Here is a 288,358-nt window from a genome sequence, read left to right on the forward strand (position 1 = left end):
TGTTTGTTTTCTTGTTACTGTCAATAATTAGTGAGACTTCTTTTAAGCTACATTCAACCTTGCTTATAAAACTGCTATATTAGTGATGACAGAGCTTTAATGGAAGTCGTGTTCTGGTTGTAAATTAGAATGCAATGTGCCAACAAAAAGCCCCTTAAGTGTATGTCTCATTACTTCTTGTTCTTTTTTTTTCCTCTCTTTTTTCTTCTTGTTCTTTTTTAATTTTTATTTTTTATCAGAGCAAATTTGATTAAAATGTTTTGTTTGTTCTAGGTGTGTAAGACGTAGTTCTTTTACACATATACATGTATCTATACTTCTTCAGATCGTTTTCTCATGTAGGTTATGACACAATGTTGAGTAGTCTTCTCTTGGTATTCCATAGGTCTTTGGTGATTATAGATTTCACACGTGTTTCTATATCTATGTTAACCCCAATATCCGAATGTATCCAGTCCTCACACCTTTCCATTTGGTGAACCATAACTTTGTTGAATGAATCTGTGATTGCCTTTCTCTGTGGAAATATCTTCATTGGTATCAATTTTTAGCTAACACCTATGAGTGATATTATAGGATATGTGTCTTTTGCTGTCTGCATTAGTACAATTTGCCTGATTACCTCTAGGATCATCTACGGTGCTGCAAATGGCATTGTTTCATTTTTTTCCCTAGCTAATCTTCCATCTGTACATGTACCAGTTCTTTTTTGTCCATTCACCTCTTGATGGACTTTTTGGTTGCCTCCATGTCTTGGCTATTGTAATACTGCTGCACTGCACATTTGCCTGCCTGTGTCTTTCCAATTCTGTCTTCTTATGTTATAGGCCCAGGAGTGGGCCTCCTGTATCATATGGTATCTCAGGGTTTATCATTTAAACGCACCACGATTCTGTGCTCATTAGTGGCTCTTTCCAGGTTACATCCCACTTAAAGTTGAGGGTATGCATTTCTCCACAACACCTTCAGCATTTATTTATTTATTTTTAACATCTTTATTGGAGTATGATTGCTTTACAATGGTGTGCTAGCTTGTGCTTTACAACAAAAGGAATCAATTACACATATACATATGTTCCCATATCACTTCCCTCTTGCGTCTCCCTCCCTCCCACCCTCCCTATCCCACCCCTCCAGGCGGTCACAAAGCACTGAGCTGATCTGCCCGTGCTATGCTGCTGCTTCCCAATAGCTATCTACCTTACGTTTGGTAGTGTATATATGTCCATGCCTCTCTCTCCCTTTGTCACAGCTTACCCTTCCCCCTCCCCATATCCTCAAGTCCATTCTCTAGTAGGTCTGTGTCTTTATTCCTGTTTTACCCCTAGGTTCTTCATGACATTTTCTTTTTCTTAAATTCCATGTATATGTGTTAGCATACGGTATTTGTCTCTCTCTTTCTGACTTACTTCTCTCTGTATGACAGACTCTAGGTCTATCCACCACATTACAAACAGCTCAATTTCGTTCTTTTTTATGGCTTCAGCATTTCTTGTTTGTAGTTTTCTTGCTGATGGATATTCTGACTGGTGTGAGCTGATACCTCTTTGTGGTTGAAATTTCATATGACTCATAATCCTTTGAAATTGAGCTTTAAGGCATGTCCTTTTTATTTTTCACACTGTGATTACAGCTTAGCTCTTCAAAGTGTTTTCTTAAAGTATGTGTTACATTTTGAAATTCATTGGCCATTACGTCCCTCAAAACATTTTGAGGGCAGGTTTCATTTACAGCCCTGCAGTACTTGTTCACATGAAGTGACCATTAGCACAGGCTTTAAAGCTGCTTTTGCAGGTAACGGCCAGATTGCGGCAGCCTTTCTTTGTTCCCCATGCTGGTACTAGGGAAACAGACCTTCCGGCCAGTGGTCTTCCTCGGTTGTAAATTAGAGTGGAATGTGCCCGGATAAACCCCCAAAAGCTGATGTCTCCTTACTTTTGTTTGTTTTTTTTAATTTAATTTATGTTTGTATTGGAGTAATATTCCATTGTGTATATGGACCACTTCTTGGTGCATTCCTCTGTTGATGGACATTTTCGTTGCTTCCAAGTGTTGGCTATATTAAATATTGCTGGAGTACAAGATTGCCAGCCTGTGACATTTTGATTCTCATTTTCTCAGTTGATAGGCCCAGCAGTGGGTGTGACTGATTGACTAGTAGCTCAATGTTTACCTTTTCAAAGCACCTCCATTGTGTTTTCATTAGTGGCTCTTACCGTGTCTCCCTTAGAACCGAGGGTACGAACTTCTCCACAATCCTTTCAGCATTTATAGTTTGCAGCATTTTTGCTAATGGCCATTCAGACTGCTGTGACCTGATAGGTTTTTGGAATTTGGGTTTGCATGCCTTTACAAATTCCTAAAATTCATCATTTTCCATGCCTTTTTCCTTTCTGTTAAAAATAAAGTGTGAGTACAATATATCTCTTGAAGCTGTCTTCTTGGAAGGTTGCCCTCTTTTGAATTTTTGGTCGATATTCAATCCCAGGATTTTTTTGGAGGGCAGATGTCATTACAGAACTGCAAGTTCGGTGAATATTTAGTGACCATTAGCACTGGGTTTAAAGCTGCTGTTGTGGGAAACGGCCACAAGGAGGCAGCATTTGTCCTTTCCCAAATCTGGCTACTAGGGCAGCAGAGCCTTTCTGGAAGTCGTGGTCCTCTGTTGTAAGTTAGAATGGAATGTGCCAGGAGGAATGCCCATAAGTTTATGTCTCATTACTTCTTCTTGGTTTTTAAAATTTATTTAATCGGGGTAATGATTAGATGTTGTTTGTCCAGATGTACACAATCTAGTTCAATATATGTGTCTATTCATGTTCAGATCCTCTTCCCATGTAAAATGTTACAGAGTGTTCCGTAGATCTCCCTTGCTATATGGTCCGTCTTTTTGATATATGTTTATAATATGTATTTGTATACGTATGGTAGCGCTAATCTTAATTTCTCCATTCTGCCCACCTTTCCTTTTAGATAAGCATACTTAATTTCTAAGTCTGTGAGTGTCTTTCTCTGTGAAAATATGTTCATTTGTGTTAGTTATTAGATAACGCCTAGAAGTGATATCATAGGATATAGGTCTTTTGCTTTCTGACTTACCTCATATTCTGTGATTATCTCCAAGCTCATCTATGGCGCCTCAGATAGCAGTGTTTCATTGTTTTCCATGGCTAATATTCTATTGTGAACGTGGACCACTTCTTCTTCATCCATACATCTGTTGATGGACATTTTGGTTGCTTCACTGTCTTGGCTATTGTGAATAAGGCTCCAGTGCAGCTTTTGCAGCCCAGGTCTTCTCGACTCTGGTCTTCTCAGGTGAGAGGCCCAGTGGTGTGACTGCTGGATTGAATGGTACCTCAATGTTTACTTTTAATCGTAGCTCCTTTCTGTTCTCATTATTGGCTGTTAACACTTTACATCTCACCAGCAGCTAGAGGGTACACAGTTCTCTAAAATCCCTTCAGAATTTATTCTTTGTAGACCTTTTCCTGATGGTCAGTTGACTGGTGTGAGTTGAAACCTTTTTGTAGGTTACATTTGCATGAGTCTAATAATTCCTGAGGTTGAGCTTTCACCCATTTTCCTTTTTTTAAAAAAGAGAGTGAGTCAAACTTACCGCTTCATACTATCTTCTTGAAAATTTTGCTTTTTTGAATTTTTTTGGCCATCCCTCACTTCAGTACATTTTTTGAGGGCAGGTGTCCTTTACAGCCCTGAGTCCTTGTGAATGTTAAGCAGCCATTAGCTGTGGGTTTAAAGCCGCTCTTGCGGGAGACGGCCACAAGGCGGCAGCATTTCTACATTTCCAAATCTGTTTACTAGGGCGGCACAGCCTTTCTGGAAGTCCTGTTGCTAGGCTGTAAATTAGAATGGAATGTGCCAGGAAAAAGCCCCTGAAGTTTATGTCTCATTACTTCTTGTTCGTTGTTTTAATCGGGGTAATGATTAGAATACAGTTTGTCCTAGGTGTACACAATCTGGTTCATTCGTACATCATGTATATCTATTCATGTACAGATCCTTTTCCCATGTAAAGGATTACAGAGTGTTCTGTACACCTCCCTTGCTATGTGCTCGGGCTTTTTGATATATGTACTTAATCTGTATTTGTATAGGTATGGTAAACCTAATCTTAATTTATCCATTGCCACCACCTTTGCCTTTAGATAAGCATAGTTTGTTTGTGCTAAGTCTGTGTGTGTGTTTCTCTGTGGAAATATGTCCATTTTTGTCAGTTGTTAGGTAACACCTATAAGTGATATCATAGGATATATGTCTTTTGCTTTCCAACATACCTCATGTTCTGGGATTATCTCTAGGCTCATCGATAGTACCTCAAAGAGCAGTGTTTCATTGTTTTCCATGGCTAATATTCCATTGTGTACATGGACCACTTCCTCTTTGTGCATTTTTCTGTTCGTGGACATTTTGGTTTCTTCCAGGTCTTGGCTATGTTAAATGTTCCTGTAGTGCAGTTTTGACAGCCTGTGTCTTTTACATTCGGGTCTGCTCAGGTGATAGGCGCATCAAAGGACCTACCAGATCACATGGTAGCTTAATTTTTACCTTTAAACGTACCTCCATTATTTTCTCAGTACTGACTGTTACCAGTTTACATCCCCCCAGCAGCTAGAGGGTACACAGTTCTCTCAAACCACATCAGCATTTATTCTTTGTAGACTTTTTGCTGATGGTCAGTCAACTGGTGTGAGTTGAAACCTTTTTGTAGGTTACATTTGCATGAGTCTAGTAATTCCTGAGGTTGAGCTTCTATCCATTTTCCTTTTTTTAACAAGAGAGTAAGTCAAACTTACCGCTTCATACTACCTTCTTGAAAATTTTGCCTTTTTTGAATTTTTTTGGCCATCCCTCACTTCAGTACATTTTTTGAGGGCAGGTGTCCTTTACAGCCCTGAGTCCTTGTGAATGTTAAGTGGCCATTAGCTGTGGGTTTAAAGCCGCTCTTGCAGGAAATGGCCACAAGGCGGCAGCATTTCTACATTTCCAACTCTGGGTTTTTGGGCAACAGAGCCTTCCTGGAAATCGTGTTAATAGGCTGCAAATTAGAGTGGAGTGTGCCTGGGCACACCCCCAAGAGCTTATATCTCCTTACCTCTTGTTTGTTTTTTAAATTTAATTTTTATTTATTATCAGAGCAAATTTGATAAAAATGTTGTGTTTGTTCTAGGTGTACAGAATCTGGTTCATTATATCTATGTATCTATCTATTCATCTTTGGTTGCTTTCCCGTGTAAGTTATTACAGAGTGATGAGCTCAATTTTTAACTTTAAATGCACTGCCATTCTGTTCTCACTACTGGCTGTTACCAGTTTACATCCCAGCAGCAGCTAGAGGGTACAGAGTTCTCTAAAACCCTTTCAACATTCATGTTTTGTAGACTATTTTGCTGACTATCATTCCGACGGTGGTAAGGTGAACGTTTTTGTAGATTGCATTTGCATGGCTTTATTAGTTCCTGATATTGAGCATTATTCCATGCATTTTTTTAAACAAAAAGAAAAAGAAAAGGGAAAATGTGTGCAAAATATGCCTCTTGACATTGTCTTTTTGAAATGTTGACGTCTTTTGAATTTTCTGGTCGATTTACGACCCCAGGAATTTTTTGAGGCCCGGTGTCCTTTACAGTGCTGCACATACTTTGAATATTAAGTGACCATTACCTCTTGGTTTAAAGCTGCTGTTGTGTGAAACAGCCACAAGGCGGCAGCATTTCTCCTTTACCAAATCTGGTTAGCAGGGCAACAGAGCCTTAATGGAAGTCCTGTTCTAGGTTGAAAGTTAGAATGGAATGTGCCAGGAAAAATTCCTTTAAGTTTATGTCTCATTATTTCTTGTTCATATTTTTAATTTAATTTTTATTTTTTATTGCAGCAAATTTGATTACAATGTTTTTTTTGTTCTAGGTGTGCAAGATGTGGTTCTTTCACACATATACATATATCTATTCTTCTTTGGAACCTTTTCCCAGGTAGGTTATGACACAATGTTGAGTAGTCTTCTCTTGGTATTCCGTAGGTCTTTGGTGATTATATATTTCACATGTGTTTGTGTATCTCTGTTAACCCCAATATCGTAATGTATCCAATCCTCACACCTTTCGATTTGGGGAACCATAAGTTTGTTCAATGAATCTGTGATTGCCTTTCTCTCTGGAAATATCTTCATTGGTATCAATTTTTAGGTAACACCTATAGGTGATATACGTTAGGTGTCTTTCACTTTCTCACTTACTACAAGTTGCATGATTATCTCTAGACTCATCTATGGTGCTGCAGATGGCATTGTTTCATTTTTTTTCCCGAGCTAATATTCCATCTCTACATGTACCAGTTCTTCTTTGTCCACCCATCTGTTGATGGACTTTCGGTTGCTTCCATGTCTTGGCTATTGTAATACTGCTGCAGTACAGATTTGCCTGCCTGTGCCTTTCCAATTATGTCTTCTTATGTTATAGGCCCAGGAGTGAGCCTGCTGGATCATATAGTAGCTCAATGTTTACCTTTTAAAGGTCCCTCCACTCTGTTCCCATTAGTGGCTCTTACCAGGTTACATCCCACTTCAAATTAAGGGTATGCACTTCTCCACAACCTCTTCAGCATTGATCGTTTGTAGTTTCTTTCCTGATGGTTATTCTGAATGGTGTGAGCTGATACCTCTGTGTGGTTGGATTTGCATGTGTCTCATAATCCTTTGAAATTGAGCTTTCAGGCATGTCCTTTTATTTTTCAAACGGTTATTACAGCTTAGTTCTTCAAATGGTTCTCTTGAAATATGTGCCACATTTTGAAATACTTTGGCCTTTACCTCCCTCAAGACATGATGAGGGCAGGTTTCCTTTACAGCCCTACAGGACTTGTTCATATGAAGTGACAATTAGCATAGGTTTTAAAGCTGCTTTTGCAGGTAATGGCCAGAGGGTGGAGCATTTCATAATTCTATGAAATGTAACTGAACACACAATATATACTTTTTCTTTTAAATTTCCATTGTTACTTTTTTAAATTACAATTATAATTGAAGTTCTTTGTAACAAGTGAAATTTAAAAATTTAAAGGAAAAGCTAATATTTTACCACTTGCCATCCTTTCCCATTTACTGAAACGACCAGCATAATGTGTAGATTTCTCATTTTATCCAGGTGTTCTATACATCTGGAACATCATGCTTCTCACTGTAGAAAAACAGATTTAGCTCTCACACTTTTTATAGGCTACATAACAGTCCATAGAACAAAAGTACCAACTATTTCAGACTTAGCTTTTCGAGGGACACTCAGGTTACTTTCTGTTTTATTTTGTTTTTCTTTTTTTTGGGGGGGGTAGGAGTTTATTATTTATTTATTTATTTTTGTTGTGTTGGGTCTGAGTTTTCATGTGAGGGCTTTCTCTAGTTGTGGCGAGTGGGGGGCCACTCTTCATCTCGGTGCGTGGGCCTCTCACTATTGTGGCCTCTCTTCTTGCGGAGCACAGGCTCCAGATGCGAGGGCTCACTGGTTGTGGCTTATGGGTCTAGTTGCTCCACAGCATGTGGGATCCTCCCAGACCAGGGCTCGAACCTGTGTCCCCTGCATTAGCAGGCAGATTCTCGACCACTGCACCACCAGGGAAGCCCCCTATTTTGTTGTTCTGCTAGTTTGTTTTAACTCAAGAAAATATTTGTTAAATACAGAAAAACAAAATTAATCTAGGGGTAAGGATTAGGGTTTAGGGTAAGGTTTAGGGTTAGGATACGTGTTAGGATTATTGTACGGCTTAGAGTATGGTTTAGGGTTAGGGTTATGGTATGGGTTAGTGTTAAGGTACAGTTTAGGGTATGGCTATGGTTTAGTGTTAGGGTACGGGTTAGGGTATGGGTTAGTTTTAGGGTACGGGTTAGGATTAGGGTACGGTTTACGTTCAGGGTTATGGTTAGGTTTAGTGTATGGGTTAGTGTTAGGTACGGGTTAGGGTATGGGTTAGGGTTAGGTTTAGTGTTATGGAATGGGTACAGTTTAGGGTAGAGGATAGGGAACAACAAAGGGTTAGTGTTAGGGTACGTGTTAGGGTAAAGTTTAGTGTTAGTGTACGGGTTATGATTAAGGTATGGTTTAGGGTAAGGTTTAGGGTTAGGGTTAGGGAATGGGTATGGTTTGGGGTACAGTTTAGGGTATGACCACGGGTTAGGAGTAGGGTAAGTGTTAGGGTATGGTTTAGTGTTAGTGTACAGGTTAGGATTATGGTACGGGATAGTGTAAGGGTTAGGGTTAGGGTTAGGGAATGGGTATGGATTAGGATACAGGTTAGGATATGACAACGGCTTAGGGTTAGGGTACGTGTTAGTGTATGGGTTAGGATTAGGGTATGGGTTAGGTTATGGGTTAGTGTTAGGGGATGGGTTAGGATTAGGGTATGTGTTATGGTACAGTTTCGGGAAAGGGTTAAGATATGGGGTAGGGTTAGGGTAAAGTTTAGTGTATGGCTATGTGTCACTGTTAGGGTACATGTTAGCGTATGGGTTAGTGTTCATGTACAGCTTAGGGTAAGGGTTAGGTTTAGGGTTAGGGAACGGGTACGGTCACAGGTACAGGTTAGGGTATGGTAGCGGGATAGGGTTAGGGTATGTGTTAGGATGAGACTTCTTTGTAGTGCAGATTTGAATTTCCCGCTTGCCTCGTTGGCCAAAAAGTGCGTATGCGTTTTCTCCTGAATATATTCAGGAGAAAACGCATACGCACTTTTTGGCCAACTGCATCATTGTTGAAGTTCTGCTGCTTTTCATGTGATTTAAAGGTGACTCCAATAGACCTCTCGAAATCAGTTTCCTGCAGTTCTGCCTTGCTTTCGAATCCTCTTTGCCTTAACTCAATATATTCTTAACTGATAGTTGTCGTTTATGACTCTGCAGGTTTGTGAACTGCAGTGCCCCCGAGCTCCATCTTTCAACTCCCTTTTCTGTGAGCTGGCCACAAAACTGCAGAATTGCTTCAGGCCCTATTCTAGTTCTGGGGTGGCAGGCTAAGCCTTTGGTTAATTCTTCTTCCTGATGGGAAATTAGAGTGAAATATGCCCGACCAAACACTTACACTGAATCTCTCATTTGCTCCCCCTGTTTTCTTTCATCCTCTGCACAACTTGCACACTGTGAGAAATAGAAGGTTAAAGGCGCTGACTCTCCAAGTGGCGAGGTTGTTAGTAAAGAGGTTGGAATGGTGAACACGAGCACCAGGAAAGGAAAAATGACGTGCGTTTTAGAAACCATTCCCGATCACACAGTGGACCATCCTCTGGCTTTCCCATGTATGTTTTAGCTGTAGGAAGATTCCCTTAAACCTGGAGAGTTGAGACCCATGGAATGGGTAGCACGCAGTATTACTTTAAAGGGTCTGCATTCGCTCACCCAGCCGCACCAGTCCTCCCAGTCCCAAGTGTCCAGCCTTATGTCTCACCTGGCAGTGGGTGTAGATGTGGTCAATCCAGGTTGCATCACAACCCCTGAACGAATTTTGTAAGAATTTCTCTGTCTTTTGCAGTCCTGGTGTTTTGTCTTTTTTTTTTTTTTTTTTGTGGTACGCAGGCCTCTCACTGTTGCAGCCTCTCCCGTTGCGGGGCGCAGGCTCCGGACACGCAGGCCCAGCGGCCATGGCTCACGGGCCCAGCCGTTCCACGGCATGTGGGATCATCCCGGACTGGGGCACGAACGCGGGTCCCCCCCATTGGCAGGCGGACTCTCAACCACTGTGCCACCAGGGAAGTCCCTGTGTTTTGTTTTTGAAATTTATTTTTGTAATGGGGTTTAGCGGATTTTCACTGCTGTGTTTATGCCGTTCTACACACCCTTGATTCCCTTACGAAGACATATGAATACATAGGTTTTAAGATTCTTACTAGTCAGATATATTCTTCTGTGGTGAATAGGGGGTGTTGAATCCAGTTCGTTGAGCAAGGAGTAGGTCTTGTCTATTACATATTTGGTTTAAGGAACCGTATCTGAGCTAATTTCAAACTCTGGTTTTATGCATCACCCCAACTCACCTGTCCCCTTAAGCAGGCATAAGTTGTTTTCTCAATGTGAGACTCTGTTCTGTCTTGTAATTCAGATCATGTGTAGCCACGTTTACATTCCCTCTATAAGTGATATGTTAAAACAAGTTCCTTTTTCTGTGGGACTTCTTTCACTTAGAATCATCGTATGAAAATCCAGTGATTATGCTGCTATGGACATGATGACATTGATTTCATGGCTGAGTTATATTTCATTGTACGTAAGTACCGCAATTTCTTTATCCATTTTTCTCTTTCAGGGATATTAAAGTTGTACAGTAGTCGAGGTTTTTCTAAACACACCAGCCCTAAACTTTGGGCTGGCTGTGTCTTCTTGATTTTTAGTTTTCCCAAGCTATAGGGCCATGAGAGGAAGTGCCCTAGGCTCTGTAGCTTTGTTTCTTAGATGTTTCAGGAAACACCATACACTTCTCCAGAGTGGCTGTTGGCAATTTACATCCCGCCCATCAGCATGACATGGCTCCCTGTTCTCCATGGCCTGTCCTGCCTTTCTGGTTTTTACACTTTTTTCGGATGGCCCTTTTGACCGATGGGAAGTGAGACTTCATTGTAGTGCAGATTTCCATTGCACGCTTGCTTGGTTGGCCAAAAAGGGCGTATGCGTTTTTTCCTGAATATATTCAGGAAAAAACGCATACGCCCTTTTTGGCCAAGTGCATCATTGCCGAAGATCAGCCGCTTTTCATATGCTTTAAATGCAATTCCAGTCTACCTCTTGAAATCTGTTTCCTGCAATTGTGCCTTGCTTTCAAGTCCTCTTCGCAGCCTAACCTCAATATATTTTTGGACGATAGTTGTCCTTTATAACTCTGCAGGTTTTATGAATTGCAGTGCCCCTGAGCTCCTTTTTTCAGCTCGCTTTTTGTGAGCTGGCCACAAATCAAAAGGATTGCTTCAGGCCCTATTCTGGTTCCGGCGCGGCATGCTGAGTCTTTGGTTAATTCTACATCCTGGTGGGAAATTAGAGTGAAATGTCCCCTTCCAAACACCTACAGCAAGTCTCTCATTGGTTCTCCCTATTGCCGTTCATCCTCTGCAGAAATTGCAGAGTGTGCCAAACAGGAGGTTAAAGGCACTGACTCTCCAAGTGGGGAGATTGTTAGTAAAGTGTCTGGAATGGCGAACCCGAGTACCAGAGGACGAATAATGAGATGCGTTTTAGAAACCTTGCCCGATCACACTGTGGACCATCCTCTGGGTTTCCCATGCATGTTTTAGCTGTAGGAAGAATCCCTTCAACCTGGAGAGTTGGGATCCATGGAATGGGTAACACACAGTACTACTTAAAACGGCCTGCATTTGCTCACCGAACCTCACCAATCCTCTCAGCCCCAAGTGTCCAGCCTTATGTCTCACCCAGCTGTGGTTGTAGATGTGGTAAATCCAGGTTTCATCACAAGCCCTGAAAGAATTATTTAAGAATTTCTCTCTCTTTCACTGTCTTTGTGTTTTGTTTTTGAAATTCATTTCTATAATGGGGTTTAGCTGATTTTCACTGCTGTGTTTATGTCGCTCTATGCACACTTGATCCTCTCACGGAGACCTACAAATACATACGTTTTAAGATTCTTACTAGTCAGACATGTTCCTCTGTGTTGAATATGGTGTGTTGAGTCCACTTCGTTGAGCAAGGAGTATATCTTGTCTATTACTGGCTTATGGAATGGTATCTGTTCCATAATTTCAATCTCTGGTTTTATGCAGCACCCCAACTCACCTTTCTCCTTAAGCAAGCAAAAGTTTGTTTTCTAAATGTGAGACTGTTCTGTTTTGTAATTTAGTTCATGTGTAGCCAAGTTTACATTCCCTCTATAAGTGATATCTTATGACTAGTTTCTTTTTCTGTGTGACATATTTCACTCAGAATCATCATACCTGAATCCACTCATTATGCTGCTATGGGCCTGATGACATTGATTTCATTGCTGAGTGACATTCTATTGTACGTAAGTACCACAACATCTTTATCCATTTTTCTCTTTCTGGGATATTTAAGTTGTACCGTTGTCGAGGTTCTTGTAAACACAGCAGCCCTAAACTTTGGGGTGGCTGTGTCTTGTTGATTTTAATTTTCCTAAGGTATAGGGCCAGAGGTGGAAGTGCCCGAGTCTCTGTAGCTTTGTTTTTTAGATGTTTCAGGAAACACCATACACTTCTCCACAGTGGCTGCTGGCAATTTACATCCCCCCCATCAGCATAACAAGGCTCCCAGTACTCCATGGCCAGTCCTGCCTTTCTGGATTTTACACTTTTTTCAGATGGCCCATTTTACCGGTGGGAAGTGAGACTTCAGTGTAGTGCGGATCTCTGTTGCCCGCTTGCTTGGTTGAAGAAAAAGCACGTATGCGTTTTTTCCTGAATGTATTCAGGAAAAAAATCATACGCCCTTTTTGGCCAAGTGCATCATTGTCAAAGTTCTGCCACTTTTCATATGCTTTAAAGGCAACTCCAATCTACCTCTTGAAATCAGTTTCCTGCAATTCTTCCTTGCTTTCAAGTCCTCTTCGTAGCCTTACCTCAATATAGTTTTGGACGATAGCTGTCATTTATAACTGTGCAGGTTTGTGAATTACAGTGCCCCTGAGCTCCTTTTTTAAACTCACTTTCTTGTGAGCTGGCCGCAAACCTGCAGGATTGCTTCAGGCCCTATTCTGGTTCCAGCACGGCATGCTGAGCCTTTGGTTCATTCTTCTTCCTGATGGGAAATTAAAGTGATATGTGCTCGTCCAGACACCTACAGCTAGTCTCTCATTGGTTCTCCCTATTCGTGTTCATCCTCCACAGAAATTGCAAACTGTGCCAAACAGGAGGTTAAAGGCACTGACGCACCAAGTGGGGAGATTGTTAGTAAAACATCTGGAATGGCAAACCCGAGTACAAGGTGACGAAAAATGGGATGCGTTTTAGAACCGTTTCCCGATCACATGGTGTACCATTCTCTGGGTTTCCCATACATGTTTTAGCTTTAGGAAGAATCCCTTCAACCTGGAGAGTTGGGACCCATGGAATGGGTACCATGCAATATGACTTCAAAGGGTCTGCATTTGCTCACCGAACCTCACCAATCCTATCACCCCAAGTGTCCGGCCTTATGTGTCACCCAGCTCTGGGTGTAGATGTGGTAAATCGAGGTTGCATCACAAGCCCTGAATGAATTATTTAAGAATTGCTCTCTATTTCACTGTCATTGTGTTTTGTTTTTGAAATTTATTTTTATAATGGGGTTTAGCTGATTTTCACTGCTGTGTTTATGCTTCTCTACACACACTTGATTCTCTTATGGAGACACATAGATACATAGGTTTTAAGATTCTTACTAGTCAGATATATTCCTCTGTGGTGAATAGGGGGTGTTGAGTCCACTTCATTGAGCAAGCAGTAGGTCTTTTCTATTACATATTTGGTTTATGGAACGGTGTCTGTGCTAATTTCAATCTCTGGATTTATGCAGCATCCCAACTCACCTTTCCCTTAAGCAAGCATAAGTTTGTTTTCTAAATGTGAGACTCTGTTCTGTTTTGTAATTCTGTTCATGTGTAGCCAAGTTTCCATTCCCTCTATAAGTGATATCTTATCATAAGTTTCTTTTTCTGTGTGACTTATTTCCTTAGAATCATCGTACCTGAATCCACTTATTATGCTGCTACAGGCCTGATGACATAGATTTCATTGCTGAGTGATATTGCATTGTACGTAAGTACCACAACTTCTTTATCCATTTTTTGCTTTCTGGGATATTTAAGTTGTACCATAGTCAATGTTCTTGTAAACACAGCAGCCCTAAACTTTGGGGTGGCTGTGTCTTGTTGATTTTAAATTTCCTAAGCTATAGGGCCATAAGTGGAAGCACCCTAGGCTCTGTAGCTTTGTTTTTAAGATGTTTCAGGAAACACCATACACTTCTCCAGAGTGGCTGTTGGCAATTTACATCCCGCCCATCAGCATAACAAGGCCCCCTGTTCTCCATGGCCTGTCCTGCCTTTCTTGTTTTTACACTTTTTTTAGATGGCCCTTTTGACCGATGGGAAGTGAGACTTCATCGTAGTGCAGATCTCCATTGCAGGCTTGCTTATGTCGACAAAAAGTGTGTATGCTTTTTTTCCTGCATGTATTCAGCAAAAAAAGCATACGTACTTTTTGGCCAAGTGCAGCATTGTCGAAGTTCTGCCGCTTTTCATATACTTTAAATGGTGTTTCAATCTACCTCCTGAAATCTATTTCCTGCAATTTTGCCATGATTTCAAGTCCTCTTCATAGCCTTACCTCAATATATTTTTGGACGATAGCTGTCCTGTATAACTCTGCAGGTTTGTGAATTGCAGTGACCCGGAGCTCCTTTTTTCAACTTGCTGTTTTGTTAGATGGGTGCAAAACCGCAGGATTGCGTCAGGCCCTCTTCTCATTTTGTCACGACATGCTGAGCCTTTTGTTAATTCTTCTTCCTGGTGGGAAATTAGAGTAAAATGTGACCATCCAAACACCTACAGCTAGTCTCTCATTGGTTCTCCCTATTCCCTTTCATCCTCCGCAGAAATTGCAAACTGTGCCAAACAGGAGTTTAAAGGCAGTGACTCTCCACGTGGGGAGATTTTTAGTAAAGCGTCTGGAATGGCGAATCCGTGCACCAAGGTACAAAGAATGAGATGCGTTTTAGAAACGTTGCCCGATCACACGGTGGAGCATCCTCTGGGTTTCCCATGCATGTTTTAGCTGTAGGAAGAATCCCTTCAACCTGGAGAGTTGGGACCCATGGAATGGGTAACACACAGTACTACTTAAAACGGCCTGCATTTGCTCACCGAACCTCACCAATCCTCTCAGCCCCAAGTGTCCAGCCTTATGTCTCACCCAGCTGTGGTTGTAGATGTGGTAAATCCAGGTTTCATCACAAGCCCTGAAAGAATTATTTAAGAATTTCTCTCTCTTTCACTGTCTTTGTGTTTTGTTTTTGAAATTCATTTCTATAATGGGGTTTAGCTGATTTTCACTGCTGTGTTTATGTCGCTCTATGCACACTTGATCCTCTCACGGAGACCTACAAATACATACGTTTTAAGATTCTTACTAGTCAGACATGTTCCTCTGTGTTGAATATGGTGTGTTGAGTCCACTTCGTTGAGCAAGGAGTATATCTTGTCTATTACTGGCTTATGGAATGGTATCTGTTCCATAATTTCAATCTCTGGTTTTATGCAGCACCCCAACTCACCTTTCTCCTTAAGCAAGCAAAAGTTTGTTTTCTAAATGTGAGACTGTTCTGTTTTGTAATTTAGTTCATGTGTAGCCAAGTTTACATTCCCTCTATAAGTGATATCTTATGACTAGTTTCTTTTTCTGTGTGACATATTTCACTCAGAATCATCATACCTGAATCCACTCATTATGCTGCTATGGGCCTGATGACATTGATTTCATTGCTGAGTGACATTCTATTGTACGTAAGTACCACAACATCTTTATCCATTTTTCTCTTTCTGGGATATTTAAGTTGTACCGTTGTCGAGGTTCTTGTAAACACAGCAGCCCTAAACTTTGGGGTGGCTGTGTCTTGTTGATTTTAATTTTCCTAAGGTATAGGGCCAGAGGTGGAAGTGCCCGAGTCTCTGTAGCTTTGTTTTTTAGATGTTTCAGGAAACACCATACACTTCTCCACAGTGGCTGCTGGCAATTTACATCCCCCCCATCAGCATAACAAGGCTCCCAGTACTCCATGGCCAGTCCTGCCTTTCTGGATTTTACACTTTTTTCAGATGGCCCATTTTACCGGTGGGAAGTGAGACTTCAGTGTAGTGCGGATCTCTGTTGCCCGCTTGCTTGGTTGAAGAAAAAGCACGTATGCGTTTTTTCCTGAATGTATTCAGGAAAAAAATCATACGCCCTTTTTGGCCAAGTGCATCATTGTCAAAGTTCTGCCACTTTTCATATGCTTTAAAGGCAACTCCAATCTACCTCTTGAAATCAGTTTCCTGCAATTCTTCCTTGCTTTCAAGTCCTCTTCGTAGCCTTACCTCAATATAGTTTTGGACGATAGCTGTCATTTATAACTGTGCAGGTTTGTGAATTACAGTGCCCCTGAGCTCCTTTTTTAAACTCACTTTCTTGTGAGCTGGCCGCAAACCTGCAGGATTGCTTCAGGCCCTATTCTGGTTCCAGCACGGCATGCTGAGCCTTTGGTTCATTCTTCTTCCTGATGGGAAATTAAAGTGATATGTGCTCGTCCAGACACCTACAGCTAGTCTCTCATTGGTTCTCCCTATTCGTGTTCATCCTCCACAGAAATTGCAAACTGTGCCAAACAGGAGGTTAAAGGCACTGACGCACCAAGTGGGGAGATTGTTAGTAAAACATCTGGAATGGCAAACCCGAGTACAAGGTGACGAAAAATGGGATGCGTTTTAGAACCGTTTCCCGATCACATGGTGTACCATTCTCTGGGTTTCCCATACATGTTTTAGCTTTAGGAAGAATCCCTTCAACCTGGAGAGTTGGGACCCATGGAATGGGTACCATGCAATATGACTTCAAAGGGTCTGCATTTGCTCACCGAACCTCACCAATCCTATCACCCCAAGTGTCCGGCCTTATGTGTCACCCAGCTCTGGGTGTAGATGTGGTAAATCGAGGTTGCATCACAAGCCCTGAATGAATTATTTAAGAATTGCTCTCTATTTCACTGTCATTGTGTTTTGTTTTTGAAATTTATTTTTATAATGGGGTTTAGCTGATTTTCACTGCTGTGTTTATGCTTCTCTACACACACTTGATTCTCTTATGGAGACACATAGATACATAGGTTTTAAGATTCTTACTAGTCAGATATATTCCTCTGTGGTGAATAGGGGGTGTTGAGTCCACTTCATTGAGCAAGCAGTAGGTCTTTTCTATTACATATTTGGTTTATGGAACGGTGTCTGTGCTAATTTCAATCTCTGGATTTATGCAGCATCCCAACTCACCTTTCCCTTAAGCAAGCATAAGTTTGTTTTCTAAATGTGAGACTCTGTTCTGTTTTGTAATTCTGTTCATGTGTAGCCAAGTTTCCATTCCCTCTATAAGTGATATCTTATCATAAGTTTCTTTTTCTGTGTGACTTATTTCCTTAGAATCATCGTACCTGAATCCACTCATTATGCTGCTACAGGCCTGATGACATAGATTTCATTGCTGAGTGATATTGCATTGTACGTAAGTACCACAACTTCTTTATCCATTTTTTGCTTTCTGGGATATTTAAGTTGTACCGTAGTCAATGTTCTTGTAAACACAGCAGCCCTAAACTTTGGGGTGGCTGTGTCTTGTTGATTTTAAATTTCCTAAGCTATAGGGCCATAAGTGGAAGCACCCTAGGCTCTGTAGCTTTGTTTTTAAGATGTTTCAGGAAACACCATACACTTCTCCAGAGTGGCTGTTGGCAATTTACATCCCGCCCATCAGCATAACAAGGCCCCCTGTTCTCCATGGCCTGTCCTGCCTTTCTTGTTTTTACACTTTTTTTAGATGGCCCTTTTGACCGATGGGAAGTGAGACTTCATCGTAGTGCAGATCTCCATTGCAGGCTTGCTTATGTCGACAAAAAGTGTGTATGCTTTTTTTCCTGCATGTATTCAGCAAAAAAAGCATACGTACTTTTTGGCCAAGTGCAGCATTGTCGAAGTTCTGCCGCTTTTCATATACTTTAAATGGTGTTTCAATCTACCTCCTGAAATCTATTTCCTGCAATTTTGCCATGATTTCAAGTCCTCTTCATAGCCTTACCTCAATATATTTTTGGACGATAGCTGTCCTGTATAACTCTGCAGGTTTGTGAATTGCAGTGACCCGGAGCTCCTTTTTTCAACTTGCTGTTTTGTTAGATGGGTGCAAAACCACAGGATTGCGTCAGGCCCTCTTCTCATTTTGTCACGACATGCTGAGCCTTTTGTTAATTCTTCTTCCTGGTGGGAAATTAGAGTAAAATGTGACCATCCAAACACCTACAGCTAGTCTCTCATTGGTTCTCCCTATTCCCTTTCATCCTCCGCAGAAATTGCAAACTGTGCCAAACAGGAGTTTAAAGGCAGTGACTCTCCACGTGGGGAGATTTTTAGTAAAGCGTCTGGAATGGCGAATCCGTGCACCAAGGTACAAAGAATGAGATGCGTTTTAGAAACGTTGCCCGATCACACGGTGGAGCATCCTCTGGGTTTCCCATGCATGTTTTAGCTGTAGGAAGAATCCCTTCAACCTGGAGAGTTGGGACCCATGGAATGGGTAACACACAGTACTACTTAAAACGGCCTGCATTTGCTCACCGAACCTCACCAATCCTCTCAGCCCCAAGTGTCCAGCCTTATGTCTCACCCAGCTGTGGTTGTAGATGTGGTAAATCCAGGTTTCATCACAAGCCCTGAAAGAATTATTTAAGAATTTCTCTCTCTTTCACTGTCTTTGTGTTTTGTTTTTGAAATTCATTTCTATAATGGGATTTAGCTGATTTTCACTGCTGTGTTTATGTCGCTCTATGCACACTTGATCCTCTTACGGAGACCTACAAATACATACGTTTTAAGATTCTTACTAGTCAGACATGTTCCTCTGTGTTGAATATGGTGTGTTGAGTCCACTTCGTTGAGCAAGGAGTATATCTTGTCTATTACTGGCTTATGGAATGGTATCTGTTCCATAATTTCAATCTCTGGTTTTATGCAGCACCCCAACTCACCTTTCTCCTTAAGCAAGCAAAAGTTTGTTTTCTAAATGTGAGACTGTTCTGTTTTGTAATTTAGTTCATGTGTAGCCAAGTTTACATTCCCTCTATAAGTGATATCTTATGACTAGTTTCTTTTTCTGTGTGACATATTTCACTCAGAATCATCATACCTGAATCCACTCATTATGCTGCTACGGGCCTGATGACATTGATTTCATTGCTGAGTGACATTCTATTGTACGTAAGTATCACAACATCTTTATCCATTTTTCTCTTTCTGGGATATTTAAGTTGTACCGTTGTCGAGGTTCTTGTAAACACAGCAGCCCTAAACTTTGGGGTGGCTGTGTCTTGTTGATTTTAATTTTCCTAAGGTATAGGGCCAGAGGTGGAAGTGCCCGAGTCTCTGTAGCTTTGTTTTTTAGATGTTTCAGGAAACACCATACACTTCTCCACAGTGGCTGCTGGCAATTTACATCCCCCCCATCAGCATAACAAGGCTCCCAGTACTCCATGGCCAGTCCTGCCTTTCTGGATTTTACACTTTTTTCAGATGGCCCATTTTACCAGTGGGAAGTGAGACTTCAGTGTAGTGCGGATCTCTGTTGCCCGCTTGCTTGGTTGAAGAAAAAGCACGTATGCGTTTTTTCCTGAATGTATTCAGGAAAAAAATCATACGCCCTTTTTGGCCAAGTGCATCATTGTCAAAGTTCTGCCACTTTTCATATGCTTTAAAGGCAACTCCAATCTACCTCTTGAAATCAGTTTCCTGCAATTCTTCCTTGCTTTCAAGTCCTCTTCGTAGCCTTACCTCAATATAGTTTTGGACGATAGCTGTCATTTATAACTGTGCAGGTTTGTGAATTACAGTGCCCCTGAGCTCCTTTTTTAAACTCACTTTCTTGTGAGCTGGCCGCAAACCTGCAGGATTGCTTCAGGCCCTATTCTGGTTCCAGCACGGCATGCTGAGCCTTTGGTTCATTCTTCTTCCTGATGGGAAATTAAAGTGATATGTGCTCGTCCAGACACCTACAGCTAGTCTCTCATTGGTTCTCCCTATTCGTGTTCATCCTCCACAGAAATTGCAAACTGTGCCAAACAGGAGGTTAAAGGCACTGACGCACCAAGTGGGGAGATTGTTAGTAAAACATCTGGAATGGCAAACCCGAGTACAAGGTGACGAAAAATGGGATGCGTTTTAGAACCGTTTCCCGATCACATGGTGTACCATTCTCTGGGTTTCCCATACATGTTTTAGCTTTAGGAAGAATCCCTTCAACCTGGAGAGTTGGGACCCATGGAATGGGTACCATGCAATATGACTTCAAAGGGTCTGCATTTGCTCACCGAACCTCACCAATCCTATCACCCCAAGTGTCCGGCCTTATGTGTCACCCAGCTCTGGGTGTAGATGTGGTAAATCGAGGTTGCATCACAAGCCCTGAATGAATTATTTAAGAATTGCTCTCTATTTCACTGTCATTGTGTTTTGTTTTTGAAATTTATTTTTATAATGGGGTTTAGCTGATTTTCACTGCTGTGTTTATGCTTCTCTACACACACTTGATTCTCTTATGGAGACACATAGATACATAGGTTTTAAGATTCTTACTAGTCAGATATATTCCTCTGTGGTGAATAGGGGGTGTTGAGTCCACTTCATTGAGCAAGCAGTAGGTCTTTTCTATTACATATTTGGTTTATGGAACGGTGTCTGTGCTAATTTCAATCTCTGGATTTATGCAGCATCCCAACTCACCTTTCCCTTAAGCAAGCATAAGTTTGTTTTCTAAATGTGAGACTCTGTTCTGTTTTGTAATTCTGTTCATGTGTAGCCAAGTTTCCATTCCCTCTATAAGTGATATCTTATCATAAGTTTCTTTTTCTGTGTGACTTATTTCCTTAGAATCATCGTACCTGAATCCACTCATTATGCTGCTACAGGCCTGATGACATAGATTTCATTGCTGAGTGATATTGCATTGTACGTAAGTACCACAACTTCTTTATCCATTTTTTGCTTTCTGGGATATTTAAGTTGTACCGTAGTCAATGTTCTTGTAAACACAGCAGCCCTAAACTTTGGGGTGGCTGTGTCTTGTTGATTTTAAATTTCCTAAGCTATAGGGCCATAAGTGGAAGCACCCTAGGCTCTGTAGCTTTGTTTTTAAGATGTTTCAGGAAACACCATACACTTCTCCAGAGTGGCTGTTGGCAATTCACATCCCGCCCATCAGCATAACAAGGCCCCCTGTTCTCCATGGCCTGTCCTGCCTTTCTTGTTTTTACACTTTTTTTAGATGGCCCTTTTGACCGATGGGAAGTGAGACTTCATCGTAGTGCAGATCTCCATTGCAGGCTTGCTTATGTCGACAAAAAGTGTGTATGCTTTTTTCCCTGCATGTATTCAGCAAAAAAAGCATACGTACTTTTTGGCCAAGTGCAGCATTGTCGAAGTTCTGCCACTTTTCATATACTTTAAATGGTGTTTCAATCTACCTCCTGAAATCTATTTCCTGCAATTTTGCCGTGGTTTCAAGTCCTCTTCATAGCCTTACCTCAATATATTTTTGGATGATAGCTGTCCTGTATAACTCTGCAGGTTTGTGAATTGCAGTGATCCGGAGCTCCTTTCTTCAACTTGCTGTTTTGTTAGATGGGTGCAAAACCGCAGGATTGCGTCAGGCCCTCTTCTCATTTTGTCACGACATGCTGAGCCTTTTGTTAATTCTTCTTCCTGGTGGGAAATTAGAGTAAAATGTGACCATCCAAACACCTACAGCTAGTCTCTCATTGGTTCTCCCTATTCCCTTTCATCCTCCGCAGAAATTGCAAACTGTGCCAAACAGGAGTTTAAAGGCAGTGACTCTCCACGTGGGGAGATTTTTAGTAAAGCGTCTGGAATGGCGAATCCGTGCACCAAGGTACAAAGAATGAGATGCGTTTTAGAAACGTTGCCCGATCACACGGTGGAGCATCCTCTGGGTTTCCCATGCATGTTTTAGATGTAGGAAGAATCCCTTCAACCTGGAGAGTTGGGACCCATGAAATGGGTAGCATGCAGTATTACTTCAAAGGGGCTGCATTTGCTCACCGAACCTCACCAATCCTCTCAGCCCCAAATGTCCTGCCTTATGTCTCACCCAGCTGTGGGTGTAGAAGTGGTAAATCCAAGTTTCATCACAAGCCCTGAACGATTATTTAAGAGTTTTCTCTCCTTCACTGGCTTTGTGTTTTGGTTTTGAAATTTATTTTTATAATGGGGTTTAGCTGATTTTATCAGCTGTGTATGCTGCTCTACACACACTACATTCTCTTACAGAGACATATAAATACATACGTTTTAATATTCTTATTGTCTGATATATTTCTCTGCGGTGAATGGGCCGTTTTGAATCTAATTCGTTGAGCAAGGTGTAGGTCTTGTCTGTTACATATTTGGCTTATGGAATGGTATCTGTGCTAATTTCAATCTCTGGTTTTACACAGCACCCCAACTCACCTTTCCCCTTAAGCAAGTATAAGTTGGTTTTCTAAATGTGAGACTCTGTTCTGTTTTGTAATTCTGTTCATGTGTATCCAAGTTTCCATTCCCTCTATAAGTGATATCTTATCATAAGTTTCTTTTTCTGTGTGACTTATTTCCTTAGAATCATCGTACCTAAATCCATTCATTATGCTTCTACGGGCCTGATGACATTGACTTCATTGCTGAGTGATATTCCATTGTATGTAAGTACGAAAATTTCTTTATCCATTTTTTCTCTTTCTAGGATATTTAAGTCGTACCGTAGTCGAGGCCCTTGTAAACAGAGCAGCCCTAAACTTTGGGGTGGTTGTGTCTTGTTATAGTAATTTTCCTGAGCTATAGGCCTATAAGTGGGTTTAGTTTTAGGGTTAGGGTTAGGGTTAGGGGACGGGGACGGTTTAAGGTACAGGTTAGGGTACGACAACGTTTTAGGGTGAGCGTACGTTTTAGGGTACCGGTTAGTTTAGTGTATGGGTTAGATTTAGGGGATGGGGACAGTTTAGGGTACAGTTGGGGTACGACAATGGTTTAGGGTGAGCGTACGTTTTAGGGTACCAGTTAGTGTTAGAGTACGGTTAGATTTAGGGGACAGGGATGGTTTAGGGTACAGGTTAGGGTTCGACAACGGTTTCGGGTGAGCGTAGGTGTTAGGGTATGTGTTAGTGTTAGCATACGAGGTAGGATTAGGGGACGGGTTAGGGTAAGGGTTAGGTTTAGGGTTAGGGAACAGTAACTGTTTAGGGTACTGTTTAGGGTATGACATCAGTGTAGGGTTAGCACACGTGTTACTGTACGAGTTAGTGTTAGTGTAAGTGTTACGATTAGGGGATGGGTTAGGGTAAGGCTTCGGGTAAGGGTTAGGTTTAGGGAACTGGGACGGTTTAAGGTACAGGTTAGGGTACGACAATGGTTTAGGGTTAGGGTATGGGATAGTGTTAGTGTATGGGTTAGGATTAGGGGACGGGTTAGTGTAAGGCTTCGGGTACGGGTTAGTGTTAGGCTTAGGGTTAGGGTTACGGTTAGGGAACTGGGACGGTTTAGGGTACAGGTTAGGGTACCACAATGTTTTAGGGTTAGGGAACGTGAATGGTTTAAGGTACATGTTAGGGTATGATAACAGTTTAGGATTAGCGTACGTGTTAGGGTATGGATTAGTGTTAGCGTACGGGTTAGGAATAGGGAACGGGTTAGTGTAAGGCTTCCGGTAAGTGTTAGGGTTAGGTTAGAGATAGAGTTAGGGAATGGGGATGGTTTAGGGATAGCGTACGTGTTAAGGTACAGGTTAGTGTTAGTGTACGGGTTAGGATTAGGGAATGGTTTAGTGTAAGGCTTCGGGTAAGTGTTAGGTTTAGGGTTAGGGAACGGGGACGGTTTACCGTACAGTTTAGAGTATGACAACTGTTTAGCGTTAGCGTACGTGTTAGGGTATGGGCTAGTAGTAGTTTATGGGTTAGGATTAGGGGACAGCTTAGGGTATGGCTTAGGGTAAGGATTAGGGGACAGCTTAGGGTATGGCTTAGGGTAAGGGTTAGGGTTAGGTTTAGGGAACTGGGACAGTTTAGGGTACAGGTTAGTGTATGACAACACTTTATGGTTAGTGTAAGTGTTAGGATACGGAATAGTGTTAGTGTACAGTTTAGGATTAGGGGATGGGTTAGGGTAAGGCTTCGGGTAAGGGTTAGGTTTAGGGTTAGGGTTAGGGTTAGGGGACGGGGACGGTTTAGGGTAAAGGTTAGGGTATGACAACGTTTTTCTTTTAACGTACGTGTTAGTGTATGAGTTCGTGGTAGGGTTCGGGTTAGGATTATTGCACGGGTTAGGGTAAGGCTTCGGGTAAGGGTTAGGGTTAGGGGATGGGGACGGTTTAGGGTACAGGTTAGGGTACGACAATGGTTTAGGGTTAGCATACGTGTTAGGGTAGGTGTTAGTGTTAGTGTATGGGTTAGGATTAGGGGATGGCTTAGGGTAAGGCTTCGGGTAAGGGTTAGGGAACGGACATGGTTTAGGGTACAGATTAGGTTATGACAACGGTTTAGGGTTAGTGTACTTGTTAGGGTACAGTTTAGTGTTAGTGTATGGGTTAGGATTAGAGGATGGCTTAGGGTAAGGCTTCGGGTTAGGGATAGTGTTAGGGTTAGGCTTAGGGAATGGGGAGGGTTTAGGGTAAAGGTTAGGGTACGACAACGATTTAGGGGAACGTACGTGTTAGGGTACGGGTTAGTGTTAGCGTACGGGTTACGATTAGGGGATGGGTTAGTGTAAGGCTTCGGGTAAGGGTTAGGGTTAGGCTTAGGGTTAGGGGATGGGGACAGGGACGGTTTAGGGTACAGGTTAGGGTACGACAACGGTTTAGGGTGAGCGTACGTGTTAGGGTACATGTTGGGATTTTGGTATGGGTTAGGGTAAGGCTTCAGGTAAGGGTTAGGTTTAGAGTTAGGGTTAGGGAATGGGGAGAGTTAGGGTTAGTGTGAGGGCTAGGGTTAGGTTTAGGATTAGGGATTGGTTTAGGGTTAGGTAATGGGGACAGTGTAGGGTACAAGATAGTGTATGACAACACTTTAGGGATAGCGTATGTGTTAGGGTATGGGTTAGTGTTAGTGTACGTGTTAGGGTTAGAGGACGGGGACGGTTTAGGGTACAGGTTAGGGTACGACAACGGATTAGGGTGAGCGTACGTGTTAGGGCACGTGTTAGCGTAAGGGTTAGGGTTAGGGAACGTGTATGGTTTAGATCACAGTTTAGAGTACAACAACATGTTAGGGTATGTATCAGGGTACAGGTTAGTGTTAGTGTACGGGTTAGGATTAGGGAACTGGTTAGGGTAAGGGTTCGGGTAAGGGTTAGTGTTAGGGTTAGGGTTAGGAAATGGGGATGGTTAAGGGTACATGTTAGGGTACGCAACGGTGTAGGGTTAGCGTAGGTGTTAGGGTATGGGTTAGTGTTAGTGTATGGGTTAGGATTAGGGGACAGTTTAGGGTAAGGCTTCCTGTAAGGTTTCGGTCTAGGGCCAGGGTTTGTGTTAGGGAATGGGAACGGGAACGGTTTAGGTTACAGGTTAGTGTACGACAACGGTTTTGATTTAGCGTACGTGTTATGGTATGGTTTACTGTTAGTGTATGGGTTAAGATTAGGGGTCGGGATAGGGTAAGGCTTTGGGTAAGGGTTAGTGTTAGGGTTAGGTTTAGGGTACAGGGACAGTTTAGGGTACAGGTTAGGGTATGACAACGGTTTAGGGTGAGAGTACGTGTTAGGGTACGGGTTAGTGTTAGCGTAGGAGTTAGGATTAGGGGACAGGTTAGGGTAAGAATTCGGGTAAGGGTTAGGTTTATGGTTAGGGTTAGGGAACGGGGACGGTTTAGTGTACAGTTTAGAGTATGACAACAGTTTAGTGTTAGCGTACGTGTTAGGGTATGGTTTAGTGGTAGTTTATGGGTTAGGATTAGGGGACAGCTTAGGGTAAGGCTTAGGGTAAGAGTTAGGGTTAGGGAATGGGGACAGTTTAGGTTAGGGTACAGGTTAGTTTACGACAACACTTTATGGTTAGCGTACGTGTTCGGGTATGGGTTAGTGTTAGTGTACGGTTTAGGATTAGGGGACGTGTTAGGGTAAGGCTTCGTGTAAGGATTAGGGCTAGCGTTAGGGTTAGGGTTAGTGAACGGGGCCGGTTTAGGGTACAGGTTAGGGTACGACAACTCTTTAGTTTTAGCGTATGTGTTAGGGTATGGGTTAGTGTTAGTGCACAGTTTAGGATTACGGGATGGCTTAGGGTAAGGCTTCGGGTTAGGGATAGTGTTAGGGTTAGGCTTAGGGATAGGGAACAGGGACGGTTTAGGGTACCCGTTCGGGTACGACAAAGGTTTAGGGTTAGTGTACGTGTTAGGTTACGTGTTAGTGTTAGTGTATGGGTTAGGTTTAGGGAATGGTTTAGGGTAAGGCATCAGATGAGGGTTAGTGTTAGGGTTAGGGAATGGGGATGGTTTAGAGTACAGGTTAGTTTATGGCATTGGTTTAGGTTTCGCATATGTGTTAGGGTATGGGTTAGTGTTAGTGTATGGATTAGTATTAGGGGACAGGTTAGGGTAAGGCTTCGGGTAAGGGTTAGAGTTATGGTACGGGGACGGTTTAGGGTAAAGGTTAGGGTACGACAAGAGTTTAGCTTTAGCATAGGTGCTATGGTATGGGTGAATGTTAGTGTACGCGTTAGGATTAGGGGACATCGTAGGGTAAGGCTTCGGGTTAGGGTTACGGAATGGGGGTGGTTTAGGGTATATATTAGGGTATGACAATGGTTTAGGGTTAGTGTACTTGTTAGGGTACAGGTTAGTGTTAGTGTATGGCTTAGGATTAGGGGATGGCTTAGGGTAAGGCTTCAGGTTACGGATAGTGTTAGGGTTAGGCTTAAGGAACGGGGAGGGTTTAGGGTACAGGTTAGGGTACGACAACGGTTTAGAGTGAACGTGCGTGTTAGGGTATGCGTTAGTGTTAGAGTACGCTTTAGTGTTATTGGTACGCGTTAGTGTTAGTGTACGGGTTAGGATTAGGTTTAGGGTTAGGGGTAGGTTTAAGGTCAGGGTTAGGGTTAGCGTTAGGGATCGGGTACATTTCAGGGTTAGGGTAGGGTACGTGTTAGGTTATGCGTTATTGTTAGTGTACGGATTAGGATTAGGGTACCGTGTAGTGTAAGGGTTAGGTAAAGAGTTCAGTTTAGGATTAGGGTTAGAGTTAGGGTTAGGGTTATGGAACAGGTGAATTGCAGTGCCCCTGTGCTCCATATAAAGTGATGGAAATATTCAATGGAAGTGTTAGAAACATCCTATTTTACCCAAAACTTATACACTGCTATATGTTAATTACAGTTTTGCTCACACATCTGTTCATTGATGTTACAATGTTGTCAATTTCTGTGACTGATCCACCAGAGTGGGCCCCAACAAGGTTCCCCTTGCCCAGTGTCATTGGAGCCAACAGATCAAGACTGAGTTTGGTTCAGAAGCAAGGGAAATTTTATATTTTCTTCAGAGAACGGAGAGATGAGAGCGTGCACTACCCCGCGGGCTGTGGGCTTACCTGCTGTGTAGGAATCCCAGCAGCATCAGTGGGAGGGAGGGGCGGAGCTCTCGAGGGGCGGGTTGGCTGCAGCTCAGGCTCTATGTCGTGGAGTCTGCATGGGGCCCCGGGAGCTGAAATGTCAACCCAGCCATTCTGCATTAGGAAATCGGGTCTGAAGTGCCGGGTGTGGGACCTCTGCATGCGGAACCCTAGGAGCACGTGAAATTAGACAAAGCACAGAGGAAAAAAAGGTTAGACTTTATTTTATTGCCCAGATTCTATTTTTATCACCCAGGAAGTTTTCATGGGCTTTGCCGGTGACAAACCACTCCTCTGCCTTTTGTCCTATTCCTCATTCTTGGGGCGCTGTGGGTGCAGACCCCTCTTCTTTAACTGCTTTGTGCTGAGTTGGGAGTCCTCGCACTTGTGGGGAGGGGCAGAACTTCTCCCCAGCAGCCTCCAGGTGAGGTTGATTGTCCCCAGGTCTCCTGCCTCACTGCTCGTCCACCTGAGCGCCAGCATTGGAAGTGTTATAGATTCCAATGACCTTTAAGGGTCCAGGAAAGAGATGCGCAGAGAGGCTGGGGGGGCTGGTTTTACCCCTCCCCACATTTGTTCGGCCACCTTAGGCTGACGGTTTCTGCCGGCCTAGATGTTCTGACCAGTAGTCTGCGCTTTCTTCAATTAGGCCCCCGAGTTAACGTACAAACAGCACCAAGTGTCAGAGCCCTGCCCGCTCAACTCCCAGACAGTCCAGGGTCGGTGGTGATCCAGGACCATGACGACCACTGAGTCAACGGCCTTTTGAAGTAGCTAGGAGGCCAGCTGGTCTTATTGGCTGCCGTCACCGCGGTGTCTGTAGGTTTTTCTATGGTGACAGCATGATATACGGTTCCCCCGCCAAGCTTATTAGCTCCCCTCTGGGTGCAGTAAGTCCTGCAAGCAGTAGTCTGCTCTTTTGGAGCACACTCTTGTTTTCTGAGAGAAACTCCAGGTCAAGTGATGGTCACACGAGTCGTCATGGGGACCCGTTGCCCCCGGTTGTCTGTCTGGAGGTTGGAGTTGGAGGGCCTCCTCACTCGAGGTCAGTGTGCCCACGGAGCGACCCCTGCAACTGCAGGGCATGGTGGGTGGTTAGGATCACCACGTGGGGTCCTTTTCCCTTAGGAGGGAGCTGGCCTTGCGGGTTGCTGATTTCCATGTTCTTACATACCCCCAGTACCCTGGCCGGATGGGGCGGTGGGCCAAGCCATTGGTGACCATAGTTTATCCTACCTGGAGGGCATTCTTGCGTTGTTCCATTTCAAGTGGTCCCAGTTTTTGCACTAATACTCCAAGGGCGATTCCCATTCTATGGGGATGTAAAGTTCAAAGGGTTTAGCTAAATTAGGGAGTTTCAGGGCAAGGGTCTGAATTGACTGCTCTTTGCATTCTTGAAAGGCCGCTTCTGGATTCTATTCGAAAGGATCATCATCTTTTCCTTTCGGTGTTTCATATAGAGGCCCAGCTATTAGACTGTAGTTAGGGATCCAGATGCAGCAATCCCCGGCCTCCCCAGGAAACCCTAAGCTGTCTTCTAGTTTTAGAAGGGGGTAAGGCTGCAAATGGCTTCTTCCCTTTCCTGGGATGGGCTTCTCTGACCTTCTGTGAGAATGGAGCCCAGGCAGGCCACCTTAGTCTGTGATATTTGGGCCTTTTCCTTGGACACCTTCAATCCTTTATTGGCTAGGTAGTTCAGAGGCCTCCTTAGTAGGGCTGGCGATCAGAATGTCATCTGCATATTGAAGGAGGGTTCCCTTTTCCAGAGGTAGAACTTTTAGGTGTTTAGCTAACGTTTCCCCAAAGATGGTGTGGGAATTTTTGAACCCTTGGGGCAGGACGGCCCAGCAGTATTGTTTTTGTTGTATGTTGAGTCCTGCCACTCAGAAGTCAAAATTTCTTGTGACTCTGGGACTAATGGAATACAGAATGAGGCATAATTGAAGTCTAATACAGAATACCATGTCCTGGTGGATGATAGAATGACCAGCAGGGTGTAGGGATTAGGAACTACTGGATGTATATCCTCAGTGGCTTCACTGACTGTCCTGACATCCTTTCCCAGGTCCCCAGCAGCCCACGGGGCTCTCGTGGTCGGGCCCCTCCGAGGATATGGAGCTCACCTGTGCAGCTACCCAGCAGCCCATGGGACTCTCGTGGTCAGACCCCTCCCAAGATACAGAGCTCCCCTGGGCAGGTACCCTGGCAGGGCTGGGCACACAGGAACTGTGCACATAGCCCTCAGTGCAGAGCACCCCCAGCTCACCTGTCACTCAGAGCTGACACAGAGCACCGAAGAACAGGACCTGAGCTAACAAACAGCAGCTCCGACAGGTCTGTGACACTGGGCGTCACTCTGTGGGGCTTCCCTCCTCCTGGTCTTCCAGAGACTTCCACTGCGGCTGGGGCACCAGGCCTCTGTCTCCACCCACCACCCCTCCTCTCCCTGCCTCCTGGGTTCCTCTCATTAGGAGAGGGTTTTCTTGAAGTTGTCTCCCACTCATGGGCCAGATAAAATGATTAGAAAACAAGCCAGAGCTGCAGCCCCTTGTCTATCCTGACTCTCAAGAGCCCACACCTGTTCCTTGGACCTGGCCGGTTCAGCAAGTTCCATTTTCTGCAACTGTGAGCCCCTGAGGGGTGATGATTGGTTGACCTGGGCAGCCTGACCGTGCGGGCCAGCCCTCCCCAGGTGTGCCTGGGTTGAGGTCAATATAACACCACTCCAGGCAGCAAGAGCCCCTGCAGCTCTTCCTGACGCCATATTCTCTGCCCCGTCAGCAGTCTCGGGGCTGGGCTGGTGGGTGGGAGTGAGGGGCCACGGCTTTGTGGGTGGCCCGGTGTGAGTGGGCTCTGCTGGACTTTCTGCAGGAGTTGCTGTGCTGCCACCTGCTAAAGAAGAGGATGTGTCACCCATACCTTACGCTGGAATTTCTCCCTGGGAAGAGGTGAGGAAGGAAAAAAGCAGTGGGGGCCTGGACAGGATGGGTATCTCAGGCAGGGAAATGGAAAGCTTCCAGAAGAGCGCCCGGGACCAGGACAATCCTGGCTAGCCTGCAGGCACCAAGTCGGATGGTGTGCTGTCGCTGGTGTGGCTCCACGGCCCTTCCTCTAGGTTTTCAAGTCCTTGTACATATTCAGGTGTTTTACCTGAGAAGGGTGGGAACAGTTTAGCAGTAGCTGGCCTGGGGCTCAGCTCGCGTTTACTCACAGACGCCTCGGCACGGTCCCCCAGCTTTGCAATGAGGTTGCTCCTTGTGGGGTGGGGGGCTGCTGGCTGCATGCGAGACGATTCCCCACCTCTGACCAACTTCAGAATTGTTTACCAGTGGAGCAAGTGCCCTGATAGGGATTTCCTGTGTATAACTGGTGGGTTCTGTGTTTTTGTTCTTTTTTGGTTCAAGGTAGATTTTATTCCTCTTTTGTACTTATAGATATAAGCATGGAAATAATTCATTCATATAAATACATGTATGTGAAGGGAATAACTTTTTTCCGTTTTTTAAAAAATCTTATTTATTTTTTAATTTTTTAACTTAATTTTATTTATTTTCTATACAGCAGGTTCTTACTGGTTATCTATTTTATACATATAAATGTATACATGTCAATCCCAATCTCCCAACTCCTCCCACCGCCACGCCCCCCACGGCTTTTCCCTCTTGGTGTCCAAACATTTGTTCTCTACATCTGTGTCTCTATTTCTGCCCTGCAAACCGGTTCATCTGTACCATTTTTCTAGGTTCCACATATATGCATTAATATACAATATTTGTTTTTCTCTTTCTGACTTACTTCACTCTGTATGCCAGTCTCTAGATCCATCGACGTCTCTACAAATGACCCAATTTCATTCCTTTTTATGGTTGAGTAATATTCCATTTTATATATGTACCACATCTTTATCCATTTGTCTGTCTGTGGGCATTTAGGTTGCTTCCATGACCTGGCTATTGTAAATAGTGCTGCAATGAACATTGTGGTGAATGTGTCTTTTGAATTTATGGTTTCTCTGGGTATATGCCCAGTAGTGGGATTGCTGGATCATATGGTAATTCTATTTTTAGTTTTTTAAGGAACCTCCATACTGTTCTCCATAGTGACTGTATCAATTTACATTCCCACCAATAGTGGAAGAGGGTTCCTTTTCTCCACACCCTCTCCAGCATTTGTTGTTTGTAGATTTTCTGATGATGCCCATTCTAACAGGTGTGAGGTGATACCTCATTGTAGTTTTGATTTGCATTTCTCTAATAATTAATGATGTTGAGCAGCTTTTCTTGTGCGTCTTGGCCATCTCTATATCTTCTTGGAAGAAATGTCTATTTAGATCTTCTGCCCATTTTTGTATTGGGTTGTTTGTTTTTTTTAATATTGAGCTGCATGAGCTGTTTATATATATTGGAGATTAATCCTTTGTCCATTGATTCGTTTGCAAATATTTTCTCCCATTCTGAGGGTTGTCTTTTCGTCTTGTTTGTAGTTTCCATTGCTTTGCAAAAGCTTTTACGTTTCATTAGGTCCCATTTGTTTAGTTTTCTTTTTTATGGCATTACTCTAGGAGGTGGATCAAAAAAGATCTTGCTGTGATTTATGTTAGAGTATTCTTCCTATGTTTTCCTCTAAGAGTTTTATACTGTCTGGTCTTACATTAAGGTCTCTAATCCATTTTGAATTTATTTTTCTGTATGGTGTTAGGGGGTGTTCTAATTTCATTCTTTTACATGTAGCTGTCCATTTTCCCCAGCACCACTGATTTGAAGACACTGTATTTTCTCCATTGTATAGTCTTGCCTACTCTGTCATAGATTAGTTGACCATAGGTGTGTAGGTTTATCTCTGGGCTTTCTTGTTTTTTTTTCCTTTTACACCTTTATTGGAGTATAATTGCTTTACAATGGAGTGTTAGTTTCTGCTGTATAACAAAGTGAATCAATTATACATATACATATATCACCGTATCCCCTCCCTCTTGCATCTCCCTCCCACCCTCCATATCCCACCCCTTTAGGTGGTCACAAAGCACCGAGCTGATCTCCCTGTGCTATGTGGCTGCTTCCCAGTAGCTATCGATGTTACATTTGGTAATGTATATATGTCCATGGCACTCTCTCACTTCGTCCCAGCTTACCCTTCCCCCTCCCCGTGTCCTCAAGTCCTTTCTCTACGTCTGTGTCCTTAATCCTGTCCTGCCCCTAGCTTCTTCTTAAACTTTGTTTTCTTTAGATTCCATATATCTCTGTTAGCATACGGTATTTATTTTTCTCTTTCTGACTTACTTCACTGTGGAGGACAGACTCTAAGTCTATCCACCTCACTACAAATAACTCAGTTTTGTTTCTTTTTATGGCTGAGTAATATTCCATTGTATATATGTGCCAGATCTTCTTTATCCATTCATCTGTCGATGGACACTTAGGTTGCTTCCATGTCCTGGCTATTGTAAGTAGAGCTGCAATGAACATTGTTGTATATAACTCTTTTTGAATTATGGTTTTCTCAGGGCAAATGCCTAGTAGTTGGATTGCTGGGTCGTATGGTACTTCTATTTTTAGTTTTTTAAGGAACCTCTATACTGTTTTCCCTAGTGGCTATACCAAGCAACAGTGCAAGAGCATTCCCTTTTCTCCAGTAAATGCCTCTCCAGCATTTATTGTTTGTAGATTTTTTGATGATTGCCATTCTGACTGCTGGGAGGTGATACCTCAATGTAGTTTTGATTTGCATTTCTCTAATGATTAGTGATGTTCAGCATCCTTTCATGTGTTTGTTGGCAATCTGTATATCTTCTTTGGAGAAATGTCTATTTAGGTCTTCTGCCCATTTTTGGATTGGGTTGTTTGTGTTTGTGATATTGAGCTACACGAGCTTCTTGTAAATTTTGGAGATTAATCCTTTGTCATTTGCTTCATTTGAAAACAGTTTCTCCCATTCTGAGGGTTGTCTTTTCGTCTTGTTTATGTTTTCCTCTGCTGTGCAAAAGCTTTGAAGTTTCATTAGGTCCCATTTGTTTACTTTTGTTTTTATTTCCACTTCTCTAGGAGGTGGGTCAAAAAGGATCTTGCTGTGATTTATGTCATAGAGTGTTCTGCCTATGTTTTCCTCTAAGAGTTTTATAGTGTCTGGTCTAACATTTAGATCTCTAATCCATTTTGAGTTTATTTTTGTGTATGGTGTTATGGAGTGTTCTAATTTCATTCTTTTACGTGTAGTTGTCCAGTTTTCCCAGCACCACTTACTGAAGAGGCTGTCTTTTCTCCATTGTATATCTTCGCCTCCTTTGTCATAGATGAGTTAGCCATAGGTACGTAGGTTTATCTCTGGGCTTTCTATCTTGTTCAATTGATCTATATTTCTGTTTTTGTGCCAGTACCATATAGTCTTGATTACTGTAGCTTTGTAGTATAGTCTGAAGTCAGGAAGTCTGATTCCTCCAGCTCTTTTAATTTCCCTCAAGACTGCTTTGGCTATTCGGGGTCTTTTGTGTCTCCAAACAAATTTTAAGATTTTTTTGTTCTAGTTCTGTAGAAAAAGCCACTGGTAATTTGATAGGGATTGCATTGAATCTCTAGCTTGCTTTGGGTAGTATAGTCATTTTCACAATATTGATTCTTCTAATCCAAGGACATGGTTTATCCCTCCCTCTGTTTATATCATCTTTGATTTCTTTCAGCAGTGTCTTATAGTTTTCTGAGTACAGGTCTTTTACCTCCTTAGGTAGGTTCATTCCTACGTATTTTATTCTTTTTGTTGCAATGGCGAATGGGATTGTTTCCTTAATTTCTCTTTCTGATCTTTCATTGTTAGTGTAGAGGAATGCAAGAGATTTCTGTGCATTAATTTTGTATCCTGCAACTTTACCAGATTCATTGATTAGCTCTAGTAGTTTTCTGGTGCCATCTTTAGGATTCACTATGTGTAGTATCGTGTCATTTGCAAACAGTGACAACTTTACTTCTTCTTTTCCAATTTGTATTCCTTTTACTTCTTTTTCTTCTCTGATTGCTGTGTCTAGGACTTCCAAAACTATGTTGAGTAATAGTGGTGAGAGTGGACATCCTTGTCTTGTTCCTGATCTTAGAGGAAATGCTTTTAGTTTTTCACTATTGAGACTGACGTTTGCTGTGGGTTTGTCATATACTGCCTTTATTACGTTGAGGTAGATTCCCTCTATGCCCACTTTTTGGAGACTTTTAATCATAAATGGGTGTTGAATTTTGTCGACAAAACGGGGACAGTTTAGGGTACAAGATAGTGTACGACAACACTTTAGGGATAGCGTATGTGTTAGGGTATGGGTTAGTGTTAGTGTACGTGTTAGGGTTAGAGGATGGGGACGGTTTAGGGTACAGGTTAGGGTATGACAACGGATTAGGGTGAGCGTACGTGTTAGGGCACGTGTTAGCGTAAGGGTTAGGGTTAGGGAACGTGTATGGTTTAGATCACAGTTTAGAGTACAACAACATGTTAGGGTATGTATCAGGGTACAGGTTAGTGTTAGTGTACGGGTTAGGATTAGGGAACTGGTTAGGGTAAGGTTTCGGGTAAGGGTTAGTGTTAGGGTTAGGGTTAGGAAATGGGGATGGTTAAGGGTACATGTTAGGGTACGCAACGGTGTAGGGTTAGCGTAGGTGTTAGGGTATGGGTTAGTGTTAGTGTATGGGTTAGGATTAGGGGACGGTTTAGGGTAAGGCTTCCTGTAAGGTTTCGGTCTAGGGCCAGGGTTTGTGTTAGGGAATGGGAATGGGAACGGTTTAGGTTACAGGTTAGTGTACGACAACGGTTTTGGTGTAGCGTACGTGTTATGGTATGGTTTACTGTTAGTGTATGGGTTAAGATTAGGGGTCGGGATAGGGTAAGGCTTTGGGTAAGGGTTAGTGTTAGGGTTAGGTTTAGGGGACAGGGACGGTTTAGGGTACAGGTTAGGGTACGACAACTGTTTAGGGTGAGAGTACGTGTTAGGGTACGGGTTAGTGTTAGCGTAGGAGTTAGGATTAGGGGACAGGTTAGGGTAAGACTTCGGGTAAGGGTTAGGTTTATGGTTAGGGTTAGGGAACGGGGATGGTTTAGTGTACAGTTTAGAGTATGACAACAGTTTAGTGTTAGCGTATGTGTTAGGGTACGGTTTAGTGGTAGTTTATGGGTTAGGATTAGGGGACAGCTTAGGGTAAGGCTTAGGGTAAGAGTTAGGGTTAGGGAACGGGGACAGTTTAGGTTAGGGTACAGGTTAGTTTACGACAACACTTTATGGTTAGCGTACGTGTTCGGGTATGGGTTAGTGTTAGTGTACGGTTTAGGATTAAGGGACGTGTTAGGGTAAGGCTTCGTGTAAGGATTAGGGCTAGCGTTAGGGTTAGGGTTAGTGAACAGGGCCGGTTTAGGGTACAGGTTAGGGTACGACAACTCTTTAGTTTTAGCGTATGTGTTAGGGTATGGGTTAGTGTTAGTGCACAGTTTAGGATTACGGGACGGCTTAGGGTAAGTCTTCGGGTTAGGGATAGTGTTAGGGTTAGGCTTAGGGATAGGGAACAGGGACGGTTTAGGGTACCCGTTCGGGTACGACAAAGGTTTAGGGTTAGTGTACGTGTTAGGTTACGTGTTAGTGTTAGTGTATGGGTTAGGTTTAGGGAATGGTTTAGGGTAAGGCATCAGATGAGGGTTAGTGTTAGGGTTAGGGAATGGGGATGGTTTAGAGTACAGGTTAGTTTATGGCAATGGTTTAGGTTTCGCGTATGTGTTAGGGTATGGGTTAGTGTTAGTGTATGGATTAGTATTAGGGGACAGGTTAGGGTAAGGCTTCGGGTAAGGGTTAGAGTTATGGTACGGGGACGGTTTAGGGTAAAGGTTAGGGTACGACAAGAGTTTAGCTTTAGCATAGGTGCTATGGTATGGGTGAATGTTAGTGTACGCGTTAGGATTAGGGGACATCGTAGGGTAAGGCTTCGGGTTAGGGTTACGGAATGGGGGTTGTTTAGGGTACATGTTAGGGTACGACAACGGTTTAGGGTTAGTGTACTTGTTAGGGTACAGGTTAGTGTTAGTGTATGGCTTAGGATTAGGGGATGGCTTAGGGTAAGGCTTCAGGTTACGGATAGTGTTAGGGTTAGGCTTAGGGAACGGGGAGGGTTTAGGGTACAGGTTAGGGTACGACAACGGTTTAGGGTGAGCGTGCGTGTTAGGGTATGCGTTAGTGTTAGGGTATGCATTAGTGTTATTGGTACGCGTTAGTGTTAGTGTACGGGTTAGGATTAGGTTTAGGGTTAGGGGTAGGTTTAAGGTCAGGGTTAGGGTTAGCGTTAGGGATCGGGTACATTTCAGGGTTAGGGTAGGGTACGTGTTAGGTTATGCATTATTGTTAGTGTACGGATTAGGATTAGGGTACCGTGTAGTGTAAGGGTTAGGTAAAGAGTTCAGTTTAGGATTAGGGTTAGAGTTAGGGTTAGGGTTATGGAACGGGTGAATTGCAGTGCCCCTGTGCTCCATATAAAGTGATGGAAATATCCAATGGAAGTGTTAGAAACATCCTATTTTACCCAAAACTTATACACTGCTATACGTTAATTACAGTTTTGCTCACACATCTGTTCATTGATGTTACAATGTTGTCAATTTCTGTGACTGATCCACCAGAGTGGACCCCAACAAGGCTCCCCTTGCCCAGTGTCATTGGAGCCAACAGATCAAGACTGAGTTTGGTTCAGAAGCAAGGGAAATTTTATATTTTCTTCAGAGAACGGAGAGATGAGAGCGTGCACTACCCCGCGGGCTGTGGGCTTACCTGCTGTGTAGGAATCCCAGCAGCATCAGTGGGAGGGAGGGGCGGAGCTCTCGAGGGGCGGGTTGGCTGCAGCTCAGGCTCTATGTCGTGGAGTCTGCATGGGGCCCCGGGAGCTGAAATGTCAACCCAGCCATTCTGCATTAGGAAATCGGGTCTGAGGTGCCGGGTGTGGGACCTCTGCATGCGGAACCCTAGGAGCACGTGAAATTAGACAAAGCACAGAGGAAAAAAAGGTTAGACTTTATTTTATTGCCCAGATTCTATTTTTATCACCCAGGAAGTTTTCATGGGCTTTGCCGGTGACAAACCACTCCTCTGCCTTTTGTCCTATTCCTCATTCTTGGGGCGCTGTGGGTGCAGACCCCTCTTCTTTAACTGCTTTGTACTGAGTTGGGAGTCCTCGCACTTGTGGGGAGGGGCAGAACTTCTCCCCAGCAGCCTCCAGGTGAGGTTGATTGTCCCCAGGTCTCCTGCCTCACTGCTCGTCCACCTGAGCGCCAGCATTGGAAGTGTTATAGATTCCAATGACCTTTAAGGGTCCAGGAAAGAGATGCGCAGAGAGGCTGGGGGGGCTGGTTTTACCCCGCCCCACATTTGTTCGGCCACCTTAGGCTGACGGTTTCTGCCGGCCTAGATGCTCTGACCAGTAGTCTGCGCTTTCTTCAATTAGGCCCCCGAGTTAACGTACAAACAGCACCAAGTGTCAGAGCCCTGCCCGCTCAACTCCCAGACAGTCCAGGGTCGGTGGTGATCCAGGACCATGACGGCCACTGAGTCAACAGCCTTTTGAAGTAGCTAGGAGGCCAGCTGGTCTTATTGGCTGCCGTCACCGCGGTGTCTGTAGGTTTTTCTATGGTGACAGCATGATATACGGTTCCCCCGCCAAGCTTATTAGCTCCCCTCTGGGTGCAGTAAGTCCTGCAAGCAGTAGTCTGCTCTTTTGGAGCACACTCTTGTTTTCTGAGAGAAACTCCAGGTCAAGTGATGGTCACACGAGTCGTCATGGGGACCCGTTGCCCCCGGTTGTCTGTCTGGAGGTTGGAGTTGGAGGGCCTCCTCACTCGAGGTCAGTGTGCCCACGAAGCGACCCCTGCAACTGCAGGGCATGGTGGGTGGTTAGGATCACCACGTGGGGTCCTTTTCCCTTAGGAGGGAGCTGGCCTTGCGGGTTGCTGATTTCCATGTTCTTACATACCCCCAGTACCCTGGCCGGATGGGGCGGTGGGCCAAGCCATTGGTGACCATAGTTTATCCTACCTGGAGGGCATTCTTGCGTTGTTCCATTTCAAGTGGTCCCAGTTTTTGCACTAATACTCCAAGGGCGATTCCCATTCTATGGGGATGTAAAGTTCAAAGGGTTTAGCTAAATTAGGGAGTTTCAGGGCAAGGGTCTGAATTGACTGCTCTTTGCATTCTTGAAAGGCCGCTTCTGGATTCTATTCGAAAGGATCATCATCTTTTCCTTTCGGTGTTTCATATAGAGGCCCAGCTATTAGACTGTAGTTAGGGATCCAGATGCAGCAATCCCCGGCCTCCCCAGGAAACCCTAAGCTGTCTTCTAGTTTTAGAAGGGGGTAAGGCTGCAAATGGCTTCTTCCCTTTCCTGGGATGGGCTTCTCCGACCTTCTGTGAGAATGGAGCCCAGGCAGGCCACCTTAGTCTGTGATATTTGGGCCTTTTCCTTGGACACCTTCAAACCTTTATTGGCTAGGTAGTTCAGAGGCCTCCTTAGTAGGGCTGGTGATCAGAATGTCATCTTCATATTGAAGGAGGGTTCCCTTTTCCAGAGGTAGAACTTTTAGGTGTTTAGCTAACGTTTCCCCAAAGATGGTGTGGGAATTTTTGAACCCTTGGGGCAGGACGGCCCAGCAGTATTGTTTTTGTTGTATGTTGAGTCCTGCCACTCAGAAGTCAAAATTTCTTGTGACTCTGGGACTAATGGAATACAGAATGAGGCATAATTGAAGTCTAATACAGAATACCATGTCCTGGTGGATGATAGAATGACCAGCAGGGTGTAGGGATTAGGAACTACTGGATGTATATCCTCAGTGGCTTCATTGACTGTCCTGACATCCTTTCCCAGGTCCCCAGCAGCCCACGGGGCTCTCGTGGTCAGGCCCCTCCCAGGATATGGAGCTAATCTGGGCAGGTCCCCAGCAGCCCACGGGGCTCTCGTGGTCGGGCCCCTCCGAGGATATGGAGCTCACCTGTGCAGCTACCCAGCAGCCCATGGGACTCTCGTGGTCAGACCCCTCCCAGGATACAGAGCTCCCCTGGGCAGGTACCCTGGCAGGGCTGGGCACACAGGAACTGTGCACATAGCCCTCAGTGCAGAGCACCCCCAGCTCACCTGTCACTCAGAGCTGACACAGAGCACCTAAGAACAGGACCTGAGCTAACAAACAGCAGCTCCGACAGGTCTGTGACACTGGGCGTCACTCTGTGGGGCTTCCCTCCACCTGGTCTTCCAGAGACTTCCACTGCGGCTGGGGCACCAGGCCTCTGTCTCCACCCACCACCCCTCCTCTCCCTGCCTCCTGGGTTCCTCTCATTAGGAGAGGGTTTTCTTGAAGTTGTCTCCCACTCATGGGCCAGATAAAATGATTAGAAAACAAGCCAGAGCTGCAGCCCCTTGTCTATCCTGACTCTCAAGAGCCCACACCTGTTCCTTGGACCTGGCCGGTTCAGCAAGTTCCATTTTCTGCAACTGTGAGCCCCTGAGGGGTGATGATTGGTTGACCTGGGCAGCCTGACCGTGCGGGCCAGCCCTCCCCAGGTGTGCCTGGGTTGAGGTCAATATAACACCACTCCAGGCAGCAAGAGCCCCTGCAGCTCTTCCTGACGCCATATTCTCTGCCCCGTCAGCAGTCTCGGGGCTGGGCTGGTGGGTGGGAGTGAGGGGCCACGGCTTTGTGGGTGGCCCGGTGTGAGTGGGCTCTGCTGGACTTTCTGCAGGAGTTGCTGTGCTGCCACCTGCTAAAGAAGAGGATGTGTCACCCATACCTTACGCTGGAATTTCTCCCTGGGAAGAGGTGAGGAAGGAAAAAAGCAGTGGGGGCCTGGACAGGAGGGGTATCTCAGGCAGGGAAATGGAAAGCTTCCAGAAGAGCGCTCGGGGCCAGGACAATCCTGGCTAGCCTGCAGGCACCAAGTCGGATGATGTGCTGTCGCTGGTGTGGCTCCACGGCCCTTCCTCTAGGCTTTCAAGTCCTTGTACATATTCAGGTGTTTTACCTGAGAAGGGTGGGAACAGTTTAGCAGTAGCTGGCCTGGGGCTCAGCTCGCGTTTACTCACAGATGCCTCGGCACGGTCCCCCAGCTTTGCAACGAGGATGCTCCTTGTGGGGTGGGGGGCTGCTGGCTGCATGCGAGACGATTCCCCACCTCTGACCAACTTCAGAATTGTTTACCAGTGGAGCAAGTGCCCTGATAGGGTTTTCCTCTGTATAACTGGTGGGTTCTGTGTTTTTGTTCTTTTTTGGTTCAAGGTAGATTTTATTCCTCTTTTGTACTTATAGATATAAGCATGGAAATAATTCATTCATATAAATACATGTATGTGAAGGGAACAACTTTTTTCCGTTTTTTAAAAAATCTTATTTATTTTTTAATTTTTTAACTTAATTTTATTTATTTTCTATACAGCAGGTTCTTACTGGTTATCTATTTTATACATATAAATGTATACATGTCAATCCCAATCTCCCAACTCCTCCCACCACCACGCCCCCCACGGCTTTTCCCTCTTGGTGTCCAAACATTTGTTCTCTACATCTGTGTCTCTATTTCTGCCCTGCAAACCGGTTCATCTGTACCATTTTTCTAGGTTCCACATATATGCATTAATATACAATATTTGTTTTTCTCTTTCTGACTTACTTCACTCTGTATGCCAGTCTCTAGATCCATCGACGTCTCTACAAATGACCCAATTTCATTCCTTTTTATGGCTGAGTAATATTCCATTTTATATATGTACCACATCTTTATCCATTCGTCTGTCTGTGGGCATTTAGGTTGCTTCCATGACCTGGCTATTGTAAATAGTGCTGCAATGAACATTGTGGTGAATGTGTCTTTTGAATTTATGGTTTTCTCTGGGTATATGCCCAGTAGTGGGATTGCTGGATCATATGGTAATTCTATTTTTAGTTTTTTAAGGAACCTCCATACTGTTCTCCATAGTGACTGTATCAATTTACATTCCCACCAATAGTGGAAGAGAGTTCCTTTTCTCCACACCCTCTCCAGCATTTGTTGTTTGTAGATTTTCTGATGATGCCCATTCTAACAGGTGTGAGATGGTACCTCATTGTAGTTTTGATTTGCATTTCTCTAATAATTAATGATGTTGAGCAGCTTGTCTTGTGCGTCTTGGCCATCTCTATATCTTCTTGGAAGAAATGTCTATTTAGATCTTCTGCCCATTTTTGTATTGGGTTGTTTGTTTTTTTTAATATTGAGCTGCATGAGCTGTTTATATATATTGGAGATTAATCCTTTGTCCATTGATTCGTTTGCAAATATTTTCTCCCATTCTGAGGGTTGTCTTTTCGTCTTGTTTGTAGTTTCCATTGCTTTGCAAAAGCTTTTACGTTTCATTAGGTCCCATTTGTTTAGTTTTCTTTTTTATGGCATTACTCTAGGAGGTGGATCAAAAAAGATCTTGCTGTGATTTATGTTAGAGTATTCTTCCTATGTTTTCCTCTAAGAGTTTTATACTGTCTGGTCTTACATTAAGGTCTCTAATCCATTTTGAATTTATTTTTCTGTATGGTGTTAGGGGGTGTTCTAATTTCATTCTTTTACATGTAGCTGTCCATTTTCCCCAGCACCACTGATTTGAAGACACTGTATTTTCTCCATTGTATAGTCTTGCCTACTCTGTCATAGATTAGTTGACCATAGGTGTGTAGGTTTATCTCTGGGCTTTCTTTTTTTTTTTTCCTTTTACACCTTTATTGGAGTATAATTGCTTTACAATGGAGTGTTAGTTTCTGCTGTATAACAGAGTGAATCAATTATACATATACATATATCACCGTATCCCCTCCCTCTTGCATCTCCCTCCCACCCTCCATATCCCACCCCTTTAGGTGGTCACAAAGCACCGAGCTGATCTCCCTGTGCTATGTGGCTGCTTCCCAGTAGCTATCGATGTTACATTTGGTAATGTATATATGTCCATGGCACTCTCTCACTTCGTCCCAGCTTACCCTTCCCCCTCCCCGTGTCCTCAAGTCCTTTCTCTACGTCTGTGTCCTTAATCCTGTCCTGCCCCTAGCTTCTTCTTAAACTTTGTTTTCTTTAGATTCCATATATCTCTGTTAGCATACGGTATTTATTTTTCTCTTTCTGACTTACTTCACTGTGGAGGACAGACTCTAAGTCTATCCACCTCACTACAAATAACTCAGTTTTGTTTCTTTTTATGGCTGAGTAATATTCCATTGTATATATGTGCCAGATCTTCTTTATCCATTCATCTGTCGATGGACACTTAGGTTGCTTCCATGTCCTGGCTATTGTAAGTAGAGCTGCAATGAACATTGTTGTATATAACTCTTTTTGAATTATGGTTTTCTCAGGGCAAATGCCTAGTAGTTGGATTGCTGGGTCGTATGGTACTTCTATTTTTAGTTTTTTAAGGAACCTCTATACTGTTTTCCCTAGTGGCTATACCAAGCAACAGTGCAAGAGCATTCCCTTTTCTCCAGTAAATGCCTCTCCAGCATTTATTGTTTGTAGATTTTTTGATGATTGCCATTCTGACTGCTGGGAGGTGATACCTCAATGTAGTTTTGATTTGCATTTCTCTAATGATTAGTGACGTTCAGCATCCTTTCATGTGTTTGTTGGCAATCTGTATATCTTCTTTGGAGAAATGTCTATTTAGGTCTTCTGCCCATTTTTGGATTGGGTTGTTTGTGTTTGTGATATTGAGCTACACGAGCTTCTTGTAAATTTTGGAGATTAATCCTTTGTCATTTGCTTCATTTGAAAACAGTTTCTCCCATTCTGAGGGTTGTCTTTTCGTCTTGTTTATGTTTTCCTCTGCTGTGCAAAAGCTTTGAAGTTTCATTAGGTCCCATTTGTTTACTTTTGTTTTTATTTCCACTTCTCTAGGAGGTGGGTCAAAAAGGATCTTGCTGTGATTTATGTCATAGAGTGTTCTGCCTATGTTTTCCTCTAAGAGTTTTATAGTGTCTGGTCTAACATTTAGATCTCTAATCCATTTTGAGTTTATTTTTGTGTATGGTGTTATGGAGTGTTCTAATTTCATTCTTTTACGTGTAGTTGTCCAGTTTTCCCAGCACCACTTACTGAAGAGGCTGTCTTTTCTCCATTGTATATCTTCGCCTCCTTTGTCATAGATGAGTTAGCCATAGGTACGTAGGTTTATCTCTGGGCTTTCTATCTTGTTCAATTGATCTATATTTCTGTTTTTGTGCCAGTACCATATAGTCTTGATTACTGTAGCTTTGTAGTATAGTCTGAAGTCAGGAAGTCTGATTCCTCCAGCTCTTTTAATTTCCCTCAAGACTGCTTTGGCTATTCGGGGTCTTTTGTGTCTCCAAACAAATTTTAAGATTTTTTTGTTCTAGTTCTGTAGAAAAAGCCACTGGTAATTTGATAGGGATTGCATTGAATCTCTAGCTTGCTTTGGGTAGTATAGTCATTTTCACAATATTGATTCTTCTAATCCAAGGACATGGTTTATCCCTCCCTCTGTTTATATCATCTTTGATTTCTTTCAGCAGTGTCTTATAGTTTTCTGAGTACAGGTCTTTTACCTCCTTAGGTAGGTTCATTCCTACGTATTTTATTCTTTTTGTTGCAATGGCGAATGGGATTGTTTCCTTAATTTCTCTTTCTGATCTTTCATTGTTAGTGTAGAGGAATGCAAGAGATTTCTGTGCATTAATTTTGTATCCTGCAACTTTACCAGATTCATTGATTAGCTCTAGTAGTTTTCTGGTGCCATCTTTAGGATTCACTATGTGTAGTATCGTGTCATTTGCAAACAGTGACAACTTTACTTCTTCTTTTCCAATTTGTATTCCTTTTACTTCTTTTTCTTCTCTGATTGCTGTGTCTAGGACTTCCAAAACTATGTTGAGTAATAGTGGTGAGAGTGGACATCCTTGTCTTGTTCCTGATCTTAGAGGAAATGCTTTTAGTTTTTCACTATTGAGACTGACGTTTGCTGTGGGTTTGTCATATACTGCCTTTATTACGTTGAGGTAGATTCCCTCTATGCCCACTTTTTGGAGACTTTTAATCATAAATGGGTGTTGAATTTTGTCGACAAAACGGGGACAGTTTAGGGTACAAGATAGTGTACGACAACACTTTAGGGATAGCGTATGTGTTAGGGTATGGGTTAGTGTTAGTGTACGTGTTAGGGTTAGAGGATGGGGACGGTTTAGGGTACAGGTTAGGGTATGACAACGGATTAGGGTGAGCGTACGTGTTAGGGCACGTGTTAGCGTAAGGGTTAGGGTTAGGGAACGTGTATGGTTTAGATCACAGTTTAGAGTACAACAACATGTTAGGGTATGTATCAGGGTACAGGTTAGTGTTAGTGTACGGGTTAGGATTAGGGAACTGGTTAGGGTAAGGTTTCGGGTAAGGGTTAGTGTTAGGGTTAGGGTTAGGAAATGGGGATGGTTAAGGGTACATGTTAGGGTACGCAACGGTGTAGGGTTAGCGTAGGTGTTAGGGTATGGGTTAGTGTTAGTGTATGGGTTAGGATTAGGGGACGGTTTAGGGTAAGGCTTCCTGTAAGGTTTCGGTCTAAGGCCAGGGTTTGTGTTAGGGAATGGGAATGGGAACGGTTTAGGTTACAGGTTAGTGTACGACAACGGTTTTGGTGTAGCGTACGTGTTATGGTATGGTTTACTGTTAGTGTATGGGTTAAGATTAGGGGTCGGGATAGGGTAAGGCTTTGGGTAAGAGTTAGTGTTAGGGTTAGGTTTAGGGGACAGGGACGGTTTAGGGTACAGGTTAGGGTACGACAACTGTTTAGGGTGAGAGTACGTGTTAGGGTACGGGTTAGTGTTAGCGTAGGAGTTAGGATTAGGGGACAGGTTAGGGTAAGACTTCGGGTAAGGGTTAGGTTTATGGTTAGGGTTAGGGAACGGGGACGGTTTAGTGTACAGTTTAGAGTATGACAACAGTTTAGTGTTAGTGTATGTGTTAGGGTACGGTTTAGTGGTAGTTTATGGGTTAGGATTAGGGGACAGCTTAGGGTAAGGCTTAGGGTAAGAGTTAGGGTTAGGGAACGGGGACAGTTTAGGTTAGGGTACAGGTTAGTTTACGACAACACTTTATGGTTAGCGTACGTGTTCGGGTATGGGTTAGTGTTAGTGTACGGTTTAGGATTAAGGGACGTGTTAGGGTAAGGCTTCGTGTAAGGATTAGGGCTAGCGTTAGGGTTAGGGTTAGTGAACAGGGCCGGTTTAGGGTACAGGTTAGGGTACGACAACTCTTTAGTTTTAGCGTATGTGTTAGGGTATGGGTTAGTGTTAGTGCACAGTTTAGGATTACGGGACGGCTTAGGGTAAGGCTTCGGGTTAGGGATAGTGTTAGGGTTAGGCTTAGGGATAGGGAACAGGGACGGTTTAGGGTACCCGTTCGGGTACGACAAAGGTTTAGGGTTAGTGTACGTGTTAGGTTACGTGTTAGTGTTAGTGTATGGGTTAGGTTTAGGGAATGGTTTAGGGTAAGGCATCAGATGAGGGTTAGTGTTAGGGTTAGGGAATGGGGATGGTTTAGAGTACAGGTTAGTTTATGGCAATGGTTTAGGTTTCGCGTATGTGTTAGGGTATGGGTTAGTGTTAGTGTATGGATTAGTATTAGGGGACAGGTTAGGGTAAGGCTTCGGGTAAGGGTTAGAGTTATGGTACGGGGACGGTTTAGGGTAAAGGTTAGGGTACGACAAGAGTTTAGCTTTAGCATAGGTGCTATGGTATGGGTGAATGTTAGTGTACGCGTTAGGATTAGGGGACATCGTAGGGTAAGGCTTCGGGTTAGGGTTACGGAATGGGGGTTGTTTAGGGTACATGTTAGGGTACGACAACGGTTTAGGGTTAGTGTACTTGTTAGGGTACAGGTTAGTGTTAGTGTATGGCTTAGGATTAGGGGATGGCTTAGGGTAAGGCTTCAGGTTACGGATAGTGTTAGGGTTAGGCTTAGGGAACGGGGAGGGTTTAGGGTACAGGTTAGGGTACGACAACGGTTTAGGGTGAGCGTGCGTGTTAGGGTATGCGTTAGTGTTAGGGTATGCATTAGTGTTATTGGTACGCGTTAGTGTTAGTGTACGGGTTAGGATTAGGTTTAGGGTTAGGGGTAGGTTTAAGGTCAGGGTTAGGGTTAGCGTTAGGGATCGGGTACATTTCAGGGTTAGGGTAGGGTACGTGTTAGGTTATGCATTATTGTTAGTGTACGGATTAGGATTAGGGTACCGTGTAGTGTAAGGGTTAGGTAAAGAGTTCAGTTTAGGATTAGGGTTAGAGTTAGGGTTAGGGTTATGGAACGGGTGAATTGCAGTGCCCCTGTGCTCCATATAAAGTGATGGAAATATCCAATGGAAGTGTTAGAAACATCCTATTTTACCCAAAACTTATACACTGCTATACGTTAATTACAGTTTTGTTCACACATCTGTTCATTGATGTTACAATGTTGTCAATTTCTGTGACTGATCCACCAGAGTGGACCCCAACAAGGCTCCCCTTGCCCAGTGTCATTGGAGCCAACAGATCAAGACTGAGTTTGGTTCAGAAGCAAGGGAAATTTTATATTTTCTTCAGAGAACGGAGAGATGAGAGCGTGCACTACCCCGCGGGCTGTGGGCTTACCTGCTGTGTAGGAACCAGCAGGTTCCTACAGCATCCTACAGGTTTACCAGCAGCATCAGTGGGAGGGAGGGGCGGAGCTCTCGAGGGGCGGGTTGGCTGCAGCTCAGGCTCTATGTCGTGGAGTCTGCATGGGGCCCCGGGAGCTGAAATGTCAACCCAGCCATTCTGCATTAGGAAATCGGGTCTGAAGTGCCGGGTGTGGGACCTCTGCATGCGGAACCCTAGGAGCACGTGAAATTAGACAAAGCACAGAGGAAAAAAAGGTTAGACTTTATTTTATTGCCCAGATTCTATTTTTATCACCCAGGAAGTTTTCATGGGCTTTGCCGGTGACAAACCACTCCTCTGCCTTTTGTCCTATTCCTCATTCTTGGGGCGCTGTGGGTGCAGACCCCTCTTCTTTAACTGCTTTGTGCTGAGTTGGGAGTCCTCGCACTTGTGGGGAGGGGCAGAACTTCTCCCCAGCAGCCTCCAGGTGAGGTTGATTGTCCCCAGGTCTCCTGCCTCACTGCTCGTCCACCTGAGCGCCAGCATTGGAAGTGTTATAGATTCCAATGACCTTTAAGGGTCCAGGAAAGAGATGCGCAGAGAGGCTGGGGGGGCTGGTTTTACCCCGCCCCACATTTGTTCGGCCACCTTAGGCTGACGGTTTCTGCCGGCCTAGATGCTCTGACCAGTAGTCTGCGCTTTCTTCAATTAGGCCCCCGAGTTAACGTACAAACAGCACCAAGTGTCAGAGCCCTGCCCGCTCAACTCCCAGACAGTCCAGGGTCGGTGGTGATCCAGGACCATGACGGCCACTGAGTCAACAGCCTTTTGAAGTAGCTAGGAGGCCAGCTGGTCTTATTGGCTGCCGTCACCGCGGTGTCTGTAGGTTTTTCTATGGTGACAGCATGATATACGGTTCCCCCGCCAAGCTTATTAGCTCCCCTCTGGGTGCAGTAAGTCCTGCAAGCAGTAGTCTGCTCTTTTGGAGCACACTCTTGTTTTCTGAGAGAAACTCCAGGTCAAGTGATGGTCACACGAGTCGTCATGGGGACCCGTTGCCCCCGGTTGTCTGTCTGGAGGTTGGAGTTGGAGGGCCTCCTCACTCGAGGTCAGTGTGCCCACGAAGCGACCCCTGCAACTGCAGGGCATGGTGGGTGGTTAGGATCACCACGTGGGGTCCTTTTCCCTTAGGAGGGAGCTGGCCTTGCGGGTTGCTGATTTCCATGTTCTTACATACCCCCAGTACCCTGGCCGGATGGGGCGGTGGGCCAAGCCATTGGTGACCATAGTTTATCCTACCTGGAGGGCATTCTTGCGTTGTTCCATTTCAAGTGGTCCCAGTTTTTGCACTAATACTCCAAGGGCGATTCCCATTCTATGGGGATGTAAAGTTCAAAGGGTTTAGCTAAATTAGGGAGTTTCAGGGCAAGGGTCTGAATTGACTGCTCTTTGCATTCTTGAAAGGCCGCTTCTGGATTCTATTCGAAAGGATCATCATCTTTTCCTTTCGGTGTTTCATATAGAGGCCCAGCTATTAGACTGTAGTTAGGGATCCAGATGCAGCAATCCCCGGCCTCCCCAGGAAACCCTAAGCTGTCTTCTAGTTTTAGAAGGGAGTAAGGCTGCAAATGGCTTCTTCCCTTTCCTGGGATGGGCTTCTCCGACCTTCTGTGAGAATGGAGCCCAGGCAGGCCACCTTAGTCTGTGATATTTGGGCCTTTTCCTTGGACACCTTCAAACCTTTATTGGCTAGGTAGTTCAGAGGCCTCCTTAGTAGGGCTGGTGATCAGAATGTCATCTGCATATTGAAGGAGGGTTCCCTTTTCCAGAGGTAGAACTTTTAGGTGTTTAGCTAACGTTTCCCCAAAGATGGTGTGGGAATTTTTGAACCCTTGGGGCAGGACGGCCCAGCAGTATTGTTTTTGTTGTATGTTGAGTCCTGCCACTCAGAAGTCAAAATTTCTTGTGACTCTGGGACTAATGGAATACAGAATGAGGCATAATTGAAGTCTAATACAGAATACCATGTCCTGGTGGATGATAGAATGACCAGCAGGGTGTAGGGATTAGGAACTACTGGATGTATATCCTCAGTGGCTTCATTGACTGTCCTGACATCCTTTCCCAGGTCCCCAGCAGCCCACGGGGCTCTCGTGGTCAGGCCCCTCCCAGGATATGGAGCTAATCTGGGCAGGTCCCCAGCAGCCCACGGGGCTCTCGTGGTCGGGCCCCTCCGAGGATATGGAGCTCACCTGTGCAGCTACCCAGCAGCCCATGGGACTCTCGTGGTCAGACCCCTCCCAGGATACAGAGCTCCCCTGGGCAGGTACCCTGGCAGGGCTGGGCACACAGGAACTGTGCACATAGCCCTCAGTGCAGAGCACCCCCAGCTCACCTGTCACTCAGAGCTGACACAGAGCACCTAAGAACAGGACCTGAGCTAACAAACAGCAGCTCCGACAGGTCTGTGACACTGGGCGTCACTCTGTGGGGCTTCCCTCCACCTGGTCTTCCAGAGACTTCCACTGCGGCTGGGGCACCAGGCCTCTGTCTCCACCCACCACCCCTCCTCTCCCTGCCTCCTGGGTTCCTCTCATTAGGAGAGGGTTTTCTTGAAGTTGTCTCCCACTCATGGGCCAGATAAAATGATTAGAAAACAAGCCAGAGCTGCAGCCCCTTGTCTATCCTGACTCTCAAGAGCCCACACCTGTTCCTTGGACCTGGCCGGTTCAGCAAGTTCCATTTTCTGCAACTGTGAGCCCCTGAGGGGTGATGATTGGTTGACCTGGGCAGCCTGACCGTGCGGGCCAGCCCTCCCCAGGTGTGCCTGGGTTGAGGTCAATATAACACCACTCCAGGCAGCAAGAGCCCCTGCAGCTCTTCCTGACGCCATATTCTCTGCCCCGTCAGCAGTCTCGGGGCTGGGCTGGTGGGTGGGAGTGAGGGGCCACGGCTTTGTGGGTGGCCCGGTGTGAGTGGGCTCTGCTGGACTTTCTGCAGGAGTTGCTGTGCTGCCACCTGCTAAAGAAGAGGATGTGTCACCCATACCTTACGCTGGAATTTCTCCCTGGGAAGAGGTGAGGAAGGAAAAAAGCAGTGGGGGCCTGGACAGGAGGGGTATCTCAGGCAGGGAAATGGAAAGCTTCCAGAAGAGCGCTCGGGGCCAGGACAATCCTGGCTAGCCTGCAGGCACCAAGTCGGATGATGTGCTGTCGCTGGTGTGGCTCCACGGCCCTTCCTCTAGGCTTTCAAGTCCTTGTACATATTCAGGTGTTTTACCTGAGAAGGGTGGGAACAGTTTAGCAGTAGCTGGCCTGGGGCTCAGCTCGCGTTTACTCACAGACGCCTCGGCACGGTCCCCCAGCTTTGCAACGAGGATGCTCCTTGTGGGGTGGGGGGCTGCTGGCTGCATGCGAGACGATTCCCCACCTCTGACCAACTTCAGAATTGTTTACCAGTGGAGCAAGTGCCCTGATAGGGTTTTCCTCTGTATAACTGGTGGGTTCTGTGTTTTTGTTCTTTTTTGGTTCAAGGTAGATTTTATTCCTCTTTTGTACTTATAGATATAAGCATGGAAATAATTCATTCATATAAATACATGTATGTGAAGGGAACAACTTTTTTCCGTTTTTTAAAAAATCTTATTTATTTTTTAATTTTTTAACTTAATTTTATTTATTTTCTATACAGCAGGTTCTTACTGGTTATCTATTTTATACATATAAATGTATACATGTCAATCCCAATCTCCCAACTCCTCCCACCACCACGCCCCCCACGGCTTTTCCCTCTTGGTGTCCAAACATTTGTTCTCTACATCTGTGTCTCTATTTCTGCCCTGCAAACCGGTTCATCTGTACCATTTTTCTAGGTTCCACATATATGCATTAATATACAATATTTGTTTTTCTCTTTCTGACTTACTTCACTCTGTATGCCAGTCTCTAGATCCATCGACGTCTCTACAAATGACCCAATTTCATTCCTTTTTATGGCTGAGTAATATTCCATTTTATATATGTACCACATCTTTATCCATTCGTCTGTCTGTGGGCATTTAGGTTGCTTCCATGACCTGGCTATTGTAAATAGTGCTGCAATGAACATTGTGGTGAATGTGTCTTTTGAATTTATGGTTTTCTCTGGGTATATGCCCAGTAGTGGGATTGCTGGATCATATGGTAATTCTATTTTTAGTTTTTTAAGGAACCTCCATACTGTTCTCCATAGTGACTGTATCAATTTACATTCCCACCAATAGTGGAAGAGAGTTCCTTTTCTCCACACCCTCTCCAGCATTTGTTGTTTGTAGATTTTCTGATGATGCCCATTCTAACAGGTGTGAGATGGTACCTCATTGTAGTTTTGATTTGCATTTCTCTAATAATTAATGATGTTGAGCAGCTTGTCTTGTGCGTCTTGGCCATCTCTATATCTTCTTGGAAGAAATGTCTATTTAGATCTTCTGCCCATTTTTGTATTGGGTTGTTTGTTTTTTTTAATATTGAGCTGCATGAGCTGTTTATATATATTGGAGATTAATCCTTTGTCCATTGATTCGTTTGCAAATATTTTCTCCCATTCTGAGGGTTGTCTTTTCGTCTTGTTTGTAGTTTCCATTGCTTTGCAAAAGCTTTTACGTTTCATTAGGTCCCATTTGTTTAGTTTTCTTTTTTATGGCATTACTCTAGGAGGTGGATCAAAAAAGATCTTGCTGTGATTTATGTTAGAGTATTCTTCCTATGTTTTCCTCTAAGAGTTTTATACTGTCTGGTCTTACATTAAGGTCTCTAATCCATTTTGAATTTATTTTTCTGTATGGTGTTAGGGGGTGTTCTAATTTCATTCTTTTACATGTAGCTGTCCATTTTCCCCAGCACCACTGATTTGAAGACACTGTATTTTCTCCATTGTATAGTCTTGCCTACTCTGTCATAGATTAGTTGACCATAGGTGTGTAGGTTTATCTCTGGGCTTTCTTTTTTTTTTTTCCTTTTACACCTTTATTGGAGTATAATTGCTTTACAATGGAGTGTTAGTTTCTGCTGTATAACAGAGTGAATCAATTATACATATACATATATCACCGTATCCCCTCCCTCTTGCATCTCCCTCCCACCCTCCATATCCCACCCCTTTAGGTGGTCACAAAGCACCGAGCTGATCTCCCTGTGCTATGTGGCTGCTTCCCAGTAGCTATCGATGTTACATTTGGTAATGTATATATGTCCATGGCACTCTCTCACTTCGTCCCAGCTTACCCTTCCCCCTCCCCGTGTCCTCAAGTCCTTTCTCTACGTCTGTGTCCTTAATCCTGTCCTGCCCCTAGCTTCTTCTTAAACTTTGTTTTCTTTAGATTCCATATATCTCTGTTAGCATACGGTATTTATTTTTCTCTTTCTGACTTACTTCACTGTGGAGGACAGACTCTAAGTCTATCCACCTCACTACAAATAACTCAGTTTTGTTTCTTTTTATGGCTGAGTAATATTCCATTGTATATATGTGCCAGATCTTCTTTATCCATTCATCTGTCGATGGACACTTAGGTTGCTTCCATGTCCTGGCTATTGTAAGTAGAGCTGCAATGAACATTGTTGTATATAACTCTTTTTGAATTATGGTTTTCTCAGGGCAAATGCCTAGTAGTTGGATTGCTGGGTCGTATGGTACTTCTATTTTTAGTTTTTTAAGGAACCTCTATACTGTTTTCCCTAGTGGCTATACCAAGCAACAGTGCAAGAGCATTCCCTTTTCTCCAGTAAATGCCTCTCCAGCATTTATTGTTTGTAGATTTTTTGATGATTGCCATTCTGACTGCTGGGAGGTGATACCTCAATGTAGTTTTGATTTGCATTTCTCTAATGATTAGTGACGTTCAGCATCCTTTCATGTGTTTGTTGGCAATCTGTATATCTTCTTTGGAGAAATGTCTATTTAGGTCTTCTGCCCATTTTTGGATTGGGTTGTTTGTGTTTGTGATATTGAGCTACACGAGCTTCTTGTAAATTTTGGAGATTAATCCTTTGTCATTTGCTTCATTTGAAAACAGTTTCTCCCATTCTGAGGGTTGTCTTTTCGTCTTGTTTATGTTTTCCTCTGCTGTGCAAAAGCTTTGAAGTTTCATTAGGTCCCATTTGTTTACTTTTGTTTTTATTTCCACTTCTCTAGGAGGTGGGTCAAAAAGGATCTTGCTGTGATTTATGTCATAGAGTGTTCTGCCTATGTTTTCCTCTAAGAGTTTTATAGTGTCTGGTCTAACATTTAGATCTCTAATCCATTTTGAGTTTATTTTTGTGTATGGTGTTATGGAGTGTTCTAATTTCATTCTTTTACGTGTAGTTGTCCAGTTTTCCCAGCACCACTTACTGAAGAGGCTGTCTTTTCTCCATTGTATATCTTCGCCTCCTTTGTCATAGATGAGTTAGCCATAGGTACGTAGGTTTATCTCTGGGCTTTCTATCTTGTTCAATTGATCTATATTTCTGTTTTTGTGCCAGTACCATATAGTCTTGATTACTGTAGCTTTGTAGTATAGTCTGAAGTCAGGAAGTCTGATTCCTCCAGCTCTTTTAATTTCCTTCAAGACTGCTTTGGCTATTCGGGGTCTTTTGTGTCTCCAAACAAATTTTAAGATTTTTTTGTTCTAGTTCTGTAGAAAAAGCCACTGGTAATTTGATAGGGATTGCATTGAATCTCTAGCTTGCTTTGGGTAGTATAGTCATTTTCACAATATTGATTCTTCTAATCCAAGGACATGGTTTATCCCTCCCTCTGTTTATATCATCTTTGATTTCTTTCAGCAGTGTCTTATAGTTTTCTGAGTACAGGTCTTTTACCTCCTTAGGTAGGTTCATTCCTACGTATTTTATTCTTTTTGTTGCAATGGCGAATGGGATTGTTTCCTTAATTTCTCTTTCTGATCTTTCATTGTTAGTGTAGAGGAATGCAAGAGATTTCTGTGCATTAATTTTGTATCCTGCAACTTTACCAGATTCATTGATTAGCTCTAGTAGTTTTCTGGTGCCATCTTTAGGATTCACTATGTGTAGTATCGTGTCATTTGCAAACAGTGACAACTTTACTTCTTCTTTTCCAATTTGTATTCCTTTTACTTCTTTTTCTTCTCTGATTGCTGTGTCTAGGACTTCCAAAACTATGTTGAGTAATAGTGGTGAGAGTGGACATCCTTGTCTTGTTCCTGATCTTAGAGGAAATGCTTTTAGTTTTTCACTATTGAGACTGACGTTTGCTGTGGGTTTGTCATATACTGCCTTTATTACGTTGAGGTAGATTCCCTCTATGCCCACTTTTTGGAGACTTTTAATCATAAATGGGTGTTGAATTTTGTCGACAAAACGGGGACAGTTTAGGGTACAAGATAGTGTACGACAACACTTTAGGGATAGCGTATGTGTTAGGGTATGGGTTAGTGTTAGTGTACGTGTTAGGGTTAGAGGATGGGGACGGTTTAGGGTACAGGTTAGGGTATGACAACGGATTAGGGTGAGCGTACGTGTTAGGGCACGTGTTAGCGTAAGGGTTAGGGTTAGGGAACGTGTATGGTTTAGATCACAGTTTAGAGTACAACAACATGTTAGGGTATGTATCAGGGTACAGGTTAGTGTTAGTGTACGGGTTAGGATTAGGGAACTGGTTAGGGTAAGGTTTCGGGTAAGGGTTAGTGTTAGGGTTAGGGTTAGGAAATGGGGATGGTTAAGGGTACATGTTAGGGTACGCAACGGTGTAGGGTTAGCGTAGGTGTTAGGGTATGGGTTAGTGTTAGTGTATGGGTTAGGATTAGGGGACGGTTTAGGGTAAGGCTTCCTGTAAGGTTTCGGTCTAAGGCCAGGGTTTGTGTTAGGGAATGGGAATGGGAACGGTTTAGGTTACAGGTTAGTGTACGACAACGGTTTTGGTGTAGCGTACGTGTTATGGTATGGTTTACTGTTAGTGTATGGGTTAAGATTAGGGGTCGGGATAGGGTAAGGCTTTGGGTAAGAGTTAGTGTTAGGGTTAGGTTTAGGGGACAGGGACGGTTTAGGGTACAGGTTAGGGTACGACAACTGTTTAGGGTGAGAGTACGTGTTAGGGTACGGGTTAGTGTTAGCGTAGGAGTTAGGATTAGGGGACAGGTTAGGGTAAGACTTCGGGTAAGGGTTAGGTTTATGGTTAGGGTTAGGGAACGGGGACGGTTTAGTGTACAGTTTAGAGTATGACAACAGTTTAGTGTTAGTGTATGTGTTAGGGTACGGTTTAGTGGTAGTTTATGGGTTAGGATTAGGGGACAGCTTAGGGTAAGGCTTAGGGTAAGAGTTAGGGTTAGGGAACGGGGACAGTTTAGGTTAGGGTACAGGTTAGTTTACGACAACACTTTATGGTTAGCGTACGTGTTCGGGTATGGGTTAGTGTTAGTGTACGGTTTAGGATTAAGGGACGTGTTAGGGTAAGGCTTCGTGTAAGGATTAGGGCTAGCGTTAGGGTTAGGGTTAGTGAACGGGGCCGGTTTAGGGTACAGGTTAGGGTACGACAACTCTTTAGTTTTAGCGTATGTGTTAGGGTATGGGTTAGTGTTAGTGCACAGTTTAGGATTACGGGACGGCTTAGGGTAAGGCTTCGGGTTAGGGATAGTGTTAGGGTTAGGCTTAGGGATAGGGAACAGGGACGGTTTAGGGTACCCGTTCGGGTACGACAAAGGTTTAGGGTTAGTGTACGTGTTAGGTTACGTGTTAGTGTTAGTGTATGGGTTAGGTTTAGGGAATGGTTTAGGGTAAGGCATCAGATGAGGGTTAGTGTTAGGGTTAGGGAATGGGGATGGTTTAGAGTACAGGTTAGTTTATGGCAATGGTTTAGGTTTCGCGTATGTGTTAGGGTATGGGTTAGTGTTAGTGTATGGATTAGTATTAGGGGACAGGTTAGGGTAAGGCTTCGGGTAAGGGTTAGAGTTATGGTACGGGGACGGTTTAGGGTAAAGGTTAGGGTACGACAAGAGTTTAGCTTTAGCATAGGTGCTATGGTATGGGTGAATGTTAGTGTACGCGTTAGGATTAGGGGACATCGTAGGGTAAGGCTTCGGGTTAGGGTTACGGAATGGGGGTTGTTTAGGGTACATGTTAGGGTACGACAACGGTTTAGGGTTAGTGTACTTGTTAGGGTACAGGTTAGTGTTAGTGTATGGCTTAGGATTAGGGGATGGCTTAGGGTAAGGCTTCAGGTTACGGATAGTGTTAGGGTTAGGCTTAGGGAACGGGGAGGGTTTAGGGTACAGGTTAGGGTACGACAACGGTTTAGGGTGAGCGTGCGTGTTAGGGTATGCGTTAGTGTTAGGGTATGCATTAGTGTTATTGGTACGCGTTAGTGTTAGTGTACGGGTTAGGATTAGGTTTAGGGTTAGGGGTAGGTTTAAGGTCAGGGTTAGGGTTAGCGTTAGGGATCGGGTACATTTCAGGGTTAGGGTAGGGTACGTGTTAGGTTATGCATTATTGTTAGTGTACGGATTAGGATTAGGGTACCGTGTAGTGTAAGGGTTAGGTAAAGAGTTCAGTTTAGGATTAGGGTTAGAGTTAGGGTTAGGGTTATGGAACGGGTGAATTGCAGTGCCCCTGTGCTCCATATAAAGTGATGGAAATATCCAATGGAAGTGTTAGAAACATCCTATTTTACCCAAAACTTATACACTGCTATACGTTAATTACAGTTTTGTTCACACATCTGTTCATTGATGTTACAATGTTGTCAATTTCTGTGACTGATCCACCAGAGTGGACCCCAACAAGGCTCCCCTTGCCCAGTGTCATTGGAGCCAACAGATCAAGACTGAGTTTGGTTCAGAAGCAAGGGAAATTTTATATTTTCTTCAGAGAACGGAGAGATGAGAGCGTGCACTACCCCGCGGGCTGTGGGCTTACCTGCTGTGTAGGAACCAGCAGGTTCCTACAGCATCCTACAGGTTTACCAGCAGCATCAGTGGGAGGGAGGGGCGGAGCTCTCGAGGGGCGGGTTGGCTGCAGCTCAGGCTCTATGTCGTGGAGTCTGCATGGGGCCCCGGGAGCTGAAATGTCAACCCAGCCATTCTGCATTAGGAAATCGGGTCTGAAGTGCCGGGTGTGGGACCTCTGCATGCGGAACCCTAGGAGCACGTGAAATTAGACAAAGCACAGAGGAAAAAAAGGTTAGACTTTATTTTATTGCCCAGATTCTATTTTTATCACCCAGGAAGTTTTCATGGGCTTTGCCGGTGACAAACCACTCCTCTGCCTTTTGTCCTATTCCTCATTCTTGGGGCGCTGTGGGTGCAGACCCCTCTTCTTTAACTGCTTTGTGCTGAGTTGGGAGTCCTCGCACTTGTGGGGAGGGGCAGAACTTCTCCCCAGCAGCCTCCAGGTGAGGTTGATTGTCCCCAGGTCTCCTGCCTCACTGCTCGTCCACCTGAGCGCCAGCATTGGAAGTGTTATAGATTCCAATGACCTTTAAGGGTCCAGGAAAGAGATGCGCAGAGAGGCTGGGGGGGCTGGTTTTACCCCGCCCCACATTTGTTCGGCCACCTTAGGCTGACGGTTTCTGCCGGCCTAGATGCTCTGACCAGTAGTCTGCGCTTTCTTCAATTAGGCCCCCGAGTTAACGTACAAACAGCACCAAGTGTCAGAGCCCTGCCCGCTCAACTCCCAGACAGTCCAGGGTCGGTGGTGATCCAGGACCATGACGGCCACTGAGTCAACAGCCTTTTGAAGTAGCTAGGAGGCCAGCTGGTCTTATTGGCTGCCGTCACCGCGGTGTCTGTAGGTTTTTCTATGGTGACAGCATGATATACGGTTCCCCCGCCAAGCTTATTAGCTCCCCTCTGGGTGCAGTAAGTCCTGCAAGCAGTAGTCTGCTCTTTTGGAGCACACTCTTGTTTTCTGAGAGAAACTCCAGGTCAAGTGATGGTCACACGAGTCGTCATGGGGACCCGTTGCCCCCGGTTGTCTGTCTGGAGGTTGGAGTTGGAGGGCCTCCTCACTCGAGGTCAGTGTGCCCACGAAGCGACCCCTGCAACTGCAGGGCATGGTGGGTGGTTAGGATCACCACGTGGGGTCCTTTTCCCTTAGGAGGGAGCTGGCCTTGCGGGTTGCTGATTTCCATGTTCTTACATACCCCCAGTACCCTGGCCGGATGGGGCGGTGGGCCAAGCCATTGGTGACCATAGTTTATCCTACCTGGAGGGCATTCTTGCGTTGTTCCATTTCAAGTGGTCCCAGTTTTTGCACTAATACTCCAAGGGCGATTCCCATTCTATGGGGATGTAAAGTTCAAAGGGTTTAGCTAAATTAGGGAGTTTCAGGGCAAGGGTCTGAATTGACTGCTCTTTGCATTCTTGAAAGGCCGCTTCTGGATTCTATTCGAAAGGATCATCATCTTTTCCTTTCGGTGTTTCATATAGAGGCCCAGCTATTAGACTGTAGTTAGGGATCCAGATGCAGCAATCCCCGGCCTCCCCAGGAAACCCTAAGCTGTCTTCTAGTTTTAGAAGGGAGTAAGGCTGCAAATGGCTTCTTCCCTTTCCTGGGATGGGCTTCTCCGACCTTCTGTGAGAATGGAGCCCAGGCAGGCCACCTTAGTCTGTGATATTTGGGCCTTTTCCTTGGACACCTTCAAACCTTTATTGGCTAGGTAGTTCAGAGGCCTCCTTAGTAGGGCTGGTGATCAGAATGTCATCTGCATATTGAAGGAGGGTTCCCTTTTCCAGAGGTAGAACTTTTAGGTGTTTAGCTAACGTTTCCCCAAAGATGGTGTGGGAATTTTTGAACCCTTGGGGCAGGACGGCCCAGCAGTATTGTTTTTGTTGTATGTTGAGTCCTGCCACTCAGAAGTCAAAATTTCTTGTGACTCTGGGACTAATGGAATACAGAATGAGGCATAATTGAAGTCTAATACAGAATACCATGTCCTGGTGGATGATAGAATGACCAGCAGGGTGTAGGGATTAGGAACTACTGGATGTATATCCTCAGTGGCTTCATTGACTGTCCTGACATCCTTTCCCAGGTCCCCAGCAGCCCACGGGGCTCTCGTGGTCAGGCCCCTCCCAGGATATGGAGCTAATCTGGGCAGGTCCCCAGCAGCCCACGGGGCTCTCGTGGTCGGGCCCCTCCGAGGATATGGAGCTCACCTGTGCAGCTACCCAGCAGCCCATGGGACTCTCGTGGTCAGACCCCTCCCAGGATACAGAGCTCCCCTGGGCAGGTACCCTGGCAGGGCTGGGCACACAGGAACTGTGCACATAGCCCTCAGTGCAGAGCACCCCCAGCTCACCTGTCACTCAGAGCTGACACAGAGCACCTAAGAACAGGACCTGAGCTAACAAACAGCAGCTCCGACAGGTCTGTGACACTGGGCGTCACTCTGTGGGGCTTCCCTCCACCTGGTCTTCCAGAGACTTCCACTGCGGCTGGGGCACCAGGCCTCTGTCTCCACCCACCACCCCTCCTCTCCCTGCCTCCTGGGTTCCTCTCATTAGGAGAGGGTTTTCTTGAAGTTGTCTCCCACTCATGGGCCAGATAAAATGATTAGAAAACAAGCCAGAGCTGCAGCCCCTTGTCTATCCTGACTCTCAAGAGCCCACACCTGTTCCTTGGACCTGGCCGGTTCAGCAAGTTCCATTTTCTGCAACTGTGAGCCCCTGAGGGGTGATGATTGGTTGACCTGGGCAGCCTGACCGTGCGGGCCAGCCCTCCCCAGGTGTGCCTGGGTTGAGGTCAATATAACACCACTCCAGGCAGCAAGAGCCCCTGCAGCTCTTCCTGACGCCATATTCTCTGCCCCGTCAGCAGTCTCGGGGCTGGGCTGGTGGGTGGGAGTGAGGGGCCACGGCTTTGTGGGTGGCCCGGTGTGAGTGGGCTCTGCTGGACTTTCTGCAGGAGTTGCTGTGCTGCCACCTGCTAAAGAAGAGGATGTGTCACCCATACCTTACGCTGGAATTTCTCCCTGGGAAGAGGTGAGGAAGGAAAAAAGCAGTGGGGGCCTGGACAGGAGGGGTATCTCAGGCAGGGAAATGGAAAGCTTCCAGAAGAGCGCTCGGGGCCAGGACAATCCTGGCTAGCCTGCAGGCACCAAGTCGGATGATGTGCTGTCGCTGGTGTGGCTCCACGGCCCTTCCTCTAGGCTTTCAAGTCCTTGTACATATTCAGGTGTTTTACCTGAGAAGGGTGGGAACAGTTTAGCAGTAGCTGGCCTGGGGCTCAGCTCGCGTTTACTCACAGACGCCTCGGCACGGTCCCCCAGCTTTGCAACGAGGATGCTCCTTGTGGGGTGGGGGGCTGCTGGCTGCATGCGAGACGATTCCCCACCTCTGACCAACTTCAGAATTGTTTACCAGTGGAGCAAGTGCCCTGATAGGGTTTTCCTCTGTATAACTGGTGGGTTCTGTGTTTTTGTTCTTTTTTGGTTCAAGGTAGATTTTATTCCTCTTTTGTACTTATAGATATAAGCATGGAAATAATTCATTCATATAAATACATGTATGTGAAGGGAACAACTTTTTTCCGTTTTTTAAAAAATCTTATTTATTTTTTAATTTTTTAACTTAATTTTATTTATTTTCTATACAGCAGGTTCTTACTGGTTATCTATTTTATACATATAAATGTATACATGTCAATCCCAATCTCCCAACTCCTCCCACCACCACGCCCCCCACGGCTTTTCCCTCTTGGTGTCCAAACATTTGTTCTCTACATCTGTGTCTCTATTTCTGCCCTGCAAACCGGTTCATCTGTACCATTTTTCTAGGTTCCACATATATGCATTAATATACAATATTTGTTTTTCTCTTTCTGACTTACTTCACTCTGTATGCCAGTCTCTAGATCCATCGACGTCTCTACAAATGACCCAATTTCATTCCTTTTTATGGCTGAGTAATATTCCATTTTATATATGTACCACATCTTTATCCATTCGTCTGTCTGTGGGCATTTAGGTTGCTTCCATGACCTGGCTATTGTAAATAGTGCTGCAATGAACATTGTGGTGAATGTGTCTTTTGAATTTATGGTTTTCTCTGGGTATATGCCCAGTAGTGGGATTGCTGGATCATATGGTAATTCTATTTTTAGTTTTTTAAGGAACCTCCATACTGTTCTCCATAGTGACTGTATCAATTTACATTCCCACCAATAGTGGAAGAGAGTTCCTTTTCTCCACACCCTCTCCAGCATTTGTTGTTTGTAGATTTTCTGATGATGCCCATTCTAACAGGTGTGAGATGGTACCTCATTGTAGTTTTGATTTGCATTTCTCTAATAATTAATGATGTTGAGCAGCTTGTCTTGTGCGTCTTGGCCATCTCTATATCTTCTTGGAAGAAATGTCTATTTAGATCTTCTGCCCATTTTTGTATTGGGTTGTTTGTTTTTTTTAATATTGAGCTGCATGAGCTGTTTATATATATTGGAGATTAATCCTTTGTCCATTGATTCGTTTGCAAATATTTTCTCCCATTCTGAGGGTTGTCTTTTCGTCTTGTTTGTAGTTTCCATTGCTTTGCAAAAGCTTTTACGTTTCATTAGGTCCCATTTGTTTAGTTTTCTTTTTTATGGCATTACTCTAGGAGGTGGATCAAAAAAGATCTTGCTGTGATTTATGTTAGAGTATTCTTCCTATGTTTTCCTCTAAGAGTTTTATACTGTCTGGTCTTACATTAAGGTCTCTAATCCATTTTGAATTTATTTTTCTGTATGGTGTTAGGGGGTGTTCTAATTTCATTCTTTTACATGTAGCTGTCCATTTTCCCCAGCACCACTGATTTGAAGACACTGTATTTTCTCCATTGTATAGTCTTGCCTACTCTGTCATAGATTAGTTGACCATAGGTGTGTAGGTTTATCTCTGGGCTTTCTTTTTTTTTTTTCCTTTTACACCTTTATTGGAGTATAATTGCTTTACAATGGAGTGTTAGTTTCTGCTGTATAACAGAGTGAATCAATTATACATATACATATATCACCGTATCCCCTCCCTCTTGCATCTCCCTCCCACCCTCCATATCCCACCCCTTTAGGTGGTCACAAAGCACCGAGCTGATCTCCCTGTGCTATGTGGCTGCTTCCCAGTAGCTATCGATGTTACATTTGGTAATGTATATATGTCCATGGCACTCTCTCACTTCGTCCCAGCTTACCCTTCCCCCTCCCCGTGTCCTCAAGTCCTTTCTCTACGTCTGTGTCCTTAATCCTGTCCTGCCCCTAGCTTCTTCTTAAACTTTGTTTTCTTTAGATTCCATATATCTCTGTTAGCATACGGTATTTATTTTTCTCTTTCTGACTTACTTCACTGTGGAGGACAGACTCTAAGTCTATCCACCTCACTACAAATAACTCAGTTTTGTTTCTTTTTATGGCTGAGTAATATTCCATTGTATATATGTGCCAGATCTTCTTTATCCATTCATCTGTCGATGGACACTTAGGTTGCTTCCATGTCCTGGCTATTGTAAGTAGAGCTGCAATGAACATTGTTGTATATAACTCTTTTTGAATTATGGTTTTCTCAGGGCAAATGCCTAGTAGTTGGATTGCTGGGTCGTATGGTACTTCTATTTTTAGTTTTTTAAGGAACCTCTATACTGTTTTCCCTAGTGGCTATACCAAGCAACAGTGCAAGAGCATTCCCTTTTCTCCAGTAAATGCCTCTCCAGCATTTATTGTTTGTAGATTTTTTGATGATTGCCATTCTGACTGCTGGGAGGTGATACCTCAATGTAGTTTTGATTTGCATTTCTCTAATGATTAGTGACGTTCAGCATCCTTTCATGTGTTTGTTGGCAATCTGTATATCTTCTTTGGAGAAATGTCTATTTAGGTCTTCTGCCCATTTTTGGATTGGGTTGTTTGTGTTTGTGATATTGAGCTACACGAGCTTCTTGTAAATTTTGGAGATTAATCCTTTGTCATTTGCTTCATTTGAAAACAGTTTCTCCCATTCTGAGGGTTGTCTTTTCGTCTTGTTTATGTTTTCCTCTGCTGTGCAAAAGCTTTGAAGTTTCATTAGGTCCCATTTGTTTACTTTTGTTTTTATTTCCACTTCTCTAGGAGGTGGGTCAAAAAGGATCTTGCTGTGATTTATGTCATAGAGTGTTCTGCCTATGTTTTCCTCTAAGAGTTTTATAGTGTCTGGTCTAACATTTAGATCTCTAATCCATTTTGAGTTTATTTTTGTGTATGGTGTTATGGAGTGTTCTAATTTCATTCTTTTACGTGTAGTTGTCCAGTTTTCCCAGCACCACTTACTGAAGAGGCTGTCTTTTCTCCATTGTATATCTTCGCCTCCTTTGTCATAGATGAGTTAGCCATAGGTACGTAGGTTTATCTCTGGGCTTTCTATCTTGTTCAATTGATCTATATTTCTGTTTTTGTGCCAGTACCATATAGTCTTGATTACTGTAGCTTTGTAGTATAGTCTGAAGTCAGGAAGTCTGATTCCTCCAGCTCTTTTAATTTCCTTCAAGACTGCTTTGGCTATTCGGGGTCTTTTGTGTCTCCAAACAAATTTTAAGATTTTTTTGTTCTAGTTCTGTAGAAAAAGCCACTGGTAATTTGATAGGGATTGCATTGAATCTCTAGCTTGCTTTGGGTAGTATAGTCATTTTCACAATATTGATTCTTCTAATCCAAGGACATGGTTTATCCCTCCCTCTGTTTATATCATCTTTGATTTCTTTCAGCAGTGTCTTATAGTTTTCTGAGTACAGGTCTTTTACCTCCTTAGGTAGGTTCATTCCTACGTATTTTATTCTTTTTGTTGCAATGGCGAATGGGATTGTTTCCTTAATTTCTCTTTCTGATCTTTCATTGTTAGTGTAGAGGAATGCAAGAGATTTCTGTGCATTAATTTTGTATCCTGCAACTTTACCAGATTCATTGATTAGCTCTAGTAGTTTTCTGGTGCCATCTTTAGGATTCACTATGTGTAGTATCGTGTCATTTGCAAACAGTGACAACTTTACTTCTTCTTTTCCAATTTGTATTCCTTTTACTTCTTTTTCTTCTCTGATTGCTGTGTCTAGGACTTCCAAAACTATGTTGAGTAATAGTGGTGAGAGTGGACATCCTTGTCTTGTTCCTGATCTTAGAGGAAATGCTTTTAGTTTTTCACTATTGAGACTGACGTTTGCTGTGGGTTTGTCATATACTGCCTTTATTACGTTGAGGTAGATTCCCTCTATGCCCACTGTTTGGGGACTTTTAATCATAAATGGGTGTTGAATTTTGTCGAAAGCTCCTCCTGCATCTATTGGGATGATCATATTTTTATTCTACAACCTGTTAATATGGTGTATCACATTGATTGATTTGTGTATATTGAAGGATTCTTGCATCCCTGGGATAAACCTCACCTGATCATGGTGCATGATCCTTTTAATGTGTTGTTCAATTCTGTTTCCTAGTATTTTGTTGAGGATTTTTACATCTATACTAATCAGTGATATTCGTCTCTAATTTCCTTTTTCTGTAGTATCTTTGTCTGGTTTTGGTATCAGGGTGATGTTGGCCTCATATAATGAGTTTGGGAGTGTTCCTGCCCCTGAAAATTTCTGAAGAGTTTGAGAAGGTTGGGTGTTAGCTCTTGTCTAAATGTTTGATAGAATTCACGTCTGATGCCATCTGGTTCTGGACTTTTGTTTGTTGGAAGATTTTTAATCACAGTTTCAATTTCGTTACTTGTGATTGGTCTGTTCATATTTTCTATTTCTTCCTGGTTCAGTCTTGGAAGGTTTTACCTTTCTAAGAATTTGTCCATTTCTTCCACGTTGTCCATTTTATTGGCATGGAATTGCTTGTAGAGGTCTCTTAGGATGCTTTGTATTTCTGTGGTGTCTGTTACAACTTCTCCTTTTTCATTTCTAATTTTATTGATTTGAGTCCTCTCCCTCTTTTACTTGAGTCGGGCTAAAGTTTTATCATTTTTGTTTATCTTCTCAAAGAACCAGCTTTTAGTTTTATTGATCTTTGCTATTGTTTTTATTTCATTTATTTCTGCTCTGATCTTTATGATTTCTTTCCTTCTATTAACTTTGGGTTTTATTCTTCTTTCTCTAGTTCCTTTAGGTGTAAGGTTAGATTGTTTATTTGAGATTTTTCTGGTTTCTTGAGGTAGGCTTTTATTGCTATAAACTTCCCTCTTAGAACTGTTTTTGCTGCATCCCATAGGTTTTGGATCATCGTGGTCTTGTTGTCATTTGTCTCTAGGTAGTTTTTGATTTCCTCTTTTATTTCTTCAGTGATCTCTTGGTTATTTAGCAACGTATTGTTTAGCCTCTATGTGTTTGTGTTTTTTACGTTATTTTCCCTGTAATTGATTTCTAATCTCATAGCATTGTGGTCGGAACAGCTGCTTGATATGATTTCATTTTTCTTATATTTACTGAGGCTTTATTTGTGACCCAAGATGTGATCTATCCCAGAGAATATTCCATGTGCCATTGAGAAGAATGTGTAATCTGCTGTTTTTGGATGGAATGTCCTATAAATATCCATTAAATCTATCTGGTCTATTGTGTCATTTAAAGCTTGTGTTTCCTTATTAATTTTCTGTCTGGATGATCTCCATTGGTGTAAGTGAGGTGTTAATGTCCCCTGCTATTATTGTGTTACTGTTGATTTCCTCTTTTATCGCTGTTAGCAGTTGCCTTATATATTGAGGTGTTCCTATGTTGGGTACATATATATTTATAATTGTTCTATCTTCTTGGATTGATCCCTTGATCATTAGGTAGTGTCCTTCCTTGTCTCTTGTAACATTCTTTATTTTAAAATCTATTTTATCTGATATGAGCATTGCTACTCCAGCTTTCTTTTGATTTTCATTTGCATGGAATATCTTTTTCCATCCCCTCACTTTCAGTCTGTATGTGTCCCTAGGTCTGAAATGGGTCTCTTGTAGACAGCATATATATGGGTCTTGTTTTTGTATCCATTCAGTGAGCCTGTGTCATTTGGTTGGAGCATTTAATCCATTCATGTTTAAGGTAATTATCGATATGTATGTTCCTATTATTATTTTCTTAATTGTTATGGGTTTGTCTTGGTGGGTCCTTTTCTTCTCTTGTGTTTCCCACTTAGAGAAGTTCCTTTAGCATTTGTTGTAGAGCTGGTTTCGTGGTGCTGAATTCTCTTAGGTTTTGCTTGTCTGTAAAGCTTTTGATTTCTCCATCAAATCTGAATGAGATATTTGCTGGGTGGAGTACTCTTGGTGGTAGGTTCTTCCCTTTCATCACTTTAAATTTATCATGCCACTGCCTTCTGGCTTGTAGATTTTCTGCTGAGAAATCAGCTGTTAACCTTATGGGAGTTCCGTTGTATGTTATTTGTCACTTTTCCCTTGTTGCTTTCAATAATTTTTCTTTGTCTTTAATTTTTTCAATTTCATTACTGTGTGTCTCGGCATTTTTCTCCTTTGGTTTATCCTGCCTGGGACTCTCTGCGCTTCGTGGACTTCGGTGGCTATTTCTTTTCCCATGCTAGGGAAGTTTTCAACTATAATCTCTTCAAATATTTTCTCAAGTCCTTTCTCTCTCTGTTCTCCATCTGGGACCCCTATAATGCGAATGTTCTTGCGTTTAATGTTGTCCCAGAAGTCTCTTAGAGTGTCTTCATTTATTTTCATTCCTTTTCTTTATTCTGTTCCACGGCAGTGATTTCCACCTTTCTGTCTTCCAGGTCACTTGTCCGTTCTTCTGCCCCATTTATTCTGCTACTGACTCCTTCTAGTGTATTTTTCATTTTCAGTTATTGTATTGTTCATCTCTGTTTGTTTGTTCTTTAGTTCTTCTAGGTGTTTGTTCCTTAATTCTTCTAGGTCTTTGTTAAGCATTTCTTGCATCTTCTCGATCTTTGCCTCCATTCTTTTTCTAAGGTCTTGGATCATCTTCACTATCATTATTCTGAATTCTTTTACTGGAAGGTTGCCTATCCCCACCTCATTTCGTTGTTTTTCTGAGGATTTATCTTGTTCCTTGATCTGGTATAAAATCCTCTGCCTTTTCATTTTCTCTATCTTTCTGTGAATGTGGTTTTCCTTCCACAGGCTGCAGAATTGTAGTTCTTCTTGCTTCTGCTGTCTGCTCTCCAGTGATTGAGTCTATCTTAGAGGCTTGTGCAAGCTTCCTTATGGGAGGGACTGGTGGTGGGTAGAGCTGGGTGTTGCTCTGGTGGGCAGAGCTTTAATCTGCTTGTCTGTGGATTAAATAAAAGTTTAATAAAAAGTTTAATCCACTTGTCTGCTGATGCATGGGGCTGGGTTCCCTCCCTGTTGGTTGTTTGGCCTGAGGCGACCCAGCACTGGAGTCTACCTTGCTCTTGGTGGGGCTAATGGTGGACTCTGGGAGAGTTCACACCAATGAGTATTTCCCAGAACTTCTGCTGCCAGTGTCGTTGTCCCCATGGTGAGCCGCCGCCACACCCCGCTTCTGCAGGAGACCCTCTAAAACTAGCAGCTAAGTATGATCATTCACCTATGGGGTGACTGCTCCTTCCCCTGGGTCCTGATGTGCCCACTACTTTGTGTGTGTCCTCCAAGAGTGGAGTCTCTGTTGAGACTCTGAGACTCGGATTGGAGTCGCACAGACTCTGGGTCCTGTGAAGCTTCGATGCTTTGTGGTTCTAGAAATCCTATAGGAGACGGTCCACAGCAGGTGAAGCTAATGCTGTCATAGAGGTGGTGAAGCCAAAGATCTGCAGTTCCGACTAGAGGTGCTGATGTACATACAGGACAAAATCATCTCGTGTGACTGTAGTTCAGACACGTTTAAGATGAATGCAGTCATGTTAATGCCTAGCATCTTCTATCTTGTGCCTCTCCTCAGGGACCCCCTCCTCAGTTCCTGAGGCTCCTGTAAGTCATGTACAGGGGAATGGAGAGTGGGCTCTGTCCAGTCTGAGCCCTGAGTTACGCTGTGTGTATCTTAGGATACTTTGTATTTCTGTGGTGGCTCTTGTAACATCATCTCTTTCATTTCTGATTTATTTGGGCCCTCTCTTTTTTTGAAAAAAAATACTACTGTTGTCTTTCATTCTTTACAGAAGTTTAATAAGTGTTTGATCTACTACCCTTACTCTATGTATAGTTTTTGCCGTGAGATTTTTAGTTTTGTTTGTTTTCTTGTTACTGTCAATAATTAGTGAGACTTCTTTTAAGCTACATTCAACCTTGCTTATAAAACTGCTATATTAGTGATGACAGAGCTTTAATGGAAGTCGTGTTCTGGTTGTAAATTAGAATGCAATGTGCCAACAAAAAGCCCCTTAAGTGTATGTCTCATTACTTCTTGTTCTTTTTTTTTCCTCTCTTTTTTCTTCTTGTTCTTTTTTAATTTTTATTTTTTATCAGAGCAAATTTGATTAAAATGTTTTGTTTGTTCTAGGTGTGTAAGACGTAGTTCTTTTACACATATACATGTATCTATACTTCTTCAGATCGTTTTCTCATGTAGGTTATGACACAATGTTGAGTAGTCTTCTCTTGGTATTCCATAGGTCTTTGGTGATTATATATTTCACACGTGTTTCTATATCTATGTTAACCCCAATATCCGAATGTATCCAGTCCTCACACCTTTCCATTTGGTGAACCATAACTTTGTTGAATGAATCTGTGATTGCCTTTCTCTGTGGAAATATCTTCATTGGTATCAATTTTTAGCTAACACCTATGAGTGATATTATAGGATATGTGTCTTTTGCTGTCTGCATTAGTACAATTTGCCTGATTACCTCTAGGATCATCTACGGTGCTGCAAATGGCATTGTTTCATTTTTTTCCCTAGCTAATCTTCCATCTGTACATGTACCAGTTCTTTTTTGTCCATTCACCTCTTGATGGACTTTTTGGTTGCCTCCATGTCTTGGCTATTGTAATACTGCTGCACTGCACATTTGCCTGCCTGTGTCTTTCCAATTCTGTCTTCTTATGTTATAGGCCCAGGAGTGGGCCTCCTGTATCATATGGTATCTCAGGGTTTATCGTTTAAACGCACCACGATTCTGTGCTCATTAGTGGCTCTTTCCAGGTTACATCCCACTTAAAGTTGAGGGTATGCATTTCTCCACAACACCTTCAGCATTTATTTATTTATTTTTAACATCTTTATTGGAGTATGATTGCTTTACAATGGTGTGCTAGCTTGTGCTTTACAACAAAAGGAATCAATTACACATATACATATGTTCCCATATCACTTCCCTCTTGCGTCTCCCTCCCTCCCACCCTCCCTATCCCACCCCTCCAGGCGGTCACAAAGCACTGAGCTGATCTGCCCGTGCTATGCTGCTGCTTCCCAATAGCTATCTACCTTACGTTTGGTAGTGTATATATGTCCATGCCTCTCTCTCCCTTTGTCACAGCTTACCCTTCCCCCTCCCCATATCCTCAAGTCCATTCTCTAGTAGGTCTGTGTCTTTATTCCTGTTTTACCCCTAGGTTCTTCATGACATTTTCTTTTTCTTAAATTCCATGTATATGTGTTGGCATACGGTATTTGTCTCTCTCTTTCTGACTTACTTCTCTCTGTATGACAGACTCTAGGTCTATCCACCACATTACAAACAGCTCAATTTCGTTCTTTTTTATGGCTTCAGCATTTCTTGTTTGTAGTTTTCTTGCTGATGGATATTCTGACTGGTGTGAGCTGATACCTCTTTGTGGTTGAAATTGCATATGACTCATAATCCTTTGAAATTGAGCTTTAAGGCATGTCCTTTTTATTTTTCACACTGTGATTACAGCTTAGCTCTTCAAAGTGTTTTCTTAAAGTATGTGTTACATTTTGAAATTCATTGGCCATTACGTCCCTCAAAACATTTTGAGGGCAGGTTTCATTTACAGCCCTGCAGTACTTGTTCACATGAAGTGACCATTAGCACAGGCTTTAAAGCTGCTTTTGCAGGTAACGGCCAGATTGCGGCAGCCTTTCTTTGTTCCCCATGCTGGTACTAGGGAAACAGACCTTCCGGCCAGTGGTCTTCCTCGGTTGTAAATTAGAGTGGAATGTGCCCGGATAAACCCCCAAAAGCTGATGTCTCCTTACTTTTGTTTGTTTTTTTTAATTTAATTTATGTTTGTATTGGAGTAATATTCCATTGTGTATATGGACCACTTCTTGGTGCATTCCTCTGTTGATGGACATTTTCGTTGCTTCCAAGTGTTGGCTATATTAAATATTGCTGGAGTACAAGATTGCCAGCCTGTGACATTTTGATTCTCATTTTCTCAGTTGATAGGCCCAGCAGTGGGTGTGACTGATTGACTAGTAGCTCAATGTTTACCTTTTCAAAGCACCTCCATTGTGTTTTCATTAGTGGCTCTTACCGTGTCTCCCTTAGAACCGAGGGTACGAACTTCTCCACAATCCTTTCAGCATTTATAGTTTGCAGCATTTTTGCTAATGGCCATTCAGACTGCTGTGACCTGATAGGTTTTTGGAATTTGGGTTTGCATGCCTTTACAAATTCCTAAAATTCATCATTTTCCATGCCTTTTTCCTTTCTGTTAAAAATAAAGTGTGAGTACAATATATCTCTTGAAGCTGTCTTCTTGGAAGGTTGCCCTCTTTTGAATTTTTGGTCGATATTCAATCCCAGGATTTTTTTGGAGGGCAGATGTCATTACAGAACTGCAAGTTCGGTGAATATTTAGTGACCATTAGCACTGGGTTTAAAGCTGCTGTTGTGGGAAACGGCCACAAGGAGGCAGCATTTGTCCTTTCCCAAATCTGGCTACTAGGGCAGCAGAGCCTTTCTGGAAGTCGTGGTCCTCTGTTGTAAGTTAGAATGGAATGTGCCAGGAGGAATGCCCATAAGTTTATGTCTCATTACTTCTTCTTGGTTTTTAAAATTTATTTAATCGGGGTAATGATTAGATGTTGTTTGTCCAGATGTACACAATCTAGTTCAATATATGTGTCTATTCATGTTCAGATCCTCTTCCCATGTAAAATGTTACAGAGTGTTCCGTAGATCTCCCTTGCTATATGGTCCGTCTTTTTGATATATGTTTATAATATGTATTTGTATACGTATGGTAGCGCTAATCTTAATTTCTCCATTCTGCCCACCTTTCCTTTTAGATAAGCATACTTAATTTCTAAGTCTGTGAGTGTCTTTCTCTGTGAAAATATGTTCATTTGTGTTAGTTATTAGATAACGCCTAGAAGTGATATCATAGGATATAGGTCTTTTGCTTTCTGACTTACCTCATATTCTGTGATTATCTCCAAGCTCATCTATGGCGCCTCAGATAGCAGTGTTTCATTGTTTTCCATGGCTAATATTCTATTGTGAACGTGGACCACTTCTTCTTCATCCATACATCTGTTGATGGACATTTTGGTTGCTTCACTGTCTTGGCTATTGTGAATAAGGCTCCAGTGCAGCTTTTGCAGCCCAGGTCTTCTCGACTCTGGTCTTCTCAGGTGAGAGGCCCAGTGGTGTGACTGCTGGATTGAATGGTACCTCAATGTTTACTTTTAATCGTAGCTCCTTTCTGTTCTCATTATTGGCTGTTAACACTTTACATCTCACCAGCAGCTAGAGGGTACACAGTTCTCTAAAATCCCTTCAGAATTTATTCTTTGTAGACCTTTTCCTGATGGTCAGTTGACTGGTGTGAGTTGAAACCTTTTTGTAGGTTACATTTGCATGAGTCTAATAATTCCTGAGGTTGAGCTTTCACCCATTTTCCTTTTTTTAAAAAAGAGAGTGAGTCAAACTTACCGCTTCATACTATCTTCTTGAAAATTTTGCTTTTTTGAATTTTTTTGGCCATCCCTCACTTCAGTACATTTTTTGAGGGCAGGTGTCCTTTACAGCCCTGAGTCCTTGTGAATGTTAAGCAGCCATTAGCTGTGGGTTTAAAGCCGCTCTTGCGGGAGACGGCCACAAGGCGGCAGCATTTCTACATTTCCAAATCTGTTTACTAGGGCGGCACAGCCTTTCTGGAAGTCCTGTTGCTAGGCTGTAAATTAGAATGGAATGTGCCAGGAAAAAGCCCCTGAAGTTTATGTCTCATTACTTCTTGTTCGTTGTTTTAATCGGGGTAATGATTAGAATACAGTTTGTCCTAGGTGTACACAATCTGGTTCATTCGTACATCATGTATATCTATTCATGTACAGATCCTTTTCCCATGTAAAGGATTACAGAGTGTTCTGTACACCTCCCTTGCTATGTGCTCGGGCTTTTTGATATATGTACTTAATCTGTATTTGTATAGGTATGGTAAACCTAATCTTAATTTATCCATTGCCACCACCTTTGCCTTTAGATAAGCATAGTTTGTTTGTGCTAAGTCTGTGTGTGTGTTTCTCTGTGGAAATATGTCCATTTTTGTCAGTTGTTAGGTAACACCTATAAGTGATATCATAGGATATATGTCTTTTGCTTTCCAACATACCTCATGTTCTGGGATTATCTCTAGGCTCATCGATAGTACCTCAAAGAGCAGTGTTTCATTGTTTTCCATGGCTAATATTCCATTGTGTACATGGACCACTTCCTCTTTGTGCATTTTTCTGTTCGTGGACATTTTGGTTTCTTCCAGGTCTTGGCTATGTTAAATGTTCCTGTAGTGCAGTTTTGACAGCCTGTGTCTTTTACATTCGGGTCTGCTCAGGTGATAGGTGCATCAAAGGACCTACCAGATCACATGGTAGCTTAATTTTTACCTTTAAACGTACCTCCATTATTTTCTCAGTACTGACTGTTACCAGTTTACATCCCCCCAGCAGCTAGAGGGTACACAGTTCTCTCAAACCACATCAGCATTTATTCTTTGTAGACTTTTTGCTGATGGTCAGTCAACTGGTGTGAGTTGAAACCTTTTTGTAGGTTACATTTGCATGAGTCTAGTAATTCCTGAGGTTGAGCTTCTATCCATTTTCCTTTTTTTAACAAGAGAGTAAGTCAAACTTACCGCTTCATACTACCTTCTTGAAAATTTTGCCTTTTTTGAATTTTTTTGGCCATCCCTCACTTCAGTACATTTTTTGAGGGCAGGTGTCCTTTACAGCCCTGAGTCCTTGTGAATGTTAAGTGGCCATTAGCTGTGGGTTTAAAGCTGCTCTTGCAGGAAATGGCCACAAGGCGGCAGCATTTCTACATTTCCAACTCTGGGTTTTTGGGCAACAGAGCCTTCCTGGAAATCGTGTTAATAGGCTGCAAATTAGAGTGGAGTGTGCCTGGGCACACCCCCAAGAGCTTATATCTCCTTACCTCTTGTTTGTTTTTTAAATTTAATTTTTATTTATTATCAGAGCAAATTTGATAAAAATGTTGTGTTTGTTCTAGGTGTACAGAATCTGGTTCATTATATCTATGTATCTATCTATTCATCTTTGGTTGCTTTCCCGTGTAAGTTATTACAGAGTGATGAGCTCAATTTTTAACTTTAAATGCACTGCCATTCTGTTCTCACTACTGGCTGTTACCAGTTTACATCCCAGCAGCAGCTAGAGGGTACAGAGTTCTCTAAAACCCTTTCAACATTCATGTTTTGTAGACTATTTTGCTGACTATCATTCCGACGGTGGTAAGGTGAACGTTTTTGTAGATTGCATTTGCATGGCTTTATTAGTTCCTGATATTGAGCATTATTCCATGCATTTTTTTAAACAAAAAGAAAAAGAAAAGGGAAAATGTGTGCAAAATATGCCTCTTGACATTGTCTTTTTGAAATGTTGACGTCTTTTGAATTTTCTGGTCGATTTACGACCCCAGGAATTTTTTGAGGCCCGGTGTCCTTTACAGTGCTGCACATACTTTGAATATTAAGTGACCATTACCTCTTGGTTTAAAGCTGCTGTTGTGTGAAACAGCCACAAGGCGGCAGCATTTCTCCTTTACCAAATCTGGTTAGCAGGGCAACAGAGCCTTAATGGAAGTCCTGTTCTAGGTTGAAAGTTAGAATGGAATGTGCCAGGAAAAATTCCTTTAAGTTTATGTCTCATTATTTCTTGTTCATATTTTTAATTTAATTTTTATTTTTTATTGCAGCAAATTTGATTACAATGTTTTTTTTGTTCTAGGTGTGCAAGATGTGGTTCTTTCACACATATACATATATCTATTCTTCTTTGGAACCTTTTCCCAGGTAGGTTATGACACAATGTTGAGTAGTCTTCTCTTGGTATTCCGTAGGTCTTTGGTGATTATATATTTCACATGTGTTTGTGTATCTCTGTTAACCCCAATATCGTAATGTATCCAATCCTCACACCTTTCGATTTGGGGAACCATAAGTTTGTTCAATGAATCTGTGATTGCCTTTCTCTCTGGAAATATCTTCATTGGTATCAATTTTTAGGTAACACCTATAGGTGATATACGTTAGGTGTCTTTCACTTTCTCACTTACTACAAGTTGCATGATTATCTCTAGACTCATCTATGGTGCTGCAGATGGCATTGTTTCATTTTTTTTCCCGAGCTAATATTCCATCTCTACATGTACCAGTTCTTCTTTGTCCACCCATCTGTTGATGGACTTTCGGTTGCTTCCATGTCTTGGCTATTGTAATACTGCTGCAGTACAGATTTGCCTGCCTGTGCCTTTCCAATTATGTCTTCTTATGTTATAGGCCCAGGAGTGAGCCTGCTGGATCATATAGTAGCTCAATGTTTACCTTTTAAAGGTCCCTCCACTCTGTTCCCATTAGTGGCTCTTACCAGGTTACATCCCACTTCAAATTAAGGGTATGCACTTCTCCACAACCTCTTCAGCATTGATCGTTTGTAGTTTCTTTCCTGATGGTTATTCTGAATGGTGTGAGCTGATACCTCTGTGTGGTTGGATTTGCATGTGTCTCATAATCCTTTGAAATTGAGCTTTCAGGCATGTCCTTTTATTTTTCAAACGGTTATTACAGCTTAGTTCTTCAAATGGTTCTCTTGAAATATGTGCCACATTTTGAAATACTTTGGCCTTTACCTCCCTCAAGACATGATGAGGGCAGGTTTCCTTTACAGCCCTACAGGACTTGTTCATATGAAGTGACAATTAGCATAGGTTTTAAAGCTGCTTTTGCAGGTAATGGCCAGAGGGTGGAGCATTTCATAATTCTATGAAATGTAACTGAACACACAATATATACTTTTTCTTTTAAATTTCCATTGTTACTTTTTTAAATTACAATTATAATTGAAGTTCTTTGTAACAAGTGAAATTTAAAAATTTAAAGGAAAAGCTAATATTTTACCACTTGCCATCCTTTCCCATTTACTGAAACGACCAGCATAATGTGTAGATTTCTCATTTTATCCAGGTGTTCTATACATCTGGAACATCATGCTTCTCACTGTAGAAAAACAGATTTAGCTCTCACACTTTTTATAGGCTACATAACAGTCCATAGAACAAAAGTACCAACTATTTCAGACTTAGCTTTTTGAGGGACACTCAGGTTACTTTCTGTTTTATTTTGTTTTTCTTTTTTTTGGGGGGGATAGGAGTTTATTATTTATTTATTTATTTTTGTTGTGTTGGGTCTGAGTTTCCATGTGAGGGCTTTCTCTAGTTGTGGCGAGTGGGGGGCCACTCTTCATCTCGGTGCGTGGGCCTCTCACTATTTTGGCCTCACTTCTTGCGGAGCACAGGCTCCAGATGCGAGGGCTCACTGGTTGTGGCTTATGGGTCTAGTTGCTCCACAGCATGTGGGATCCTCCCAGACCAGGGCTCGAACCTGTGTCCCCTGCATTAGCAGGCAGATTCTCGACCACTGCACCACCAGGGAAGCCCCCTATTTTGTTGTTCTGCTAGTTTGTTTTAACTCAAGAAAATATTTGTTAAATACAGAAAAACAAAATTAATCTAGGGGTAAGGATTAGGGTTTAGGGTAAGGTTTAGGGTTAGGATACGTGTTAGGATTATTGTACGGCTTAGAGTATGGTTTAGGGTTAGGGTTATGGTATGGGTTAGTGTTAGGGTACAGTTTAGGGTATGGCTATGGTTTAGTGTTAGGGTACGGGTTAGGGTATGGGTTAGTTTTAGGGTACGGGTTAGGATTAGGGTACGGTTTACGTTCAGGGTTATGGTTAGGTTTAGTGTATGGGTTAGTGTTAGGTACGGGTTAGGGTATGGGTTAGGGTTAGGTTTAGTGTTATGGAATGGGTACAGTTTAGGGTAGAGGATAGGGAACAACAAAGGGTTAGTGTTAGGGTACGTGTTAGGGTAAAGTTTAGTGTTAGTGTACGGGTTATGATTAAGGTATGGTTTAGGGTAAGGTTTAGGGTTAGGGTTAGGGAATGGGTATGGTTTGGGGTACAGTTTAGGGTATGACCACGGGTTAGGAGTAGGGTAAGTGTTAGGGTATGGTTTAGTGTTAGTGTACAGGTTAGGATTATGGTACGGGATAGTGTAAGGGTTAGGGTTAGGGTTAGGGAATGGGTATGGATTAGGATACAGGTTAGGATATGACAACGGCTTAGGGTTAGGGTATGTGTTAGTGTATGGGTTAGGATTAGGGTATGGGTTAGGTTATGGGTTAGTGTTAGGGGATGGGTTAGGATTAGGGTATGTGTTATGGTACAGTTTCGGGAAAGGGTTAAGATATGGGGTAGGGTTAGGGTAAAGTTTAGTGTATGGCTATGTGTCACTGTTAGGGTACATGTTAGCGTATGGGTTAGTGTTCATGTACAGCTTAGGGTAAGGGTTAGGTTTAGGGTTAGGGAACGGGTACGGTCACAGGTACAGGTTAGGGTATGGTAGCGGGATAGGGTTAGGGTATGTGTTAGGATGAGACTTCTTTGTAGTGCAGATTTGAATTTCCCACTTGCCTCGTTGGCCAAAAAGTGCGTATGCGTTTTCTCCTGAATATATTCAGGAGAAAACGCATACGCACTTTTTGGCCAACTGCATCATTGTTGAAGTTCTGCTGCTTTTCATGTGATTTAAAGGTGACTCCAATAGACCTCTCGAAATCAGTTTCCTGCAGTTCTGCCTTGCTTTCGAATCCTCTTTGCCTTAACTCAATATATTCTTAACTGATAGTTGTCGTTTATGACTCTGCAGGTTTGTGAACTGCAGTACCCCCGAGCTCCATCTTTCAACTCCCTTTTCTGTGAGCTGGCCACAAAACTGCAGAATTGCTTCAGGCCCTATTCTAGTTCTGGGGTGGCAGGCTAAGCCTTTGGTTAATTCTTCTTCCTGATGGGAAATTAGAGTGAAATATGCCCGACCAAACACTTACACTGAATCTCTCATTTGCTCACCCTGTTTTCTTTCATCCTCTGCACAACTTGCACACTGTGAGAAATAGAAGGTTAAAGGCGCTGACTCTCCAAGTGGCGAGGTTGTTAGTAAAGAGGTTGGAATGGTGAACACGAGCACCAGGAAAGGAAAAATGACGTGCGTTTTAGAAACCATTCCCGATCACACAGTGGACCATCCTCTGGCTTTCCCATGTATGTTTTAGCTGTAGGAAGATTCCCTTAAACCTGGAGAGTTGAGACCCATGGAATGGGTAGCACGCAGTATTACTTTAAAGGGTCTGCATTCGCTCACCCAGCCGCACCAGTCCTCCCAGTCCCAAGTGTCCAGCCTTATGTCTCACCTGGCAGTGGGTGTAGATGTGGTCAATCCAGGTTGCATCACAACCCCTGAACGAATTTTGTAAGAATTTCTCTGTCTTTTGCAGTCCTGGTGTTTTGTCTTTTTTTTTTTTTTTTTGTGGTACGCAGGCCTCTCACTGTTGCAGCCTCTCCCGTTGCGGGGCGCAGGCTCCGGACACGCAGGCCCAGCGGCCATGGCTCACGGGCCCAGCCGTTCCACGGCATGTGGGATCATCCCGGACTGGGGCACGAACGCGGGTCCCCCCCATTGGCAGGCGGACTCTCAACCACTGTGCCACCAGGGAAGTCCCTGTGTTTTGTTTTTGAAATTTATTTTTGTAATGGGGTTTAGCGGATTTTCACTGCTGTGTTTATGCCGTTCTACACACCCTTGATTCCCTTACGAAGACATATGAATACATAGGTTTTAAGATTCTTACTAGTCAGATATATTCTTCTGTGGTGAATAGGGGGTGTTGAATCCAGTTCGTTGAGCAAGGAGTAGGTCTTGTCTATTACATATTTGGTTTAAGGAACCGTATCCGAGCTAATTTCAAACTCTGGTTTTATGCATCACCCCAACTCACCTGTCCCCTTAAGCAGGCATAAGTTGTTTTCTCAATGTGAGACTCTGTTCTGTCTTGTAATTCAGATCATGTGTAGCCACGTTTACATTCCCTCTATAAGTGATATGTTAAAACAAGTTCCTTTTTCTGTGGGACTTCTTTCACTTAGAATCATCGTATGAAAATCCAGTGATTATGCTGCTATGGACATGATGACATTGATTTCATGGCTGAGTTATATTTCATTGTACGTAAGTACCGCAATTTCTTTATCCATTTTTCTCTTTCAGGGATATTAAAGTTGTACAGTAGTCGAGGTTTTTCTAAACACACCAGCCCTAAACTTTGGGCTGGCTGTGTCTTCTTGATTTTTAGTTTTCCCAAGCTATAGGGCCATGAGAGGAAGTGCCCTAGGCTCTGTAGCTTTGTTTCTTAGATGTTTCAGGAAACACCATACACTTCTCCAGAGTGGCTGTTGGCAATTTACATCCCGCCCATCAGCATGACATGGCTCCCTGTTCTCCATGGCCTGTCCTGCCTTTCTGGTTTTTACACTTTTTTCGGATGGCCCTTTTGACCGATGGGAAGTGAGACTTCATTGTAGTGCAGATTTCCATTGCACGCTTGCTTGGTTGGCCAAAAAGGGCGTATGCGTTTTTTCCTGAATATATTCAGGAAAAAACGCATACGCCCTTTTTGGCCAAGTGCATCATTGCCGAAGATCAGCCGCTTTTCATATGCTTTAAATGCAATTCCAGTCTACCTCTTGAAATCTGTTTCCTGCAATTGTGCCTTGCTTTCAAGTCCTCTTCGCAGCCTAACCTCAATATATTTTTGGACGATAGTTGTCCTTTATAACTCTGCAGGTTTTATGAATTGCAGTGCCCCTGAGCTCCTTTTTTCAGCTCGCTTTTTGTGAGCTGGCCGCAAATCAAAAGGATTGCTTCAGGCCCTATTCTGGTTCCGGCGCGGCATGCTGAGTCTTTGGTTAATTCTACATCCTGGTGGGAAATTAGAGTGAAATGTCCCCTTCCAAACACCTACAGCAAGTCTCTCATTGGTTCTCCCTATTGCCGTTCATCCTCTGCAGAAATTGCAGAGTGTGCCAAACAGGAGGTTAAAGGCACTGACTCTCCAAGTGGGGAGATTGTTAGTAAAGTGTCTGGAATGGCGAACCCGAGTACCAGAGGACGAATAATGAGATGCGTTTTAGAAACCTTGCCCGATCACACTGTGGACCATCCTCTGGGTTTCCCATGCATGTTTTAGCTGTAGGAAGAATCCCTTCAACCTGGAGAGTTGGGACCCATGGAATGGGTAACACACAGTACTACTTAAAACGGCCTGCATTTGCTCACCGAACCTCACCAATCCTCTCAGCCCCAAGTGTCCAGCCTTATGTCTCACCCAGCTGTGGTTGTAGATGTGGTAAATCCAGGTTTCATCACAAGCCCTGAAAGAATTATTTAAGAATTTCTCTCTCTTTCACTGTCTTTGTGTTTTGTTTTTGAAATTCATTTCTATAATGGGGTTTAGCTGATTTTCACTGCTGTGTTTATGTCGCTCTATGCACACTTGATCCTCTCACGGAGACCTACAAATACATACGTTTTAAGATTCTTACTAGTCAGACATGTTCCTCTGTGTTGAATATGGTGTGTTGAGTCCACTTCGTTGAGCAAGGAGTATATCTTGTCTATTACTGGCTTATGGAATGGTATCTGTTCCATAATTTCAATCTCTGGTTTTATGCAGCACCCCAACTCACCTTTCTCCTTAAGCAAGCAAAAGTTTGTTTTCTAAATGTGAGACTGTTCTGTTTTGTAATTTAGTTCATGTGTAGCCAAGTTTACATTCCCTCTATAAGTGATATCTTATGACTAGTTTCTTTTTCTGTGTGACATATTTCACTCAGAATCATCATACCTGAATCCACTCATTATGCTGCTATGGGCCTGATGACATTGATTTCATTGCTGAGTGACATTCTATTGTACGTAAGTATCACAACATCTTTATCCATTTTTCTCTTTCTGGGATATTTAAGTTGTACCGTTGTCGAGGTTCTTGTAAACACAGCAGCCCTAAACTTTGGGGTGGCTGTGTCTTGTTGATTTTAATTTTCCTAAGGTATAGGGCCAGAGGTGGAAGTGCCCGAGTCTCTGTAGCTTTGTTTTTTAGATGTTTCAGGAAACACCATACACTTCTCCACAGTGGCTGCTGGCAATTTACATCCCCCCCATCAGCATAACAAGGCTCCCAGTACTCCATGGCCAGTCCTGCCTTTCTGGATTTTACACTTTTTTCAGATGGCCCATTTTACCGGTGGGAAGTGAGACTTCAGTGTAGTGCGGATCTCTGTTGCCCGCTTGCTTGGTTGAAGAAAAAGCACGTATGCGTTTTTTCCTGAATGTATTCAGGAAAAAAATCATACGCCCTTTTTGGCCAAGTGCATCATTGTCAAAGTTCTGCCACTTTTCATATGCTTTAAAGGCAACTCCAATCTACCTCTTGAAATCAGTTTCCTGCAATTCTTCCTTGCTTTCAAGTCCTCTTCGTAGCCTTACCTCAATATAGTTTTGGACGATAGCTGTCATTTATAACTGTGCAGGTTTGTGAATTACAGTGCCCCTGAGCTCCTTTTTTAAACTCACTTTCTTGTGAGCTGGCCGCAAACCTGCAGGATTGCTTCAGGCCCTATTCTGGTTCCAGCACGGCATGCTGAGCCTTTGGTTCATTCTTCTTCCTGATGGGAAATTAAAGTGATATGTGCTCGTCCAGACACCTACAGCTAGTCTCTCATTGGTTCTCCCTATTCGTGTTCATCCTCCACAGAAATTGCAAACTGTGCCAAACAGGAGGTTAAAGGCACTGACGCACCAAGTGGGGAGATTGTTAGTAAAACATCTGGAATGGCAAACCCGAGTACAAGGTGACGAAAAATGGGATGCGTTTTAGAACCGTTTCCCGATCACATGGTGTACCATTCTCTGGGTTTCCCATACATGTTTTAGCTTTAGGAAGAATCCCTTCAACCTGGAGAGTTGGGACCCATGGAATGGGTACCATGCAATATGACTTCAAAGGGTCTGCATTTGCTCACCGAACCTCACCAATCCTATCACCCCAAGTGTCCGGCCTTATGTGTCACCCAGCTCTGGGTGTAGATGTGGTAAATCGAGGTTGCATCACAAGCCCTGAATGAATTATTTAAGAATTGCTCTCTATTTCACTGTCATTGTGTTTTGTTTTTGAAATTTATTTTTATAATGGGGTTTAGCTGATTTTCACTGCTGTGTTTATGCTTCTCTACACACACTTGATTCTCTTATGGAGACACATAGATACATAGGTTTTAAGATTCTTACTAGTCAGATATATTCCTCTGTGGTGAATAGGGGGTGTTGAGTCCACTTCATTGAGCAAGCAGTAGGTCTTTTCTATTACATATTTGGTTTATGGAACGGTGTCTGTGCTAATTTCAATCTCTGGATTTATGCAGCATCCCAACTCACCTTTCCCTTAAGCAAGCATAAGTTTGTTTTCTAAATGTGAGACTCTGTTCTGTTTTGTAATTCTGTTCATGTGTAGCCAAGTTTCCATTCCCTCTATAAGTGATATCTTATCATAAGTTTCTTTTTCTGTGTGACTTATTTCCTTAGAATCATCGTACCTGAATCCACTCATTATGCTGCTACAGGCCTGATGACATAGATTTCATTGCTGAGTGATATTGCATTGTACGTAAGTACCACAACTTCTTTATCCATTTTTTGCTTTCTGGGATATTTAAGTTGTACCATAGTCAATGTTCTTGTAAACACAGCAGCCCTAAACTTTGGGGTGGCTGTGTCTTGTTGATTTTAAATTTCCTAAGCTATAGGGCCATAAGTGGAAGCACCCTAGGCTCTGTAGCTTTGTTTTTAAGATGTTTCAGGAAACACCATACACTTCTCCAGAGTGGCTGTTGGCAATTTACATCCCGCCCATCAGCATAACAAGGCCCCCTGTTCTCCATGGCCTGTCCTGCCTTTCTTGTTTTTACACTTTTTTTAGATGGCCCTTTTGACCGATGGGAAGTGAGACTTCATCGTAGTGCAGATCTCCATTGCAGGCTTGCTTATGTCGACAAAAAGTGTGTATGCTTTTTTTCCTGCATGTATTCAGCAAAAAAAGCATACGTACTTTTTGGCCAAGTGCAGCATTGTCGAAGTTCTGCCGCTTTTCATATACTTTAAATGGTGTTTCAATCTACCTCCTGAAATCTATTTCCTGCAATTTTGCCATGATTTCAAGTCCTCTTCATAGCCTTACCTCAATATATTTTTGGACGATAGCTGTCCTGTATAACTCTGCAGGTTTGTGAATTGCAGTGACCCGGAGCTCCTTTTTTCAACTTGCTGTTTTGTTAGATGGGTGCAAAACCGCAGGATTGCGTCAGGCCCTCTTCTCATTTTGTCACGACATGCTGAGCCTTTTGTTAATTCTTCTTCCTGGTGGGAAATTAGAGTAAAATGTGACCATCCAAACACCTACAGCTAGTCTCTCATTGGTTCTCCCTATTCCCTTTCATCCTCCGCAGAAATTGCAAACTGTGCCAAACAGGAGTTTAAAGGCAGTGACTCTCCACGTGGGGAGATTTTTAGTAAAGCGTCTGGAATGGCGAATCCGTGCACCAAGGTACAAAGAATGAGATGCGTTTTAGAAACGTTGCCCGATCACACGGTGGAGCATCCTCTGGGTTTCCCATGCATGTTTTAGATGTAGGAAGAATCCCTTCAACCTGGAGAGTTGGGACCCATGGAATGGGTAGCATGCAGTATTACTTCAAAGGGGCTGCATTTGCTCACCGAACCTCACCAATCCTCTCAGCCCCAAATGTCCTGCCTTATGTCTCACCCAGCTGTGGGTGTAGAAGTGGTAAATCCAAGTTTCATCACAAGCCCTGAACGATTATTTAAGAGTTTTCTCTCCTTCACTGGCTTTGTGTTTTGGTTTTGAAATTTATTTTTATAATGGGGTTTAGCTGATTTTATCGGCTGTGTATGCTACTCTACACACACTACATTCTCTTACAGGACATATAAATACATACGTTTTAATATTCTTATTGTCTGATATATTTCTCTGTGGTGAATGGGCCGTTTTGAATCTAATTCGTTGAGCAAGGTGTAGGTCTTGTCTGTTACATATTTGGCTTATGGAATGGTATCTGTGCTAATTTCAATCTCTGGTTTTACACAGCACCCCAACTCACCTTTCCCCTTAAGCAAGTATAAGTTGGTTTTCTAAATGTGAGACTCTGTTCTGTTTTGTAATTCTGTTCATGTGTATCCAAGTTTCCATTCCCTCTATAAGTGATATCTTATCATAAGTTTCTTTTTCTGTGTGACTTATTTCCTTAGAATCATCGTACCTAAATCCATTCATTATGCTTCTACGGGCCTGATGACATTGACTTCATTGCTGAGTGATATTCCATTGTATGTAAGTACGAAAATTTCTTTATCCATTTTTTCTCTTTCTAGGATATTTAAGTCGTACCGTAGTCGAGGCCCTTGTAAACAGAGCAGCCCTAAACTTTGGGGTGGTTGTGTCTTGTTATAGTAATTTTCCTGAGCTATAGGCCTATAAGTGGGTTTAGTTTTAGGGTTAGGGTTAGGGGACGGGGACGGTTTAAGGTACAGGTTAGGGTACGACAACGTTTTAGGGTGAGCGTACGTTTTAGGGTACCGGTTAGTTTAGTGTATGGGTTAGATTTAGGGGATGGGGACAGTTTAGGGTACAGTTGGGGTACGACAATGGTTTAGGGTGAGCGTACGTTTTAGGGTACCAGTTAGTGTTAGAGTACGGTTAGATTTAGGGGACAGGGATGGTTTAGGGTACAGGTTAGGGTTCGACAACGGTTTCGGGTGAGCGTAGGTGTTAGGGTATGTGTTAGTGTTAGCATACGAGGTAGGATTAGGGGACGGGTTAGGGTAAGGGTTAGGTTTAGGGTTAGGGAACAGTAACTGTTTAGGGTACTGTTTAGGGTATGACATCAGTGTAGGGTTAGCACACGTGTTACTGTACGAGTTAGTGTTAGTGTAAGTGTTACGATTAGGGGATGGGTTAGGGTAAGGCTTCGGGTAAGGGTTAGGTTTAGGGAACTGGGACGGTTTAAGGTACAGGTTAGGGTACGACAATGGTTTAGGGTTAGGGTATGGGATAGTGTTAGTGTATGGGTTAGGATTAGGGGACGGGTTAGTGTAAGGCTTCGGGTACGGGTTAGTGTTAGGCTTAGGGTTAGGGTTACGGTTAGGGAACTGGGACGGTTTAGGGTACAGGTTAGGGTACCACAATGTTTTAGGGTTAGGGAACGTGAATGGTTTAAGGTACATGTTAGGGTATGATAACAGTTTAGGATTAGTGTACGTGTTAGGGTATGGATTAGTGTTAGCGTACGGGTTAGGAATAGGGAACGGGTTAGTGTAAGGCTTCCGGTAAGTGTTAGAGTTAGGTTAGAGATAGAGTTAGGGAATGGGGATGGTTTAGGGATAGCGTACGTGTTAAGGTACAGGTTAGTGTTAGTGTACGGGTTAGGATTAGGGAACGGTTTAGTGTAAGGCTTCGGGTAAGTGTTAGGTTTAGGGTTAGGGAACGGGGACGGTTTAGTGTACAGTTTAGAGTATGACAACTGTTTAGCGTTAGCGTACGTGTTAGGGTATGGGCTAGTAGTAGTTTACGGGTTAGGATTAGGGGACAGCTTAGGGTATGGCTTAGGGTAAGGGTTAGGGTTAGGTTTAGGGAACTGGGACAGTTTAGGGTACAGGTTAGTGTATGACAACACTTTATGGTTAGTGTAAGTGTTAGGATACGGAATAGTGTTAGTGTACGGTTTAGGATTAGGGGATGGGTTAGGGTAAGGCTTCGGGTAAGGGTTAGGTTTAGGGTTAGGGTTAGGGGACGGGGACGGTTTAGGGTAAAGGTTAGGGTATGACAACGTTTTTCTTTTAACGTACGTGTTAGTGTATGAGTTCGTGGTAGGGTTCGGGTTAGGATTATTGCACGGGTTAGGGTAAGGCTTCGGGTAAGGGTTAGGGTTAGGGGATGGGGACGGTTTAGGGTACAGGTTAGGGTACGACAATGGTTTAGGGTTAGCATACGTGTTAGGGTAGGTGTTAGTGTTAGTGTATGGGTTAGGATTAGGGGATGGCTTAGGGTAAGGCTTCGGGTAAGGGTTAGGGAATGGACATGGTTTAGGGTACAGATTAGGTTATGACAACGGTTTAGGGTTAGTGTACTTGTTAGGGTACAGTTTAGTGTTAGTGTATGGGTTAGGATTAGAGGATGGCTTAGGGTAAGGCTTCGGGTTAGGGATAGTGTTAGGGTTAGGCTTAGGGAATGGGGAGGGTTTAGGGTAAAGGTTAGGGTACGACAACGATTTAGGGGAACGTACTGTTAGGGTACGGGTTAGTGTTAGCGTACGGGTTACGATTAGGGGACGGGTTAGTGTAAGGCTTCGGGTAAGGGTTAGGGTTAGGCTTAGGGTTAGGGGATGGGGACAGGGACGGTTTAGGGTACAGGTTAGGGTACGACAACGGTTTAGGGTGAGCGTACGTGTTAGGGTACATGTTGGGATTATGGTATGGGTTAGGGTAAGGCTTCAGGTAAGGGTTAGGTTTAGAGTTAGGGTTAGGGAATGGGGAGAGTTAGGGTTAGTGTGAGGGCTAGGGTTAGGTTTAGGATTAGGGTTTGGTTTAGGGTTAGGTAATGGGGACAGTGTAGGGTACAAGATAGTGTACGACAACACTTTAGGGATAGCGTATGTGTTAGCGTATGGGTTAGGAATAGGGAACTGGTTAGGGTAAGGCTTCAGGTAAGGATTAGTGTTAGGGTTAGGGTTAGGAAATGGGGATGGTTTAGGGTTAGTGTACGTGTTAGGGTATGGGCTAGTGTTAGCGTACGGGTTAGGATTAGGGGACGGGTTAGGGTAAGGCTTTGGGTAAGGGTTAGGGGACGGGGATGGGGACGGTTTAGGGTACAGGTTAGTGTACGAAAATGGTTTAGGGTGAGCGTACGTGTTAGGGTATGGGTTAGTGTAAGCGTACGGGTCAGGATTAGGGGACTGGTTAGGGTAAGGCTTCGATTAAGGGTTAGGGTTAGGGGACAGAGACGGTTTAGGGTACAGGTTAGGGTATGACAAGAGGTTAGGGTGAGCATACGTTTTAGGGTACTGGTTAGAGTTATCGTACAGGTTAGTATTAGGGGACGGGTTAGGGTACAGTTTAGGGTACGACAGTGGTTTAGGGTGAGCGTACGTGTTAGTGTACGGGTCAGTGTTAGCGTAAGGGTTAGGGTTAGGGGACGGTTTAGGGTACAGGTTAGGGTACGACAACGGTTTAGGGTGAGCGTACGTGTTCGGGTACGGGTTAGTGTTAGCTTACGGGTTAGGATTAGGGGACGGGTTAGCGTAAGGCTTCGGGTAAGGGTTAGGGAACGGGGAGAGTTAGGGTTAGTGTGAGGGCTAGGGTTAGGTTTAGGATTAGGGTTTGGTTTAGGGTTAGGTAACGGGGACAGTTTAGGGTACAAGATAGTGTATGACAACACTTTAGGGATAGCGTATGTGTTAGGGTATGGGTTAGTGTTAGTGTACGTGTTAGGGTTAGAGGACGGGGACGGTTTAGGGTACAGGTTAGGGTACGACAACGGATTAGGGTGAGCGTACGTGTTAGGGCACGTGTTAGCATAAGGGTTAGGGTTAGGGAACATGTATGGTTTAGATCACAGTTTAGAGTACAACAACATGTTAGGGTATGTATCAGGGTACAGGTTAGTGTTAGTGTACGGGTTAGGATTAGGGAACTGGTTAGGGTAAGGGTTCGGGTAAGGGTTAGTGTTAGGGTTAGGGTTAGGAAATGGGGATGGTTAAGGGTACATGTTAGGGTACGCAACGGTGTATGGTTAGCGTAGGTGTTAGGGTATGGGTTAGTGTTAGTGTATGGGTTAGGATTAGGGGACGGTTTAGGGTAAGGCTTCCTGTAAGGTTTCGGTCTAGGGCCAGGGTTTGTGTTAGGGAATGGGAACGGGAATGGTTTAGGTTACAGGTTAGTGTACGACAACGGTTTTGATTTAGCGTACGTGTTATGGTATGGTTTACTGTTAGTGTATGGGTTAAGATTAGGGGTCGGGATAGGGTAAGGCTTTGGGTAAGGGTTAGTGTTAGGGTTAGGTTTAGGGTACAGGGACAGTTTAGGGTACAGGTTAGGGTATGACAACGGTTTAGGGTGAGAGTACGTGTTAGGGTACGGGTTAGTGTTAGCATAGGAGTTAGGATTAGGGGACAGGTTAGGGTAAGAATTCGGGTAAGGGTTAGGTTTATGGTTAGGGTTAGGGAACGGGGACGGTTTAGTGTACAGTTTACAGTATGACAACAGTTTAGTGTTAGCGTACGTGTTAGGGTACGGTTTAGTGGTAGTTTATGGGTTAGGATTAGGGGACAGCTTAGGGTAAGGCTTAGGGTAAGAGTTAGGGTTAGGGAACGGGGACAGTTTAGGTTAGGGTACAGGTTAGTTTACGACAACACTTTATGGTTAGCGTACGTGTTCGGGTATGGGTTAGTGTTAGTGTACGGTTTAGGATTAGGGGACGTGTTAGGGTAAGGCTTCGTGTAAGGATTAGGGTTAGCATTAGGGTTAGGGTTAGTGAACGGGGCCAGTTTAGGGTACAGGTTAGGGTACGACAACTCTTTAGTTTTAGCGTATGTGTTAGGGTATGGGTTAGTGTTAGTGCACAGTTTAGGATTACGGGATGGCTTAGGGTAAGGCTTCGGGTTAGAGATAGTGTTAGGGTTAGGCTTAGGGATAGGGAACAGGGACGGTTTAGGGTACCCGTTCGGGTACGACAAAGGTTTAGGGTTAGTGTACGTGTTAGGTTACGTGTTAGTGTTAGTGTATGGGTTAGGTTTAGGGAATGGTTTAGGGTAAGGCATCAGATGAGGGTTAGTGTTAGGGTTAGGGAATGGGGATGGTTTAGGGTACAGGTTAGTTTATGGCAATGGTTTAGGTTTCGCGTATGTGTTAGGGTATGGGTTAGTGTTAGTGTATGGATTAGTATTAGGGGACAGGTTAGGGTAAGGCTTCAGGTAAGGGTTAGAGTTATGGTACAGGGACGGTTTAGGGTAAAGGTTAGGGTACGACAAGAGTTTAGCTTTAGCATAGGTGCTATGGTATGGGTGAATGTTAGTGTACGCGTTAGGATTAGGGGACATCGTAGGGTAAGGCTTCGGGTTAGGGTTACGGAATGGGGGTGGTTTAGGGTATACGTTAGGGTACGACAACGGTTTAGGGTTAGTGTACTTGTTAGGGTACAGGTTAGTGTTAGTGTATGGCTTAGGATTAGGGGATGGCTTAGGGTAAGGCTTCAGGTTACGGATAGTGTTAGGGTTAGGCTTAGGGAACGGGGAGGGTTTAGGGTACAGGTTAGGGTACGACAACGGTTTAGGGTGAGCGTGCGTGTTAGGGTATGCGTTAGTGTTAGAGTACGCATTAGTGTTATTCGTACGCATTAGTGTTAGTGTACGGGTTAGGATTAGGTTTAGGGTTAGGGGTAAGTTTAAGGTCAGGGTTAGGGTTAGCGTTAGGGATCGGGTACATTTCAGGGTTAGGGTAGGGTACGTGTTAGGTTATGCGTTATTGTTAGTGTACGGATTAGGATTAGGGTACCGTGTAGTGTAAGGGTTAGGTAAAGAGTTCAGTTTAGGATTAGGGTTAGATTTAGGGTTAGGGTTATGGAACAGGTGAATTGCAGTGCCCCTGTGCTCCATATAAAGTGATGGAAATATCCAATGGAAGTGTTAGAAACATCCTATTTTACCCAAAACTTATACACTGCTATACGTTAATTACAGTTTTGCTCACACATCTGTTCATTGATGTTACAATGTTGTCAATTTCTGTGACTGATCCACCAGAGTGGGCCCCAACAAGGTTCCCCTTGCCCAGTGTCATTGGAGCCAACAGATCGAGACTGAGTTTGGTTCAGAAGCAAGGGAAATTTTATATTTTCTTCAGAGAACGGAGAGATGAGAGCGTGCACTACCCCGCGGGCTGTGGGCTTACCTGCTGTGTAGGAATCCCAGCAGCATCAGTGGGAGGGAGGGGCGGAGCTCTCGAGGGGCGGGTTGGCTGCAGCTCAGGCTCTATGTCGTGGAGTCTGCATGGGGCCCCGGGAGCTGAAATGTCAACCCAGCCATTCTGCATTAGGAAATCGGGTCTGAAGTGCCGGGTGTGGGACCTCTGCATGCGGAACCCTAGGAGCACGTGAAATTAGACAAAGCACAGAGGAAAAAAAGGTTAGACTTTATTTTATTGCCCAGATTCTATTTTTATCTCCCAGGAAGTTTTCATGGGCTTTGCCGGTGACAAACCACTCCTCTGCCTTTTGTCCTATTCCTCATTCTTGGGGCGCTGTGGGTGCAGACCCCTCTTCTTTAACTGCTTTGTGCTGAGTTGGGAGTCCTCGCACTTGTGGGGAGGGGCAGAACTTCTCCCCAGCAGCCTCCAGGTGAGGTTGATTGTCCCCAGGTCTCCTGCCTCACTGCTCGTCCACCTGAGCGCCAGCATTGGAAGTGTTATAGATTCCAATGACCTTTAAGGGTCCAGGAAAGAGATGCGCAGAGAGGCTGGGGGGGCTGGTTTTACCCCGCCCCACATTTGTTCGGCCACCTTAGGCTGACGGTTTCTGCCGGCCTAGATGCTCTGACCAGTAGTCTGCGCTTTCTTCAATTAGGCCCCCGAGTTAACGTACAAACAGCACCAAGTGTCAGAGCCCTGCCCGCTCAACTCCCAGACAGTCCAGGGTCGGTGGTGATCCAGGACCATGACGGCCACTGAGTCAACAGCCTTTTGAAGTAGCTAGGAGGCCAGCTGGTCTTATTGGCTGCCGTCACCGCGGTGTCTGTAGGTTTTTCTATGGTGACAGCATGATATACGGTTCCCCCGCCAAGCTTATTAGCTCCCCTCTGGGTGCAGTAAGTCCTGCAAGCAGTAGTCTGCTCTTTTGGAGCACACTCTTGTTTTCTGAGAGAAACTCCAGGTCAAGTGATGGTCACACGAGTCGTCATGGGGACCCGTTGCCTCTGGTTGTCTGTCTGGAGGTTGGAGTTGGAGGGCCTCCTCACTCGAGGTCAGTGTGCCCACGGAGCGACCCCTGCAACTGCAGGGCATGGTGGGTGGTTAGGATCACCACGTGGGGTCCTTTTCCCTTAGGAGGGAGCTGGCCTTGCGGGTTGCTGATTTCCATGTTCTTACATACCCCCAGTACCCTGGCCGGATGGGGCGGTGGGCCAAGCCATTGGTGACCATAGTTTATCCTACCTGGAGGGCATTCTTGCGTTGTTCCATTTCAAGTGGTCCCAGTTTTTGCACTAATACTCCAAGGGCGATTCCCATTCTATGGGGATGTAAAGTTCAAAGGGTTTAGCTAAATTAGGGAGTTTCAGGGCAAGGGTCTGAATTGACTGCTCTTTGCATTCTTGAAAGGCCGCTTCTGGATTCTATTCGAAAGGATCATCATCTTTTCCTTTCGGTGTTTCATATAGAGGCCCAGCTATTAGACTGTAGTTAGGGATCCAGATGCAGCAATCCCCGGCCTCCCCAGGAAACCCTAAGCTGTCTTCTAGTTTTAGAAGGGGGTAAGGCTGCAAATGGCTTCTTCCCTTTCCTGGGATGGGCTTCTCCGACCTTCTGTGAGAATGGAGCCCAGGCAGGCCACCTTAGTCTGTGATATTTGGGCCTTTTCCTTGGACACCTTCAAACCTTTATTGGCTAGGTAGTTCAGAGGCCTCCTTAGTAGGGCTGGTGATCAGAATGTCATCTGCATATTGAAGGAGGGTTCCCTTTTCCAGAGGTAGAACTTTTAGGTGTTTAGCTAACGTTTCCCCAAAGATGGTGTGGGAATTTTTGAACCCTTGGGGCAGGACGGCCCAGCAGTATTGTTTTTGTTGTATGTTGAGTCCTGCCACTCAGAAGTCAAAATTTCTTGTGACTCTGGGACTAATGGAATACAGAATGAGGCATAATTGAAGTCTAATACAGAATACCATGTCCTGGTGGATGATAGAATGACCAGCAGGGTGTAGGGATTAGGAACTACTGGATGTATATCCTCAGTGGCTTCATTGACTGTCCTGACATCCTTTCCCAGGTCCCCAGCAGCCCACGGGGCTCTCGTGGTCAGGCCCCTCCCAGGATATGGAGCTAATCTGGGCAGGTCCCCAGCAGCCCACGGGGCTCTCGTGGTCGGGCCCCTCCGAGGATATGGAGCTCACCTGTGCAGCTACCCAGCAGCCCATGGGACTCTCGTGGTCAGACCCCTCCCAGGATACAGAGCTCCCCTGGGCAGGTACCCTGGCAGGGCTGGGCACACAGGAACTGTGCACATAGCCCTCAGTGCAGAGCACCCCCAGCTCACCTGTCACTCAGAGCTGACACAGAGCACCTAAGAACAGGACCTGAGCTAACAAACAGCAGCTCCGACAGGTCTGTGACACTGGGCGTCACTCTGTGGGGCTTCCCTCCACCTGGTCTTCCAGAGACTTCCACTGCGGCTGGGGCACCAGGCCTCTGTCTCCACCCACCACCCCTCCTCTCCCTGCCTCCTGGGTTCCTCTCATTAGGAGAGGGTTTTCTTGAAGTTGTCTCCCACTCATGGGCCAGATAAAATGATTAGAAAACAAGCCAGAGCTGCAGCCCCTTGTCTATCCTGACTCTCAAGAGCCCACACCTGTTCCTTGGACCTGGCCGGTTCAGCAAGTTCCATTTTCTGCAACTGTGAGCCCCTGAGGGGTGATGATTGGTTGACCTGGGCAGCCTGACCGTGCGGGCCAGCCCTCCCCAGGTGTGCCTGGGTTGAGGTCAATATAACACCACTCCAGGCAGCAAGAGCCCCTGCAGCTCTTCCTGACGCCATATTCTCTGCCCCGTCAGCAGTCTCGGGGCTGGGCTGGTGGGTGGGAGTGAGGGGCCACGGCTTTGTGGGTGGCCCGGTGTGAGTGGGCTCTGCTGGACTTTCTGCAGGAGTTGCTGTGCTGCCACCTGCTAAAGAAGAGGATGTGTCACCCATACCTTACGCTGGAATTTCTCCCTGGGAAGAGGTGAGGAAGGAAAAAAGCAGTGGGGGCCTGGACAGGAGGGGTATCTCAGGCAGGGAAATGGAAAGCTTCCAGAAGAGCGCTCGGGGCCAGGACAATCCTGGCTAGCCTGCAGGCACCAAGTCGGATGATGTGCTGTCGCTGGTGTGGCTCCACGGCCCTTCCTCTAGGCTTTCAAGTCCTTGTACATATTCAGGTGTTTTACCTGAGAAGGGTGGGAACAGTTTAGCAGTAGCTGGCCTGGGGCTCAGCTCGCGTTTACTCACAGACGCCTCGGCACGGTCCCCCAGCTTTGCAACGAGGATGCTCCTTGTGGGGTGGGGGGCTGCTGGCTGCATGCGAGACGATTCCCCACCTCTGACCAACTTCAGAATTGTTTACCAGTGGAGCAAGTGCCCTGATAGGGTTTTCCTCTGTATAACTGGTGGGTTCTGTGTTTTTGTTCTTTTTTGGTTCAAGGTAGATTTTATTCCTCTTTTGTACTTATAGATATAAGCATGGAAATAATTCATTCATATAAATACATGTATGTGAAGGGAACAACTTTTTTCCGTTTTTTAAAAAATCTTATTTATTTTTTAATTTTTTAACTTAATTTTATTTATTTTCTATACAGCAGGTTCTTACTGGTTATCTATTTTATACATATAAATGTATACATGTCAATCCCAATCTCCCAACTCCTCCCACCACCACGCCCCCCACGGCTTTTCCCTCTTGGTGTCCAAACATTTGTTCTCTACATCTGTGTCTCTATTTCTGCCCTGCAAACCAGTTCATCTGTACCATTTTTCTAGGTTCCACATATATGCATTAATATACAATATTTGTTTTTCTCTTTCTGACTTACTTCGCTCTGTATGCCAGTCTCTAGATCCATCGACGTCTCTACAAATGACCCAATTTCATTCCTTTTTATGGCTGAGTAATATTCCATTTTATATATGTACCACATCTTTATCCATTCGTCTGTCTGTGGGCATTTAGGTTGCTTCCATGACCTGGCTATTGTAAATAGTGCTGCAATGAACATTGTGGTGAATGTGTCTTTTGAATTTATGGTTTTCTCTGGGTATATGCCCAGTAGTGGGATTGCTGGATCATATGGTAATTCTATTTTTAGTTTTTTAAGGAACCTCCATACTGTTCTCCATAGTGACTGTATCAATTTACATTCCCACCAATAGTGGAAGAGAGTTCCTTTTCTCCACACCCTCTCCAGCATTTGTTGTTTGTAGATTTTCTGATGATGCCCATTCTAACAGGTGTGAGATGGTACCTCATTGTAGTTTTGATTTGCATTTCTCTAATAATTAATGATGTTGAGCAGCTTGTCTTGTGCGTCTTGGCCATCTCTATATCTTCTTGGAAGAAATGTCTATTTAGATCTTCTGCCCATTTTTGTATTGGGTTGTTTGTTTTTTTTAATATTGAGCTGCATGAGCTGTTTATATATATTGGAGATTAATCCTTTGTCCATTGATTCGTTTGCAAATATTTTCTCCCATTCTGAGGGTTGTCTTTTCGTCTTGTTTGTAGTTTCCATTGCTTTGCAAAAGCTTTTACGTTTCATTAGGTCCCATTTGTTTAGTTTTCTTTTTTATGGCATTACTCTAGGAGGTGGATCAAAAAAGATCTTGCTGTGATTTATGTTAGAGTATTCTTCCTATGTTTTCCTCTAAGAGTTTTATACTGTCTGGTCTTACATTAAGGTCTCTAATCCATTTTGAATTTATTTTTCTGTATGGTGTTAGGGGGTGTTCTAATTTCATTCTTTTACATGTAGCTGTCCATTTTCCCCAGCACCACTGATTTGAAGACACTGTATTTTCTCCATTGTATAGTCTTGCCTACTCTGTCATAGATTAGTTGACCATAGGTGTGTAGGTTTATCTCTGGGCTTTCTTTTTTTTTTTTCCTTTTACACCTTTATTGGAGTATAATTGCTTTACAATGGAGTGTTAGTTTCTGCTGTATAACAGAGTGAATCAATTATACATATACATATATCACCGTATCCCCTCCCTCTTGCATCTCCCTCCCACCCTCCATATCCCACCCCTTTAGGTGGTCACAAAGCACCGAGCTGATCTCCCTGTGCTATGTGGCTGCTTCCCAGTAGCTATCGATGTTACATTTGGTAATGTATATATGTCCATGGCACTCTCTCACTTCGTCCCAGCTTACCCTTCCCCCTCCCCGTGTCCTCAAGTCCTTTCTCTACGTCTGTGTCCTTAATCCTGTCCTGCCCCTAGCTTCTTCTTAAACTTTGTTTTCTTTAGATTCCATATATCTCTGTTAGCATACGGTATTTATTTTTCTCTTTCTGACTTACTTCACTGTGGAGGACAGACTCTAAGTCTATCCACCTCACTACAAATAACTCAGTTTTGTTTCTTTTTATGGCTGAGTAATATTCCATTGTATATATGTGCCAGATCTTCTTTATCCATTCATCTGTCGATGGACACTTAGGTTGCTTCCATGTCCTGGCTATTGTAAGTAGAGCTGCAATGAACATTGTTGTATATAACTCTTTTTGAATTATGGTTTTCTCAGGGCAAATGCCTAGTAGTTGGATTGCTGGGTCGTATGGTACTTCTATTTTTAGTTTTTTAAGGAACCTCTATACTGTTTTCCCTAGTGGCTATACCAAGCAACAGTGCAAGAGCATTCCCTTTTCTCCAGTAAATGCCTCTCCAGCATTTATTGTTTGTAGATTTTTTGATGATTGCCATTCTGACTGCTGGGAGGTGATACCTCAATGTAGTTTTGATTTGCATTTCTCTAATGATTAGTGACGTTCAGCATCCTTTCATGTGTTTGTTGGCAATCTGTATATCTTCTTTGGAGAAATGTCTATTTAGGTCTTCTGCCCATTTTTGGATTGGGTTGTTTGTGTTTGTGATATTGAGCTACACGAGCTTCTTGTAAATTTTGGAGATTAATCCTTTGTCATTTGCTTCATTTGAAAACAGTTTCTCCCATTCTGAGGGTTGTCTTTTCGTCTTGTTTATGTTTTCCTCTGCTGTGCAAAAGCTTTGAAGTTTCATTAGGTCCCATTTGTTTACTTTTGTTTTTATTTCCACTTCTCTAGGAGGTGGGTCAAAAAGGATCTTGCTGTGATTTATGTCATAGAGTGTTCTGCCTATGTTTTCCTCTAAGAGTTTTATAGTGTCTGGTCTAACATTTAGATCTCTAATCCATTTTGAGTTTATTTTTGTGTATGGTGTTATGGAGTGTTCTAATTTCATTCTTTTACGTGTAGTTGTCCAGTTTTCCCAGCACCACTTACTGAAGAGGCTGTCTTTTCTCCATTGTATATCTTCGCCTCCTTTGTCATAGATGAGTTAGCCATAGGTACGTAGGTTTATCTCTGGGCTTTCTATCTTGTTCAATTGATCTATATTTCTGTTTTTGTGCCAGTACCATATAGTCTTGATTACTGTAGCTTTGTAGTATAGTCTGAAGTCAGGAAGTCTGATTCCTCCAGCTCTTTTAATTTCCCTCAAGACTGCTTTGGCTATTCGGGGTCTTTTGTGTCTCCAAACAAATTTTAAGATTTTTTTGTTCTAGTTCTGTAGAAAAAGCCACTGGTAATTTGATAGGGATTGCATTGAATCTCTAGCTTGCTTTGGGTAGTATAGTCATTTTCACAATATTGATTCTTCTAATCCAAGGACATGGTTTATCCCTCCCTCTGTTTATATCATCTTTGATTTCTTTCAGCAGTGTCTTATAGTTTTCTGAGTACAGGTCTTTTACCTCCTTAGGTAGGTTCATTCCTACGTATTTTATTCTTTTTGTTGCAATGGCGAATGGGATTGTTTCCTTAATTTCTCTTTCTGATCTTTCATTGTTAGTGTAGAGGAATGCAAGAGATTTCTGTGCATTAATTTTGTATCCTGCAACTTTACCAGATTCATTGATTAGCTCTAGTAGTTTTCTGGTGCCATCTTTAGGATTCACTATGTGTAGTATCGTGTCATTTGCAAACAGTGACAACTTTACTTCTTCTTTTCCAATTTGTATTCCTTTTACTTCTTTTTCTTCTCTGATTGCTGTGTCTAGGACTTCCAAAACTATGTTGAGTAATAGTGGTGAGAGTGGACATCCTTGTCTTGTTCCTGATCTTAGAGGAAATGCTTTTAGTTTTTCACTATTGAGAATGACGTTTGCTGTGGGTTTGTCATATACTGCCTTTATTACGTTGAGGTAGATTCCCTCTATGCCCACTGTTTGGGGACTTTTAATCATAAATGGGTGTTGAATTTTGTCGAAAGCTCCTCCTGCATCTATTGGGATGATCATATTTTTATTCTACAACCTGTTAATATGGTGTATCACATTGATTGATTTGTGTATATTGAAGGATTCTTGCATCCCTGGGATAAACCTCACCTGATCATGGTGCATGATCCTTTTAATGTGTTGTTCAATTCTGTTTCCTAGTATTTTGTTGAGGATTTTTACATCTATACTAATCAGTGATATTCGTCTCTAATTTCCTTTTTCTGTAGTATCTTTGTCTGGTTTTGGTATCAGGGTGATGTTGGCCTCATATAATGAGTTTGGGAGTGTTCCTGCCCCTGAAAATTTCTGAAGAGTTTGAGAAGGTTGGGTGTTAGCTCTTGTCTAAATGTTTGATAGAATTCACGTCTGATGCCATCTGGTTCTGGACTTTTGTTTGTTGGAAGATTTTTAATCACAGTTTCAATTTCGTTACTTGTGATTGGTCTGTTCATATTTTCTATTTCTTCCTGGTTCAGTCTTGGAAGGTTTTACCTTTCTAAGAATTTGTCCATTTCTTCCACGTTGTCCATTTTATTGGCATGGAATTGCTTGTAGAGGTCTCTTAGGATGCTTTGTATTTCTGTGGTGTCTGTTACAACTTCTCCTTTTTCATTTCTAATTTTATTGATTTGAGTCCTCTCCCTCTTTTACTTGAGTCGGGCTAAAGTTTTATCATTTTTGTTTATCTTCTCAAAGAACCAGCTTTTAGTTTTATTGATCTTTGCTATTGTTTTTATTTCATTTATTTCTGCTCTGATCTTTATGATTTCTTTCCTTCTATTAACTTTGGGTTTTATTCTTCTTTCTCTAGTTCCTTTAGGTGTAAGGTTAGATTGTTTATTTGAGATTTTTCTGGTTTCTTGAGGTAGGCTTTTATTGCTATAAACTTCCCTCTTAGAACTGTTTTTGCTGCATCCCATAGGTTTTGGATCATCGTGGTCTTGTTGTCATTTGTCTCTAGGTAGTTTTTGATTTCCTCTTTTATTTCTTCAGTGATCTCTTGGTTATTTAGCAACGTATTGTTTAGCCTCTATGTGTTTGTGTTTTTTACGTTATTTTCCCTGTAATTGATTTCTAATCTCATAGCATTGTGGTCGGAACAGCTGCTTGATATGATTTCATTTTTCTTATATTTACTGAGGCTTTATTTGTGACCCAAGATGTGATCTATCCCAGAGAATATTCCATGTGCCATTGAGAAGAATGTGTAATCTGCTGTTTTTGGATGGAATGTCCTATAAATATCCATTAAATCTATCTGGTCTATTGTGTCATTTAAAGCTTGTGTTTCCTTATTAATTTTCTGTCTGGATGATCTCCATTGGTGTAAGTGAGGTGTTAATGTCCCCTGCTATTATTGTGTTACTGTTGATTTCCTCTTTTATCGCTGTTAGCAGTTGCCTTATATATTGAGGTGTTCCTATGTTGGGTACATATATATTTATAATTGTTCTATCTTCTTGGATTGATCCCTTGATCATTAGGTAGTGTCCTTCCTTGTCTCTTGTAACATTCTTTATTTTAAAATCTATTTTATCTGATATGAGCATTGCTACTCCAGCTTTCTTTTGATTTTCATTTGCATGGAATATCTTTTTCCATCCCCTCACTTTCAGTCTGTATGTGTCCCTAGGTCTGAAATGGGTCTCTTGTAGACAGCATATATATGGGTCTTGTTTTTGTATCCATTCAGTGAGCCTGTGTCATTTGGTTGGAGCATTTAATCCATTCATGTTTAAGGTAATTATCGATATGTATGTTCCTATTATTATTTTCTTAATTGTTATGGGTTTGTCTTGGTGGGTCCTTTTCTTCTCTTGTGTTTCCCACTTAGAGAAGTTCCTTTAGCATTTGTTGTAGAGCTGGTTTCGTGGTGCTGAATTCTCTTAGGTTTTGCTTGTCTGTAAAGCTTTTGATTTCTCCATCAAATCTGAATGAGATATTTGCTGGGTGGAGTACTCTTGGTGGTAGGTTCTTCCCTTTCATCACTTTAAATTTATCATGCCACTGCCTTCTGGCTTGTAGATTTTCTGCTGAGAAATCAGCTGTTAACCTTATGGGAGTTCCGTTGTATGTTATTTGTCACTTTTCCCTTGTTGCTTTCAATAATTTTTCTTTGTCTTTAATTTTTTCAATTTCATTACTGTGTGTCTCGGCATTTTTCTCCTTTGGTTTATCCTGCCTGGGACTCTCTGCGCTTCGTGGACTTCGGTGGCTATTTCTTTTCCCATGCTAGGGAAGTTTTCAACTATAATCTCTTCAAATATTTTCTCAAGTCCTTTCTCTCTCTGTTCTCCATCTGGGACCCCTATAATGCGAATGTTCTTGCGTTTAATGTTGTCCCAGAAGTCTCTTAGAGTGTCTTCATTTATTTTCATTCCTTTTCTTTATTCTGTTCCACGGCAGTGATTTCCACCTTTCTGTCTTCCAGGTCACTTGTCCGTTCTTCTGCCCCATTTATTCTGCTACTGACTCCTTCTAGTGTATTTTTCATTTTCAGTTATTGTATTGTTCATCTCTGTTTGTTTGTTCTTTAGTTCTTCTAGGTGTTTGTTCCTTAATTCTTCTAGGTCTTTGTTAAGCATTTCTTGCATCTTCTCGATCTTTGCCTCCATTCTTTTTCTAAGGTCTTGGATCATCTTCACTATCATTATTCTGAATTCTTTTACTGGAAGGTTGCCTATCCCCACCTCATTTCGTTGTTTTTCTGAGGATTTATCTTGTTCCTTGATCTGGTATAAAATCCTCTGCCTTTTCATTTTCTCTATCTTTCTGTGAATGTGGTTTTCCTTCCACAGGCTGCAGAATTGTAGTTCTTCTTGCTTCTGCTGTCTGCTCTCCAGTGATTGAGTCTATCTTAGAGGCTTGTGCAAGCTTCCTTATGGGAGGGACTGGTGGTGGGTAGAGCTGGGTGTTGCTCTGGTGGGCAGAGCTTTAATCTGCTTGTCTGTGGATTAAATAAAAGTTTAATAAAAAGTTTAATCCACTTGTCTGCTGATGCATGGGGCTGGGTTCCCTCCCTGTTGGTTGTTTGGCCTGAGGCGACCCAGCACTGGAGTCTACCTTGCTCTTGGTGGGGCTAATGGTGGACTCTGGGAGAGTTCACACCAATGAGTATTTCCCAGAACTTCTGCTGCCAGTGTCGTTGTCCCCATGGTGAGCCGCCGCCACACCCCGCTTCTGCAGGAGACCCTCTAAAACTAGCAGCTAAGTATGATCATTCACCTATGGGGTGACTGCTCCTTCCCCTGGGTCCTGATGTGCCCACTACTTTGTGTGTGTCCTCCAAGAGTGGAGTCTCTGTTGAGACTCTGAGACTCGGATTGGAGTCGCACAGACTCTGGGTCCTGTGAAGCTTCGATGCTTTGTGGTTCTAGAAATCCTATAGGAGACGGTCCACAGCAGGTGAAGCTAATGCTGTCATAGAGGTGGTGAAGCCAAAGATCTGCAGTTCCGACTAGAGGTGCTGATGTACATACAGGACAAAATCATCTCGTGTGACTGTAGTTCAGACACGTTTAAGATGAATGCAGTCATGTTAATGCCTAGCATCTTCTATCTTGTGCCTCTCCTCAGGGACCCCCTCCTCAGTTCCTGAGGCTCCTGTAAGTCATGTACAGGGGAATGGAGAGTGGGCTCTGTCCAGTCTGAGCCCTGAGTTACGCTGTGTGTATCTTAGGATACTTTGTATTTCTGTGGTGGCTCTTGTAACATCATCTCTTTCATTTCTGATTTATTTGGGCCCTCTCTTTTTTTGAAAAAAAATACTACTGTTGTCTTTCATTCTTTACAGAAGTTTAATAAGTGTTTGATCTACTACCCTTACTCTATGTATAGTTTTTGCCGTGAGATTTTTAGTTTTGTTTGTTTTCTTGTTACTGTCAATAATTAGTGAGACTTCTTTTAAGCTACATTCAACCTTGCTTATAAAACTGCTATATTAGTGATGACAGAGCTTTAATGGAAGTCGTGTTCTGGTTGTAAATTAGAATGCAATGTGCCAACAAAAAGCCCCTTAAGTGTATGTCTCATTACTTCTTGTTCTTTTTTTTTCCTCTCTTTTTTCTTCTTGTTCTTTTTTAATTTTTATTTTTTATCAGAGCAAATTTGATTAAAATGTTTTGTTTGTTCTAGGTGTGTAAGACGTAGTTCTTTTACACATATACATGTATCTATACTTCTTCAGATCGTTTTCTCATGTAGGTTATGACACAATGTTGAGTAGTCTTCTCTTGGTATTCCATAGGTCTTTGGTGATTATAGATTTCACACGTGTTTCTATATCTATGTTAACCCCAATATCCTAATGTATCCAGTCCTCACACCTTTCCATTTGGTGAACCATAACTTTGTTGAATGAATCTGTGATTGCCTTTCTCTGTGGAAATATCTTCATTGGTATCAATTTTTAGCTAACACCTATGAGTGATATTATAGGATATGTGTCTTTTGCTGTCTGCATTAGTACAATTTGCCTGATTACCTCTAGGATCATCTACGGTGCTGCAAATGGCATTGTTTCATTTTTTTCCCTAGCTAATCTTCCATCTGTACGTGTACCAGTTCTTTTTTGTCCATTCACCTCTTGATGGACTTTTTGGTTGCCTCCATGTCTTGGCTATTGTAATACTGCTGCACTGCACATTTGCCTGCCTGTGTCTTTCCAATTCTGTCTTCTTATGTTATAGGCCCAGGAGTGGGCCTCCTGTATCATATGGTATCTCAGGGTTTATCGTTTAAATGCACCACGATTCTGTGCTCATTAGTGGCTCTTTCCAGGTTACATCCCACTTAAAGTTGAGGGTATGCATTTCTCCACAACACCTTCAGCATTTATTTATTTATTTTTAACATCTTTATTGGAGTATGATTGCTTTACAATGGTGTGCTAGCTTGTGCTTTACAACAAAAGGAATCAATTACACATATACATATGTTCCCATATCACTTCCCTCTTGCGTCTCCCTCCCTCCCACCCTCCCTATCCCACCCCTCCAGGCGGTCACAAAGCACTGAGCTGATCTGCCCGTGCTATGCTGCTGCTTCCCAATAGCTATCTACCTTACGTTTGGTAGTGTATATATGTCCATGCCTCTCTCTCCCTTTGTCACAGCTTACCCTTCCCCCTCCCCATATCCTCAAGTCCATTCTCTAGTAGGTCTGTGTCTTTATTCCTGTTTTACCCCTAGGTTCTTCATGACATTTTCTTTTTCTTAAATTCCATGTATATGTGTTAGCATACGGTATTTGTCTCTCTCTTTCTGACTTACTTCTCTCTGTATGACAGACTCTAGGTCTATCCACCACATTACAAACAGCTCAATTTCGTTCTTTTTTATGGCTTCAGCATTTCTTGTTTGTAGTTTTCTTGCTGATGGATATTCTGACTGGTGTGAGCTGATACCTCTTTGTGGTTGAAATTGCATATGACTCATAATCCTTTGAAATTGAGCTTTAAGGCATGTCCTTTTTATTTTTCACACTGTGATTACAGCTTAGCTCTTCAAAGTGTTTTCTTAAAGTATGTGTTACATTTTGAAATTCATTGGCCATTACGTCCCTCAAAACATTTTGAGGGCAGGTTTCATTTACAGCCCTGCAGTACTTGTTCACATGAAGTGACCATTAGCACAGGCTTTAAAGCTGCTTTTGCAGGTAACGGCCAGATTGCGGCAGCCTTTCTTTGTTCCCCATGCTGGTACTAGGGAAACAGACCTTCCGGCCAGTGGTCTTCCTCGGTTGTAAATTAGAGTGGAATGTGCCCGGATAAACCCCCAAAAGCTGATGTCTCCTTACTTTTGTTTGTTTTTTTTAATTTAATTTATGTTTGTATTGGAGTAATATTCCATTGTGTATATGGACCACTTCTTGGTGCATTCCTCTGTTGATGGACATTTTCGTTGCTTCCAAGTGTTGGCTATATTAAATATTGCTGGAGTACAAGATTGCCAGCCTGTGACATTTTGATTCTCATTTTCTCAGTTGATAGGCCCAGCAGTGGGTGTGACTGATTGACTAGTAGCTCAATGTTTACCTTTTCAAAGCACCTCCATTGTGTTTTCATTAGTGGCTCTTACCGTGTCTCCCTTAGAACCGAGGGTACGAACTTCTCCACAATCCTTTCAGCATTTATAGTTTGCAGCATTTTTGCTAATGGCCATTCAGACTGCTGTGACCTGATAGGTTTTTGGAATTTGGGTTTGCATGCCTTTACAAATTCCTAAAATTCATCATTTTCCATGCCTTTTTCCTTTCTGTTAAAAATAAAGTGTGAGTACAATATATCTCTTGAAGCTGTCTTCTTGGAAGGTTGCCCTCTTTTGAATTTTTGGTCGATATTCAATCCCAGGATTTTTTTGGAGGGCAGATGTCATTACAGAACTGCAAGTTCGGTGAATATTTAGTGACCATTAGCACTGGGTTTAAAGCTGCTGTTGTGGGAAACGGCCACAAGGAGGCAGCATTTGTCCTTTCCCAAATCTGGCTACTAGGGCAGCAGAGCCTTTCTGGAAGTCGTGGTCCTCTGTTGTAAGTTAGAATGGAATGTGCCAGGAGGAATGCCCATAAGTTTATGTCTCATTACTTCTTCTTGGTTTTTAAAATTTATTTAATCGGGGTAATGATTAGATGTTGTTTGTCCAGATGTACACAATCTAGTTCAATATATGTGTCTATTCATGTTCAGATCCTCTTCCCATGTAAAATGTTACAGAGTGTTCCGTAGATCTCCCTTGCTATATGGTCCGTCTTTTTGATATATGTTTATAATATGTATTTGTATACGTATGGTAGCGCTAATCTTAATTTCTCCATTCTGCCCACCTTTCCTTTTAGATAAGCATACTTAATTTCTAAGTCTGTGAGTGTCTTTCTCTGTGAAAATATGTTCATTTGTGTTAGTTATTAGATAACGCCTAGAAGTGATATCATAGGATATAGGTCTTTTGCTTTCTGACTTACCTCATATTCTGTGATTATCTCCAAGCTCATCTATGGCGCCTCAGATAGCAGTGTTTCATTGTTTTCCATGGCTAATATTCTATTGTGAACGTGGACCACTTCTTCTTCATCCATACATCTGTTGATGGACATTTTGGTTGCTTCACTGTCTTGGCTATTGTGAATAAGGCTCCAGTGCAGCTTTTGCAGCCCAGGTCTTCTCGACTCTGGTCTTCTCAGGTGAGAGGCCCAGTGGTGTGACTGCTGGATTGAATGGTACCTCAATGTTTACTTTTAATCGTAGCTCCTTTCTGTTCTCATTATTGGCTGTTAACACTTTACATCTCACCAGCAGCTAGAGGGTACACAGTTCTCTAAAATCCCTTCAGAATTTATTCTTTGTAGACCTTTTCCTGATGGTCAGTTGACTGGTGTGAGTTGAAACCTTTTTGTAGGTTACATTTGCATGAGTCTAATAATTCCTGAGGTTGAGCTTTCACCCATTTTCCTTTTTTTAAAAAAGAGAGTGAGTCAAACTTACCGCTTCATACTATCTTCTTGAAAATTTTGCTTTTTTGAATTTTTTTGGCCATCCCTCACTTCAGTACATTTTTTGAGGGCAGGTGTCCTTTACAGCCCTGAGTCCTTGTGAATGTTAAGCAGCCATTAGCTGTGGGTTTAAAGCCGCTCTTGCGGGAGACGGCCACAAGGCGGCAGCATTTCTACATTTCCAAATCTGTTTACTAGGGCGGCACAGCCTTTCTGGAAGTCCTGTTGCTAGGCTGTAAATTAGAATGGAATGTGCCAGGAAAAAGCCCCTGAAGTTTATGTCTCATTACTTCTTGTTCGTTGTTTTAATCGGGGTAATGATTAGAATACAGTTTGTCCTAGGTGTACACAATCTGGTTCATTCGTACATCATGTATATCTATTCATGTACAGATCCTTTTCCCATGTAAAGGATTACAGAGTGTTCTGTACACCTCCCTTGCTATGTGCTCGGGCTTTTTGATATATGTACTTAATCTGTATTTGTATAGGTATGGTAAACCTAATCTTAATTTATCCATTGCCACCACCTTTGCCTTTAGATAAGCATAGTTTGTTTGTGCTAAGTCTGTGTGTGTGTTTCTCTGTGGAAATATGTCCATTTTTGTCAGTTGTTAGGTAACACCTATAAGTGATATCATAGGATATATGTCTTTTGCTTTCCAACATACCTCATGTTCTGGGATTATCTCTAGGCTCATCGATAGTACCTCAAAGAGCAGTGTTTCATTGTTTTCCATGGCTAATATTCCATTGTGTACATGGACCACTTCCTCTTTGTGCATTTTTCTGTTCGTGGACATTTTGGTTTCTTCCAGGTCTTGGCTATGTTAAATGTTCCTGTAGTGCAGTTTTGACAGCCTGTGTCTTTTACATTCGGGTCTGCTCAGGTGATAGGCGCATCAAAGGACCTACCAGATCACATGGTAGCTTAATTTTTACCTTTAAACGTACCTCCATTATTTTCTCAGTACTGACTGTTACCAGTTTACATCCCCCCAGCAGCTAGAGGGTACACAGTTCTCTCAAACCACATCAGCATTTATTCTTTGTAGACTTTTTGCTGATGGTCAGTCAACTGGTGTGAGTTGAAACCTTTTTGTAGGTTACATTTGCATGAGTCTAGTAATTCCTGAGGTTGAGCTTCTATCCATTTTCCTTTTTTTAACAAGAGAGTAAGTCAAACTTACCGCTTCATACTACCTTCTTGAAAATTTTGCCTTTTTTGAATTTTTTTGGCCATCCCTCACTTCAGTACATTTTTTGAGGGCAGGTGTCCTTTACAGCCCTGAGTCCTTGTGAATGTTAAGTGGCCATTAGCTGTGGGTTTAAAGCCGCTCTTGCAGGAAATGGCCACAAGGCGGCAGCATTTCTACATTTCCAACTCTGGGTTTTTGGGCAACAGAGCCTTCCTGGAAATCGTGTTAATAGGCTGCAAATTAGAGTGGAGTGTGCCTGGGCACACCCCCAAGAGCTTATATCTCCTTACCTCTTGTTTGTTTTTTAAATTTAATTTTTATTTATTATCAGAGCAAATTTGATAAAAATGTTGTGTTTGTTCTAGGTGTACAGAATCTGGTTCATTATATCTATGTATCTATCTATTCATCTTTGGTTGCTTTCCCGTGTAAGTTATTACAGAGTGATGAGCTCAATTTTTAACTTTAAATGCACTGCCATTCTGTTCTCACTACTGGCTGTTACCAGTTTACATCCCAGCAGCAGCTAGAGGGTACAGAGTTCTCTAAAACCCTTTCAACATTCATGTTTTGTAGACTATTTTGCTGACTATCATTCCGACGGTGGTAAGGTGAACGTTTTTGTAGATTGCATTTGCATGGCTTTATTAGTTCCTGATATTGAGCATTATTCCATGCATTTTTTTAAACAAAAAGAAAAAGAAAAGGGAAAATGTGTGCAAAATATGCCTCTTGACATTGTCTTTTTGAAATGTTGACGTCTTTTGAATTTTCTGGTCGATTTACGACCCCAGGAATTTTTTGAGGCCCGGTGTCCTTTACAGTGCTGCACATACTTTGAATATTAAGTGACCATTACCTCTTGGTTTAAAGCTGCTGTTGTGTGAAACAGCCACAAGGCGGCAGCATTTCTCCTTTACCAAATCTGGTTAGCAGGGCAACAGAGCCTTAATGGAAGTCCTGTTCTAGGTTGAAAGTTAGAATGGAATGTGCCAGGAAAAATTCCTTTAAGTTTATGTCTCATTATTTCTTGTTCATATTTTTAATTTAATTTTTATTTTTTATTGCAGCAAATTTGATTACAATGTTTTTTTTGTTCTAGGTGTGCAAGATGTGGTTCTTTCACACATATACATATATCTATTCTTCTTTGGAACCTTTTCCCAGGTAGGTTATGACACAATGTTGAGTAGTCTTCTCTTGGTATTCCGTAGGTCTTTGGTGATTATATATTTCACATGTGTTTGTGTATCTCTGTTAACCCCAATATCATAATGTATCCAATCCTCACACCTTTCGATTTGGGGAACCATAAGTTTGTTCAATGAATCTGTGATTGCCTTTCTCTCTGGAAATATCTTCATTGGTATCAATTTTTAGGTAACACCTATAGGTGATATACGTTAGGTGTCTTTCACTTTCTCACTTACTACAAGTTGCATGATTATCTCTAGACTCATCTATGGTGCTGCAGATGGCATTGTTTCATTTTTTTTCCCGAGCTAATATTCCATCTCTACATGTACCAGTTCTTCTTTGTCCACCCATCTGTTGATGGACTTTCGGTTGCTTCCATGTCTTGGCTATTGTAATACTGCTGCAGTACAGATTTGCCTGCCTGTGCCTTTCCAATTATGTCTTCTTATGTTATAGGCCCAGGAGTGAGCCTGCTGGATCATATAGTAGCTCAATGTTTACCTTTTAAAGGTCCCTCCACTCTGTTCCCATTAGTGGCTCTTACCAGGTTACATCCCACTTCAAATTAAGGGTATGCACTTCTCCACAACCTCTTCAGCATTGATCGTTTGTAGTTTCTTTCCTGATGGTTATTCTGAATGGTGTGAGCTGATACCTCTGTGTGGTTGGATTTGCATGTGTCTCATAATCCTTTGAAATTGAGCTTTCAGGCATGTCCTTTTATTTTTCAAACGGTTATTACAGCTTAGTTCTTCAAATGGTTCTCTTGAAATATGTGCCACATTTTGAAATACTTTGGCCTTTACCTCCCTCAAGACATGATGAGGGCAGGTTTCCTTTACAGCCCTACAGGACTTGTTCATATGAAGTGACAATTAGCATAGGTTTTAAAGCTGCTTTTGCAGGTAATGGCCAGAGGGTGGAGCATTTCATAATTCTATGAAATGTAACTGAACACACAATATATACTTTTTCTTTTAAATTTCCATTGTTACTTTTTTAAATTACAATTATAATTGAAGTTCTTTGTAACAAGTGAAATTTAAAAATTTAAAGGAAAAGCTAATATTTTACCACTTGCCATCCTTTCCCATTTACTGAAACGACCAGCATAATGTGTAGATTTCTCATTTTATCCAGGTGTTCTATACATCTGGAACATCATGCTTCTCACTGTAGAAAAACAGATTTAGCTCTCACACTTTTTATAGGCTACATAACAGTCCATAGAACAAAAGTACCAACTATTTCAGACTTAGCTTTTCGAGGGACACTCAGGTTACTTTCTGTTTTATTTTGTTTTTCTTTTTTTGGGGGGGGGTAGGAGTTTATTATTTATTTATTTATTTTTGTTGTGTTGGGTCTGAGTTTCCATGTGAGGGCTTTCTCTAGTTGTGGCGAGTGGGGGGCCACTCTTCATCTCGGTGCGTGGGCCTCTCACTATTGTGGCCTCTCTTCTTGCGGAGCACAGGCTCCAGATGCGAGGGCTCACTGGTTGTGGCTTATGGGTCTAGTTGCTCCACAGCATGTGGGATCCTCCCAGACCAGGGCTCGAACCTGTGTCCCCTGCATTAGCAGGCAGATTCTCGACCACTGCACCACCAGGGAAGCCCCCTATTTTGTTGTTCTGCTAGTTTGTTTTAACTCAAGAAAATATTTGTTAAATACAGAAAAACAAAATTAATCTAGGGGTAAGGATTAGGGTTTAGGGTAAGGTTTAGGGTTAGGATACGTGTTAGGATTATTGTACGGCTTAGAGTATGGTTTAGGGTTAGGGTTATGGTATGGGTTAGTGTTAGGGTACAGTTTAGGGTATGGCTATGGTTTAGTGTTAGGGTACGGGTTAGGGTATGGGTTAGTTTTAGGGTACGGGTTAGGATTAGGGTACGGTTTACGTTCAGGGTTATGGTTAGGTTTAGTGTATGGGTTAGTGTTAGGTACGGGTTAGGGTATGGGTTAGGGTTAGGTTTAGTGTTATGGAATGGGTACAGTTTAGGGTAGAGGATAGGGAACAACAAAGGGTTAGTGTTAGGGTACGTGTTAGGGTAAAGTTTAGTGTTAGTGTACGGGTTAGGATTAAGGTATGGTTTAGGGTAAGGTTTAGGGTTAGGGTTAGGGAATGGGTATGGTTTGGGGTACAGTTTAAGGTATGACCACGGGTTAGGAGTAGGGTAAGTGTTAGGGTATGGTTTAGTGTTAGTGTACAGGTTAGGATTATGGTACGGGATAGTGTAAGGGTTAGGGTTAGGGTTAGGGAATGGGTATGGATTAGGATACAGGTTAGGATATGACAACGGCTTAAGGTTAGGGTATGTGTTAGTGTATGGGTTAGGATTAGGGTATGGGTTAGGTTATGGGTTAGTGTTAGGGGATGGGTTAGGATTAGGGTATGGGTTATGGTACAGTTTCGGGAAAGGGTTAAGATATGGGGTAGGGTTAGGGTAAAGTTTAGTGTATGGCTATGTGTCACTGTTAGGGTACATGTTAGCGTATGGGTTAGTGTTCATGTACAGCTTAGGGTAAGGGTTAGGTTTAGGGTTAGGGAACGGGTACGGTCACAGGTACAGGTTAGGGTATGGTAGCGGGATAGGGTTAGGGTATGTGTTAGGATGAGACTTCTTTGTAGTGCAGATTTGAATTTCCCGCTTGCCTCGTTGGCCAAAAAGTGCGTATGCGTTTTCTCCTGAATATATTCAGGAGAAAACGCATACGCACTTTTTGGCCAACTGCATCATTGTTGAAGTTCTGCTGCTTTTCATGTGATTTAAAGGTGACTCCAATAGACCTCTCGAAATCAGTTTCCTGCAGTTCTGCCTTGCTTTCGAATCCTCTTTGCCTTAACTCAATATATTCTTAACTGATAGTTGTCGTTTATGACTCTGCAGGTTTGTGAACTGCAGTGCCCCCGAGCTCCATCTTTCAACTCCCTGTTCTGTGAGCTGGCCACAAAACTGCAGAATTGCTTCAGGCCCTATTCTAGTTCTGGGGTGGCAGGCTAAGCCTTTGGTTAATTCTTCTTCCTGATGGGAAATTAGAGTGAAATATGCCCGACCAAACACTTACACTGAATCTCTCATTTGCTCACCCTGTTTTCTTTCATCCTCTGCACAACTTGCACACTGTGAGAAATAGAAGGTTAAAGGCGCTGACTCTCCAAGTGGCGAGGTTGTTAGTAAAGAGGTTGGAATGGTGAACACGAGCACCAGGAAAGGAAAAATGACGTGCGTTTTAGAAACCATTCCCGATCACACAGTGGACCATCCTCTGGCTTTCCCATGTATGTTTTAGCTGTAGGAAGATTCCCTTAAACCTGGAGAGTTGAGACCCATGGAATGGGTAGCACGCAGTATTACTTTAAAGGGTCTGCATTCGCTCACCCAGCCGCACCAGTCCTCCCAGTCCCAAGTGTCCAGCCTTATGTCTCACCTGGCAGTGGGTGTAGATGTGGTCAATCCAGGTTGCATCACAACCCCTGAACGAATTTTGTAAGAATTTCTCTGTCTTTTGCAGTCCTGGTGTTTTGTCTTTTTTTTTTTTTTTTTTGTGGTACGCAGGCCTCTCACTGTTGCAGCCTCTCCCGTTGCGGTGCGCAGGCTCCGGACACGCAGGCCCAGCGGCCATGGCTCACGGGCCCAGCCGTTCCATGGCATGTGGGATCATCCCGGACTGGGGCACGAACGCGGGTCCCCCCCATTGGCAGGCGGACTCTCAACCACTGTGCCACCAGGGAAGTCCCTGTGTTTTGTTTTTGAAATTTATTTTTGTAATGGGGTTTAGCGGATTTTCACTGCTGTGTTTATGCTGTTCTACACACCCTTGATTCCCTTACGAAGACATATGAATACATAGGTTTTAAGATTCTTACCAGTCAGATATATTCTTCTGTGGTGAATAGGGGGTGTTGAATCCAGTTCGTTGAGCAAGGAGTAGGTCTTGTCTATTACATATTTGGTTTAAGGAACCGTATCTGAGCTAATTTCAAACTCTGGTTTTATGCATCACCCCAACTCACCTGTCCCCTTAAGCAGGCATAAGTTGTTTTCTCAATGTGAGACTCTGTTCTGTCTTGTAATTCAGATCATGTGTAGCCACGTTTACATTCCCTCTATAAGTGATATGTTAAAACAAGTTCCTTTTTCTGTGGGACTTCTTTCACTTAGAATCATCGTATGAAAATCCAGTGATTATGCTGCTATGGACATGATGACATTGATTTCATGGCTGAGTTATATTTCATTGTACGTAAGTACCGCAATTTCTTTATCCATTTTTCTCTTTCAGGGATATTAAAGTTGTACAGTAGTCGAGGTTTTTCTAAACACACCAGCCCTAAACTTTGGGCTGGCTGTGTCTTCTTGATTTTTAGTTTTCCCAAGCTATAGGGCCATGAGAGGAAGTGCCCTAGGCTCTGTAGCTTTGTTTCTTAGATGTTTCAGGAAACACCATACACTTCTCCAGAGTGGCTGTTGGCAATTTACATCCCGCCCATCAGCATGACATGGCTCCCTGTTCTCCATGGCCTGTCCTGCCTTTCTGGTTTTTACACTTTTTTCGGATGGCCCTTTTGACCGATGGGAAGTGAGACTTCATTGTAGTGCAGATTTCCATTGCACGCTTGCTTGGTTGGCCAAAAAGGGCGTATGCGTATTTTCCTGAATATATTCAGGAAAAAACGCATACGCCCTTTTTGGCCAAGTGCATCATTGCCGAAGATCAGCCGCTTTTCATATGCTTTAAATGCAATTCCAGTCTACCTCTTGAAATCTGTTTCCTGCAATTGTGCCTTGCTTTCAAGTCCTCTTCACAGCCTAACCTCAATATATTTTTGGACGATAGTTGTCCTTTATAACTCTGCAGGTTTTATGAATTGCAGTGCCCCTGAGCTCCTTTTTTCAGCTCGCTTTTTGTGAGCTGGCCGCAAATCAAAAGGATTGCTTCAGGCCCTATTCTGGTTCTGGCGCGGCATGCTGAGTCTTTGGTTAATTCTACATCCTGGTGGGAAATTAGAGTGAAATGTCCCCTTCCAAACACCTACAGCAAGTCTCTCATTGGTTCTCCCTATTGCCGTTCATCCTCTGCAGAAATTGCAGAGTGTGCCAAACAGGAGGTTAAAGGCACTGACTCTCCAAGTGGGGAGATTGTTAGTAAAGCGTCTGGAATGGCGAACCCGAGTACCAGAGGACGAATAATGAGATGCGTTTTAGAAACCTTGCCCGATCACACTGTTGACCATCCTCTGGGTTTCCCATGCATGTTTTAGCTGTAGGAAGAATCCCTTCAACCTGGAGAGTTGGGACCCATGGAATGGGTAACACACAGTACTACTTAAAACGGCCTGCATTTGCTCACCGAACCTCACCAATCCTCTCAGCCCCAAGTGTCCAGCCTTATGTCTCACCCAGCTGTGGTTGTAGATGTGGTAAATCCAGGTTTCATCACAAGCCCTGAAAGAATTATTTAAGAATTTCTCTCTCTTTCACTGTCTTTGTGTTTTGTTTTTGAAATTCATTTCTATAATGGGGTTTAGCTGATTTTCACTGCTGTGTTTATGTCGCTCTATGCACACTTGATCCTCTTACGGAGACCTACAAATACATACGTTTTAAGATTCTTACTAGTCAGACATGTTCCTCTGTGTTGAATATGGTGTGTTGAGTCCACTTCGTTGAGCAAGGAGTATATCTTGTCTATTACTGGCTTATGGAATGGTATCTGTTCCATAATTTCAATCTCTGGTTTTATGCAGCACCCCAACTCACCTTTCTCCTTAAGCAAGCAAAAGTTTGTTTTCTAAATGTGAGACTGTTCTGTTTTGTAATTTAGTTCATGTGTAGCCAAGTTTACATTCCCTCTATAAGTGATATCTTATGACTAGTTTCTTTTTCTGTGTGACATATTTCACTCAGAATCATCATACCTGAATCCACTCATTATGCTGCTATGGGCCTGATGACATTGATTTCATTGCTGAGTGACATTCTATTGTACGTAAGTACCACAACATCTTTATCCATTTTTCTCTTTCTGGGATATTTAAGTTGTACCGTTGTCGAGGTTCTTGTAAACACAGCAGCCCTAAACTTTGGGGTGGCTGTGTCTTGTTGATTTTAATTTTCCTAAGGTATAGGGCCAGAGGTGGAAGTGCCCGAGTCTCTGTAGCTTTGTTTTTTAGATGTTTCAGGAAACACCATACACTTCTCCACAGTGGCTGCTGGCAATTTACATCCCCCCCATCAGCATAACAAGGCTCCCAGTACTCCATGGCCAGTCCTGCCTTTCTGGATTTTACACTTTTTTCAGATGGCCCATTTTACCGGTGGGAAGTGAGACTTCAGTGTAGTGCGGATCTCTGTTGCCCGCTTGCTTGGTTGAAGAAAAAGCACGTATGCGTTTTTTCCTGAATGTATTCAGGAAAAAAATCATATGCCCTTTTTGGCCAAGTGCATCATTGTCAAAGTTCTGCCACTTTTCATATGCTTTAAAGGCAACTCCAATCTACCTCTTGAAATCAGTTTCCTGCAATTCTTCCTTGCTTTCAAGTCCTCTTCGTAGCCTTACCTCAATATAGTTTTGGACGATAGCTGTCATTTATAACTGTGCAGGTTTGTGAATTACAGTGCCCCTGAGCTCCTTTTTTAAACTCACTTTCTTGTGAGCTGGCCGCAAACCTGCAGGATTGCTTCAGGCCCTATTCTGGTTCCAGCACGGCATGCTGAGCCTTTGGTTCATTCTTCTTCCTGATGGGAAATTAAAGTGATATGTGCTCGTCCAGACACCTACAGCTAGTCTCTCATTGGTTCTCCCTATTCGTGTTCATCCTCCACAGAAATTGCAAACTGTGCCAAACAGGAGGTTAAAGGCACTGACGCACCAAGTGGGGAGATTGTTAGTAAAACATCTGGAATGGCAAACCCGAGTACAAGGTGACGAAAAATGGGATGCGTTTTAGAACCGTTTCCCGATCACATGGTGTACCATTCTCTGGGTTTCCCATACATGTTTTAGCTTTAGGAAGAATCCCTTCAACCTGGAGAGTTGGGACCCATGGAATGGGTACCATGCAATATGACTTCAAAGGGTCTGCATTTGCTCACCGAACCTCACCAATCCTATCACCCCAAGTGTCCGGCCTTATGTGTCACCCAGCTCTGGGTGTAGATGTGGTAAATCGAGGTTGCATCACAAGCCCTGAATGAATTATTTAAGAATTGCTCTCTATTTCACTGTCATTGTGTTTTGTTTTTGAAATTTATTTTTATAATGGGGTTTAGCTGATTTTCACTGCTGTGTTTATGCTTCTCTACACACACTTGATTCTCTTATGGAGACACATAGATACATAGGTTTTAAGATTCTTACTAGTCAGATATATTCCTCTGTGGTGAATAGGGGGTGTTGAGTCCACTTCATTGAGCAAGCAGTAGGTCTTTTCTATTACATATTTGGTTTATGGAACGGTGTCTGTGCTAATTTCAATCTCTGGATTTATGCAGCATCCCAACTCACCTTTCCCTTAAGCAAGCATAAGTTTGTTTTCTAAATGTGAGACTCTGTTCTGTTTTGTAATTCTGTTCATGTGTAGCCAAGTTTCCATTCCCTCTATAAGTGATATCTTATCATAAGTTTCTTTTTCTGTGTGACTTATTTCCTTAGAATCATCGTACCTGAATCCACTCATTATGCTGCTACAGGCCTGATGACATAGATTTCATTGCTGAGTGATATTGCATTGTACGTAAGTACCACAACTTCTTTATCCATTTTTTGCTTTCTGGGATATTTAAGTTGTACCATAGTCAATGTTCTTGTAAACACAGCAGCCCTAAACTTTGGGGTGGCTGTGTCTTGTTGATTTTAAATTTCCTAAGCTATAGGGCCATAAGTGGAAGCACCCTAGGCTCTGTAGCTTTGTTTTTAAGATGTTTCAGGAAACACCATACACTTCTCCAGAGTGGCTGTTGGCAATTTACATCCCGCCCATCAGCATAACAAGGCCCCCTGTTCTCCATGGCCTGTCCTGCCTTTCTTGTTTTTACACTTTTTTTAGATGGCCCTTTTGACCGATGGGAAGTGAGACTTCATCGTAGTGCAGATCTCCATTGCAGGCTTGCTTATGTCGACAAAAAGTGTGTATGCTTTTTTTCCTGCATGTATTCAGCAAAAAAAGCATACGTACTTTTTGGCCAAGTGCAGCATTGTCGAAGTTCTGCCGCTTTTCATATACTTTAAATGGTGTTTCAATCTACCTCCTGAAATCTATTTCCTGCAATTTTGCCGTGATTTCAAGTCCTCTTCATAGCCTTATCTCAATATATTTTTGGACGATAGCTGTCCTGTATAACTCTGCAGGTTTGTGAATTGCAGTGACCCGGAGCTCCTTTTTTCAACTTGCTGTTTTGTTAGATGGGTGCAAAACCGCAGGATTGCGTCAGGCCCTCTTCTCATTTTGTCACGACATGCTGAGCCTTTTGTTAATTCTTCTTCCTGGTGGGAAATTAGAGTAAAATGTGACCATCCAAACACCTACAGCTAGTCTCTCATTGGTTCTCCCTATTCCCTTTCATCCTCCGCAGAAATTGCAAACTGTGCCAAACAGGAGTTTAAAGGCAGTGACTCTCCACGTGGGGAGATTTTTAGTAAAGTGTCTGGAATGGCGAATCCGTGCACCAAGGTACAAAGAATGAGATGCGTTTTAGAAACGTTGCCCGATCACACGGTGGAGCATCCTCTGGGTTTCCCATGCATGTTTTAGATGTAGGAAGAATCCCTTCAACCTGGAGAGTTGGGACCCATGGAATGGGTAGCATGCAGTATTACTTCAAAGGGGCTGCATTTGCTCACCGAACCTCACCAATCCTCTCAGCCCCAAATGTCCTGCCTTATGTCTCACCCAGCTGTGGGTGTAGAAGTGGTAAATCCAAGTTTCATCACAAGCCCTGAACGATTATTTAAGAGTTTTCTCTCCTTCACTGGCTTTGTGTTTTGGTTTTGAAATTTATTTTTATAATGGGGTTTAGCTGATTTTATCGGCTGTGTATGCTACTCTACACACACTACATTCTCTTACAGGACATATAAATACATACGTTTTAATATTCTTATTGTCTGATATATTTCTCTGTGGTGAATGGGCCGTTTTGAATCTAATTCGTTGAGCAAGGTGTCGGTCTTGTCTGTTACATATTTGGCTTATGGAATGGTATCTGTGCTAATTTCAATCTCTGGTTTTACACAGCACCCCAACTCACCTTTCCCCTTAAGCAAGTATAAGTTGGTTTTCTAAATGTGAGACTCTGTTCTGTTTTGTAATTCTGTTCATGTGTATCCAAGTTTCCATTCCCTCTATAAGTGATATCTTATCATAAGTTTCTTTTTCTGTGTGACTTATTTCCTTAGAATCATCGTACCTAAATCCATTCATTATGCTTCTACGGGCCTGATGACATTGACTTCATTGCTGAGTGATATTCCATTGTATGTAAGTACGAAAATTTCTTTATCCATTTTTTCTCTTTCTAGGATATTTAAGTCGTACCGTAGTCGAGGCCCTTGTAAACAGAGCAGCCCTAAACTTTGGGGTGGTTGTGTCTTGTTATAGTAATTTTCCTGAGCTATAGGCCTATAAGTGGGTTTAGTTTTAGGGTTAGGGTTAGGGTTAGGGGACGGGGACGGTTTAAGGTACAGGTTAGGGTACGACAACGTTTTAGGGTGAGCGTACGTTTTAGGGTACCGGTTAGTTTAGTGTATGGGTTAGATTTAGGGGATGGGGACAGTTTAGGGTACAGTTGGGGTACGACAATGGTTTAGGGTGAGCGTACGTTTTAGGGTACCAGTTAGTGTTAGAGTACAGTTAGATTTAGGGGACAGGGATGGTTTAGGGTACAGGTTAGGGTTCGACAACGGTTTCGGGTGAGCGTAGGTGTTAGGGTATGTGTTAGTGTTAGCATACGAGGTAGGATTAGGGGACGGGTTAGGGTAAGGGTTAGGTTTAGGGTTAGGGAACAGTAACTGTTTAGGGTACTGTTTAGGGTATGACATCAGTGTAGGGTTAGCACACGTGTTACTGTACGAGTTAGTGTTAGTGTAAGTGTTACGATTAGGGGATGGGTTAGGGTAAGGCTTCGGGTAAGGGTTAGGTTTAGGGAACTGGGACGGTTTAAGGTACAGGTTAGGGTACGACAATGGTTTAGGGTTAGGGTATGGGATAGTGTTAGTGTATGGGTTAGGATTAGGGGACGGGTTAGTGTAAGGCTTCGGGTACGGGTTAGTGTTAGGCTTAGGGTTAGGGTTACGGTTAGGGAACTGGGACGGTTTAGGATACAGGTTAGGGTACCACAATGTTTTAGGGTTAGGGAACGTGAATGGTTTAAGGTACATGTTAGGGTATGATAACAGTTTAGGATTAGTGTACGTGTTAGGGTATGGATTAGTGTTAGCGTACGGGTTAGGAATAGGGAACGGGTTAGTGTAAGGCTTCCGGTAAGTGTTAGAGTTAGGTTAGAGATAGAGTTAGGGAATGGGGATGGTTTAGGGATAGCGTACGTGTTAAGGTACAGGTTAGTGTTAGTGTACGGGTTAGGATTAGGGAACGGTTTAGTGTAAGGCTTCGGGTAAGTGTTAGGTTTAGGGTTAGGGAACGGGGACGGTTTAGTGTACAGTTTAGAGTATGACAACTGTTTAGCGTTAGCGTACGTGTTAGGGTATGGGCTAGTAGTAGTTTACGGGTTAGGATTAGGGGACAGCTTAGGGTATGGCTTAGGGTAAGGGTTAGGGTTAGGTTTAGGGAACTGGGACAGTTTAGGGTACAGGTTAGTGTATGACAACACTTTATGGTTAGTGTAAGTGTTAGGATACGGAATAGTGTTAGTGTACGGTTTAGGATTAGGGGATGGGTTAGGGTAAGGCTTCGGGTAAGGGTTAGGTTTAGGGTTAGGGTTAGGGGACGGGGACGGTTTAGGGTAAAGGTTAGGGTATGACAACGTTTTTCTTTTAACGTACGTGTTAGTGTATGAGTTCGTGGTAGGGTTCGGGTTAGGATTATTGCACGGGTTAGGGTAAGGCTTCGGGTAAGGGTTAGGGTTAGGGGATGGGGACGGTTTAGGGTACAGGTTAGGGTACGACAATGGTTTAGGGTTAGCATACGTGTTAGGGTAGGTGTTAGTGTTAGTGTATGGGTTAGGATTAGGGGATGGCTTAGGGTAAGGCTTCGGGTAAGGGTTAGGGAATGGACATGGTTTAGGGTACAGATTAGGTTATGACAACGGTTTAGGGTTAGTGTACTTGTTAGGGTACAGTTTAGTGTTAGTGTATGGGTTAGGATTAGAGGATGGCTTAGGGTAAGGCTTCGGGTTAGGGATAGTGTTAGGGTTAGGCTTAGGGAATGGGGAGGGTTTAGGGTAAAGGTTAGGGTACGACAACGATTTAGGGGAACGTACTGTTAGGGTACGGGTTAGTGTTAGCGTACGGGTTACGATTAGGGGACGGGTTAGTGTAAGGCTTCGGGTAAGGGTTAGGGTTAGGCTTAGGGTTAGGTGATGGGGACAGGGACGGTTTAGGGTACAGGTTAGGGTACGACAACGGTTTAGGGTGAGCGTACGTGTTAGGGTACATGTTGGGATTATGGTATGGGTTAGGGTAAGGCTTCAGGTAAGGGTTAGGTTTAGAGTTAGGGTTAGGGAATGGGGAGAGTTAGGGTTAGTGTGAGGGCTAGGGTTAGGTTTAGGATTAGGGTTTGGTTTAGGGTTAGGTAATGGGGACAGTGTAGGGTACAAGATAGTGTACGACAACACTTTAGGGATAGCGTATGTGTTAGCGTATGGGTTAGGAATAGGGAACTGGTTAGGGTAAGGCTTCAGGTAAGGATTAGTGTTAGGGTTAGGGTTAGGAAATGGGGATGGTTTAGGGTTAGTGTACGTGTTAGGGTATGGGCTAGTGTTAGCGTACGGGTTAGGATTAGGGGACGGGTTAGGGTAAGGCTTTGGGTAAGGGTTAGGGGACGGGGATGGGGACGGTTTAGGGTACAGGTTAGTGTACGAAAATGGTTTAGGGTGAGCGTACGTGTTAGGGTATGGGTTAGTGTAAGCGTACGGGTCAGGATTAGGGGACTGGTTAGGGTAAGGCTTCGATTAAGGGTTAGGGTTAGGGGACAGAGACGGTTTAGGGTACAGGTTAGGGTACGACAAGAGGTTAGGGTGAGCATACGTTTTAGGGTACTGGTTAGAGTTATCGTACAGGTTAGTATTAGGGGACGGGTTAGGGTACAGTTTAGGGTACGACAGTGGTTTAGGGTGAGCGTACGTGTTAGTGTACGGGTCAGTGTTAGCGTAAGGGTTAGGGTTAGGGGACGGTTTAGGGTACAGGTTAGGGTACGACAACGGTTTAGGGTGAGCGTACGTGTTCGGGTACGGGTTAGTGTTAGCTTACGGGTTAGGATTAGGGGACGGGTTAGCGTAAGGCTTCGGGTAAGGGTTAGGGAACGGGGAGAGTTAGGGTTAGTGTGAGGGCTAGGGTTAGGTTTAGGATTAGGGTTTGGTTTAGGGTTAGGTAACGGGGACAGTTTAGGGTACAAGATAGTGTATGACAACACTTTAGGGATAGCGTATGTGTTAGGGTATGGGTTAGTGTTAGTGTACGTGTTAGGGTTAGAGGACGGGGACGGTTTAGGGTACAGGTTAGGGTACGACAACGGATTAGGGTGAGCGTACGTGTTAGGGCACGTGTTAGCATAAGGGTTAGGGTTAGGGAACATGTATGGTTTAGATCACAGTTTAGAGTACAACAACATGTTAGGGTATGTATCAGGGTACAGGTTAGTGTTAGTGTACGGGTTAGGATTAGGGAACTGGTTAGGGTAAGGGTTCGGGTAAGGGTTAGTGTTAGGGTTAGGGTTAGGAAATGGGGATGGTTAAGGGTACATGTTAGGGTACGCAACGGTGTATGGTTAGCGTAGGTGTTAGGGTATGGGTTAGTGTTAGTGTATGGGTTAGGATTAGGGGACGGTTTAGGGTAAGGCTTCCTGTAAGGTTTCGGTCTAAGGCCAGGGTTTGTGTTAGGGAATGGGAATGGGAATGGTTTAGGTTACAGGTTAGTGTACGACAACGGTTTTGATTTAGCGTACGTGTTATGGTATGGTTTACTGTTAGTGTATGGGTTAAGATTAGGGGTCGAGATAGGGTAAGGCTTTGGGTAAGGGTTAGTGTTAGGGTTAGGTTTAGGGGACAGGGATGGTTTAGGGTACAGGTTAGGGTATGACAACGGTTTAGGGTGAGAGTACGTGTTAGGGTACGGGTTAGTGTTAGCATAGGAGTTAGGATTAGGGGACAGGTTAGGGTAAGAATTCGGGTAAGGGTTAGGTTTATGGTTAGGGTTAGGGAACGGGGACGGTTTAGTGTACAGTTTAGAGTATGACAACAGTTTAGTGTTAGCGTACGTGTTAGGGTACGGTTTAGTGGTAGTTTATGGGTTAGGATTAGGGGACAGCTTAGGGTAAGGCTTAGGGTAAGAGTTAGGGTTAGGGAACGGGGACAGTTTAGGTTAGGGTACAGGTTAGTTTACGACAACACTTTATGGTTAGCGTACGTGTTCGGGTATGGGTTAGTGTTAGTGTACGGTTTAGGATTAGGGGACGTGTTAGGGTAAGGCTTCGTGTAAGGATTAGGGTTAACATTAGGGTTAGGGTTAGTGAACGGGGCCAGTTTAGGGTACAGGTTAGGGTACGACAACTCTTTAGTTTTAGCGTATGTGTTAGGGTATGGGTTAGTGTTAGTGCACAGTTTAGGATTACGGGATGGCTTAGGGTAAGGCTTCGGGTTAGAGATAGTGTTAGGGTTAGGCTTAGGGATAGGGAACAGGGACGGTTTAGGGTACCCGTTCGGGTACGACAAAGGTTTAGGGTTAGTGTACGTGTTAGGTTACGTGTTAGTGTTAGTGTATGGGTTAGGTTTAGGGAATGGTTTAGGGTAAGGCATCAGATGAGGGTTAGTGTTAGGGTTAGGGAATGGGGATGGTTTAGGGTACAGGTTAGTTTATGGCAATGGTTTAGGTTTCACGTATGTGTTAGGGTATGGGTTAGTGTTAGTGTATGGATTAGTATTAGGGGACAGGTTAGGGTAAGGCTTCGGGTAAGGGTTAGAGTTATGGTACGGGGACGGTTTAGGGTAAAGGTTAGGGTACGACAAGAGTTTAGCTTTAGCATAGGTGCTATGGTATGGGTGAATGTTAGTGTACGCGTTAGGATTAGGGGACATCGTAGGGTAAGGCTTCGGTTTAGGGTTACGGAATGGGGGTGGTTTAGGGTATACGTTAGGGTACGACAACGGTTTAGGGTTAGTGTACTTGTTAGGGTACAGGTTAGTGTTAGTGTATGGCTTAGGATTAGGGGATGGCTTAGGGTAAGGCTTCAGGTTACGGATAGTGTTAGGGTTAGGCTTAGGGAACGGGGAGGGTTTAGGGTACAGGTTAGGGTACGACAACGGTTTAGGGTGAGCGTGCGTGTTAGGGTATGCGTTAGTGTTAGAGTACACATTAGTGTTATTCGTACGCATTAGTGTTAGTGTACGGGTTAGGATTAGGTTTAGGGTTAGGGGTAAGTTTAAGGTCAGGGTTAGGGTTAGCGTTAGGGATCGGGTACATTTCAGGGTTAGGGTAGGGTACGTGTTAGGTTATGCGTTATTGTTAGTGTACGGATTAGGATTAGGGTACCGTGTAGTGTAAGGGTTAGGTAAAGAGTTCAGTTTAGGATTAGGGTTAGAGTTAGGGTTAGGGTTATGGAACAGGTGAATTGCAGTGCCCCTGTGCTCCATATAAAGTGATGGAAATATCCAATGGAAGTGTTAGAAACATCCTATTTTACCCAAAACTTATACACTGCTATACGTTAATTACAGTTTTGCTCACACATCTGTTCATTGATGTTACAATGTTGTCAATTTCTGTGACTGATCCACCAGAGTGGGCCCCAACAAGGTTCCCCTTGCCCAGTGTCATTGGAGCCAACAGATCAAGACTGAGTTTGGTTCAGAAGCAAGGGAAATTTTATATTTTCTTCAGAGAACGGAGAGATGAGAGCGTGCACTACCCCGCGGGCTGTGGGCTTACCTGCTGTGTAGGAATCCCAGCAGCATCAGTGGGAGGGAGGGGCGGAGCTCTCGAGGGGCGGGTTGGCTGCAGCTCAGGCTCTATGTCGTGGAGTCTGCATGGGGCCCCGGGAGCTGAAATGTCAACCCAGCCATTCTGCATTAGGAAATCGGGTCTGAAGTGCCGGGTGTGGGACCTCTGCATGCGGAACCCTAGGAGCACGTGAAATTAGACAAAGCACAGAGGAAAAAAAAGTTAGACTTTATTTTATTGCCCAGATTCTATTTTTATCTCCCAGGAAGTTTTCATGGGCTTTGCCGGTGACAAACCACTCCTCTGCCTTTTGTCCTATTCCTCATTCTTGGGGCGCTGTGGGTGCAGACCCCTCTTCTTTAACTGCTTTGTGCTGAGTTGGGAGTCCTCGCACTTGTGGGGAGGGGCAGAACTTCTCCCCAGCAGCCTCCAGGTGAGGTTGATTGTCCCCAGGTCTCCTGCCTCACTGCTCGTCCACCTGAGTGCCAGCATTGGAAGTGTTATAGATTCCAATGACCTTTAAGGGTCCAGGAAAGAGATGCGCAGAGAGGCTGGGGGGGCTGGTTTTACCCCGCCCCACATTTGTTCGGCCACCTTAGGCTGACGGTTTCTGCCGGCCTAGATGCTCTGACCAGTAGTCTGCGCTTTCTTCAATTAGGCCCCCGAGTTAACGTACAAACAGCACCAAGTGTCAGAGCCCTGCCCGCTCAACTCCCAGACAGTCCAGGGTCGGTGGTGATCCAGGACCATGACGGCCACTGAGTCAACAGCCTTTTGAAGTAGCTAGGAGGCCAGCTGGTCTTATTGGCTGCCGTCACCGCGGTGTCTGTAGGTTTTTCTATGGTGACAGCATGATATACGGTTCCCCCGCCAAGCTTATTAGCTCCCCTCTGGGTGCAGTAAGTCCTGCAAGCAGTAGTCTGCTCTTTTGGAGCACACTCTTGTTTTCTGAGAGAAACTCCAGGTCAAGTGATGGTCACACGAGTCGTCATGGGGACCCGTTGCCCCCGGTTGTCTGTCTGGAGGTTGGAGTTGGAGGGCCTCCTCACTCGAGGTCAGTGTGCCCACGAAGCGACCCCTGCAACTGCAGGGCATGGTGGGTGGTTAGGATCACCACGTGGGGTCCTTTTCCCTTAGGAGGGAGCTGGCCTTGCGGGTTGCTGATTTCCATGTTCTTACATACCCCCAGTACCCTGGCCGGATGGGGCGGTGGGCCAAGCCATTGGTGACCATAGTTTATCCTACCTGGAGGGCATTCTTGCGTTGTTCCATTTCAAGTGGTCCCAGTTTTTGCACTAATACTCCAAGGGCGATTCCCATTCTATGGGGATGTAAAGTTCAAAGGGTTTAGCTAAATTAGGGAGTTTCAGGGCAAGGGTCTGAATTGACTGCTCTTTGCATTCTTGAAAGGCCGCTTCTGGATTCTATTCGAAAGGATCATCATCTTTTCCTTTCGGTGTTTCATATAGAGGCCCAGCTATTAGACTGTAGTTAGGGATCCAGATGCAGCAATCCCCGGCCTCCCCAGGAAACCCTAAGCTGTCTTCTAGTTTTAGAAGGGGGTAAGGCTGCAAATGGCTTCTTCCCTTTCCTGGGATGGGCTTCTCCGACCTTCTGTGAGAATGGAGCCCAGGCAGGCCACCTTAGTCTGTGATATTTGGGCCTTTTCCTTGGACACCTTCAAACCTTTATTGGCTAGGTAGTTCAGAGGCCTCCTTAGTAGGGCTGGTGATCAGAATGTCATCTGCATATTGAAGGAGGGTTCCCTTTTCCAGAGGTAGAACTTTTAGGTGTTTAGCTAACGTTTCCCCAAAGATGGTGTGGGAATTTTTGAACCCTTGGGGCAGGACGGCCCAGCAGTATTGTTTTTGTTGTATGTTGAGTCCTGCCACTCAGAAGTCAAAATTTCTTGTGACTCTGGGACTAATGGAATACAGAATGAGGCATAATTGAAGTCTAATACAGAATACCATGTCCTGGTGGATGATAGAATGACCAGCAGGGTGTAGGGATTAGGAACTACTGGATGTATATCCTCAGTGGCTTCATTGACTGTCCTGACATCCTTTCCCAGGTCCCCAGCAGCCCACGGGGCTCTCGTGGTCAGGCCCCTCCCAGGATATGGAGCTAATCTGGGCAGGTCCCCAGCAGCCCACGGGGCTCTCGTGGTCGGGCCCCTCCGAGGATATGGAGCTCACCTGTGCAGCTACCCAGCAGCCCATGGGACTCTCGTGGTCAGACCCCTCCCAGGATACAGAGCTCCCCTGGGCAGGTACCCTGGCAGGGCTGGGCACACAGGAACTGTGCACATAGCCCTCAGTGCAGAGCACCCCCAGCTCACCTGTCACTCAGAGCTGACACAGAGCACCTAAGAACAGGACCTGAGCTAACAAACAGCAGCTCCGACAGGTCTGTGACACTGGGCGTCACTCTGTGGGGCTTCCCTCCACCTGGTCTTCCAGAGACTTCCACTGCGGCTGGGGCACCAGGCCTCTGTCTCCACCCACCACCCCTCCTCTCCCTGCCTCCTGGGTTCCTCTCATTAGGAGAGGGTTTTCTTGAAGTTGTCTCCCACTCATGGGCCAGATAAAATGATTAGAAAACAAGCCAGAGCTGCAGCCCCTTGTCTATCCTGACTCTCAAGAGCCCACACCTGTTCCTTGGACCTGGCCGGTTCAGCAAGTTCCATTTTCTGCAACTGTGAGCCCCTGAGGGGTGATGATTGGTTGACCTGGGCAGCCTGACCGTGCGGGCCAGCCCTCCCCAGGTGTGCCTGGGTTGAGGTCAATATAACACCACTCCAGGCAGCAAGAGCCCCTGCAGCTCTTCCTGACGCCATATTCTCTGCCCCGTCAGCAGTCTCGGGGCTGGGCTGGTGGGTGGGAGTGAGGGGCCACGGCTTTGTGGGTGGCCCGGTGTGAGTGGGCTCTGCTGGACTTTCTGCAGGAGTTGCTGTGCTGCCACCTGCTAAAGAAGAGGATGTGTCACCCATACCTTACGCTGGAATTTCTCCCTGGGAAGAGGTGAGGAAGGAAAAAAGCAGTGGGGACCTGGACAGGAGGGGTATCTCAGGCAGGGAAATGGAAAGCTTCCAGAAGAGCGCTCGGGGCCAGGACAATCCTGGCTAGCCTGCAGGCACCAAGTCGGATGATGTGCTGTCGCTGGTGTGGCTCCACGGCCCTTCCTCTAGGCTTTCAAGTCCTTGTACATATTCAGGTGTTTTACCTGAGAAGGGTGGGAACAGTTTAGCAGTAGCTGGCCTGGGGCTCAGCTCGCGTTTACTCACAGACGCCTCGGCACGGTCCCCCAGCTTTGCAACGAGGATGCTCCTTGTGGGGTGGGGGGCTGCTGGCTGCATGCGAGACGATTCCCCACCTCTGACCAACTTCAGAATTGTTTACCAGTGGAGCAAGTGCCCTGATAGGGTTTTCCTCTGTATAACTGGTGGGTTCTGTGTTTTTGTTCTTTTTTGGTTCAAGGTAGATTTTATTCCTCTTTTGTACTTATAGATATAAGCATGGAAATAATTCATTCATATAAATACATGTATGTGAAGGGAACAACTTTTTTCCGTTTTTTAAAAAATCTTATTTATTTTTTAATTTTTTAACTTAATTTTATTTATTTTCTATACAGCAGGTTCTTACTGGTTATCTATTTTATACATATAAATGTATACATGTCAATCCCAATCTCCCAACTCCTCCCACCACCACGCCCCCCACGGCTTTTCCCTCTTGGTGTCCAAACATTTGTTCTCTACATCTGTGTCTCTATTTCTGCTCTGCAAACCGGTTCATCTGTACCATTTTTCTAGGTTCCACATATATGCATTAATATACAATATTTGTTTTTCTCTTTCTGACTTACTTCACTCTGTATGCCAGTCTCTAGATCCATCGACGTCTCTACAAATGACCCAATTTCATTCCTTTTTATGGCTGAGTAATATTCCATTTTATATATGTACCACATCTTTATCCATTCGTCTGTCTGTGGGCATTTAGGTTGCTTCCATGACCTGGCTATTGTAAATAGTGCTGCAATGAACATTGTGGTGAATGTGTCTTTTGAATTTATGGTTTTCTCTGGGTATATGCCCAGTAGTGGGATTGCTGGATCATATGGTAATTCTATTTTTAGTTTTTTAAGGAACCTCCATACTGTTCTCCATAGTGACTGTATCAATTTACATTCCCACCAATAGTGGAAGAGAGTTCCTTTTCTCCACACCCTCTCCAGCATTTGTTGTTTGTAGATTTTCTGATGATGCCCATTCTAACAGGTGTGAGATGATACCTCATTGTAGTTTTGATTTGCATTTCTCTAATAATTAATGATGTTGAGCAGCTTGTCTTGTGCGTCTTGGCCATCTCTATATCTTCTTGGAAGAAATGTCTATTTAGATCTTCTGCCCATTTTTGTATTGGGTTGTTTGTTTTTTTTAATATTGAGCTGCATGAGCTGTTTATATATATTGGAGATTAATCCTTTGTCCATTGATTCGTTTGCAAATATTTTCTCCCATTCTGAGGGTTGTCTTTTCGTCTTGTTTGTAGTTTCCATTGCTTTGCAAAAGCTTTTACGTTTCATTAGGTCCCATTTGTTTAGTTTTCTTTTTTATGGCATTACTCTAGGAGGTGGATCAAAAAAGATCTTGTTGTGATTTATGTTAGAGTATTCTTCCTATGTTTTCCTCTAAGAGTTTTATACTGTCTGGTCTTACATTAAGGTCTCTAATCCATTTTGAATTTATTTTTCTGTATGGTGTTAGGGGGTGTTCTAATTTCATTCTTTTACATGTAGCTGTCCATTTTCCCCAGCACCACTGATTTGAAGACACTGTATTTTCTCCATTGTATGGTCTTGCCTACTCTGTCATAGATTAGTTGACCATAGGTGTGTAGGTTTATCTCTGGGCTTTCTTTTTTTTTTTCCTTTTACACCTTTATTGGAGTATAATTGCTTTACAATGGAGTGTTAGTTTCTGCTGTATAACAAAGTGAATCAATTATACATATACATATATCACCGTATCCCCTCCCTCTTGCATCTCCCTCCCACCCTCCATATCCCACCCCTTTAGGTGGTCACAAAGCACCGAGCTGATCTCCCTGTGCTATGTGGCTGCTTCCCAGTAGCTATCGATGTTACATTTGGTAATGTATATATGTCCATGGCACTCTCTCACTTCGTCCCAGCTTACCCTTCCCCCTCCCCGTGTCCTCAAGTCCTTTCTCTACGTCTGTGTCCTTAATCCTGTCCTGCCCCTAGCTTCTTCTTAAACTTTGTTTTCTTTAGATTCCATATATCTCTGTTAGCATACGGTATTTATTTTTCTCTTTCTGACTTACTTCACTGTGGAGGACAGACTCTAAGTCTATCCACCTCACTACAAATAACTCAGTTTTGTTTCTTTTTATGGCTGAGTAATATTCCATTGTATATATGTGCCAGATCTTCTTTATCCATTCATCTGTCGATGGACACTTAGGTTGCTTCCATGTCCTGGCTATTGTAAGTAGAGCTGCAATGAACATTGTTGTATATAACTCTTTTTGAATTATGGTTTTCTCAGGGCAAATGCCTAGTAGTTGGATTGCTGGGTCGTATGGTACTTCTATTTTTAGTTTTTTAAGGAACCTCTATACTGTTTTCCCTAGTGGCTATACCAAGCAACAGTGCAAGAGCATTCCCTTTTCTCCAGTAAATGCCTCTCCAGCATTTATTGTTTGTAGATTTTTTGATGATTGCCATTCTGACTGCTGGGAGGTGATACCTCAATGTAGTTTTGATTTGCATTTCTCTAATGATTAGTGACGTTCAGCATCCTTTCATGTGTTTGTTGGCAATCTGTATATCTTCTTTGGAGAAATGTCTATTTAGGTCTTCTGCCCATTTTTGGATTGGGTTGTTTGTGTTTGTGATATTGAGCTACACGAGCTTCTTGTAAATTTTGGAGATTAATCCTTTGTCATTTGCTTCATTTGAAAACAGTTTCTCCCATTCTGAGGGTTGTCTTTTCGTCTTGTTTATGTTTTCCTCTGCTGTGCAAAAGCTTTGAAGTTTCATTAGGTCCCATTTGTTTACTTTTGTTTTTATTTCCACTTCTCTAGGAGGTGGGTCAAAAAGGATCTTGCTGTGATTTATGTCATAGAGTGTTCTGCCTATGTTTTCCTCTAAGAGTTTTATAGTGTCTGGTCTAACATTTAGATCTCTAATCCATTTTGAGTTTATTTTTGTGTATGGTGTTATGGAGTGTTCTAATTTCATTCTTTTACGTGTAGTTGTCCAGTTTTCCCAGCACCACTTACTGAAGAGGCTGTCTTTTCTCCATTGTATATCTTCGCCTCCTTTGTCATAGATGAGTTAGCCATAGGTACGTAGGTTTATCTCTGGGCTTTCTATCTTGTTCAATTGATCTATATTTCTGTTTTTGTGCCAGTACCATATAGTCTTGATTACTGTAGCTTTGTAGTATAGTCTGAAGTCAGGAAGTCTGATTCCTCCAGCTCTTTTAATTTCCTTCAAGACTGCTTTGGCTATTCGGGGTCTTTTGTGTCTCCAAATAAATTTTAAGATTTTTTTGTTCTAGTTCTGTAGAAAAAGCCACTGGTAATTTGATAGGGATTGCATTGAATCTCTAGCTTGCTTTGGGTAGTATAGTCATTTTCACAATATTGATTCTTCTAATCCAAGGACATGGTTTATCCCTCCCTCTGTTTATATCATCTTTGATTTCTTTCAGCAGTGTCTTATAGTTTTCTGAGTACAGGTCTTTTACCTCCTTAGGTAGGTTCATTCCTACGTATTTTATTCTTTTTGTTGCAATGGCGAATGGGATTGTTTCCTTAATTTCTCTTTCTGATCTTTCATTGTTAGTGTAGAGGAATGCAAGAGATTTCTGTGCATTAATTTTGTATCCTGCAACTTTACCAGATTCATTGATTAGCTCTAGTAGTTTTCTGGTGCCATCTTTAGGATTCACTATGTGTAGTATCGTGTCATTTGCAAACAGTGACAACTTTACTTCTTCTTTTCCAATTTGTATTCCTTTTACTTCTTTTTCTTCTCTGATTGCTGTGTCTAGGACTTCCAAAACTATGTTGAGTAATAGTGGTGAGAGTGGACATCCTTGTCTTGTTCCTGATCTTAGAGGAAATGCTTTTAGTTTTTCACTATTGAGAATGACGTTTGCTGTGGGTTTGTCATATACTGCCTTTATTACGTTGAGGTAGATTCCCTCTATGCCCACTGTTTGGGGACTTTTAATCATAAATGGGTGTTGAATTTTGTCGAAAGCTCCTCCTGCATCTATTGGGATGATCATATTTTTATTCTACAACCTGTTAATATGGTGTATCACATTGATTGATTTGTGTATATTGAAGGATTCTTGCATCCCTGGGATAAACCTCACCTGATCATGGTGCATGATCCTTTTAATGTGTTGTTCAATTCTGTTTCCTAGTATTTTGTTGAGGATTTTTACATCTATACTAATCAGTGATATTCGTCTCTAATTTCCTTTTTCTGTAGTATCTTTGTCTGGTTTTGGTATCAGGGTGATGTTGGCCTCATATAATGAGTTTGGGAGTGTTCCTGCCCCTGAAAATTTCTGAAGAGTTTGAGAAGGTTGGGTGTTAGCTCTTGTCTAAATGTTTGATGGAATTCACGTCTGATGCCATCTGGTTCTGGACTTTTGTTTGTTGGAAGATTTTTAATCACAGTTTCAATTTCGTTACTTGTGATTGGTCTGTTCATATTTTCTATTTCTTCCTGGTTCAGTCTTGGAAGGTTTTACCTTTCTAAGAATTTGTCCATTTCTTCCACGTTGTCCATTTTATTGGCATGGAATTGCTTGTAGAGGTCTCTTAGGATGCTTTGTATTTCTGTGGTGTCTGTTACAACTTCTCCTTTTTCATTTCTAATTTTATTGATTTGAGTCCTCTCCCTCTTTTACTTGAGTCGGGCTAAAGTTTTATCATTTTTGTTTATCTTCTCAAAGAACCAGCTTTTAGTTTTATTGATCTTTGCTATTGTTTTTATTTCATTTATTTCTGCTCTGATCTTTATGATTTCTTTCCTTCTATTAACTTTGGGTTTTATTCTTCTTTCTCTAGTTCCTTTAGGTGTAAGGTTAGATTGTTTATTTGAGATTTTTCTGGTTTCTTGAGGTAGGCTTTTATTGCTATAAACTTCCCTCTTAGAACTGTTTTTGCTGCATCCCATAGGTTTTGGATCATCGTGGTCTTGTTGTCATTTGTCTCTAGGTAGTTTTTGATTTCCTCTTTTATTTCTTCAGTGATCTCTTGGTTATTTAGCAACGTATTGTTTAGCCTCTATGTGTTTGTGTTTTTTACGTTATTTTCCCTGTAATTGATTTCTAATCTCATAGCATTGTGGTCGGAACAGCTGCTTGATATGATTTCATTTTTCTTATATTTACTGAGGCTTTATTTGTGACCCAAGATGTGATCTATCCCAGAGAATATTCCATGTGCCATTGAGAAGAATGTGTAATCTGCTGTTTTTGGATGGAATGTCCTATAAATATCCATTAAATCTATCTGGTCTATTGTGTCATTTAAAGCTTGTGTTTCCTTATTAATTTTCTGTCTGGATGATCTCCATTGGTGTAAGTGAGGTGTTAATGTCCCCTGCTATTATTGTGTTACTGTTGATTTCCTCTTTTATCGCTGTTAGCAGTTGCCTTATATATTGAGGTGTTCCTATGTTGGGTACATATATATTTATAATTGTTCTATCTTCTTGGATTGATCCCTTGATCATTAGGTAGTGTCCTTCCTTGTCTCTTGTAACATTCTTTATTTTAAAATCTATTTTATCTGATATGAGCATTGCTACTCCAGCTTTCTTTTGATTTTCATTTGCATGGAATATCTTTTTCCATCCCCTCACTTTCAGTCTGTATGTGTCCCTAGGTCTGAAATGGGTCTCTTGTAGACAGCATATATATGGGTCTTGTTTTTGTATCCATTCAGTGAGCCTGTGTCATTTGGTTGGAGCATTTAATCCATTCATGTTTAAGGTAATTATCGATATGTATGTTCCTATTATTATTTTCTTAATTGTTATGGGTTTGTCTTGGTGGGTCCTTTTCTTCTCTTGTGTTTCCCACTTAGAGAAGTTCCTTTAGCATTTGTTGTAGAGCTGGTTTCGTGGTGCTGAATTCTCTTAGGTTTTGCTTGTCTGTAAAGCTTTTGATTTCTCCATCAAATCTGAATGAGATATTTGCTGGGTGGAGTACTCTTGGTGGTAGGTTCTTCCCTTTCATCACTTTAAATTTATCATGCCACTGCCTTCTGGCTTGTAGATTTTCTGCTGAGAAATCAGCTGTTAACCTTATGGGAGTTCCGTTGTATGTTATTTGTCACTTTTCCCTTGTTGCTTTCAATAATTTTTCTTTGTCTTTAATTTTTTCAATTTCATTACTGTGTGTCTCGGCATTTTTCTCCTTTGGTTTATCCTGCCTGGGACTCTCTGCGCTTCGTGGACTTCGGTGGCTATTTCTTTTCCCATGCTAGGGAAGTTTTCAACTATAATCTCTTCAAATATTTTCTCAAGTCCTTTCTCTCTCTGTTCTCCATCTGGGACCCCTATAATGCGAATGTTCTTGCGTTTAATGTTGTCCCAGAAGTCTCTTAGAGTGTCTTCATTTATTTTCATTCCTTTTCTTTATTCTGTTCCACGGCAGTGATTTCCACCTTTCTGTCTTCCAGGTCACTTGTCCGTTCTTCTGCCCCATTTATTCTGCTACTGACTCCTTCTAGTGTATTTTTCATTTTCAGTTATTGTATTGTTCATCTCTGTTTGTTTGTTCTTTAGTTCTTCTAGGTGTTTGTTCCTTAATTCTTCTAGGTCTTTGTTAAGCATTTCTTGCATCTTCTCGATCTTTGCCTCCATTCTTTTTCTAAGGTCTTGGATCATCTTCACTATCATTATTCTGAATTCTTTTACTGGAAGGTTGCCTATCCCCACCTCATTTCGTTGTTTTTCTGAGGATTTATCTTGTTCCTTGATCTGGTATAAAATCCTCTGCCTTTTCATTTTCTCTATCTTTCTGTGAATGTGGTTTTCCTTCCACAGGCTGCAGAATTGTAGTTCTTCTTGCTTCTGCTGTCTGCTCTCCAGTGATTGAGTCTATCTTAGAGGCTTGTGCAAGCTTCCTTATGGGAGGGACTGGTGGTGGGTAGAGCTGGGTGTTGCTCTGGTGGGCAGAGCTTTAATCTGCTTGTCTGTGGATTAAATAAAAGTTTAATAAAAAGTTTAATCCACTTGTCTGCTGATGCATGGGGCTGGGTTCCCTCCCTGTTGGTTGTTTGGCCTGAGGCGACCCAGCACTGGAGTCTACCTTGCTCTTGGTGGGGCTAATGGTGGACTCTGGGAGAGTTCACACCAATGAGTATTTCCCAGAACTTCTGCTGCCAGTGTCGTTGTCCCCATGGTGAGCCGCCGCCACACCCCGCTTCTGCAGGAGACCCTCTAAAACTAGCAGCTAAGTATGATCATTCACCTATGGGGTGACTGCTCCTTCCCCTGGGTCCTGATGTGCCCACTACTTTGTGTGTGTCCTCCAAGAGTGGAGTCTCTGTTGAGACTCTGAGACTCGGATTGGAGTCGCACAGACTCTGGGTCCTGTGAAGCTTCGATGCTTTGTGGTTCTAGAAATCCTATAGGAGACGGTCCACAGCAGGTGAAGCTAATGCTGTCATAGAGGTGGTGAAGCCAAAGATCTGCAGTTCCGACTAGAGGTGCTGATGTACATACAGGACAAAATCATCTCGTGTGACTGTAGTTCAGACACGTTTAAGATGAATGCAGTCATGTTAATGCCTAGCATCTTCTATCTTGTGCCTCTCCTCAGGGACCCCCTCCTCAGTTCCTGAGGCTCCTGTAAGTCATGTACAGGGGAATGGAGAGTGGGCTCTGTCCAGTCTGAGCCCTGAGTTACGCTGTGTGTATCTTAGGATACTTTGTATTTCTGTGGTGGCTCTTGTAACATCATCTCTTTCATTTCTGATTTATTTGGGCCCTCTCTTTTTTTGAAAAAAAATACTACTGTTGTCTTTCATTCTTTACAGAAGTTTAATAAGTGTTTGATCTACTACCCTTACTCTATGTATAGTTTTTGCCGTGAGATTTTTAGTTTTGTTTGTTTTCTTGTTACTGTCAATAATTAGTGAGACTTCTTTTAAGCTACATTCAACCTTGCTTATAAAACTGCTATATTAGTGATGACAGAGCTTTAATGGAAGTCGTGTTCTGGTTGTAAATTAGAATGCAATGTGCCAACAAAAAGCCCCTTAAGTGTATGTCTCATTACTTCTTGTTCTTTTTTTTTCCTCTCTTTTTTCTTCTTGTTCTTTTTTAATTTTTATTTTTTATCAGAGCAAATTTGATTAAAATGTTTTGTTTGTTCTAGGTGTGTAAGACGTAGTTCTTTTACACATATACATGTATCTATACTTCTTCAGATCGTTTTCTCATGTAGGTTATGACACAATGTTGAGTAGTCTTCTCTTGGTATTCCATAGGTCTTTGGTGATTATAGATTTCACACGTGTTTCTATATCTATGTTAACCCCAATATCCGAATGTATCCAGTCCTCACACCTTTCCATTTGGTGAACCATAACTTTGTTGAATGAATCTGTGATTGCCTTTCTCTGTGGAAATATCTTCATTGGTATCAATTTTTAGCTAACACCTATGAGTGATATTATAGGATATGTGTCTTTTGCTGTCTGCATTAGTACAATTTGCCTGATTACCTCTAGGATCATCTACGGTGCTGCAAATGGCATTGTTTCATTTTTTTCCCTAGCTAATCTTCCATCTGTACATGTACCAGTTCTTTTTTGTCCATTCACCTCTTGATGGACTTTTTGGTTGCCTCCATGTCTTGGCTATTGTAATACTGCTGCACTGCACATTTGCCTGCCTGTGTCTTTCCAATTCTGTCTTCTTATGTTATAGGCCCAGGAGTGGGCCTCCTGTATCATATGGTATCTCAGGGTTTATCGTTTAAACGCACCACGATTCTGTGCTCATTAGTGGCTCTTTCCAGGTTACATCCCACTTAAAGTTGAGGGTATGCATTTCTCCACAACACCTTCAGCATTTATTTATTTATTTTTAACATCTTTATTGGAGTATGATTGCTTTACAATGGTGTGCTAGCTTGTGCTTTACAACAAAAGGAATCAATTACACATATACATATGTTCCCATATCACTTCCCTCTTGCGTCTCCCTCCCTCCCACCCTCCCTATCCCACCCCTCCAGGCGGTCACAAAGCACTGAGCTGATCTGCCCGTGCTATGCTGCTGCTTCCCAATAGCTATCTACCTTACGTTTGGTAGTGTATATATGTCCATGCCTCTCTCTCCCTTTGTCACAGCTTACCCTTCCCCCTCCCCATATCCTCAAGTCCATTCTCTAGTAGGTCTGTGTCTTTATTCCTGTTTTACCCCTAGGTTCTTCATGACATTTTCTTTTTCTTAAATTCCATGTATATGTGTTGGCATACGGTATTTGTCTCTCTCTTTCTGACTTACTTCTCTCTGTATGACAGACTCTAGGTCTATCCACCACATTACAAACAGCTCAATTTCGTTCTTTTTTATGGCTTCAGCATTTCTTGTTTGTAGTTTTCTTGCTGATGGATATTCTGACTGGTGTGAGCTGATACCTCTTTGTGGTTGAAATTTCATATGACTCATAATCCTTTGAAATTGAGCTTTAAGGCATGTCCTTTTTATTTTTCACACTGTGATTACAGCTTAGCTCTTCAAAGTGTTTTCTTAAAGTATGTGTTACATTTTGAAATTCATTGGCCATTACGTCCCTCAAAACATTTTGAGGGCAGGTTTCATTTACAGCCCTGCAGTACTTGTTCACATGAAGTGACCATTAGCACAGGCTTTAAAGCTGCTTTTGCAGGTAACGGCCAGATTGCGGCAGCCTTTCTTTGTTCCCCATGCTGGTACTAGGGAAACAGACCTTCCGGCCAGTGGTCTTCCTCGGTTGTAAATTAGAGTGGAATGTGCCCGGATAAACCCCCAAAAGCTGATGTCTCCTTACTTTTGTTTGTTTTTTTTAATTTAATTTATGTTTGTATTGGAGTAATATTCCATTGTGTATATGGACCACTTCTTGGTGCATTCCTCTGTTGATGGACATTTTCGTTGCTTCCAAGTGTTGGCTATATTAAATATTGCTGGAGTACAAGATTGCCAGCCTGTGACATTTTGATTCTCATTTTCTCAGTTGATAGGCCCAGCAGTGGGTGTGACTGATTGACTAGTAGCTCAATGTTTACCTTTTCAAAGCACCTCCATTGTGTTTTCATTAGTGGCTCTTACCGTGTCTCCCTTAGAACCGAGGGTACGAACTTCTCCACAATCCTTTCAGCATTTATAGTTTGCAGCATTTTTGCTAATGGCCATTCAGACTGCTGTGACCTGATAGGTTTTTGGAATTTGGGTTTGCATGCCTTTACAAATTCCTAAAATTCATCATTTTCCATGCCTTTTTCCTTTCTGTTAAAAATAAAGTGTGAGTACAATATTATCTCTTGAAGCTGTCTTCTTGGAAGGTTGCCCTCTTTTGAATTTTTGGTCGATATTCAATCCCAGGATTTTTTTGGAGGGCAGATGTCATTACAGAACTGCAAGTTCGGTGAATATTTAGTGACCATTAGCACTGGGTTTAAAGCTGCTGTTGTGGGAAACGGCCACAAGGAGGCAGCATTTGTCCTTTCCCAAATCTGGCTACTAGGGCAGCAGAGCCTTTCTGGAAGTCGTGGTCCTCTGTTGTAAGTTAGAATGGAATGTGCCAGGAGGAATGCCCATAAGTTTATGTCTCATTACTTCTTCTTGGTTTTTAAAATTTATTTAATCGGGGTAATGATTAGATGTTGTTTGTCCAGATGTACACAATCTAGTTCAATATATGTGTCTATTCATGTTCAGATCCTCTTCCCATGTAAAATGTTACAGAGTGTTCCGTAGATCTCCCTTGCTATATGGTCCGTCTTTTTGATATATGTTTATAATATGTATTTGTATACGTATGGTAGCGCTAATCTTAATTTCTCCATTCTGCCCACCTTTCCTTTTAGATAAGCATACTTAATTTCTAAGTCTGTGAGTGTCTTTCTCTGTGAAAATATGTTCACTTGTGTTAGTTATTAGATAACGCCTATAAGTGATATCATAGGATATAGGTCTTTTGCTTTCTGACTTACCTCATATTCTGTGATTATCTCCAAGCTCATCTATGGCGCCTCAGATAGCAGTGTTTCATTGTTTTCCATGGCTAATATTCTATTGTGAACGTGGACCACTTCTTCTTCATCCATACATCTGTTGATGGACATTTTGGTTGCTTCACTGTCTTGGCTATTGTGAATAAGGCTCCAGTGCAGCTTTTGCAGCCCAGGTCTTCTCGACTCTGGTCTTCTCAGGTGAGAGGCCCAGTGGTGTGACTGCTGGATTGAATGGTACCTCAATGTTTACTTTTAATCGTAGCTCCTTTCTGTTCTCATTATTGGCTGTTAACACTTTACATCTCACCAGCAGCTAGAGGGTACACAGTTCTCTAAAATCCCTTCAGAATTTATTCTTTGTAGACCTTTTCCTGATGGTCAGTTGACTGGTGTGAGTTGAAACCTTTTTGTAGGTTACATTTGCATGAGTCTAATAATTCCTGAGGTTGAGCTTTCACCCATTTTCCTTTTTTTAAAAAAGAGAGTGAGTCAAACTTACCGCTTCATACTATCTTCTTGAAAATTTTGCTTTTTTGAATTTTTTTGGCCATCCCTCACTTCAGTACATTTTTTGAGGGCAGGTGTCCTTTACAGCCCTGAGTCCTTGTGAATGTTAAGCAGCCATTAGCTGTGGGTTTAAAGCCGCTCTTGCGGGAGACGGCCACAAGGCGGCAGCATTTCTACATTTCCAAATCTGTTTACTAGGGCGGCACAGCCTTTCTGGAAGTCCTGTTGCTAGGCTGTAAATTAGAATGGAATGTGCCAGGAAAAAGCCCCTGAAGTTTATGTCTCATTACTTCTTGTTCGTTGTTTTAATCGGGGTAATGATTAGAATACAGTTTGTCCTAGGTGTACACAATCTGGTTCATTCGTACATCATGTATATCTATTCATGTACAGATCCTTTTCCCATGTAAAGGATTACAGAGTGTTCTGTACACCTCCCTTGCTATGTGCTCGGGCTTTTTGATATATGTACTTAATCTGTATTTGTATAGGTATGGTAAACCTAATCTTAATTTATCCATTGCCACCACCTTTGCCTTTAGATAAGCATAGTTTGTTTGTGCTAAGTCTGTGTGTGTGTTTCTCTGTGGAAATATGTCCATTTTTGTCAGTTGTTAGGTAACACCTATAAGTGATATCATAGGATATATGTCTTTTGCTTTCCAACATACCTCATGTTCTGGGATTATCTCTAGGCTCATCGATAGTACCTCAAAGAGCAGTGTTTCATTGTTTTCCATGGCTAATATTCCATTGTGTACATGGACCACTTCCTCTTTGTGCATTTTTCTGTTCGTGGACATTTTGGTTTCTTCCAGGTCTTGGCTATGTTAAATGTTCCTGTAGTGCAGTTTTGACAGCCTGTGTCTTTTACATTCGGGTCTGCTCAGGTGATAGGCGCATCAAAGGACCTACCAGATCACATGGTAGCTTAATTTTTACCTTTAAACGTACCTCCATTATTTTCTCAGTACTGACTGTTACCAGTTTACATCCCCCCAGCAGCTAGAGGGTACACAGTTCTCTCAAACCACATCAGCATTTATTCTTTGTAGACTTTTTGCTGATGGTCAGTCAACTGGTGTGAGTTGAAACCTTTTTGTAGGTTACATTTGCATGAGTCTAGTAATTCCTGAGGTTGAGCTTCTATCCATTTTCCTTTTTTTAACAAGAGAGTAAGTCAAACTTACCGCTTCATACTACCTTCTTGAAAATTTTGCCTTTTTTGAATTTTTTTGGCCATCCCTCACTTCAGTACATTTTTTGAGGGCAGGTGTCCTTTACAGCCCTGAGTCCTTGTGAATGTTAAGTGGCCATTAGCTGTGGGTTTAAAGCCGCTCTTGCAGGAAATGGCCACAAGGCGGCAGCATTTCTACATTTCCAACTCTGGGTTTTTGGGCAACAGAGCCTTCCTGGAAATCGTGTTAATAGGCTGCAAATTAGAGTGGAGTGTGCCTGGGCACACCCCCAAGAGCTTATATCTCCTTACCTCTTGTTTGTTTTTTAAATTTAATTTTTATTTATTATCAGAGCAAATTTGATAAAAATGTTGTGTTTGTTCTAGGTGTACAGAATCTGGTTCATTATATCTATGTATCTATCTATTCATCTTTGGTTGCTTTCCCGTGTAAGTTATTACAGAGTGATGAGCTCAATTTTTAACTTTAAATGCACTGCCATTCTGTTCTCACTACTGGCTGTTACCAGTTTACATCCCAGCAGCAGCTAGAGGGTACAGAGTTCTCTAAAACCCTTTCAACATTCATGTTTTGTAGACTATTTTGCTGACTATCATTCCGACGGTGGTAAGGTGAACGTTTTTGTAGATTGCATTTGCATGGCTTTATTAGTTCCTGATATTGAGCATTATTCCATGCATTTTTTTAAACAAAAAGAAAAAGAAAAGGGAAAATGTGTGCAAAATATGCCTCTTGACATTGTCTTTTTGAAATGTTGACGTCTTTTGAATTTTCTGGTCGATTTACGACCCCAGGAATTTTTTGAGGCCCGGTGTCCTTTACAGTGCTGCACATACTTTGAATATTAAGTGACCATTACGTCTTGGTTTAAAGCTGCTGTTGTGTGAAACAGCCACAAGGCGGCAGCATTTCTCCTTTACCAAATCTGGTTAGCAGGGCAACAGAGCCTTAATGGAAGTCCTGTTCTAGGTTGAAAGTTAGAATGGAATGTGCCAGGAAAAATTCCTTTAAGTTTATGTCTCATTATTTCTTGTTCATATTTTTAATTTAATTTTTATTTTTTATTGCAGCAAATTTGATTACAATGTTTTTTTTGTTCTAGGTGTGCAAGATGTGGTTCTTTCACACATATACATATATCTATTCTTCTTTGGAACCTTTTCCCAGGTAGGTTATGACACAATGTTGAGTAGTCTTCTCTTGGTATTCCGTAGGTCTTTGGTGATTATATATTTCACATGTGTTTGTGTATCTCTGTTAACCCCAATATCGTAATGTATCCAATCCTCACACCTTTCGATTTGGGGAACCATAAGTTTGTTCAATGAATCTGTGATTGCCTTTCTCTCTGGAAATATCTTCATTGGTATCAATTTTTAGGTAACACCTATAGGTGATATACGTTAGGTGTCTTTCACTTTCTCACTTACTACAAGTTGCATGATTATCTCTAGACTCATCTATGGTGCTGCAGATGGCATTGTTTCATTTTTTTTCCCGAGCTAATATTCCATCTCTACATGTACCAGTTCTTCTTTGTCCACCCATCTGTTGATGGACTTTCGGTTGCTTCCATGTCTTGGCTATTGTAATACTGCTGCAGTACAGATTTGCCTGCCTGTGCCTTTCCAATTATGTCTTCTTATGTTATAGGCCCAGGAGTGAGCCTGCTGGATCATATAGTAGCTCAATGTTTACCTTTTAAAGGTCCCTCCACTCTGTTCCCATTAGTGGCTCTTACCAGGTTACATCCCACTTCAAATTAAGGGTATGCACTTCTCCACAACCTCTTCAGCATTGATCGTTTGTAGTTTCTTTCCTGATGGTTATTCTGAATGGTGTGAGCTGATACCTCTGTGTGGTTGGATTTGCATGTGTCTCATAATCCTTTGAAATTGAGCTTTCAGGCATGTCCTTTTATTTTTCAAACGGTTATTACAGCTTAGTTCTTCAAATGGTTCTCTTGAAATATGTGCCACATTTTGAAATACTTTGGCCTTTACCTCCCTCAAGACATGATGAGGGCAGGTTTCCTTTACAGCCCTACAGGACTTGTTCATATGAAGTGACAATTAGCATAGGTTTTAAAGCTGCTTTTGCAGGTAATGGCCAGAGGGTGGAGCATTTCATAATTCTATGAAATGTAACTGAACACACAATATATACTTTTTCTTTTAAATTTCCATTGTTACTTTTTTAAATTACAATTATAATTGAAGTTCTTTGTAACAAGTGAAATTTAAAAATTTAAAGGAAAAGCTAATATTTTACCACTTGCCATCCTTTCCCATTTACTGAAACGACCAGCATAATGTGTAGATTTCTCATTTTATCCAGGTGTTCTATACATCTGGAACATCATGCTTCTCACTGTAGAAAAACAGATTTAGCTCTCACACTTTTTATAGGCTACATAACAGTCCATAGAACAAAAGTACCAACTATTTCAGACTTAGCTTTTTGAGGGACACTCAGGTTACTTTCTGTTTTATTTTGTTTTTCTTTTTTTTGGGGGGGGTAGGAGTTTATTATTTATTTATTTATTTTTGTTGTGTTGGGTCTGAGTTTCCATGTGAGGGCTTTCTCTAGTTGTGGCGAGTGGGGGGCCACTCTTCATCTCGGTGCGTGGGCCTCTCACTATTGTGGCCTCTCTTCTTGCGGAGCACAGGCTCCAGATGCGAGGGCTCACTGGTTGTGGCTTATGGGTCTAGTTGCTCCACAGCATGTGGGATCCTCCCAGACCAGGGCTCGAACCTGTGTCCCCTGCATTAGCAGGCAGATTCTCGACCACTGCACCACCAGGGAAGCCCCCTATTTTGTTGTTCTGCTAGTTTGTTTTAACTCAAGAAAATATTTGTTAAATACAGAAAAACAAAATTAATCTAGGGGTAAGGATTAGGGTTTAGGGTAAGGTTTAGGGTTAGGATACGTGTTAGGATTATTGTACGGCTTAGAGTATGGTTTAGGGTTAGGGTTATGGTATGGGTTAGTGTTAGGGTACAGTTTAGGGTATGGCTATGGTTTAGTGTTAGGGTACGGGTTAGGGTATGGGTTAGTTTTAGGGTACGGGTTAGGATTAGGGTACGGTTTACGTTCAGGGTTATGGTTAGGTTTAGTGTATGGGTTAGTGTTAGGTACGGGTTAGGGTATGGGTTAGGGTTAGGTTTAGTGTTATGGAATGGGTACAGTTTAGGGTAGAGGATAGGGAACAACAAAGGGTTAGTGTTAGGGTACGTGTTAGGGTAAAGTTTAGTGTTAGTGTACGGGTTAGGATTAAGGTATGGTTTAGGGTAAGGTTTAGGGTTAGGGTTAGGGAATGGGTATGGTTTGGGGTACAGTTTAAGGTATGACCACGGGTTAGGAGTAGGGTAAGTGTTAGGGTATGGTTTAGTGTTAGTGTACAGGTTAGGATTATGGTACGGGATAGTGTAAGGGTTAGGGTTAGGGTTAGGGAATGGGTATGGATTAGGATACAGGTTAGGATATGACAACGGCTTAGGGTTAGGGTATGTGTTAGTGTATGGGTTAGGATTAGGGTATGGGTTAGGTTATGGGTTAGTGTTAGGGGATGGGTTAGGATTAGGGTATGGGTTATGGTACAGTTTCGGGAAAGGGTTAAGATATGGGGTAGGGTTAGGGTAAAGTTTAGTGTATGGCTATGTGTCACTGTTAGGGTACATGTTAGCGTATGGGTTAGTGTTCATGTACAGCTTAGGGTAAGGGTTAGGTTTAGGGTTAGGGAACGGGTACGGTCACAGGTACAGGTTAGGGTATGGTAGCGGGATAGGGTTAGGGTATGTGTTAGGATGAGACTTCTTTGTAGTGCAGATTTGAATTTCCCGCTTGCCTCGTTGGCCAAAAAGTGCGTATGCGTTTTCTCCTGAATATATTCAGGAGAAAACGCATACGCACTTTTTGGCCAACTGCATCATTGTTGAAGTTCTGCTGCTTTTCATGTGATTTAAAGGTGACTCCAATAGACCTCTCGAAATCAGTTTCCTGCAGTTCTGCCTTGCTTTCGAATCCTCTTTGCCTTAACTCAATATATTCTTAACTGATAGTTGTCGTTTATGACTCTGCAGGTTTGTGAACTGCAGTGCCCCCGAGCTCCATCTTTCAACTCCCTGTTCTGTGAGCTGGCCACAAAACTGCAGAATTGCTTCAGGCCCTATTCTAGTTCTGGGGTGGCAGGCTAAGCCTTTGGTTAATTCTTCTTCCTGATGGGAAATTAGAGTGAAATATGCCCGACCAAACACTTACACTGAATCTCTCATTTGCTCACCCTGTTTTCTTTCATCCTCTGCACAACTTGCACACTGTGAGAAATAGAAGGTTAAAGGCGCTGACTCTCCAAGTGGCGAGGTTGTTAGTAAAGAGGTTGGAATGGTGAACACGAGCACCAGGAAAGGAAAAATGACGTGCGTTTTAGAAACCATTCCCGATCACACAGTGGACCATCCTCTGGCTTTCCCATGTATGTTTTAGCTGTAGGAAGATTCCCTTAAACATGGAGAGTTGAGACCCATGGAATGGGTAGCACGCAGTATTACTTTAAAGGGTCTGCATTCGCTCACCCAGCCGCACCAGTCCTCCCAGTCCCAAGTGTCCAGCCTTATGTCTCACCTGGCAGTGGGTGTAGATGTGGTCAATCCAGGTTGCATCACAACCCCTGAACGAATTTTGTAAGAATTTCTCTGTCTTTTGCAGTCCTGGTGTTTTGTCTTTTTTTTTTTTTTTTTTTGTGGTACGCAGGCCTCTCACTGTTGCAGCCTCTCCCGTTGCGGTGCGCAGGCTCCGGACACGCAGGCCCAGCGGCCATGGCTCACGGGCCCAGCCGTTCCATGGCATGTGGGATCATCCCGGACTGGGGCACGAACGCGGGTCCCCCCCATTGGCAGGCGGACTCTCAACCACTGTGCCACCAGGGAAGTCCCTGTGTTTTGTTTTTGAAATTTATTTTTGTAATGGGGTTTAGCGGATTTTCACTGCTGTGTTTATGCTGTTCTACACACCCTTGATTCCCTTACGAAGACATATGAATACATAGGTTTTAAGATTCTTACCAGTCAGATATATTCTTCTGTGGTGAATAGGGGGTGTTGAATCCAGTTCGTTGAGCAAGGAGTAGGTCTTGTCTATTACATATTTGGTTTAAGGAACCGTATCTGAGCTAATTTCAAACTCTGGTTTTATGCATCACCCCAACTCACCTGTCCCCTTAAGCAGGCATAAGTTGTTTTCTCAATGTGAGACTCTGTTCTGTCTTGTAATTCAGATCATGTGTAGCCACGTTTACATTCCCTCTATAAGTGATATGTTAAAACAAGTTCCTTTTTCTGTGGGACTTCTTTCACTTAGAATCATCGTATGAAAATCCAGTGATTATGCTGCTATGGACATGATGACATTGATTTCATGGCTGAGTTATATTTCATTGTACGTAAGTACCGCAATTTCTTTATCCATTTTTCTCTTTCAGGGATATTAAAGTTGTACAGTAGTCGAGGTTTTTCTAAACACACCAGCCCTAAACTTTGGGCTGGCTGTGTCTTCTTGATTTTTAGTTTTCCCAAGCTATAGGACCATGAGAGGAAGTGCCCTAGGCTCTGTAGCTTTGTTTCTTAGATGTTTCAGGAAACACCATACACTTCTCCAGAGTGGCTGTTGGCAATTTACATCCCGCCCATCAGCATGACATGGCTCCCTGTTCTCCATGGCCTGTCCTGCCTTTCTGGTTTTTACACTTTTTTCGGATGGCCCTTTTGACCGATGGGAAGTGAGACTTCATTGTAGTGCAGATTTCCATTGCACGCTTGCTTGGTTGGCCAAAAAGGGCGTATGCGTTTTTTCCTGAATATATTCAGGAAAAAACGCATACGCCCTTTTTGGCCAAGTGCATCATTGCCGAAGATCAGCCGCTTTTCATATGCTTTAAATGCAATTCCAGTCTACCTCTTGAAATCTGTTTCCTGCAATTGTGCCTTGCTTTCAAGTCCTCTTCGCAGCCTAACCTCAATATATTTTTGGACGATAGTTGTCCTTTATAACTCTGCAGGTTTTATGAATTGCAGTGCCCCTGAGCTCCTTTTTTCAGCTCGCTTTTTGTGAGCTGGCCGCAAATCAAAAGGATTGCTTCAGGCCCTATTCTGGTTCCGGCGCGGCATGCTGAGTCTTTGGTTAATTCTACATCCTGGTGGGAAATTAGAGTGAAATGTCCCCTTCCAAACACCTACAGCAAGTCTCTCATTGGTTCTCCCTATTGCCGTTCATCCTCTGCAGAAATTGCAGAGTGTGCCAAACAGGAGGTTAAAGGCACTGACTCTCCAAGTGGGGAGATTGTTAGTAAAGTGTCTGGAATGGCGAACCCGAGTACCAGAGGACGAATAATGAGATGCGTTTTAGAAACCTTGCCCGATCACACTGTGGACCATCCTCTGGGTTTCCCATGCATGTTTTAGCTGTAGGAAGAATCCCTTCAACCTGGAGAGTTGGGACCCATGGAATGGGTAACACACAGTACTACTTAAAACGGCCTGCATTTGCTCACCGAACCTCACCAATCCTCTCAGCCCCAAGTGTCCAGCCTTATGTCTCACCCAGCTGTGGTTGTAGATGTGGTAAATCCAGGTTTCATCACAAGCCCTGAAAGAATTATTTAAGAATTTCTCTCTCTTTCACTGTCTTTGTGTTTTGTTTTTGAAATTCATTTCTATAATGGGGTTTAGCTGATTTTCACTGCTGTGTTTATGTCGCTCTATGCACACTTGATCCTCTTACGGAGACCTACAAATACATACGTTTTAAGATTCTTACTAGTCAGACATGTTCCTCTGTGTTGAATATGGTGTGTTGAGTCCACTTCGTTGAGCAAGGAGTATATCTTGTCTATTACTGGCTTATGGAATGGTATCTGTTCCATAATTTCAATCTCTGGTTTTATGCAGCACCCCAACTCACCTTTCTCCTTAAGCAAGCAAAAGTTTGTTTTCTAAATGTGAGACTGTTCTGTTTTGTAATTTAGTTCATGTGTAGCCAAGTTTACATTCCCTCTATAAGTGATATCTTATGACTAGTTTCTTTTTCTGTGTGACATATTTCACTCAGAATCATCATACCTGAATCCACTCATTATGCTGCTATGGGCCTGATGACATTGATTTCATTGCTGAGTGACATTCTATTGTACGTAAGTACCACAACATCTTTATCCATTTTTCTCTTTCTGGGATATTTAAGTTGTACCGTTGTCGAGGTTCTTGTAAACACAGCAGCCCTAAACTTTGGGGTGGCTGTGTCTTGTTGATTTTAATTTTCCTAAGGTATAGGGCCAGAGGTGGAAGTGCCCGAGTCTCTGTAGCTTTGTTTTTTAGATGTTTCAGGAAACACCATACACTTCTCCACAGTGGCTGCTGGCAATTTACATCCCCCCCATCAGCATAACAAGGCTCCCAGTACTCCATGGCCAGTCCTGCCTTTCTGGATTTTACACTTTTTTCAGATGGCCCATTTTACCGGTGGGAAGTGAGACTTCAGTGTAGTGCGGATCTCTGTTGCCCGCTTGCTTGGTTGAAGAAAAAGCACGTATGCGTTTTTTCCTGAATGTATTCAGGAAAAAAATCATACGCCCTTTTTGGCCAAGTGCATCATTGTCAAAGTTCTGCCACTTTTCATATGCTTTAAAGGCAACTCCAATCTACCTCTTGAAATCAGTTTCCTGCAATTCTTCCTTGCTTTCAAGTCCTCTTCGTAGCCTTACCTCAATATAGTTTTGGACGATAGCTGTCATTTATAACTGTGCAGGTTTGTGAATTACAGTGCCCCTGAGCTCCTTTTTTAAACTCACTTTCTTGTGAGCTGGCCGCAAACCTGCAGGATTGCTTCAGGCCCTATTCTGGTTCCAGCACGGCATGCTGAGCCTTTGGTTCATTCTTCTTCCTGATGGGAAATTAAAGTGATATGTGCTCGTCCAGACACCTACAGCTAGTCTCTCATTGGTTCTCCCTATTCGTGTTCATCCTCCACAGAAATTGCAAACTGTGCCAAACAGGAGGTTAAAGGCACTGACGCACCAAGTGGGGAGATTGTTAGTAAAACATCTGGAATGGCAAACCCGAGTACAAGGTGACGAAAAATGGGATGCGTTTTAGAACCGTTTCCCGATCACATGGTGTACCATTCTCTGGGTTTCCCATACATGTTTTAGCTTTAGGAAGAATCCCTTCAACCTGGAGAGTTGGGACCCATGGAATGGGTACCATGCAATATGACTTCAAAGGGTCTGCATTTGCTCACCGAACCTCACCAATCCTATCACCCCAAGTGTCCGGCCTTATGTGTCACCCAGCTCTGGGTGTAGATGTGGTAAATCGAGGTTGCATCACAAGCCCTGAATGAATTATTTAAGAATTGCTCTCTATTTCACTGTCATTGTGTTTTGTTTTTGAAATTTATTTTTATAATGGGGTTTAGCTGATTTTCACTGCTGTGTTTATGCTTCTCTACACACACTTGATTCTCTTATGGAGACACATAGATACATAGGTTTTAAGATTCTTACTAGTCAGATATATTCCTCTGTGGTGAATAGGGGGTGTTGAGTCCACTTCATTGAGCAAGCAGTAGGTCTTTTCTATTACATATTTGGTTTATGGAACGGTGTCTGTGCTAATTTCAATCTCTGGATTTATGCAGCATCCCAACTCACCTTTCCCTTAAGCAAGCATAAGTTTGTTTTCTAAATGTGAGACTCTGTTCTGTTTTGTAATTCTGTTCATGTGTAGCCAAGTTTCCATTCCCTCTATAAGTGATATCTTATCATAAGTTTCTTTTTCTGTGTGACTTATTTCCTTAGAATCATCGTACCTGAATCCACTCATTATGCTGCTACAGGCCTGATGACATAGATTTCATTGCTGAGTGATATTGCATTGTACGTAAGTACCACAACTTCTTTATCCATTTTTTGCTTTCTGGGATATTTAAGTTGTACCATAGTCAATGTTCTTGTAAACACAGCAGCCCTAAACTTTGGGGTGGCTGTGTCTTGTTGATTTTAAATTTCCTAAGCTATAGGGCCATAAGTGGAAGCACCCTAGGCTCTGTAGCTTTGTTTTTAAGATGTTTCAGGAAACACCATACACTTCTCCAGAGTGGCTGTTGGCAATTTACATCCCGCCCATCAGCATAACAAGGCCCCCTGTTCTCCATGGCCTGTCCTGCCTTTCTTGTTTTTACACTTTTTTTAGATGGCCCTTTTGACCGATGGGAAGTGAGACTTCATCGTAGTGCAGATCTCCATTGCAGGCTTGCTTATGTCGACAAAAAGTGTGTATGCTTTTTTTCCTGCATGTATTCAGCAAAAAAAGCATACGTACTTTTTGGCCAAGTGCAGCATTGTCGAAGTTCTGCCGCTTTTCATATACTTTAAATGGTGTTTCAATCTACCTCCTGAAATCTATTTCCTGCAATTTTGCCGTGATTTCAAGTCCTCTTCATAGCCTTACCTCAATATATTTTTGGACGATAGCTGTCCTGTATAACTCTGCAGGTTTGTGAATTGCAGTGACCCGGAGCTCCTTTTTTCAACTTGCTGTTTTGTTAGATGGGTGCAAAACCGCAGGATTGCGTCAGGCCCTCTTCTCATTTTGTCACGACATGCTGAGCCTTTTGTTAATTCTTCTTCCTGGTGGGAAATTAGAGTAAAATGTGACCATCCAAACACCTACAGCTAGTCTCTCATTGGTTCTCCCTATTCCCTTTCATCCTCCGCAGAAATTGCAAACTGTGCCAAACAGGAGTTTAAAGGCAGTGACTCTCCACGTGGGGAGATTTTTAGTAAAGCGTCTGGAATGGCGAATCCGTGCACCAAGGTACAAAGAATGAGATGCGTTTTAGAAACGTTGCCCGATCACACGGTGGAGCATCCTCTGGGTTTCCCATGCATGTTTTAGATGTAGGAAGAATCCCTTCAACCTGGAGAGTTGGGACCCATGGAATGGGTAGCATGCAGTATTACTTCAAAGGGGCTGCATTTGCTCACCGAACCTCACCAATCCTCTCAGCCCCAAATGTCCTGCCTTATGTCTCACCCAGCTGTGGGTGTAGAAGTGGTAAATCCAAGTTTCATCACAAGCCCTGAACGATTATTTAAGAGTTTTCTCTCCTTCACTGGCTTTGTGTTTTGGTTTTGAAATTTATTTTTATAATGGGGTTTAGCTGATTTTATCGGCTGTGTATGCTACTCTACACACACTACATTCTCTTACAGGACATATAAATACATACGTTTTAATATTCTTATTGTCTGATATATTTCTCTGTGGTGAATGGGCCGTTTTGAATCTAATTCGTTGAGCAAGGTGTAGGTCTTGTCTGTTACATATTTGGCTTATGGAATGGTATCTGTGCTAATTTCAATCTCTGGTTTTACACAGCACCCCAACTCACCTTTCCCCTTAAGCAAGTATAAGTTGGTTTTCTAAATGTGAGACTCTGTTCTGTTTTGTAATTCTGTTCATGTGTATCCAAGTTTCCATTCCCTCTATAAGTGATATCTTATCATAAGTTTCTTTTTCTGTGTGACTTATTTCCTTAGAATCATCGTACCTAAATCCATTCATTATGCTTCTACGGGCCTGATGACATTGACTTCATTGCTGAGTGATATTCCATTGTATGTAAGTACGAAAATTTCTTTATCCATTTTTTCTCTTTCTAGGATATTTAAGTCGTACCGTAGTCGAGGCCCTTGTAAACAGAGCAGCCCTAAACTTTGGGGTGGTTGTGTCTTGTTATAGTAATTTTCCTGAGCTATAGGCCTATAAGTGGGTTTAGTTTTAGGGTTAGGGTTAGGGGACGGGGACGGTTTAAGGTACAGGTTAGGGTACGACAACGTTTTAGGGTGAGCGTACGTTTTAGGGTACCGGTTAGTTTAGTGTATGGGTTAGATTTAGGGGATGGGGACAGTTTAGGGTACAGTTGGGGTACGACAATGGTTTAGGGTGAGCGTACGTTTTAGGGTACCAGTTAGTGTTAGAGTACGGTTAGATTTAGGGGACAGGGATGGTTTAGGGTACAGGTTAGGGTTCGACAACGGTTTCGGGTGAGCGTAGGTGTTAGGGTATGTGTTAGTGTTAGCATACGAGGTAGGATTAGGGGACGGGTTAGGGTAAGGGTTAGGTTTAGGGTTAGGGAACAGTAACTGTTTAGGGTACTGTTTAGGGTATGACATCAGTGTAGGGTTAGCACACGTGTTACTGTACGAGTTAGTGTTAGTGTAAGTGTTACGATTAGGGGATGGGTTAGGGTAAGGCTTCGGGTAAGGGTTAGGTTTAGGGAACTGGGACGGTTTAAGGTACAGGTTAGGGTACGACAATGGTTTAGGGTTAGGGTATGGGATAGTGTTAGTGTATGGGTTAGGATTAGGGGACGGGTTAGTGTAAGGCTTCGGGTAAGGGTTAGTGTTAGGCTTAGGGTTAGGGGATGGGGACAGGGACGGTTTAGGGTACAGGTTAGGGTACGACAACGGTTTAGGGTGAGCGTACGTGTTAGGGTACATGTTGGCATTATGGTATGGGTTAGGGTAAGGCTTCAGGTAAGGGTTACGTTTAGAGTTAGGGTTAGGGAATGGGGAGAGTTAGGGTTAGTGTGAGGGCTAGGGTTAGGTTTAGGATTAGGGTTTGGTTTAGGGTTAGGTAATGGGGACAGTGTAGGGTACAAGATAGTGTACGACAACACTTTAGGGATAGCGTATGTGTTAGCGTATGGGTTAGGAATAGGGAACTGGTTAGGGTAAGGCTTCAGGTAAGGATTAGTGTTAGGGTTAGGGTTAGGAAATGGGGATGGTTTAGGGTTAGTGTACGTGTTAGGGTATGGGCTAGTGTTAGCGTACGGGTTAGGATTAGGGGATGGGTTAGGGTAAGGCTTTGGGTAAGGGTTAGGGGACGGGGATGGGGACGGTTTAGGGTACAGGTTAGGGTACGAAAATGGTTTAGGGTGAGCGTACGTGTTAGGGTATGGGTTAGTGTAAGCGTACGGGTCAGGATTAGGGGACTGGTTAGGGTAAGGCTTCGATTAAGGGTTAGGGTTAGGGGACAGAGACGGTTTAGGGTACAGGTTAGGGTACGACAAGAGGTTAGGTTGAGCATACGTTTTAGGGTACTGGTTAGAGTTATCGTACAGGTTAGTATTAGGGGACGGGTTAGGGTACAGTTTAGGGTACGACAGTGGTTTAGGGTGAGCGTACGTGTTAGTGTACGGGTCAGTGTTAGCGTAAGGGTTAGGGTTAGGGGACGGTTTAGGGTACAGGTTAGGGTACGACAATGGATTAGGGTGAGCGTACGTGTTAGGGCACGTGTTAGCATAAGGGTTAGGGTTAGGGAACATGTATGGTTTAGATCACAGTTTAGAGTACAACAACATGTTAGGGTATGTATCAGGGTACAGGTTAGTGTTAGTGTACGGGTTAGGATTAGGGAACTGGTTAGGGTAAGGGTTCGGGTAAGGGTTAGTGTTAGGGTTAGGGTTAGGAAATGGGGATGGTTAAGGGTACATGTTAGGGTACGCAACGGTGTATGGTTAGCGTAGGTGTTAGGGTATGGGTTAGTGTTAGTGTATGGGTTAGGATTAGGGGACGGTTTAGGGTAAGGCTTCCTGTAAGGTTTCGGTCTAGGGCCAGGGTTTGTGTTAGGGAATGGGAACGGGAATGGTTTAGGTTACAGGTTAGTGTACGACAACGGTTTTGATTTAGCGTACGTGTTATGGTATGGTTTACTGTTAGTGTATGGGTTAAGATTAGGGGTCGAGATAGGGTAAGGCTTTGGGTAAGGGTTAGTGTTAGGGTTAGGTTTAGGGGACAGGGACGGTTTAGGGTACAGGTTAGGGTATGACAACGGTTTAGGGTGAGAGTACGTGTTAGGGTACGGGTTAGTGTTAGCATAGGAGTTAGGATTAGGGGACAGGTTAGGGTAAGACTTCGGGTAAGGGTTAGGTTTATGGTTAGGGTTAGGGAACGGGGACGGTTTAGTGTACAGTTTAGAGTATGACAACAGTTTAGTGTTAGCGTACGTGTTAGGGTACGGTTTAGTGGTAGTTTATGGGTTAGGATTAGGGGACAGCTTAGGGTAAGGCTTAGGGTAAGAGTTAGGGTTAGGGAACGGGGACAGTTTAGGTTAGGGTACAGGTTAGTTTACGACAACACTTTATGGTTAGCGTACGTGTTCGGGTATGGGTTAGTGTTAGTGTACGGTTTAGGATTAGGGGACGTGTTAGGGTAAGGCTTCGTGTAAGGATTAGGGTTAGCATTAGGGTTAGGGTTAGTGAACGGGGCCGGTTTAGGGTACAGGTTAGGGTACGACAACTCTTTAGTTTTAGCGTATGTGTTAGGGTATGGGTTAGTGTTAGTGCACAGTTTAGGATTACGGGATGGCTTAGGGTAAGGCTTCGGGTTAGAGATAGTGTTAGGGTTAGGCTTAGGGATAGGGAACAGGGACGGTTTAGGGTACCCGTTCGGGTACGACAAAGGTTTAGGGTTAGTGTACGTGTTAGGTTACGTGTTAGTGTTAGTGTATGGGTTAGGTTTAGGGAATGGTTTAGGGTAAGGCATCAGATGAGGGTTAGTGTTAGGGTTAGGGAATGGGGATGGTTTAGGGTACAGGTTAGTTTATGGCAATGGTTTAGGTTTCGCGTATGTGTTAGGGTATGGGTTAGTGTTAGTGTATGGATTAGTATTAGGGGACAGGTTAGGGTAAGGCTTCGGGTAAGGGTTAGAGTTATGGTACGGGGACGGTTTAGGGTAAAGTTTAGGGTACGACAAGAGTTTAGCTTTAGCATAGGTGCTATGGTATGGGTGAATGTTAGTGTACGCGTTAGGATTAGGGGACATCGTAGGGTAAGGCTTCGGGTTAGGGTTACGGAATGGGGGTGGTTTAGGGTATACGTTAGGGTACGACAACGGTTTAGGGTTAGTGTACTTGTTAGGGTACAGGTTAGTGTTAGTGTATGGCTTAGGATTAGGGGATGGCTTAGGGTAAGGCTTCAGGTTACGGATAGTGTTAGCGTTAGGCTTAGGGAACGGGGAGGGTTTAGGGTACAGGTTAGGGTACGACAACGGTTTAGGGTGAGCGTGCGTGTTAGGGTATGCGTTAGTGTTAGAGTACGCATTAGTGTTATTCGTACGCGTTAGTGTTAGTGTACGGGTTAGGATTAGGTTTAGGGTTAGGGGTAAGTTTAAGGTCAGGGTTAGGGTTAGCGTTAGGGATCGGGTACATTTCAGGGTTAGGGTAGGGTACGTGTTAGGTTATGCGTTATTGTTAGTGTACGGATTAGGATTAGGGTACCGTGTAGTGTAAGGGTTAGGTAAAGAGTTCAGTTTAGGATTAGGGTTAGATTTAGGGTTAGGGTTATGGAACAGGTGAATTGCAGTGCCCCTGTGCTCCATATAAAGTGATGGAAATATCCAATGGAAGTGTTAGAAACATCCTATTTTACCCAAAACTTATACACTGCTATACGTTAATTACAGTTTTGCTCACACATCTGTTCATTGATGTTACAATGTTGTCAATTTCTGTGACTGATCCACCAGAGTGGGCCCCAACAAGGTTCCCCTTGCCCAGTGTCATTGGAGCCAACAGATCAAGACTGAGTTTGGTTCAGAAGCAAGGGAAATTTTATATTTTCTTCAGAGAACGGAGAGATGAGAGCGTGCACTACCCCGCGGGCTGTGGGCTTACTTGCTGTGTAGGAATCCCAGCAGCATCAGTGGGAGGGAGGGGCGGAGCTCTCGAGGGGCGGGTTGGCTGCAGCTCAGGCTCTATGTCGTGGAGTCTGCATGGGGCCCCGGGAGCTGAAATGTCAACCCAGCCATTCTGCATTAGGAAATCGGGTCTGAAGTGCCGGGTGTGGGACCTCTGCATGCGGAACCCTAGGAGCACGTGAAATTAGACAAAGCACAGAGGAAAAAAAGGTTAGACTTTATTTTATTGCCCAGATTCTATTTTTATCTCCCAGGAAGTTTTCATGGGCTTTGCCGGTGACAAACCACTCCTCTGCCTTTTGTCCTATTCCTCATTCTTGGGGCGCTGTGGGTGCAGACCCCTCTTCTTTAACTGCTTTGTGCTGAGTTGGGAGTCCTCGCACTTGTGGGGAGGGGCAGAACTTCTCCCCAGCAGCCTCCAGGTGAGGTTGATTGTCCCCAGGTCTCCTGCCTCACTGCTCGTCCACCTGAGCGCCAGCATTGGAAGTGTTATAGATTCCAATGACCTTTAAGGGTCCAGGAAAGAGATGCGCAGAGAGGCTGGGGGGGCTGGTTTTACCCCTCCCCACATTTGTTCGGCCACCTTAGGCTGACGGTTTCTGCCGGCCTAGATGCTCTGACCAGTAGTCTGCGCTTTCTTCAATTAGGCCCCCGAGTTAACGTACAAACAGCACCAAGTGTCAGAGCCCTGCCCGCTCAACTCCCAGACAGTCCAGGGTCGGTGGTGATCCAGGACCATGACGGCCACTGAGTCAACAGCCTTTTGAAGTAGCTAGGAGGCCAGCTGGTCTTATTGGCTGCCGTCACCGCGGTGTCTGTAGGTTTTTCTATGGTGACAGCATGATATACGGTTCCCCCGCCAAGCTTATTAGCTCCCCTCTGGGTGCAGTAAGTCCTGCAAGCAGTAGTCTGCTCTTTTGGAGCACACTCTTGTTTTCTGAGAGAAACTCCAGGTCAAGTGATGGTCACACGAGTCGTCATGGGGACCCGTTGCCCCCGGTTGTCTGTCTGGAGGTTGGAGTTGGAGGGCCTCCTCACTCGAGGTCAGTGTGCCCACGGAGCGACCCCTGCAACTGCAGGGCATGGTGGGTGGTTAGGATCACCACGTGGGGTCCTTTTCCCTTAGGAGGGAGCTGGCCTTGCGGGTTGCTGATTTCCATGTTCTTACATACCCCCGGTACCCTGGCCGGATGGGGCGGTGGGCCAAGCCATTGGTGACCATAGTTTATCCTACCTGGAGGGCATTCTTGCGTTGTTCCATTTCAAGTGGTCCCAGTTTTTGCACTAATACTCCAAGGGCGATTCCCATTCTATGGGGATGTAAAGTTCAAAGGGTTTAGCTAAATTAGGGAGTTTCAGGGCAAGGGTCTGAATTGACTGCTCTTTGCATTCTTGAAAGGCCGCTTCTGGATTCTATTCGAAAGGATCATCATCTTTTCCTTTCGGTGTTTCATATAGAGGCCCAGCTATTAGACTGTAGTTAGGGATCCAGATGCAGCAATCCCCGGCCTCCCCAGGAAACCCTAAGCTGTCTTCTAGTTTTAGAAGGGGGTAAGGCTGCAAATGGCTTCTTCCCTTTCCTGGGATGGGCTTCTCCGACCTTCTGTGAGAATGGAGCCCAGGCAGGCCACCTTAGTCTGTGATATTTGGGCCTTTTCCTTGGACACCTTCAAACCTTTATTGGCTAGGTAGTTCAGAGGCCTCCTTAGTAGGGCTGGTGATCAGAATGTCATCTGCTTATTGAAGGAGGGTTCCCTTTTCCAGAGGTAGAACTTTTAGGTGTTTAGCTAACGTTTCCCCAAAGATGGTGTGGGAATTTTTGAACCCTTGGGGCAGGACGGCCCAGCAGTATTGTTTTTGTTGTATGTTGAGTCCTGCCACTCAGAAGTCAAAATTTGTTGTGACTCTGGGACTAATGGAATACAGAATGAGGCATAATTGAAGTCTAATACAGAATACCATGTCCTGGTGGATGATAGAATGACCAGCAGGGTGTAGGGATTAGGAACTACTGGATGTATATCCTCAGTGGCTTCATTGACTGTCCTGACATCCTTTCCCAGGTCCCCAGCAGCCCACGGGGCTCTCGTGGTCAGGCCCCTCCCAGGATATGGAGCTAATCTGGGCAGGTCCCCAGCAGCCCACGGGGCTCTCGTGGTCGGGCCCCTCCGAGGATATGGAGCTCACCTGTGCAGCTACCCAGCAGCCCATGGGACTCTCGTGGTCAGACCCCTCCCAGGATACAGAGCTCCCCTGGGCAGGTACCCTGGCAGGGCTGGGCACACAGGAACTGTGCACATAGCCCTCAGTGCAGAGCACCCCCAGCTCACCTGTCACTCAGAGCTGACACAGAGCACCTAAGAACAGGACCTGAGCTAACAAACAGCAGCTCCGACAGGTCTGTGACACTGGGCGTCACTCTGTGGGGCTTCCCTCCACCTGGTCTTCCAGAGACTTCCACTGCGGCTGGGGCACCAGGCCTCTGTCTCCACCCACCACCCCTCCTCTCCCTGCCTCCTGGGTTCCTCTCATTAGGAGAGGGTTTTCTTGAAGTTGTCTCCCACTCATGGGCCAGATAAAATGATTAGAAAACAAGCCAGAGCTGCAGCCCCTTGTCTATCCTGACTCTCAAGAGCCCACACCTGTTCCTTGGACCTGGCCGGTTCAGCAAGTTCCATTTTCTGCAACTGTGAGCCCCTGAGGGGTGATGATTGGTTGACCTGGGCAGCCTGACCGTGCGGGCCAGCCCTCCCCAGGTGTGCCTGGGTTGAGGTCAATATAACACCACTCCAGGCAGCAAGAGCCCCTGCAGCTCTTCCTGACGCCATATTCTCTGCCCCGTCAGCAGTCTCGGGGCTGGGCTGGTGGGTGGGAGTGAGGGGCCACGGCTTTGTGGGTGGCCCGGTGTGAGTGGGCTCTGCTGGACTTTCTGCAGGAGTTGCTGTGCTGCCACCTGCTAAAGAAGAGGATGTGTCACCCATACCTTACGCTGGAATTTCTCCCTGGGAAGAGGTGAGGAAGGAAAAAAGCAGTGGGGGCCTGGACAGGAGGGGTATCTCAGGCAGGGAAATGGAAAGCTTCCAGAAGAGCGCTCGGGGCCAGGACAATCCTGGCTAGCCTGCAGGCACCAAGTCGGATGATGTGCTGTCGCTGGTGTGGCTCCACGGCCCTTCCTCTAGGCTTTCAAGTCCTTGTACATATTCAGGTGTTTTACCTGAGAAGGGTGGGAACAGTTTAGCAGTAGCTGGCCTGGGGCTCAGCTCGCGTTTACTCACAGACGCCTCGGCACGGTCCCCCAGCTTTGCAACGAGGATGCTCCTTGTGGGGTGGGGGGCTGCTGGCTGCATGCGAGACGATTCCCCACCTCTGACCAACTTCAGAATTGTTTACCAGTGGAGCAAGTGCCCTGATAGGGTTTTCCTCTGTATAACTGGTGGGTTCTGTGTTTTTGTTCTTTTTTGGTTCAAGGTAGATTTTATTCCTCTTTTGTACTTATAGATATAAGCATGGAAATAATTCATTCATATAAATACATGTATGTGAAGGGAACAACTTTTTTCCGTTTTTTAAAAAATCTTATTTATTTTTTAATTTTTTAACTTAATTTTATTTATTTTCTATACAGCAGGTTCTTACTGGTTATCTATTTTATACATATAAATGTATACATGTCAATCCCAATCTCCCAACTCCTCCCACCACCACGCCCCCCACGGCTTTTCCCTCTTGGTGTCCAAACATTTGTTCTCTACATCTGTGTCTCTATTTCTGCTCTGCAAACCGGTTCATCTGTACCATTTTTCTAGGTTCCACATATATGCATTAATATACAATATTTGTTTTTCTCTTTCTGACTTACTTCACTCTGTATGCCAGTCCCTAGATCCATCGACGTCTCTACAAATGACCCAATTTCATTCCTTTTTATGGCTGAGTAATATTCCATTTTATATATGTACCACATCTTTATCCATTCGTCTGTCTGTGGGCATTTAGGTTGCTTCCATGACCTGGCTATTGTAAATAGTGCTGCAATGAACATTGTGGTGAATGTGTCTTTTGAATTTATGGTTTTCTCTGGGTATATGCCCAGTAGTGGGATTGCTGGATCATATGGTAATTCTATTTTTAGTTTTTTAAGGAACCTCCATACTGTTCTCCATAGTGACTGTATCAATTTACATTCCCACCAATAGTGGAAGAGAGTTCCTTTTCTCCACACCCTCTCCAGCATTTGTTGTTTGTAGATTTTCTGATGATGCCCATTCTAACAGGTGTGAGATGATACCTCATTGTAGTTTTGATTTGCATTTCTCTAATAATTAATGATGTTGAGCAGCTTGTCTTGTGCGTCTTGGCCATCTCTATATCTTCTTGGAAGAAATGTCTATTTAGATCTTCTGCCCATTTTTGTATTGGGTTGTTTGTTTTTTTTAATATTGAGCTGCATGAGCTGTTTATATATATTGGAGATTAATCCTTTGTCCATTGATTCGTTTGCAAATATTTTCTCCCATTCTGAGGGTTGTCTTTTCGTCTTGTTTGTAGTTTCCATTGCTTTGCAAAAGCTTTTACGTTTCATTAGGTCCCATTTGTTTAGTTTTCTTTTTTATGGCATTACTCTAGGAGGTGGATCAAAAAAGATCTTGCTGTGATTTATGTTAGAGTATTCTTCCTATGTTTTCCTCTAAGAGTTTTATACTGTCTGGTCTTACATTAAGGTCTCTAATCCATTTTGAATTTATTTTTCTGTATGGTGTTAGGGGGTGTTCTAATTTCATTCTTTTACATGTAGCTGTCCATTTTCCCCAGCACCACTGATTTGAAGACACTGTATTTTCTCCATTGTATAGTCTTGCCTACTCTGTCATAGATTAGTTGACCATAGGTGTGTAGGTTTATCTCTGGGCTTTCTTTTTTTTTTTTCCTTTTACACCTTTATTGGAGTATAATTGCTTTACAATGGAGTGTTAGTTTCTGCTGTATAACAAAGTGAATCAATTATACATATACATATATCACCGTATCCCCTCCCTCTTGCATCTCCCTCCCACCCTCCATATCCCACCCCTTTAGGTGGTCACAAAGCACTGAGCTGATCTCCCTGTGCTATGCGGCTGCTTCCCAGTAGCTATCGATGTTACATTTGGTAATGTATATATGTCCATGGCACTCTCTCACTTCGTCCCAGCTTACCCTTCCCCCTCCCCGTGTCCTCAAGTCCTTTCTCTACGTCTGTGTCCTTAATCCTGTCCTGCCCCTAGCTTCTTCTTAAACTTTGTTTTCTTTAGATTCCATATATCTCTGTTAGCATACGGTATTTATTTTTCTCTTTCTGACTTACTTCACTGTGGAGGACAGACTCTAAGTCTATCCACCTCACTACAAATAACTCAGTTTTGTTTCTTTTTATGGCTGAGTAATATTCCATTGTATATATGTGCCAGATCTTCTTTATCCATTCATCTGTCGATGGACACTTAGGTTGCTTCCATGTCCTGGCTATTGTAAGTAGAGCTGCAATGAACATTGTTGTATATAACTCTTTTTGAATTATGGTTTTCTCAGGGCAAATGCCTAGTAGTTGGATTGCTGGGTCGTATGGTACTTCTATTTTTAGTTTTTTAAGGAACCTCTATACTGTTTTCCCTAGTGGCTATACCAAGCAACAGTGCAAGAGCATTCCCTTTTCTCCAGTAAATGCCTCTCCAGCATTTATTGTTTGTAGATTTTTTGATGATTGCCATTCTGACTGCTGGGAGGTGATACCTCAATGTAGTTTTGATTTGCATTTCTCTAATGATTAGTGACGTTCAGCATCCTTTCATGTGTTTGTTGGCAATCTGTATATCTTCTTTGGAGAAATGTCTATTTAGGTCTTCTGCCCATTTTTGGATTGGGTTGTTTGTGTTTGTGATATTGAGCTACACGAGCTTCTTGTAAATTTTGGAGATTAATCCTTTGTCATTTGCTTCATTTGAAAACAGTTTCTCCCATTCTGAGGGTTGTCTTTTCGTCTTGTTTATGTTTTCCTCTGCTGTGCAAAAGCTTTGAAGTTTCATTAGGTCCCATTTGTTTACTTTTGTTTTTATTTCCACTTCTCTAGGAGGTGGGTCAAAAAGGATCTTGCTGTGATTTATGTCATAGAGTGTTCTGCCTATGTTTTCCTCTAAGAGTTTTATAGTGTCTGGTCTAACATTTAGATCTCTAATCCATTTTGAGTTTATTTTTGTGTATGGTGTTATGGAGTGTTCTAATTTCATTCTTTTACGTGTAGTTGTCCAGTTTTCCCAGCACCACTTACTGAAGAGGCTGTCTTTTCTCCATTGTATATCTTCGCCTCCTTTGTCATAGATGAGTTAGCCATAGGTACGTAGGTTTATCTCTGGGCTTTCTATCTTGTTCAATTGATCTATATTTCTGTTTTTGTGCCAGTACCATATAGTCTTGATTACTGTAGCTTTGTAGTATAGTCTGAAGTCAGGAAGTCTGATTCCTCCAGCTCTTTTAATTTCCCTCAAGACTGCTTTGGCTATTCGGGGTCTTTTGTGTCTCCAAACAAATTTTAAGATTTTTTTGTTCTAGTTCTGTAGAAAAAGCCACTGGTAATTTGATAGGGATTGCATTGAATCTCTAGCTTGCTTTGGGTAGTATAGTCATTTTCACAATATTGATTCTTCTAATCCAAGGACATGGTTTATCCCTCCCTCTGTTTATATCATCTTTGATTTCTTTCAGCAGTGTCTTATAGTTTTCTGAGTACAGGTCTTTTACCTCCTTAGGTAGGTTCATTCCTACGTATTTTATTCTTTTTGTTGCAATGGCGAATGGGATTGTTTCCTTAATTTCTCTTTCTGATCTTTCATTGTTAGTGTAGAGGAATGCAAGAGATTTCTGTGCATTAATTTTGTATCCTGCAACTTTACCAGATTCATTGATTAGCTCTAGTAGTTTTCTGGTGCCATCTTTAGGATTCACTATGTGTAGTATCGTGTCATTTGCAAACAGTGACAACTTTACTTCTTCTTTTCCAATTTGTATTCCTTTTACTTCTTTTTCTTCTCTGATTGCTGTGTCTAGGACTTCCAAAACTATGTTGAGTAATAGTGGTGAGAGTGGACATCCTTGTCTTTTTCCTGATCTTAGAGGAAATGCTTTTAGTTTTTCACTATTGAGAATGACGTTTGCTGTGGGTTTGTCATATACTGCCTTTATTACGTTGAGGTAGATTCCCTCTATGCCCACTGTTTGGGGACTTTTAATCATAAATGGGTGTTGAATTTTGTCGAAAGCTCCTCCTGCATCTATTGGGATGATCATATTTTTATTCTACAACCTGTTAATATGGTGTATCACATTGATTGATTTGTGTATATTGAAGGATTCTTGCATCCCTGGGATAAACCTCACCTGATCATGGTGCATGATCCTTTTAATGTGTTGTTCAATTCTGTTTCCTAGTATTTTGTTGAGGATTTTTACATCTATACTAATCAGTGATATTCGTCTCTAATTTCCTTTTTCTGTAGTATCTTTGTCTGGTTTTGGTATCAGGGTGATGTTGGCCTCATATAATGAGTTTGGGAGTGTTCCTGCCCCTGAAAATTTCTGAAGAGTTTGAGAAGGTTGGGTGTTAGCTCTTGTCTAAATGTTTGATAGAATTCACGTCTGATGCCATCTGGTTCTGGACTTTTGTTTGTTGGAAGATTTTTAATCACAGTTTCAATTTCGTTACTTGTGATTGGTCTGTTCATATTTTCTATTTCTTCCTGGTTCAGTCTTGGAAGGTTTTACCTTTCTAAGAATTTGTCCATTTCTTCCACGTTGTCCATTTTATTGGCATGGAATTGCTTGTAGAGGTCTCTTAGGATGCTTTGTATTTCTGTGGTGTCTGTTACAACTTCTCCTTTTTCATTTCTAATTTTATTGATTTGAGTCCTCTCCCTCTTTTACTTGAGTCTGGCTAAAGTTTTATCATTTTTGTTTATCTTCTCAAAGAACCAGCTTTTAGTTTTATTGATCTTTGCTATTGTTTTTATTTCATTTATTTCTGCTCTGATCTTTATGATTTCTTTCCTTCTATTAACTTTGGGTTTTATTCTTCTTTCTCTAGTTCCTTTAGGTGTAAGGTTAGATTGTTTATTTGAGATTTTTCTGGTTTCTTGAGGTAGGCTTTTATTGCTATAAACTTCCCTCTTAGAACTGTTTTTGCTGCATCCCATAGGTTTTGGATCATCGTGGTCTTGTTGTCATTTGTCTCTAGGTAGTTTTTGATTTCCTCTTTTATTTCTTCAGTGATCTCTTGGTTATTTAGCAACGTATTGTTTAGCCTCTATGTGTTTGTGTTTTTTACGTTATTTTCCCTGTAATTGATTTCTAATCTCATAGCATTGTGGTCGGAACAGCTGCTTGATATGATTTCATTTTTCTTATATTTACTGAGGCTTTATTTGTGACCCAAGATGTGATCTATCCCAGAGAATATTCCATGTGCCATTGAGAAGAATGTGTAATCTGCTGTTTTTGGATGGAATGTCCTATAAATATCCATTAAATCTATCTGGTCTATTGTGTCATTTAAAGCTTGTGTTTCCTTATTAATTTTCTGTCTGGATGATCTCCATTGGTGTAAGTGAGGTGTTAATGTCCCCTGCTATTATTGTGTTACTGTTGATTTCCTCTTTTATCGCTGTTAGCAGTTGCCTTATATATTGAGGTGTTCCTATGTTGGGTACATATATATTTATAATTGTTCTATCTTCTTGGATTGATCCCTTGATCATTAGGTAGTGTCCTTCCTTGTCTCTTGTAACATTCTTTATTTTAAAATCTATTTTATCTGATATGAGCATTGCTACTCCAGCTTTCTTTTGATTTTCATTTGCATGGAATATCTTTTTCCATCCCCTCACTTTCAGTCTGTATGTGTCCCTAGGTCTGAAATGGGTCTCTTGTAGACAGCATATATATGGGTCTTGTTTTTGTATCCATTCAGTGAGCCTGTGTCATTTGGTTGGAGCATTTAATCCATTCATGTTTAAGGTAATTATCGATATGTATGTTCCTATTATTATTTTCTTAATTGTTATGGGTTTGTCTTGGTGGGTCCTTTTCTTCTCTTGTGTTTCCCACTTAGAGAAGTTCCTTTAGCATTTGTTGTAGAGCTGGTTTCGTGGTGCTGAATTCTCTTAGGTTTTGCTTGTCTGTAAAGCTTTTGATTTCTCCATCAAATCTGAATGAGATATTTGCTGGGTGGAGTACTCTTGGTGGTAGGTTCTTCCCTTTCATCACTTTAAATTTATCATGCCACTGCCTTCTGGCTTGTAGATTTTCTGCTGAGAAATCAGCTGTTAACCTTATGGGAGTTCCGTTGTATGTTATTTGTCACTTTTCCCTTGTTGCTTTCAATAATTTTTCTTTGTCTTTAATTTTTTCAATTTCATTACTGTGTGTCTCGGCATTTTTCTCCTTTGGTTTATCCTGCCTGGGACTCTCTGCGCTTCGTGGACTTCGGTGGCTATTTCTTTTCCCATGCTAGGGAAGTTTTCAACTATAATCTCTTCAAATATTTTCTCAAGTCCTTTCTCTCTCTGTTCTCCATCTGGGACCCCTATAATGCGAATGTTCTTGCGTTTAATGTTGTCCCAGAAGTCTCTTAGAGTGTCTTCATTTATTTTCATTCCTTTTCTTTATTCTGTTCCACGGCAGTGATTTCCACCTTTCTGTCTTCCAGGTCACTTGTCCGTTCTTCTGCCCCATTTATTCTGCTACTGACTCCTTCTAGTGTATTTTTCATTTTCAGTTATTGTATTGTTCATCTCTGTTTGTTTGTTCTTTAGTTCTTCTAGGTGTTTGTTCCTTAATTCTTCTAGGTCTTTGTTAAGCATTTCTTGCATCTTCTCGATCTTTGCCTCCATTCTTTTTCTAAGGTCTTGGATCATCTTCACTATCATTATTCTGAATTCTTTTACTGGAAGGTTGCCTATCCCCACCTCATTTCGTTGTTTTTCTGAGGATTTATCTTGTTCCTTGATCTGGTATAAAATCCTCTGCCTTTTCATTTTCTCTATCTTTCTGTGAATGTGGTTTTCCTTCCACAGGCTGCAGAATTGTAGTTCTTCTTGCTTCTGCTGTCTGCTCTCCAGTGATTGAGTCTATCTTAGAGGCTTGTGCAAGCTTCCTTATGGGAGGGACTGGTGGTGGGTAGAGCTGGGTGTTGCTCTGGTGAGCAGAGCTTTAATCTGCTTGTCTGTGGATTAAATAAAAGTTTAATAAAAAGTTTAATCCACTTGTCTGCTGATGCATGGGGCTGGGTTCCCTCCCTGTTGGTTGTTTGGCCTGAGGCGACCCAGCACTGGAGTCTACCTTGCTCTTGGTGGGGCTAATGGTGGACTCTGGGAGAGTTCACACCAATGAGTATTTCCCAGAACTTCTGCTGCCAGTGTCGTTGTCCCCATGGTGAGCCGCCGCCACACCCCGCTTCTGCAGGAGACCCTCTAAAACTAGCAGCTAAGTATGATCATTCACCTATGGGGTGACTGCTCCTTCCCCTGGGTCCTGATGTGCCCACTACTTTGTGTGTGTCCTCCAAGAGTGGAGTCTCTGTTGAGACTCTGAGACTCGGATTGGAGTCGCACAGACTCTGGGTCCTGTGAAGCTTCGATGCTTTGTGGTTCTAGAAATCCTATAGGAGACGGTCCACAGCAGGTGAAGCTAATGCTGTCATAGAGGTGGTGAAGCCAAAGATCTGCAGTTCCGACTAGAGGTGCTGATGTACATACAGGACAAAATCATCTCGTGTGACTGTAGTTCAGACACGTTTAAGATGAATGCAGTCATGTTAATGCCTAGCATCTTCTATCTTGTGCCTCTCCTCAGGGACCCCCTCCTCAGTTCCTGAGGCTCCTGTAAGTCATGTACAGGGGAATGGAGAGTGGGCTCTGTCCAGTCTGAGCCCTGAGTTACGCTGTGTGTATCTTAGGATACTTTGTATTTCTGTGGTGGCTCTTGTAACATCATCTCTTTCATTTCTGATTTATTTGGGCCCTCTCTTTTTTTGAAAAAAAATACTACTGTTGTCTTTCATTCTTTACAGAAGTTTAATAAGTGTTTGATCTACTACCCTTACTCTATGTATAGTTTTTGCCGTGAGATTTTTAGTTTTGTTTGTTTTCTTGTTACTGTCAATAATTAGTGAGACTTCTTTTAAGCTACATTCAACCTTGCTTATAAAACTGCTATATTAGTGATGACAGAGCTTTAATGGAAGTCGTGTTCTGGTTGTAAATTAGAATGCAATGTGCCAACAAAAAGCCCCTTAAGTGTATGTCTCATTACTTCTTGTTCTTTTTTTTTCCTCTCTTTTTTCTTCTTGTTCTTTTTTAATTTTTATTTTTTATCAGAGCAAATTTGATTAAAATGTTTTGTTTGTTCTAGGTGTGTAAGACGTAGTTCTTTTACACATATACATGTATCTATACTTCTTCAGATCGTTTTCTCATGTAGGTTATGACACAATGTTGAGTAGTCTTCTCTTGGTATTCCATAGGTCTTTGGTGATTATAGATTTCACACGTGTTTCTATATCTATGTTAACCCCAATATCCGAATGTATCCAGTCCTCACACCTTTCCATTTGGTGAACCATAACTTTGTTGAATGAATCTGTGATTGCCTTTCTCTGTGGAAATATCTTCATTGGTATCAATTTTTAGCTAACACCTATGAGTGATATTATAGGATATGTGTCTTTTGCTGTCTGCATTAGTACAATTTGCCTGATTACCTCTAGGATCATCTACGGTGCTGCAAATGGCATTGTTTCATTTTTTTCCCTAGCTAATCTTCCATCTGTACATGTACCAGTTCTTTTTTGTCCATTCACCTCTTGATGGACTTTTTGGTTGCCTCCATGTCTTGGCTATTGTAATACTGCTGCACTGCACATTTGCCTGCCTGTGTCTTTCCAATTCTGTCTTCTTATGTTATAGGCCCAGGAGTGGGCCTCCTGTATCATATGGTATCTCAGGGTTTATCGTTTAAACGCACCACGATTCTGTGCTCATTAGTGGCTCTTTCCAGGTTACATCCCACTTAAAGTTGAGGGTATGCATTTCTCCACAACACCTTCAGCATTTATTTATTTATTTTTAACATCTTTATTGGAGTATGATTGCTTTACAATGGTGTGCTAGCTTGTGCTTTACAACAAAAGGAATCAATTACACATATACATATGTTCCCATATCACTTCCCTCTTGCGTCTCCCTCCCTCCCACCCTCCCTATCCCACCCCTCCAGGCGGTCACAAAGCACTGAGCTGATCTGCCCGTGCTATGCTGCTGCTTCCCAATAGCTATCTACCTTACGTTTGGTAGTGTATATATGTCCATGCCTCTCTCTCCCTTTGTCACAGCTTACCCTTCCCCCTCCCCATATCCTCAAGTCCATTCTCTAGTAGGTCTGTGTCTTTATTCCTGTTTTACCCCTAGGTTCTTCATGACATTTTCTTTTTCTTAAATTCCATGTATATGTGTTGGCATACGGTATTTGTCTCTCTCTTTCTGACTTACTTCTCTCTGTATGACAGACTCTAGGTCTATCCACCACATTACAAACAGCTCAATTTCGTTCTTTTTTATGGCTTCAGCATTTCTTGTTTGTAGTTTTCTTGCTGATGGATATTCTGACTGGTGTGAGCTGATACCTCTTTGTGGTTGAAATTGCATATGACTCATAATCCTTTGAAATTGAGCTTTAAGGCATGTCCTTTTTATTTTTCACACTGTGATTACAGCTTAGCTCTTCAAAGTGTTTTCTTAAAGTATGTGTTACATTTTGAAATTCATTGGCCATTACGTCCCTCAAAACATTTTGAGGGCAGGTTTCATTTACAGCCCTGCAGTACTTGTTCACATGAAGTGACCATTAGCACAGGCTTTAAAGCTGCTTTTGCAGGTAACGGCCAGATTGCGGCAGCCTTTCTTTGTTCCCCATGCTGGTACTAGGGAAACAGACCTTCCGGCCAGTGGTCTTCCTCGGTTGTAAATTAGAGTGGAATGTGCCCGGATAAACCCCCAAAAGCTGATGTCTCCTTACTTTTGTTTGTTTTTTTTAATTTAATTTATGTTTGTATTGGAGTAATATTCCATTGTGTATATGGACCACTTCTTGGTGCATTCCTCTGTTGATGGACATTTTCGTTGCTTCCAAGTGTTGGCTATATTAAATATTGCTGGAGTACAAGATTGCCAGCCTGTGACATTTTGATTCTCATTTTCTCAGTTGATAGGCCCAGCAGTGGGTGTGACTGATTGACTAGTAGCTCAATGTTTACCTTTTCAAAGCACCTCCATTGTGCTTTCATTAGTGGCTCTTACCGTGTCTCCCTTAGAACCGAGGGTACGAACTTCTCCACAATCCTTTCAGCATTTATAGTTTGCAGCATTTTTGCTAATGGCCATTCAGACTGCTGTGACCTGATAGGTTTTTGGAATTTGGGTTTGCATGCCTTTACAAATTCCTAAAATTCATCATTTTCCATGCCTTTTTCCTTTCTGTTAAAAATAAAGTGTGAGTACAATATATCTCTTGAAGCTGTCTTCTTGGAAGGTTGCCCTCTTTTGAATTTTTGGTCGATATTCAATCCCAGGATTTTTTTGGAGGGCAGATGTCATTACAGAACTGCAAGTTCGGTGAATATTTAGTGACCATTAGCACTGGGTTTAAAGCTGCTGTTGTGGGAAACGGCCACAAGGAGGCAGCATTTGTCCTTTCCCAAATCTGGCTACTAGGGCAGCAGAGCCTTTCTGGAAGTCGTGGTCCTCTGTTGTAAGTTAGAATGGAATGTGCCAGGAGGAATGCCCATAAGTTTATGTCTCATTACTTCTTCTTGGTTTTTAAAATTTATTTAATCGGGGTAATGATTAGATGTTGTTTGTCCAGATGTACACAATCTAGTTCAATATATGTGTCTATTCATGTTCAGATCCTCTTCCCATGTAAAATGTTACAGAGTGTTCCGTAGATCTCCCTTGCTATATGGTCCGTCTTTTTGATATATGTTTATAATATGTATTTGTATACGTATGGTAGCGCTAATCTTAATTTCTCCATTCTGCCCACCTTTCCTTTTAGATAAGCATACTTAATTTCTAAGTCTGTGAGTGTCTTTCTCTGTGAAAATATGTTCATTTGTGTTAGTTATTAGATAACGCCTAGAAGTGATATCATAGGATATAGGTCTTTTGCTTTCTGACTTACCTCATATTCTGTGATTATCTCCAAGCTCATCTATGGCACCTCAGATAGCAGTGTTTCATTGTTTTCCATGGCTAATATTCTATTGTGAACGTGGACCACTTCTTCTTCATCCATACATCTGTTGATGGACATTTTGGTTGCTTCACTGTCTTGGCTATTGTGAATAAGGCTCCAGTGCAGCTTTTGCAGCCCAGGTCTTCTCGACTCTGGTCTTCTCAGGTGAGAGGCCCAGTGGTGTGACTGCTGGATTGAATGGTACCTCAATGTTTACTTTTAATCGTAGCTCCTTTCTGTTCTCATTATTGGCTGTTAACACTTTACATCTCACCAGCAGCTAGAGGGTACACAGTTCTCTAAAACCCCTTCAGAATTTATTCTTTGTAGACCTTTTCCTGATGGTCAGTTGACTGGTGTGAGTTGAAACCTTTTTGTAGGTTACATTTGCATGAGTCTAATAATTCCTGAGGTTGAGCTTTCACCCATTTTCCTTTTTTTAAAAAAGAGAGTGAGTCAAACTTACCGCTTCATACTATCTTCTTGAAAATTTTGCTTTTTTGAATTTTTTTGGCCATCCCTCACTTCAGTACATTTTTTGAGGGCAGGTGTCCTTTACAGCCCTGAGTCCTTGTGAATGTTAAGCAGCCATTAGCTGTGGGTTTAAAGCCGCTCTTGCGGGAGACGGCCACAAGGCGGCAGCATTTCTACATTTCCAAATCTGTTTACTAGGGCGGCACAGCCTTTCTGGAAGTCCTGTTGCTAGGCTGTAAATTAGAATGGAATGTGTCAGGAAAAAGCCCCTGAAGTTTATGTCTCATTACTTCTTGTTCGTTGTTTTAATCGGGGTAATGATTAGAATACAGTTTGTCCTAGGTGTACACAATCTGGTTCATTCGTACATCATGTATATCTATTCATGTACAGATCCTTTTCCCATGTAAAGGATTACAGAGTGTTCTGTACACCTCCCTTGCTATGTGCTCGGGCTTTTTGATATATGTACTTAATCTGTATTTGTATAGGTATGGTAAACCTAATCTTAATTTATCCATTGCCACCACCTTTGCCTTTAGATAAGCATAGTTTGTTTGCTAAGTCTGTGTGTGTGTTTCTCTGTGGAAATATGTCCATTTTTGTCAGTTGTTAGGTAACACCTATAAGTGATATCATAGGATATATGTCTTTTGCTTTCCAACATACCTCATGTTCTGGGATTATCTCTAGGCTCATCGATAGTACCTCAAAGAGCAGTGTTTCATTGTTTTCCATGGCTAATATTCCATTGTGTACATGGACCGCTTCTTTATCCTTTCATCTGTTGATGGACATTTAGGTTGCTTCCATGTCTTGGCTATTGTGAATAAGGTTGCAGTGCAGCTTTTGCAGCCTCTGTCTTCCGGATTCTGGTCTTCTCAGGTGAGAGGCCCAGCGGTGGGCCTGCTGCATCGAATGGTAGCTCAACTTTTACGTTTCAATGCAGCTCTTTTCTGTTCTCATTATTGGCTGTTATCACTTTACATCTCACCAGCAGCTAGAGGGTACACAGTTCTCAAAAAACACTTCAGCATTTATTATTTGTAGACTTTTTGTTGATGGTCAGTCGACCTGTGTGAGTTGAAACCTTTTTGCAGATTACATTTGCATGAGTGTAATAATTCCTGCGGTTGAGCTTTTATCCATTTTCCTCCTTTTTAGAAGGCAGTGAGTAAAACTTACGTCTTCATACTATCTTCTTGAAAAATTTGCCTCTTTTGAATTTTGTTGGCCATTCCTTACCTCAGGACAGTTTTTGAGGGCAGGTGTCCTTTACCAGCCTGTGTCCTTGTGAATGTTAAGTGACCATTAGCTGTGGGTTTAAAGCCGCTCTTGCGGGAAACGGCCACAAGGCGGCAGCATTTCTACATTTCCAACTCTGGGTTTTTGGGCAACAGAGCCTTCCTGGAAATGGTGTTAATAGGCTGCAAATTAGAGTGGAATGTGCCAGCACAAACCCCCAAGAGTTTATATCTCCTTACTTGTTGTTTGTTTCTTTAATTTAATTTTTATTAGGTATCAGAGCAAATTTGATAAAAATGTTGTTTCTCCTAGGTGTACAGAATCTGGTTCATCATATCAATGTATCTGTCTATTCATCTTTGGGTCCTTTCCTGTGTAGGTTATTACAGAGTGTTGAGTAGACCTCTCTTGGTATTCCATACGTATTTAGTGATTATATATTTCATATGTCTTAGTACATGTCTGTTAACCCCCATATCGTAATTCATTCATTCCTTACACCTTTCCAATTGGTTAAACGTAATTTTATTTTCTTAGTCCATGCACTTCCTTCTCTTGGAAATAAGTTCATGGGTATCAATTTTTAGGTAACACCTAGAAGTGATGTCATAGGATCTCTGTCTTTCAGTTTCTTTCTTATTTCAAGTTGGGTGATTATCTCTAGGTCTTTATATGGTGGTGCCAACGGCACTGTTTCATTGTTTTCCATGGCTAATATTCCATTGTGTACATGGACCACTTCCTCTTTGTGCATTTTTCTGTTCGTGGACATTTAGGTTTCTTCCAGGTCTTGGCTATGTTAAATGTTCCTGTAGTGCAGTTTTGACAGCCTGTGTCTTTTACAATCGGGTCTGCTCAGGTGATAGGCGCATCAAAGGACCTGCCAGATCACATGGTAGCTTAATTTTTACCTTTAAACGTACCTCCATTATTTTCTCACTACTGACTGTTACCAGTTTACATCCCCCCAGCAGCTAGAGGGTACACAGTTCTCTCAAACCACATTAGCATTTATTCTTTGTAGACATTTTGCTGATGGTCAGTCAACTGGTGAGAGTTGAAACCTTTTAGTAGGTTACATTTGCATGAGTCTAGTAATTCCTGAGGTTGAGCTTCTATCCATTTTCCTTTTTTAAACAAGAGAGTAAGTCAAACTTACCGCTTCATACTACCTTCTTGAAAATTTTGCCTTTTTTGAATTTTTTTGGCCATCCCTCACTTCAGTACATTTTTTGAGGGCAGGTGTCCTTTACAGCCCTGAGTCCTTGTGAATGTTAAGTGGCCATTAGCTGTGGGTTTAAAGCCGCTTTTGCGGGAGACGGCCACAAGGCGGCAGCATTTCTACATTTCCAACTCTGGGTTTTTGGGCAGCAGAGCCTTCCTGGAAATCGTGTCAGTAGGCTGCAAATTAGAGTGGAATGTGCCAGGGCACATCCCCAAGAGCTTATATCTCCTTACTTCTTGTTTGCTTTATAAATTTAATTTTTATTAATTATCAGAGCAAGCTTGATAAAAATATTTTGTTTCTCCTAGGTGTACAGAATCTGGTTCATTATATCAATGTATCTGTCATTTATCTCGGATTCTTTACCATGTAAGTTATTACAGAGTGTTGCGTAGACCTCTCTTGGTATTCCATAGGTATTTTGTGATTATATATTTCATATGTCTTAGTACATGTCTGTTAACCCCCATATCCTACTTCACACATTCCTTACACTTTTCCATTTGGTTAAACATAATTTTTTTTCTTAATCCATGCTTTTCCTTCTCTTGGAAATAAGTTCATGAGTATCAACTTTTAGGTAACACCTAGAAGTGATGTCATAGGATATCTGTCTTTCAGTTTCTTTCTTACTTCAAGTTGGGTGATTATCTCTAGGTCTTTATATGGTGGTGCCAACAGCACTGTTTCATTGTTTTCCATGGCTAATATTCCATTGTGTACATGGACCACTTCCTCTTTGTGCATTTTTCTGTTCATGGACCTTTTGGTTTCTTCCAAGTCTTGGCTATGTTAAATGTTCCTGCAGTGCAGGATTGCCAGCCTGTGTCTCTTCCATTCTGCTCTGCTCAGGTGATAGGCGCATCAAAGGACCTACCAGATCACATGGTAGCTCAGTTTTTACCCTTAAACGCACCTCCATTATGTTCTCACTACTGGCTGGTACCAGTTTACATCCCCCCAGCAGCTAGAGGGTACACAGTTCTCTGAAACCCCTTCAGCATTTATTCTTTGTAGACTTTTTGCTGAAGAACATTCTGACGGCTGTGAGGTGAACATTTCTGTAATTGGATTTGCATGGCTTTATTCATTGCTGATGTTGTGCATTTTTCAATTCCCTGTTATTTTAAAGAGAAAAAAAAGAAAAGACAAAATGTGCGTAATATATGCCTCTTGAAATTGTCTTCTTGAAATGTTGACGTCTTTTGAATTTTCTGGTCGATTTACGACCCCAGGACATTTTTTGATGGCAGGTGTCATTTACAGGCCTGCAATTATTTTGAATATTAAGTGACCATTACCGCTGTTGCGTGAAATGACCAGAAGGCGGCAGCACTTCTCCTTACCAAATCTGTTTACTAGGGCAACAGAGCCATAAGGGAAGTTGTGTTGTAGGTTGTAAATTACAATGCAATGTGCCAGGAAAAGCCCCTTAAGATTACGTCTCATTACTTCTTGTTCGTTTCTTTAATATAATTTTTATTCTTTATCACAGCAAATTAGATTACAAAGTTTTGTTTGTTCTAGGTGTGCAAGATGTGGTTCTTTTACACATATACGTATATCTATTCTCCTTCAGATCTTTTTCCCATGTAGGTTATGACACAATGTTGAGTAGTCTTCTCTTGGTATTCCGTAGGTCTTTGGTGATTATATATTTCACATGTGTTTGTATAGCACTGTTAACCCCAATATCGTAATGTATCCAATCCTCACACCTTTCCATTTGGTGAAACATAAGTTGGTTTAATGAATCTGTGATTGCCTTTCTCTCTGGAAATATCTTCATTGGTATCAATTTTTAGGTAACACCCATAAGTGATATGACAGGATATGTGTCTTTCACTTTCTCACTTACTACCAGTTGCATGATTACCCCTAGATTCCTCTATGGTCCTGCAAATGGCATCGTTTCGTTTTTTTCCTTGGTTAATATTTCATCTGTACATGTACCACTTCTTCTTTGTCCACTCATCTCTTGATGGACGTTTCGGTTGCTTCCATGTCTTGGCTATTGTAATACTTCTACAGTGCAGATTTGCCTGCCTGTGTCTTTCCAATTCTGTCTTCTTAGGATTGATCCACCAGGCCCACTCCCGAGAAGTGGGCCTCGTGGATCATATAGTAGCTCAAGGTTTACCTTTTAAAGGCCCCTCCCTTCTGTTCCCATTAGTGGCTCTTACCAGGTTACGTCCCACTTCAAATTGAGGGTATGCATTTCTCCAAAACCTCTTCAGCATTGAGCGTTTGTAATTTTTTTGCTGATGCTTATTCTGAGTGGTGTGAGCTGATACCTCTTTGTGGTTGGATTTGCATGTGTCTCATACTCCCTTGAAATGGAGCTTTCAGACATGTCCTTTTATTTTTCAAACTGTTATTACAGGTGACTTCTTCAAATTGTTTTCTTGAAGTATGTGCCACATTTTGAAAAATTTTTGGCCTTTACCTGCCTCAAGACATTTTAAGGGCAGGTTTCGTTTGCATCCCTGCAGTACTTGTGCATATGAAGTGCCCCTTTGTACAGATTTCAAAGCTGCTGTTGCAGGTATCGGCCAGAGGATGGCAGCATTTCTGCGTTCCCCACTCTGGTACCGAGGGAAACAGACCCTCCTGCCGGTGGTGTTCCTCAGTTATAAATTAGAGTGGAATATGCCCGGATAAACCCACCAAAGCTGATGTCTCCTTATTTTGTTTGTTTTTGAAATTTAATTTATATTTTTTAGTGGAGTAATATTCCATTCTGTACATGGACCACTTCTTCTTTGTGCATTCCTCTGTTGATGGACATTTTCGTTGCTTCCAAGTGTTGACTATGGTAAATATTGCTGGAGTGCAGTATTGCCAGCCTGTGACTTTTGATTCTCATTTTCTCAGGTGATAGGCCCAACTGTGGGTATGATTCATTGACTGGTAGCTCAGTGTTTACCTTTTCAAAGTACCTGCATTGTGTTTTCGTTAGTGGATCTTGCCACGTCCCAATTAACCCCGAGGGTACGCATTTTTCCACAACGCATTCAGCATTTATTGTTTTTAGAATGTTTGCTCATGGCCATTCTGACTGGTGTGAGCTGATAGGTTTGTGTAATTTGGATTTGCATGTCTTTAATAATTCCTAATATTCAGCATTTTCCCACACCTTTCTCTTTTATTTAGAAAAAAAGCGTGAGTACAATATACCTCTTGAAATTGTCTTCTTGGAAGGTTGCCCTCTTTTGAATTTTGTGGTCGATTTTCGACCCCAGTATTTTTTTGGACAGCAGGTGTCATTTATAGGCCTGCAATGATTGTGAATATTTAGTGACCATTAGCACTGGGTTTAAAGCTGGTGTTGTGGGAAACGGCCACAAGGCGGCAGCATTTCTCCATTCCCAAATCTGTTTACTAGGGTGGCACAGCCTTTCTGGAAGTCCTGTTGCTAGGCTGTAAATTAGAATGGAATGTGCCAGGAAAAAGCCCCTGAAGTTTATGTCTCATTACTTCTTGTTCGTTGTTTTAATCGGGGTAATGATTAGAATACAGTTTGTCCTAGGTGTACACAATCTGGTTCGTTCGTACATCATGTATATCTATTCATGTACAGATCCTTTTCCCATGTAAAGGATTACAGAGTGTTCTGTACACCTCCCTTGCTATGTGCTCGGGCTTTTTGATATATGTACTTAATCTGTATTTGTATAGGTATGGTAAACCTAATCTTAATTTATCCATTGCCACCACCTTTGCCTTTAGATAAGCATAGTTTGTTTGCTAAGTCTGTGTGTGTGTTTCTCTGTGGAAATATGTCCATTTTTGTCAGTTGTTAGGTAACACCTATAAGTGATATCATAGGATATATGTCTTTTGCTTTCCAACATACCTCATGTTCTGGGATTATCTCTAGGCTCATCGATGGTACCTGAAAGAGCAGTGTTTCATTGTTTTCCATGGCTAATATTCCATTGTGTACATGGACCGCTTCTTTATCCTTTCATCTGTTGATGGACATTTAGGTTGCTTCCATGTCTTGGCTATTGTGAATAAGGTTGCAGTGCAGCTTTTGCAGCCTCTGTCTTCCGGATTCTGGTCTTCTCAGGTGAGAGGCCCAGCGGTGGGCCTGCTGCATCGAATGGTAGCTCAACTTTTACGTTTCAATGCAGCTCTTTTCTGTTCTCATTATTGGCTGTTATCACTTTACATCTCACCAGCAGCTAGAGGGTACACAGTTCTCAAAAAACACTTCAGCATTTATTATTTGTAGACTTTTTGTTGATGGTCAGTCGACCTGTGTGAGTTGAAACCTTTTTGCAGATTACATTTGCATGAGTGTAATAATTCCTGCGGTTGAGCTTTTATCCATTTTCCTCCTTTTTAGAAGGCAGTGAGTAAAACTTACGTCTTCATACTATCTTCTTGAAAAATTTGCCTCTTTTGAATTTTGTTGGCCATTCCTTACCTCAGGACAGTTTTTGAGGGCAGGTGTCCTTTACCAGCCTGAGTCCTTGTGAATGTTAAGTGACCATTAGCTGTGGGTTTAAAGCCGCTCTTGCGGGAAACGGCCACAAGGCGGCAGCATTTCTACATTTCCAACTCTGGGTTTTTGGGCAACAGAGCCTTCCTGGAAATGGTGTTAATAGGCTGCAAATTAGAGTGGAATGTGCCAGCGCAAACCCCCAAGAGTTTATATCTCCTTACTTGTTGTTTGTTTCTTTAATTTAATTTTTATTAGGTATCAGAGCAAATTTGATAAAAATGTTGTTTCTCCTAGGTGTACAGAATCTGGTTCATCATATCAATGTATCTGTCTATTCATCTTTGGGTCCTTTCCTGTGTAGGTTATTACAGAGTGTTGAGTAGACCTCTCTTGGTATTCCATACGTATTTAGTGATTATATATTTCATATGTCTTAGTACATGTCTGTTAACCCCCATATCGTAATTCATTCATTCCTTACACCTTTCCAATTGGTTAAACGTAATTTTATTTTCTTAGTCCATGCACTTCCTTCTCTTGGAAATAAGTTCATGGGTATCAATTTTTAGGTAACACCTAGAAGTGATGTCATAGGATCTCTGTCTTTCAGTTTCTTTCTTATTTCAAGTTGGGTGATTATCTCTAGGTCTTTATATGGTGGTGCCAACGGCACTGTTTCATTGTTTTCCATGGCTAATATTCCATTGTGTACATGGACCACTTCCTCTTTGTGCATTTTTCTGTTCGTGGACATTTAGGTTTCTTCCAGGTCTTGGCTATGTTAAATGTTCCTGTAGTGCAGTTTTGACAGCCTGTGTCTTTTACAATCGGGTCTGCTCAGGTGATAGGCGCATCAAAGGACCTGCCAGATCACATGGTAGCTTAATTTTTACCTTTAAACGTACCTCCATTATTTTCTCACTACTGACTGTTACCAGTTTACATCCCCCCAGCAGCTAGAGGGTACACAGTTCTCTCAAACCACATCAGCATTTATTCTTTGTAGACATTTTGCTGATGGTCAGTCAACTGGTGAGAGTTGAAACCTTTTAGTAGGTTACATTTGCATGAGTCTAGTAATTCCTGAGGTTGAGCTTCTATCCATTTTCCTTTTTTTAACAAGAGAGTAAGTCAAACTTACCGCTTCATACTACCTTCTTGAAAATTTTGCCTTTTTTGAATTTTTTTGGCCATCCCTCACTTCAGTACATTTTTTGAGGGCAGGTGTCCTTTACAGCCCTGAGTCCTTGTGAATGTTAAGTGGCCATTAGCTGTGGGTTTAAAGCTGCTTTTGCGGGAGACGGCCACAAGGCGGCAGCATTTCTACATTTCCAACTCTGGGTTTTTGGGCAGCAGAGCCTTCCTGGAAATCGTGTCAGTAGGCTGCAAATTAGAGTGGAATGTGCCAGGGCACATCCCCAAGAGCTTATATCTCCTTACTTCTTGTTTGCTTTATAAATTTAATTTTTATTAATTATCAGAGCAAGCTTGATAAAAATATTTTGTTTCTCCTACGTGTACAGAATCTGGTTCATTATATCAATGTATCTGTCATTTATCTCGGATTCTTTACCATGTAAGTTATTACAGAGTGTTGCGTAGACCTCTCTTGGTATTCCATAGGTATTTTGTGATTATATATTTCATATGTCTTAGTACATGTCTGTTAACCCCCATATCCTACTTCACACATTCCTTACACTTTTCCATTTGGTTAAACATAATTTTTTTTCTTAATCCATGCTTTTCCTTCTCTTGGAAATAAGTTCATGAGTATCAACTTTTAGGTAACACCTAGAAGTGATGTCATAGGATATCTGTCTTTCAGTTTCTTTCTTACTTCAAGTTGGGTGATTATCTCTAGGTCTTTATATGGTGGTGCCAACAGCACTGTTTCATTGTTTTCCATGGCTAATATTCCATTGTGTACATGGACCACTTCCTCTTTGTGCATTTTTCTGTTCATGGACCTTTTGGTTTCTTCCAAGTCTTGGCTATGTTAAATGTTCCTGCAGTGCAGCATTGCCAGCCTGTGTCTCTTCCATTCTGCTCTGCTCAGGTGATAGGCGCATCAAAGGACCTACCAGATCACATGGTAGCTCAGTTTTTACCCTTAAACGCACCTCCATTATGTTCTCACTACTGGCTGGTACCAGTTTACATCCCCCCAGCAGCTAGAGGGTACACAGTTCTCTGAAACCCCTTCAGCATTTATTCTTTGTAGACTTTTTGCTGAAGAACATTCTGACGGCTGTGAGGTGAACATTTCTGTAATTGGATTTGCATGGCTTTATTCATTGCTGATGTTGTGCATTTTTCAATTCCCTTTTATTTTAAAGAGAAAAAAAAGAAAAGACAAAATGTGCGTAAAATATGCCTCTTGAAATTGTCTTCTTGAAATGTTGACGTCTTTTGAATTTTCTGGTCGATTTACGACCCCAGGACATTTTTTGATGGCAGGTGTCATTTACAGGCCTGCAATTATTTTGAATATTAAGTGACCATTACCGCTGTTGCGTGAAATGACCAGAAGGCGGCAGCACTTCTCCTTACCAAATCTGTTTACTAGGGCAACAGAGCCATAAGGGAAGTTGTGTTGTAGGTTGTAAATTACAATGCAATGTGCCAGGAAAAGCCCCTTAAGATTACGTCTCATTACTTCTTGTTCGTTTCTTTAATATAATTTTTATTCTTTATCACAGCAAATTAGATTACAAAGTTTTGTTTGTTCTAGGTGTGCAAGATGTGGTTCTTTTACACATATACGTATATCTATTCTCCTTCAGATCTTTTTCCCATGTAGGTTATGACACAATGTTGAGTAGTCTTCTCTTGGTATTCCATAGGTCTTTGGTGATTATATATTTCACATGTGTTTGTATAGCACTGTTAACCCCAATATCGTAATGTATCCAATCCTCACACCTTTCCATTTGGTGAAACATAAGTTGGTTTAATGAATCTGTGATTGCCTTTCTCTCTGGAAATATCTTCATTGGTATCAATTTTTAGGTAACACCCATAAGTGATATGACAGGATATGTGTCTTTCACTTTCTCACTTACTACCAGTTGCATGATTACCCCTAGATTCCTCTATGGTCCTGCAAATGGCATCGTTTCGTTTTTTTCCTTGGTTAATATTTCATCTGTACATGTACCACTTCTTCTTTGTCCACTCATCTCTTGATGGACGTTTCGGTTGCTTCCATGTCTTGGCTATTGTAATACTTCTACAGTGCAGATTTGCCTGCCTGTGTCTTTCCAATTCTGTCTTCTTAGGATTGATCCACCAGGCCCACTCCCGAGAAGTGGGCCTCGTGGATCATATAGTAGCTCAAGGTTTACCTTTTAAAGGCCCCTCCCTTCTGTTCCCATTAGTGGCTCTTACCAGGTTACGTCCCACTTCAAATTGAGGGTATGCATTTCTCCAAAACCTCTTCAGCATTGAGCGTTTGTAATTTTTTTGCTGATGCTTATTCTGAGTGGTGTGAGCTGATACCTCTTTGTGGTTGGATTTGCATGTGTCTCATACTCCCTTGAAATGGAGCTTTCAGACATGTCCTTTTATTTTTCAAACTGTTATTACAGGTGACTTCTTCAAATTGTTTTCTTGAAGTATGTGCCACATTTTGAAAAATTTTTGGCCTTTACCTGCCTCAAGACATTTTAAGGGCAGGTTTCGTTTGCATCCCTGCAGTACTTGTGCATATGAAGTGCCCCTTTGTACAGATTTCAAAGCTGCTGTTGCAGGTATCGGCCAGAGGATGGCAGCATTTCTGCGTTCCCCACTCTGCTACCGAGGAAAACAGACCCTCCTGCCGGTGGTGTTCCTCAGTTATAAATTAGAGTGGAATATGCCCGGATAAACCCACCAAAGCTGATGTCTCCTTATTTTGTTTGTTTTTGAAATTTAATTTATATTTTTTAGTGGAGTAATATTCCATTCTGTACATGGACCACTTCTTCTTTGTGCATTCCTCTGTTGATGGACATTTTCGTTGCTTCCAAGTGTTGACTATGGTAAATATTGCTGGAGTGCAGTATTGCCAGCCTGTGACTTTTGATTCTCATTTTCTCAGGTGACAGGCCCAACTGTGGGTATGATTCATTGACTGGTAGCTCAGTGTTTACCTTTTCAAAGTACCTGCATTGTGTTTTCGTTAGTGGATCTTGCCACGTCCCAATTAACCCCAAGGGTACGCATTTTTCCACAACGCATTCAGCATTTATTGTTTTTAGAATGTTTGCTCATGGCCATTCTGACTGGTGTGAGCTGATAGGTTTGTGTAATTTGGATTTGCATGTCTTTAATAATTCCTAATATTCAGCATTTTCCCACACCTTTCTCTTTTATTTAGAAAAAAAGCGTGAGTACAATATACCTCTTGAAATTGTCTTCTTGGAAGGTTGCCCTCTTTTGAATTTTGTGGTCGATTTTCGACCCCAGTATTTTTTTGGACAGCAGGTGTCATTTATAGGCCTGCAATGATTGTGACTATTTAGTGACCATTAGCACTGGGTTTAAAGCTGGTGTTGTGGGAAACGGCCACAAGGCGGCAGCATTTCTCCATTCCCAAATCTGTTTACTAGGGTGGCACAGCCTTTCTGGAAGTCCTGTTGCTAGGCTGTAAATTAGAATGGAATGTGCCAGGAAAAAGCCCCTGAAGTTTATGTCTCATTACTTCTTGTTCGTTGTTTTAATCGGGGTAATGATTAGAATACAGTTTGTCCTAGGTGTACACAATCTGGTTCATTCGTACATCATGTATATCTATTCATGTACAGATCCTTTTCCCATGTAAAGGATTACAGAGTGTTCTGTACACCTCCCTTGCTATGTGCTCGGGCTTTTTGATATATGTACTTAATCTGTATTTGTATAGGTATGGTAAACCTAATCTTAATTTATCCATTGCCACCACCTTTGCCTTTAGATAAGCATAGTTTGTTTGCTAAGTCTGTGTGTGTGTTTCTCTGTGGAAATATGTCCATTTTTGTCAGTTGTTAGGTAACACCTATAAGTGATATCATAGGATATATGTCTTTTGCTTTCCAACATACCTCATGTTCTGGGATTATCTCTAGGCTCATCGATGGTACCTGAAAGAGCAGTGTTTCATTGTTTTCCATGGCTAATATTCCATTGTGTACATGGACCGCTTCTTTATCCTTTCATCTGTTGATGGACATTTAGGTTGCTTCCATGTCTTGGCTATTGTGAATAAGGTTGCAGTGCAGCTTTTGCAGCCTCTGTCTTCCGGATTCTGGTCTTCTCAGGTGAGAGGCCCAGCGGTGGGCCTGCTGCATCGAATGGTAGCTCAACTTTTACGTTTCAATGCAGCTCTTTTCTGTTCTCATTATTGGCTGTTATCACTTTACATCTCACCAGCAGCTAGAGGGTACACAGTTCTCAAAAAACACTTCAGCATTTATTATTTGTAGACTTTTTGTTGATGGTCAGTCGACCTGTGTGAGTTGAAACCTTTTTGCAGATTACATTTGCATGAGTGTAATAATTCCTGCGGTTGAGCTTTTATCCATTTTCCTCCTTTTTAGAAGGCAGTGAGTAAAACTTACGTCTTCATACTATCTTCTTGAAAAATTTGCCTCTTTTGAATTTTGTTGGCCATTCCTTACCTCAGGACAGTTTTTGAGGGCAGGTGTCCTTTACCAGCCTGAGTCCTTGTGAATGTTAAGTGACCATTAGCTGTGGGTTTAAAGCCGCTCTTGCGGGAAACGGCCACAAGGCGGCAGCATTTCTACATTTCCAACTCTGGGTTTTTGGGCAACAGAGCCTTCCTGGAAATGGTGTTAATAGGCTGCAAATTAGAGTGGAATGTGCCAGCGCAAACCCCCAAGAGTTTATATCTCCTTACTTGTTGTTTGTTTCTTTAATTTAATTTTTATTAGGTATCAGAGCAAATTTGATAAAAATGTTGTTTCTCCTAGGTGTACAGAATCTGGTTCATCATATCAATGTATCTGTCTATTCATCTTTGGGTCCTTTCCTGTGTAGGTTATTACAGAGTGTTGAGTAGACCTCTCTTGGTATTCCATACGTATTTAGTGATTATATATTTCATATGTCTTAGTACATGTCTGTTAACCCCCATATCGTAATTCATTCATTCCTTACACCTTTCCAATTGGTTAAACGTAATTTTATTTTCTTAGTCCATGCACTTCCTTCTCTTGGAAATAAGTTCATGGGTATCAATTTTTAGGTAACACCTAGAAGTGATGTCATAGGATCTCTGTCTTTCAGTTTCTTTCTTATTTCAAGTTGGGTGATTATCTCTAGGTCTTTATATGGTGGTGCCAACGGCACTGTTTCATTGTTTTCCATGGCTAATATTCCATTGTGTACATGGACCACTTCCTCTTTGTGCATTTTTCTGTTCGTGGACATTTAGGTTTCTTCCAGGTCTTGGCTATGTTAAATGTTCCTGTAGTGCAGTTTTGACAGCCTGTGTCTTTTACAATCGGGTCTGCTCAGGTGATAGGCACATCAAAGGACCTGCCAGATCACATGGTAGCTTAATTTTTACCTTTAAACGTACCTCCATTATTTTCTCACTACTGACTGTTACCAGTTTACATCCCCCCAGCAGCTAGAGGGTACACAGTTCTCTCAAACCACATCAGCATTTATCCTTTGTAGACATTTTGCTGATGGTCAGTCAACTGGTGAGAGTTGAAACCTTTTAGTAGGTTACATTTGCATGAGTCTAGTAATTCCTGAGGTTGAGCTTCTATCCATTTTCCTTTTTTTAACAAGAGAGTAAGTCAAACTTACCGCTTCATACTACCTTCTTGAAAATTTTGCCTTTTTTGAATTTTTTTGGCCATCCCTCACTTCAGTACATTTTTTGAGGGCAGGTGTCCTTTACAGCCCTGAGTCCTTGTGAATGTTAAGTGGCCATTAGCTGTGGGTTTAAAGCCGCTTTTGCGGGAGACGGCCACAAGGCGGCAGCATTTCTACATTTCCAACTCTGGGTTTTTGGGCAGCAGAGCCTTCCTGGAAATCGTGTTAGTAGGCTGCAAATTAGAGTGGAATGTGCTAGGGCACATCCCCAAGAGCTTATATCTCCTTACTTCTTGTTTCTTTTATAAATTTAATTTTTATTAATTATCAGAGCAAACTTGATAAAAATATTTTGTTTCTCCTAGGTGTACAGAATCTGGTTCATTATATCAATGTATCTGTCATTTATCTCGGACTCTTTACCATGTAAGTTATTACAGAGTGTTGCGTAGACCTCTCTTGGTATTCCATAGGTATTTTGTGATTATATATTTCATATGTCTTAGTACATGTCTGTTAACCCCCATATCCTACTTCACACATTCCTTACACTTTTCCATTTGGTTAAACATAATTTTTTTTCTTAATCCATGCTTTTCCTTCTCTTGGAAATAAGTTCATGAGTATCAACTTTTAGGTAACACCTAGAAGTGATGTCATAGGATATCTGTCTTTCAGTTTCTTTCTTACTTCAAGTTGGGTGATTATCTCTAGGTCTTTATATGGTGGTGCCAACGGCACTGTTTCATTGTTTTCCATGGCTAATATTCCATTGTGTACATGGACCACTTCCTCTTTGTGCATTTTTCTGTTCATGGACCTTTTGGTTTCTTCCAAGTCTTGCCTATGTTAAATGTTCCTGCAGTGCAGGATTGCCAGCCTGTGTCTCTTCCATTCTGCTCTGCTCAGGTGATAGGCGCATCAAAGGACCTACCAGATCACATGGTAGCTCAGTTTTTACCCTTAAACGCACCTCCATTATGTTCTCACTACTGGCTGGTACCAGTTTACATCCCCCCAGCAGCTAGAGGGTACACAGTTCTCTGAAACCCCTTCAGCATTTATTCTTTGTAGACTTTTTGCTGAAGAACATTCTGACGGCTGTGAGGTGAACATTTCTGTAATTGGATTTGCATGGCTTTATTCATTGCTGATGTTGTGCATTTTCCAATTCCCTTTTATTTTAAAGAGAAAAAAAAGAAAAGACAAAATGTGCGTAAAATATGCCTCTTGAAATTGTCTTCTTGAAATGTTGACGTCTTTTGAATTTTCTGGTCGATTTACGACCCCAGGACATTTTTTGATGGCAGGTGTCATTTACAGGCCTGCAATTATTTTGAATATTAAGTGACCATTACCGCTGTTGCGTGAAATGACCAGAAGGCGGCAGCACTTCTCCTTACCAAATCTGTTTACTAGAGCAACAGAGCCATAAGGGAAGTTGTGTTGTAGGTTGTAAATTAGAACGCAATGTGCCAGGAAAAGCCCCTTAAGATTACGTCTCATTACTTCTTGTTCGTTTCTTTAATTTAATTTTTATTCTTTATCACAGCAAATTAGATTACAAAGTTTTGTTTGTTCTAGGTGTGCAAGATGTGGTTCTTTTACACATATACGTATATCTATTCTCCTTCAGATCTTTTTCCCATGTAGGTTATGACACAATGTTGAGTAGTCTTCTCTTGGTATTCCGTAGGTCTTTGGTGATTCTATGTTTCACATGTGTTTGTATAGCTCTGTTAACCCCAATATCGTAATGTATCCAATCCTCACACCTTTCCATTTGGTGAAACATAAGTTGGTTTAATGAATCTGTGATTGCCTTTCTCTCTGGAAATATCTTCATTGGTATCAATTTTTAGGTAACACCCATAAGTGATATGACAGGATATGTGTCTTTCACTTTCTCACTTACTACCAGTTGCATGATTACCTCTAGATTCCTCTACGGTCCTGCAAATGGCATCGTTTCGTTTTTTTCCTTGGTTAATATTCCATCTGTACATGTACCACTTCTTCTTTGTCCACTCATCTCTTGATGGACGTTTCGGTTGCTTCCATGTCTTGGCTATTGTAATACTTCTACAGTGCAGATTTGCCTGCCTGTGTCTTTCCAATTCTGTCTTCTTAGGATTGATCCACCAGGCCCACCCCCGAGAAGTGGGCCTCGTGGATCATATAGTAGCTCAAGGTTTACCTTTTAAAGGCCCCTCCCTTCTGTTCCCATTAGTGGCTCTTACCAGGTTACGTCCCACTTCAAATTGAGGGTATGCATTTCTCCAAAACCTCTTCAGCATTGAGCGTTTGTAATTTTTTTGCTGATGCTTATTCTGAGTGGTGTGAGCTGATACCTCTTTGTGGTTGGATTTGCATGTGTCTCATACTCCCTTGAAATGGAGCTTTCAGACATGTCCTTTTATTTTTCAAACTGTTATTACAGGTGACTTCTTCAAATTGTTTTCTTGAAGTATGTGCCACATTTTGAAAAATTTTTGGCCTTTACCTGCCTCAAGACATTTTAAGGGCAGGTTTCGTTTGCATCCCTGCAGTACTTGTGCATATGAAGTGCCCCTTTGTACAGATTTCAAAGCTGCTGTTGCAGGTATCGGCCAGAGGATGGCAGCATTTCTGCGTTCCCCACTCTGCTACCGAGGAAAACAGACCCTCCTGCCGGTGGTGTTCCTCAGTTATAAATTAGAGTGGAATATGCCCGGATAAACCCACCAAAGCTGATGTCTCCTTATTTTGTTTGTTTTTGAAATTTAATTTATATTTTTTAGTGGAGTAATATTCCATTCTGTACATGGACCACTTCTTCTTTGTGCATTCCTCTGTTGATGGACATTTTCGTTGCTTCCAAGTGTTGACTATGGTAAATATTGCTGGAGTGCAGTATTGCCAGCCTGTGACTTTTGATTCTCATTTTCTCAGGTGATAGGCCCAACTGTGGGTATGATTCATTGACTGGTAGCTCAGTGTTTACCTTTTCAAAGTACCTGCATTGTGTTTTCGTTAGTGGATCTTGCCACGTCCCAATTAACCCCGAGGGTATGCATTTTTCCACAACGCATTCAGCATTTATTGTTTTTAGAATGTTTGCTCATGGCCATTCTGACTGCTTTGAGCTCATAGATTTGTGTAATTTGGATTTGCATGTCTTTAATAATTCCTAATATTCAGCATTTTCCCACACCTTTCTCTTTTATTTAGAAAAAAAGCGTGAGTACAATATACCTCTTGAAATTGTCTTCTTGGAAGGTTGCCCTCTTTTGAATTTTGTGGTCGATTTTCGACCCCAGTATTTTTTTGGACAGCAGGTGTCATTTATAGGCCTGCAATGATTGTGACTATTTAGTGACCATTAGCACTGGGTTTAAAGCTGGTGTTGTGGGAAACGGCCACAAGGCGGCAGCATTTCTCCATTCCCAAATCTGTTTACTAGGGTGGCACAGCCTTTCTGGAAGTCCTGTTGCTAGGCTGTAAATTAGAATGGAATGTGCCAGGAAAAAGCCCCTGAAGTTTATGTCTCATTACTTCTTGTTCGTTGTTTTAATCGGGGTAATGATTAGAATACAGTTTGTCCTAGGTGTACACAATCTGGTTCATTCGTACATCATGTATATCTATTCATGTACAGATCCTTTTCCCATGTAAAGGATTACAGAGTGTTCTGTACACCTCCCTTGCTATGTGCTCGGGCTTTTTGATATATGTACTTAATCTGTATTTGTATAGGTATGGTAAACCTAATCTTAATTTATCCATTGCCACCACCTTTGCCTTTAGATAAGCATAGTTTGTTTGCTAAGTCTGTGTGTGTGTTTCTCTGTGGAAATATGTCCATTTTTGTCAGTTGTTAGGTAACACCTATAAGTGATATCATAGGATATATGTCTTTTGCTTTCCAACATACCTCATGTTCTGGGATTATCTCTAGGCTCATCGATGGTACCTGAAAGAGCAGTGTTTCATTGTTTTCCATGGCTAATATTCCATTGTGTACATGGACCGCTTCTTTATCCTTTCATCTGTTGATGGACATTTAGGTTGCTTCCATGTCTTGGCTATTGTGAATAAGGTTGCAGTGCAGCTTTTGCAGCCTCTGTCTTCCGGATTCTGGTCTTCTCAGGTGAGAGGCCCAGCGGTGGGCCTGCTGCATCGAATGGTAGCTCAACTTTTACGTTTCAATGCAGCTCTTTTCTGTTCTCATTATTGGCTGTTATCACTTTACATCTCACCAGCAGCTAGAGGGTACACAGTTCTCAAAAAACACTTCAGCATTTATTATTTGTAGACTTTTTGTTGATGGTCAGTCGACCTGTGTGAGTTGAAACCTTTTTGCAGATTACATTTGCATGAGTGTAATAATTCCTGCGGTTGAGCTTTTATCCATTTTCCTCCTTTTTAGAAGGCAGTGAGTAAAACTTACGTCTTCATACTATCTTCTTGAAAAATTTGCCTCTTTTGAATTTTGTTGGCCATTCCTTACCTCAGGACAGTTTTTGAGGGCAGGTGTCCTTTACCAGCCTGAGTCCTTGTGAATGTTAAGTGACCATTAGCTGTGGGTTTAAAGCCGCTCTTGCGGGAAACGGCCACAAGGCGGCAGCATTTCTACATTTCCAACTCTGGGTTTTTGGGCAACAGAGCCTTCCTGGAAATGGTGTTAATAGGCTGCAAATTAGAGTGGAATGTGCCAGCGCAAACCCCCAAGAGTTTATATCTCCTTACTTGTTGTTTGTTTCTTTAATTTAATTTTTATTAGGTATCAGAGCAAATTTGATAAAAATGTTGTTTCTCCTAGGTGTACAGAATCTGGTTCATCATATCAATGTATCTGTCTATTCATCTTTGGGTCCTTTCCTGTGTAGGTTATTACAGAGTGTTGAGTAGACCTCTCTTGGTATTCCATACGTATTTAGTGATTATATATTTCATATGTCTTAGTACATGTCTGTTAACCCCCATATCGTAATTCATTCATTCCTTACACCTTTCCAATTGGTTAAACGTAATTTTATTTTCTTAGTCCATGCACTTCCTTCTCTTGGAAATAAGTTCATGGGTATCAATTTTTAGGTAACACCTAGAAGTGATGTCATAGGATCTCTGTCTTTCAGTTTCTTTCTTATTTCAAGTTGGGTGATTATCTCTAGGTCTTTATATGGTGGTGCCAACGGCACTGTTTCATTGTTTTCCATGGCTAATATTCCATTGTGTACATGGACCACTTCCTCTTTGTGCATTTTTCTGTTCGTGGACATTTAGGTTTCTTCCAGGTCTTGGCTATGTTAAATGTTCCTGTAGTGCAGTTTTGACAGCCTGTGTCTTTTACAATCGGGTCTGCTCAGGTGATAGGCACATCAAAGGACCTGCCAGATCACATGGTAGCTTAATTTTTACCTTTAAACGTACCTCCATTATTTTCTCACTACTGACTGTTACCAGTTTACATCCCCCCAGCAGCTAGAGGGTACACAGTTCTCTCAAACCACATCAGCATTTATCCTTTGTAGACATTTTGCTGATGGTCAGTCAACTGGTGAGAGTTGAAACCTTTTAGTAGGTTACATTTGCATGAGTCTAGTAATTCCTGAGGTTGAGCTTCTATCCATTTTCCTTTTTTTAACAAGAGAGTAAGTCAAACTTACCGCTTCATACTACCTTCTTGAAAATTTTGCCTTTTTTGAATTTTTTTGGCCATCCCTCACTTCAGTACATTTTTTGAGGGCAGGTGTCCTTTACAGCCCTGAGTCCTTGTGAATGTTAAGTGGCCATTAGCTGTGGGTTTAAAGCCGCTTTTGCGGGAGACGGCCACAAGGCGGCAGCATTTCTACATTTCCAACTCTGGGTTTTTGGGCAGCAGAGCCTTCCTGGAAATCGTGTTAGTAGGCTGCAAATTAGAGTGGAATGTGCTAGGGCACATCCCCAAGAGCTTATATCTCCTTACTTCTTGTTTCTTTTATAAATTTAATTTTTATTAATTATCAGAGCAAACTTGATAAAAATATTTTGTTTCTCCTAGGTGTACAGAATCTGGTTCATTATATCAATGTATCTGTCATTTATCTCGGACTCTTTACCATGTAAGTTATTACAGAGTGTTGCGTAGACCTCTCTTGGTATTCCATAGGTATTTTGTGATTATATATTTCATATGTCTTAGTACATGTCTGTTAACCCCCATATCCTACTTCACACATTCCTTACACTTTTCCATTTGGTTAAACATAATTTTTTTTCTTAATCCATGCTTTTCCTTCTCTTGGAAATAAGTTCATGAGTATCAACTTTTAGGTAACACCTAGAAGTGATGTCATAGGATATCTGTCTTTCAGTTTCTTTCTTACTTCAAGTTGGGTGATTATCTCTAGGTCTTTATATGGTGGTGCCAACGGCACTGTTTCATTGTTTTCCATGGCTAATATTCCATTGTGTACATGGACCACTTCCTCTTTGTGCATTTTTCTGTTCATGGACCTTTTGGTTTCTTCCAAGTCTTGCCTATGTTAAATGTTCCTGCAGTGCAGGATTGCCAGCCTGTGTCTCTTCCATTCTGCTCTGCTCAGGTGATAGGCGCATCAAAGGACCTACCAGATCACATGGTAGCTCAGTTTTTACCCTTAAACGCACCTCCATTATGTTCTCACTACTGGCTGGTACCAGTTTACATCCCCCCAGCAGCTAGAGGGTACACAGTTCTCTGAAACCCCTTCAGCATTTATTCTTTGTAGACTTTTTGCTGAAGAACATTCTGACGGCTGTGAGGTGAACATTTCTGTAATTGGATTTGCATGGCTTTATTCATTGCTGATGTTGTGCATTTTCCAATTCCCTTTTATTTTAAAGAGAAAAAAAAGAAAAGACAAAATGTGCGTAAAATATGCCTCTTGAAATTGTCTTCTTGAAATGTTGACGTCTTTTGAATTTTCTGGTCGATTTACGACCCCAGGACATTTTTTGATGGCAGGTGTCATTTACAGGCCTGCAATTATTTTGAATATTAAGTGACCATTACCGCTGTTGCGTGAAATGACCAGAAGGCGGCAGCACTTCTCCTTACCAAATCTGTTTACTAGAGCAACAGAGCCATAAGGGAAGTTGTGTTGTAGGTTGTAAATTAGAACGCAATGTGCCAGGAAAAGCCCCTTAAGATTACGTCTCATTACTTCTTGTTCGTTTCTTTAATTTAATTTTTATTCTTTATCACAGCAAATTAGATTACAAAGTTTTGTTTGTTCTAGGTGTGCAAGATGTGGTTCTTTTACACATATACGTATATCTATTCTCCTTCAGATCTTTTTCCCATGTAGGTTATGACACAATGTTGAGTAGTCTTCTCTTGGTATTCCGTAGGTCTTTGGTGATTCTATGTTTCACATGTGTTTGTATAGCTCTGTTAACCCCAATATCGTAATGTATCCAATCCTCACACCTTTCCATTTGGTGAAACATAAGTTGGTTTAATGAATCTGTGATTGCCTTTCTCTCTGGAAATATCTTCATTGGTATCAATTTTTAGGTAACACCCATAAGTGATATGACAGGATATGTGTCTTTCACTTTCTCACTTACTACCAGTTGCATGATTACCTCTAGATTCCTCTACGGTCCTGCAAATGGCATCGTTTCGTTTTTTTCCTTGGTTAATATTCCATCTGTACATGTACCACTTCTTCTTTGTCCACTCATCTCTTGATGGACGTTTCGGTTGCTTCCATGTCTTGGCTATTGTAATACTTCTACAGTGCAGATTTGCCTGCCTGTGTCTTTCCAATTCTGTCTTCTTAGGATTGATCCACCAGGCCCACCCCCGAGAAGTGGGCCTCGTGGATCATATAGTAGCTCAAGGTTTACCTTTTAAAGGCCCCTCCCTTCTGTTCCCATTAGTGGCTCTTACCAGGTTACGTCCCACTTCAAATTGAGGGTATGCATTTCTCCAAAACCTCTTCAGCATTGAGCGTTTGTAATTTTTTTGCTGATGCTTATTCTGAGTGGTGTGAGCTGATACCTCTTTGTGGTTGGATTTGCATGTGTCTCATACTCCCTTGAAATGGAGCTTTCAGACATGTCCTTTTATTTTTCAAACTGTTATTACAGGTGACTTCTTCAAATTGTTTTCTTGAAGTATGTGCCACATTTTGAAAAATTTTTGGCCTTTACCTGCCTCAAGACATTTTAAGGGCAGGTTTCGTTTGCATCCCTGCAGTACTTGTGCATATGAAGTGCCCCTTTGTACAGATTTCAAAGCTGCTGTTGCAGGTATCGGCCAGAGGATGGCAGCATTTCTGCGTTCCCCACTCTGCTACCGAGGAAAACAGACCCTCCTGCCGGTGGTGTTCCTCAGTTATAAATTAGAGTGGAATATGCCCGGATAAACCCACCAAAGCTGATGTCTCCTTATTTTGTTTGTTTTTGAAATTTAATTTATATTTTTTAGTGGAGTAATATTCCATTCTGTACATGGACCACTTCTTCTTTGTGCATTCCTCTGTTGATGGACATTTTCGTTGCTTCCAAGTGTTGACTATGGTAAATATTGCTGGAGTGCAGTATTGCCAGCCTGTGACTTTTGATTCTCATTTTCTCAGGTGATAGGCCCAACTGTGGGTATGATTCATTGACTGGTAGCTCAGTGTTTACCTTTTCAAAGTACCTGCATTGTGTTTTCGTTAGTGGATCTTGCCACGTCCCAATTAACCCCGAGGGTATGCATTTTTCCACAACGCATTCAGCATTTATTGTTTTTAGAATGTTTGCTCATGGCCATTCTGACTGCTTTGAGCTCATAGATTTGTGTAATTTGGATTTGCATGTCTTTAATAATTCCTAATATTCAGCATTTTCCCACACCTTTCTCTTTTATTTAGATAAAAAACGTGAGTACAATATACCTCTTGAAATTGTCTTCTTGGAAGGTTGCCCTCTTTTGAATTTTGTGGTCGATTTTCGACCCCAGTATTTTTTGGACAGCAGGTGTCATTTATATGCCTGCAATGATTGTGAGTATTTAGTGACCATTAGCACTGGGTTTAAAGCTTGTGTTGTGGGAAACGGCCACAAGGCGGCAGCATTTCTCCATTCCCAAATCTGTTTACTAGGGCGGCACAGCCTTTCTGGAAGTCCTGTTGCTAGGCTGTAAATTAGAATGGAATGTGCCAGGAAAAAGCCCCTGAAGTTTATGTCTCATTACTTCTTGTTCGTTGTTTTAATTGTTTTAATCGGGGTAATGATTAGAATACAGTTTGTCCTAGGTGTACACAATCTGGTTCATTCGTACATCATGTATATCTATTCATGTACAGATCCTTTTCCCATGTAAAGGATTACAGAGTGTTCTGTACACCTCCCTTGCTATGTGCTCGGGCTTTTTGATATATGTACTTAATCTGTATTTGTATAGGTATGGTAAACCTAATCTTAATTTATCCATTGCCACCACCTTTGCCTTTAGATAAGCATAGTTTGTTTGCTAAGTCTGTGTGTGTTTCTCTGTGGAAATATGTCCATTTTTGTCAGTTGTTAGGTAACACCTATAAGTGATATCATAGGATATATGTCTTTTGCTTTCCAACATACCTCATGTTCTGGGATTATCTCTAGGCTCATCGATAGTACCTCAAAGAGCAGTGTTTCATTGTTTTCCATGGCTAATATTCCATTGTGTACATGGACCACTTCTTTATCCTTTCATCTGTTGATGGACATTTAGGTTGCTTCCATGTCTTGGCTATTGTGAATAAGGTTGCAGTGCAGCTTTTGCAGCCTCTGTCTTCCGGATTCTGGTCTTCTCAGGTGAGAGGCCCAGCGGTGGGCCTGCTGCATCGAATGGTAGCTCAACTTTTACGTTTCAACGCAGCTCTTTTCTGTTCTCATTATTGGCTGTTATCACTTTACATCTCACCGGCAGCTAGAGGGTACACAGTTCTCAAAAAACACTTCAGCATTTATTATTTGTAGACTTTTTGTTGATGGTCAGTCGACCTGTGTGAGTTGAAACCTTTTTGCAGATTACATTTGCATGAGTGTAATAATTCCTGCGGTTGAGCTTTTATCCATTTTCCTCTTTTTTAGAAGGCAGTGAGTAAAACTTACATCTTCATACTATCTTCTTGAAAAATTTGCCTCCTTTGAATTTTGTTGGCCATTCCTTACCTCAGGACAGTTTTTGAGGGCAGGTGTCCTTTACCAGCCTGAGTCCTTGTGAATGTTAAGTGACCATTAGCTGTGGGTTTAAAGCCGCTCTTGCGGGAAACGGCCACAAGACGGCAGCATTTCTACGTTTCCAACTCTGGGTTTTTGGGCAACAGAGCCTTCCTGGAAATGGTGTCAATAGGCTGCAAATTAGAGTGGAATGTGCCAGCGCAAACCCCCAAGAGTTTATATCTCCTTACTTGTTGTTTGTTTCTTTAATTTAATTTTTATTAGGTATCAGAGCAAATTTGATAAAAATGTTGTTTCTCCTAGGTGTACAGAATCTGGTTCATCATATCAATGTATCTGTCTATTCATCTTTGGGTCCTTTCCTGTGTAGGTTATTACAGAGTGTTGAGTAGTCCTCTCTTGGTATTCCATACGTATTTAGTGATTATATATTTCATATGTCTTAGTACATGTCTGTTAACCCCCATATCATAATTCATTCATTCCTTACACCTTTCCAATTGGTTAAAGGTAATTTTATTTTCTTAGTCCATGCACTTCCTTCTCTTGGAAATAAGTTCATGGGTATCAATTTTTAGGCAACACCTAGAAGTGATGTCATAGGATATCTGTCTTTCAGTTTCTTTCTTATTTCAAGTTGGGTGATTATCTCTAGGTCTTTATATGGTGGTGCCAATGGCACTGTTTCATTATTTTCCATGGCTAATATTCCATTGTGTACATGGACCACTTCCTCTTTGTGCATTTTTCTGTTCGTGGACATTTAGGTTTCTTCCAGGTCTTGGCTATGTTAAATGTTCCTGTAGTGCAGTTTTGACAGCCTGTGTCTTTTACAATCGGGTCTGCTCAGGTGATAGGCGCATCAAAGGACCTACCAGATCACATGGTAGCTTAATTTTTACCTTTAAACGTACCTCCATTATTTTCTCACTACTGACTGTTACCAGTTTACATCCCCCCAGCAGCTAGAGGGTACACAGTTCTCTCAAACCACATCAGCATTTATCCTTTGTAGACTTTTTGCTGATGGTCAGTCAACTGGTGTGAGTTGAAACCTTCTTGTAGGTTACATTTGCATGAGTCTAGTAATTCCTGAGGTTGAGCTTCTATCCATTTTCCTTTTTTTTAACAAGAGAGTAAGTCAAACTTACCGCCTCATATTACCTTCTTGAAAATTTTGCCTTTTTTGAATTTTTTTGGCCATCCCTCACTTCAGTACATTTTTTGAGGGCAGGTGTCCTTTACAGCCCTGAGTCCTTGTGAATGTTAAGTGGCCTTTAGCTGTGGGTTTAAAGCAGCTCTTGCGGGAGACGGCCACAAGGTGGCAGCATTTCTACATTTCCAACTCTGGGTTTTTGGGCAGCAGAGCCTTCCTGGAAATCGTGTTAGTAGGCTGCAAATTAGAGTGGAATGTGCCAGGGCACATCCCCAAGAGCTTATATCTCCTTACTTCTTGTTTGTTTTATAAATTTAATTTTTATTAATTATCAGAGCAAACTTGATAAAAATATTTTGTTTCTCCTAGGTGTACAGAATCTGGTTCATTATATCAATGTATCTGTCATTTATCTCGGACTCTTTACCATGTAAGTTATTACAGAGTGTTGCGTAGACCTCTCTTGGTATTCCATAGGTATTTTGTGATTATATATTTCATATGTCTTAGTACATGTCTGTTAACCCCCATATCCTACTTCACACATTCCTTACACTTTTCCATTTGGTTAAACATAATTTTTTTTCTTAATCCATGCTTTTCCTTCTCTTGGAAATAAGTTCATGAGTATCAACTTTTAGGTAACACCTAGAAGTGATGTCATAGGATATCTGTCTTTCAGTTTCTTTCTTACTTCAAGTTGGGTGATTATCTCTAGGTCTTTATATGGTGGTGCCAACGGCACTGTTTCATTGTTTTCCATGGCTAATATTCCATTGTGTACATGGACCACTTCCTCTTTGTGCATTTTTCTGTTCATGGACCTTTTGGTTTCTTCCAAGTCTTGGCTATGTTAAATGTTCCTGCAGTGCAGCATTGCCAGCCTGTGTCTCTTCCATTCTGCTCTGCTCAGGTGATAGGCGCATCAAAGGACCTACCAGATCACATGGTAGCTCAGTTTTTACCCTTAAACGCACCTCCATTATGTTCTCACTACTGGCTGGTACCAGTTTACATCCCCCCAGCAGCTAGAGGGTACACAGTTCTCTGAAACCCCTTCAGCATTTATTCTTTGTAGACTTTTTGCTGAAGAACATTCTGACGGCTGTGAGGTGAACATTTCTGTAATTGGATTTGCATGGCTTTATTCATTGCTGATGTTGCGCATTTTTCAATTCCCTTTTATTTTAAAGAGAAAAAAAAGAAAAGACAAAATGTGCGTAAAATATGCCTCTTGAAATTGTCTTCTTGAAATGTTGACGTCTTTTGAATTTTCTGGTCGATTTACGACCCCAGGACATTTTTTGATGGCAGGTGTCATTTACAGGCCTGCAATTATTTTGAATATTAAGTGACCATTACCGCTGTTGCGTGAAACGACCAGAAGGCAACAGCACTTCTCCTTACCAAATCTGTTTACTAGGCAACAGAGCCATAAGGGAAGTTGTGTTGTAGGTTGTAAATTAGAACGCAATGTGCCAGGAAAAGCCCCTTAAGATTACGTCTCATTACTTCTTGTTCGTTTCTTTAATTTAATTTTTATTCTTTATCACAGCAAATTAGATTACAAAGTTTTGTTTGTTCTAGGTGTGCAAGATGTGGTTCTTTTACACATATACGTATATCTATTCTCCTTCAGATCTTTTTCCCATGTAGGTTATGACACAATGTTGAGTAGTCTTCTCTTGGTATTCCGTAGGTCTTTGGTGATTCTATGTTTCACATGTGTTTGTATAGCTCTGTTAACCCCAATATCGTAATGTATCCAATCCTCACACCTTTCCATTTGGTGAAACATAAGTTGGTTTAATGAATCTGTGATTGCCTTTCTCTCTGGAAATATCTTCATTGGTATCAATTTTTAGGTAACACCCATAAGTGATATGACAGGATATGTGTCTTTCACTTTCTCACTTACTACCAGTTGCATGATTACCTCTAGATTCCTCTATGGTCCTGCAAATGGCATCGTTTCATTGTTTTCCTTGGTTAATATTCCATCTGTACATGTACCACTTCTTCTTTGTCCACTCATCTCTTGATGGACGTTTCGGTTGCTTCCATGTCTTGGCTATTGTAATACTTCTACAGTGCAGATTTGCCTGCCTGTGTCTTTCCAATTCTGCCTTCTTAGGATTGATCCACCAGGCCCACCCCCGAGAAGTGGGCCTCGTGGATCATATAGTAGCTCAAGGTTTACCTTTTAAAGGCCCCTCCCTTCTGTTCCCATTAGTGGCTCTTACCAGGTTACATCCCACTTCAAATTGAGGGTATGCATTTCTCCAAAACCTCTTCAGCATTGAGCGTTTGTAATTTTTTTGCTGATGCTTATTCTGAGTGGTGTGAGCTGATACCTCTTTGTGGTTGGATTTGCATGTGTCTCATACTCCCTTGAAATGGAGCTTTCAGACATGTCCTTTTATTTTTCAAACTGTTATTACAGGTGACTTCTTCAAATTGTTTTCTTGAAGTATGTGCCACATTTTGAAAAATTTTTGGCCTTTACCTGCCTCAAGACATTTTAAGGGCAGGTTTCGTTTGCATCCCTGCAGTACTTGTGCATATGAAGTGCCCCTTTGTACAGATTTCAAAGCTGCTGTTGCAGGTATCGGCCAGAGGATGGCAGCATTTCTGCGTTCCCCACTCTGGTACCGAGGGAAACAGACCCTCCTGCCGGTGGTGTTCCTCAGTTATAAATTAGAGTGGAATATGCCCGGATAAACCCACCAAAGCTGATGTCTCCTTATTTTGTTTGTTTTTGAAATTTAATTTATATTTTTTAGTGGAGTAATATTCCATTCTGTACATGGACCACTTCTTCTTTGTGCATTCCTCTGTTGATGGACATTTTCATTGCTTCCAAGTGTTGACTATGGTAAATATTGCTGGAGTGCAGTATTGCCAGCCTGTGACTTTTGATTCTCATTTTCTCAGGTGATAGGCCCAACTGTGGGTATGATTCATTGACTGGTAGCTCAGTGTTTACCTTTTCAAAGTACCTGCATTGTGTTTTCGTTAGTGGATCTTGCCACGTCCCAATTAACCCCGAGGGTACGCATTTCTCCACAACGCATTCAGCATTTATTGTTTTTAGAATGTTTGCTCATGGCCATTCTGACTGGTGTGAGCTGATAGGTTTGTGTAATTTGGATTTGCATGTCTTTAATAATTCCTAATATTCAGCATTTTCCCACACCTTTCTCTTTTATTTAGAAAAAAAGCGTGAGTACAATATACCTCTTGAAATTGTCTTCTTGGAAGGTTGCCCTCTTTTGAATTTTGTGGTCGATTTTCGACCCCAGTATTTTTTGGACAGCAGGTGTCATTTATATGCCTGCAATGATTGTGAGTATTTAGTGACCATTAGCACTGGGTTTAAAGCTGGTGTTGTGGGAAACGGCCACAAGGCGGCAGCATTTCTCCATTCCCAAATCTGTTTACTAGGGCGGCACAGCCTTTCTGGAAGTCCTGTTGCTAGGCTGTAAATTAGAATGGAATGTGCCAGGAAAAAGCCCCTGAAGTTTATGTCTCATTACTTCTTGTTCGTTGTTTTAATTGTTTTAATCGGGGTAATGATTAGAATACAGTTTGTCCTAGGTGTACACAATCTGGTTCATTCGTACATCATGTATATCTATTCATGTACAGATCCTTTTCCCATGTAAAGGATTACAGAGTGTTCTGTACACCTCCCTTGCTATGTGCTCGGGCTTTATGATATATGTACTTAATCTGTATTTGTATAGGTATGGTAAACCTAATCTTAATTTATCCATTGCCACCACCTTTGCCTTTAGATAAGCATAGTTTGTTTGCTAAGTCTGTGTGTGTTTCTCTGTGGAAATATGTCCATTTTTGTCAGTTGTTAGGTAACACCTATAAGTGATATCATAGGATATATGTCTTTTGCTTTCCAACATACCTCATGTTCTGGGATTATCTCTAGGCTCATCGATGGTACCTGAAAGAGCAGTGTTTCATTGTTTTCCATGGCTAATATTCCATTGTGTACATGGACCGCTTCTTTATCCTTTCATCTGTTGATGGACATTTAGGTTGCTTCCATGTCTTGGCTATTGTGAATAAGGTTGCAGTGCAGCTTTTGCAGCCTCTGTCTTCCGGATTCTGGTCTTCTCAGGTGAGAGGCCCAGCGGTGGGCCTGCTGCATCGAATGGTAGCTCAACTTTTACGTTTCAATGCAGCTCTTTTCTGTTCTCATTATTGGCTGTTATCACTTTACATCTCACCAGCAGCTAGAGGGTACACAGTTCTCAAAAAACACTTCAGCATTTATTATTTGTAGACTTTTTGTTGATGGTCAGTCGACCTGTGTGAGTTGAAACCTTTTTGCAGATTACATTTGCATGAGTGTAATAATTCCTGCGGTTGAGCTTTTATCCATTTTCCTCCTTTTTAGAAGGCAGTGAGTAAAACTTACGTCTTCATACTATCTTCTTGAAAAATTTGCCTCTTTTGAATTTTGTTGGCCATTCCTTACCTCAGGACAGTTTTTGAGGGCAGGTGTCCTTTACCAGCCTGAGTCCTTGTGAATGTTAAGTGACCATTAGCTGTGGGTTTAAAGCCGCTCTTGCGGGAAACGGCCACAAGGCGGCAGCATTTCTACATTTCCAACTCTGGGTTTTTGGGCAACAGAGCCTTCCTGGAAATGGTGTTAATAGGCTGCAAATTAGAGTGGAATGTGCCAGCGCAAACCCCCAAGAGTTTATATCTCCTTACTTGTTGTTTGTTTCTTTAATTTAATTTTTATTAGGTATCAGAGCAAATTTGATAAAAATGTTATTTCTCCTAGGTGTACAGAATCTGGTTCATCATATCAATGTATCTGTCTATTCATCTTTGGGTCCTTTCCTGTGTAGGTTATTACAGAGTGTTGAGTAGACCTCTCTTGGTATTCCATACGTATTTAGTGATTATATATTTCATATGTCTTAGTACATGTCTGTTAACCCCCATATCGTAATTCATTCATTCCTTACACCTTTCCAATTGGTTAAACGTAATTTTATTTTCTTAGTCCATGCACTTCCTTCTCTTGGAAATAAGTTCATGGGTATCAATTTTTAGGTAACACCTAGAAGTGATGTCATAGGATCTCTGTCTTTCAGTTTCTTTCTTATTTCAAGTTGGGTGATTATCTCTAGGTCTTTATATGGTGGTGCCAACGGCACTGTTTCATTGTTTTCCATGGCTAATATTTCATTGTGTACATGGACCACTTCCTCTTTGTGCATTTTTCTGTTCGTGGACATTTAGGTTTCTTCCAGGTCTTGGCTATGTTAAATGTTCCTGTAGTGCAGTTTTGACAGCCTGTGTCTTTTACAATCGGGTCTGCTCAGGTGATAGGCGCATCAAAGGACCTGCCAGATCACATGGTAGCTTAATTTTTACCTTTAAACGTACCTCCATTATTTTCTCACTACTGACTGTTACCAGTTTACATCCCCCCAGCAGCTAGAGGGTACACAGTTCTCTCAAACCACATCAGCATTTATCCTTTGTAGACTTTTTGCTGATGGTCAGTCAACTGGTGTGAGTTGAAACCTTCTTGTAGGTTACATTTGCATGAGTCTAGTAATTCCTGAGGTTGAGCTTCTATCCATTTTCCTTTTTTTTAACAAGAGAGTAAGTCAAACTTACCGCCTCATATTACCTTCTTGAAAATTTTGCCTTTTTTGAATTTTTTTGGCCATCCCTCACTTCAGTACATTTTTTGAGGGCAGGTGTCCTTTACAGCCCTGAGTCCTTGTGAATGTTAAGTGGCCTTTAGCTGTGGGTTTAAAGCAGCTCTTGCGGGAGACGGCCACAAGGCGGCAGCATTTCTACATTTCCAACTCTGGGTTTTTGGGCAGCAGAGCCTTCCTGGAAATCGTGTTAGTAGGCTGCAAATTAGAGTGGAATGTGCCAGGGCACATCCCCAAGAGCTTATATCTCCTTACTTCTTGTTTGTTTTATAAATTTAATTTTTATTAATTATCAGAGCAAACTTGATAAAAATATTTTGTTTCTCCTAGGTGTACAGAATCTGGTTCATTATATCAATGTATCTGTCATTTATCTCGGACTCTTTACCATGTAAGTTATTACAGAGTGTTGCGTAGACCTCTCTTGGTATTCCATAGGTATTTTGTGATTATATATTTCATATGTCTTAGTACATGTCTGTTAACCCCCATATCCTACTTCACACATTCCTTACACTTTTCCATTTGGTTAAACATAATTTTTTTTCTTAATCCATGCTTTTCCTTCTCTTGGAAATAAGTTCATGAGTATCAACTTTTAGGTAACACCTAGAAGTGATGTCATAGGATATCTGTCTTTCAGTTTCTTTCTTACTTCAAGTTGGGTGATTATCTCTAGGTCTTTATATGGTGGTGCCAACGGCACTGTTTCATTGTTTTCCATGGCTAATATTCCATTGTGTACATGGACCACTTCCTCTTTGTGCATTTTTCTGTTCATGGACCTTTTGGTTTCTTCCAAGTCTTGGCTATGTTAAATGTTCCTGCAGTGCAGCATTGCCAGCCTGTGTCTCTTCCATTCTGCTCTGCTCAGGTGATAGGCGCATCAAAGGACCTACCAGATCACATGGAAGCTCAGTTTTTACCCTTAAACGCACCTCCATTATGTTCTCACTACTGGCTGGTACCAGTTTACATCCCCCCAGCAGCTAGAGGGTACACAGTTCTCTGAAACCCCTTCAGCATTTATTCTTTGTAGACTTTTTGCTGAAGAACATTCTGACGGCTGTGAGGTGAACATTTCTGTAATTGGATTTGCATGGCTTTATTCATTGCTGATGTTGCGCATTTTTCAATTCCCTTTTATTTTAAAGAGAAAAAAAAGAAAAGACAAAATGTGCGTAAAATATGCCTCTTGAAATTGTCTTCTTGAAATGTTGACGTCTTTTGAATTTTCTGGTCGATTTACGACCCCAGGACATTTTTTGATGGCAGGTGTCATTTACAGGCCTGCAATTATTTTGAATATTAAGTGACCATTACCGCTGTTGCGTGAAACGACCAGAAGGCAACAGCACTTCTCCTTACCAAATCTGTTTACTAGGCAACAGAGCCATAAGGGAAGTTGTGTTGTAGGTTGTAAATTAGAACGCAATGTGCCAGGAAAAGCCCCTTAAGATTACGTCTCATTACTTCTTGTTCGTTTCTTTAATTTAATTTTTATTCTTTATCACAGCAAATTAGATTACAAAGTTTTGTTTGTTCTAGGTGTGCAAGATGTGGTTCTTTTACACATATACGTATATCTATTCTCCTTCAGATCTTTTTCCCATGTAGGTTATGACACAATGTTGAGTAGTCTTCTCTTGGTATTCCGTAGGTCTTTGGTGATTCTATGTTTCACATGTGTTTGTATAGCTCTGTTAACCCCAATATCGTAATGTATCCAATCCTCACACCTTTCCATTTGGTGAAACATAAGTTGGTTTAATGAATCTGTGATTGCCTTTCTCTCTGGAAATATCTTCATTGGTATCAATTTTTAGGTAACACCCATAAGTGATATGACAGGATATGTGTCTTTCACTTTCTCACTTACTACCAGTTGCATGATTACCTCTAGATTCCTCTATGGTCCTGCAAATGGCATCGTTTCGTTGTTTTCCTTGGTTAATATTCCATCTGTACATGTACCACTTCTTCTTTGTCCACTCATCTCTTGATGGACGTTTCGGTTGCTTCCATGTCTTGGCTATTGTAATACTTCTACAGTGCAGATTTGCCTGCCTGTGTCTTTCCAATTCTGCCTTCTTAGGATTGATCCACCAGGCCCACCCCCGAGAAGTGGGCCTCGTGGATCATATAGTAGCTCAAGGTTTACCTTTTAAAGGCCCCTCCCTTCTGTTCCCATTAGTGGCTCTTACCAGGTTACATCCCACTTCAAATTGAGGGTATGCATTTCTCCAAAACCTCTTCAGCATTGAGCGTTTGTAATTTTTTTGCTGATGCTTATTCTGAGTGGTGTGAGCTGATACCTCTTTGTGGTTGGATTTGCATGTGTCTCATACTCCCTTGAAATGGAGCTTTCAGACATGTCCTTTTATTTTTCAAACTGTTATTACAGGTGACTTCTTCAAATTGTTTTCTTGAAGTATGTGCCACATTTTGAAAAATTTTTGGCCTTTACCTGCCTCAAGACATTTTAAGGGCAGGTTTCGTTTGCATCCCTGCAGTACTTGTGCATATGAAGTGCCCCTTTGTACAGATTTCAAAGCTGCTGTTGCAGGTATCGGCCAGAGGATGGCAGCATTTCTGCGTTCCCCACTCTGGTACCGAGGGAAACAGACCCTCCTGCCGGTGGTGTTCCTCAGTTATAAATTAGAGTGGAATATGCCCGGATAAACCCACCAAAGCTGATGTCTCCTTATTTTGTTTGTTTTTGAAATTTAATTTATATTTTTTAGTGGAGTAATATTCCATTCTGTACATGGACCACTTCTTCTTTGTGCATTCCTCTGTTGATGGACATTTTCATTGCTTCCAAGTGTTGACTATGGTAAATATTGCTGGAGTGCAGTATTGCCAGCCTGTGACTTTTGATTCTCATTTTCTCAGGTGATAGGCCCAACTGTGGGTATGATTCATTGACTGGTAGCTCAGTGTTTACCTTTTCAAAGTACCTGCATTGTGTTTTCGTTAGTGGATCTTGCCACGTCCCAATTAACCCCGAGGGTACGCATTTTTCCACAACGCATTCAGCATTTATTGTTTTTAGAATGTTTGCTCATGGCCATTCTGACTGCTTTGAGCTGATAGGTTTGTGTAATTTGGATTTGCATGTCTTTAATAATTCCTAATATTCAGCATTTTCCCACACCTTTCTCTTTTATTTAGATAAAAAACGTGAGTACAATATACCTCTTGAAATTGTCTTCTTGGAAGGTTGCCCTCTTTTGAATTTTGTGGTCGATTTTCGACCCCAGTATTTTTTGGACAGAGGTGTCATTTATATGCCTGCAATGATTGTGAGTATTTAGTGACCATTAGCACTGGGTTTAAAGCTGGTGTTGTGGGAAACGGCCACAAGGCGGCAGCATTTCTCCATTCCCAAATCTGTTTACTAGGGCGGCACAGCCTTTCTGGAAGTCCTGTTGCTAGGCTGTAAATTAGAATGGAATGTGCCAGGAAAAAGCCCCTGAAGTTTATGTCTCATTACTTCTTGTTCGTTGTTTTAATCGGGGTAATGATTAGAATACAGTTTGTCCTAGGTGTACACAATCTGGTTCATTCGTACATCATGTATATCTATTCATGTACAGATCCTTTTCCCATGTAAAGGATTACAGAGTGTTCTGTACACCTCCCTTGCTATGTGCTCGGGCTTTTTGATATATGTACTTAATCTGTATTTGTATAGGTATGGTAAACCTAATCTTAATTTATCCATTGCCACCACCTTTGCCTTTAGATAAGCATAGTTTGTTTGCTAAGTCTGTGTGTGTGTTTCTCTGTGGAAATATGTCCATTTTTATCAGTTGTTAGGTAACACCTATAAGTGATATCATAGGATATATGTCTTTTGCTTTCCAACATACCTCATGTTCTGGGATTATCTCTAGGCTCATCGATAGTACCTCAAAGAGCAGTGTTTCATTGTTTTCCATGGCTAATATTCCATTGTGTACATGGACCGCTTCTTTATCCTTTCATCTGTTGATGGACATTTAGGTTGCTTCCATGTCTTGGCTATCGTGAATAAGGTTGCAGTGCAGCTTTTGCAGCCTCTGTCTTCCGGATTCTGGTCTTCTCAGGTGAGAGGCCCAGCGGTGGGCCTGCTGCATCGAATGGTAGCTCAACTTTTACGTTTCAACGCAGCTCTTTTCTGTTCTCATTATTGGCTGTTATCACTTTACATCTCACCAGCAGCTAGAGGGTACACAGTTCTCAAAAAACACTTCAGCATTTATTATTTGTAGACTTTTTGTTGATGGTCAGTCGACCTGTGTGAGTTGAAACCTTTTTGCAGATTACATTTGCATGAGTGTAATAATTCCTGCGGTTGAGCTTTTACCCATTTTCCTCTTTTTTAGAAGGCAGTGAGTAAAACTTACGTCTTCATACTATCTTCTTGAAAAATTTGCCTCTTTTGAATTTTGTTGGCCATTCCTTACCTCAGGACAGTTTTTGAGGGCAGGTGTCCTTTACCAGCCTGAGTCCTTGTGAATGTTAAGTGACCATTAGCTGTGGGTTTAAAGCCGCTCTTGCGGGAAATGGCCACAAGGCGGCAGGATTTCTACATTGCCAACTCTGGGTTTTTGGGCAACAGAGCCTTCCTGGAAATGGTGTTAATAGGCTGCAAATTAGAGTGGAATGTGCCAGCGCAAACCCCCAAGAGTTTATATCTCCTTACTTGTTGTTTGTTTCTTTAATTTAATTTTTATTAGGTATCAGAGCAAATTTGATAAAAATGTTGTTTCTCCTAGGTGTACAGAATCTGGTTCATCATATCAATGTATCTGTCTATTCATCTTTGGGTCCTTTCCTGTGTAGGTTATTACAGAGTGTTGAGTAGACCTCTCTTGGTATTCCATACGTATTTAGTGATTATATATTTCATATGTCTTAGTACATGTCTGTTAACCCCCATATCATAATTCATTCATTCCTTACACCTTTCCAATTGGTTAAAGGTAATTTTATTTTCTTAGTCCATGCACTTCCTTCTCTTGGAAATAAGTTCATGGGTATCAATTTTTAGGCAACACCTAGAAGTGATGTCATAGGATATCTGTCTTTCAGTTTCTTTCTTATTTCAAGTTGGGTGATTATCTCTAGGTCTTTATATGGTGGTGCCAACGGCACTGTTTCATTGTTTTCCATGGCTAATATTCCATTGTGTACATGGACCACTTCCTCTTTGTGCATTTTTCTGTTCGTGGACATTTAGGTTTCTTCCAGGTCTTGGCTATGTTAAATGTTCCTGTAGTGCAGTTTTGACAGCCTGTGTCTTTTACAATCGGGTCTGCTCAGGTGATAGGCGCATCAAAGGACCTACCAGATCACATGGTAGCTTAATTTTTACCTTTAAACGTACCTCCATTATTTTCTCACTACTGACTGTTACCAGTTTACATCCCCCCAGCAGCTAGAGGGTACACAGTTCTCTCAAACCACATCAGCATTTATTCTTTGTAGACTTTTTGCTGATGGTCAGTCAACTGGTGTGAGTTGAAACCTTCTTGTAGGTTACATTTGCATGAGTCTAGTAATTCCTGAGGTTGAGCTTCTATCCATTTTCCTTTTTTTAACAAGAGAGTAAGTCAAACTTACCGCCTCATATTACCTTCTTGAAAATTTTGCCTTTTTTGAATTTTTTTGGCCATCCCTCACTTCAGTACATTTTTTGAGGGCAGGTGTCCTTTACAGCCCTGAGTCCTTGTGAATGTTAAGTGGCCTTTAGCTGTGGGTTTAAAGCAGCTCTTGCGGGAGACGGCCACAAGGCGGCAGCATTTCTACATTTCCAACTCTGGGTTTTTGGGCAGCAGAGCCTTCCTGGAAATCGTGTTAGTAGGCTGCAAATTAGAGTGGAATGTGCCAGGGCACATCCCCAAGAGCTTATATCTCCTTACTTCTTGTTTGTTTTATAAATTTAATTTTTATTAATTATCAGAGCAAACTTGATAAAAATATTTTGTTTCTCCTAGGTGTACAGAATCTGGTTCATTATATCAATGTATCTGTCATTTATCTCGGACTCTTTACCATGTAAGTTATTACAGAGTGTTGCGTAGACCTCTCTTGGTATTCCATAGGTATTTTGTGATTATATATTTCATATGTCTTAGTACATGTCTGTTAACCCCCATATCCTACTTCACACATTCCTTACACTTTTCCATTTGGTTAAACATAATTTTTTTTCTTAATCCATGCTTTTCCTTCTCTTGGAAATAAGTTCATGAGTATCAACTTTTAGGTAACACCTAGAAGTGATGTCATAGGATATCTGTCTTTCAGTTTCTTTCTTACTTCAAGTTGGGTGATTATCTCTAGGTCTTTATATGGTGGTGCCAACGGCACTGTTTCATTGTTTTCCATGGCTAATATTCCATTGTGTACATGGACCACTTCCTCTTTGTGCATTTTTCTGTTCATGGACCTTTTGGTTTCTTCCAAGTCTTGGCTATGTTAAATGTTCCTGCAGTGCAGGATTGCCAGCCTGTGTCTCTTCCATTCTGCTCTGCTCAGGTGATAGGCGCATCAAAGGACCTACCAGATCACATGGTAGCTCAGTTTTTACCCTTAAACGCACCTCCATTATGTTCTCACTACTGGCTGTTACCAGTTTACATCCCCCCAGCAGCTAGAGGGTACACAGTTCTCTGAAACCCCTTCAGCATTTATTCTTTGTAGACTTTTTGCTGAAGAACATTCTGACGGCTGTGAGGTGAACATTTCTGTAATTGGATTTGTATGGCTTTATTCATTGCTGATGTTGCGCATTTTCAATTCCCTTTTATTTTAAAGAGAAAAAAAAGAAAAGACAAAATGTGCGTAAAATATGCCTCTTGAAATTGTCTTCTTGAAATGTTGACGTCTTTTGAATTTTCTGGTCGATTTACGACCCCAGGACAGTTTTTGATGGCAGGTGTCATTTACAGGCCTGCAATTATTTTGAATATTAAGTGACCATTACCGCTGTTGCGTGAAACGACCAGAAGGCGGCAGCACTTCTCCTTACCAAATCTGTTTACTAGGCAACAGAGCCATAAGGGAAGTTGTGTTGTAGGTTGTAAATTAGAACGCAATGTGCCAGGAAAAGCCCCTTAAGATTACGTCTCATTACTTCTTGTTCGTTTCTTTAATTTAATTTTTATTCTTTATCACAGCAAATTAGATTACAAAGTTTTGTTTGTTCTAGGTGTGCAAGATGTGGTTCTTTTACACATATACGTATATCTATTCTCCTTCAGATCTTTTTCCCATGTAGGTTATGACACAATGTTGAGTAGTCTTCTCTTGGTATTCCGTAGGTCTTTGGTGATTCTATGTTTCACATGTGTTTGTATAGCTCTGTTAACCCCAATATCGTAATGTATCCAATCCTCACACCTTTCCATTTGGTGAAACATAAGTTGGTTTAATGAATCTGTGATTGCCTTTCTCTCTGGAAATATCTTCATTGGTATCAATTTTTAGGTAACACCCATAAGTGATATGACAGGATATGTGTCTTTCACTTTCTCACTTACTACCCGTTGCATGATTACCCCTAGATTCCTCTATGGTCCTGCAAATGGCATCGTTTCATTTTTTTCCTTGGTTAATATTCCATCTGTACATGTACCACTTCTTCTTTGTCCACTCATCTCTTGATGGACGTTTCGGTTGCTTCCATGTCTTGGCTATTGTAATACTTCTACAGTGCAGATTTGCCTGCCTGTGTCTTTCCAATTCTGTCTTCTTAGGATTGATCCACCAGGCCCACCCCCGAGAAGTGGGCCTCGTGGATCATATAGTAGCTCAAGGTTTACCTTTTAAAGGCCCCTCCCTTCTGTTCCCATTAGTGGCTCTTACCAGGTTACGTCCCACTTCAAATTGAGGGTATGCATTTCTCCAAAACCTCTTCAGCATTGAGCGTTTGTAATTTTTTTGCTGATGCTTATTCTGAGTGGTGTGAGCTGATACCTCTTTGTGGTTGGATTTGCATGTGTCTCATACTCCCTTGAAATGGAGCTTTCAGACATGTCCTTTTATTTTTCAAACTGTTATTACAGGTGACTTCTTCAAATTGTTTTCTTGAAGTATGTGCCACATTTTGAAAAATTTTTGGCCTTTACCTGCCTCAAGACATTTTAAGGGCAGGTTTCGTTTGCATCCCTGCAGTACTTGTGCATATGAAGTGCCCCTTTGTACAGATTTCAAAGCTGCTGTTGCAGGTATCGGCCAGAGGATGGCAGCATTTCTGCGTTCCCCACTCTGCTACCGAGGGAAACAGACCCTCCTGCCGGTGGTGTTCCTCAGTTATAAATTAGAGTGGAATATGCCCGGATAAACCCACCAAAGCTGATGTCTCCTTATTTTGTTTGTTTTTGAAATTTAATTTATATTTTTTAGTGGAGTAATATTCCATTCTGTACATGGACCACTTCTTCTTTGTGCATTCCTCTGTTGATGGACATTTTCGTTGCTTCCAAGTGTTGACTATGGTAAATATTGCTGGAGTGCAGTATTGTCAGCCTGTGACTTTTGATTCTCATTTTCTCAGGTGATAGGCCCAACTGTGGGTATGATTCATTGACTGGTAGCTCAGTGTTTACCTTTTCAAAGTACCTGCATTGTGTTTTCGTTAGTGGATCTTGCCACGTCCCAATTAACCCCGAGGGTACGCATTTTTCCACAACGCATTCAGCATTTATTGTTTTTAGAATGTTTGCTCATGGCCATTCTGACTGCTTTGAGCTGATAGGTTTGTGTAATTTGGATTTGCATGTCTTTAATAATTCCTAATATTCAGCATTTTCCCACACCTTTCTCTTTTATTTAGATAAAAAGCGTGAGTACAATATACCTCTTGAAATTGTCTTCTTGGAAGGTTGCCCTCTTTTGAATTTTGTGGTCGATTTTCGACCCCAGTATTTTTTGGACAGCAGGTGTCATTTATATGCCTGCAATGATTGTGAGTATTTAGTGACCATTAGCACTGGGTTTAAAGCTGGTGTTGTGGGAAACGGCCACAAGGCGGCAGCATTTCTCCATTCCCAAATCTGTTTACTAGGGCGGCACAGCCTTTCTGGAAGTCCTGTTGCTAGGCTGTAAATTAGAATGGAATGTGCCAGGAAAAAGCCCCTGAAGTTTATGTCTCATTACTTCTTGTTCGTTGTTTTAATTGTTTTAATCGGGGTAATGATTAGAATACAGTTTGTCCTAGGTGTACACAATCTGGTTCATTCGTACATCATGTATATCTATTCATGTACAGATCCTTTTCCCATGTAAAGGATTACAGAGTGTTCTGTACACCTCCCTTGCTATGTGCTCGGGCTTTTTGATATATGTACTTAATCTGTATTTGTATAGGTATGGTAAACCTAATCTTAATTTATCCATTGCCACCACCTTTGCCTTTAGATAAGCATAGTTTGTTTGCTAAGTCTGTGTGTGTTTCTCTGTGGAAATATGTCCATTTTTGTCAGTTGTTAGGTAACACCTATAAGTGATATCATAGGATATATGTCTTTTGCTTTCCAACATACCTCATGTTCTGGGATTATCTCTAGGCACATCGATAGTACCTCAAAGAGCAGTGTTTCATTGTTTTCCATGGCTAATATTCCATTGTGTACATGGACCGCTTCTTTATCCTTTCATCTGTTGATGGACATTTAGGTTGCTTCCATGTCTTGGCTATTGTGAATAAGGTTGCAGTGCAGCTTTTGCAGCCTCTGTCTTCCGGATTCTGGTCTTCTCAGGTGAGAGGCCCAGCGGTGGGCCTGCTGCATCGAATGGTAGCTCAACTTTTACGTTTCAATGCAGCTCTTTTCTGTTCTCATTATTGGCTGTTATCACTTTACATCTCACCAGCAGCTAGAGGGTACACAGTTCTCAAAAAACACTTCAGCATTTATTATTTGTAGACTTTTTGTTGATGGTCAGTCGACCTGTGTGAGTTGAAACCTTTTTGCAGATTACATTTGCATGAGTGTAATAATTCCTGCGGTTGAGCTTTTATCCATTTTCCTCCTTTTTAGAAGGCAGTGAGTAAAACTTACGTCTTCATACTATCTTCTTGAAAAATTTGCCTCTTTTGAATTTTGTTGGCCATTCCTTACCTCAGGACAGTTTTTGAGGGCAGGTGTCCTTTACCAGCCTGAGTCCTTGTGAATGTTAAGTGACCATTAGCTGTGGGTTTAAAGCCGCTCTTGCGGGAAACGGCCACAAGGCGGCAGCATTTCTACATTTCCAACTCTGGGTTTTTGGGCAACAGAGCCTTCCTGGAAATGGTGTTAATAGGCTGCAAATTAGAGTGGAATGTGCCAGCGCAAACCCCCAAGAGTTTATATCTCCTTACTTGTTGTTTGTTTCTTTAATTTAATTTTTATTAGGTATCAGAGCAAATTTGATAAAAATGTTGTTTCTCCTAGGTGTACAGAATCTGGTTCATCATATCAATGTATCTGTCTATTCATCTTTGGGTCCTTTCCTGTGTAGGTTATTACAGAGTGTTGAGTAGACCTCTCTTGGTATTCCATACGTATTTAGTGATTATATATTTCATATGTCTTAGTACATGTCTGTTAACCCCCATATCGTAATTCATTCATTCCTTACACCTTTCCAATTGGTTAAACGTAATTTTATTTTCTTAGTCCATGCACTTCCTTCTCTTGGAAATAAGTTCATGGGTATCAATTTTTAGGTAACACCTAGAAGTGATGTCATAGGATCTCTGTCTTTCAGTTTCTTTCTTATTTCAAGTTGGGTGATTATCTCTAGGTCTTTATATGGTGGTGCCAACGGCACTGTTTCATTGTTTTCCATGGCTAATATTCCATTGTGTACATGGACCACTTCCTCTTTGTGCATTTTTCTGTTCGTGGACATTTAGGTTTCTTCCAGGTCTTGGCTATGTTAAATGTTCCTGTAGTGCAGTTTTGACAGCCTGTGTCTTTTACAATCGGGTCTGCTCAGGTGATAGGCGCATCAAAGGACCTGCCAGATCACATGGTAGCTTAATTTTTACCTTTAAACGTACCTCCATTATTTTCTCACTACTGACTGTTACCAGTTTACATCCCCCCAGCAGCTAGAGGGTACACAGTTCTCTCAAACCACATCAGCATTTATTCTTTGTAGACATTTTGCTGATGGTCAGTCAACTGGTGAGAGTTGAAACCTTTTAGTAGGTTACATTTGCATGAGTCTAGTAATTCCTGAGGTTGAGCTTCTATCCATTTTCCTTTTTTTAACAAGAGAGTAAGTCAAACTTACCGCTTCATACTACCTTCTTGAAAATTTTGCCTTTTTTGAATTTTTTTGGCCATCCCTCTCTTCAGTACATTTTTTGAGGGCAGGTGTCCTTTACAGCCCTGAGTCCTTGTGAATGTTAAGTGGCCATTAGCTGTGGGTTTAAAGCCGCTTTTGCGGGAGACGGCCACAAGGCGGCAGCATTTCTACATTTCCAACTCTGGGTTTTTGGGCAGCAGAGCCTTCCTGGAAATCGTGTCAGTAGGCTGCAAATTAGAGTGGAATGTGCCAGGGCACATCCCCAAGAGCTTATATCTCCTTACTTCTTGTTTGCTTTATAAATTTAATTTTTATTAATTATCAGAGCAAGCTTGATAAAAATATTTTGTTTCTCCTAGGTGTACAGAATCTGGTTCATTATATCAATGTATCTGTCATTTATCTCGGATTCTTTACCATGTAAGTTATTACAGAGTGTTGCGTAGACCTCTCTTGGTATTCCATAGGTATTTTGTGATTATATATTTCATATGTCTTAGTACATGTCTGTTAACCCCCATATCCTACTTCACACATTCCTTACACTTTTCCATTTGGTTAAACATAATTTTTTTTCTTAATCCATGCTTTTCCTTCTCTTGGAAATAAGTTCATGAGTATCAACTTTTAGGTAACACCTAGAAGTGATGTCATAGGATATCTGTCTTTCAGTTTCTTTCTTACTTCAAGTTGGGTGATTATCTCTAGGTCTTTATATGGTGGTGCCAACAGCACTGTTTCATTGTTTTCCATGGCTAATATTCCATTGTGTACATGGACCACTTCCTCTTTGTGCATTTTTCTGTTCATGGACCTTTTGGTTTCTTCCAAGTCTTGGCTATGTTAAATGTTCCTGCAGTGCAGCATTGCCAGCCTGTGTCTCTTCCATTCTGCTCTGCTCAGGTGATAGGCGCATCAAAGGACCTACCAGATCACATGGTAGCTCAGTTTTTACCCTTAAACGCACCTCCATTATGTTCTCACTACTGGCTGGTACCAGTTTACATCCCCCCAGCAGCTAGAGGGTACACAGTTCTCTGAAACCCCTTCAGCATTTATTCTTTGTAGACTTTTTGCTGAAGAACATTCTGACGGCTGTGAGGTGAACATTTCTGTAATTGGATTTGCATGGCTTTATTCATTGCTGATGTTGTGCATTTTTCAATTCCCTTTTATTTTAAAGAGAAAAAAAAGAAAAGACAAAATGTGCGTAAAATATGCCTCTTGAAATTGTCTTCTTGAAATGTTGACGTCTTTTGAATTTTCTGGTCGATTTACGATCCCAGGACATTTTTTGATGGCAGGTGTCATTTACAGGCCTGCAATTATTTTGAATATTAAGTGACCATTACCGCTGTTGCGTGAAATGACCAGAAGGCGGCAGCACTTCTCCTTACCAAATCTGTTTACTAGGGCAACAGAGCCATAAGGGAAGTTGTGTTGTAGGTTGTAAATTACAATGCAATGTGCCAGGAAAAGCCCCTTAAGATTACGTCTCATTACTTCTTGTTCGTTTCTTTAATATAATTTTTATTCTTTATCACAGCAAATTAGATTACAAAGTTTTGTTTGTTCTAGGTGTGCAAGATGTGGTTCTTTTACACATATACGTATATCTATTCTCCTTCAGATCTTTTTCCCATGTAGGTTATGACACAATGTTGAGTAGTCTTCTCTTGGTATTCCGTAGGTCTTTGGTGATTATATATTTCACATGTGTTTGTATAGCACTGTTAACCCCAATATCGTAATGTATCCAATCCTCACACCTTTCCATTTGGTGAAACATAAGTTGGTTTAATGAATCTGTGATTGCCTTTCTCTCTGGAAATATCTTCATTGGTATCAATTTTTAGGTAACACCCATAAGTGATATGACAGGATATGTGTCTTTCACTTTCTCACTTACTACCAGTTGCATGATTACCCCTAGATTCCTCTATGGTCCTGCAAATGGCATCGTTTCGTTTTTTTCCTTGGTTAATATTCCATCTGTACATGTACCACTTCTTCTTTGTCCACTCATCTCTTGATGGACGTTTCGGTTGCTTCCATGTCTTGGCTATTGTAATACTTCTACAGTGCAGATTTGCCTGCCTGTGTCTTTCCAATTCTGTCTTCTTAGGATTGATCCACCAGGCCCACTCCCGAGAAGTGGGCCTCGTGGATCATATAGTAGCTCAAGGTTTACCTTTTAAAGGCCCCTCCCTTCTGTTCCCATTAGTGGCTCTTACCAGGTTACGTCCCACTTCAAATTGAGGGTATGCATTTCTCCAAAACCTCTTCAGCATTGAGCGTTTGTAATTTTTTTGCTGATGCTTATTCTGAGTGGTGTGAGCTGATACCTCTTTGTGGTTGGATTTGCATGTGTCTCATACTCCCTTGAAATGGAGCTTTCAGACATGTCCTTTTATTTTTCAAACTGTTATTACAGGTGACTTCTTCAAATTGTTTTCTTGAAGTATGTGCCACATTTTGAAAAATTTTTGGCCTTTACCTGCCTCAAGACATTTTAAGGGCAGGTTTCGTTTGCATCCCTGCAGTACTTGTGCATATGAAGTGCCCCTTTGTACAGATTTCAAAGCTGCTGTTGCAGGTATCGGCCAGAGGATGGCAGCATTTCTGCGTTCCCCACTCTGGTACCGAGGGAAACAGACCCTCCTGCCGGTGGTGTTCCTCAGTTATAAATTAGAGTGGAATATGCCCGGATAAACCCACCAAAGCTGATGTCTCCTTATTTTGTTTGTTTTTGAAATTTAATTTATATTTTTTAGTGGAGTAATATTCCATTCTGTACATGGACCACTTCTTCTTTGTGCATTCCTCTGTTGATGGACATTTTCGTTGCTTCCAAGTGTTGACTATGGTAAATATTGCTGGAGTGCAGTATTGCCAGCCTGTGACTTTTGATTCTCATTTTCTCAGGTGATAGGCCCAACTGTGGGTATGATTCATTGACTGGTAGCTCAGTGTTTACCTTTTCAAAGTACCTGCATTGTGTTTTCGTTAGTGGATCTTGCCACGTCCCAATTAACCCCGAGGGTACGCATTTCTCCACAACGCATTCAGCATTTATTGTTTTTAGAATGTTTGCTCATGGCCATTCTGACTGGTGTGAGCTGATAGGTTTGTGTAATTTGGATTTGCATGTCTTTAATAATTCCTAATATTCAGCATTTTCCCACACCTTTCTCTTTTATTTAGAAAAAAAGCGTGAGTACAATATACCTCTTGAAATTGTCTTCTTGGAAGGTTGCCCTCTTTTGAATTTTGTGGTCGATTTTCGACCCCAGTATTTTTTTGGACAGCAGGTGTCATTTATAGGCCTGCAATGATTGTGAATATTTAGTGACCATTAGCACTGGGTTTAAAGCTGGTGTTGTGGGAAACGGCCACAAGGCGGCAGCATTTCTCCATTCCCAAATCTGTTTACTAGGGTGGCACAGCCTTTCTGGAAGTCCTGTTGCTAGGCTGTAAATTAGAATGGAATGTGCCAGGAAAAAGCCCCTGAAGTTTATGTCTCATTACTTCTTGTTCGTTGTTTTAATCGGGGTAATGATTAGAATACAGTTTGTCCTAGGTGTACACAATCTGGTTCATTCGTACATCATGTATATCTATTCATGTACAGATCCTTTTCCCATGTAAAGGATTACAGAGTGTTCTGTACACCTCCCTTGCTATGTGCTCGGGCTTTTTGATATATGTACTTAATCTGTATTTGTATAGGTATGGTAAACCTAATCTTAATTTATCCATTGCCACCACCTTTGCCTTTAGATAAGCATAGTTTGTTTGCTAAGTCTGTGTGTGTGTTTCTCTGTGGAAATATGTCCATTTTTGTCAGTTGTTAGGTAACACCTATAAGTGATATCATAGGATATATGTCTTTTGCTTTCCAACATACCTCATGTTCTGGGATTATCTCTAGGCTCATCGATGGTACCTGAAAGAGCAGTGTTTCATTGTTTTCCATGGCTAATATTCCATTGTGTACGTGGACCGCTTCTTTATCCTTTCATCTGTTGATGGACATTTAGGTTGCTTCCATGTCTTGGCTATTGTGAATAAGGTTGCAGTGCAGCTTTTGCAGCCTCTGTCTTCCGGATTCTGGTCTTCTCAGGTGAGAGGCCCAGCGGTGGGCCTGCTGCATCGAATGGTAGCTCAACTTTTACGTTTCAATGCAGCTCTTTTCTGTTCTCATTATTGGCTGTTATCACTTTACATCTCACCAGCAGCTAGAGGGTACACAGTTCTCAAAAAACACTTCAGCATTTATTATTTGTAGACTTTTTGTTGATGGTCAGTCGACCTGTGTGAGTTGAAACCTTTTTGCAGATTACATTTGCATGAGTGTAATAATTCCTGCGGTTGAGCTTTTATCCATTTTCCTCCTTTTTAGAAGGCAGTGAGTAAAACTTACGTCTTCATACTATCTTCTTGAAAAATTTGCCTCTTTTGAATTTTGTTGGCCATTCCTTACCTCAGGACAGTTTTTGAGGGCAGGTGTCCTTTACCAGCCTGAGTCCTTGTGAATGTTAAGTGACCATTAGCTGTGGGTTTAAAGCCGCTCTTGCGGGAAACGGCCACAAGGCGGCAGCATTTCTACATTTCCAACTCTGGGTTTTTGGGCAACAGAGCCTTCCTGGAAATGGTGTTAATAGGCTGCAAATTAGAGTGGAATGTGCCAGCGCAAACCCCCAAGAGTTTATATCTCCTTACTTGTTGTTTGTTTCTTTAATTTAATTTTTATTAGGTATCAGAGCAAATTTGATAAAAATGTTGTTTCTCCTAGGTGTACAGAATCTGGTTCATCATATCAATGTATCTGTCTATTCATCTTTGGGTCCTTTCCTGTGTAGGTTATTACAGAGTGTTGAGTAGACCTCTCTTGGTATTCCATACGTATTTAGTGATTATATATTTCATATGTCTTAGTACATGTCTGTTAACCCCCATATCGTAATTCATTCATTCCTTACACCTTTCCAATTGGTTAAACGTAATTTTATTTTCTTAGTCCATGCACTTCCTTCTCTTGGAAATAAGTTCATGGGTATCAATTTTTAGGTAACACCTAGAAGTGATGTCATAGGATCTCTGTCTTTCAGTTTCTTTCTTATTTCAAGTTGGGTGATTATCTCTAGGTCTTTATATGGTGGTGCCAACGGCACTGTTTCATTGTTTTCCATGGCTAATATTCCATTGTGTACATGGACCACTTCCTCTTTGTGCATTTTTCTGTTCGTGGACATTTAGGTTTCTTCCAGGTCTTGGCTATGTTAAATGTTCCTGTAGTGCAGTTTTGACAGCCTGTGTCTTTTACAATCGGGTCTGCTCAGGTGATAGGCGCATCAAAGGACCTGCCAGATCACATGGTAGCTTAATTTTTACCTTTAAACGTACCTCCATTATTTTCTCACTACTGACTGTTACCAGTTTACATCCCCCCAGCAGCTAGAGGGTACACAGTTCTCTCAAACCACATCAGCATTTATTCTTTGTAGACATTTTGCTGATGGTCAGTCAACTGGTGAGAGTTGAAACCTTTTAGTAGGTTACATTTGCATGAGTCTAGTAATTCCTGAGGTTGAGCTTCTATCCATTTTCCTTTTTTTAACAAGAGAGTAAGTCAAACTTACCGCTTCATACTACCTTCTTGAAAATTTTGCCTTTTTTGAATTTTTTTGGCCATCCCTCACTTCAGTACATTTTTTGAGGGCAGGTGTCCTTTACAGCCCTGAGTCCTTGTGAATGTTAAGTGGCCATTAGCTGTGGGTTTAAAGCCGCTTTTGCGGGAGACGGCCACAAGGCGGCAGCATTTCTACATTTCCAACTCTGGGTTTTTGGGCAGCAGAGCCTTCCTGGAAATCGTGTTAGTAGGCTGCAAATTAGAGTGGAATGTGCTAGGGCACATCCCCAAGAGCTTATATCTCCTTACTTCTTGTTTGCTTTATAAATTTAATTTTTATTAATTATCAGAGCAAGCTTGATAAAAATATTTTGTTTCTCCTACGTGTACAGAATCTGGTTCATTATATCAATGTATCTGTCATTTATCTCGGATTCTTTACCATGTAAGTTATTACAGAGTGTTGCGTAGACCTCTCTTGGTATTCCATAGGTATTTTGTGATTATATATTTCATATGTCTTAGTACATGTCTGTTAACCCCCATATCCTACTTCACACATTCCTTACACTTTTCCATTTGGTTAAACATAATTTTTTTTCTTAATCCATGCTTTTCCTTCTCTTGGAAATAAGTTCATGAGTATCAACTTTTAGGTAACACCTAGAAGTGATGTCATAGGATATCTGTCTTTCAGTTTCTTTCTTACTTCAAGTTGGGTGATTATCTCTAGGTCTTTATATGGTGGTGCCAACAGCACTGTTTCATTGTTTTCCATGGCTAATATTCCATTGTGTACATGGACCACTTCCTCTTTGTGCATTTTTCTGTTCATGGACCTTTTGGTTTCTTCCAAGTCTTGGCTATGTTAAATGTTCCTGCAGTGCAGCATTGCCAGCCTGTGTCTCTTCCATTCTGCTCTGCTCAGGTGATAGGCGCATCAAAGGACCTACCAGATCACATGGTAGCCCAGTTTTTACCCTTAAACGCACCTCCATTATGTTCTCACTACTGGCTGGTACCAGTTTACATCCCCCCAGCAGCTAGAGGGTACACAGTTCTCTGAAACCCCTTCAGCATTTATTCTTTGTAGACTTTTTGCTGAAGAACATTCTGACGGCTGTGAGGTGAACATTTCTGTAATTGGATTTGCATGGCTTTATTCATTGCTGATGTTGTGCATTTTTCAATTCCCTTTTATTTTAAAGAGAAAAAAAAGAAAAGACAAAATGTGCGTAAAATATGCCTCTTGAAATTGTCTTCTTGAAATGTTGACGTCTTTTGAATTTTCTGGTCGATTTACGACCCCAGGACATTTTTTGATGGCAGGTGTCATTTACAGGCCTGCAATTATTTTGAATATTAAGTGACCATTACCGCTGTTGTGTGAAATGACCAGAAGGCGGCAGCACTTCTCCTTACCAAATCTGTTTACTAGGGCAACAGAGCCATAAGGGAAGTTGTGTTGTAGGTTGTAAATTACAATGCAATGTGCCAGGAAAAGCCCCTTAAGATTACGTCTCATTACTTCTTGTTCGTTTCTTTAATATAATTTTTATTCTTTATCACAGCAAATTAGATTACAAAGTTTTGTTTGTTCTAGGTGTGCAAGATGTGGTTCTTTTACACATATACGTATATCTATTCTCCTTCAGATCTTTTTCCCATGTAGGTTATGACACAATGTTGAGTAGTCTTCTCTTGGTATTCCGTAGGTCTTTGGTGATTATATATTTCACATGTGTTTGTATAGCACTGTTAACCCCAATATCGTAATGTATCCAATCCTCACACCTTTCCATTTGGTGAAACATAAGTTGGTTTAATGAATCTGTGATTGCCTTTCTCTCTGGAAATATCTTCATTGGTATCAATTTTTAGGTAACACCCATAAGTGATATGACAGGATATGTGTCTTTCACTTTCTCACTTACTACCAGTTGCATGATTACCCCTAGATTCCTCTATGGTCCTGCAAATGGCATCGTTTCGTTTTTTTCCTTGGTTAATATTTCATCTGTACATGTACCACTTCTTCTTTGTCCACTCATCTCTTGATGGACGTTTCGGTTGCTTCCATGTCTTGGCTATTGTAATACTTCTACAGTGCAGATTTGCCTGCCTGTGTCTTTCCAATTCTGTCTTCTTAGGATTGATCCACCAGGCCCACTCCCGAGAAGTGGGCCTCGTGGATCATATAGTAGCTCAAGGTTTACCTTTTAAAGGCCCCTCCCTTCTGTTCCCATTAGTGGCTCTTACCAGGTTACGTCCCACTTCAAATTGAGGGTATGCATTTCTCCAAAACCTCTTCAGCATTGAGCGTTTGTAATTTTTTTGCTGATGCTTATTCTGAGTGGTGTGAGCTGATACCTCTTTGTGGTTGGATTTGCATGTGTCTCATACTCCCTTGAAATGGAGCTTTCAGACATGTCCTTTTATTTTTCAAACTGTTATTACAGGTGACTTCTTCAAATTGTTTTCTTGAAGTATGTGCCACATTTTGAAAAATTTTTGGCCTTTACCTGCCTCAAGACATTTTAAGGGCAGGTTTCGTTTGCATCCCTGCAGTACTTGTGCATATGAAGTGCCCCTTTGTACAGATTTCAAAGCTGCTGTTGCAGGTATCGGCCAGAGGATGGCAGCATTTCTGCGTTCCCCACTCTGCTACCGAGGGAAACAGACCCTCCTGCCGGTGGTGTTCCTCAGTTATAAATTAGAGTGGAATATGCCCGGATAAACACACCAAAGCTGATGTCTCCTTATTTTGTTTGTTTTTGAAATTTAATTTATATTTTTTAGTGGAGTAATATTCCATTCTGTACATGGACCACTTCTTCTTTGTGCATTCCTCTGTTGATGGACATTTTCGTTGCTTCCAAGTGTTGACTATGGTAAATATTGCTGGAGTGCAGTATTGCCAGCCTGTGACTTTTGATTCTCATTTTCTCAGGTGACAGGCCCAACTGTGGGTATGATTCATTGACTGGTAGCTCAGTGTTTACCTTTTCAAAGTACCTACATTGTGTTTTCGTTAGTGGATCTTGCCACGTCCCAATTAACCCCAAGGGTACGCATTTTTCCACAACGCATTCAGCATTTATTGTTTTTAGAATGTTTGCTCATGGCCATTCTGACTGGTGTGAGCTGATAGGTTTGTGTAATTTGGATTTGCATGTCTTTAATAATTCCTAATATTCAGCATTTTCCCACACCTTTCTCTTTTATTTAGAAAAAAAGCGTGAGTACAATATACCTCTTGAAATTGTCTTCTTGGAAGGTTGCCCTCTTTTGAATTTTGTGGTCGATTTTCGACCCCAGTATTTTTTTGGACAGCAGGTGTCATTTATAGGCCTGCAATGATTGTGACTATTTAGTGACCATTAGCACTGGGTTTAAAGCTGGTGTTGTGGGAAACGGCCACAAGGCGGCAGCATTTCTCCATTCCCAAATCTGTTTACTAGGGTGGCACAGCCTTTCTGGAAGTCCTGTTGCTAGGCTGTAAATTAGAATGGAATGTGCCAGGAAAAAGCCCCTGAAGTTTATGTCTCATTACTTCTTGTTCGTTGTTTTAATCGGGGTAATGATTAGAATACAGTTTGTCCTAGGTGTACACAATCTGGTTCATTCGTACATCATGTATATCTATTCATGTACAGATCCTTTTCCCATGTAAAGGATTACAGAGTGTTCTGTACACCTCCCTTGCTATGTGCTCGGGCTTTTTGATATATGTACTTAATCTGTATTTGTATAGGTATGGTAAACCTAATCTTAATTTATCCATTGCCACCACCTTTGCCTTTAGATAAGCATAGTTTGTTTGCTAAGTCTGTGTGTGTGTTTCTCTGTGGAAATATGTCCATTTTTGTCAGTTGTTAGGTAACACCTATAAGTGATATCATAGGATATATGTCTTTTGCTTTCCAACATACCTCATGTTCTGGGATTATCTCTAGGCTCATCGATGGTACCTGAAAGAGCAGTGTTTCATTGTTTTCCATGGCTAATATTCCATTGTGTACATGGACCGCTTCTTTATCCTTTCATCTGTTGATGGACATTTAGGTTGCTTCCATGTCTTGGCTATTGTGAATAAGGTTGCAGTGCAGCTTTTGCAGCCTCTGTCTTCCGGATTCTGGTCTTCTCAGGTGAGAGGCCCAGCGGTGGGCCTGCTGCATCGAATGGTAGCTCAACTTTTACGTTTCAATGCAGCTCTTTTCTGTTCTCATTATTGGCTGTTATCACTTTACATCTCACCAGCAGCTAGAGGGTACACAGTTCTCAAAAAACACTTCAGCATTTATTATTTGTAGACTTTTTGTTGATGGTCAGTCGACCTGTGTGAGTTGAAACCTTTTTGCAGATTACATTTGCATGAGTGTAATAATTCCTGCGGTTGAGCTTTTATCCATTTTCCTCCTTTTTAGAAGGCAGTGAGTAAAACTTACGTCTTCATACTATCTTCTTGAAAAATTTGCCTCTTTTGAATTTTGTTGGCCATTCCTTACCTCAGGACAGTTTTTGAGGGCAGGTGTCCTTTACCAGCCTGAGTCCTTGTGAATGTTAAGTGACCATTAGCTGTGGGTTTAAAGCCGCTCTTGCGGGAAACGGCCACAAGGCGGCAGCATTTCTACATTTCCAACTCTGGGTTTTTGGGCAACAGAGCCTTCCTGGAAATGGTGTTAATAGGCTGCAAATTAGAGTGGAATGTGCCAGCGCAAACCCCCAAGAGTTTATATCTCCTTACTTGTTGTTTGTTTCTTTAATTTAATTTTTATTAGGTATCAGAGCAAATTTGATAAAAATGTTGTTTCTCCTAGGTGTACAGAATCTGGTTCATCATATCAATGTATCTGTCTATTCATCTTTGGGTCCTTTCCTGTGTAGGTTATTACAGAGTGTTGAGTAGACCTCTCTTGGTATTCCATACGTATTTAGTGATTATATATTTCATATGTCTTAGTACATGTCTGTTAACCCCCATATCGTAATTCATTCATTCCTTACACCTTTCCAATTGGTTAAACGTAATTTTATTTTCTTAGTCCATGCACTTCCTTCTCTTGGAAATAAGTTCATGGGTATCAATTTTTAGGTAACACCTAGAAGTGATGTCATAGGATCTCTGTCTTTCAGTTTCTTTCTTATTTCAAGTTGGGTGATTATCTCTAGGTCTTTATATGGTGGTGCCAACGGCACTGTTTCATTGTTTTCCATGGCTAATATTCCATTGTGTACATGGACCACTTCCTCTTTGTGCATTTTTCTGTTCGTGGACATTTAGGTTTCTTCCAGGTCTTGGCTATGTTAAATGTTCCTGTAGTGCAGTTTTGACAGCCTGTGTCTTTTACAATCGGGTCTGCTCAGGTGATAGGCGCATCAAAGGACCTGCCAGATCACATGGTAGCTTAATTTTTACCTTTAAACGTACCTCCATTATTTTCTCACTACTGACTGTTACCAGTTTACATCCCCCCAGCAGCTAGAGGGTACACAGTTCTCTCAAACCACATCAGCATTTATTCTTTGTAGACATTTTGCTGATGGTCAGTCAACTGGTGAGAGTTGAAACCTTTTAGTAGGTTACATTTGCATGAGTCTAGTAATTCCTGAGGTTGAGCTTCTATCCATTTTCCTTTTTTTAACAAGAGAGTAAGTCAAACTTACCGCTTCATACTACCTTCTTGAAAATTTTGCCTTTTTTGAATTTTTTTGGCCATCCCTCACTTCAGTACATTTTTTGAGGGCAGGTGTCCTTTACAGCCCTGAGTCCTTGTGAATGTTAAGTGGCCATTAGCTGTGGGTTTAAAGCCGCTTTTGCAGGAGACGGCCACAAGGCGGCAGCATTTCTACATTTCTAACTGTGGGTTTTTGGGCAGCAGAGCCTTCCTGGAAATCGTGTTAGTAGGCTGCAAATTAGAGTGGAATGTGCCAGGGCACATCCCCAAGAGCTTATATCTCCTTACTTCTTGTTTGCTTTATAAATTTAATTTTTATTAATTATCAGAGCAAGCTTGATAAAAATATTTTGTTTCTCCTACGTGTACAGAATCTGGTTCATTATATCAATGTATCTGTCATTTATCTCAGATTCTTTACCATGTAAGTTATTACAGAGTGTTGCGTAGACCTCTCTTGGTATTCCATAGGTATTTTGTGATTATATATTTCATATGTCTTAGTACATGTCTGTTAACCCCCATATCCTACTTCACACATTCCTTACACTTTTCCATTTGGTTAAACATAATTTTTTTTCTTAATCCATGCTTTTCCTTCTCTTGGAAATAAGTTCATGAGTATCAACTTTTAGGTAACACCTAGAAGTGATGTCATAGGATATCTGTCTTTCAGTTTCTTTCTTACTTCAAGTTGGGTGATTATCTCTAGGTCTTTATATGGTGGTGCCAACGGCACTGTTTCATTGTTTTCCATGGCTAATATTCCATTGTGTACATGGACCACTTCCTCTTTGTGCATTTTTCTGTTCATGGACCTTTTGGTTTCTTCCAAGTCTTGGCTATGTTAAATGTTCCTGCAGTGCAGCATTGCCAGCCTGTGTCTCTTCCATTCTGCTCTGCTCAGGTGATAGGCGCATCAAAGGACCTACCAGATCACATGGTAGCTCAGTTTTTACCCTTAAACGCACCTCCATTATGTTCTCACTACTGGCTGGTACCAGTTTACATCCCCCCAGCAGCTAGAGGGTACACAGTTCTCTGAAACCCCTTCAGCATTTATTCTTTGTAGACTTTTTGCTGAAGAACATTCTGACGGCTGTGAGGTGAACATTTCTGTAATTGGATTTGCATGGCTTTATTCATTGCTGATGTTGTGCATTTTTCAATTCCCTTTTATTTTAAAGAGAAAAAATAGAAAAGACAAAATGTGCGTAAAATATGCCTCTTGAAATTGTCTTCTTGAAATGTTGACGTCTTTTGAATTTTCTGGTCGATTTACGACCCCAGGACATTTTTTGATGGCAGGTGTCATTTACAGGCCTGCAATTATTTTGAATATTAAGTGACCATTACCGCTGTTGTGTGAAATGACCAGAAGGCGGCAGCACTTCTCCTTACCAAATCTGTTTACTAGGGCAACAGAGCCATAAGGGAAGTTGTGTTGTAGGTTGTAAATTAGAACGCAATGTGCCAGGAAAAGCCCCTTAAGATTACGTCTCATTACTTCTTGTTCGTTTCTTTAATATAATTTTTATTCTTTATCACAGCAAATTAGATTACAAAGTTTTGTTTGTTCTAGGTGTGCAAGATGTGGTTCTTTTACACATATACGTATATCTATTCTCCTTCAGATCTTTTTCCCATGTAGGTTATGACACAATGTTGAGTAGTCTTCTCTTGGTATTCCGTAGGTCTTTGGTGATTATATGTTTCACATGTGTTTGTATAGCACTGTTAACCCCAATATCGTAATGTATCCAATCCTCACACCTTTCCATTTGGTGAAACATAAGTTGGTTTAATGAATCTGTGATTGCCTTTCTCTCTGGAAATATCTTCATTGGTATCAATTTTTAGGTAACACCCATAAGTGATATGACAGGATATGTGTCTTTCACTTTCTCACTTACTACCAGTTGCATGATTACCCCTAGATTCCTCTATGGTCCTGCAAATGGCATCGTTTCATTTTTTTCCTTGGTTAATATTCCATCTGTACATGTACCACTTCTTCTTTGTCCACTCATCTCTTGATGGACGTTTCGGTTGCTTCCATGTCTTGGCTATTGTAATACTTCTACAGTGCAGATTTGCCTGCCTGTGTCTTTCCAATTCTGTCTTCTTAGGATTGATCCACCAGGCCCACTCCCGAGAAGTGGGCCTCGTGGATCATATAGTAGCTCAAGGTTTACCTTTTAAAGGCCCCTCCCTTCTGTTCCCATTAGTGGCTCTTACCAGGTTACGTCCCACTTCAAATTGAGGGTATGCATTTCTCCAAAACCTCTTCAGCATTGAGCGTTTGTAATTTTTTTGCTGATGCTTATTCTGAGTGGTGTGAGCTGATACCTCTTTGTGGTTGGATTTGCATGTGTCTCATACTCCCTTGAAATGGAGCTTTCAGACATGTCCTTTTATTTTTCAAACTGTTATTACAGGTGACTTCTTCAAATTGTTTTCTTGAAGTATGTGCCACATTTTGAAAAATTTTTGGCCTTTACCTGCCTCAAGACATTTTAAGGGCAGGTTTCGTTTGCATCCCTGCAGTACTTGTGCATATGAAGTGCCCCTTTGTACAGATTTCAAAGCTGCTGTTGCAGGTATCGGCCAGAGGATGGCAGCATTTCTGCGTTCCCCACTCTGGTACCGAGGGAAACAGACCCTCCTGCCGGTGGTGTTCCTCAGTTATAAATTAGAGTGGAATATGCCCGGATAAACCCACCAAAGCTGATGTCTCCTTATTTTGTTTGTTTTTGAAATTTAATTTATATTTTTTAGTGGAGTAATATTCCATTCTGTACATGGACCACTTCTTCTTTGTGCATTCCTCTGTTGATGGACATTTTCATTGCTTCCAAGTGTTGACTATGGTAAATATTGCTGGAGTGCAGTATTGCCAGCCTGTGACTTTTGATTCTCATTTTCTCAGGTGATAGGCCCAACTGTGGGTATGATTCATTGACTGGTAGCTCAGTGTTTACCTTTTCAAAGTACCTGCATTGTGTTTTCGTTAGTGGATCTTGCCACGTCCCAATTAACCCCGAGGGTACGCATTTCTCCACAACGCATTCAGCATTTATTGTTTTTAGAATGTTTGCTCATGGCCATTCTGACTGGTGTGAGCTGATAGGTTTGTGTAATTTGGATTTGCATGTCTTTAATAATTCCTAATATTCAGCATTTTCCCACACCTTTCTCTTTTATTTAGAAAAAAAGCGTGAGTACAATATACCTCTTGAAATTGTCTTCTTGGAAGGTTGCCCTCTTTTGAATTTTGTGGTCGATTTTCGACCCCAGTATTTTTTTGGACAGCAGGTGTCATTTATAGGCCTGCAATGATTGTGACTATTTAGTGACCATTAGCACTGGGTTTAAAGCTGGTGTTGTGGGAAACGGCCACAAGGCGGCAGCATTTCTCCATTCCCAAATCTGTTTACTAGGGTGGCACAGCCTTTCTGGAAGTCCTGTTGCTAGGCTGTAAATTAGAATGGAATGTGTCAGGAAAAAGCCCCTGAAGTTTATGTCTCATTACTTCTTGTTCGTTGTTTTAATCGGGGTAATGATTAGAATACAGTTTGTCCTAGGTGTACACAATCTGGTTCATTCGTACATCATGTATATCTATTCATGTACAGATCCTTTTCCCATGTAAAGGATTACAGAGTGTTCTGTACACCTCCCTTGCTATGTGCTCGGGCTTTTTGATATATGTACTTAATCTGTATTTGTATAGGTATGGTAAACCTAATCTTAATTTATCCATTGCCACCACCTTTGCCTTTAGATAAGCATAGTTTGTTTGCTAAGTCTGTGTGTGTTTCTCTGTGGAAATATGTCCATTTTTGTCAGTTGTTAGGTAACACCTATAAGTGATATCATAGGATATATGTCTTTTGCTTTCCAACATACCTCATGTTCTGGGATTATCTCTAGGCTCATCGATAGTACCTCAAAGAGCAGTGTTTCATTGTTTTCCATGGCTAATATTCCATTGTGTACATGGACCACTTCTTTATCCTTTCATCTGTTGATGGACATTTAGGTTGCTTCCATGTCTTGGCTATTGTGAATAAGGTTGCAGTGCAGCTTTTGCAGCCTCTGTCTTCCGGATTCTGGTCTTCTCAGGTGAGAGGCCCAGCGGTGGGCCTGCTGCATCGAATGGTAGCTCAACTTTTACGTTTCAACGCAGCTCTTTTCTGTTCTCATTATTGGCTGTTATCACTTTACATCTCACCAGCAGCTAGAGGGTACACAGTTCTCAAAAAACACTTCAGCATTTATTATTTGTAGACTTTTTGTTGATGGTCAGTCGACCTGTGTGAGTTGAAACCTTTTTGCAGATTACATTTGCATGAGTGTAATAATTCCTGCGGTTGAGCTTTTATCCATTTTCCTCTTTTTTAGAAGGCAGTGAGTAAAACTTACATCTTCATACTATCTTCTTGAAAAATTTGCCTCCTTTGAATTTTGTTGGCCATTCCTTACCTCAGGACAGTTTTTGAGGGCAGGTGTCCTTTACCAGCCTGAGTCCTTGTGAATGTTAAGTGACCATTAGCTGTGGGTTTAAAGCCGCTCTTGCGGGAAACGGCCACAAGACAGCAGCATTTCTACGTTTCCAACTCTGGGTTTTTGGGCAACAGAGCCTTCCTGGAAATGGTGTCAATAGGCTGCAAATTAGAGTGGAATGTGCCAGCGCAAACCCCCAAGAGTTTATATCTCCTTACTTGTTGTTTGTTTCTTTAATTTAATTTTTATTAGGTATCAGAGCAAATTTGATAAAAATGTTGTTTCTCCTAGGTGTACAGAATCTGGTTCATCATATCAATGTATCTGTCTATTCATCTTTGGGTCCTTTCCTGTGTAGGTTATTACAGAGTGTTGAGTAGTCCTCTCTTGGTATTCCATACGTATTTAGTGATTATATATTTCATATGTCTTAGTACATGTCTGTTAACCCCCATATCATAATTCATTCATTCCTTACACCTTTCCAATTGGTTAAAGGTAATTTTATTTTCTTAGTCCATGCACTTCCTTCTCTTGGAAATAAGTTCATGGGTATCAATTTTTAGGCAACACCTAGAAGTGATGTCATAGGATATCTGTCTTTCAGTTTCTTTCTTATTTCAAGTTGGGTGATTATCTCTAGGTCTTTATATGGTGGTGCCAATGGCACTGTTTCATTATTTTCCATGGCTAATATTCCATTGTGTACATGGACCACTTCCTCTTTGTGCATTTTTCTGTTCGTGGACATTTAGGTTTCTTCCAGGTCTTGGCTATGTTAAATGTTCCTGTAGTGCAGTTTTGACAGCCTGTGTCTTTTACAATCGGGTCTGCTCAGGTGATAGGCGCATCAAAGGACCTACCAGATCACATGGTAGCTTAATTTTTACCTTTAAACGTACCTCCATTATTTTCTCACTACTGACTGTTACCAGTTTACATCCCCCCAGCAGCTAGAGGGTACACAGTTCTCTCAAACCACATCAGCATTTATCCTTTGTAGACTTTTTGCTGATGGTCAGTCAACTGGTGTGAGTTGAAACCTTCTTGTAGGTTACATTTGCATGAGTCTAGTAATTCCTGAGGTTGAGCTTCTATCCATTTTCCTTTTTTTTAACAAGAGAGTAAGTCAAACTTACCGCCTCATATTACCTTCTTGAAAATTTTGCCTTTTTTGAATTTTTTTGGCCATCCCTCACTTCAGTACATTTTTTGAGGGCAGGTGTCCTTTACAGCCCTGAGTCCTTGTGAATGTTAAGTGGCCTTTAGCTGTGGGTTTAAAGCAGCTCTTGCGGGAGACGGCCACAAGGCGGCAGCATTTCTACATTTCCAACTCTGGGTTTTTGGGCAGCAGAGCCTTCCTGGAAATCGTGTTAGTAGGCTGCAAATTAGAGTGGAATGTGCCAGGGCACATCCCCAAGAGCTTATATCTCCTTACTTCTTGTTTGTTTTATAAATTTAATTTTTATTAATTATCAGAGCAAACTTGATAAAAATATTTTGTTTCTCCTAGGTGTACAGAATCTGGTTCATTATATCAATGTATCTGTCATTTATCTCGGACTCTTTACCATGTAAGTTATTACAGAGTGTTGCGTAGACCTCTCTTGGTATTCCATAGGTATTTTGTGATTATATATTTCATATGTCTTAGTACATGTCTGTTAACCCCCATATCCTACTTCACACATTCCTTACACTTTTCCATTTGGTTAAACATAATTTTTTTTCTTAATCCATGCTTTTCCTTCTCTTGGAAATAAGTTCATGAGTATCAACTTTTAGGTAACACCTAGAAGTGATGTCATAGGATATCTGTCTTTCAGTTTCTTTCTTACTTCAAGTTGGGTGATTATCTCTAGGTCTTTATATGGTGGTGCCAACGGCACTGTTTCATTGTTTTCCATGGCTAATATTCCATTGTGTACATGGACCACTTCCTCTTTGTGCATTTTTCTGTTCATGGACCTTTTGGTTTCTTCCAAGTCTTGGCTATGTTAAATGTTCCTGCAGTGCAGGATTGCCAGCCTGTGTCTCTTCCATTCTGCTCTGCTCAGGTGATAGGCGCATCAAAGGACCTACCAGATCACATGGTAGCTCAGTTTTTACCCTTAAACGCACCTCCATTATGTTCTCACTACTGGCTGTTACCAGTTTACATCCCCCCAGCAGCTAGAGGGTACACAGTTCTCTGAAACCCCTTCAGCATTTATTCTTTGTAGACTTTTTGCTGAAGAACATTCTGACGGCTGTGAGGTGAACATTTCTGTAATTGGATTTGCATGGCTTTATTCATTGCTGATGTTGCGCATTTTTCAATTCCCTTTTATTTTAAAGAGAAAAAAAAGAAAAGACAAAATGTGCGTAAAATATGCCTCTTGAAATTGTCTTCTTGAAATGTTGACGTCTTTTGAATTTTCTGGTCGATTTACGACCCCAGGACAGTTTTTGATGGCAGGTGTCATTTACAGGCCTGCAATTATTTTGAATATTAAGTGACCATTACCGCTGTTGCGTGAAACGACCAGAAGGCGGCAGCACTTCTCCTTACCAAGTCTGTTTACTAGGCAACAGAGCCATAAGGGAAGTTGTGTTGTAGGTTGTAAATTAGAACGCAATGTGCCAGGAAAAGCCCCTTAAGATTACGTCTCATTACTTCTTGTTTGTTTCTTTAATTTAATTTTTATTCTTTATCACAGCAAATTAGATTACAAAGTTTTGTTTGTTCTAGGTGTGCAAGATGTGGTTCTTTTACACATATACGTATATCTATTCTCCTTCAGATCTTTTTCCCATGTAGGTTATGACACAATGTTGAGTAGTCTTCTCTTGGTATTCCGTAGGTCTTTGGTGATTCTATGTTTCACATGTGTTTGTATAGCTCTGTTAACCCCAATATCGTAATGTATCCAATCCTCACACCTTTCCATTTGGTGAAACATAAGTTGGTTTAATGAATCTGTGATTGCCTTTCTCTCTGGAAATATCTTCATTGGTATCAATTTTTAGGTAACACCCATAAGTGATATGACAGGATATGTGTCTTTCACTTTCTCACTTACTACCAGTTGCATGATTACCCCTAGATTCCTCTATGGTCCTGCAAATGGCATCGTTTCGTTTTTTTCCTTGGTTAATATTCCATCTGTACATGTACCACTTCTTCTTTGTCCACTCATCTCTTGATGGACGTTTCGGTTGCTTCCATGTCTTGGCTATTGTAATACTTCTACAGTGCAGATTTGCCTGCCTGTGTCTTTCCAATTCTGTCTTCTTAGGATTGATCCACCAGGCCCACCCCCGAGAAGTGGGCCTCGTGGATCATATAGTAGCTCAAGGTTTACCTTTTAAAGGCCCCTCCCTTCTGTTCCCATTAGTGGCTCTTACCAGGTTACGTCCCACTTCAAATTGAGGGTATGCATTTCTCCAAAACCTCTTCAGCATTGAGCGTTTGTAATTTTTTTGCTGATGCTTATTCTGAGTGGTGTGAGCTGATACCTCTTTGTGGTTGGATTTGCATGTGTCTCATACTCCCTTGAAATGGAGCTTTCAGACATGTCCTTTTATTTTTCAAACTGTTATTACAGGTGACTTCTTCAAATTGTTTTCTTGAAGTATGTGCCACATTTTGAAAAATTTTTGGCCTTTACCTGCCTCAAGACATTTTAAGGGCAGGTTTCGTTTACATCCCTGCAGTACTTGTGCATATGAAGTGCCCCTTTGTACAGATTTCAAAGCTGCTGTTGCAGGTATCGGCCAGAGGATGGCAGCATTTCTGCGTTCCCCACTCTGCTACCGAGGGAAACAGACCCTCCTGCCGGTGGTGTTCCTCAGTTATAAATTAGAGTGGAATATGCCCGGATAAACCCACCAAAGCTGATGTCTCCTTATTTTGTTTGTTTTTGAAATTTAATTTATATTTTTTAGTGGAGTAATATTCCATTCTGTACATGGACCACTTCTTCTTTGTGCATTCCTCTGTTGATGGACATTTTCGTTGCTTCCAAGTGTTGACTATGGTAAATATTGCTGGAGTGCAGTATTGCCAGCCTGTGACTTTTGATTCTCATTTTCTCAGGTGATAGGCCCAACTGTGGGTATGATTCATTGACTGGTAGCTCAGTGTTTACCTTTTCAAAGTACCTGCATTGTGTTTTCGTTAGTGGATCTTGCCACGTCCCAATTAACCCCGAGGGTATGCATTTTTCCACAACGCATTCAGCATTTATTGTTTTTAGAATGTTTGCTCATGGCCATTCTGACTGCTTTGAGCTCATAGGTTTGTGTAATTTGGATTTGCATGTCTTTAATAATTCCTAATATTCAGCATTTTCCCACACCTTTCTCTTTTATTTAGATAAAAAACGTGAGTACAATATACCTCTTGAAATTGTCTTCTTGGAAGGTTGCCCTCTTTTGAATTTTGTGGTCGATTTTCGACCCCAGTATTTTTTTAACAGAGGTGTCATTTATATGCCTGCAATGATTGTGAGTATTTAGTGACCATTAGCACTGGGTTTAAAGCTGGTGTTGTGGGAAACGGCCACAAGGCGGCAGCATTTCTCCATTCCCAAATCTGTTTACTAGGGCGGCACAGCCTTTCTGGAAGTCCTGTTGCTAGGCTGTAAATTAGAATGGAATGTGCCAGGAAAAAGCCCCTGAAGTTTATGTCTCATTACTTCTTGTTCGTTGTTTTAATCGGGGTAATGATTAGAATACAGTTTGTCCTAGGTGTACACAATCTGGTTCATTCGTACATCATGTATATCTATTCATGTACAGATCCTTTTCCCATGTAAAGGATTACAGAGTGTTCTGTACACCTCCCTTGCTATGTGCTCGGGCTTTTTGATATATGTACTTAATCTGTATTTGTATAGGTATGGTAAACCTAATCTTAATTTATCCATTGCCACCACCTTTGCCTTTAGATAAGCATAGTTTGCTAAGTCTGTGTGTGTGTTTCTCTGTGGAAATATGTCCATTTTTATCAGTTGTTAGGTAACACCTATAAGTGATATCATAGGATATATGTCTTTTGCTTTCCAACATACCTCATGTTCTGGGATTATCTCTAGGCTCATCGATAGTACCTCAAAGAGCAGTGTTTCATTGTTTTCCATGGCTAATATTCCATTGTGTACATGGACCGCTTCTTTATCCTTTCATCTGTTGATGGACATTTAGGTTGCTTCCATGTCTTGGCTATCGTGAATAAGGTTGCAGTGCAGCTTTTGCAGCCTCTGTCTTCCGGATTCTGGTCTTCTCAGGTGAGAGGCCCAGCGGTGGGCCTGCTGCATCGAATGGTAGCTCAACTTTTACGTTTCAACGCAGCTCTTTTCTGTTCTCATTATTGGCTGTTATCACTTTACATCTCACCAGCAGCTAGAGGGTACACAGTTCTCAAAAAACACTTCAGCATTTATTATTTGTAGACTTTTTGTTGATGGTCAGTCGACCTGTGTGAGTTGAAACCTTTTTGCAGATTACATTTGCATGAGTGTAATAATTCCTGCGGTTGAGCTTTTACCCATTTTCCTCTTTTTTAGAAGGCAGTGAGTAAAACTTACGTCTTCATACTATCTTCTTGAAAAATTTGCCTCTTTTGAATTTTGTTGGCCATTCCTTACCTCAGGACAGTTTTTGAGGGCAGGTGTCCTTTACCAGCCTGAGTCCTTGTGAATGTTAAGTGACCATTAGCTGTGGGTTTAAAGCCGCTCTTGCGGGAAATGGCCACAAGGCGGCAGGATTTCTACATTGCCAACTCTGGGTTTTTGGGCAACAGAGCCTTCCTGGAAATGGTGTTAATAGGCTGCAAATTAGAGTGGAATGTGCCAGCGCAAACCCCCAAGAGTTTATATCTCCTTACTTGTTGTTTGTTTCTTTAATTTAATTTTTATTAGGTATCAGAGCAAATTTGATAAAAATGTTGTTTCTCCTAGGTGTACAGAATCTGGTTCATCATATCAATGTATCTGTCTATTCATCTTTGGGTCCTTTCCTGTGTAGGTTATTACAGAGTGTTGAGTAGACCTCTCTTGGTATTCCATACGTATTTAGTGATTATATATTTCATATGTCTTAGTACATGTCTGTTAACCCCCATATCATAATTCATTCATTCCTTACACCTTTCCAATTGGTTAAAGGTAATTTTATTTTCTTAGTCCATGCACTTCCTTCTCTTGGAAATAAGTTCATGGGTATCAATTTTTAGGCAACACCTAGAAGTGATGTCATAGGATATCTGTCTTTCAGTTTCTTTCTTATTTCAAGTTGGGTGATTATCTCTAGGTCTTTATATGGTGGTGCCAACGGCACTGTTTCATTGTTTTCCATGGCTAATATTCCATTGTGTACATGGACCACTTCCTCTTTGTGCATTTTTCTGTTCGTGGACATTTAGGTTTCTTCCAGGTCTTGGCTATGTTAAATGTTCCTGTAGTGCAGTTTTGACAGCCTGTGTCTTTTACAATCGGGTCTGCTCAGGTGATAGGCGCATCAAAGGACCTACCAGATCACATGGTAGCTTAATTTTTACCTTTAAACGTACCTCCATTATTTTCTCACTACTGACTGTTACCAGTTTACATCCCCCCAGCAGCTAGAGGGTACACAGTTCTCTCAAACCACATCAGCATTTATTCTTTGTAGACTTTTTGCTGATGGTCAGTCAACTGGTGTGAGTTGAAACCTTCTTGTAGGTTACATTTGCATGAGTCTAGTAATTCCTGAGGTTGAGCTTCTATCCATTTTCCTTTTTTTAACAAGAGAGTAAGTCAAACTTACCGCCTCATATTACCTTCTTGAAAATTTTGCCTTTTTTGAATTTTTTTGGCCATCCCTCACTTCAGTACATTTTTTGAGGGCAGGTGTCCTTTACAGCCCTGAGTCCTTGTGAATGTTAAGTGGCCTTTAGCTGTGGGTTTAAAGCAGCTCTTGCGGGAGACGGCCACAAGGCGGCAGCATTTCTACATTTCCAACTCTGGGTTTTTGGGCAGCAGAGCCTTCCTGGAAATCGTGTTAGTAGGCTGCAAATTAGAGTGGAATGTGCCAGGGCACATCCCCAAGAGCTTATATCTCCTTACTTCTTGTTTGTTTTATAAATTTAATTTTTATTAATTATCAGAGCAAACTTGATAAAAATATTTTGTTTCTCCTAGGTGTACAGAATCTGGTTCATTATATCAATGTATCTGTCATTTATCTCGGACTCTTTACCATGTAAGTTATTACAGAGTGTTGCGTAGACCTCTCTTGGTATTCCATAGGTATTTTGTGATTATATATTTCATATGTCTAAGTACATGTCTGTTAACCCCCATATCCTACTTCACACATTCCTTACACTTTTCCATTTGGTTAAACATAATTTTTTTTCTTAATCCATGCTTTTCCTTCTCTTGGAAATAAGTTCATGAGTATCAACTTTTAGGTAACACCTAGAAGTGATGTCATAGGATATCTGTCTTTCAGTTTCTTTCTTACTTCAAGTTGGGTGATTATCTCTAGGTCTTTATATGGTGGTGCCAACGGCACTGTTTCATTGTTTTCCATGGCTAATATTCCATTGTGTACATGGACCACTTCCTCTTTGTGCATTTTTCTGTTCATGGACCTTTTGGTTTCTTCCAAGTCTTGGCTATGTTAAATGTTCCTGCAGTGCAGGATTGCCAGCCTGTGTCTCTTCCATTCTGCTCTGCTCAGGTGATAGGCGCATCAAAGGACCTACCAGATCACATGGTAGCTCAGTTTTTACCCTTAAACGCACCTCCATTATGTTCTCACTACTGGCTGGTACCAGTTTACATCCCCCCAGCAGCTAGAGGGTACACAGTTCTCTGAAACCCCTTCAGCATTTATTCTTTGTAGACTTTTTGCTGAAGAACATTCTGACGGCTGTGAGGTGAACATTTCTGTAATTGGATTTGTATGGCTTTATTCATTGCTGATGTTGCGCATTTTCAATTCCCTTTTATTTTAAAGAGAAAAAAAAGAAAAGACAAAATGTGCGTAAAATATGCCTCTTGAAATTGTCTTCTTGAAATGTTGACGTCTTTTGAATTTTCTGGTCGATTTACGACCCCAGGACAGTTTTTGATGGCAGGTGTCATTTACAGGCCTGCAATTATTTTGAATATTAAGTGACCATTACCGCTGTTGCGTGAAACGACCAGAAGGCGGCAGCACTTCTCCTTACCAAATCTGTTTACTAGGCAACAGAGCCATAAGGGAAGTTGTGTTGTAGGTTGTAAATTAGAACGCAATGTGCCAGGAAAAGCCCCTTAAGATTACGTCTCATTACTTCTTGTTCGTTTCTTTAATTTAATTTTTATTCTTTATCACAGCAAATTAGATTACAAAGTTTTGTTTGTTCTAGGTGTGCAAGATGTGGTTCTTTTACACATATACGTATATCTATTCTCCTTCAGATCTTTTTCCCATGTAGGTTATGACACAATGTTGAGTAGTCTTCTCTTGGTATTCCGTAGGTCTTTGGTGATTCTATGTTTCACATGTGTTTGTATAGCTCTGTTAACCCCAATATCGTAATGTATCCAATCCTCACACCTTTCCATTTGGTGAAACATAAGTTGGTTTAATGAATCTGTGATTGCCTTTCTCTCTGGAAATATCTTCATTGGTATCAATTTTTAGGTAACACCCATAAGTGATATGACAGGATATGTGTCTTTCACTTTCTCACTTACTACCCGTTGCATGATTACCCCTAGATTCCTCTATGGTCCTGCAAATGGCATCGTTTCATTTTTTTCCTTGGTTAATATTCCATCTGTACATGTACCACTTCTTCTTTGTCCACTCATCTCTTGATGGACGTTTCGGTTGCTTCCATGTCTTGGCTATTGTAATACTTCTACAGTGCAGATTTGCCTGCCTGTGTCTTTCCAATTCTGTCTTCTTAGGATTGATCCACCAGGCCCACCCCCGAGAAGTGGGCCTCGTGGATCATATAGTAGCTCAAGGTTTACCTTTTAAAGGCCCCTCCCTTCTGTTCCCATTAGTGGCTCTTACCAGGTTACGTCCCACTTCAAATTGAGGGTATGCATTTCTCCAAAACCTCTTCAGCATTGAGCGTTTGTAATTTTTTTGCTGATGCTTATTCTGAGTGGTGTGAGCTGATACCTCTTTGTGGTTGGATTTGCATGTGTCTCATACTCCCTTGAAATGGAGCTTTCAGACATGTCCTTTTATTTTTCAAACTGTTATTACAGGTGACTTCTTCAAATTGTTTTCTTGAAGTATGTGCCACATTTTGAAAAATTTTTGGCCTTTACCTGCCTCAAGACATTTTAAGGGCAGGTTTCGTTTGCATCCCTGCAGTACTTGTGCATATGAAGTGCCCCTTTGTACAGATTTCAAAGCTGCTGTTGCAGGTATCGGCCAGAGGATGGCAGCATTTCTGCGTTCCCCACTCTGGTACCGAGGGAAACAGACCCTCCTGCCGGTGGTGTTCCTCAGTTATAAATTAGAGTGGAATATGCCCGGATAAACCCACCAAAGCTGATGTCTCCTTATTTTGTTTGTTTTTGAAATTTAATTTATATTTTTTAGTGGAGTAATATTCTATTCTGTACATGGACCACTTCTTCTTTGTGCATTCCTCTGTTGATGGACATTTTCGTTGCTTCCAAGTGTTGACTATGGTAAATATTGCTGGAGTGCAGTATTGCCAGCCTGTGACTTTTGATTCTCATTTTCTCAGGTGATAGGCCCAACTGTGGGTATGATTCATTGACTGGTAGCTCAGTGTTTACCTTTTCAAAGTACCTGCATTGTGTTTTCATTAGTGGATCTTGCCACGTCCCAATTAACCCCGAGGGTATGCATTTTTCCACAACGCATTCAGCATTTATTGTTTTTCGAATGTTTGCTCATGGCCATTCTGACTGGTGTGAGCTGATAGGTTTGTGTAATTTGGATTTGCATGTCTTTAATAATTCCTAATATTCAGCATTTTCCCACACCTTTCTCTTTTATTTAGATAAAAAACGTGAGTACAATATACCTCTTGAAATTGTCTTCTTGGAAGGTTGCCCTCTTTTGAATTTTGTGGTCGATTTTCGACCCCAGTATTTTTTTAACAGAGGTGTCATTTATATGCCTGCAATGATTGTGAGTATTTAGTGACCATTAGCACTGGGTTTAAAGCTGGTGTTGTGGGAAACGGCCACAAGGCGGCAGCATTTCTCCATTCCCAAATCTGTTTACTAGGGCGGCACAGCCTTTCTGGAAGTCCTGTTGCTAGGCTGTAAATTAGAATGGAATGTGCCAGGAAAAAGCCCCTGAAGTTTATGTCTCATTACTTCTTGTTCGTTGTTTTAATTGTTTTAATCGGGGTAATGATTAGAATACAGTTTGTCCTAGGTGTACACAATCTGGTTCATTCGTACATCATGTATATCTATTCATGTACAGATCCTTTTCCCATGTAAAGGATTACAGAGTGTTCTGTACACCTCCCTTGCTATGTGCTCGGGCTTTTTGATATATGTACTTAATCTGTATTTGTATAGGTATGGTAAACCTAATCTTAATTTATCCATTGCCACCACCTTTGCCTTTAGATAAGCATAGTTTGTTTGCTAAGTCTGTGTGTGTGTTTCTCTGTGGAAATATGTCCATTTTTGTCAGTTGTTAGGTAACACCTATAAGTGATATCATAGGATATATGTCTTTTGCTTTCCAACATACCTCATGTTCTGGGATTATCTCTAGGCTCATCGATAGTACCTCAAAGAGCAGTGTTTCATTGTTTTCCATGGCTAATATTCCATTGTGTACATGGACCGCTTCTTTATCCTTTCATCTGTTGATGGACATTTAGGTTGCTTCCATGTCTTGGCTATTGTGAATAAGGTTGCAGTGCAGCTTTTGCAGCCTCTGTCTTCCGGATTCTGGTCTTCTCAGGTGAGAGGCCCAGCGGTGGGCCTGCTGCATCGAATGGTAGCTCAACTTTTACGTTTCAACGCAGCTCTTTTCTGTTCTCATTATTGGCTGTTATCACTTTACATCTCACCAGCAGCTAGAGGGTACACAGTTCTCAAAAAACACTTCAGCATTTATTATTTGTAGACTTTTTGTTGATGGTCAGTCGACCTGTGTGAGTTGAAACCTTTTTGCAGATTACATTTGCATGAGTGTAATAATTCCTGCGGTTGAGCTTTTACCCATTTTCCTCTTTTTTAGAAGGCAGTGAGTAAAACTTACGTCTTCATACTATCTTCTTGAAAAATTTGCCTCTTTTGAATTTTGTTGGCCATTCCTTACCTCAGGACAGTTTTTGAGGGCAGGTGTCCTTTACCAGCCTGAGTCCTTGTGAATGTTAAGTGACCATTAGCTGTGGGTTTAAAGCCGCTCTTGCGGGAAATGGCCACAAGGCGGCAGGATTTCTACATTGCCAACTCTGGGTTTTTGGGCAACAGAGCCTTCCTGGAAATGGTGTTAATAGGCTGCAAATTAGAGTGGAATGTGCCAGCGCAAACCCCCAAGAGTTTATATCTCCTTACTTGTTGTTTGTTTCTTTAATTTAATTTTTATTAGGTATCAGAGCAAATTTGATAAAAATGTTGTTTCTCCTAGGTGTACAGAATCTGGTTCATCATATCAATGTATCTGTCTATTCATCTTTGGGTCCTTTCCTGTGTAGGTTATTACAGAGTGTTGAGTAGTCCTCTCTTGGTATTCCATACGTATTTAGTGATTATATATTTCATATGTCTTAGTACATGTCTGTTAACCCCCATATCGTAATTCATTCATTCCTTACACCTTTCCAATTGGTTAAAGGTAATTTTATTTTCTTAGTCCATGCACTTCCTTCTCTTGGAAATAAGTTCATGGGTATCAATTTTTAGGTAACACCTAGAAGTGATGTCATAGGATCTCTGTCTTTCAGTTTCTTTCTTATTTCAAGTTGGGTGATTATCTCTAGGTCTTTATATGGTGGTGCCAACGGCACTGTTTCATTGTTTTCCATGGCTAATATTCCATTGTGTACATGGACCACGTCTTCTTTGTGCATTTTTCTGTTCGTGGACATTTTGGTTTCTTCCAGGTCTTGGCTATGTTAAATGTTCCTGTAGTGCAGTTTTGACAGCCTGTGTCTTTCACAATCGGGTCTGCTCAGGTGATAGGCGCATCAAAGGACCTACCAGATCACATGGTAGCTTAATTTTTACCTTTAAACGTACCTCCATTATTTTCTCACTACTGACTGTTACCAGTTTACATCCCCCCAGCAGCTAGAGGGTACACAGTTCTCTCAAACCACATCAGCATTTATTCTTTGTAGACTTTTTGCTGATGGTCAGTCAACTGGTGTGAGTTGAAACCTTCTTGTAGGTTACATTTGCATGAGTCTAGTAATTCCTGAGGTTGAGCTTCTATCCATTTTCCTTTTTTTAACAAGAGAGTAAGTCAAACTTACCGCCTCATATTACCTTCTTGAAAATTTTGCCTTTTTTGAATTTTTTTGGCCATCCCTCACTTCAGTACATTTTTTGAGGGCAGGTGTCCTTTACAGCCCTGAGTCCTTGTGAATGTTAAGTGGCCTTTAGCTGTGGGTTTAAAGCAGCTCTTGCGGGAGACGGCCACAAGACGGCAGCATTTCTACATTTCCAACTCTGGGTTTTTGGGCAGCAGAGCCTTCCTGGAAATCGTGTTAGTAGGCTGCAAATTAGAGTGGAATGTGCCAGGGCACATCCCCAAGAGCTTATATCTCCTTACTTCTTGTTTGTTTTATAAATTTAATTTTTATTAATTATCAGAGCAAACTTGATAAAAATATTTTGTTTCTCCTAGGTGTACAGAATCTGGTTCATTATATCAATGTATCTGTCATTTATCTCGGACTCTTTACCATGTAAGTTATTACAGAGTGTTGCGTAGACCTCTCTTGGTATTCCATAGGTATTTTGTGATTATATATTTCATATGTCTTAGTACATGTCTGTTAACCCCCATATCCTACTTCACACATTCCTTACACTTTTCCATTTGGTTAAACATAATTTTTTTTCTTAATCCATGCTTTTCCTTCTCTTGGAAATAAGTTCATGAGTATCAACTTTTAGGTAACACCTACAAGTGATGTCATAGGATATCTGTCTTTCAGTTTCTTTCTTACTTCAAGTTGGGTGATTATCTCTAGGTCTTTATATGGTGGTGCCAACGGCACTGTTTCATTGTTTTCCATGGCTAATATTCCATTGTGTACATGGACCACTTCCTCTTTGTGCATTTTTCTGTTCATGGACCTTTTGGTTTCTTCCAAGTCTTGGCTATGTTAAATGTTCCTGCAGTGCAGGATTGCCAGCCTGTGTCTCTTCCATTCTGCTCTGCTCAGGTGATAGGCGCATCAAAGGACCTACCAGATCACATGGTAGCTCAGTTTTTACCCTTAAACGCACCTCCATTATGTTCTCACTACTGGCTGTTACCAGTTTACATCCCCCCAGCAGCTAGAGGGTACACAGTTCTCTGAAACCCCTTCAGCATTTATTCTTTGTAGACTTTTTGCTGAAGAACATTCTGACGGCTGTGAGGTGAACATTTCTGTAATTGGATTTGTATGGCTTTATTCATTGCTGATGTTGCGCATTTTTCAATTCCCTTTTATTTTAAAGAGAAAAAAAAGAAAAGACAAAATGTGCGTAAAATATGCCTCTTGAAATTGTCTTCTTGAAATGTTGACGTCTTTTGAATTTTCTGGTCGATTTACGACCCCAGGACACTTTTTGATGGCAGGTGTCATTTACAGGCCTGCAATTATTTTGAATATTAAGTGACCATTACCGCTGTTGCGTGAAACGACCAGAAGGCGGCAGCACTTCTCCTTACCAAATCTGTTTACTAGGCAACAGAGCCATAAGGGAAGTTGTGTTGTAGGTTGTAAATTAGAACGCAATGTGCCAGGAAAAGCCCCTTAAGATTACGTCTCATTACTTCTTGTTCGTTTCTTTAATTTAATTTTTATTCTTTATCACAGCAAATTAGATTACAAAGTTTTGTTTGTTCTAGGTGTGCAAGATGTGGTTCTTTTACACATATACGTATATCTATTCTCCTTCAGATCTTTTTCCCATGTAGGTTATGACACAATGTTGAGTAGTCTTCTCTTGGTATTCCGTAGGTCTTTGGTGATTCTATGTTTCACATGTGTTTGTATAGCTCTGTTAACCCCAATATCGTAATGTATCCAATCCTCACACCTTTCCATTTGGTGAAACATAAGTTGGTTTAATGAATCTGTGATTGCCTTTCTCTCTGGAAATATCTTCATTGGTATCAATTTTTAGGTAACACCCATAAGTGATATGACAGGATATGTGTCTTTCACTTTCTCACTTACTACCAGTTGCATGATTACCCCTAGATTCCTCTATGGTCCTGCAAATGGCATCGTTTCGTTTTTTTCCTTGGTTAATATTCCATCTGTACATGTACCACTTCTTCTTTGTCCACTCATCTCTTGATGGACGTTTCGGTTGCTTCCATGTCTTGGCTATTGTAATACTTCTACAGTGCAGATTTGCCTGCCTGTGTCTTTCCAATTCTGTCTTCTTAGGATTGATCCACCAGGCCCACCCCCGAGAAGTGGGCCTCGTGGATCATATAGTAGCTCAAGGTTTACCTTTTAAAGGCCCCTCCCTTCTGTTCCCATTAGTGGCTCTTACCAGGTTACGTCCCACTTCAAATTGAGGGTATGCATTTCTCCAAAACCTCTTCAGCATTGAGCGTTTGTAATTTTTTTGCTGATGCTTATTCTGAGTGGTGTGAGCTGATACCTCTTTGTGGTTGGATTTGCATGTGTCTCATACTCCCTTGAAATGGAGCTTTCAGACATGTCCTTTTATTTTTCAAACTGTTATTACAGGTGACTTCTTCAAATTGTTTTCTTGAAGTATGTGCCACATTTTGAAAAATTTTTGGCCTTTACCTGCCTCAAGACATTTTAAGGGCAGGTTTCGTTTGCATCCCTGCAGTACTTGTGCATATGAAGTGCCCCTTTGTACAGATTTCAAAGCTGCTGTTGCAGGTATCGGCCAGAGGATGGCAGCATTTCTGCGTTCCCCACTCTGGTACCGAGGGAAACAGACCCTCCTGCCGGTGGTGTTCCTCAGTTATAAATTAGAGTGGAATATGCCCGGATAAACCCACCAAAGCTGATGTCTCCTTATTTTGTTTGTTTTTGAAATTTAATTTATATTTTTTAGTGGAGTAATATTCTATTCTGTACATGGACCACTTCTTCTTTGTGCATTCCTCTGTTGATGGACATTTTCGTTGCTTCCAAGTGTTGACTATGGTAAATATTGCTGGAGTGCAGTATTGCCAGCCTGTGACTTTTGATTCTCATTTTCTCAGGTGATAGGCCCAACTGTGGGTATGATTCATTGACTGGTAGCTCAGTGTTTACCTTTTCAAAGTACCTGCATTGTGTTTTCATTAGTGGATCTTGCCACGTCCCAATTAACCCCGAGGGTATGCATTTTTCCACAACGCATTCAGCATTTATTGTTTTTCGAATGTTTGCTCATGGCCATTCTGACTGGTGTGAGCTGATAGGTTTGTGTAATTTGGATTTGCATGTCTTTAATAATTCCTAATATTCAGCATTTTCCCACACCTTTCTCTTTTATTTAGATAAAAAACGTGAGTACAATATACCTCTTGAAATTGTCTTCTTGGAAGGTTGCCCTCTTTTGAATTTTGTGGTCGATTTTCGACCCCAGTATTTTTTTAACAGAGGTGTCATTTATATGCCTGCAATGATTGTGAGTATTTAGTGACCATTAGCACTGGGTTTAAAGCTGGTGTTGTGGGAAACGGCCACAAGGCGGCAGCATTTCTCCATTCCCAAATCTGTTTACTAGGGCGGCACAGCCTTTCTGGAAGTCCTGTTGCTAGGCTGTAAATTAGAATGGAATGTGCCAGGAAAAAGCCCCTGAAGTTTATGTCTCATTACTTCTTGTTCGTTGTTTTAATTGTTTTAATCGGGGTAATGATTAGAATACAGTTTGTCCTAGGTGTACACAATCTGGTTCATTCGTACATCATGTATATCTATTCATGTACAGATCCTTTTCCCATGTAAAGGATTACAGAGTGTTCTGTACACCTCCCTTGCTATGTGCTCGGGCTTTTTGATATATGTACTTAATCTGTATTTGTATAGGTATGGTAAACCTAATCTTAATTTATCCATTGCCACCACCTTTGCCTTTAGATAAGCATAGTTTGTTTGCTAAGTCTGTGTGTGTGTTTCTCTGTGGAAATATGTCCATTTTTGTCAGTTGTTAGGTAACACCTATAAGTGATATCATAGGATATATGTCTTTTGCTTTCCAACATACCTCATGTTCTGGGATTATCTCTAGGCTCATCGATAGTACCTCAAAGAGCAGTGTTTCATTGTTTTCCATGGCTAATATTCCATTGTGTACATGGACCGCTTCTTTATCCTTTCATCTGTTGATGGACATTTAGGTTGCTTCCATGTCTTGGCTATTGTGAATAAGGTTGCAGTGCAGCTTTTGCAGCCTCTGTCTTCCGGATTCTGGTCTTCTCAGGTGAGAGGCCCAGCGGTGGGCCTGCTGCATCGAATGGTAGCTCAACTTTTACGTTTCAACGCAGCTCTTTTCTGTTCTCATTATTGGCTGTTATCACTTTACATCTCACCAGCAGCTAGAGGGTACACAGTTCTCAAAAAACACTTCAGCATTTATTATTTGTAGACTTTTTGTTGATGGTCAGTCGACCTGTGTGAGTTGAAACCTTTTTGCAGATTACATTTGCATGAGTGTAATAATTCCTGCGGTTGAGCTTTTACCCATTTTCCTCTTTTTTAGAAGGCAGTGAGTAAAACTTACGTCTTCATACTATCTTCTTGAAAAATTTGCCTCTTTTGAATTTTGTTGGCCATTCCTTACCTCAGGACAGTTTTTGAGGGCAGGTGTCCTTTACCAGCCTGAGTCCTTGTGAATGTTAAGTGACCATTAGCTGTGGGTTTAAAGCCGCTCTTGCGGGAAATGGCCACAAGGCGGCAGGATTTCTACATTGCCAACTCTGGGTTTTTGGGCAACAGAGCCTTCCTGGAAATGGTGTTAATAGGCTGCAAATTAGAGTGGAATGTGCCAGCGCAAACCCCCAAGAGTTTATATCTCCTTACTTGTTGTTTGTTTCTTTAATTTAATTTTTATTAGGTATCAGAGCAAATTTGATAAAAATGTTGTTTCTCCTAGGTGTACAGAATCTGGTTCATCATATCAATGTATCTGTCTATTCATCTTTGGGTCCTTTCCTGTGTAGGTTATTACAGAGTGTTGAGTAGACCTCTCTTGGTATTCCATACGTATTTAGTGATTATATATTTCATATGTCTTAGTACATGTCTGTTAACCCCCATATCGTAATTCATTCATTCCTTACACCTTTCCAATTGGTTAAACGTAATTTTATTTTCTTAGTCCATGCACTTCCTTCTCTTGGAAATAAGTTCATGGGTATCAATTTTTAGGTAACACCTAGAAGTGATGTCATAGGATCTCTGTCTTTCAGTTTCTTTCTTATTTCAAGTTGGGTGATTATCTCTAGGTCTTTATATGGTGGTGCCAACGGCACTGTTTCATTGTTTTCCATGGCTAATATTCCGTTGTGTACATGGACCACTTCCTCTTTGTGCATTTTTCTGTTCGTGGACATTTAGGTTTCTTCCAGGTCTTGGCTATGTTAAATGTTCCTGTAGTGCAGTTTTGACAGCCTGTGTCTTTTACAATCGGGTCTGCTCAGGTGATAGGCGCATCAAAGGACCTGCCAGATCACATGGTAGCTTAATTTTTACCTTTAAACGTACCTCCATTATTTTCTCACTACTGACTGTTACCAGTTTACATCCCCCCAGCAGCTAGAGGGTACACAGTTCTCTCAAACCACATCAGCATTTATTCTTTGTAGACATTTTGCTGATGGTCAGTCAACTGGTGAGAGTTGAAACCTTTTAGTAGGTTACATTTGCATGAGTCTAGTAATTCCTGAGGTTGAGCTTCTATCCATTTTCCTTTTTTTAACAAGAGAGTAAGTCAAACTTACCGCTTCATACTACCTTCTTGAAAATTTTGCCTTTTTTGAATTTTTTTGGCCATCCCTCACTTCAGTACATTTTTTGAGGGCAGGTGTCCTTTACAGCCCTGAGTCCTTGTGAATGTTAAGTGGCCATTAGCTGTGTGTTTAAAGCCGCTTTTGCGGGAGACGGCCACAAGGCGGCAGCATTTCTACATTTCCAACTCTGGGTTTTTGGGCAGCAGAGCCTTCCTGGAAATCGTGTCAGTAGGCTGCAAATTAGAGTGGAATGTGCCAGGGCACATCCCCAAGAGCTTATATCTCCTTACTTCTTGTTTGCTTTATAAATTTAATTTTTATTAATTATCAGAGCAAGCTTGATAAAAATATTTTGTTTCTCCTAGGTGTACAGAATCTGGTTCATTATATCAATGTATCTGTCATTTATCTCGGACTCTTTACCATGTAAGTTATTACAGAGTGTTGCGTAGACCTCTCTTGGTATTCCATAGGTATTTTGTGATTATATATTTCATATGTCTTAGTACATGTCTGTTAACCCCCATATCCTACTTCACACATTCCTTACACTTTTCCATTTGGTTAAACATAATTTTTTTTCTTAATCCATGCTTTTCCTTCTCTTGGAAATAAGTTCATGAGTATCAACTTTTAGGTAACACCTAGAAGTGATGTCATAGGATATCTGTCTTTCAGTTTCTTTCTTACTTCAAGTTGGGTGATTATCTCTAGGTCTTTATATGGTGGTGCCAACAGCACTGTTTCATTGTTTTCCATGGCTAATATTCCATTGTGTACATGGACCACTTCCTCTTTGTGCATTTTTCTGTTCATGGACCTTTTGGTTTCTTCCAAGTCTTGGCTATGTTAAATGTTCCTGCAGTGCAGCATTGCCAGCCTGTGTCTCTTCCATTCTGCTCTGCTCAGGTGATAGGCGCATCAAAGGACCTACCAGATCACATGGTAGCTCAGTTTTTACCCTTAAACGCACCTCCATTATGTTCTCACTACTGGCTGGTACCAGTTTACATCCCCCCAGCAGCTAGAGGGTACACAGTTCTCTGAAACCCCTTCAGCATTTATTCTTTGTAGACTTTTTGCTGAAGAACATTCTGACGGCTGTGAGGTGAACATTTCTGTAATTGGATTTGCATGGCTTTATTCATTGCTGATGTTGTGCATTTTTCAATTCCCTTTTATTTTAAAGAGAAAAAAAAGAAAAGACAAAATGTGCGTAAAATATGCCTCTTGAAATTGTCTTCTTGAAATGTTGACGTCTTTTGAATTTTCTGGTCGATTTACGACCCCAGGACATTTTTTGATGGCAGGTGTCATTTACAGGCCTGCAATTATTTTGAATATTAAGTGACCATTACCGCTGTTGCGTGAAATGACCAGAAGGCGGCAGCACTTCTCCTTACCAAATCTGTTTACTAGGGCAACAGAGCCATAAGGGAAGTTGTGTTGTAGGTTGTAAATTACAATGCAATGTGCCAGGAAAAGCCCCTTAAGATTACGTCTCATTACTTCTTGTTCGTTTCTTTAATATAATTTTTATTCTTTATCACAGCAAATTAGATTACAAAGTTTTGTTTGTTCTAGGTGTGCAAGATGTGGTTCTTTTACACATATACGTATATCTATTCTCCTTCAGATCTTTTTCCCATGTAGGTTATGACACAATGTTGAGTAGTCTTCTCTTGGTATTCCGTAGGTCTTTGGTGATTATATATTTCACATGTGTTTGTATAGCACTGTTAACCCCAATATCGTAATGTATCCAATCCTCACACCTTTCCATTTGGTGAAACATAAGTTGGTTTAATGAATCTGTGATTGCCTTTCTCTCTGGAAATATCTTCATTGGTATCAATTTTTAGGTAACACCCATAAGTGATATGACAGGATATGTGTCTTTCACTTTCTCACTTACTACCAGTTGCATGATTACCCCTAGATTCCTCTATGGTCCTGCAAATGGCATCGTTTCGTTTTTTTCCTTGGTTAATATTTCATCTGTACATGTACCACTTCTTCTTTGTCCACTCATCTCTTGATGGACGTTTCGGTTGCTTCCATGTCTTGGCTATTGTAATACTTCTACAGTGCAGATTTGCCTGCCTGTGTCTTTCCAATTCTGTCTTCTTAGGATTGATCCACCAGGCCCACTCCCGAGAAGTGGGCCTCGTGGATCATATAGTAGCTCAAGGTTTACCTTTTAAAGGCCCCTCCCTTCTGTTCCCATTAGTGGCTCTTACCAGGTTACGTCCCACTTCAAATTGAGGGTATGCATTTCTCCAAAACCTCTTCAGCATTGAGCGTTTGTAATTTTTTTGCTGATGCTTATTCTGAGTGGTGTGAGCTGATACCTCTTTGTGGTTGGATTTGCATGTGTCTCATACTCCCTTGAAATGGAGCTTTCAGACATGTCCTTTTATTTTTCAAACTGTTATTACAGGTGACTTCTTCAAATTGTTTTCTTGAAGTATGTGCCACATTTTGAAAAATTTTTGGCCTTTACCTGCCTCAAGACATTTTAAGGGCAGGTTTCGTTTGCATCCCTGCAGTACTTGTGCATATGAAGTGCCCCTTTGTACAGATTTCAAAGCTGCTGTTGCAGGTATCGGCCAGAGGATGGCAGCATTTCTGCGTTCCCCACTCTGGTACCGAGGGAAACAGACCCTCCTGCCGGTGGTGTTCCTCAGTTATAAATTAGAGTGGAATATGCCCGGATAAACCCACCAAAGCTGATGTCTCCTTATTTTGTTTGTTTTTGAAATTTAATTTATATTTTTTAGTGGAGTAATATTCCATTCTGTACATGGACCACTTCTTCTTTGTGCATTCCTCTGTTGATGGACATTTTCGTTGCTTCCAAGTGTTGACTATGGTAAATATTGCTGGAGTGCAGTATTGCCAGCCTGTGACTTTTGATTCTCATTTTCTCAGGTGATAGGCCCAACTGTGGGTATGATTCATTGACTGGTAGCTCAGTGTTTACCTTTTCAAAGTACCTGCATTGTGTTTTCGTTAGTGGATCTTGCCACGTCCCAATTAACCCCGAAGGTACGCATTTTTCCACAACGCATTCAGCATTTATTGTTTTTAGAATGTTTGCTCATGGCCATTCTGAATGGTGTGAGCTGATAGGTTTGTGTAATTTGGATTTGCATGTCTTTAATAATTCCTAATATTCAGCATTTTCCCACACCTTTCTCTTTTATTTAGAAAAAAAGCGTGAGTACAATATACCTCTTGAAATTGTCTTCTTGGAAGGTTGCCCTCTTTTGAATTTTGTGGTCGATTTTCGACCCCAGTATTTTTTTGGACAGCAGGTGTCATTTATAGGCCTGCAATGATTGTGAATATTTAGTGACCATTAGCACTGGGTTTAAAGCTGGTGTTGTGGGAAACGGCCACAAGGCGGCAGCATTTCTCCATTCCCAAATCTGTTTACTAGGGTGGCACAGCCTTTCTGGAAGTCCTGTTGCTAGGCTGTAAATTAGAATGGAATGTGCCAGGAAAAAACCCCTGAAGTTTATGTCTCATTACTTCTTGTTCGTTGTTTTAATCGGGGTAATGATTAGAATACAGTTTGTCCTAGGTGTACACAATCTGGTTCATTCGTACATCATGTATATCTATTCATGTACAGATCCTTTTCCCATGTAAAGGATTACAGAGTGTTCTGTACACCTCCCTTGCTATGTGCTCGGGCTTTTTGATATATGTACTTAATCTGTATTTGTATAGGTATGGTAAACCTAATCTTAATTTATCCATTGCCACCACCTTTGCCTTTAGATAAGCATAGTTTGTTTGCTAAGTCTGTGTGTGTGTTTCTCTGTGGAAATATGTCCATTTTTGTCAGTTGTTAGGTAACACCTATAAGTGATATCATAGGATATATGTCTTTTGCTTTCCAACATACCTCATGTTCTGGGATTATCTCTAGGCTCATCGATGGTACCTGAAAGAGCAGTGTTTCATTGTTTTCCATGGCTAATATTCCATTGTGTACATGGACCGCTTCTTTATCCTTTCATCTGTTGATGGACATTTAGGTTGCTTCCATGTCTTGGCTATTGTGAATAAGGTTGCAGTGCAGCTTTTGCAGCCTCTGTCTTCCGGATTCTGGTCTTCTCAGGTGAGAGGCCCAGCGGTGGGCCTGCTGCATCGAATGGTAGCTCAACTTTTACGTTTCAATGCAGCTCTTTTCTGTTCTCATTATTGGCTGTTATCACTTTACATCTCACCAGCAGCTAGAGGGTACACAGTTCTCAAAAAACACTTCAGCATTTATTATTTGTAGACTTTTTGTTGATGGTCAGTCGACCTGTGTGAGTTGAAACCTTTTTGCAGATTACATTTGCATGAGTGTAATAATTCCTGCGGTTGAGCTTTTATCCATTTTCCTCCTTTTTAGAAGGCAGTGAGTAAAACTTACGTCTTCATACTATCTTCTTGAAAAATTTGCCTCTTTTGAATTTTGTTGGCCATTCCTTACCTCAGGACAGTTTTTGAGGGCAGGTGTCCTTTACCAGCCTGAGTCCTTGTGAATGTTAAGTGACCATTAGCTGTGGGTTTAAAGCCGCTCTTGCGGGAAACGGCCACAAGGCGGCAGCATTTCTACATTTCCAACTCTGGGTTTTTGGGCAACAGAGCCTTCCTGGAAATGGTGTTAATAGGCTGCAAATTAGAGTGGAATGTGCCAGCACAAACCCCCAAGAGTTTATATCTCCTTACTTGTTGTTTGTTTCTTTAATTTAATTTTTATTAGGTATCAGAGCAAATTTGATAAAAATGTTGTTTCTCCTAGGTGTACAGAATCTGGTTCATCATATCAATGTATCTGTCTATTCATCTTTGGGTCCTTTCCTGTGTAGGTTATTACAGAGTGTTGAGTAGTCCTCTCTTGGTATTCCATACGTATTTAGTGATTATATATTTCATATGTCTTAGTACATGTCTGTTAACCCCCATATCGTAATTCATTCATTCCTTACACCTTTCCAATTGGTTAAAGGTAATTTTATTTTCTTAGTCCATGCACTTCCTTCTCTTGGAAATAAGTTCATGGGTATCAATTTTTAGGTAACACCTAGAAGTGATGTCATAGGATCTCTGTCTTTCAGTTTCTTTCTTATTTCAAGTTGGGTGATTATCTCTAGGTCTTTATATGGTGGTGCCAACGGCACTGTTTCATTGTTTTCCATGGCTAATATTCCATTGTGTACATGGACCACGTCCTCTTTGTGCATTTTTCTGTTCGTGGACATTTTGGTTTCTTCCAGGTCTTGGCTATGTTAAATGTTCCTGTAGTGCAGTTTTGACAGCCTGTGTCTTTCACAATCGGGTCTGCTCAGGTGATAGGCGCATCAAAGGGCCTACCAGATCACATGGTAGCTTAATTTTTACCTTTAAACGTACCTCCATTATTTTCTCACTACTGGCTGGTACCAGTTTACATCCCCCCAGCAGCTAGAGGGTACACAGTTCTCTCAAACCACATCAGCATTTATTCTTTGTAGACTTTTTGCTGATGGTCAGTCAACTGGTGTGAGTTGAAACCTTTTTGTAGGTTACATTTGCATGAGTCTAGTAATTCCTGAGGTTGAGCTTCTATCCATTTTCCTTTTTTTAACAAGAGAGTAAGTCAAACTTACCGCTTCATACTACCTTCTTGAAAATTTTGCCTTTTTTGAATTTTTTTGGCCATCCCTCACTTCAGTACATTTTTTGAGGGCAGGTGTCCTTTACAGCCCTGAGTCCTTGTGAATGTTAAGTGGCCATTAGCTGTGGGTTTAAAGCCGCTCTTGCGGGAGACGGCCACAAGGTGGCAGCATTTCTACATTTCCAACTCTGGGTTTTTGGGCAGCAGAGCCTTCCTGGAAATCGTGTTAGTAGGCTGCAAATTAGAGTGGAATGTGCCAGGGCACATCCCCAAGAGCTTATATCTCCTTACTTTTTGTTTGTTTTATAAATTTAATTTTTATTAATTATCAGAGCAAACTTGATAAAAATATTTTGTTTCTCCTAGGTGTACAGAATCTGGTTCATTATATCAATGTATCTGTCATTTATCTCGGACTCTTTACCATGTAAGTTATTACAGAGTGTTGCGTAGACCTCTCTTGGTATTCCATAGGTATTTTGTGATTATATATTTCATATGTCTTAGTACATGTCTGTTAACCCCCATATCCTACTTCACACATTCCTTACACTTTTCCATTTGGTTAAACATAATTTTTTTTCTTAATCCATGCTTTTCCTTCTCTTGGAAATAAGTTCATGAGTATCAACTTTTAGGTAACACCTACAAGTGATGTCATAGGATATCTGTCTTTCAGTTTCTTTCTTACTTCAAGTTGGGTGATTATCTCTAGGTCTTTATATGGTGGTGCCAACGGCACTGTTTCATTGTTTTCCATGGCTAATATTCCATTGTGTACATGGACCACTTCCTCTTTGTGCATTTTTCTGTTCATGGACCTTTTGGTTTCTTCCAAGTCTTGCCTATGTTAAATGTTCCTGCAGTGCAGGATTGCCAGCCTGTGTCTCTTCCATTCTGCTCTGCTCAGGTGATAGGCGCATCAAAGGACCTACCAGATCACATGGTAGCTCAGTTTTTACCCTTAAACGCACCTCCATTATGTTCTCACTACTGGCTGTTACCAGTTTACATCCCCCCAGCAGCTAGAGGGTACACAGTTCTCTGAAACCCCTTCAGCATTTATTCTTTGTAGACTTTTTGCTGAAGAACATTCTGACGGCTGTGAGGTGAACATTTCTGTAATTGGATTTGCATGGCTTTATTCATTGCTGATGTTGTGCATTTTTCAATTCCCTTTTATTTTAAAGAGAAAAAAAAGAAAAGACAAAATGTGCGTAAAATATGCCTCTTGAAATTGTCTTCTTGAAATGTTGACGTCTTTTGAATTTTCTGGTCGATTTACGACCCCAGGACATTTTTTGATGGCAGGTGTCATTTACAGGCCTGCAATTATTTTGAATATTAAGTGACCATTACCGCTGTTGCGTGAAATGACCAGAAGGCGGCAGCACTTCTCCTTACCAAATCTGTTTACTAGGGCAACAGAGCCATAAGGGAAGTTGTGTTGTAGGTTGTAAATTAGAACGCAATGTGCCAGGAAAAGCCCCTTAAGATTACGTCTCATTACTTCTTGTTCGTTTCTTTAATATAATTTTTATTCTTTATCACAGCAAATTAGATTACAAAGTTTTGTTTGTTCTAGGTGTGCAAGATGTGGTTCTTTTACACATATACGTATATCTATTCTCCTTCAGATCTTTTTCCCATGTAGGTTATGACACAATGTTGAGTAGTCTTCTCTTGGTATTCCGTAGGTCTTTGGTGATTATATATTTCACATGTGTTTGTATAGCACTGTTAACCCCAATATCGTAATGTATCCAATCCTCACACCTTTCCATTTGGTGAAACATAAGTTGGTTTAATGAATCTGTGATTGCCTTTCTCTCTGGAAATATCTTCATTGGTATCAATTTTTAGGTAACACCCATAAGTGATATGACAGGATATGTGTCTTTCACTTTCTCACTTACTACCAGTTGCATGATTACCCCTAGATTCCTCTATGGTCCTGCAAATGGCATCGTTTCGTTTTTTTCCTTGGTTAATATTCCATCTGTACATGTACCACTTCTTCTTTGTCCACTCATCTCTTGATGGACGTTTCGGTTGCTTCCATGTCTTGGCTATTGTAATACTTCTACAGTGCAGATTTGCCTGCCTGTGTCTTTCGAATTCTGTCTTCTTACGATTGATCCACCAGGCCCACTCCCGAGAAGTGGGCCTCGTGGATCATATAGTAGCTCAAGGTTTACCTTTTAAAGGCCCCTCCCTTCTGTTCCCATTAGTGGCTCTTACCAGGTTACGTCCCACTTCAAATTGAGGGTATGCATTTCTCCAAAACCTCTTCAGCATTGAGCGTTTGTAATTTTTTTGCTGATGCTTATTCTGAGTGGTGTGAGCTGATACCTCTTTGTGGTTGGATTTGCATGTGTCTCATACTCCCTTGAAATGGAGCTTTCAGACATGTCCTTTTATTTTTCAAACTGTTATTACAGGTGACTTCTTCAAATTGTTTTCTTGAAGTATGTGCCACATTTTGAAAAATTTTTGGCCTTTACCTGCCTCAAGACATTTTAAGGGCAGGTTTCGTTTGCATCCCTGCAGTACTTGTGCATATGAAGTGCCCCTTTGTACAGATTTCAAAGCTGCTGTTGCAGGTATCGGCCAGAGGATGGCAGCATTTCTGCGTTCCCCACTCTGGTACCGAGGGAAACAGACCCTCCTGCCGGTGGTGTTCCTCAGTTATAAATTAGAGTGGAATATGCCCGGATAAACCCACCAAAGCTGATGTCTCCTTATTTTGTTTGTTTTTGAAATTTAATTTATATTTTTTAGTGGAGTAATATTCCATTCTGTACATGGACCACTTCTTCTTTGTGCATTCCTCTGTTGATGGACATTTTCGTTGCTTCCAAGTGTTGACTATGGTAAATATTGCTGGAGTGCAGTATTGCCAGCCTGTGACTTTTGATTCTCATTTTCTCAGGTGATAGGCCCAACTGTGGGTATGATTCATTGACTGGTAGCTCAGTGTTTACCTTTTCAAAGTACCTGCATTGTGTTTTCGTTAGTGGATCTTGCCACGTCCCAATTAACCCCGAGGGTACGCATTTCTCCACAACGCATTCAGCATTTATTGTTTTTAGAATGTTTGCTCATGGCCATTCTGACTGGTGTGAGCTGATAGGTTTGTGTAATTTGGATTTGCATGTCTTTAATAATTCCTAATATTCAGCATTTTCCCACACCTTTCTCTTTTATTTAGAAAAAAAAGCGTGAGTACAATATACCTCTTGAAATTGTCTTCTTGGAAGGTTGCCCTCTTTTGAATTTTGTGGTCGATTTTCGACCCCAGTATTTTTTTGGACAGCAGGTGTCATTTATAGGCCTGCAATGATTGTGAATATTTAGTGACCATTAGCACTGGGTTTAAAGCTGGTGTTGTGGGAAACGGCCACAAGGCGGCAGCATTTCTCCATTCCCAAATCTGTTTACTAGGGTGGCACAGCCTTTCTGGAAGTCCTGTTGCTAGGCTGTAAATTAGAATGGAATGTGCCAGGAAAAAGCCCCTGAAGTTTATGTCTCATTACTTCTTGTTCGTTGTTTTAATCGGGGTAATGATTAGAATACAGTTTGTCCTAGGTGTACACAATCTGGTTCATTCGTACATCATGTATATCTATTCATGTACAGATCCTTTTCCCATGTAAAGGATTACAGAGTGTTCTGTACACCTCCCTTGCTATGTGCTCGGGCTTTTTGATATATGTACTTAATCTGTATTTGTATAGGTATGGTAAACCTAATCTTAATTTATCCATTGCCACCACCTTTGCCTTTAGATAAGCATAGTTTGTTTGCTAAGTCTGTGTGTGTGTTTCTCTGTGGAAATATGTCCATTTTTGTCAGTTGTTAGGTAACACCTATAAGTGATATCATAGGATATATGTCTTTTGCTTTCCAACATACCTCATGTTCTGGGATTATCTCTAGGCTCATCGATGGTACCTGAAAGAGCAGTGTTTCATTGTTTTCCATGGCTAATATTCCATTGTGTACATGGACCGCTTCTTTATCCTTTCATCTGTTGATGGACATTTAGGTTGCTTCCATGTCTTGGCTATTGTGAATAAGGTTGCAGTGCAGCTTTTGCAGCCTCTGTCTTCCGGATTCTGGTCTTCTCAGGTGAGAGGCCCAGCGGTGGGCCTGCTGCATCGAATGGTAGCTCAACTTTTACGTTTCAATGCAGCTCTTTTCTGTTCTCATTATTGGCTGTTATCACTTTACATCTCACCAGCAGCTAGAGGGTACACAGTTCTCAAAAAACACTTCAGCATTTATTATTTGTAGACTTTTTGTTGATGGTCAGTCGACCTGTGTGAGTTGAAACCTTTTTGCAGATTACATTTGCATGAGTGTAATAATTCCTGCGGTTGAGCTTTTATCCATTTTCCTCCTTTTTAGAAGGCAGTGAGTAAAACTTACGTCTTCATACTATCTTCTTGAAAAATTTGCCTCTTTTGAATTTTGTTGGCCATTCCTTACCTCAGGACAGTTTTTGAGGGCAGGTGTCCTTTACCAGCCTGAGTCCTTGTGAATGTTAAGTGACCATTAGCTGTGGGTTTAAAGCCGCTCTTGCGGGAAACGGCCACAAGGCGGCAGCATTTCTACATTTCCAACTCTGGGTTTTTGGGCAACAGAGCCTTCCTGGAAATGGTGTTAATAGGCTGCAAATTAGAGTGGAATGTGCCAGCGCAAACCCCCAAGAGTTTATATCTCCTTACTTGTTGTTTGTTTCTTTAATTTAATTTTTATTAGGTATCAGAGCAAATTTGATAAAAATGTTGTTTCTCCTAGGTGTACAGAATCTGGTTCATCATATCAATGTATCTGTCTATTCATCTTTGGGTCCTTTCCTGTGTAGGTTATTACAGAGTGTTGAGTAGTCCTCTCTTGGTATTCCATACGTATTTAGTGATTATATATTTCATATGTCTTAGTACATGTCTGTTAACCCCCATATCGTAATTCATTCATTCCTTACACCTTTCCAATTGGTTAAAGGTAATTTTATTTTCTTAGTCCATGCACTTCCTTCTCTTGGAAATAAGTTCATGGGTATCAATTTTTAGGTAACACCTAGAAGTGATGTCATAGGATCTCTGTCTTTCAGTTTCTTTCTTATTTCAAGTTGGGTGATTATCTCTAGGTCTTTATATGGTGGTGCCAACGGCACTGTTTCATTGTTTTCCATGGCTAATATTCCATTGTGTACATGGACCACGTCCTCTTTGTGCATTTTTCTGTTCGTGGACATTTTGGTTTCTTCCAGGTCTTGGCTATGTTAAATGTTCCTGTAGTGCAGTTTTGACAGCCTGTGTCTTTCACAATCGGGTCTGCTCAGGTGATAGGCGCATCAAAGGGCCTACCAGATCACATGGTAGCTTAATTTTTACCTTTAAACGTACCTCCATTATTTTCTCACTACTGGCTGGTACCAGTTTACATCCCCCCAGCAGCTAGAGGGTACACAGTTCTCTCAAACCACATCAGCATTTATTCTTTGTAGACTTTTTGCTGATGGTCAGTCAACTGGTGTGAGTTGAAACCTTTTTGTAGGTTACATTTGCATGAGTCTAGTAATTCCTGAGGTTGAGCTTCTATCCATTTTCCTTTTTTTAACAAGAGAGTAAGTCAAACTTACCGCTTCATACTACCTTCTTGAAAATTTTGCCTTTTTTGAATTTTTTTGGCCATCCCTCACTTCAGTACATTTTTTGAGGGCAGGTGTCCTTTACAGCCCTGAGTCCTTGTGAATGTTAAGTGGCCATTAGCTGTGGGTTTAAAGCCGCTCTTGCGGGAGACGGCCACAAGGTGGCAGCATTTCTACATTTCCAACTCTGGGTTTTTGGGCAGCAGAGCCTTCCTGGAAATCGTGTTAGTAGGCTGCAAATTAGAGTGGAATGTGCCAGGGCACATCCCCAAGAGCTTATATCTCCTTACTTTTTGTTTGTTTTATAAATTTAATTTTTATTAATTATCAGAGCAAACTTGATAAAAATATTTTGTTTCTCCTAGGTGTACAGAATCTGGTTCATTATATCAATGTATCTGTCATTTATCTCGGACTCTTTACCATGTAAGTTATTACAGAGTGTTGCGTAGACCTCTCTTGGTATTCCATAGGTATTTTGTGATTATATATTTCATATGTCTTAGTACATGTCTGTTAACCCCCATATCCTACTTCACACATTCCTTACACTTTTCCATTTGGTTAAACATAATTTTTTTTCTTAATCCATGCTTTTCCTTCTCTTGGAAATAAGTTCATGAGTATCAACTTTTAGGTAACACCTACAAGTGATGTCATAGGATATCTGTCTTTCAGTTTCTTTCTTACTTCAAGTTGGGTGATTATCTCTAGGTCTTTATATGGTGGTGCCAACGGCACTGTTTCATTGTTTTCCATGGCTAATATTCCATTGTGTACATGGACCACTTCCTCTTTGTGCATTTTTCTGTTCATGGACCTTTTGGTTTCTTCCAAGTCTTGCCTATGTTAAATGTTCCTGCAGTGCAGGATTGCCAGCCTGTGTCTCTTCCATTCTGCTCTGCTCAGGTGATAGGCGCATCAAAGGACCTACCAGATCACATGGTAGCTCAGTTTTTACCCTTAAACGCACCTCCATTATGTTCTCACTACTGGCTGTTACCAGTTTACATCCCCCCAGCAGCTAGAGGGTACACAGTTCTCTGAAACCCCTTCAGCATTTATTCTTTGTAGACTTTTTGCTGAAGAACATTCTGACGGCTGTGAGGTGAACATTTCTGTAATTGGATTTGCATGGCTTTATTCATTGCTGATGTTGTGCATTTTTCAATTCCCTTTTATTTTAAAGAGAAAAAAAAGAAAAGACAAAATGTGCGTAAAATATGCCTCTTGAAATTGTCTTCTTGAAATGTTGACGTCTTTTGAATTTTCTGGTCGATTTACGACCCCAGGACATTTTTTGATGGCAGGTGTCATTTACAGGCCTGCAATTATTTTGAATATTAAGTGACCATTACCGCTGTTGCGTGAAATGACCAGAAGGCGGCAGCACTTCTCCTTACCAAATCTGTTTACTAGGGCAACAGAGCCATAAGGGAAGTTGTGTTGTAGGTTGTAAATTACAATGCAATGTGCCAGGAAAAGCCCCTTAAGATTACGTCTCATTACTTCTTGTTCGTTTCTTTAATATAATTTTTATTCTTTATCACAGCAAATTAGATTACAAAGTTTTGTTTGTTCTAGGTGTGCAAGATGTGGTTCTTTTACACATATACGTATATCTATTCTCCTTCAGATCTTTTTCCCATGTAGGTTATGACACAATGTTGAGTAGTCTTCTCTTGGTATTCCGTAGGTCTTTGGTGATTATATATTTCACATGTGTTTGTATAGCACTGTTAACCCCAATATCGTAATGTATCCAATCCTCACACCTTTCCATTTGGTGAAACATAAGTTGGTTTAATGAATCTGTGATTGCCTTTCTCTCTGGAAATATCTTCATTGGTATCAATTTTTAGGTAACACCCATAAGTGATATGACAGGATATGTGTCTTTCACTTTCTCACTTACTACCAGTTGCATGATTACCCCTAGATTCCTCTATGGTCCTGCAAATGGCATCGTTTCGTTTTTTTCCTTGGTTAATATTTCATCTGTACATGTACCACTTCTTCTTTGTCCACTCATCTCTTGATGGACGTTTCGGTTGCTTCCATGTCTTGGCTATTGTAATACTTCTACAGTGCAGATTTGCCTGCCTGTGTCTTTCCAATTCTGTCTTCTTAGGATTGATCCACCAGGCCCACTCCCGAGAAGTGGGCCTCGTGGATCATATAGTAGCTCAAGGTTTACCTTTTAAAGGCCCCTCCCTTCTGTTCCCATTAGTGGCTCTTACCAGGTTACGTCCCACTTCAAATTGAGGGTATGCATTTCTCCAAAACCTCTTCAGCATTGAGCGTTTGTAATTTTTTTGCTGATGCTTATTCTGAGTGGTGTGAGCTGATACCTCTTTGTGGTTGGATTTGCATGTGTCTCATACTCCCTTGAAATGGAGCTTTCAGACATGTCCTTTTATTTTTCAAACTGTTATTACAGGTGACTTCTTCAAATTGTTTTCTTGAAGTATGTGCCACATTTTGAAAAATTTTTGGCCTTTACCTGCCTCAAGACATTTTAAGGGCAGGTTTCGTTTGCATCCCTGCAGTACTTGTGCATATGAAGTGCCCCTTTGTACAGATTTCAAAGCTGCTGTTGCAGGTATCGGCCAGAGGATGGCAGCATTTCTGCGTTCCCCACTCTGGTACCGAGGGAAACAGACCCTCCTGCCGGTGGTGTTCCTCAGTTATAAATTAGAGTGGAATATGCCCGGATAAACCCACCAAAGCTGATGTCTCCTTATTTTGTTTGTTTTTGAAATTTAATTTATATTTTTTAGTGGAGTAATATTCCATTCTGTACATGGACCACTTCTTCTTTGTGCATTCCTCTGTTGATGGACATTTTCGTTGCTTCCAAGTGTTGACTATGGTAAATATTGCTGGAGTGCAGTATTGCCAGCCTGTGACTTTTGATTCTCATTTTCTCAGGTGATAGGCCCAACTGTGGGTATGATTCATTGACTGGTAGCTCAGTGTTTACCTTTTCAAAGTACCTGCATTGTGTTTTCGTTAGTGGATCTTGCCACGTCCCAATTAACCCCGAGGGTACGCATTTTTCCACAACGCATTCAGCATTTATTGTTTTTAGAATGTTTGCTCATGGCCATTCTGACTGGTGTGAGCTGATAGGTTTGTGTAATTTGGATTTGCATGTCTTTAATAATTCCTAATATTCAGCATTTTCCCACACCTTTCTCTTTTATTTAGAAAAAAAGCGTGAGTACAATATACCTCTTGAAATTGTCTTCTTGGAAGGTTGCCCTCTTTTGAATTTTGTGGTCGATTTTCGACCCCAGTATTTTTTTGGACAGCAGGTGTCATTTATAGGCCTGCAATGATTGTGAATATTTAGTGACCATTAGCACTGGGTTTAAAGCTGGTGTTGTGGGAAACGGCCACAAGGCGGCAGCATTTCTCCATTCCCAAATCTGTTTACTAGGGTGGCACAGCCTTTCTGGAAGTCCTGTTGCTAGGCTGTAAATTAGAATGGAATGTGCCAGGAAAAAGCCCCTGAAGTTTATGTCTCATTACTTCTTGTTCGTTGTTTTAATCGGGGTAATGATTAGAATACAGTTTGTCCTAGGTGTACACAATCTGGTTCATTCGTACATCATGTATATCTATTCATGTACAGATCCTTTTCCCATGTAAAGGATTACAGAGTGTTCTGTACACCTCCCTTGCTATGTGCTCGGGCTTTTTGATATATGTACTTAATCTGTATTTGTATAGGTATGGTAAACCTAATCTTAATTTATCCATTGCCACCACCTTTGCCTTTAGATAAGCATAGTTTGTTTGCTAAGTCTGTGTGTGTGTTTCTCTGTGGAAATATGTCCATTTTTGTCAGTTGTTAGGTAACACCTATAAGTGATATCATAGGATATATGTCTTTTGCTTTCCAACATACCTCATGTTCTGGGATTATCTCTAGGCTCATCGATGGTACCTGAAAGAGCAGTGTTTCATTGTTTTCCATGGCTAATATTCCATTGTGTACATGGACCGCTTCTTTATCCTTTCATCTGTTGATGGACATTTAGGTTGCTTCCATGTCTTGGCTATTGTGAATAAGGTTGCAGTGCAGCTTTTGCAGCCTCTGTCTTCCGGATTCTGGTCTTCTCAGGTGAGAGGCCCAGCGGTGGGCCTGCTGCATCGAATGGTAGCTCAACTTTTACGTTTCAATGCAGCTCTTTTCTGTTCTCATTATTGGCTGTTATCACTTTACATCTCACCAGCAGCTAGAGGGTACACAGTTCTCAAAAAACACTTCAGCATTTATTATTTGTAGACTTTTTGTTGATGGTCAGTCGACCTGTGTGAGTTGAAACCTTTTTGCAGATTACATTTGCATGAGTGTAATAATTCCTGCGGTTGAGCTTTTATCCATTTTCCTCCTTTTTAGAAGGCAGTGAGTAAAACTTACGTCTTCATACTATCTTCTTGAAAAATTTGCCTCTTTTGAATTTTGTTGGCCATTCCTTACCTCAGGACAGTTTTTGAGGGCAGGTGTCCTTTACCAGCCTGAGTCCTTGTGAATGTTAAGTGACCATTAGCTGTGGGTTTAAAGCCGCTCTTGCGGGAAACGGCCACAAGGCGGCAGCATTTCTACATTTCCAACTCTGGGTTTTTGGGCAACAGAGCCTTCCTGGAAATGGTGTTAATAGGCTGCAAATTAGAGTGGAATGTGCCAGCGCAAACCCCCAAGAGTTTATATCTCCTTACTTGTTGTTTGTTTCTTTAATTTAATTTTTATTAGGTATCAGAGCAAATTTGATAAAAATGTTGTTTCTCCTAGGTGTACAGAATCTGGTTCATCATATCAATGTATCTGTCTATTCATCTTTGGGTCCTTTCCTGTGTAGGTTATTACAGAGTGTTGAGTAGACCTCTCTTGGTATTCCATACGTATTTAGTGATTATATATTTCATATGTCTTAGTACATGTCTGTTAACCCCCATATCGTAATTCATTCATTCCTTACACCTTTCCAATTGGTTAAACGTAATTTTATTTTCTTAGTCCATGCACTTCCTTCTCTTGGAAATAAGTTCATGGGTATCAATTTTTAGGTAACACCTAGAAGTGATGTCATAGGATCTCTGTCTTTCAGTTTCTTTCTTATTTCAAGTTGGGTGATTATCTCTAGGTCTTTATATGGTGGTGCCAACGGCACTGTTTCATTGTTTTCCATGGCTAATATTCCGTTGTGTACATGGACCACTTCCTCTTTGTGCATTTTTCTGTTCGTGGACATTTAGGTTTCTTCCAGGTCTTGGCTATGTTAAATGTTCCTGTAGTGCAGTTTTGACAGCCTGTGTCTTTTACAATCGGGTCTGCTCAGGTGATAGGCGCATCAAAGGACCTGCCAGATCACATGGTAGCTTAATTTTTACCTTTAAACGTACCTCCATTATTTTCTCACTACTGACTGTTACCAGTTTACATCCCCCCAGCAGCTAGAGGGTACACAGTTCTCTCAAACCACATCAGCATTTATTCTTTGTAGACATTTTGCTGATGGTCAGTCAACTGGTGAGAGTTGAAACCTTTTAGTAGGTTACATTTGCATGAGTCTAGTAATTCCTGAGGTTGAGCTTCTATCCATTTTCCTTTTTTTAACAAGAGAGTAAGTCAAACTTACCGCTTCATACTACCTTCTTGAAAATTTTGCCTTTTTTGAATTTTTTTGGCCATCCCTCACTTCAGTACATTTTTTGAGGGCAGGTGTCCTTTACAGCCCTGAGTCCTTGTGAATGTTAAGTGGCCATTAGCTGTGGGTTTAAAGCCGCTTTTGCGGGAGACGGCCACAAGGCGGCAGCATTTCTACATTTCCAACTCTGGGTTTTTGGGCAGCAGAGCCTTCCTGGAAATCGTGTTAGTAGGCTGCAAATTAGAGTGGAATGTGCTAGGGCACATCCCCAAGAGCTTATATCTCCTTACTTCTTGTTTCTTTTATAAATTTAATTTTTATTAATTATCAGAGCAAACTTGATAAAAATATTTTGTTTCTCCTAGGTGTACAGAATCTGGTTCATTATATCAATGTATCTGTCATTTATCTCGGACTCTTTACCATGTAAGTTATTACAGAGTGTTGCGTAGACCTCTCTTGGTATTCCATAGGTATTTTGTGATTATATATTTCATATGTCTTAGTACATGTCTGTTAACCCCCATATCCTACTTCACACATTCCTTACACTTTTCCATTTGGTTAAACATAATTTTTTTTCTTAATCCATGCTTTTCCTTCTCTTGGAAATAAGTTCATGAGTATCAACTTTTAGGTAACACCTAGAAGTGATGTCATAGGATATCTGTCTTTCAGTTTCTTTCTTACTTCAAGTTGGGTGATTATCTCTAGGTCTTTATATGGTGGTGCCAACGGCACTGTTTCATTGTTTTCCATGGCTAATATTCCATTGTGTACATGGACCACTTCCTCTTTGTGCATTTTTCTGTTCATGGACCTTTTGGTTTCTTCCAAGTCTTGGCTATGTTAAATGTTCCTGCAGTGCAGCATTGCCAGCCTGTGTCTCTTCCATTCTGCTCTGCTCAGGTGATAGGCGCATCAAAGGACCTACCAGATCACATGGTAGCTCAGTTTTTACCCTTAAACGCACCTCCATTATGTTCTCACTACTGGCTGGTACCAGTTTACATCCCCCCAGCAGCTAGAGGGTACACAGTTCTCTGAAACCCCTTCAGCATTTATTCTTTGTAGACTTTTTGCTGAAGAACATTCTGACGGCTGTGAGGTGAACATTTCTGTAATTGGATTTGCATGGCTTTATTCATTGCTGATGTTGTGCATTTTTCAATTCCCTTTTATTTTAAAGAGAAAAAAAAGAAAAGACAAAATGTGCGTAAAATATGCCTCTTGAAATTGTCTTCTTGAAATGTTGACGTCTTTTGAATTTTCTGGTCGATTTACGACCCCAGGACATTTTTTGATGGCAGGTGTCATTTACAGGCCTGCAATTATTTTGAATATTAAGTGACCATTACCGCTGTTGCGTGAAATGACCAGAAGGCGGCAGCACTTCTCCTTACCAAATCTGTTTACTAGGGCAACAGAGCCATAAGGGAAGTTGTGTTGTAGGTTGTAAATTACAATGCAATGTGCCAGGAAAAGCCCCTTAAGATTACGTCTCATTACTTCTTGTTCGTTTCTTTAATATAATTTTTATTCTTTATCACAGCAAATTAGATTACAAAGTTTTGTTTGTTCTAGGTGTGCAAGATGTGGTTCTTTTACACATATACGTATATCTATTCTCCTTCAGATCTTTTTCCCATGTAGGTTATGACACAATGTTGAGTAGTCTTCTCTTGGTATTCCGTAGGTCTTTGGTGATTATATATTTCACATGTGTTTGTATAGCACTGTTAACCCCAATATCGTAATGTATCCAATCCTCACACCTTTCCATTTGGTGAAACATAAGTTGGTTTAATGAATCTGTGATTGCCTTTCTCTCTGGAAATATCTTCATTGGTATCAATTTTTAGGTAACACCCATAAGTGATATGACAGGATATGTGTCTTTCACTTTCTCACTTACTACCAGTTGCATGATTACCCCTAGATTCCTCTATGGTCCTGCAAATGGCATCGTTTCATTTTTTTCCTTGGTTAATATTTCATCTGTACATGTACCACTTCTTCTTTGTCCACTCATCTCTTGATGGACGTTTCGGTTGCTTCCATGTCTTGGCTATTGTAATACTTCTACAGTGCAGATTTGCCTGCCTGTGTCTTTCCAATTCTGTCTTCTTAGGATTGATCCACCAGGCCCACTCCCGAGAAGTGGGCCTCGTGGATCATATAGTAGCTCAAGGTTTACCTTTTAAAGGCCCCTCCCTTCTGTTCCCATTAGTGGCTCTTACCAGGTTACGTCCCACTTCAAATTGAGGGTATGCATTTCTCCAAAACCTCTTCAGCATTGAGCGTTTGTAATTTTTTTGCTGATGCTTATTCTGAGTGGTGTGAGCTGATACCTCTTTGTGGTTGGATTTGCATGTGTCTCATACTCCCTTGAAATGGAGCTTTCAGACATGTCCTTTTATTTTTCAAACTGTTATTACAGGTGACTTCTTCAAATTGTTTTCTTGAAGTATGTGCCACATTTTGAAAAATTTTTGGCCTTTACCTGCCTCAAGACATTTTAAGGGCAGGTTTCGTTTGCATCCCTGCAGTACTTGTGCATATGAAGTGCCCCTTTGTACAGATTTCAAAGCTGCTGTTGCAGGTATCGGCCAGAGGATGGCAGCATTTCTGCGTTCCCCACTCTGGTACCGAGGGAAACAGACCCTCCTGCCGGTGGTGTTCCTCAGTTATAAATTAGAGTGGAATATGCCCGGATAAACCCACCAAAGCTGATGTCTCCTTATTTTGTTTGTTTTTGAAATTTAATTTATATTTTTTAGTGGAGTAATATTCCATTCTGTACATGGACCACTTCTTCTTTGTGCATTCCTCTGTTGATGGACATTTTCGTTGCTTCCAAGTGTTGACTATGGTAAATATTGCTGGAGTGCAGTATTGCCAGCCTGTGACTTTTGATTCTCATTTTCTCAGGTGATAGGCCCAACTGTGGGTATGATTCATTGACTGGTAGCTCAGTGTTTACCTTTTCAAAGTACCTGCATTGTGTTTTCGTTAGTGGATCTTGCCACGTCCCAATTAACCCCGAGGGTACGCATTTTTCCACAACGCATTCAGCATTTATTGTTTTTAGAATGTTTGCTCATGGCCATTCTGACTGGTGTGAGCTGATAGGTTTGTGTAATTTGGATTTGCATGTCTTTAATAATTCCTAATATTCAGCATTTTCCCACACCTTTCTCTTTTATTTAGAAAAAAAGCGTGAGTACAATATACCTCTTGAAATTGTCTTCTTGGAAGGTTGCCCTCTTTTGAATTTTGTGGTCGATTTTCGACCCCAGTATTTTTTTGGACAGCAGGTGTCATTTATAGGCCTGCAATGATTGTGAATATTTAGTGACCATTAGCACTGGGTTTAAAGCTGGTGTTGTGGGAAACGGCCACAAGGCGGCAGCATTTCTCCATTCCCAAATCTGTTTACTAGGGTGGCACAGCCTTTCTGGAAGTCCTGTTGCTAGGCTGTAAATTAGAATGGAATGTGCCAGGAAAAAGCCCCTGAAGTTTATGTCTCATTACTTCTTGTTCGTTGTTTTAATCGGGGTAATGATTAGAATACAGTTTGTCCTAGGTGTACACAATCTGGTTCATTCGTACATCATGTATATCTATTCATGTACAGATCCTTTTCCCATGTAAAGGATTACAGAGTGTTCTGTACACCTCCCTTGCTATGTGCTCGGGCTTTTTGATATATGTACTTAATCTGTATTTGTATAGGTATGGTAAACCTAATCTTAATTTATCCATTGCCACCACCTTTGCCTTTAGATAAGCATAGTTTGTTTGCTAAGTCTGTGTGTGTTTCTCTGTGGAAATATGTCCATTTTTGTCAGTTGTTAGGTAACACCTATAAGTGATATCATAGGATATATGTCTTTTGCTTTCCAACATACCTCATGTTCTGGGATTATCTCTAGGCTCATCGATGGTACCTGAAAGAGCAGTGTTTCATTGTTTTCCATGGCTAATATTCCATTGTGTACATGGACCGCTTCTTTATCCTTTCATCTGTTGATGGACATTTAGGTTGCTTCCATGTCTTGGCTATTGTGAATAAGGTTGCAGTGCAGCTTTTGCAGCCTCTGTCTTCCGGATTCTGGTCTTCTCAGGTGAGAGGCCCAGCGGTGGGCCTGCTGCATCGAATGGTAGCTCAACTTTTACGTTTCAATGCAGCTCTTTTCTGTTCTCATTATTGGCTGTTATCACTTTACATCTCACCAGCAGCTAGAGGGTACACAGTTCTCAAAAAACACTTCAGCATTTATTATTTGTAGACTTTTTGTTGATGGTCAGTCGACCTGTGTGAGTTGAAACCTTTTTGCAGATTACATTTGCATGAGTGTAATAATTCCTGCGGTTGAGCTTTTATCCATTTTCCTCCTTTTTAGAAGGCAGTGAGTAAAACTTACGTCTTCATACTATCTTCTTGAAAAATTTGCCTCTTTTGAATTTTGTTGGCCATTCCTTACCTCAGGACAGTTTTTGAGGGCAGGTGTCCTTTACCAGCCTGAGTCCTTGTGAATGTTAAGTGACCATTAGCTGTGGGTTTAAAGCCGCTCTTGCGGGAAACGGCCACAAGGCGGCAGCATTTCTACATTTCCAACTCTGGGTTTTTGGGCAACAGAGCCTTCCTGGAAATGGTGTTAATAGGCTGCAAATTAGAGTGGAATGTGCCAGCGCAAACCCCCAAGAGTTTATATCTCCTTACTTGTTGTTTGTTTCTTTAATTTAATTTTTATTAGGTATCAGAGCAAATTTGATAAAAATGTTGTTTCTCCTAGGTGTACAGAATCTGGTTCATCATATCAATGTATCTGTCTATTCATCTTTGGGTCCTTTCCTGTGTAGGTTATTACAGAGTGTTGAGTAGACCTCTCTTGGTATTCCATACGTATTTAGTGATTATATATTTCATATGTCTTAGTACATGTCTGTTAACCCCCATATCGTAATTCATTCATTCCTTACACCTTTCCAATTGGTTAAACGTAATTTTATTTTCTTAGTCCATGCACTTCCTTCTCTTGGAAATAAGTTCATGGGTATCAATTTTTAGGTAACACCTAGAAGTGATGTCATAGGATCTCTGTCTTTCAGTTTCTTTCTTATTTCAAGTTGGGTGATTATCTCTAGGTCTTTATATGGTGGTGCCAACGGCACTGTTTCATTGTTTTCCATGGCTAATATTCCGTTGTGTACATGGACCACTTCCTCTTTGTGCATTTTTCTGTTCGTGGACATTTAGGTTTCTTCCAGGTCTTGGCTATGTTAAATGTTCCTGTAGTGCAGTTTTGACAGCCTGTGTCTTTTACAATCGGGTCTGCTCAGGTGATAGGCGCATCAAAGGACCTGCCAGATCACATGGTAGCTTAATTTTTACCTTTAAACGTACCTCCATTATTTTCTCACTACTGACTGTTACCAGTTTACATCCCCCCAGCAGCTAGAGGGTACACAGTTCTCTCAAACCACATCAGCATTTATTCTTTGTAGACATTTTGCTGATGGTCAGTCAACTGGTGAGAGTTGAAACCTTTTAGTAGGTTACATTTGCATGAGTCTAGTAATTCCTGAGGTTGAGCTTCTATCCATTTTCCTTTTTTTAACAAGAGAGTAAGTCAAACTTACCGCTTCATACTACCTTCTTGAAAATTTTGCCTTTTTTGAATTTTTTTGGCCATCCCTCACTTCAGTACATTTTTTGAGGGCAGGTGTCCTTTACAGCCCTGAGTCCTTGTGAATGTTAAGTGGCCATTAGCTGTGGGTTTAAAGCCGCTTTTGCGGGAGACGGCCACAAGGCGGCAGCATTTCTACATTTCCAACTCTGGGTTTTTGGGCAGCAGAGCCTTCCTGGAAATCGTGTTAGTAGGCTGCAAATTAGAGTGGAATGTGCTAGGGCACATCCCCAAGAGCTTATATCTCCTTACTTCTTGTTTCTTTTATAAATTTAATTTTTATTAATTATCAGAGCAAACTTGATAAAAATATTTTGTTTCTCCTAGGTGTACAGAATCTGGTTCATTATATCAATGTATCTGTCATTTATCTCGGACTCTTTACCATGTAAGTTATTACAGAGTGTTGCGTAGACCTCTCTTGGTATTCCATAGGTATTTTGTGATTATATATTTCATATGTCTTAGTACATGTCTGTTAACCCCCATATCCTACTTCACACATTCCTTACACTTTTCCATTTGGTTAAACATAATTTTTTTTCTTAATCCATGCTTTTCCTTCTCTTGGAAATAAGTTCATGAGTATCAACTTTTAGGTAACACCTACAAGTGATGTCATAGGATATCTGTCTTTCAGTTTCTTTCTTACTTCAAGTTGGGTGATTATCTCTAGGTCTTTATATGGTGGTGCCAACAGCACTGTTTCATTGTTTTCCATGGCTAATATTCCATTGTGTACATGGACCACTTCCTCTTTGTGCATTTTTCTGTTCATGGACCTTTTGGTTTCTTCCAAGTCTTGCCTATGTTAAATGTTCCTGCAGTGCAGCATTGCCAGCCTGTGTCTCTTCCATTCTGCTCTGCTCAGGTGATAGGCGCATCAAAGGACCTACCAGATCACATGGTAGCTCAGTTTTTACCCTTAAACGCACCTCCATTATGTTCTCACTACTGGCTGGTACCAGTTTACATCCCCCCAGCAGCTAGAGGGTACACAGTTCTCTGAAACCCCTTCAGCATTTATTCTTTGTAGACTTTTTGCTGAAGAACATTCTGACGGCTGTGAGGTGAACATTTCTGTAATTGGATTTGCATGGCTTTATTCATTGCTGATGTTGTGCATTTTTCAATTCCCTTTTATTTTAAAGAGAAAAAAAAGAAAAGACAAAATGTGCGTAAAATATGCCTCTTGAAATTGTCTTCTTGAAATGTTGACGTCTTTTGAATTTTCTGGTCGATTTACGACCCCAGGACATTTTTTGATGGCAGGTGTCATTTACAGGCCTGCAATTATTTTGAATATTAAGTGACCATTACCGCTGTTGCGTGAAATGACCAGAAGGCGGCAGCACTTCTCCTTACCAAATCTGTTTACTAGGGCAACAGAGCCATAAGGGAAGTTGTGTTGTAGGTTGTAAATTACAATGCAATGTGCCAGGAAAAGCCCCTTAAGATTACGTCTCATTACTTCTTGTTCGTTTCTTTAATATAATTTTTATTCTTTATCACAGCAAATTAGATTACAAAGTTTTGTTTGTTCTAGGTGTGCAAGATGTGGTTCTTTTACACATATACGTATATCTATTCTCCTTCAGATCTTTTTCCCATGTAGGTTATGACACAATGTTGAGTAGTCTTCTCTTGGTATTCCGTAGGTCTTTGGTGATTATATATTTCACATGTGTTTGTATAGCACTGTTAACCCCAATATCGTAATGTATCCAATCCTCACACCTTTCCATTTGGTGAAACATAAGTTGGTTTAATGAATCTGTGATTGCCTTTCTCTCTGGAAATATCTTCATTGGTATCAATTTTTAGGTAACACCCATAAGTGATATGACAGGATATGTGTCTTTCACTTTCTCACTTACTACCAGTTGCATGATTACCCCTAGATTCCTCTATGGTCCTGCAAATGGCATCGTTTCGTTTTTTTCCTTGGTTAATATTTCATCTGTACATGTACCACTTCTTCTTTGTCCACTCATCTCTTGATGGACGTTTCGGTTGCTTCCATGTCTTGGCTATTGTAATACTTCTACAGTGCAGATTTGCCTGCCTGTGTCTTTCCAATTCTGTCTTCTTAGGATTGATCCACCAGGCCCACTCCCGAGAAGTGGGCCTCGTGGATCATATAGTAGCTCAAGGTTTACCTTTTAAAGGCCCCTCCCTTCTGTTCCCATTAGTGGCTCTTACCAGGTTACGTCCCACTTCAAATTGAGGGTATGCATTTCTCCAAAACCTCTTCAGCATTGAGCGTTTGTAATTTTTTTGCTGATGCTTATTCTGAGTGGTGTGAGCTGATACCTCTTTGTGGTTGGATTTGCATGTGTCTCATACTCCCTTGAAATGGAGCTTTCAGACATGTCCTTTTATTTTTCAAACTGTTATTACAGGTGACTTCTTCAAATTGTTTTCTTGAAGTATGTGCCACATTTTGAAAAATTTTTGGCCTTTACCTGCCTCAAGACATTTTAAGGGCAGGTTTCGTTTGCATCCCTGCAGTACTTGTGCATATGAAGTGCCCCTTTGTACAGATTTCAAAGCTGCTGTTGCAGGTATCGGCCAGAGGATGGCAGCATTTCTGCGTTCCCCACTCTGGTACCGAGGGAAACAGACCCTCCTGCCGGTGGTGTTCCTCAGTTATAAATTAGAGTGGAATATGCCCGGATAAACCCACCAAAGCTGATGTCTCCTTATTTTGTTTGTTTTTGAAATTTAATTTATATTTTTTAGTGGAGTAATATTCCATTCTGTACATGGACCACTTCTTCTTTGTGCATTCCTCTGTTGATGGACATTTTCGTTGCTTCCAAGTGTTGACTATGGTAAATATTGCTGGAGTGCAGTATTGCCAGCCTGTGACTTTTGATTCTCATTTTCTCAGGTGATAGGCCCAACTGTGGGTATGATTCATTGACTGGTAGCTCAGTGTTTACCTTTTCAAAGTACCTGCATTGTGTTTTCGTTAGTGGATCTTGCCACGTCCCAATTAACCCCGAGGGTACGCATTTTTCCACAACGCATTCAGCATTTATTGTTTTTAGAATGTTTGCTCATGGCCATTCTGACTGGTGTGAGCTCATAGGTTTGTGTAATTTGGATTTGCATGTCTTTAATAATTCCTAATATTCAGCATTTTCCCACACCTTTCTCTTTTATTTAGAAAAAAAGCGTGAGTACAATATACCTCTTGAAATTGTCTTCTTGGAAGGTTGCCCTCTTTTGAATTTTGTGGTCGATTTTCGACCCCAGTATTTTTTTGGACAGCAGGTGTCATTTATAGGCCTGCAATGATTGTGAATATTTAGTGACCATTAGCACTGGGTTTAAAGCTGGTGTTGTGGGAAACGGCCACAAGGCGGCAGCATTTCTCCATTCCCAAATCTGTTTACTAGGGTGGCACAGCCTTTCTGGAAGTCCTGTTGCTAGGCTGTAAATTAGAATGGAATGTGCCAGGAAAAAGCCCCTGAAGTTTATGTCTCATTACTTCTTGTTCGTTGTTTTAATCGGGGTAATGATTAGAATACAGTTTGTCCTAGGTGTACACAATCTGGTTCATTCGTACATCATGTATATCTATTCATGTACAGATCCTTTTCCCATGTAAAGGATTACAGAGTGTTCTGTACACCTCCCTTGCTATGTGCTCGGGCTTTTTGATATATGTACTTAATCTGTATTTGTATAGGTATGGTAAACCTAATCTTAATTTATCCATTGCCACCACCTTTGCCTTTAGATAAGCATAGTTTGTTTGCTAAGTCTGTGTGTGTGTTTCTCTGTGGAAATATGTCCATTTTTGTCAGTTGTTAGGTAACACCTATAAGTGATATCATAGGATATATGTCTTTTGCTTTCCAACATACCTCATGTTCTGGGATTATCTCTAGGCTCATCGATGGTACCTGAAAGAGCAGTGTTTCATTGTTTTCCATGGCTAATATTCCATTGTGTACATGGACCGCTTCTTTATCCTTTCATCTGTTGATGGACATTTAGGTTGCTTCCATGTCTTGGCTATTGTGAATAAGGTTGCAGTGCAGCTTTTGCAGCCTCTGTCTTCCGGATTCTGGTCTTCTCAGGTGAGAGGCCCAGCGGTGGGCCTGCTGCATCGAATGGTAGCTCAACTTTTACGTTTCAATGCAGCTCTTTTCTGTTCTCATTATTGGCTGTTATCACTTTACATCTCACCAGCAGCTAGAGGGTACACAGTTCTCAAAGAACACTTCAGCATTTATTATTTGTAGACTTTTTGTTGATGGTCAGTCGACCTGTGTGAGTTGAAACCTTTTTGCAGATTACATTTGCATGAGTGTAATAATTCCTGCGGTTGAGCTTTTATCCATTTTCCTCCTTTTTAGAAGGCAGTGAGTAAAACTTACGTCTTCATACTATCTTCTTGAAAAATTTGCCTCTTTTGAATTTTGTTGGCCATTCCTTACCTCAGGACAGTTTTTGAGGGCAGGTGTCCTTTACCAGCCTGAGTCCTTGTGAATGTTAAGTGACCATTAGCTGTGGGTTTAAAGCCGCTCTTGCGGGAAACGGCCACAAGGCGGCAGCATTTCTACATTTCCAACTCTGGGTTTTTGGGCAACAGAGCCTTCCTGGAAATGGTGTTAATAGGCTGCAAATTAGAGTGGAATGTGCCAGCGCAAACCCCCAAGAGTTTATATCTCCTTACTTGTTGTTTGTTTCTTTAATTTAATTTTTATTAGGTATCAGAGCAAATTTGATAAAAATGTTGTTTCTCCTAGGTGTACAGAATCTGGTTCATCATATCAATGTATCTGTCTATTCATCTTTGGGTCCTTTCCTGTGTAGGTTATTACAGAGTGTTGAGTAGACCTCTCTTGGTATTCCATACGTATTTAGTGATTATATATTTCATATGTCTTAGTACATGTCTGTTAACCCCCATATCGTAATTCATTCATTCCTTACACCTTTCCAATTGGTTAAACGTAATTTTATTTTCTTAGTCCATGCACTTCCTTCTCTTGGAAATAAGTTCATGGGTATCAATTTTTAGGTAACACCTAGAAGTGATGTCATAGGATCTCTGTCTTTCAGTTTCTTTCTTATTTCAAGTTGGGTGATTATCTCTAGGTCTTTATATGGTGGTGCCAACGGCACTGTTTCATTGTTTTCCATGGCTAATATTCCGTTGTGTACATGGACCACTTCCTCTTTGTGCATTTTTCTGTTCGTGGACATTTAGGTTTCTTCCAGGTCTTGGCTATGTTAAATGTTCCTGTAGTGCAGTTTTGACAGCCTGTGTCTTTTACAATCGGGTCTGCTCAGGTGATAGGCGCATCAAAGGACCTGCCAGATCACATGGTAGCTTAATTTTTACCTTTAAACGTACCTCCATTATTTTCTCACTACTGACTGTTACCAGTTTACATCCCCCCAGCAGCTAGAGGGTACACAGTTCTCTCAAACCACATCAGCATTTATTCTTTGTAGACATTTTGCTGATGGTCAGTCAACTGGTGAGAGTTGAAACCTTTTAGTAGGTTACATTTGCATGAGTCTAGTAATTCCTGAGGTTGAGCTTCTATCCATTTTCCTTTTTTTAACAAGAGAGTAAGTCAAACTTACCGCTTCATACTACCTTCTTGAAAATTTTGCCTTTTTTGAATTTTTTTGGCCATCCCTCACTTCAGTACATTTTTTGAGGGCAGGTGTCCTTTACAGCCCTGAGTCCTTGTGAATGTTAAGTGGCCATTAGCTGTGGGTTTAAAGCCGCTTTTGCGGGAGACGGCCACAAGGCGGCAGCATTTCTACATTTCCAACTCTGGGTTTTTGGGCAGCAGAGCCTTCCTGGAAATCGTGTTAGTAGGCTGCAAATTAGAGTGGAATGTGCTAGGGCACATCCCCAAGAGCTTATATCTCCTTACTTCTTGTTTCTTTTATAAATTTAATTTTTATTAATTATCAGAGCAAACTTGATAAAAATATTTTGTTTCTCCTAGGTGTACAGAATCTGGTTCATTATATCAATGTATCTGTCATTTATCTCGGACTCTTTACCATGTAAGTTATTACAGAGTGTTGCGTAGACCTCTCTTGGTATTCCATAGGTATTTTGTGATTATATATTTCATATGTCTTAGTACATGTCTGTTAACCCCCATATCCTACTTCACACATTCCTTACACTTTTCCATTTGGTTAAACATAATTTTTTTTCTTAATCCATGCTTTTCCTTCTCTTGGAAATAAGTTCATGAGTATCAACTTTTAGGTAACACCTACAAGTGATGTCATAGGATATCTGTCTTTCAGTTTCTTTCTTACTTCAAGTTGGGTGATTATCTCTAGGTCTTTATATGGTGGTGCCAACGGCACTGTTTCATTGTTTTCCATGGCTAATATTCCATTGTGTACATGGACCACTTCCTCTTTGTGCATTTTTCTGTTCATGGACCTTTTGGTTTCTTCCAAGTCTTGCCTATGTTAAATGTTCCTGCAGTGCAGGATTGCCAGCCTGTGTCTCTTCCATTCTGCTCTGCTCAGGTGATAGGCGCATCAAAGGACCTACCAGATCACATGGTAGCTCAGTTTTTACCCTTAAACGCACCTCCATTATGTTCTCACTACTGGCTGGTACCAGTTTACATCCCCCCAGCAGCTAGAGGGTACACAGTTCTCTGAAACCCCTTCAGCATTTATTCTTTGTAGACTTTTTGCTGAAGAACATTCTGACGGCTGTGAGGTGAACATTTCTGTAATTGGATTTGCATGGCTTTATTCATTGATGATGTTGTGCATTTTTCAATTCCCTTTTATTTTAAAGAGAAAAAAAAGAAAAGACAAAATGTGCGTAAAATATGCCTCTTGAAATTGTCTTCTTGAAATGTTGACGTCTTTTGAATTTTCTGGTCGATTTACGACCCCAGGACATTTTTTGATGGCAGGTGTCATTTACAGGCCTGCAATTATTTTGAATATTAAGTGACCATTACCGCTGTTGCGTGAAATGACCAGAAGGCGGCAGCACTTCTCCTTACCAAATCTGTTTACTAGGGCAACAGAGCCATAAGGGAAGTTGTGTTGTAGGTTGTAAATTAGAACGCAATGTGCCAGGAAAAGCCCCTTAAGATTACGTCTCATTACTTCTTGTTCGTTTCTTTAATTTAATTTTTATTCTTTATCACAGCAAATTAGATTACAAAGTTTTGTTTGTTCTAGGTGTGCAAGATGTGGTTCTTTTACACATATACGTATATCTATTCTCCTTCAGATCTTTTTCCCATGTAGGTTATGACACAATGTTGAGTAGTCTTCTCTTGGTATTCCGTAGGTCTTTGGTGATTCTATGTTTCACATGTGTTTGTATAGCTCTGTTAACCCCAATATCGTAATGTATCCAATCCTCACACCTTTCCATTTGGTGAAACATAAGTTGGTTTAATGAATCTGTGATTGTCTTTCTCTCTGGAAATATCTTCATTGGTATCAATTTTTAGGTAACACCCATAAGTGATATGACAGGATATGTGTCTTTCACTTTCTCACTTACTACCAGTTGCATGATTACCTCTAGATTCCTCTACGGTCCTGCAAATGGCATCGTTTCGTTTTTTTCCTTGGTTAATATTCCATCTGTACATGTACCACTTCTTCTTTGTCCACTCATCTCTTGATGGACGTTTCGGTTGCTTCCATGTCTTGGCTATTGTAATACTTCTACAGTGCAGATTTGCCTGCCTGTGTCTTTCCAATTCTGTCTTCTTAGGATTGATCCACCAGGCCCACCCCCGAGAAGTGGGCCTCGTGGATCATATAGTAGCTCAAGGTTTACCTTTTAAAGGCCCCTCCCTTCTGTTCCCATTAGTGGCTCTTACCAGGTTACGTCCCACTTCAAATTGAGGGTATGCATTTCTCCAAAACCTCTTCAGCATTGAGCGTTTGTAATTTTTTTGCTGATGCTTATTCTGAGTGGTGTGAGCTGATACCTCTTTGTGGTTGGATTTGCATGTGTCTCATACTCCCTTGAAATGGAGCTTTCAGACATGTCCTTTTATTTTTCAAACTGTTATTACAGGTGACTTCTTCAAATTGTTTTCTTGAAGTATGTGCCACATTTTGAAAAATTTTTGGCCTTTACCTGCCTCAAGACATTTTAAGGGCAGGTTTCGTTTGCATCCCTGCAGTACTTGTGCATATAAAGTGCCCCTTTGTACAGATTTCAAAGCTGCTGTTGCAGGTATCGGCCAGAGGATGGCAGCATTTCTGCGTTCCCCACTCTGGTACCGAGGGAAACAGACCCTCCTGCCGGTGGTGTTCCTCAGTTATAAATTAGAGTGGAATATGCCCGGATAAACCCACCAAAGCTGATGTCTCCTTATTTTGTTTGTTTTTGAAATTTAATTTATATTTTTTAGTGGAGTAATATTCCATTCTGTACATGGACCACTTCTTCTTTGTGCATTCCTCTGTTGATGGACATTTTCGTTGCTTCCAAGTGTTGACTATGGTAAATATTGCTGGAGTGCAGTATTGCCAGCCTGTGACTTTTGATTCTCATTTTCTCAGGTGATAGGCCCAACTGTGGGTATGATTCATTGACTGGTAGCTCAGTGTTTACCTTTTCAAAGTACCTGCATTGTGTTTTCGTTAGTGGATCTTGCCACGTCCCAATTAACCCCGAGGGTATGCATTTTTCCACAACGCATTCAGCATTTATTGTTTTTAGAATGTTTGCTCATGGCCATTCTGACTGCTTTGAGCTCATAGGTTTGTGTAATTTGGATTTGCATGTCTTTAATAATTCCTAATATTCAGCATTTTCCCACACCTTTCTCTTTTATTTAGATAAAAAACGTGAGTACAATATACCTCTTGAAATTGTCTTCTTGGAAGGTTGCCCTCTTTTGAATTTTGTGGTCGATTTTCGACCCCAGTATTTTTTGGACAGCAGGTGTCATTTATATGCCTGCAATGATTGTGAGTATTTAGTGACCATTAGCACTGGGTTTAAAGCTTGTGTTGTGGGAAACGGCCACAAGGCGGCAGCATTTCTCCATTCCCAAATCTGTTTACTAGGGCGGCACAGCCTTTCTGGAAGTCCTGTTGCTAGGCTGTAAATTAGAATGGAATGTGCCAGGAAAAAGCCCCTGAAGTTTATGTCTCATTACTTCTTGTTCGTTGTTTTAATCGGGGTAATGATTAGAATACAGTTTGTCCTAGGTGTACACAATCTGGTTCATTCGTACATCATGTATATCTATTCATGTACAGATCCTTTTCCCATGTAAAGGATTACAGAGTGTTCTGTACACCTCCCTTGCTATGTGCTCGGGCTTTTTGATATATGTACTTAATCTGTATTTGTATAGGTATGGTAAACCTAATCTTAATTTATCCATTGCCACCACCTTTGCCTTTAGATAAGCATAGTTTGTTTGCTAAGTCTGTGTGTGTTTCTCTGTGGAAATATGTCCATTTTTGTCAGTTGTTAGGTAACACCTATAAGTGATATCATAGGATATATGTCTTTTGCTTTCCAACATACCTCATGTTCTGGGATTATCTCTAGGCTCATCGATGGTACCTGAAAGAGCAGTGTTTCATTGTTTTCCATGGCTAATATTCCATTGTGTACATGGACCGCTTCTTTATCCTTTCATCTGTTGATGGACATTTAGGTTGCTTCCATGTCTTGGCTATTGTGAATAAGGTTGCAGTGCAGCTTTTGCAGCCTCTGTCTTCCGGATTCTGGTCTTCTCAGGTGAGAGGCCCAGCGGTGGGCCTGCTGCATCGAATGGTAGCTCAACTTTTACGTTTCAATGCAGCTCTTTTCTGTTCTCATTATTGGCTGTTATCACTTTACATCTCACCAGCAGCTAGAGGGTACACAGTTCTCAAAAAACACTTCAGCATTTATTATTTGTAGACTTTTTGTTGATGGTCAGTCGACCTGTGTGAGTTGAAACCTTTTTGCAGATTACATTTGCATGAGTGTAATAATTCCTGCGGTTGAGCTTTTATCCATTTTCCTCCTTTTTAGAAGGCAGTGAGTAAAACTTACGTCTTCATACTATCTTCTTGAAAAATTTGCCTCTTTTGAATTTTGTTGGCCATTCCTTACCTCAGGACAGTTTTTGAGGGCAGGTGTCCTTTACCAGCCTGAGTCCTTGTGAATGTTAAGTGACCATTAGCTGTGGGTTTAAAGCCGCTCTTGCGGGAAACGGCCACAAGGCGGCAGCATTTCTACATTTCCAACTCTGGGTTTTTGGGCAACAGAGCCTTCCTGGAAATGGTGTTAATAGGCTGCAAATTAGAGTGGAATGTGCCAGCGCAAACCCCCAAGAGTTTATATCTCCTTACTTGTTGTTTGTTTCTTTAATTTAATTTTTATTAGGTATCAGAGCAAATTTGATAAAAATGTTGTTTCTCCTAGGTGTACAGAATCTGGTTCATCATATCAATGTATCTGTCTATTCATCTTTGGGTCCTTTCCTGTGTAGGTTATTACAGAGTGTTGAGTAGACCTCTCTTGGTATTCCATACGTATTTAGTGATTATATATTTCATATGTCTTAGTACATGTCTGTTAACCCCCATATCGTAATTCATTCATTCCTTACACCTTTCCAATTGGTTAAACGTAATTTTATTTTCTTAGTCCATGCACTTCCTTCTCTTGGAAATAAGTTCATGGGTATCAATTTTTAGGTAACACCTAGAAGTGATGTCATAGGATCTCTGTCTTTCAGTTTCTTTCTTATTTCAAGTTGGGTGATTATCTCTAGGTCTTTATATGGTGGTGCCAACGGCACTGTTTCATTGTTTTCCATGGCTAATATTCCGTTGTGTACATGGACCACTTCCTCTTTGTGCATTTTTCTGTTCGTGGACATTTAGGTTTCTTCCAGGTCTTGGCTATGTTAGATGTTCCTGTAGTGCAGTTTTGACAGCCTGTGTCTTTTACAATCGGGTCTGCTCAGGTGATAGACGCATCAAAGGACCTGCCAGATCACATGGTAGCTTAATTTTTACCTTTAAACGTACCTCCATTATTTTCTCACTACTGACTGTTACCAGTTTACATCCCCCCAGCAGCTAGAGGGTACACAGTTCTCTCAAACCACATCAGCATTTATTCTTTGTAGACATTTTGCTGATGGTCAGTCAACTGGTGAGAGTTGAAACCTTTTAGTAGGTTACATTTGCATGAGTCTAGTAATTCCTGAGGTTGAGCTTCTATCCATTTTCCTTTTTTTAACAAGAGAGTAAGTCAAACTTACCGCTTCATACTACCTTCTTGAAAATTTTGCCTTTTTTGAATTTTTTTGGCCATCCCTCACTTCAGTACATTTTTTGAGGGCAGGTGTCCTTTACAGCCCTGAGTCCTTGTGAATGTTAAGTGGCCATTAGCTGTGGGTTTAAAGCCGCTTTTGCGGGAGACGGCCACAAGGCGGCAGCATTTCTACATTTCCAACTCTGGGTTTTTGGGCAGCAGAGCCTTCCTGGAAATCGTGTTAGTAGGCTGCAAATTAGAGTGGAATGTGCTAGGGCACATCCCCAAGAGCTTATATCTCCTTACTTCTTGTTTCTTTTATAAATTTAATTTTTATTAATTATCAGAGCAAACTTGATAAAAATATTTTGTTTCTCCTAGGTGTACAGAATCTGGTTCATTATATCAATGTATCTGTCATTTATCTCGGACTCTTTACCATGTAAGTTATTACAGAGTGTTGCGTAGACCTCTCTTGGTATTCCATAGGTATTTTGTGATTATATATTTCATATGTCTTAGTACATGTCTGTTAACCCCCATATCCTACTTCACACATTCCTTACACTTTTCCATTTGGTTAAACATAATTTTTTTTCTTAATCCATGCTTTTCCTTCTCTTGGAAATAAGTTCATGAGTATCAACTTTTAGGTAACACCTACAAGTGATGTCATAGGATATCTGTCTTTCAGTTTCTTTCTTACTTCAAGTTGGGTGATTATCTCTAGGTCTTTATATGGTGGTGCCAACGGCACTGTTTCATTGTTTTCCATGGCTAATATTCCATTGTGTACATGGACCACTTCCTCTTTGTGCATTTTTCTGTTCATGGACCTTTTGGTTTCTTCCAAGTCTTGCCTATGTTAAATGTTCCTGCAGTGCAGGATTGCCAGCCTGTGTCTCTTCCATTCTGCTCTGCTCAGGTGATAGGCGCATCAAAGGACCTACCAGATCACATGGTAGCTCAGTTTTTACCCTTAAACGCACCTCCATTATGTTCTCACTACTGGCTGGTACCAGTTTACATCCCCCCAGCAGCTAGAGGGTACACAGTTCTCTGAAACCCCTTCAGCATTTATTCTTTGTAGACTTTTTGCTGAAGAACATTCTGACGGCTGTGAGGTGAACATTTCTGTAATTGGATTTGCATGGCTTTATTCATTGATGATGTTGTGCATTTTTCAATTCCCTTTTATTTTAAAGAGAAAAAAAAGAAAAGACAAAATGTGCGTAAAATATGCCTCTTGAAATTGTCTTCTTGAAATGTTGACGTCTTTTGAATTTTCTGGTCGATTTACGACCCCAGGACATTTTTTGATGGCAGGTGTCATTTACAGGCCTGCAATTATTTTGAATATTAAGTGACCATTACCGCTGTTGCGTGAAATGACCAGAAGGCGGCAGCACTTCTCCTTACCAAATCTGTTTACTAGGGCAACAGAGCCATAAGGGAAGTTGTGTTGTAGGTTGTAAATTAGAACGCAATGTGCCAGGAAAAGCCCCTTAAGATTACGTCTCATTACTTCTTGTTCGTTTCTTTAATTTAATTTTTATTCTTTATCACAGCAAATTAGATTACAAAGTTTTGTTTGTTCTAGGTGTGCAAGATGTGGTTCTTTTACACATATACGTATATCTATTCTCCTTCAGATCTTTTTCCCATGTAGGTTATGACACAATGTTGAGTAGTCTTCTCTTGGTATTCCGTAGGTCTTTGGTGATTCTATGTTTCACATGTGTTTGTATAGCTCTGTTAACCCCAATATCGTAATGTATCCAATCCTCACACCTTTCCATTTGGTGAAACATAAGTTGGTTTAATGAATCTGTGATTGTCTTTCTCTCTGGAAATATCTTCATTGGTATCAATTTTTAGGTAACACCCATAAGTGATATGACAGGATATGTGTCTTTCACTTTCTCACTTACTACCAGTTGCATGATTACCTCTAGATTCCTCTACGGTCCTGCAAATGGCATCGTTTCGTTTTTTTCCTTGGTTAATATTCCATCTGTACATGTACCACTTCTTCTTTGTCCACTCATCTCTTGATGGACGTTTCGGTTGCTTCCATGTCTTGGCTATTGTAATACTTCTACAGTGCAGATTTGCCTGCCTGTGTCTTTCCAATTCTGTCTTCTTAGGATTGATCCACCAGGCCCACCCCCGAGAAGTGGGCCTCGTGGATCATATAGTAGCTCAAGGTTTACCTTTTAAAGGCCCCTCCCTTCTGTTCCCATTAGTGGCTCTTACCAGGTTACGTCCCACTTCAAATTGAGGGTATGCATTTCTCCAAAACCTCTTCAGCATTGAGCGTTTGTAATTTTTTTGCTGATGCTTATTCTGAGTGGTGTGAGCTGATACCTCTTTGTGGTTGGATTTGCATGTGTCTCATACTCCCTTGAAATGGAGCTTTCAGACATGTCCTTTTATTTTTCAAACTGTTATTACAGGTGACTTCTTCAAATTGTTTTCTTGAAGTATGTGCCACATTTTGAAAAATTTTTGGCCTTTACCTGCCTCAAGACATTTTAAGGGCAGGTTTCGTTTGCATCCCTGCAGTACTTGTGCATATAAAGTGCCCCTTTGTACAGATTTCAAAGCTGCTGTTGCAGGTATCGGCCAGAGGATGGCAGCATTTCTGCGTTCCCCACTCTGGTACCGAGGGAAACAGACCCTCCTGCCGGTGGTGTTCCTCAGTTATAAATTAGAGTGGAATATGCCCGGATAAACCCACCAAAGCTGATGTCTCCTTATTTTGTTTGTTTTTGAAATTTAATTTATATTTTTTAGTGGAGTAATATTCCATTCTGTACATGGACCACTTCTTCTTTGTGCATTCCTCTGTTGATGGACATTTTCGTTGCTTCCAAGTGTTGACTATGGTAAATATTGCTGGAGTGCAGTATTGCCAGCCTGTGACTTTTGATTCTCATTTTCTCAGGTGATAGGCCCAACTGTGGGTATGATTCATTGACTGGTAGCTCAGTGTTTACCTTTTCAAAGTACCTGCATTGTGTTTTCGTTAGTGGATCTTGCCACGTCCCAATTAACCCCGAGGGTATGCATTTTTCCACAACGCATTCAGCATTTATTGTTTTTAGAATGTTTGCTCATGGCCATTCTGACTGCTTTGAGCTCATAGGTTTGTGTAATTTGGATTTGCATGTCTTTAATAATTCCTAATATTCAGCATTTTCCCACACCTTTCTCTTTTATTTAGATAAAAAACGTGAGTACAATATACCTCTTGAAATTGTCTTCTTGGAAGGTTGCCCTCTTTTGAATTTTGTGGTCGATTTTCGACCCCAGTATTTTTTGGACAGCAGGTGTCATTTATATGCCTGCAATGATTGTGAGTATTTAGTGACCATTAGCACTGGGTTTAAAGCTTGTGTTGTGGGAAACGGCCACAAGGCGGCAGCATTTCTCCATTCCCAAATCTGTTTACTAGGGCGGCACAGCCTTTCTGGAAGTCCTGTTGCTAGGCTGTAAATTAGAATGGAATGTGCCAGGAAAAAGCCCCTGAAGTTTATGTCTCATTACTTCTTGTTCGTTGTTTTAATCGGGGTAATGATTAGAATACAGTTTGTCCTAGGTGTACACAATCTGGTTCATTCGTACATCATGTATATCTATTCATGTACAGATCCTTTTCCCATGTAAAGGATTACAGAGTGTTCTGTACACCTCCCTTGCTATGTGCTCGGGCTTTTTGATATATGTACTTAATCTGTATTTGTATAGGTATGGTAAACCTAATCTTAATTTATCCATTGCCACCACCTTTGCCTTTAGATAAGCATAGTTTGTTTGCTAAGTCTGTGTGTGTTTCTCTGTGGAAATATGTCCATTTTTGTCAGTTGTTAGGTAACACCTATAAGTGATATCATAGGATATATGTCTTTTGCTTTCCAACATACCTCATGTTCTGGGATTATCTCTAGGCTCATCGATGGTACCTGAAAGAGCAGTGTTTCATTGTTTTCCATGGCTAATATTCCATTGTGTACATGGACCGCTTCTTTATCCTTTCATCTGTTGATGGACATTTAGGTTGCTTCCATGTCTTGGCTATTGTGAATAAGGTTGCAGTGCAGCTTTTGCAGCCTCTGTCTTCCGGATTCTGGTCTTCTCAGGTGAGAGGCCCAGCGGTGGGCCTGCTGCATCGAATGGTAGCTCAACTTTTACGTTTCAATGCAGCTCTTTTCTGTTCTCATTATTGGCTGTTATCACTTTACATCTCACCAGCAGCTAGAGGGTACACAGTTCTCAAAAAACACTTCAGCATTTATTATTTGTAGACTTTTTGTTGATGGTCAGTCGACCTGTGTGAGTTGAAACCTTTTTGCAGATTACATTTGCATGAGTGTAATAATTCCTGCGGTTGAGCTTTTATCCATTTTCCTCCTTTTTAGAAGGCAGTGAGTAAAACTTACGTCTTCATACTATCTTCTTGAAAAATTTGCCTCTTTTGAATTTTGTTGGCCATTCCTTACCTCAGGACAGTTTTTGAGGGCAGGTGTCCTTTACCAGCCTGAGTCCTTGTGAATGTTAAGTGACCATTAGCTGTGGGTTTAAAGCCGCTCTTGCGGGAAACGGCCACAAGGCGGCAGCATTTCTACATTTCCAACTCTGGGTTTTTGGGCAACAGAGCCTTCCTGGAAATGGTGTTAATAGGCTGCAAATTAGAGTGGAATGTGCCAGCGCAAACCCCCAAGAGTTTATATCTCCTTACTTGTTGTTTGTTTCTTTAATTTAATTTTTATTAGGTATCAGAGCAAATTTGATAAAAATGTTGTTTCTCCTAGGTGTACAGAATCTGGTTCATCATATCAATGTATCTGTCTATTCATCTTTGGGTCCTTTCCTGTGTAGGTTATTACAGAGTGTTGAGTAGACCTCTCTTGGTATTCCATACGTATTTAGTGATTATATATTTCATATGTCTTAGTACATGTCTGTTAACCCCCATATCGTAATTCATTCATTCCTTACACCTTTCCAATTGGTTAAACGTAATTTTATTTTCTTAGTCCATGCACTTCCTTCTCTTGGAAATAAGTTCATGGGTATCAATTTTTAGGTAACACCTAGAAGTGATGTCATAGGATCTCTGTCTTTCAGTTTCTTTCTTATTTCAAGTTGGGTGATTATCTCTAGGTCTTTATATGGTGGTGCCAACGGCACTGTTTCATTGTTTTCCATGGCTAATATTCCGTTGTGTACATGGACCACTTCCTCTTTGTGCATTTTTCTGTTCGTGGACATTTAGGTTTCTTCCAGGTCTTGGCTATGTTAGATGTTCCTGTAGTGCAGTTTTGACAGCCTGTGTCTTTTACAATCGGGTCTGCTCAGGTGATAGACGCATCAAAGGACCTGCCAGATCACATGGTAGCTTAATTTTTACCTTTAAACGTACCTCCATTATTTTCTCACTACTGACTGTTACCAGTTTACATCCCCCCAGCAGCTAGAGGGTACACAGTTCTCTCAAACCACATCAGCATTTATTCTTTGTAGACATTTTGCTGATGGTCAGTCAACTGGTGAGAGTTGAAACCTTTTAGTAGGTTACATTTGCATGAGTCTAGTAATTCCTGAGGTTGAGCTTCTATCCATTTTCCTTTTTTTAACAAGAGAGTAAGTCAAACTTACCGCTTCATACTACCTTCTTGAAAATTTTGCCTTTTTTGAATTTTTTTGGCCATCCCTCACTTCAGTACATTTTTTGAGGGCAGGTGTCCTTTACAGCCCTGAGTCCTTGTGAATGTTAAGTGGCCATTAGCTGTGGGTTTAAAGCCGCTTTTGCGGGAGACGGCCACAAGGCGGCAGCATTTCTACATTTCCAACTCTGGGTTTTTGGGCAGCAGAGCCTTCCTGGAAATCGTGTTAGTAGGCTGCAAATTAGAGTGGAATGTGCTAGGGCACATCCCCAAGAGCTTATATCTCCTTACTTCTTGTTTCTTTTATAAATTTAATTTTTATTAATTATCAGAGCAAACTTGATAAAAATATTTTGTTTCTCCTAGGTGTACAGAATCTGGTTCATTATATCAATGTATCTGTCATTTATCTCGGACTCTTTACCATGTAAGTTATTACAGAGTGTTGCGTAGACCTCTCTTGGTATTCCATAGGTATTTTGTGATTATATATTTCATATGTCTTAGTACATGTCTGTTAACCCCCATATCCTACTTCACACATTCCTTACACTTTTCCATTTGGTTAAACATAATTTTTTTTCTTAATCCATGCTTTTCCTTCTCTTGGAAATAAGTTCATGAGTATCAACTTTTAGGTAACACCTACAAGTGATGTCATAGGATATCTGTCTTTCAGTTTCTTTCTTACTTCAAGTTGGGTGATTATCTCTAGGTCTTTATATGGTGGTGCCAACGGCACTGTTTCATTGTTTTCCATGGCTAATATTCCATTGTGTACATGGACCACTTCCTCTTTGTGCATTTTTCTGTTCATGGACCTTTTGGTTTCTTCCAAGTCTTGGCTATGTTAAATGTTCCTGCAGTGCAGGATTGCCAGCCTGTGTCTCTTCCATTCTGCTCTGCTCAGGTGATAGGCGCATCAAAGGACCTACCAGATCACATGGTAGCTCAGTTTTTACCCTTAAACGCACCTCCATTATGTTCTCACTACTGGCTGGTACCAGTTTACATCCCCCCAGCAGCTAGAGGGTACACAGTTCTCTGAAACCCCTTCAGCATTTATTCTTTGTAGACTTTTTGCTGAAGAACATTCTGACGGCTGTGAGGTGAACATTTCTGTAATTGGATTTGCATGGCTTTATTCATTGCTGATGTTGTGCATTTTTCAATTCCCTTTTATTTTAAAGAGAAAAAAAAGAAAAGACAAAATGTGCGTAAAATATGCCTCTTGAAATTGTCTTCTTGAAATGTTGACGTCTTTTGAATTTTCTGGTCGATTTACGACCCCAGGACATTTTTTGATGGCAGGTGTCATTTACAGGCCTGCAATTATTTTGAATATTAAGTGACCATTACCGCTGTTGCGTGAAATGACCAGAAGGCGGCAGCACTTCTCCTTACCAAATCTGTTTACTAGGGCAACAGAGCCATAAGGGAAGTTGTGTTGTAGGTTGTAAATTAGAACGCAATGTGCCAGGAAAAGCCCCTTAAGATTACGTCTCATTACTTCTTGTTCGTTTCTTTAATTTAATTTTTATTCTTTATCACAGCAAATTAGATTACAAAGTTTTGTTTGTTCTAGGTGTGCAAGATGTGGTTCTTTTACACATATACGTATATCTATTCTCCTTCAGATCTTTTTCCCATGTAGGTTATGACACAATGTTGAGTAGTCTTCTCTTGGTATTCCGTAGGTCTTTGGTGATTCTATGTTTCACATGTGTTTGTATAGCTCTGTTAACCCCAATATCGTAATGTATCCAATCCTCACACCTTTCCATTTGGTGAAACATAAGTTGGTTTAATGAATCTGTGATTGTCTTTCTCTCTGGAAATATCTTCATTGGTATCAATTTTTAGGTAACACCCATAAGTGATATGACAGGATATGTGTCTTTCACTTTCTCACTTACTACCAGTTGCATGATTACCTCTAGATTCCTCTACGGTCCTGCAAATGGCATCGTTTCGTTTTTTTCCTTGGTTAATATTCCATCTGTACATGTACCACTTCTTCTTTGTCCACTCATCTCTTGATGGACGTTTCGGTTGCTTCCATGTCTTGGCTATTGTAATACTTCTACAGTGCAGATTTGCCTGCCTGTGTCTTTCCAATTCTGTCTTCTTAGGATTGATCCACCAGGCCCACCCCCGAGAAGTGGGCCTCGTGGATCATATAGTAGCTCAAGGTTTACCTTTTAAAGGCCCCTCCCTTCTGTTCCCATTAGTGGCTCTTACCAGGTTACGTCCCACTTCAAATTGAGGGTATGCATTTCTCCAAAACCTCTTCAGCATTGAGCGTTTGTAATTTTTTTGCTGATGCTTATTCTGAGTGGTGTGAGCTGATACCTCTTTGTGGTTGGATTTGCATGTGTCTCATACTCCCTTGAAATGGAGCTTTCAGACATGTCCTTTTATTTTTCAAACTGTTATTACAGGTGACTTCTTCAAATTGTTTTCTTGAAGTATGTGCCACATTTTGAAAAATTTTTGGCCTTTACCTGCCTCAAGACATTTTAAGGGCAGGTTTCGTTTGCATCCCTGCAGTACTTGTGCATATAAAGTGCCCCTTTGTACAGATTTCAAAGCTGCTGTTGCAGGTATCGGCCAGAGGATGGCAGCATTTCTGCGTTCCCCACTCTGGTACCGAGGGAAACAGACCCTCCTGCCGGTGGTGTTCCTCAGTTATAAATTAGAGTGGAATATGCCCGGATAAACCCACCAAAGCTGATGTCTCCTTATTTTGTTTGTTTTTGAAATTTAATTTATATTTTTTAGTGGAGTAATATTCCATTCTGTACATGGACCACTTCTTCTTTGTGCATTCCTCTGTTGATGGACATTTTCGTTGCTTCCAAGTGTTGACTATGGTAAATATTGCTGGAGTGCAGTATTGCCAGCCTGTGACTTTTGATTCTCATTTTCTCAGGTGATAGGCCCAACTGTGGGTATGATTCATTGACTGGTAGCTCAGTGTTTACCTTTTCAAAGTACCTGCATTGTGTTTTCGTTAGTGGATCTTGCCACGTCCCAATTAACCCCGAGGGTATGCATTTTTCCACAACGCATTCAGCATTTATTGTTTTTAGAATGTTTGCTCATGGCCATTCTGACTGCTTTGAGCTCATAGGTTTGTGTAATTTGGATTTGCATGTCTTTAATAATTCCTAATATTCAGCATTTTCCCACACCTTTCTCTTTTATTTAGATAAAAAACGTGAGTACAATATACCTCTTGAAATTGTCTTCTTGGAAGGTTGCCCTCTTTTGAATTTTGTGGTCGATTTTCGACCCCAGTATTTTTTGGACAGCAGGTGTCATTTATATGCCTGCAATGATTGTGAGTATTTAGTGACCATTAGCACTGGGTTTAAAGCTTGTGTTGTGGGAAACGGCCACAAGGCGGCAGCATTTCTCCATTCCCAAATCTGTTTACTAGGGCGGCACAGCCTTTCTGGAAGTCCTGTTGCTAGGCTGTAAATTAGAATGGAATGTGCCAGGAAAAAGCCCCTGAAGTTTATGTCTCATTACTTCTTGTTCGTTGTTTTAATCGGGGTAATGATTAGAATACAGTTTGTCCTAGGTGTACACAATCTGGTTCATTCGTACATCATGTATATCTATTCATGTACAGATCCTTTTCCCATGTAAAGGATTACAGAGTGTTCTGTACACCTCCCTTGCTATGTGCTCGGGCTTTTTGATATATGTACTTAATCTGTATTTGTATAGGTATGGTAAACCTAATCTTAATTTATCCATTGCCACCACCTTTGCCTTTAGATAAGCATAGTTTGTTTGCTAAGTCTGTGTGTGTTTCTCTGTGGAAATATGTCCATTTTTGTCAGTTGTTAGGTAACACCTATAAGTGATATCATAGGATATATGTCTTTTGCTTTCCAACATACCTCATGTTCTGGGATTATCTCTAGGCTCATCGATGGTACCTGAAAGAGCAGTGTTTCATTGTTTTCCATGGCTAATATTCCATTGTGTACATGGACCGCTTCTTTATCCTTTCATCTGTTGATGGACATTTAGGTTGCTTCCATGTCTTGGCTATTGTGAATAAGGTTGCAGTGCAGCTTTTGCAGCCTCTGTCTTCCGGATTCTGGTCTTCTCAGGTGAGAGGCCCAGCGGTGGGCCTGCTGCATCGAATGGTAGCTCAACTTTTACGTTTCAATGCAGCTCTTTTCTGTTCTCATTATTGGCTGTTATCACTTTACATCTCACCAGCAGCTAGAGGGTACACAGTTCTCAAAAAACACTTCAGCATTTATTATTTGTAGACTTTTTGTTGATGGTCAGTCGATCTGTGTGAGTTGAAACCTTTTTGCAGATTACATTTGCATGAGTGTAATAATTCCTGCGGTTGAGCTTTTATCCATTTTCCTCCTTTTTAGAAGGCAGTGAGTAAAACTTACGTCTTCATACTATCTTCTTGAAAAATTTGCCTCTTTTGAATTTTGTTGGCCATTCCTTACCTCAGGACAGTTTTTGAGGGCAGGTGTCCTTTACCAGCCTGAGTCCTTGTGAATGTTAAGTGACCATTAGCTGTGGGTTTAAAGCCGCTCTTGCGGGAAACGGCCACAAGGCGGCAGCATTTCTACATTTCCAACTCTGGGTTTTTGGGCAACAGAGCCTTCCTGGAAATGGTGTTAATAGGCTGCAAATTAGAGTGGAATGTGCCAGCGCAAACCCCCAAGAGTTTATATCTCCTTACTTGTTGTTTGTTTCTTTAATTTAATTTTTATTAGGTATCAGAGCAAATTTGATAAAAATGTTGTTTCTCCTAGGTGTACAGAATCTGGTTCATCATATCAATGTATCTGTCTATTCATCTTTGGGTCCTTTCCTGTGTAGGTTATTACAGAGTGTTGAGTAGACCTCTCTTGGTATTCCATACGTATTTAGTGATTATATATTTCATATGTCTTAGTACATGTCTGTTAACCCCCATATCGTAATTCATTCATTCCTTACACCTTTCCAATTGGTTAAACGTAATTTTATTTTCTTAGTCCATGCACTTCCTTCTCTTGGAAATAAGTTCATGGGTATCAATTTTTAGGTAACACCTAGAAGTGATGTCATAGGATCTCTGTCTTTCAGTTTCTTTCTTATTTCAAGTTGGGTGATTATCTCTAGGTCTTTATATGGTGGTGCCAACGGCACTGTTTCATTGTTTTCCATGGCTAATATTCCGTTGTGTACATGGACCACTTCCTCTTTGTGCATTTTTCTGTTCGTGGACATTTAGGTTTCTTCCAGGTCTTGGCTATGTTAGATGTTCCTGTAGTGCAGTTTTGACAGCCTGTGTCTTTTACAATCGGGTCTGCTCAGGTGATAGACGCATCAAAGGACCTGCCAGATCACATGGTAGCTTAATTTTTACCTTTAAACGTACCTCCATTATTTTCTCACTACTGACTGTTACCAGTTTACATCCCCCCAGCAGCTAGAGGGTACACAGTTCTCTCAAACCACATCAGCATTTATTCTTTGTAGACATTTTGCTGATGGTCAGTCAACTGGTGAGAGTTGAAACCTTTTAGTAGGTTACATTTGCATGAGTCTAGTAATTCCTGAGGTTGAGCTTCTATCCATTTTCCTTTTTTTAACAAGAGAGTAAGTCAAACTTACCGCTTCATACTACCTTCTTGAAAATTTTGCCTTTTTTGAATTTTTTTGG

This window comes from Pseudorca crassidens, chromosome 1, assembly GCF_039906515.1.
Source record: "Pseudorca crassidens isolate mPseCra1 chromosome 1, mPseCra1.hap1, whole genome shotgun sequence".
NCBI classification, from domain to species: Eukaryota; Metazoa; Chordata; class Mammalia; order Artiodactyla; family Delphinidae; genus Pseudorca; species Pseudorca crassidens.